At 43.0% G+C, this 245436-nt stretch overlaps 1 protein-coding gene across 6 annotated transcripts; it reads left to right on the top strand.

Moving 5' to 3' along the window:
* The first annotated feature begins 3988 nt into the window (after nucleotides 1-3988).
* On the top strand, nucleotides 3989-235068 carry LOC137382811 (citron Rho-interacting kinase-like). Of its 6 annotated transcripts, XM_068055259.1 has the most exons (50): nucleotides 3989-4591; nucleotides 5051-5160; nucleotides 7281-7382; nucleotides 9163-9313; nucleotides 11246-11421; nucleotides 13421-13522; nucleotides 30989-31131; nucleotides 39421-39514; nucleotides 45815-46018; nucleotides 49350-49503; nucleotides 65667-65847; nucleotides 77814-77919; nucleotides 94579-94722; nucleotides 100504-100623; nucleotides 119680-119850; nucleotides 120462-120515; nucleotides 121875-121928; nucleotides 123740-123880; nucleotides 128407-128532; nucleotides 130125-130220; nucleotides 131100-131216; nucleotides 134813-134922; nucleotides 141202-141376; nucleotides 144003-144200; nucleotides 144855-144908; nucleotides 147909-148106; nucleotides 148634-148827; nucleotides 150119-150254; nucleotides 158407-158511; nucleotides 159035-159175; nucleotides 159990-160097; nucleotides 161353-161515; nucleotides 173945-174109; nucleotides 174684-174821; nucleotides 179618-179798; nucleotides 184719-184810; nucleotides 187060-187161; nucleotides 196547-196716; nucleotides 196888-196932; nucleotides 199506-199586; nucleotides 204271-204406; nucleotides 204708-204847; nucleotides 206789-206881; nucleotides 207167-207275; nucleotides 208239-208367; nucleotides 208934-209014; nucleotides 211062-211140; nucleotides 222586-222762; nucleotides 233778-234066; nucleotides 234190-235068. In XM_068055259.1, exons 2-50 carry the CDS (start codon nucleotides 5065-5067, stop codon nucleotides 234211-234213), a joined length of 6345 nt encoding a protein of 2114 aa, XP_067911360.1. In that variant the 5' UTR covers nucleotides 3989-4591; nucleotides 5051-5064; the 3' UTR covers nucleotides 234214-235068. The 6 variants fall into 6 exon arrangements, with proteins under 6 accessions (XP_067911360.1, XP_067911361.1, XP_067911362.1 ...); XM_068055260.1 differs by lacking the exon at nucleotides 196888-196932 and having other exon boundaries at nucleotides 3990-4591; XM_068055261.1 differs by lacking the exon at nucleotides 7281-7382 and having other exon boundaries at nucleotides 3991-4591.
* Nucleotides 235069-245436: the final 10368 nt, after the last annotated feature.

Raw genomic sequence — 245436 nt, 5'->3', positions numbered from 1 at the left:
TACTCCTAAGGGTTCTGCCATTTACTGTATACTTCCCACCTGCATTAGACCTTCCAAAATGCATTACCTCACATTTGTCCGAATTAAACTCCATCTGCCATTTTTCCGTCCAAGTCTCCAACCGATCTATATCCTGCTGTATCCTCTGACAATCCTCATCGCTGTCCGCAACTCCACCAACCTTTGTGTCGTCCGCAAACTTACTAATCAGACCAGCTACATTTTCCTCCAAATCATTTATATATCCTACAAAGAGCAAAGGTCCCAGCACTGATCCCTGCAGAACACCACTAGTCACATCCCTCCATTCAGAAAAGCACCCTTCCACTGCTACCCTCTGTCTTCTATGACCAAGCCAGTTCTGTATCCATCTTGCCAGCTCCCCTCCCATGTGACTTCACCTTTTGTATCAGTCTGCCATGAGGGACCTTGTCAAAGGCTTTACTGAAGACCATATAGATAACATCCACTGCCCTTCCTTCATCAATCTCTTTGTCACTTCCTCAAAAAACTCAATCAAACTAGTGAGGCATGACCTCTCCCCTTCACAAAACCATGCTGCCTCTCGCTAATAAGTCCATTTGTTTCCAAATGGGAGTAAATCCCGGCCCGAAGAATCCTCTCTAATAATTTCCCTACCACTGATGTAAGGCTCACCGGCCTATAATTTCCTGGATTATCCTTGCTACCCTTCTTAAACAAAGGAACAACATTGGCTATTCTCCAGTCCTCTGGGACCTCACCTGTAGCCAATGAGGATGCAAAGATTTCTGTCAAGGCCCCAGCAATTTCTTCCCTTGCCTCCCTCAGTATTCTGGGGTAGATCCCATCAGGCCCTGGGGACTTATCTACCTTAATGCTTTGCAAGACACCCAACACCTCCTCCTTTTTGATAATGAGATGACTGAGACTACCTAGGCTCATCATCCACCAAGTCCTTCTCCTTGGTGAATACTGATGCAAAGTACTCATTTAGTACCTCACCCATTTCCTCTGGCTCCACACATAGATTCCCTTCTCTGTCCTTGAGTGGGCCAACCCTTTCCCTGGCTACCCTCCTGCTCTTTATATACGTATAAAAAGCCTTGGGATTTTCCTTAATCCTGTTTGCCAATGACTTCTCATAACCCCTTTTAGCCCTCCTGACTCCTTGCTTAAGTTCCTTCCTACTGTCTTTATATTCCTCAAGGGATTCGTCTGTTCCTAGCCTTCCAGCTCTTACGAATGCTTCCTTTTTCTTTTTGACTAGGCTCACAATATCCCGCGTTATCCAAGGTTCCCGAAACTTGCCAAACTTATCCTTCTTCCTCACAGGAACATGCTGGTCCTGGATTCTAATCAGTTGACGTTTGAAAGACTCCCACATGTCAGATGTTGATTTACCCTCAAACAGCCGTCCCCAATCTAAATTCTTCAGTTCCTGCCTAATATTGTGATAATTAGCCTTCCCCCAATTTAGCACCTTCGCCCGAGGACTACTCTTATCCTTATCCACAAGTACCTTAAAACCTATGGAATTATGGTCACTGTTCCCGAAATGCTCCCCTACTGAAACTTCGACCAACTGGCCGGGCTCATTCCCCAATACCAGGTCCAGTACGGCCCCATCCCTAGTTGGACTATCTACGTATTGTTTCAAGAAGCCCCCCTGGATGCTCCTTACAAATTTTGCCCCATCCAAGCACCTAGCACTAAGTGAGTCCCAGTCAATATAGGGGAAGTTAAAATCACCCACCACTACAACCCTGTTACCTTTGCATCTTTCCAAAATCTGTCCACATATCTGCTCCTCTAGCTCCCACTGGCTGTTGGGAGGCCTGTAGTAAACCCCCAACATCGTGACTGCACCCTTCCTATTCCTGAGCTCCACCCATATTGCCTCGCTGCATGACCCCTCTGAGGTGTCCTCCCGCAGTACAGCTGTGATATTCTCCTTAACCAGTAATGCAACTCCCCGACCCCTTTTACATCCCCCTCTATCCCGCCTGAAGCTTCTAAATCCTGGAACATTTAGCTGCCAATCCTGTCCTTCCTTCAACCAAGTCTCTGTAATAGCAACAACATCATAGTTCCAAGTACTAATCCAAGCTCTTAAGTTCATCTGCCTTACCTGTTATACTTATTGCTTTGAAACAAATGCACTTCAGACCACCAGTCCCGCTGTTCTCTGCAACATCTCCCTGCCTGCTCTTCCTCTTAGTCTTACTGGCCTTATTTACTAGTTCCCCTTCATTTATTTCACTTGTTGTCCTACTGCTCTGGTTCCCACCCCCCTGCCGCACTAGTTTAAACCCTCCCGAGTGACGCTAGCAAACCTCGCAGCCAGGATATTTGTGCCCCTCCAGTTTAGATGCAACCCATCCTTCTTGTACAGGTCCCATCTGCCCCTGAAGAGATCCCAATGGTCCAGATATCTGAAACCCTCCCTTCTATACCAGCTGTTCAGCCACGTGTTTAGCTGCACTATCTTCCTATTTCTAGCCTTACTGGCACGTGGCACAGGGAGTAATCCCGAGATTACAACCCTTGAGGTCCTGTTTTTTAACTTTCTGCCTAACTCCCTAAACTCCCCCTGCAGGACCTCATCACTCTTCCTGCCTATGTCATTGGTACCGATGTGTACCACAACCTCTGGCTGTTCACCCTACCCCTTCAGAATGCCCCCTGTCCGTTCAGAGACATCCTTGACCCTGGCACCAGGGAGGCAACATACCATCCTGGAGTCTCTTTCACGTCCACAGAAGCGCCTATCTGTGCCCCTGACTATAGAGTCCCCTATAACTATTGCTCTTCTGCGCTTTGTCCCTCCCTGCTAAACAACAGTGCCAGCCGTGGTGCCACTGCTCTGGCTGCTGCTGTTTTCCCCTGATAGGCCATCCCCCCCCAACAGTATCCAAAACGGTATACTTGTTTATAAGTAGCCAATAAGTCTGGACTGGCACCAGGACAGGACTGTGAAAGCTGCCTGATTGTTGTAAAAACCCAACAGGCTCTCTAATGTTCTTCAGTGTAGACAGCCTGCCACTACTACCCCTTGGTGTCAGCCTTGGCTCAGGGTTAGCAGTCTTGCATCTGAATCAGAAGGTTCAGATTCTGCTCCAGAGACTTGACCACATAATCCAGGTTGATGCTTCATTGCAGTACTGAGAGACTGCTGCACTGTCGGAGGTCCTGTCTGCCCTCTCCGGTGGGTGTAAAAGCTGCCATGACGCTGGTCAAAGTTTGTGAAAAATGCTGTATAATTGCAAATTCTTCCTCTTTTTACCCTTTCTGGCCTATGTCCAATGCTACTTAGTTGACCTAATGCTTTCAGGGCATCTAAGGATGGCCTTTCCAGTGTTCCCCACATCCCAAGAACAAATGTATAATAAAAAAAATTGGAAGATGAACTGAGTTAGTATACTGCTCTTTTGTCTTGTGAGCTTGGGTTTGAACCTAGAGCCACAGAGTTATACAGCACAGAAACAGGCCTTTTGGCCCATTATGTCTGTGCTGGCCATCAAGCACCCATCTATTCTAATTCCATTTCCCAGCACTTGGCCTGTAGCTTTATATGCTATGGCATTTCACGTGCTCATCTAAATATTTGTTAAATGATGAGGGTTCCTGCCTCTCTCCCCCCCCCCCCCCCCACCACTTTCAGGCAGTGTGTTCCACATTCCAACCACCCTCTGGGTGAAAATGTTTTTGCTCAAATCCCCTCTAAACCCCCTGCCCCTTACCTTAAATCTATGCCCCCGGTTATTGATCCCTCTGCTAAAGAAAGAAGTTTCTTCCTATTTACCCTATCTTTGCCTCTCATAATTTTGTATACCTCAATCAGGTCTCCCCTCAGCCTTCTCTGCTCCAAGGAAAACAACCCTAGCCTATCCAGTCTCTCTTCATAGCTGAAATGCTCCAGCCCAGGCAACATCCTGGTGAATCTCCTCTGCACGCTCTTCAGTGCAATCACATCCTTCACTGTACACAGTACTCCAGCTGTGGCCTAACTAGCGTTTTATACAGCTCCATCATAACCTCCCTGCTCTTATTAGCCTTGGCTAATAAAGGCAGTATCCCATACCCCTTCCTAACCACCTTATCTACCTGTGCTGCTGCTTTCAGTGATCTATGGACAAGTACACCAAGGTCCCTCTGTCCTTCTGTACTTCCTAGGGTCTTACCATCCATTGTATATTCCCTTGCCTTGTTAGTATTCCCAAAATGCATCACCTGACACTTCTCAGGATTAAATTCCATTTTCCGCTGCTCTACCCATCTTAGCAGCCCATCTATAGCGTCCTGTAATCTAAGGCTTTCCTCCTCACTATGACACCACCAATTTTCATGTCATCTGTGAACTTACTGATCATACCTCCTATATTCACGTCTAAATCATTAATGTACATTACAAACAGTCGTACACCACTGATCACAGGCTTCCAATCGCACAAACAACCCTTGACTTTCACCCTCTGCTTGCTGCCAGTAAGCCAATTTTGGATCCTATTTACTAAATTGCCTTGGACCCCATGGCCTCTTACCTTCATGACCAATCTCCTGATGGGATGAAAGACTTGCCTCTGTCAGTTGTATGGGTCCAGAGTTTGTGGTGAGTTCAGGAATTCACAGTTCTGGATCTGAATAGATTTATGTTCTCCAGCACAAGACTGCTCTTCAAAGAAAACAAAGAAAGACTTGCATTTATATAACGCTTTTCACAACTACCGATGTCTCAAAGTGCTTTACAGCCAATAAAGCACTTTTGAAGTGTAGTCACTTACCCTCACTCAGATGGCTGGTGTGGGAAGCCAAAGAGATGGGAGGCTTGTTTTTCTTAAGCTAATATGCCTGACCCAGGAGTTCTCAGAGTGGAGGAAATTTTACTTAGTCTTTAACCCATGGTACATATGACTTGGAAGTGCTTGATTTTTCACATTATCAAGTAGAGAAATGTTACATTTGTCAGTATTGCCACTTAGATAAGCACAGAAAAAGTAGGAGGGAAAGCAATATTTGTAACTGCCATTTTAGTTATTGAAAATAATCTTTTCCTTTCTCTTCTCTTTAGTGAAACTGAGAGCAATGTTGAAGTTTAAATATGGTGGCCGTGCCCTTCTGGATATTGGAGCAGGTGAACCGATCACCAATCGTTGTTCCAGACTGAACCTATTTTTCCAGGTTAGTGACTCAGTGTTTTGATGCTCAAGACATGGAGGCTGGCAAGATAGATTGAGGTGAGTAAATGCATTAGAACCAGATGTAAGAGACAGGAAGATTGTTGTCAAAGAATTAGCACTTGTGGGTAAGAGCACTGACGTGGTTGGATATTGTCTTGAGTCAGGTAACTCAGCTTCTGGTGGTCATGGTAACTATCCTCTCAGGCATAAGGGAGCATTTATTGAATCAGTACTAATAATCGATGCATCACTCTGAATTTATGGATGATCTGAAAGAATTTTTTTCACAAGTTGAGGCAGTTTTAAAAAAAAAAGTGAGAAAAGCAATATTTGTAAGTGCAATTTTAATTATTGAAAATAATCTTTGCTTTTCTCTTTGGTGAAATGAGTTCTAGAACCTAAGCCTTCACGACAAAAGACAAGTGAAGGTTGGGATGCTAGAATTTATAAAATTCCCTTCAATGTTAGACAGAACACTAGGATTTTAAAATGTACGTGAAAGTAACATGTCAGTGGTGCAAAAATGACTGGACAAATTGTGATTGTAATTTGAAGGTTGTCAGCTATTGAGTACTCGCTAAAGAATAAGTTCCCAGTGTTCCAGCACTGATACTGCTAGGTAACACATAAAAGATGCAGGCATTTTCTGTTCTAGCTGTATTAATAATCTGACCTGTAGGAGAGGGAGTCAGGTATCGGAGAGACCCTTTCTAATTTTTTCCCCACTCCTAACTTATTTGATGATACTCACCTACATTTGACAACTTTGTGGGAGGTAAATTGAGTTTTTTAATAAAATTTGGGATGCCTTCCATATTTTTACTGAAGACTATAATGTCTGTACGGATTCATGAAATACAATGACTTGAAAGTGTCCCTTAGCTTTGTGTGACACTTGCAGCTGTTGTTGATGATGGCCCTTTGTGCAGGGCACCTTCTCTGAACAGAATCACAGAACTGTTACAGTGCAGAAGGAGGACATTTGGCCCATGGTGTCTGCACTGGCTTTCCAAATGAGCGGTTCACCTCATGCCATTCCTCCACCTTCTCTGATGACTTATTGTGACTCAGTGCTACTGTTTACTCCTGCATGTATAAAATTTGGATTCCCCGTACAATGGATTATGCTGTTAATGTACTCTTGTATTTTTCCATATTTTATTTGAAGTTGAAATGTTTATGCTGGCAATCGAACCCTTTCCATGTTTGTTGCCTTGTGTCAATATTGAGCACCAATGTCCTGTATACAGGACATGCTGCCTCTATCCTGCCATGTTGATCATCCTAGGGGGTGGGGCGTACATGCCTTGTGGCTTTAGTGGAGGTTAAGCCTCTGTCGACACTGTCCAATGTATTAAACTTCAATGTCAAAAGAGTGCCTCTACAGTAGTGTGATTTCCTTTTTCCCAGCAGCAATGTATAATGTTTGTCTACTGTCACAGATGGAAATACCTAATTAATTTTATACAGTGTATAAAATGGGAATCACTTTGCCTGTGTACTGCTAGGGGGAGGTTACTTAATGGGAATTGTTTCCTTGGTTTGGCTTTAGCAGGATGTTATTTGGATGTGGTCAGCAATGTTGTCAGATATTTTGGGATTGCATAGTGCTGGAGAAGTTTTGGGGGGGACACCACAATTGCATCCAGGCTTCCTTAAAGATTACATTTTCTCAACTCTGAAGAGTTCAGTGACAGCCTGGTATATTTGACAGAACTAGGCCATGGATCCAGATTGGAGCTCTTGAGGCTCATGGCAGCTAGGGCACACTTGGTCTATATCTGGAATGATGGGGTTAATATTTGTTTGTGTTTATAGGTAAAATATTCATGGTAAATTATGAAATCATTTATCAATTGAGTCAGCTGAGCTTTCTTAAAGCAAAGTGCTTTTAATAAAATGTTGCAAGTCAATGGGAATATATTATTTCATTACAGCAACTTTTAGTTTCTGTGTCCCATGCAAACCATAGGTTGGCTTGGCTTTTTAATCTTTGCCATTGAAACAAAATTCTTAGCTGGTGACTACGTATAAGTGTTGGCATACCTAATAAATTAATCCTTTCTACTATAGGCCTTTGAACATGCTGTCTCCTTCCAAATGTGTGTTCCTCTTTCCCAGATCTCTGCATTTGAATCCATCCAATCAGGTTTCTCCACTGCCACAGTACTGAAATGGCCCTTATCGAAGTCACAAATTACATCCTGTGTGACTGTGACCATGGTAAACTAACCCTTCTTGTCTTTCCTCGTCATTCTATCCTCTAAACTTGAGGTCATCCAAACTCTGCAGCCCGTATCTTAACGAGTCCCGGTCACCTCTCCTCCTTGTGCTCGTTGACCTGCATTGGCTCCCAGTCAAGCAATGTCTTGATTTTAAAACTCTCATCCTTGTTTTCAAATCCCTCGTCCCTCCCTATCTGTGATCTCCTCCAGCCCCAGAATCGGCTGAGATATCTGCGCTGCTCTAATTCTGCCCTCTTTGAGCATCCCCCCATTGGTGGCCACGCCTTCAGTTACCTAGGCCCGAAGCTCTGGAATGCTCTCTTCACACCACTCTGCCTCTCTACCTTGCTTTCCTCCTTTAAGACACTTCTTAAAACCTATCTATTTGACCAAGCTTTTGGTCATCTGACCTAATCTCCCGATGTCGCTTGGTGTCATATTTTGTTTTGTAATGCTCCTGTGAAGTGCCTTGGGATGTTTATTATGTTAAAGGTGCTATATAAATATAAGTAGTTGTTGTTCTGACCAGAATTCCTCTTTTGATGCAGTTGACCACATCGTCCTTCTCCAGCGCCTTTCCTCTGTTATTTAGCTGCGGAGGACTGTATTCACTTGGTTCCATTCTTATCTATCCAGTTGGAGCTATAGAATTACCTGCAATGGCTTCTCCTCTGCTCCCACACCATTACCTTTGGTGTCTCCCAAGGACCAAGGATTCTTGGTCTCCTCCTAATTCTGATCTACATGTTGCCTCTTGACGACATCGTCCAAAAACATGTCAGGTTCCACGTGTACATTGATGAGACCCAGCTCCTTCTCTTGGCCCCTGCACTGCCTCTAATTTGTCAGACTGCTTGTCCGACATCCAGTGCTGGATGAACAGAAATTTCCTTCAACTAAATATTGGGAGGGCTGAAGCCATAATCTTCGGACCCTACCACAAACACCATTCCTGAGCCACTGATTCGATCCCTCTCCCTGGCAACTCTCTGAGGCTGAACGAGACTGTTTGCAACCTTGGATATTTGACCCCGAAATTAGATACCGACTATGTATCTGCGCCACCTCCGTAACATTGCCCAACTCCACTCTGCCTCAGCTCATCTACTGAAACCCTCATCCATGCCTTTGTTACCTCTAGACAACTGGTCCACTCCTGTCCTTGTTGGCTTCCCATCTTCCACCCTCCATTATCTTCAGTGTATCGAAAAATTTGCTGCCCTTATCCTAACTCACGGCAGGTCCCATTCACCCGTTTACTCTGGTGCTTGCTGACCTATATCGGCTCCTGGTCCGGGAATGGCTCAATTTAAAAATTCTCACCCTGTTTTCGTGTTCCTCCATGGCCTTGTCCCTCCCCATTTCTGTAACCTTCACCAGCCTTACAATCCTCCCAGATCTCTGCATTCCTTCAGTTTTGACCTCTTGAGTACCCCTGATTTTAAGTGCTTCATCAGTGGCGGTCATGTTTTCAGCTGCCTTGGCCGTATGCTCTGGAATTCCATCACGAAAAGTTTCCATCTCTATCTTTCTTCAGTTAAGACACTCCTTAAAGCCTACCTTTTTGACCAAGCTTTTGGTCATCTGTCCTCTAATATCTCCTTATGTGTATCAGTGTCACATATTGTTTGATAACGGTCCTGTGAAGCAGCTTGGTGCATTTTACTATGTTAAAGGTGCTAGATCACTGCTACTTATTGTGTTATAACCCATGTGCCTTTGATAAAGTGGGCAATCCATTGGGGTCTTACGTAATTTTCATTGCACTCTGTCAACAGGGAAAGACTCCATTTCTGGGTCGAACACAGCGACAGTCTTCCTGCCGATTGACCAGAGAGGGACTCATTGATGCAATTTTTGCCCTTTTTGATGAATGTAATAGCCCTGAGCTGATGAAGATTAAACATGTGGCTAATTTTGTGGAAAAACGTAAGTACTACACCATAAGGCTGTTATTGGTCTTTTTGTACAGTGGATCAGAGTTAAAGCTTGAACCTTTTGGTCAGCTATGTGGCCTGGGCCAATCTGCACCTTCTCCTTTGTTATCTCTTGCCCCACCCCCACCTCACTTGCTTATAATCTGTGACTTTTCTAATATTTGTCAGTTCCGAAGAAGGGTCACTGACCCGAAACGTTAACTCTGCTTCTCTTTCCACAGATGCTGCCAGACCTGCTGAGTGATTCCAGCATTTCTTGTTTTTGTTAAAGCTTGAACTATTGTATGTAGTTATTGGTACATTTAAATACTGCTGTCTCACAAACTGTTCCCTAGATTTTCTTATGTTGATGTCTGCTAATGTAAGATTAAGTTTGTTTTGTAGTGTTGCTTGGCTGAATACAATAAGCAGGGAGCTGAGTTGCAATGACTCTTAACATAGAGAGAAATCAGGCATTGTAGTGTTAAAGGAAACGTGTACTCTTAATTACCTAATAATCAATTGCTTTACAGGGAGAGATATCCACATTCTTGGATGACTTGCAGTTGCCACAGTTAGGGTGCATTCATATGTTAGGTTAATGCTGATCAGAGATAACTTGCTGCATGTACTGTCTTCTGACTTCTGATGTGAGAAACAGAGTACTGTACACCATCCCACTGTCTCAATACTGATGTCATCTGGGGGGGTGAGGATCTTTACAAAATATTTACTTTCGAGCTGCATATTTCCAGTTCAAAGGCACAAAAGGTGGTTGCAAAGGACAAGTTGGAGATGCCAGTTAAAGAAAAATTCAGTAGAATACACTTTCCAGAGCTGAAGTTAATGAATCCACACAGTGATTACTGAGAACTAATATTTTTCATCACCTGACTGCCCCACCCCATCAATTTTCTGGAACTCAGACTTTTGTCTGTTTATTGCATTGTGTTCTGCATAAAATTACATAGAGTAGATGGCACAGAAACAGACAAATTGGCCCATCTGGTCTAATTGGCTCCGCACAAACCTCCCCCCACCCGTCTTGATCTAACCCTGTCAGCATTTCCTCTGTTCCTTTATTCCTCACGTGCTTACTAGCTTCTTCTTAAATGCATCTATGCCTTTCTCCTCAACTACTACTTGTGATAGCCTGTTCCACATTCTTACCACTCTGAGTAAAGAAGTTTCTCCTGAATTCCCTATTGGATTTATTACTGACTATCTCATATTTATGACTTCTAGTTTTGGACCCTCTGTGTAGAAATATTTTCCCTATGTTTGTCCAATGAAGCCCTCGCATAATCTTAAAAGCTCTATCAAGTCAGTCTACTGTTTTCTGGTGAAAAGAGCCCCTGCCCCTTTAGGCTGTACTGATTGTATATCATCTCAGTTCTGTTATTCTGTTTCCATCCTTCTTGCATGAGGAGTCCTTTGGAATAAGTTGTGATGAACGGAAAGATATTAAGTGAGCACAAATTAACAATAAATGAAAAAAATTAAAGGTTACTTATGTTGGTCAGTTTGGGGGCACAAAGTCAGTGAATAGTCTGCTAATATGCAAGCAAGGGAAGAGGATGCAATGGAACCAATGAGAGATCAAATAGAATGTGCTGGAACCTAAGTGAGTGGGTGTTCTCTCTCTCACTCACCCACACAGGCAAGTGATCGAACAGCAAGAGGCTGTGCGTGTGTTCGAGAGAGAGAAAGAGAGATCTTCCTCTTGCACACCCCCTGTTTTTGAGCGGAACAATTCCAACCAGTACTAAAATCCTGGGTCTTCGTTTGCTCCACATGGAGTGCTGCAATTCAGTGAATCACGCAGACAGTATAATAACGACCAATTTAAAGATGTTTAGTCCAGGTAATGTTTTACATACCCGTGTTGTGTTAGATTAGATATGTTTTTTTTCCAGTGGATTCAAAGTGTCTTTTCTATCTGCAGACAAAGATACCCTGACTGAGATGCGGAATTTGCAACCCTGTGCTGATGATTTTGAAGTGAAAAGCGTGATTGGTCGCGGTGTTTTTGCGGAAGTGCAGGTTGTACGAGAGAAAGCGACCAATGACGTTTATGCAATGAAAGTGATGAATAAGCAAGCGCTGATTGGACAGGATAATGTAAGACTACATCTGTTACGTAGATTTGGGTGGGATCTTAGTATCGTTTTGTAAGACAGCTGCCGCTGCGGGACTTACAGGTTGCCCGAGCTGTTAGTTATTCAGTTGTAGCCATGCATGATTGATTATTGGAAAAGTCAACAAGTCTGTCCCTTATTTTAAAAAAAATAAATTTAATCCATTTTGAAGTTATTATAAGTTTTAATGTAATGATACTGTAGAGTTGGCTAGCTCATGTTCTGGGCCTATATATATGTACAGGTTGATTTTCAAAGTTCATTTTATTGCTGCCATTGCTTGGAAAATTCTGTTTTTTTTTGCTGAACTATGAGATTTGTTTGCTGAGGAATGGAATGTTTTCTACACCTACTGTCTCTGCCAGATGCACCACAAGTCAGGTGCAGGGTAGAGTACCCTTTACGCCTTAACCATAGTTTCCAAATTGCTCCTTTTTATTTTCCCCACCTTGTCCCAGCTGCTCCTATGTAATATTGCCATTGCCAGTGTCAATCTTAATTTATGTAGGGCCTGTGTCTGGGCTGCTTTAAGACTGTATTCTCAGGATTAAGTGGTTATGCACTCCAGTCTCCTGCTCTTGGCTCCCAGACACAAGGCTTTGAATATTTAGTTCTTTGCAGATATGTTGTCTGTTCTAATTACCAGTTTATATAATTGTGAAGGATTTTTTCTGAATTTAAATTGGAGCTGAGACACTCAATACTGTACCAGAGAGGCCTGAGGAGAGCTAGCATGAAAATACACTTTTGTATGTATTTCAAGTTGGGATTCTTGGGCTTGTCTTTCACAATGTAAACATGACTGTTGTAATTACTAAGAATATCTCTGACGACCCCCTCAATCCCATCCATCCCAATTCACCCAATACCCAAACCTCATTAACAACATTACTCCCAACTCCAAACCCCCCACAAACCCCATAATAACCAAAGCTCTTCTATGTACTTGTTCATTATTGCTCTGTTACTGAAACAGAATGCCACTGAATGAACTGGCTCATTGTCCACTTTTCAAGATTGTTCTTCCTGGTCGGCATTGGGTCTTGTCTGCCAATGCTTTTCAATGGTGTTATTTTTGGACAGTATGGAGTAGGAAAACGTTCTTCCCCTCCTGTTCTCCACTATAAAGGAAGGAGATAATTCATGTCTTTTGAACAGTTATAGTGAGGGGTGGTGGAATCATTGAAAGAGTAGAAATCTATAGATGATGGTGGCATTGACAAAATGCTAGGAAGACCTGATTGTTCATTGGCCAAGCAGACTGGGAAACATTGCCCAAGCTTCACAGGGTCTTGCTTAGACTACAATGTATCCTCTTGTGCCCGTGTTACTCTGACAGAATTGTTTATCCAATGAGCCCCTCACCCAGTATTAATATTAGTATGCTAGATCCAGTTCTTAATTAACTGGGATCAGTTTAAAATATATATATATATATTTAAAAAATATTAATTTTTAAAATGCCACAGCAAACTCTGGCGAGGATGTTTGCGTGGGGATGGGGGGTGGGTGTGGGGGTGAAGAAATGAGACTGACGTGAGGAATCTGGTCATTCAGAGAATTAAGGGGCAATTGCATATCTCTGAACAGAGAGAGGATTAGTTGTTACACTGCTCTTACTGGCTTCTTCACGTTTTGTTCAAAGAGCATTAGATCCTGAGATAAGATAGCTTCTCCTATCAGCCCCAAGAGGTTTGTAGCCTGAAGAGGCTAAAGGGAAGAAAATGGAGATGGGAAGAAATGGAGGTTAAAAAGGTATTTAAAGAGGGAACAAAATAAATTGTTGTGTTCTATGTGAACGTTACTTAGTGGATTATGTTTACCATATGTAAAGTACTGATTTTAGTGAGTGTGTGGTTTTAACGACCCATCAGTAAGTTTATGATATAGTGATTATGTGATTTAGAGTTGGCTTTTACAGCTTTATTGCTGTTTCCAAGCTTTACCCATCCCACTCTGAGATATTTTTTCTTGGTTGACAGGTGGTGTTTTTTGAGGAGGAATGCAGTATCCTGTCACACAGCACCAGCCCTTGGCTGCCACCAATACAGTATGTATTTCAGGACAAGACTTATATCTATCTGGTGAGTAGGTGGAGCAGCAACAAGCAAGGCAAACACTGGAAAAGGGCTGGTTACCTTGATTGTCAATATCTGTGTATGTATAGAAGGCTGCTGGTGTCCACTAAGTTGTCCTTAGCAAGATAGTCAGCAAAGTAAGAAGGGTAAACCACCAACAATATTGATTTATTTCCATTTCAGGTGTATTGTCTACCCACCCCACTTCTCATTCCTTACTGGCCATGTGCCGATGGGTGCTCTCTACTATTTTACCCAAATAGCCCTCCTTCATGATTGAATCTAGACTGTGAAGGTCTAGCTCGAGGGAGCATCATAGCCAAGCCTTACTTTCCCCTCATCTCATGTGCACACAATTGCACTTCCAGCAGGTACAATAGCTGATTTAAAAAAAAATTTCCTTGCATTGAGGATTGGTTAATCGACATAAAACAGAGCAGGAATAAAAGGGTCATTTTTGGCATAGTGTAACTTTTTTTTATTCATTCATGGGATGAGGGCATCGCTGGCTAGGGCAGCATTTATTGCCCATCCCTAATTGCCCTTGAGAAGGTGGTGGTGAGCTGCCTTCTTGAACCGCTGCAGTTCATGTGGGGTAGGTACACCCACAGTGCTGTTAGGAAGGGAGTGCCAGGAATTTGACCCAGCGGCACTGAATGAATGGCGATATAGTTCCAAGTCACGATGGTGTGTGACCTGGAGGGAAACTTGCAGGTGGTGGTGTTCCCATACATTTGCTGCCCTTGTCCTTCTAGTTGGTAGAGGTTGCGGGTTTGTAAGATGCTGTCTAAGGAGCTTTGGTGCTTTTATGCAGTGCATCTTGTACACACTGCTGCCACTGTATGTTGGTGGTGGAGGGAGTGAATGTTGGTGGATGGGGTGCCAATCGAGTGGGCTTCTTTGTCCTGGATGGTGTTGAGCTTCTTGAGCGTTGTTGGAGCTGCACCCATCCAGGCAAGTGGAGAGTATTCCATCATGCTCCTGATTTGTACCTTGTAGATGGTGGACAGGCTTTGGGGAGTCAGGAGGTGAGTTACTCGCTGCAGGATTCCTAGCCTCTGACCGGTTCTTGTTGCCACGGTATTTATATGGCTGCTCCAGTTAAGTTTCCGGCCAATGGTAACCCCTAGGATGTGAATACTGTGGGATTCAGCAATTGTAATGCCATTGAATGTCAAGGGGAGATGGTTAGATTCTTTCTTGTTGGAGATGGTCATTGCCCGGCACTTGTGTGGCGCGAATGTTACTTGCCACTTATCAGCCCAAGCCTGGATATTGCCCAGGTCTTGCTGCATATGGACATGGACTGCTTCAGTATCTGAGGAATCGCGAATGGTGCTGAACATTGTGCAATCATCAGCGAACATCCCCACTTCTGACTTTTTGATTGAAGGAAGGTCATTGATGAAGCAGCTGAAGATGGTTGGGCCAAGACACTACCCTGAGGAACTCCTGCAGTGATGTACTGGAGCTGAGATGATTGACCTCCAAAAACCACAACCATCTTTCTTTGCGCAAGGTATGACTTCAACCAGTGGAGTGTTTTCCCTCTGCTTCCCACTGACTTCAGTTTTGCTAGGGCTCCTTGATGCCATTCTCGGTCAAATGCTGCCTTGATGTCAAGGGCAGCCACTCTCACCTCACCTCTGGAGTTCAGCTCTTTTGTCCATGTTTGAACCAAGGCTGTAATGAGGTCAGGAGCTGAGTGGCTCTGGCAGAATCCAAACTGAGCGTCACTGAGCAGGTTATTGCGAAGCAAGTGCCGCTTGATAGCACTGTCGATGACACCTTCCATCACTTTACTGATGATTGAAAGTAGACTGATGGGGCGGTAATTGGCCGGATTGGACTTGTCTTGCTTTTTGTGTACAAGACATACTTGGGCAATTTTCCACATTGCCGGGTAGATGCCAGTGTTGTAACTGTACTGAAACAGCTTGGCTAGGGGCGCGGCAAGTTTTGGAGCACAGATCTTTAGTACTATTATCAGGGCCCATAGCCTTTGCAGTATCCAGTGCCTTCAGTCATTTCTTGATATCACGCGGATTGAATCGAATTGGCTGAAGTCTGGCATCTGTGATGCTGGGGACTTCAGGAGGAGGCGGAGATGGATCATCCGCTCGGCGTTTCTGGCTGACGATTGTTGCAAATGCTTCAGCCTTATCTTTCACACTGATGTGCTGGGCTCCCCCAGCATTGCGGATGGGGATATTTGTGGAGCCACCTCCTCCAGTTAGTTGTTTAATTGTCCATAACCATTCTCGGCTGGATGTTGCAGGACTGCAGAACTTGGGTCTGATCCGTTGGTTAAGGGATCGCTTAGCTCTATCTATCGCATGCTTCTTAAGCAGTTTGGCACGCAAGTACTCCTGTGTTGTCGCTTCACCAGGTTGACACCTCATTTTGAGGTATGCCTGGTGCTGCTCCTGGCATGCCTTCCTGCACTCTTCATTGAACCAGGGTTGGTCTCCTGGCTTGATAATAACGGTAGAGTGGGGAATATACCGGGCCATGAGGTTACAGGTTGTGGTTGAGTACAATTCTGCTGCTGCTGATGGCCCATGGTGCTTCATGGACGCCCAGTTTTGCATTGCTAGATCTGTTCGAAATCTATCCCATTTAGCACGGTGGTCGTGCCACACAACACGATGGTGGGTATCCTCAGTGTGAAGGTGGGACTTCGTTTCCATAAGGACTGTGCAGTGGTCACTCCTACCAGTACTGTCATGGACAGATGCATCTGCGGCAGGCAGATTGGTGAGGATGAGGTCAAGTATGTTTTTCCCTCTTGTTGGTTCCCTCACCATCTGCCGCATACCCAGTCGAACAGCTCTGTCCTTTAGGACTCGGCCAGTAGTGGTGCTACTGAGCCACTCTTGATGATGGACATTGAACATTGAAATCTCGCACCCAGAGTACATTCTGCGCCCTTGCCATCCTCAGTGCTCTTCCAAGCAGTGATCAACATGGAGGAGTACTGATACATCAGCTGGGGGTAGGGGGGTGCGGGTGGGCGGTTGGTGGTAATCAGCAGGAGGTTTCCTTACCCATGTTTGTCCTGATGCCATGAAACTTCATGGGGTTTGGAGTCAATGTTGAGGACTATCAGGGCAACTCCCTCCCGACTGAATACCACTGTGCCACCACCTCTGCTGGGTCTGTCGGTGGGTCAGGGCATACCCGGGGATGGTGATGGCAGTGTCTGGGATATTATCTGTGAAGTATGATTCCGTCAGTATGGTTATGTCAGGCTGTTGCTTGACTAGTCTGTGGGACAGCTCTCCCAACTTTGGCACAATCCCTCATATGTTAGGAAGGAGGACTTTGTAGGGTCGGCAGGGCTGGGTTTGCCGTTGTCGTTTCCAGTGCCCAGGTCGCTGCCGCGTGGTCCGTCCAGTTTCATTCTGTTTTATAGACTTCGTAGGGGTTAGATACAACTGAGTGATCTGCTAGGTCATTTCAGAGGGCATGCAAGAGCCAACCACATTGCTGTGGGTCTGGAGTCACATGTAGGCCAGATCAGGTAAGGACAGCAGATTTCCTTCCCTAAAGGACATTAGTGAACCAGATGGGTTTTTAACCATGGTTTCCTGGCCATCATTAGACTAACGTTTAATTCCAGATTTATTAATTGAATTCAAATTCCACCTTATGCTGTTGTGGGTTTTGAACCCATGTCCCCAGAGAAAAACCCTGGGTCTCTGGGTTACTCGTCCAGTGACAATACCACTATGCCACGCCTTTGCCAACTAGTGGGATGCTGCAAGCATCAGTGCTTGGGCCTCAGCTATTTCCAATTTGTATCGATGACTTGGGCAAGGGTACTGAGTGTAATATATCCAGGTTTGCTGATGATACTAAGCTAGGTGGGAAAGTAAGCAGTGAGGAGGGCACAAAGAAGCTGCAAAGGGATATATACTGATTTAAGTGAGTGAGCAAGAAGGTGGCAGATGGAGTATAATGTGGGGAGATGTGAAATTATTTGCTTTGGTAGGAAGAATAGGAAGGCAAAGTAGTTTTTTAAAAGGTGAAAGACTAGTAAAAGTTGGTGTGCAGGAGGATTTGGATGTCCTTGTATACTAAAAACAGAAAGTTAACATTCTGGTATAGCAAGCAATTAGGAAGGCTGGTATTAACCTTTATTGCAAGGGGATTGGAATACAAGAGAAAGGAAGTTAGGATGCAATTATATAGGGCTTTGGTAAGACCACATAAGAGTACTGTGCACAGTTTGGTCTCCTTTCCTAAGAAAGGATATACTTGCCTTCGAGGCAGTGCAGTGCAACAAGTGTTCAGCGGATTGATTCCTGGGCGAGAGGGTTGCCCTATGAGGAGAGATTGAATAGAATGGGCCAATTTTCTCTGCAGTTTAGAAGAATGAGAGGTTATTTCACTGAACTGTGTAAAATTCTTGGAGGGCTTAATAGGGTAGATGCTGAGAAGCTGTTTTCCTCGAAGAGTCCAGAACTGGGAGTTGTGGTCTCAGGATGAGGGGGTGGTGATTTAGGACTGAGATGAGACATTTTTTCACTCAGAGGGTTGTGAATCTTTAGAATTCTCTACCCCAGAGGGCTGTTGGTACTCAGTTGATGCGTGTATTCAAGGCTGATAGAGTTTTAGACACAAAGTGAATTCAGGGATGTGGGGATCAGACGAGAAAGTGGAGTTGAGGTAGAAGATCAGTGGAGCAGGCTGTAGGAGACATGAAGCCAGCCTACGTCTGCTTTTATTTATTATATTCTTACAAAATGTTCTTATAATCTAAGCATAAGGGACATAAATAGTTGGTAGTAATTTCATTCATCACTGGACAAGTAGTCGTGGATGTGCATGGAAAATCAAGTTTCTAAACCGCTCTGGACTGGCAGAAGTTACTGTTTAATTGCTGCTCATTTCAAATTGTGCCACGTGTAATCATAGAAACATAGAAAATAGGAGCAGGAGTAGGCCGTTTGGCCCTTCGGGACTGTTCCGCCATTCATTATGATCATGGCTGATCATCCAACTCAGTAACCTGTTCCCGCTTTCTCCCCATACCCTTTGATCCTGTTAGACCCAAGAGTTATATCTAACTCCTTCTTGAAAACATACAATGTTTTGGCCTCAACTGCTTTCTGTGGTAGCACAGCTCACCACTCTGTGGGTGAAGAAATTTCCCCTCATCTCAGTCCTGAAAGGTTTACCCCATATCCTTAGACTATGACCCCTGGTTCTGGACTCCCCCACCATCGGGAACATCCTTCCTACATCTACCCTGTCAAGTCCTGTTCGAATTTTATAGGTTTCTATGAGATCCCCCTCACTTTTCTGAACTCCAGCGAATATAATCCTAACCGACTCAATCTCTCCTCGTACGTCAGTCCCGCCATCCCAGGAATCAGTCTGGTAAACCTTTGCTGCACTCCCTCTATAGCAAGAACATCCTTCCTCAGATAAGGAGAGCAAAACTGCACACAATATTCCAGGTGTGGCCTCACCAAGGCTCTGTATAATTGCAGCAAGACATCCCTGCTTCTGTACTCGAATCCTCTCGCTATGAAGGCCAACATACCATTTGCCTTTTTTACTGCCTGTTGGACCTGCATGCTTACCTTCAGCAACTGTACGAGAACACCCAGGTCTCGCTGCATATTCCCCTCTCTCAGTTGATAGCCGTTCAGATAATAATCTGCCTTCCTGTTTTTGCTATCAAAGTGGATAACCTCACATTTATCCACACTATACTGCATCTGCCATGCATTAGCCCACTCACTCAACTTGTCCAAATCACCCTGAAGCCCCTCTGCATCCTCCTCACAACTCTCCCTCCCACCCAATTTTGTGTCATCTGCAAATTTGGAGATATTACTTTTAGTTCCCTCATCTAAATCATTAATATATATTGTGAATAGCTGGGGTCCTAGCACTGATCCCTGCGGTACCCCACTAGTCACTGCCTGCCATTCAGAAAAAGACCCATTTATCCCTACTCTTTGTTTCCTGTCTGCCAACCAATTTTCTATCCATCGCAATACACTACCCCCAATGCCATGCGCTTTAATTTTACACTCTAATCTCATTTGTGGGACTTTGTCGAAAGCATTCTGAAAGTCCAAATAAACCACATCCACTGGCTCCCCCTCATCAACTCTATTAGTTACATCCTCGAAGAATTCTAGTAGATTTGTCAAGCATGATTTCCCTTTCGTAAATCCATGCTGATTCTGCCCAATTCTACCACTGTTCTCTTTGTGCTCTGCTTTAAAATCTTTGATAATGGACTCTAGAATTTTCCCCATTACCGATGTCGGGCTGACTGGTCTATAATTCCCTGCTTTCTCTCTACCTCCCTTTTTAAATAGTGGGGTTACATTAGCTACCCTCCAATCTGTAGGAGCTGTTCCAGAGTCTATAGAATCATGGAAGATAACCACCAATGCATCCACTATTTCTAGGGCCACTTCCTTAAGTACTCTGGGATGCATACCATCAGGCCCTGGGGATTTATCAGCCTTCAATCCCATCAATTTCCCCAACCATTTCTCTACTAATACTGATTTCCTTCAGTTCCTCTCTCTCACTAAACCCTGTGTTCCCCAACATTCCTGGTATGATATTTGTGTCCTCCTTTGTGAAGACAGCACTAAAGTATGCATTTAGTTAGTCAGCTATTTCTTTATTCCCCAGAATAAATTCCCCTGTTTCTGACTGTGAGGGACCTATATTTGTCTTCATCAATCTTTTTCTCTTCACATACCTATAGAAACTTTTACAGTCAGTTTTTATGTTCCCCACAAGCCTGCTCTTGTACTGTATTTTCCCCTTCTTAATCAATCCCTTGGTCCTCATTTGCTGAATTCTAAACTGCTCCCAGGCCTCAGGTCTGTTGTTTTTTCTGGCAGATTTATATGCCTCTTCCTTGGATCTAATGCTATCTCTAATTTCCCTCGTAAGCCACTGTTTTGCACGAGACAGGAATAAACAATTGTTGCAGTTCATCCATGCGCTCTTTAAATGTTTGCCGTTGTCTTTCCACCGTCATCCCTTTAAGTAACGTTTCCCAATCCGTCATGGCCAACTCGCGCCTCATACCTTTGTAGTTTCCTTTACTAAGATTCAGGACCCCAGTCTCAGAATCAACTCTGTCACTCTCCATCTTGATGAAGAATTCTATCATGTTATGGTCACTCATCCCCAACAGGTCTCGCACCACTAGATTGTCAATTATTCCTCTCTACACAATACCCGGTCTATGATGGCCTGTTCTCTAGTTGGTTCCTCAACATATTGGTCCAGAAAACCATCCCGTATACACTCCAAGAATTGCTCCTCTACGGTATTGTGACTAACTTAATTTGCCCAATCTATATGCAGATGAAGGTCACCCATAATTACAGATGTTCCTTTATTGCATGCGTCTCTAATTTCCTGTTTTCTGCAATTCCCAACATCACCACTACAGTTTGGGGGTCTAGATTAGATTAGATTAGATTAGATTAGAGATACAGCACTGAAACAGGCCCTTCGGCCCACCGAGTCTGTGCCGACCATCAACCACCCATTTATACTTCTTTTGGGCCTCCTTATCTCGAGAGACAATGGATACGCGCCTGGAGGTGGTCAGTGGTTTGTGAAGCAGCGCTTATACTAATCCTACACTAATCCCATATTCCTACCAAACATCCCCATCTGTCCCTATATTTCCCTACCACCTACCTATACTAGTGACAATTTATAATGGCCAATTTACCTACCAACCTGCAAGTCTTTTGGCTTGTGGGAGGAAACCGGAGCACCCGGAGAAAACCCACGCAGACACAGGGAGAACTTGCAAACTCCACACAGGCAGTGCCCAGAATCGAACCCGGGTCCCTGGAGCTGTGAGGCTGCAGTGCTAACCACTGCGCCACTGTGCCGTCTATATACAACCCCCACTAATGTTTTTTGCCCCTTAGTGTTTCTCAGCTCTACCCATACAGATTCCATTTCGTCAGAGCTAATATCTTTCCTTCACTATTGCGTTAATTTCCTCTTTAACCAGCAATGCAACTCCACTGCCTTTTGCTTTTTAATCTAAACATAACATAAGAACATAAGAAATAGGAGCAGGAGTAGGCCATTCAGTCCTTCGAGCCTGCTCCGCCATTCAATGAGATCATGGCTTCAACACCATTTTCCGACACTACCTCCATTTAGTCTTGAACATACTCAAAGACTGAGCCACCACAGCCCTATGGGGAAGAGAATTCCAAAGATTCATCATTCTCTGAGTGAAGAAATTACTCCTCATCTCAGTCCTAAAGGGCCTGCCCCTTATTCTGAGACTGTGTCCCCTGGTTCTAGACTCCCCAATCAGGGGAAACATCCTTCCTGCATCTACCCTGTCGAGCCCTGTAAGAATTTTGTATGTTTCATTGAGATGTCTCTCATTCTTCTAAACTCCAGAGAATAGGGGCCCAGTTTATTTTATCTTTCCTGATGGGACAATCCCTCCGTCCCAGGAATTAGTTTGGTGCACTTTCGTTGCAATCCCTCTATGGCAAGTATATCTTTCCTTAGGTAAGGAGACCAAAACTGCACAAAGTACTCCAGATGCGGTCTTACCAAAGCTGTATATAATTGCAGTAAGACATCTTTACTCTAATACTCAAATACTCTTGTAATGAAGGCCAGCATACCATTTGCCGTCTTAATTACCTGCTGTACTTGCATGTTAGCTTTCAGTAACCCATGAACAAGGACACCCAACAGGGCAATAAAGGCATATTGAGTCTGTAAATCGGGGTGCTCAAATAATGTGACATATTTGTGTCAAAAAATCAATACAGATGAACACTATTGCTTTGCTATTAAGCTGCGAGTATTGTTTAAAAAGAAGTGTAGCATGTGTTTTCTACCAGGGGATGTCACTAGTGATCTTTGAATCAATGACTATGTATTTTTGTACAGCATTGTGGGAACTGTTTGATTTGCAAACAGATAGATATTTATATTTCTTTTGGTGAAGATAGTGAGAAAGAGGAGGAGTTCAGAGGAGTATAGTTCTTCAAATAGGTAGGATTTGCATACTGGTTAAGCAATGTACAGATTTCCTACTGGCTTAAAATTGTTTCCTGTCTGTATCCTGCCCATTGTCAAGGAGATGATGCTGAGTGTTGGCACATTGACAACACCTGGATAAAATAGTTATTCCAAAACTGACTTACACTCTAGGTAGCCAGGTGGTGAAGGATAGAACTAGATAGAACCATAGAAAAGTAATGGCACAGAAAGAGGCCATTCAGTCCATCGTGTCTGCGCCGTCTGAAAAAATTAGCCATCCATTCTAACCCCACCTTCCAGCACCTGGTCTGTAGCTTTGCAGGTTACAGGTATCTTTTAAATGAGTTGAGAGTTTTTGCCTCCACCACTGATCCAGGCAGCGAATTCCAGACTCACCACCCTTTGACTGAAAAAGTTTTTCCTCATGTCCCCTCGAATCCTGTACCAATCACCTTAAATCTGTGCCCCCTGGTAATTGACCTCTCCACTAGGGGAAACATGTCCTTCCTGTCTACTGTATCTAGGCCCCTCATAATTTTGTACACCTCAAATAAGTCAACCCTCAGCCTCCTCTGTTCTAAGGAAAACCACCCTAGCCAATCCAGTCTTTCCTCATAGCTGCAACTTTCAAGCCCTGGCAACATTCTTGTAAATCTCTGCACTCACACTCCTCTCTCTCTCTCTCTCTCTCTCTCTCTCTCTCTCTCTCTCTCTCTCTCTCTCTCTCTCTCTCTCGAGGGGGGGAGAGGGAGAGGAGGGAGGGAGGGGGGGGGAGATGGAGAGGAGGGAGGGGGAGATGGAGAGGGGGAGGGGGAGGGGGAGAGGGAGAGGGGGGGGGGGGGGAGAGGGAGATTATGTCCTTCCTGTAATGTGACCAGAACTGTATGCATTATTCCTTTTATACAGTTCCAGCATTACATCCCTGATTTTGTATTCTATACCTTGGCCAATGAAGGAAAGCATTCCATATGCCTTCTTCACCACTTTATCTACCTATCCTGCCACCTTCAGGGACCTGTGGACATGCAGTCCAAGGTCTCTCACTTCCTCTACCTCTCTCAATATCCTCCTGTTTATTGTGTATTCCCTTGCTTTGATTGCCCTCCCCAAAAGCATTACCTTACACTTCTCCAGACTGAATTCCATTTGCCACTTTACCGCCCACTCAACCAAACCATTGCTATCATTCTGGAGTCTACAGCTATCCTCTTCATTATCAACTACACGGCCAATTTTTGTGTAAACTGCAAATTTCCCAATCATGCCTCCCAGATTTCAAACCAAATCATTAATATATACCACAAACAGCAAGGGACCCAACACAGAGCCCTGTGGACCACCACTGGAAACTGCTTTCCATTCACAAAAACATCCGTCGACAATTATCCTTTGTTTCCCGTCACTGAGCCAATTTTGGATCCAACTTGCCACATATCCCTATATCCCATGGGCTTTTACTTTTCTGACCTAAAGATTAGATTTTGATTTACTTTTCTGACCTTGTCACGTGCCTTACTAAAATCCATGTAGACAACATTCACTGCACTACCCTCATCAATCCTCCTTGTTACTTCCTCAAAAAATTCAATCAAGTTAGTAAGACATGACCTTCCCTTAACAAATCTATGCTGACTATCCTTGATTAATCCGTGCCTTTCTAAATGGCATTTATCCTATCTCTCAGAATTGATTCTAATAATTTGCCCACCACCAAGGTCAGACTGACAGGCCTATGATTATTTGGCCTATCCCTTGCACCCTTTTTAAACAATGTTACAACATTCACAGACCTCCAGCCCTCTGGTACCTCGCCTGTATCTAGTGAGGGTTTGAAATTGATCCTCAGAGCATCTGTTATTTCCTCCCTCACTTGGTTTAACAGCCTGGGACGCAATCCATCCAGTCCTGGTGATTTATCCACTTTCAAGGATGTCAGACCCTCTCGTCCTTCCTCTCTCATAATATTTCACACTCCTCCTCTTTAACTCCAATGTCTGCATCATCCCTCTCCTTTCTGAAGACAGAGACAAAGTACTCATTAAGAACCCTGCCCGCATCTTTTACATCCTTGCATAAATTACCTTGCACATCTCTGATAGGCCCTACCCTTTCCTTCGTTATCCTCTTTGGGTTTTCCTTGATTTTACCTGCCAATATTTTTTCATGTCCTTTCTTTGCTTTCCTAATTTAATTTTTTACTTCACCCCTGCACTTTCTATACTCCTCTAGGCTTTCTAAAGAATGAACTTTTTTGTGACTGTCATAAGCTTTCTTTTTCTGCTCTACCTTGTCCTGTATACTTCTAGATAACCAGGGGGCTCTAGATTTGGCAGTACCACCCTTTTTCTTTGTGGCGAAATGTCTACACCGTGCCTGTAGAATCTCACTTTTGAATGCCTCCCAATGGTTTGCCACTGATTTTCCTTCAAGTAGCTGTACCCAGTCCACTTTCACCAGTTCACCTCTTCGCTTCGTAAAATTTGCCTTCCCCCAATTTCGAACTTTTACTCCTGTTCTATCTTTGTCCTTTTCCATAATAATACTAAATCTAACTGTATTATGGTCACTATCTCCAAAATGGTCACCCACTGCTACTTCATCCACTTGCCCGGCTTCATTTCCTGAGACTAAATCTAGAATTGTGCCCCCTCTCGTTGGGCTTGTTGCGTACTGACTAAAAGAGTTCTCTTGAATGAAGTTCAAGAATTTTGTGCCCTCCAAATTGTTTGTACCCCAGTTTATATTAAGGTAGTTGAAATCCCCAACTATTATTGCCCTATTGTTTTTGTACTCAGAAATTTGCCTACATATTTGTTCTTCTATCTCTCTCTGGCTATTTGGGGGTCTATAGTACACTCCTGGTAGTGTGGCTGTCCCTTTTTTATTTCTGAGCTCAACCCATATGGCCTCATTTGATGATTCATTTAGCATATCATCCCTACTCACAGCTGTTATTGATTCCTTAACCAATAATGCTACACCCCCTCCTTTTTAATCACTCTCTCTGAGTGAGTTAACTCATTGCCTGAGTTGTTAAGGGAGGGTCATGTCTTACTAACCTTATTGAATTTTTTGAGGAAGTAACAAGGAAGATTGATGAGGGTAGTGTAGTGGATGTGGTCTACATGGATTTTAGTAAGGCACGTGACAAGGTCAGAAAAGTAAAAGTCCGTGGGATATAGGGGTATGTGGTAAGTTGGATCCAAAATTGGCTCAGTAAAGGGAAACAAAGGGTAGTGGTCGACAGATGTTTTTGTGAATGGAAAACTGTTTCCCGTGGCGTTCCACAGGGATCAGGGTTGGGTCCCTTGCTGTTTGTGGTATATATTAATGATTTGGACTTAAATGTGCGAGGCACGTTTGGGAAGTTTGCAGATGTCACAAAAATTGGCCGTGTAGTTGATAGTGAAGAAGATAGCTGTAGACTCCAGAATGATAGCAATGGTTTGTTTGAGTGGGTGGAAAAGTGGCAAATGGAGTTCATTCTGGAGAAGTGTGAGGTAATGCTTTTGGGGAAGGCAAACAAAGCGAGGGAATACACAATAAACGGGAAGATATTGAGAGGCGTAGAAGAAGTGAAAGACCTTGAAGTGCATGTCCACAGGTCCCTGAAGGTGGCAGGACAGGTAGATAAAGTGAAGAAGCATATGGAATGCTTTCCTTTATTGGCTGAGGTATAGAATACAAAATCAGGGATGTAGTGCTGAAATTGTATAAAACGCGGCTTAGGCCACAGCTGGAGTATTGCTACAGTTCTGGTCACCACATTACAGGAAGGACATAATTGTTCTCGAGAGAGTACAGAGGACATTTACAAGAATGTTGCCAGGGCTTGAAAGTTGCAACTATGAGGAAAGATTGGATCAGCTAGGGTTGTTTTCCTTAGAACAGAGGAGGCTGTGGGGTGACTTAATTGAGGTGTACAAAATTATGAGGGGCCTAGATAGAGTAGACAGGAAGGACCTGGTTTCCCCTCGCAGAGAGGTGTGTTGCCAGGGGGCACAGATGTTAGGTGATTGGTAGAAGGATTCGAGGGGACATGAGGAAAAGCTCTTTCACCCAAAGGGCGGTGGGTGTCTGGAATTCACTGCCCGGATCAGTGGTGGAGGCAGAAACCCTCAACTCTTTTAAAAGGACATGCACCTGAAGTGCTGTAACCTGCAAGGCTACGGACCAGGTGCTAGAAGGTGGGATTAGATTGGGTGGCTAGTTTTTTGTGCAGACACAATGGGTTGAATGACCTCCTTCTGTGCTGTAACCTTTCTATGGTTCTATCATCTATGTTGGAGGGAGGGTCATTGATGAAGCTGCTGGAGATGGTTGGGCCTAGGACCTGAGGAGTGTTGTGCAGGAGAATGCTGGGAAAGTTGGAGTGTGTGGCTTGGCACCTGAATGTGTTATGCCACTCACGTTTCCTGCTCTCCTGAGATCCTTTAACCTATGAGTGCACTGTCTGCAGACTGGAGGGACCACACTTCTGCTGCTGACTTCCTTGGCCACTTCCATGCACACCTGCTGTGTTGGAGAGGGGAGAGGCTGGCCTCCTTCTCTCATCCCAGTGAAAGATCACTCACTTTAATCCTGCAGAGTTCACAGCAGGACCTCCAGGTAAGAGTGAGACTCCCTGGTAGTAGCCTTCCCAGGTCTCTTCTCCATTCCTGTGGTTGCTGCAGTGTCAAAAATATGTGCAGTTGAGCCTTTCTGACCCTTTAGTTAGAAATCAGCACAGTGGCGCAGTGGTTAGCACCGCAGCCTCACAGCTCCAGGGACCCGGGTTCGATTCTGGGTACTGCCTGTGCAGAGTTTGCAAGTTCTCCCTGTGACCGCGTGGGTTTTCGCTGGGTGCTCCGGTTTCCTCCCACCGCCAAAGACTTGCAGGTGATAGGTAAATTGGCCGTTGTAAATTGCCCCTAGTGTAGGTAGGTGGTAGGGAATATGGGATTACTGTAGGGTTAGTATAAATGGGTGGTTCTTGGTCGGCACAGACTCGGTGGGCCAAAGGGCCTGTTTCAGTGCTGTATCTCTAAATAAATAAATAAAAATAAAATAAATAAAATCCTTCCTTTGACAGATCCACCGCGTGATCCCGCTTGCCTTCTCTGATTGGTCGAGGAATCTGGAAGCGGGATGCTAATGTCGTGGCTCAGTTAAAGAGCGGCGGCAAAGCCTGCTGCAGCTGTTAGTGCCATTTCAGCAAGGACTAAGAGTTGAAAATTCCACCCAAAGCTACAGTTTGTCTGTGAAGAGCCTTGAATTCTTTGGACATGGCTATGTTGTCTAGTTATGAATGAAGCTGTAGCATAATTCATAAAGAAAGAAAATGTTTATTTGAATGTTAAAAATAGGTAGTGTTAAAATATTTTTAATCATTGCTGCCTTTTAGCAGATCATTTCAGACTTGCTTCCCATAGAAACCAGTCATTTCAGATTTGTCCCCTTTGCTGTGATAACTGAATGGGAGAGGGTGTATTGCCAAGAGGTTTTGTGGGCATCCCTGTGGAACAGTCTTTCCTTCCTTAGCTGGTGATCTGGCTTGGCGGGTGGGTAGGGGGATGTTACATTATCTCTTTCTAGATTAATACAAATGAAGCTGATGGGCAGGCATAGAGGTTGAACACAGTTTTAATGGAGACTTGTTGCTTCAGCTTGTGTGTGCTAACTGCATGAGAACTGAATCACATGATATTGCATCACTTCCTGTGAATGACATATATTAGCATGAACATATTTAAATTATTATATTTAACATACTAACAAATACATGATCACATCAGGGGAGGTGTGGTGTTCCCTGTGAAACTTTTCTGTTGATGGCAAAAAAAGGAACTCTGAAATAGTAAAGAATCATTGGGAGACTGAAAGGTTAAAAAAATGATTACTTGCTATAAGGCAGATCTATTTAAAAATACTCTATGTGCGTGTGTGACACAGCACTGTCCGCATACTTTGGGCTTCATCCAGAACTGTGTGCTCACTCCGATGATCACAGACATACCATTCACCTTGCCTTCACTCCAGCTCTAACGCTGCAGCTAACACAATTAGAAAGTGCACTTAGGTCTGATAGAAAGCGATAAGGGTGTATTGATCTTAAATAAATTGGGATACCTACTTATATAGATAATTGGATGCTGAACTGTGCTAAAATCTGGGTAAATTGCTAGTATAACTATTTGAAAACTGTTTTAAAGGTGGAACTGTGTTTTAGGTGTGACAAATTAATATTGAACCTTTAGTAATCTAAAACTGTAGTTGGAGGAATTCTTCCTTTTAGAGTGTACAAATTTTTTATTTGTTCATGGGATGTGGGTGTCGCTGGCTAGGCGAGCATTTGTTGCCCATCCCTAATTGCCCTTGAACTGAGTAGCATGCTAGGTCATTTCAGAGGGCAGTTAAGAGTCAACCACATTGCTGTGGGTCTGGAGTCACATGTAGGCCAGACCAGGTAAGGACGGTAGATTTCCTTCTCTAAAAGGCATTAGTGAACCAGAGGGTTTTTACAACAATTGAGAATGGTTTCATAGTCACCATTAGACTAGCGTTTTAATTCCAGATTTTATTAATTGAATTCAAATTTCACCATCTGCCATGGCGGGATTCAAATGCATGTCCCCAGAGCATTAGTCTATGCCTCTGGATTACTAGTCCAATGACATTACCACTATGCCACTGCCTCCCTCAAACTCTCCCTTACTACCTTGTACATTGGAGAATTGCTCAGCTGCTGTTTATAGGATCTTAAGTCTGCTCAAAAGGGATTGAAGATTCTGTTGATGGACAAATATTGTAATTCCTTTGAGAAGGTGTTTATTTCAATTTTCTCCGTGCATCTTTGAAGGTGCTGGCAGTCCTCTTGATCCTTCACCAGGTAGCTACGTTTGAGCCAAAACTGTAGAGCTGGACTCCGTGACTCTTTTCTTATTTGATGTCTATATATGTATACCTTTCTGGCAATGGTCTCTGGTGGGAGCCCTGCTTTTTCCCCCTTCCTGTTTAGAAGCAAGATATCGTGGAGTCATTTACGGTGCAGAAGGAGGCCATTTGGCCCATTGAGTCTATGTCAGCTCTGATGGAGCTAATCAGTCTGCCCCACTCCCCCGATCAATCCTTGTAGCCCTGCAAGTTTATTTCCTTCAAGTGGCCATCCAATTTCATTTTGAAGTCATTGTCTCTGCTTCCACTACTCTTGTGGGCAGTGAGTTCCAGGTCATTGTCACAGACTGCGCAAAAAACTTCTTCCTCATGGACCCCTGCATCTCTTGCCCAAAACCTTCAATCTGTGTCTCCTAGTCCTTGTACCATTAGTTAATGGGAACAGTTTTTCCATGTCTAACTTATCTAAGCCTGCCATAATCTTGTACACTTCTATTAAATCTCACCTCAATCTCCTTTGTTCTAAGGAGAACAAACCCTGCTTTTCCAACCTAACCTTGTAACTAAAATCCTCCATCCCGGGAACCATTTTGGTAAATCTCCTCTGCACCCTCTCAAGCACCTTTGCATCCTTCCTGAAGTATGGTGACCAGAATTGGATACAGTACTCCAGTTGAGGTCTAACCAGAGCTTTATAAAGGCTCAGCATAACTTCCCTGCTTTTGTACTCAATGCCTGTAGTTAAGAAACCCAAGATCCCATATACTTTACTAACCACTCTCTCAATATGTCCTGCCAACTTCAAAGATCGATGCACATGCACCCCCATGTCCCTCTGTTCCTGCACACTTTTTAGAACTGTGCCATTAAGTATATATTGCCTCTCCCTATTCCTTCTGCATCACCTCACACTTGTCAGTATTAAATTTCATCTGCCACCTGTTTGTCCATTCTGCTAGCCTATCTGTGTCCTGTTGCAGATGGTTCATATCATCCTCACTGTTTGCCACACCTCCAAGTTTGGTGTCATTAGCAAATCTTGAGATTCTACTCTATTCCAAGATCCAAGTCATTTATATATATATATATCAAAAACAGCAGTGGTCCCAGCACTGACCCTTGGGGAACACTACTGTCTACCATCCTCCAGTCTTAAAAAAATAACCGTTTACTATGGCTCGCTGTTTACTGTCCTTAAGCAAATTTTTTTTTTACCCAATTGGACACTGACTCTCCTATTCCATGAGCCTCAATTTTGTTAACCGGCCTTTTATGTGGTACCTTATCAACGCTTTCTTAAAATCCATACAAGCAACATCTACTGCATTCCCTTCATCAACCTTCTCTGTTACTTCATCAAAAAATTCAATTAGATTAGTCAAGCATGATCTGCCTTTTACAAATCCGTGCTGGCTATCGTTAATTAACTCGAACCTCTCCAACTGTCTGTTGATTTTTTTTTTTTTGCCCCGATTTATTGTATTGTAACACTCCAAAGTTACATGCTGCATACAACAGAATTGCATATGGAACTGTGTATTATGCTTATACACTAATATGGCTTTTGTTTGTCTCCAGGTAATGGAATACCAACCAGGGGGTGACCTGCTAGCACTCCTGAATCGTTTTGATGATCAGTTTGATGAGAATATGGCCCAGTTTTATTTGGCTGAGTTAGTTCTGGCCATTCATAGTGTTCACCAGATGGATTATGTTCATAGGTGAGCATCTGTGTGGGAACTGGAATTGTAGACCAGTAGGAAAAAAAATGATGCTAGTATGCGGGGAGACCACAGTAAAGGCCTGCTACCCAACCCGAACCCGATGGGACCCGACGACATGTGTCGGGTTCGGGTCAGGTCGGGTGGACTGGACACACACAGTAAGTGCTCTGCTGGTAAGTATTAAAATTAAAAAAACTTACCTGAGCTGGGAGTCCGGGGCGAAACTGAGTTGGCGCAGTGAGCGAGTGACGTCACTATGGCGTCATCACGCATGCGTTGCAGCTTCCTGCAGGTTTGGTGTCAGGAAGGTAAGTCAAGGGATGGTCGAGTCGGGGTCGAGCTCGGGGCAAAATCGGAGGGACTCGAGCCAAGTTGGGCTCGGGTCCGCTGTGGTTCGGTCGGGTTCGGGTTGGGTTCTTTTTGCAACCTGAGCAGGCCTTTAGACCACAGGTTGGTGGGTAATCTGGAGGTGAAATGGGTCAAACTGAATCACCCTTCACAGGGTGTTCCTTGCCTATGCAAGATGCAGAATACCACCTGAGAATAAAGTATCAGACTTTATTTATGTATTAAACCTATTAAACGGTATGAATAGTAATTAAACAAGCAAATAGAAGTACAATGTCACTTCTTGTTAAGAGTAGATTTTTTAGGCTTATCCACTCCTTGTAATAGATAGTAATTATTGCTTTGCACTCTGATCCTATAATTAGCTTTCATACGTGTTTTTTTTCTTTTCCTCACAAATACGTTAAGTTATCTGGCCAAATTAACTGTCTTTAATGATGATCAAATAAACTTGCTTTTTTTAAAAAAAAGCAAAACACACTGATTAAAGACCCGTGAAGCAGTTACCAAGACCTCATGAATCTAAGTAATTATTTGCTAATTTAGCCAAGAGATGCCAATCAAATAAATTTCAAAAAATTGCACAGGAGAGTTTATATTTGAATTGAATCGCTTGGTCTGTCTCATGGGTCTCTGCTTTTCAGACAAACTAATTGGTTATTTTACCCAAATGAGCTGGAATATTCCATTGTGAGTGAAGATGGATTTAACTACTTCTATACTGTGAGAGAATTAAATAAGTTAATACCATGTTAAATGTTGAGACAAAAGTGCTTCATTTTTTCCACGAGGCTTTACAATGACTAGTGAGGCAAGGTGACTAATAACATATCTTCACATTGCCAGTTCTACACTTTCAGTGTAATTGTAATTTTTAATATTTGGTACCTGCTCTGAATGTTAAATCCATTGTTTCTGTTGGGTGGGGTGGGAAAGATCTCCTTTGAAGACAACGGAAACAGGGGCAAGCTGGTGTAGATCCTTTCTGGGAGGTGGCAATGGTTTATGGTTCCTTTGAGGAAGCAACAAGGAAAAGTTGATAGTTAACAACTTTCTTTTATATAACGTCTTTAGTGTAGTAAAAACACCCCAAGACGTTTCAAAAGTGACAATGAACAGCAGCAGATGATATGGAGGAGTGAAGAGAGCTGTTCCACTACTGAATATAGATTTGATGTACTGCTTTCCATATTGCAATTTGTAACAAGGACAATATGTTATATTTCTGGGGTTTCCCTGTACCTTTTCTATTTGAGTTATTTTTGACTTTCCGTGTTGCAGACTGCTCTCATAGGTGAGTACTAACGCCCTATGTTATCTAGTTATTTGCTCTTAATAACTGGGAACCTTTTTCATTTCAGCCACTGTTTTATTCCACATTATCTCAGGATCCTATCTTGTTACTTTCTGTTAGAATGAGGAGCCAGTTAAACTAAAATATATTACTACTATTTGCTTGTGCAATTACTGTTTCATAAATTTGTTATCTGTTTTAATTTGCCTTTGTTGTTGGACTACGTACATTTTTTTAACATTGCAGTTTGTAGGTGCAAAATTTAGTCTCGTAGAGCTGATCACACATGTCTGCACTGAAATACTTATAGATCTCCTGTGGCATTGCTCCTGTTGAGTTGGAGTATGTACTCCAATACTTCTATCAGAACAGGGGCAATGAACCAAGTAATGTACAATGTATTGGTACAGCTGTTGTAACCTCAAGCATCCTTTTAATACGGCAAGGTCTAGTTTCTTTGCCTTCTTGAGGTCAATTAGAGGCTAATTGCTCTTGGATAGATCCTGAGATTAATTAAAGGTCAGAAGAAACTGAAATTTTCTTTCTCTTTTCTTATCTTTTAAAGTGAAAAAATTGCAATTGTGACACAGTGTGAGGAATGCATCTCAAAATAAATTATGTAACCCCACCTTCTTAGTTCCTACCACTCCTTGTCTCAGAGCTGTCCAATAGTTTATTGTCTGTTACTCAATACTCTCCTGCGAACTACTGAGACCCCACATAATTTCCTTCCCTTGCCTCCTTAATTGTTCCGCACCACCTTCTAGATTCTCGAAGTACAAATGACTCCTCTCAAATACTCCCACGCCCCGTACCCCCTCATTACTTCCATCCTCTTCCACCTTTCTTCAACTTCCTGTATTCAACCCAACTACTTGTGTCTTTTCCCAGTTACTCCCATTCCCCACTGGTGCCTTCTCCTGAGAAAACTGCTATTGTTGAATATCTGCCTCACTGTGACACTACGACTAGCTTTACTTTGCTTAAAGTGCTGTGCTTTTACTAAGATAAACAGCGCAAACTGCTTTGTAACCAGTTTCTGGGGGCATATCCTCAAATGTACCTGTAGTCCTCTGTCCAGTACTTCCAAGATCACCTTCCCTGTAGCCCTACACCTCTAGAACCTTCAAGCCCTACACCCACCACTAAACCGTTGTACCCTATTCCTGCTGTTCCCAAACAATATACTCCTTTTCTTCCCACCTGCTTCCTGTGCTTATTGCCTCTGCAAACCCCCTCCCAGCCCCACCGTTCCAATGACACATGCTTGCAGACCCTGTCCTCAACACTGCCAGATCCTCATTCTGATACAGCACTACTACACTCAAGGCCCCTACTTCCCTAATGCTATCAGATGCCAGCAACACTTTCCTTGTGCTAGATCCCACTACCAGTGCTCCCGGAACCCATAATGACTCTCCCAAACCATATGGCCATCTTTTGCCCCACACTCACTGGTGTGGCTACATGCAGTACAATCTGGAATACCTACTCTTAGTGCATAAATAAGGGATAAAATTAACTGCATAGCTAAATTACCATATAATAATTATAATCAAAGCCACTGATTTACAATTCCATGATAATGCTTTTTTTTAAGTCTTTCATGAGATGTTGGCATTGCTGGCAAGGCCAGCATTTGTTGCCTATCCCTAATTGCCCTTGACAACTGAGTGGCTTGCTAGGCCACTTCAGAGGGCAGTTAAGAGTCAATCACATTGCTGTGAGTCTGGAGTCACATGTCGGTCAGACCAGGTAAGGACAGCAGATTTCCTTCACTAAAGGACGTTAGTGAACGAGATGGGTTTTTACGACAATTGTTAGTTTCATGACTAACTTTTAATTGCATATCTTTATTAATTAATTGTGTTTAAATTGCCATGGTGGGATTTGAACCTGTGTCCCCAGGGCATTAGCCCGGGTCTCTGGATTACTAGTCCAGTGACATTACCACTACGTCACTATCTCCCCTGGACATAATCAAATTACTTTGAGGCTGAAAATACTGTTAAAAACCAAGATAATACTTTTGAATAATTGAAATTGTATTTTTATTAAAATTACCATAAATCAGTGTGCCAGTATAGTTAATACTGGGGTGTTCTGATCATTGGACTTTTTCTGTGTCCTCCTGCACCACCGAAGCAAAGCTAATTCAAATGAATAATATTGCGGAGGTGGGCTCTTTTAACAGGGATCCTGTGCTAACTACATTATGAACTCGCAATGCTGCTGGCTTACCAATGTGCTGTGCCTGGAGATAACCCAAGAGTCCAGTTTTGAGATGGTGTCAGTATTGTAGAATTAGTGATCCTGGTTAATGTGGATAAATTAGAGTAGAGCTCCCTCAACCTGTTGGAGAGTGAGACGCACTCAGGAGTCTCCTGCACTACCTACCTGTTTCTTCTTGACTGTCTGTTGGGCACCCATTCTATCTCTTCCTCCATTACGGGGAGATGGTGTGGGTGCCTGCCAGACTGTCCAGAAGAAACTGGCAGGTAGTGCAGGAGACCCATGAGTGTGTCTTATTCTCCAACGGGTATTCAGTACTGATTACTGAGGAAGGTGATGGCTCATCTGGAGAGTGCAACCAGAGCCAAGGCCATGGCACCATGGGTGGCTCAGGTGCACAGGGGAGCACAAGGAAGACTGGATGAGCAATAGTGCTAGGCGATTCAATAGTCAGGGGAACAGATAGGCGTTTCTGTGGCTGCAGATGTGAATCCAGGATGGTGTGTTGCCTCCCTGGTGCCAGGTTCAAGGACGTTACTGAGTGGCTGCAGAGCATCCTGATTGGGGAGGGTGAACAGCCAGCATTCGTAGTCCACATTGGTACCAATGACATAGGTAGGGATGTGATCCTGCAGAAAGAGTTTACTAAGCTAGGTAAGAAATTAACAAGCAGGACCTCAAAAGTGGTAATCTCCGGATTACTCCCAGTGCCATACACAAGTAAGTACAGGAATAGAAGGATAAGACAGATGAATGTGTGGTTGGAAATTTGGTACAGGAGAGAGGGCTTTAGATTCTGAGACATTGGGACCGGCTCTGGGGGAAATGGGACCTGTACAGGCCAGACGGGTTGCACCTGAACAGAGCTGGGACTGAGTTCCTTGCGGGAGGTTTTGCTAATGCTGTTGGGGAAGGTTTAAACTAGTTTGGTAGGGGGATGGGGACCTGAGGGCAGACTCAGTTGGGACAAAATTAGAAATGAAAATGGAAGGCAGTAAATTAGTGAATGAGCTTGGAAGGCAGAGGAAACAAATGTTAGAAAAAAAAAAAAGAGTTTGGTAGTACTTCAATGCAAGGAGTATAGCAAATAAAGCAGATGAGCTGAGGGCACAGATAGACATGTGGCAGTACAATATCATAGCTATTACAGAAACATGGTTTAAGGAAGGACAGGAATGGCAGCTCAACGTTCCTGGTTACAGGATTTTCAGACACGACAGAGAGGGGGATAAGAAAGGAGGGGGAGTGGAAATTTTTGTCAAAGTAACCATTAAAGCTGAGAGGAGGGATGATATGTTGGAAGGTTCATCAAATGAGGACATATGGATCGAGCTAAGGAACAAAAAAGGGGCAATCACACTGCTGGGAGTGTACTATAGATCCCCAAACAGTCAGAGGGAGATAGAAGAGCAGATATGTAGGCAAATCTTTCAGAAGTGCAAAAACAATAGGGCAGTAATAGTAGGGGATTTTAACCACCCCAATATTAACTGAGATAGTTTTATTGTGAAAGGAATTGAGGGAGCAGAATTCTTGAGGTGCATTCCGGACAACGTTTAAGGCCAGTATGTAGCAAGTCCAACAAGGGAGGGCGCAGTTTTAGACTTAGTTTTAGGAAATGAAGCTGGGCCGGTGGAAGGAGTGGCAGTGGGAGAGCATTTTGTTGGTAGTGGTCATAATTCAATCAGTTTTAATATAATTATGGAAAAGGACAGAGATAGAACAGGAATTAAAGTTCCAGTGAAAGTGGACTGGAACAGCTACTTGAAGGTAAATTAGTGTCAGTGAAGTGGAAGGCATTCAAAGGGGAAATTCAATGGGTTCAGAGTAAGCATGTTCCCATGAAGAAAAAGGATGGGATGGCCAAATCTAGAGCCCCGTGGATGTCAACGAGCTTACAGGGTAAGATAAGGCAGAAAAGGAATGCTTATGTTTGACCCAAGAACTCAATACTGCAGAAAGCCAAGAGGAGTGCAGAAAGTGGAGGGGTGTAATCAAAAAGGAAATTAGGAAAGCTAGAGAGTGCATGAAAGAATATTGGCAAGCAAAATCAAGGTGAGCCCAAAGATGTTTTATCAATACATTAAGAGTAAGAGGATAACTAAGGAGAGGGTAGGGCTCATCAAAGATCAAAAAGGTAACCTATGTGTTGGGGCGGAAGATGTTGGTATTGTTCTTAATGAATACTTTGCGTCTGTCTTCACAACAAAGAGGGACGATGCAGATATTGTAGTTAAGGAAGAGGGGGTGAAGTATTGGATGTGATAAACATAGGGAGAGAGGAAGTATTAATGGGATAAGCATCCTTGAAAGTTGATAAATCGCCACGGCTGGATGAAATGTACCCCAGACTGTTAAAAGAAGCCAGAGAGGAAATAGTGGAAGTTCTGTCCATCATTTTCAAGTCCTCACTGCATACAGATGTGGTGCCGGAGGATTGGAGGACTGCTAACCTTGTACCTCTGTTTAAAAATGGAACGAGGGATGGACTGAATAATTACAGGCCAGTCAATCTAACTTCAGTAGTGGGCAAATTATTGGAATCAATTCTGAGAGATAAGATAAACTGTCACTTAGGAGGGCACAGATTAATCAAGGATAGCATGGGTCTGTTAAGCGAAGATCTTGTCTGACTAACTTGATCAAATTTTTTGAAGAAGTAACAAGGAGGATTGCTGAGGGTAGTGCATTTGATGTGGTCGACATGGATTTTAGCAAGACTTTTGACAAGGTCCCACATGGCAGACTGGTTTAAAAAAAAAAAAGCCCATGTGATCTCGGGAAATATAGCAAGGTGGATACAAAATTGGCTCAGTGGCAGGAAACAAAAGGTAATTGTTGACGGGTGTTTTTGCGACTGGAGGGTTGTTTCCAGTGGCGTTCCACAAGGCTTAGTACTGGCTCTCCTGCTTTTTGTGGTATGCATTAACAATTTTGATGTAAATGTAGGGGGCATGATCAAGAAGTTTGCAGCCAGTACAAAGATTGGCCATGTGGTAGATAGCGAGGAGGATAGCTGTAGGCTGCAGCAAGATATTGATGGACTGGTCAGGTGGGCAGAAAAGTAGCAAATGGAATTCAACCCAGAGAAGTGTGAAATGATGCATTTCGGAAGGTCAAACAAGTCAAAGAATTACACGATTAATGGGAGAATAAGGAGAGGTGCAGAGGAAGTGAGGGACCTTGGAGTGAATGTTCACAGATCCCTGAAGGTAGCCGGACAGTTCGATAAGGTGGTTAAGAAGGTATATGGAATCTTTTCTTTTATTAGCCGAGTTATAGCATATAAGAGCAGGGAAGTTATGCTGGAACTGTATAAATCATTGATTAGGCCACAACTTGAGTACTGTGTGCTTTTACAGAAAGGATGTAATTGCACTAGAGATGGTACAGAGGAGATTTATGAGGATGTTGCCCGGACTGGAAAAATGCAGTTATGAGGAAAGATTTGATAGACTGGGGTTGTTCCCCTTGGAACAGAGAAGGGTAAGGGGTGATTTGATTGAAATGTCCAAAATTGTGATGGGCCTGGATAGAGTGGAGCTGAAGGGCCTATTTAATCTTAGCAGAGAGGTCAGTGACTAGGAGGCATAGATTTAAAGCCATTGGTAGAAAAATTAGAGGTGAGATGAGGAAAGATGTTTTCACCCAGAGGGTGGTGGGGGTCTGGAACTCACTGCCTGAAAGGGTGGTAGAGGCAGAAACCCTCAACTCATTTAAAAGGTGTCTGGATATGCATCTGAAGTGCCGTAACCTGCAGGGCTACGGACCAAATGCTGGAAGGTAAGATTAGAATGGGTGGCTCATTTTTTGGTCGGCGCAGACACAGTGGGCCAAGTGGCATAAACTTTCTATGATTCTATGATCCTATGAAGGGATTGTTTACAGCTGAGTATAATTGGGCACAATACCAAGTCAGTTGATACTGCTAGAAGGAAGGAGTGTTGTGCCACACTCAGACAGCAGGGTTGTGATCAAATTTCAGCTGAACTTGGCAATTAAAAATGGTTGCTGCCTCTATAGATCCCTGATAAAAGACCGCATGAGATTTCTACACATCAAAGTGATGGTATAGTAATCTCCTGATACGCTTCCCCTTCATTAACTGCTGAGTAGACCTATTTGCTCAGTACACTTACTGTTAAATATATGGAGATTATGTTTTAGAAGACCAACATCACTGACAATACAGCACTCCCTCAGTAACTGCCCTGGATGTTTGCTCAAGTGCCGACTGTGGCTTGAATCCATAACCTGCTGACTACGATGAGAATGCTATCAATCAACTAGGCTGATAGTTTTATGTGGAAGTCTAAAATTGTCCATTGATCACAATTATCCTTAAATTGCATAATGGTGTTTCTAGTATCGTCAATTGAAGGAATGATTGATTTGTTTATTTCTCCTCTCAGAGATATCAAACCTGAGAATATCCTTATTGATCGAACAGGACACATTAAATTGGCAGATTTTGGATCAGCAGCCAAACTGACGGCAAACAAAACGGTATGGTAAAGACCCAGAACGCTCAAATCAGTATGTATGTTGATACCGCAGCCTGTTGGGTCCAAGCATGAATACGGGAGTACAGTAATCTGGTTACAGGTGGATTAGTGTAGTGTGATGTACTAGATATTGAAATACTGTGGGGCTGGATGGGAGGGTGCTGTTGACTGCAGTGTACTTAAACAGTATTGAGGTTTTCCCACTGTCTGTTGCTCTTGGGTCCATTGTTGAGCAGGACGCTGATTTGCATGATCACCCGTTAGTGGCTTGCATAGAGTATAGGGACACAAAGCGACCTATCTCCTAGGGACAGGAAATTTACAGTACACTTTTTAAAAAGTTCTTAAAAGATGGGTATTTTTATAAACAGAGAACACAACTGATATGGCAACAGCATTCTTTAGTGAAAGTAGTCCAAAGATCAACATTACTATCTTTAAAATTCAGCTGTATCAGATGGTGTAATATGTTGCAGTTAACAGCCAAATATTGTGGCTATAAGATGGAGTAGAAAATAAGCAGAAACTTCAAATGTACAGGAATCATCAGCCTGAAGCATTATTATCTCTGCCCAAAGAGGGAGTTCAATACGTTTAAGGACAGAAGACAGGAAATTAGGGTAAATATTAGCTGTGGCTCAATTGATTGTCCTTTTGCCTCTGAGTCACCCAAGGTTGTAGGTTCAAGCCTCTCTCAAATTCTAGACTCTCACTTCAGTGCAGGACTGAGGGAATTCTGCATTGTCGGAGGTGCCATCTTTTAGATGAAATGTTAAATCAAGGCCCTGTCTGCTATCTAAGGTGGATGTAAAAGATCCCATGGCACTATTTTGAAGAAGAGCAGGGAAGTTCTCCCTGGTGTCCTGGCCAATATTTATCCTTCAATCAACATCACAAAAGCATAATATCTGGTCATTATCAAATTGCTCTCTGTAGGAGCTTGCTATCTGCAAATTGGCTACTGGGTTTCCAACATTACAACATTGACTACACTTCAAAAGTACTTAATTGACTGTAAAGCACGTCAAGACTTTGTGAGGTTATGAAAGGCACAATGTAAATACAAGTCTTTTTTTTAAAGAAATTGTAAATGTTGCTATTAATTATGTATATCAGTGGCACCTGTACAGTTTACTTACCCCAAAAAGCAATGGATGTAATCCCAGGTTACCAAAGGGGAGAATTGGAAGTCTCTTTTTAGAGGTTTACTACATTGTGGTATTATATCAACATGCAAATCCTGCTTCCTGCACAGTGTATATATTATACAAAATCTTTCTTGGGTACCTCGATGTTCAAATAATATATGTATGCTCCAAAGCAGTGTAAATTGGGAATGTGAACCTCCTTGATGATGATTCTGACGTAAAAATATAATTGGTACAGATTCATTTTGAGCAATCCAGTTACCTTTATATATGAATGAGGAGTCCAACTAATGCAAAAACTGCTATTCCCTGCTCCTGTAGGGAATCAGCATGTGGGAAGGGACTTCCAGGTGTCGATTTTTTTTTTGATTTAAGGTGAAATTTGGACATATTGCTGGACTTCCACCCATTGATTATAAATGTGAACCTATTTCTTCCCCTCCTCCCCAACACGGTCCTCTTTCACCATACTGTTATTCAAATGCCATGTTTCAGTGAATTCGTTTGAGGCCACAAAATCTGATGCAAATTGGCAAAGGGTCAATAAGATTAAAGAGGTAAATGCGTGGCTCAAAGATTGGTGTGGGAGAAATGGGTTCAAATTCGTGGGACATTGGCACCAGTACTGGGGAAGGAGGGAGCTGTTCCGATGGGACGGGCTCCATCTGAATCATGCTGGGACCAGAGTCCTGGCGAATCGTTTAACTAGGGCTGTAGACAGGGTTTTAAACTAAATAGTGGGGGGAAGGGTTCAGTTGCATGGAAAAACAGGAAGTTAGAGGAGAAGGTAGGAGTGCAGGTTAGTGGTGAGGCTGCTTGTTATCAAACTGCAAGAAGTATATTGGTTAAACCAGAAGAGAGAAATAATAAACAGGTGAATAAAGCATCGGTGCTGAGGGGCAGGTTAGGGGGTATAGCCCACATAAGACTTCTATATACAAATGCACGGAGTGTAAGGAATAAACTAGATGAACTGCAGGCACAAATTCAAATGGAAAATTATGATGTGGTGGCCATTGCGGAGACGTGGCTGCAGGATGGTCGGGACTGGGAACTAAATATACCTGGTTATAAAGTTTACAGGAGGGACAGGGAAAATGGCAGAGGGGGTGGAGTAGCCTTACTGATTAGAAATAATATCACCTCATTGGTGAGGGAGGATATAATGAGGGGAAAGCATCCAGTGGCGACCTTATGGGTGGAATTGAGGAACAGAAAAGGATTTAAAACTGTAATGGGTGTTGTGTATAGATCCCCTGGCAGCAGTTCTGAGGTGTTAGATTTATAAATGCACAAATTAGGCAAGTGTGTAACAAAGGCAGAGTAGTATTAATGGGGGATTTTAACTTACACATAGATTGGGAGAGGCAGACTAGCACCTGTCAGAAAGGTAGTGCATTTCTGGAATGTGTCCGGGATAGTTTCTTACAGCAATATGCCCTAGATGTAACAAGGGGACGGGCAATATTAGATTTAGTTATGAGTAATGAGCCAAATTTAATTAGTTGCCTAACTGTGCGTGAACATTTATCAAATAGTGATCACAACATGATCGAATTCAAGGTAGCGTTTGAAAGTGAAAAGCACGAATCAGCTACCAGAATTTTAGATTTGGGTAAGGCTGACTTTACCGGGATGAGACAGAGACTGTCCATGGTAAACTGGGAAGATCTGTTAATGGGTCAAACGACTGAAGAACAGTGGAGAATATTTAAAGAAACATTTAACGAAATACAGAGCGAGTATATATCCCTGAGAGGAAAAAGCTCCACTTCACAGAAAAAACAGCCATGGACAACTAAAGAGATTAGAGATAGCATAAAACAAAAAGAAATGGCTTGCAAAAATGCAAAACGCAGCACAGATCCGGCCGAATGGGATCGATACAAAGACCAGCAAAGGGTCACAAAGCAGCTTATAAGAGCTACTAAAAGAGATTATGAATGGAAACTTGCAAGGGACATCAAAATCAATAAGAAGAAATTTTATAGTTACATAAAGGGAAAACGGGTGGTCAAGAGCAATGTAGGCCCACTATAAGCTGAAACTAGAGATATTGTCATTGATAATGGGGAAATGGCAGACATGTTGAACAATTACTTTGCCTCAGTATTTACAGTTGAAAAGGAGGATAACTGGCCGGAAGTCCTGAAAAAATTAATAGCTGATAGGGGACAGGGACTTAGTATAATTAACGTAAGTAAATCATCAGTAACAAGGAAATTAATGGAACTAAAGAGTGAGAAATCTCCAGGACCTGACTGTTTCCATCTGAGGGTGTTAAAGGAAGTAGGGGAGCACATTGTAGATGCCCTAATTATAGTCTTTCAGAGTTCCCTAGATTCAGGAGTGGTCCCTCTGGATTGGAAAGTTGCACATGTCACTCCACTTTTTAAGAAGGGTGAAAGGGGGAACCAAGGAAATTACAGACCAGTTAGCCTGACATCTGTGGTGGGCAAGTTGCTGGAGTCTATAATCAAGGATAGGGTGACTAAACACCGAGAAAAAATTCAGTTAATCAGGGACAGCCAGCATGGATTCACGACGGGAAGGTCATGCCTAACAAATCTCATTGAATTTTTTGAAGAGGTGACTAAGGTAGTGGACAGGGGAATGTCTATGGATGTTATTTATATGGACTTCCAGAAGGCATTTGATAAAGTCCCACATGAGAGACTGTTAACTAAGGTAGAAGCCCATGGAGTTGAGGGCAAATTACTGATATGATTAGAAAGTTGGTTGAGTGGTAGGCGACAGAGAATGGGGTTAATGAATAAGTACTCCGATTGGCAGGATGTAACTGGTGGTGTCCCGCAGGGATCTGTGTTGGGGCCTCAATTATTCACATTATTCATTAACGACTTGGATGATGGCATAGTAAGTCATATATCCAAATTTGCTGATGATAGAAAGTTAGGCGGCATTGTAGATAGTCTAGATGATGGCATAAAATTGCAAAGAGATATTGACAGACTAGGTGAGTGAGCAAAACTGTGGCAGATGGATTTCACTGTGGGCAATGGACCAAAAAAGGATAGAGCAGGGTACTTTCTAAATGGGAAGAGGTTAAGTACAGTGGATGTCCAAAGAGGCTTGGGGGTTCAGGTGCATAGATCTGTAAAATGCCACGAGCAAGTGCAGAAAATAATCAAAAAGGCTAATGGAATGCTCGCCTTTATATCTAGAGGATTGGAGTATAAAGGCACAGAGGTTATGCTGCAGCTGTACAAAACCCTGGTTAGACTCCACTTGGAGTACTGTGGGCAGTTCTGGGCACCACACCTTAGGAAGGATATATTGGCCTTGGAGGGAGTGCAGCGTAGGTTTACAAGAATGATACCTGGACTACAGGGGTTAAGTTACGAGGAGAGATTACACAAATTAGGCCCGTTTTCGCTAGAATTTAGAAGGTTAAGGGGTGATCTGATTGAAGTCTTCAAGATAGTAACAGGAAGAGACAGGCTAGATAAAGATAAACTATTTCCACTGGTTGGAGATTCAAAAACTAGGGGACATAGTCTAAAAATTAGGAGCAGACCGTTCAGGAGAGATGTTAGGAAGCACTTCTTCACGCAAAGGGTGGTAGAGGTTTGGAACTCGCTCCCACAAACAGCAGTAGTTGAAGCTAGAACAGTTGTTAATTTTAAATCTGAGATAGATAGATTTTTGTTAAGCAAAGATATTAAGGGATATGGGCCAAAGGCAGGTATATGGAGTTAGGCCGCAGATCAGCCATGATCTCATTGAATGGCGGGACAGGCTCAAGGGGCTGAATGGCCTACTCTTCTTCCTATGTTCCTAATGTCTAAGAATGAATGAAGAGATACATTTTTGGGTCCATTGGAGTGTTGAGAGGAAGATCAATGTCAATTGTGATGACTTTGAGTGATTCTGCCAGCACTCCAATGTACTCTGAGGGAACTTTCTTCCGGTAAATCAAAATTGTAATATTATGAGAAGGTCTGAGGATTGTACTTTCAATATAAAGCTGTTCTCACCATCGAGTTAAGTCCTCACTCTTGGAGTGATCCTGATATTCTCGCAAATGAGAGGGGTAAGGATCTACAAAACATCATGCAGTTTCGGCATCAGTCTTCTCCCATGACAATGAAATGAAATCTTTGAAGTGTTGATTTTAATTGGATTCTCCAGAAACAGCATTTTTTGATACACTGGAACTCTGAAGATCCTTTTTCTGACAATATGTAGTTTGTTTTAGTTTTCCATATCTCTTGAGCCAAACTTGACTCTTTTTCCCTATAATTTCTTGTATTAACTGAAGAGAGAGCAACCTGAATTGCTACGTTGTACATCAGCAGTATCATTCACTATTGGAACAGTTCTGTTGGTTGCTGGAAAGAAATGTAACCTGCCAGATGATATTGAACTGGATTAAATCTATTGGTATCACCATTGACCTCCAAACAGCTACACTAGCTGATGCTGCTATTGGCCTCCAAGGACTGTCTGTTTCATTAGTCTTCACCTTCCAAATTATATGCATGTGGTACCGAGTGGTCATGGTGCAGGAAAGTGCAATATATTTCATAAGATTATTGTTAATCAATATCTTCAGTCCACATTTGAAACAATGGCTGATGTTATGTAGGTTATCCTTGGGTATGATTTTAAGTAACCATAAAAAGTCTAAAATAATCTTTTCAAAATGACTCTGCATTGGGCTATTTAAAATAACTGGACTCAACGCAGCTGTTCTACTGTCGCCATTTTAATCTTCTGGAGGTAGTGAAGTGTGTCTCTCGGGTGGATTGGTTTTCTATTCTCAAGGGGTATGGTTTCCAAAGTATGAAATAACTTGCATCTAGTGTTCGAGATACATTTCCTTTCACTACAGTACATTCAAGCCAATTATCAGTTGTCTGATTGCTTGCTCCAACTCTTGATCCAGATATTTTCAGTATGATTTAAAAAAAAGGCGATATTGTTCTGGTGCTTCTGATCACTGCTATTGTATGATGTAGGTTGAATATTTTACAGATATATTACATAATGCAAATTTACTACCTGCTGTATTAAACTATGTACATCTCAGAAGTTTATACAACACTGAAGAGTGAAAAGAACACAGCTATCCAATTATATGCTCCAGTTATGCATTTTAATATACATGTATTTCTTTGCCTCCCTAACAGGTTAGCTCAAAGCTACCAGTTGGTACACCAGATTTCATGGCTCCTGAAGTACTGACTGTGATGAATGGGAATGGGAGTTCTTCATATGGCGTGGAGTGTGACTGGTGGTCTCTCGGAGTGATTGCTTATGAAATGATTTACGGGAGGTCTCCATTTGTTGAGGGAACATCAGTCAAAACCATTAGCAATATCAGGAATTTCCAGGTTTGTACATCTATAGGGTCATTCAGCACTGTATTTAGTGTTTTGGGTATGATTTGCTTTCTGACAATTAAAACCAATTGGTTTAAAGGATTTGTATTTAACAGATTGCACTATTTTTGTGCTGCTAAAGTGTCTCTTCTGGAAGGCCTAATGACAGAATGTGGTGTTATTCCATGGAGTGAAGGAAAATGGACTCTTTCCTGTCCTTTGCAACCTGGTAAATCTCTGATGTTGCCCTTGGGCATGTGAGAGCTGCTGAATAGTTTTTCCCGTAGGAAAGGAGTTGAGAGTTATTGTGGGTGCCTCTTCGGCACATCCAAGGGTTTAGTTCCAAGAGTCGAGCCCTGAGAGTAGGTTCCTTGCCCACACATTACATAGGAATAATGCATTTTGTGGGGTGAGGGATAGGGAAGGAAACAATTTTAAAAAAAAACATTTGCTAATTCATCCCCGTAGCTTCCTTCATTTTGTGATGAGGGTGAGACTAATCTGTCATTGGGGAGAATTACAGGAAAAAGGCCTTGAATTCTCTGGGTCCTTTTGCCTTTCAGTTAGGCAGGGGACCAGTTTTGTTCCTCTGTAAGTGTAAAAGATTCTACTTCATCTTTGTGTTGATGATAATTTACATTTCTTAATGTTTCCATAAGCTGTAAACACGAGCCGCTTCTTTATCAATATTTCCAAATAAAATATTGCTTGAAATATCTTTGCATCAGATGGCCACTCTCCTCTTCATGTAGCATTTTGCAATGGAGCCTAATGTGGCAGGCTACTCCATTAGCCACCATTTCCCATTGAATGTGCATACAAAAGACCTTGTCAAGGTGAGGTGGTCTTCTAGAAAGGGATAGATGTTGGAGGTGAGTTCTGCTAGGCAGAGATAACTTGGACATTGATGTTAACTATACTAATTATGTGTTTAATTGTATTCAGGTGGCGGGCACTAACTGGGGATTCACCTGTGCTCATATACATAAAGGAGCAGGCTGAAACTGTGGGTTGTTAAGGAGGTGTACAATATGTAATGTGTGTCTTTATATATAAAAACCTGTAAGCGTATAAAGACTAAGTTCCAGTTCTATCCTTCACTGCCTGGCTATTAAGAATTGTAAAAATGTATCTAACTTTATCCCACAAGACCAACACCAGGGCAACTTGTTGTTTGCAGGTCCAGCTTGTCCAACAACCAGTATTGAATGAGCAGAGATTTCCTCCAATTCAATATTGGGAAAACTGCAGCCATTGTAGTCGCTGCCACAAACTCTGTTCCCTAGTTCCAACTCCAAGCCTCTCCCTGGCTGCTGTCTGAGGCTGAACCAGAGCGTTTGCTACCTCAGTGTCCTAATTGACCCTGAGCTGAGTTTCTGACCGTATATCCTCTCTTGTCACCAAGACCGCCTACTTCCACCTCCATAAGATTGTACTTCTCTGCCCCTGCCTTAGCATATCTGCTCAAACCCTCATCCACACCTTTGTTACTTCTAGACTCAACTATTCCAACACTTTCCTAGCTGGTCTTCCACCTACCACCTTCTGTAGATTTGAGCTCATCCAAAATTCTGCTGCTGGTATCTTAACTTGCACCAATTCCCATTACCCCTGTGCTTTCTGACCTACATGGGCTTGTGGTTTGACACCTCGATTTTAAAATTCTTATCTTTGTGTTCACTCCCTCCATGGCCTCACCCCTCCATATCTCTGAAGCCTCCTCTAGCCCTACAACCCTCAGATCTCAACGCTCCGACAGTTCTGCCTCCTGCATATCCCTGATTTCCTTCGTTCCACCATTGGCGGCCATGCCTTCACCAGTCCAGGCCCTGAGCTCTGGAATTCCACCCCCCCCCACCCCCTGCCAAACCCCTCTCCTCATTTAAGTTGCTTCTTAAAACGTACTTCAGTGACCAAGCTTTTGCTCATCTGTCCTAATATCTCTATGTAGCTTGGTGTCATATTTTGTCTGATGTCCATTTGAAGCACCTTGGGTGATTTTACTATGTGAAAGTTGCTGTATAAATGCAACTTGTTGCTTGTGTTGATCCAGGTGCAGAAAATCCATAATTGTACCTGTACCAGTTGCCAATTATGTACAGCAGTGATCGCAGGCAAGGATCCTCCAAATATTCACTGGGGAAGTCTTGACCAAAGTGCCCTCTCTAAACAGGGTTAACCAAGGCAAAATTAATGAATTTGATATAAAAAAATGGAAATCATAAACAGGCAAAAATGGCTCAAACCAAATAAATTCCCACAGACAGATGGAATTTATCTCGAACTCCCTAGCCTCCCTCAGTGCTCAATGACAAATTTTGAGGAAGTCATTAGACGTAAAAAGATACCATGTGATCAGAAACAAGCTAATGTGTCCATATTGCAAAAATTGATGATAAAACCGATATGGACAACAACGGACCCATTTTGTTCTCCTGCCCCCCAAACCCAACAAACAGGTATGGACGTGCTACCTTCCTGCCGTAAGAGGCTGTATAGCAGCTGAAAAATGGGCACTACCCAGTCTAATTTAACCCCCTTTAATCTTCCATTAATTCTGTGTAAAATATGGAATTGATTATCATGTATAATGTGAAAATTATCTGTACAGTAATAAATTAGCGAACACCAATCAACGTGGTTTCAGAAAGGAAAGCTCCTGCCTGACAAAGCATTTTGATAACCTAAGTGGATCGTAGGAGATCATACAATATGATTTCTCTCTACTTCCAAAAGCCATTTGGTAAAGTTCTATACAAAATGCTATTAGTTAAGCTCACCACTGTAGGGAATCAATGTAAATTTTGTGAATGGTTAAAAAAAAAAGACGAGCTGAAGTGTTGAAAGCTACAAATAATGGTGTTAGCAGGTACTTCAGGGTGTGTTGAAATTCTTATTGGGGTGCTCCATGGATCAGTGTTGGAGCCAATAGTGCCTCTGATTTACGTAAACCTCTTAGATTCAGAAATCCAATGAAAATTAGTCACATTTTCAGATGATACTAAATTATAGGCTGATTTAGAGGGTCTGCCCGCCATTCTCAGGAGGAAGTAAGGAGGACCACAGAGGGATAGGAAATGAAAAACTTTTTTTAAAAAAAGTGAGAAAGTTGGTGCAAATATTTTGAGTACCAAAACATTGGTTTCTATTGATCTGTGTGATCGTTTCCTCTGATCTGTATGGCGAAACAGAAGTGTAGTGGTTAGGTTTCCTGGGTAAGTAATTTTTCTTAATCGGGGTTGGGGGTAGGGGGGGTGATGGTTCATTCACTTACATTGGGATATTTTACTGCTAATAGACTTTAATTATATACTACTGTATCCATGCTGCTCTCTTATTGCAGAGAACTCTCAAATTTCCAGAGGAGCCTAAAATTAGTAAGGAGTTTCACGATCTGGTGCAAAGTCTGCTGTGTGGGGCAAAGGAGCGTTTGAACTATGAGGGACTCATCTGCCATCCATTTTTTACTAACATCAACTGGAATAATATCAGGCACAGTAAGTTATCCTCATTGACAAGAAGTTGTGACAATGAAGTTGTGTAGACTGACAAAATTCATTTTTATTCTGAAGCATTTATAAAGACTTAATATTAAGTGGGTGACATGCATAATGATTTTGATACTGTGCTGGCCAAGGAGCGACAGTAATGCACTTGCTATTCCTCAAACAAAATGTCATGAATATTTTAATTTCATTCTGAGGTGTGATTGATAATTTTGATAAAGTCTTTCTGTCACCCCCTAACCCTCCAAACTCTTAGTCACAAACTTATTTCTCCTAAACTTGTTGCTACTCTCTTGGTTCTCTTAAACAAATATACAGTCCTTCATAAACTTCATCCTCACTGTGTTTAAATTGGACTTGCACTTTTTGCAAGCGAATGAACCAACCCCCCCGATTAAGAAAAATTACTCACCCAGGAAACCTAACCATTATACTTCTCTTTAGCAAGGCCACATTTATTGTTCATCTTTAGTTGCCCTGAGAAGATGGTGGTGAACCTTTTCTTTAAATCAGTGCAGTCCTTGTTGTGATGGAATCGGTGGTGTTAGGCCATTTCCAGTTATTGATCCAGTGAAGTGAAGGACTGTTCAAGGCACGATGCTATGTACAGGAACCTCGGGGTTCGTTTCTGCCAAAATTGAGAGTTAAGGCAGAGGTAGATAGATTCTTGATAAGCAAGGGGATGGAAGGTTATCGGGGGTAGGTCGAAATGTGGAATAATCATTTCAGCCATGAACTTATTGAATGGCAGAGCAGGCACGAGTTGTCAAGTGGCTTACTCCTGCTCCTAATTCGTATGTTCGACCTGATGGCCTGCATCCAAGGGTTTCAAATGAAGTGGCTGCAGAGATAGTGGAGGCATTGTTCAAAATATTCCAGAACTCACTGGATTCCGGGAGGGTCCCAGTGGATTGGAAAACAGCTAATGTGACGACCCTGTTCAAGAAGGGAGGGAGACAAAAAGGCAGGAAACTATAGGCCAGTCAGCCTAACATCGGTAATTGGGAAAATGCGAGAGTCCATTATTTAGGAAGAAATAATAGGATATTTAGAAAAGCTTAACGCAATCATACAGAGTCAACATGGTTTTGTGAAAGGGAAATCATGTTTGGCAAATTTGCTAGAGTTCTTTGAGGATATAAAAGGGTATAAAGGGGAACTGGTAGATGTAGTGTTTTTGGATTTCCAGAAGGCATTTGATAAGGTGCCACTTAAAAGATTATTGCACAAGATAAGAGCTCACGTCACTGGGGGTAATGTATTAGCATAGATTGAGGATTGGTTAACTCACAAGACAGAGAGTCGGGATTAATGGGTCTTATTCAGGTTGGAAAGATGTAACTAGTGGAGTGCCACAAGGATCAGTCCGAGGACCTCAATTATTTACTATCTATATTAATGACTTGGAGGAGGGGGGCAGAGTGTAATATATGCAGATTTGCTGATGATACAAAAATAGTTGGGAGGGCATGTTGTGATGAGGACATGAGGAATCTGCAAGGGGATATGAATAGATTGAGTGAATGGGCAAAAACTTGGCAGATGGAGTTTAATGTAGGAATGTGTGAGGTCATGCACTTTGGTAGGAAGAATCAAAAGGCAGACTATTATTTAAATGGAGAGAGACTCAAAAAAAGTGCAGCACACAGGGATCTGGGTGTTCTTGTGCCTGAAACACAAAAAGTTAGTATGCAGGTGCAGCAAGTAATTAAGAAGGCAAATGGAATTTTGCTCTTTATTGCTAGGGGGTTGGAGTTTAAAAATAGGGAAGTCTTGTTACAACTGTACAGGGTGTTGGTGAGGCCACATCTGGAGTACTGTGTACAGTTTTGGTCCCTGTATTTAAGAAAGGATATACTGGCATTGGAGGCAGTTCAAAAGAGATTCACTAGACTGACTCCTGGGATGAAGGGGTTGACTTACCAAGAACTGCTAAACAGGTTTGGCCTTAATTCATTAGAGTTTAGAAGAATGAGGGGTGATCTTATTGAAACGTACAAGATTCTGAGGGGGCTTGACAGGGTAGATGTTGAGAAGATGTTTCCACTAGTGGGGGAATCTCAAACTAGGGGATGTAGTTCCAGAATAAGGGGACACTCGTTTAAAACTGAGATGCGAAGGAATTTCTTCTCTCAGAGGGTAGTGAATGTCTGGAATTCTCTACCCCAGAGTGTTGTGGAGGCTAGATCACTGAAAGTATTTAAATAGGAGGTAGATAGATTTTTGAAATATCAGGGAGTTGAGGGCGATGAGGAGCTGGCACGAAAGAGGAGTTGAGGTCTGGGGCAGATCAGCCATGATCTTATTGAATGGCGGGGCAGTCTTGAGGGGCCGAAAGGCCTACTCCTGCTCCTGTTTCTTATGTTCTTACGACTTATTTGTACTGCAGCTGTAGAGTAAATTAAACTTTAGTAACCTAGTCAAGTTTATAATTCACTAGAAATATTAACCTAACAATCCTTGGTGAGAGAGATCAGGCCAGGCTTACATTGCATTTTAATAAGTTATCTCAAGCTTAGCTGTGTAGTGAAATGGCATAGTAATTTCCCAAACACATTCCTTTTTGTCAGCTGGAAGCGGATCCAACTTCAGTACTGATTAGCATTGGTGCAAACGTGGCCCAGTTGGATTACTTTTGCAGCTTTATCAAATTACGCACAACTTTAATGGTTCCATCCTTTTAGGAGGTTGGTATCTCTGCTTTTGAAACAGAAACAGGTTAGTTCATGGCTGATATTTTAAGACTTCGAGGGTGAGAAACTGGACTCGGCACCTGTTTTTTGGGTGCTGTGAGTGCCCTTAGAATTCTAAAATGGCATCCATGGTGCATGCAAATTGTGGGGCAAATTGCATCAGGCAGCATATTGGTGAGACCATTAGTGTGCATGCAGTGACCTTCTGCAGGACATGTGCAGAGCAGGCAGATCATGGTGTTAAATCATCATGCAATGCTGATTTGATGCCAGTGGTGCCATTTTGGAGCTCAATTCTCTAGCTTATACCCTCTCTTAACCTTGTACGGCTGAACATGTGTTCAGCAACAAGAAGGAGCTATATAAAAGGATCATCAGCTACTTATAGGTTAGTTGCTGATTAATTTCCTCTGGGTGTTGATACAATTGGTACTTTCTATAGTAGTTCCAAGTTGCAAAAGTGTACAGGCAATGGTGTGGCAGGTGCTGGAGGAGTTTTTATTGACCACAAATCAGTTGCTCCCAGACGTGGGCGCACAAGTAGGCATTCCCCTTGGAATACAGCATGACTTGAAGAATGAACATAGACCATGCAGAGCAGGTCTATCAGCTTGAATAGGGTGGTGGGACAAAGGGCTTTCAACAGGAGGCCAACTACCCAAGGTGCAAACTGAGCAATTTTCCTACCTGAACCTCAGCAGGGAATCAAGTGTGAGACATCTGTGCGTCAGTAATGACGTCCTCACTGAGATCTGTCATCTGCTGCAGCCACAGCTGCAACCTTAGAGTAAAGTGGCTGTGAAGTTGGCTGCAGATGAACTTTTTTGCATCTGACTCCTTCCAGGCTGGAGCTGGAGTTATGTGCAACATCTTGCAGTTTGTCATCCACTGTTGCATACGGGAGATCATTGAGTTTCTTTATTCAGTGAGAGCTAACTATATTTCATTCTCTCTTACCGGAGAGAAGCGGGGCAGGGTGGGGTGGCAAGCTCACAGCTTCTCTTGGATTGCAGACTTCCCAATGCTGCAGGGTGCCATGGACTGCACGCACATTGCTTTGTGGGTGCCACATGTCAACTCTGCCCTATGCTGCAACAGAAAGAGATTCCACTCCCTCAATCTCCAGCTGGTGTGACTCTACGCAACAAATCATACAGGTCAGTGCCTTCATTTTGCAGCGGACCAGTTACATTTGAGCCACCATGGCAAATCAAAGGGTGGTTACTGGCTGACCAGGGCTATCCGCTGATAACATGACTAATAACTCAAATGCATAAACCACGCACACATGCACAGCATGCATACAATGAAGGCTATGCTGCCACATGAGATGTGATGAAGCAGACCGTTGGCACGCTGAAACAATGCTTCCACTGCCTGGACTGTTCTGAAGGAGCCCTGCAGAGCGTGTGTCTAGATTCGTGGTAGTCTGCTGCATGCTGTGCAACCTCGCCATCATGAGGGGATATCCCTTACTATGAGCTATATGGTAAGAAGCTGAGGAGCAGGAGCATCAGGTGGAGGAGGAGAAAGAGGAAGTGGGGAGGTCGGGGGGTGCGTGGGGTAGCATCCGAGACATGCCCTTCCTGCCTGGGCTGTCCATGAAAAGTTCATCCGAATGTAATGCCAGTAACCCTAGCTCCAATTCCCCATTCACCAACAGTCCCACACATTACCTTCCTTGTCACTGACCATTCCAGCACCTGCTTGGCCACAATGCAAAAATTAAAGCCACCACAAAGTAAACATTCCGAACTAAATTTAGTAATGAAATTGTGCCACATTGCTTACAAAAGTCGACGAATAATCCTTATGCACTCCTTTAGTTCTTGACTTTCATTTTTTTTTTTATAAAAGCAAAATACTGCCGATGCTGGAAACCTGAAATAAAAACAAGAAATGCTGGAAATACTCAGTAGGTCTGGCAGCATCTCTGTAGAGAGAAGCAGAGTTGGCGTTTCAGGTCAGTGACCTTTCATTTGTGGTATGTGAGTGTCGCTGTCAAGGACACCATTTATTGCTCATCCCTAAGTGCTCTTGGGAAGGTGGTGGTGAGCCACTGCCTTGAGCAGCTGCAGTCCATGTGGTGTAGATTCACACACAGGGCTGTTGGGGAGAGAGTTCCAGGATTTTAACCCAGTGACCGTGAAAGAGCAGCGATATAGGCCGGAATTTTAAGTAGTGCGGGAGACCCTGCCCACCGGCCAAAATATCGGGGGCGAGCCCACATCTGCTGGGCCGGTGAGCCATGCTATGATTTTATATGGCCCAGGCCCTTAATTGGCCTTGGGTGGGACTTCTGCCCCTCTGAGGCAGGAAATGCCGCCTATAAGAGCTGCCGGCCAATCAGCGGACTGGCAGCTCTCAGGCCCAGCAACATCACTAGGAACGGTGGCCACTGCTGGGACTGCACCCAGCCAGAAGAGCAAGAGGGATGCCGTCCCTGGAAAAAAGGGAAGTGTGTCGGGTCTCGCTGGGAACTATCAGCTGGGCCCTGGCGAGGCAAGGGGTGGGGGTCGGTTGTGGTTTGTGGGGGTGGTGGGGGGAATATAGTGCAGTGGGGGCAGTTGGGTCATGGGAAGGCCCTCCATGGGGCACAAAATGCCCTATCAGGAGGAGCCCCAGCCCGCAAGGAGGCCTTGAGAGGCTCCTGAGTGGATGCCCGCCGCTGGTAAGGTGGTGGGAGAAGGCCCTTAAGTGGCAGTTAATTGACTACTAAAGGGCCTTAATTGGCCAGGGATGGGCGGGCCGTTTCTCGCCGTCGCCACCCCTCATAAAATTGCAGCGGGGCAGGAAGGTAATTAGAACGGCATTTCCCTCCCCCCACCTCCCACTCAATTTTACGACTCCCCTGCCTCCAGCCTGCTCCTGTGGGGTGGGGGGAAAGGCGGGGGTCGGGCATAAAATTCCAGCCATAGTTCAAAGTCAGGATGGTGTGAAGCTTGGAGGAAAACTTGCAAATGGTGATGTTCCCATTGTCACGCCAATGTGCTTTGTTGAATGATAATTTTCTTTAATCTACTAACTGGAGATCTGAATTTATATATGTTTTGAAGAAATTTAAGAGGAACAGATTTTTTTTAAAAATGACTTTGCTAGCAGCTCAGATGGCCACCTAATTTGCAACACTGTATCCTAGATTGCAATGACTGTGAGGAGGGAGATGAAATGTCTGCTCATGCCCCAGCAAGAACCAAGACCCAGGAGGTTTAAGGGAACTGCCTGTTCTTTTTAGCAAGAGAGAAATACTGCTAACTGCTATGTTGGAATCACTGAGTTATAAGCCCCTCGCCATCTTTTTGCAGCAGAGAGAGGAGATGCTTCTGGTCTCTGACATGCAGACCCTAAGTTGGGGGGTTGGGGGGTGCCTTGCTCTCTCTCTCTCCATTTCAGCTTACAAACTTCAAACTCTGCTAGTTAACTGACCATCTTTGCATACTCTGACTACAATTAGAAACCCCGTTGGAAGAAATCATCTGCATTGCTGTCTACAAGGGACCTATCGAACCAATCATCTACCTCTTCAAATTAAAAGCCTCTGGACCACTGGATTCAGCTGGAAGCCAGCCGAATCACCAAACGTCACAGACTGTATACCCCTTTTTTCTATGGACCAATCTACCTTTCCCCACTCTGTAACCTATTTGTGTGTGTAAACCTCTAGTGTGTGTGAGTGAAAGTGGGCACATTGTTTATTATTTTCATTAGTTTGTTTTAGGTACAATGAAGTTAACCTCTTTCTTTGTTAACTTCAGAAAACCTGTCTGATTGATTCTTGCTATGATCATAGCAAGTAAGTAATTAAACACCACCTGAGTTGGCTAGTACATCCACTTTAAGGACGAATTAAACCTGTTGTGGTCAAACAAGAAGAGGGAAGCCATTCGACCCCTCCTCACTTGACCATAACACCATGCATCTCCTGCTCTTGCTCAACTAGGTGGTGCAGATCACAAATTTGGAAGGTGCTCTCGAATGAGTCTTGGCGAGTTGCTGTAGTTCATCTTGTAGATCAGGGGTGTCCAACCTTATCATGTGTGGGGGAACACATTACAATTTTTGTCCGACATCGGGGGGTCCAGTGAGAAAATTTCGGAAAGATAAAGGGATAAAAAATTTACCTTAATCGAAACAACAACAAATGTGCATTTTTGTGAAGAAGGTTTAAATGTGAAAACGACTTTATTGGCTTACTTTCTCATCACTATGTTGAACATAGACTTCATGACATACCTGACATTGGTTTTGCTTGCATGAGTACTCAGTCTCTGCCCGCACACTTGATGTAGCAACGCAGAGTATTCCAGATAAATGTCCATCTGTCAGGAGTGCTCTTGATCACTTTTTCTTCCCACTCTCTCCCTCCCCTCTCTGTGTCTATCTCTCTCCCCCTCTGTTTCTCTCTCTCCCTCTCTGTCCATCCTCTCCCTCTCTCTCTTACTTTCTCTCACCCCCTCTCTGTCTCCCCATGTGGTGTCTCTCTCTCCCCTCATGCGCTTTCTGCCTCTCTACCTTCCCATGCACTCTGTCTCTCTCTCCCTCCCCTTGTGTGCTCTCTCTCCTCCTCCTCGCGTGAGCTCTGCCTCTCTCTCTCTCTCTCCCCCTCCCCGCGTGAGCTCTGCCTCTCTCTCACTCTCCCTCCCCGCGTGCGCTGTCTCTCTCTGTCTCTCTCCCTCCCTGTGCGTGCTTTGTCTCTCTCTCGCGCTCTCTCTCTCCCTCCATGTGCGCACTCTGTCTGTCTCTCCCTCCCCGCGTGCACTCTGGCTCTCTCTCCTTTCCCCCGCGCTCTGGCTCCCTCTCTCTTCCTCCCTGCGCGCGCTCTGTCTCTCTCTCTCCCTCCCCGCGTGCGCTCTGTCTCTCTCCTCTCTCTCTCTCTCTCTCTGTCTCTTGCCCCGTATGCCCTCTGTCTCACTCTCTCCCTGCGCGCACTCTATCTCTCTCGCTCTCTCCCTCTCCCTCCCCATACGTGCTCTGTCTCCCTCTCCCTCCCCGCATGCGCTCTGTCTCTCATTATCTCCCCACGTGTGCTCTGTCTCTCTCCCCCTCCTTGTGCGTGTTCTGTCTCTTTCTCCCCAGCCCAGGTGCTCTGTATCTGTTTTCCCCCCGCATGCTCTCTCTCTCTCTCTCTCTCTCTAATCCCCCCTCCCCCACACATTCCCTGCCTCTCTTTCTCTCCCCACGTGCTCCCTGCCTCCCTCTCCCCTCTCTCTCTCTCTCTCTCTCTCTCTCTCTCTCTCTCTCTCTCTCTCTCTCTCTCTCTGCCTCTCTCTCTCTCTCTCTCTCTCTGCCTCTCTCTCTCTCTCTGCCTCTCTCTCTCTCTCTCTCTCTGCCTCTCTCTCTGCCTCTCTCTCTGCCTCTCTCTCTGCCTCTCTGCCTCTCTCTCTGCCTCTCTCTCTGCCTCTCTCTCTGCCTCTCTCTCTCTGCCTCTCTCTCTCTGCCTCTCTCTCTCTGCCTCTCTCTCTCTGCCTCTCTCTCTCTGCCTCTCTCTCTCTGCCTCTCTCTCTCTGCCTCTCTCTCTCTGCCTCTCTCTCTCTCTCTCTCTCTCTCTCTCCAAGCACTCTCTGCCTCTCTCTCTCTATTTTGCTGCGCCCTCTCTGCCTCTCAGTCTGTAACGAATGTTACTTGCCACAATCAGCCCAAGCCTGGATGTTGACTGCTTCATGTTTGAGGAGTTGTGAATGGTATTGAACATTGTGCACTCATCAGTGAACATCCCCACTTCTGACCTTATGATGGAGGGAAGGTCATTGATGAAGTAGCTGAAGATTGTTGGGCCCTGAGGAACTCCTGTAGCAACGTCCTCGGACTGAGATGTTTGGCCTCCCCAACCATCTTCCTTTCTGTGAGTTATGTGTCCAACCAGTAGAGATTCTCGTTGACTTCAATTTTGCGAGGTCATACTATATCAAATGCTGCCGTGATGTCAAGGCAATCATTCTCATCTGACCTCTAGAATTCAGCTCTTTCATTCATGTTTGGATTAAGGCTGTAATAAGGTCTGGAGCCAAGTGGCCCTGGCGGAACCCCAACCGCATTGGTGAGTGGGTTATTGCTGAGTAAGTGCCACTTGATGGCACCATCACTGACACCTTTCATCACTTTGCTGATGACTGAGTGTAGACTGATGGGCCGGTAATTGGCTGGATTTGATTTGTCCTGCTTTTTGTGGATAGGACATACCCAGGCAATTTTTCACATTGTCAGGTAGATGTCACTGTTGTAGCTGTACGAGAACAGCTTGGCTAAGGGCGCGGCTAGTTCTGGAGCACAAGACTTCAGTGCAACAGCCAGGATGTTGTCAGGGCCTGTAGCCTTTGCTCACTGTCGTAGCGAAGTGAAATGAATTGGCTGAAGTCGAGCGTCTTTGATTTTTTTTTTATTTAGAGATACAGTACTGAAACAGGCCCTTCGGCCCACCAAGTCTGTGCCGACCAACAACCACCCATTTATACTAACCCTACAGTAATCCCATATTCCCTACCACCTACCTACACTAGGGGCAGTTTACAACGGCCAATTTACCTATCACCTGCAAGTTTTTGGCTGTGGGAGGAAACCGGAGCACCCGACGAAAACCCACACGGTCACAGGGAGAATTTGCAAACTCCGCACAGGCAGTACCCAGAATCGAACCCGGGTCCCTGGAGCTGTGAGGCTGCGGTGCTAACCACTGCACCGCGGTGCTAACCACTGCGCCACTGTGCCGCTGGGAACTTCAAGAGGAGGCTGAGATGCATCATCTATTCGGCACATCTGGCTGAAGATTGTTGCAAATGCTTCAGCTTTGTCTTTTGCCCTGACGTGCTGGGCTCCGCTGTCATTGTGAATGCGATGCTTGTGGAGTCTCCTCTAGTTACTTAATTATCCACCATCATTCATGACTGGATGTGGCAGGACTGCAGAGCTTTGAGCTGATCTGTTGGTTGTGGGATCGATTAGCTTTGTCTATGCTGCTTCCACTGTTTAACATGCATGTAGTTCTGTGTTGTAGTTTCACTAGGTTGGCACCTCATTTTTATGGCATGCTCTTCGACATTCCTCATTGAGCCAAGGTTGGTCCCTGGCTTGATGGTAATGGTAGAGTGAGGGATATGCCAGGCCATGAGGTTACAGATTGTGGTTGAATACAATTCTGCAGCTGCTGATGGCCCACAGCGCCTCAGGGATGCGCAGTTTTGAGCTGCTAGATCTATTTTGAATCTATTCCATTTAGCACGGTGGTCGTGCCACGAAGCATGATGGGAGGGAGTCCTCAGTGTAAAAATTGGACTTTCATCTCCACAAGGACCGTGTGGTGGTCACTCCTATCAATGCTGTTATGGACAGATGCATCTACGACAGATAGTTTGGTTCGGACACGGTTAAGTAAGTTTTTCCCTCCTATTGGTTTCCTCACCACCTGCTACAGGCTCAGTCTGGCAGATATGTCTTTCAGAACTAAGCCAGCTTGGTCAATGGTGGGGCTACCAAGCCACTCTTGGTGATGGACATTGTAGTTTCCCCACCCAGAGTACATTCTGTGCTCTTGCCACCCTCAGTGCTTCTTCCAAGTGGTATTCAATATGGAGGAGTACTGATTTATTGGCTGAGGTAGGGCGGTAGGTGGTAATCAGTAGGAGGTTTCCTTGCCTAAGTTTGACTTGGTACCTTGAGACTTCATGGGTCCAGACTCAATGTTGAGGACCCCCAGGGCCACTCCCTCCCAACTGTAAACCACTGTGCTGCCATCTCTGGTGGGTCTTTCCTGCAGGTGCTGATGGAGGAGCCTTGAACATTAGCTGTAAGGCATGATTCTGTGGGTATGACTATGTCAAGCTATTGCTTGACAAGTCTGTGGGACAGCTCTCCCAATTTTGGCACGTCCCCAGATGTTGGTGAGGAGAGCTTTGCAACGTTGACTGGGCAAAGTGTGTCTTTGTCATATCCGGTGCCTAGGGTGGTCCATCCAATTTTATTAGTCTTTAACTTTTCTGTAGCGGTCTTGTACAACTGAGTGGCTGGCTCAGCCATTTCAGTGGGCAGTTAAGAGTCAACCACATTGCTTTGGGTTTGGAGTCGCATGTAGGCCAGACAGAGTAAGGACAGGACATTTCCTTCCCTGAAGAACATTAGTGAACCAAATGGGTTTTTTCCGACAATCTGGTAGTTTCATGGTCACTATTACCAGTACAAAGCAGCCCGCTTGATTGGCACCCCATCCACAAACATTCACTCCCTCCACCACCGATACACAGTGGCAGCAGTGTGTACCATCTACACGTTGCACGGCAGCAACACACCAAGGCTCCTTAGACAGCACCTTCCAAACCCACCTAGAAGGACAAGGGCAGCAGATGCGTGGGAACACCACCGCCTCCAAGTTCCCCTCCAAGGCACACACCATCCTAACTTGGAACTATAACGCTATTCCTTCACAGTCGCTGGGTCAAAATCCTGGAACTCCCAAGCAACACTGTGGGTGTACCTACCCCACATGGACTGCAGCGGTTTAAGAAGGCAGCTCACCACCACCTTCTCAAGGGCAATTAGGGATGGGCAATAAATGCTGGCCTGGCCAGCGACGCCCACATCCCAGGAATGAATAAAAAAAATTACTGAGACTAGCTTTTTAATTCCAGATTTATTAATTAATATAATTTAAATTCCTGCAGCTGCTGTGGGGCATTTGAACTTATGTCCCCAGAGCATAAGTTCAGGCTTCTGGATCACTCGTCCAGTAACATTACCGTATGCTACTGTCCCCTGCCATGTGCATATCCTAGTGCTATCCCAGTGGCTGCAGCCTGGCTGGCGGAAGGCTGCTGAATTTCAGTGGAGGAGATGGCAGATGGCCTTGGAGGATGACCTTGAGCAACTCTTGGCCTCGCAGACCCGAATGTGAACTGCACTATCTCAGCATGGATTGGCAGCAGCCTGAGCTAGCTGGTTGGCAGCAAGGGCACTGGTGGACCGGCAGGGGCGGGCGGACGAATGCTGCCTTCTTGAGAGAGGAAATCAATTCTGTGCCCAATGGAGCAATTGCTCTTCCCTTGGGGCGGTACCTTCAGCAATCTTGGTGAACTGTTGAAAGACAGATCTCTGGACTGCTGCAACACCTTGCAAGACCCTTTGCACACTTTAAACCACAGCCACAATGGCAGCACACTGACCTTGCATGAGTTTAGTCTGAACTTCCACTGCAACAGGTAGATGGACGCTGCTTGTGCTGAAATGTAAGCTGCGACATCAACCATCATCGTTGGGTCCAGAAGTGTGTGAATGAAGTTGGCCACCACTTCCACACTGGAAAGGGTGGGCTCCAAGCTCTTCACAAAGCCCTGTGCCAATTTCATGCTGGACTCCTTCCTGCTCCTTGACGGTGATTGCAGGCTTTCTGGTAGGCTGCCTAATGCACCAAGCATTTCATTTATCATACCCATCAGAGTTCTTCTGTAGCCTGCCCCATTGAAGAGCTCACCTAAGTCCTTTGCAGCGGAACCTGTGTGCGGCCGTGTCTTCCAGCGAGCGGGCACCTGTGCTATCCTTAACCCTTGCCTTGGCTTCAGGCCTGTTGTGCCTGGTATCTCGCCACATGCAGATTCCACCTGTAGTCTGTCATCTAAAATACTTGCACTGTGCAATTTTTGAGATGCTGGCATGAGGCTTGCAACAGTGTTAAATGTGTGAAGGTGAGGTAAAACATATAAATGTTAGATATACCGGAGTAGCTCATTGATCACTCATCAATGCATTAATTAGTTGTCGTGTGAATATTGATGAACTGTTTCATGTGCTGCTTTATTTGTTGCAAGAGCCTTGGATGAAGGTTGACCAATTTTACCTGTAGTATGATGAGCTTGATGTTAATCCTTGTGTGATTATCAGTAATGTGTGCACACATTTTGGGTTGGATGTTATTTGGCTTTTGCTGAGAGTTCTGTTTATAATGCTTTATATATCATTACAGTCACCTGTTCTGTGCACTTGTAACTGGGACATTACTATGAGTCATACATTGATGAATATACAATGAAGAAAATCTACACTGCATTGTAGAACCAGTGAGCTCCCTTCAGAAACGGGTATTGTGAACTGTGGCTGTAGTAATCTGGAAGTCTGTATCTAATGCTAGCAGTGCTGCTCAAATTGGGGAAATTGTGCTGATGTGTTATGGACTTGTAATGGCGGAAGGATGATTATTGGGCATCACTCAGGGTACAGTAATTTAGATTAATTTTATAACTGGATTGTGGATGCTAGTAGTCTCCTTTCCATAGTGGGCTGATTTATATCTGTTATTGATCTTCTTTATGAGGGATGCTATGACATTGCAGGAATGTGAGCATGTTTTGGTTTATTTCCTGAAACCATCTATGTACTATATAATGCTGCATTAATGTCTGAATGGAATAGGATGCCATGGAAACAAAATTGCCAATGTAAGCAGTGCTACAGTACATGAACAGTGTGTAGGTGTTCCATCCCTCTGAAGGATAGGCTCATATTGATCCACAGTATAATTATAGTCTCCAAGCTGCATGCTAACCCCTTCAATGCTGCAGAAGTGGAGCTGAGTACCGAACTGTATGTTAGCAGGCAATTTGTATTGTCACCTATTCTCCATCTTTCTTTCTAGTTTTAAGCATGTTGGAATAAATTATTGTATTTTTGCACTGATCAAATCATTTTTCTCACATTGTTCACCAGGCTGAAACAGTTTAATCCTGATTCCACTTTGTGAATCCTGCGTGAACAACTCTGCATTGAATGCTCTGTGTATAATCCACCTGCTTTACCCATTGTTGGGTTGTTTTTCTCCCTTTTTAATGTAACTACTATTCTGCCATTTGACAAGTGTTGACAGCCCTCTGGTACCTTATCCAGGAGACCATTTTCATCCAAACCCAAGCAGTAAGTGTTGGAAAGCTATTGAATTATTGCGGGGTTTCCAAGCTCAAACCTGACCATATTAGTGAATTTTACAGCCCTCATCATCGGATGGTTATCCAGGAAAAGAACCCTGGCTCTTTGTTGTTTCCTTCTTACTCCCTCTGACCAAAGGACTCTCAGATTAATTGTAATATCCCCTTTAGATAATATTTGCTTACAGTACCTGGAACCTTTCTGGTCTGACTGTCTCAGCATTGCATTTTGTGCATTTACCCAATAGGGGAGTGGGAGTAATCTTTTAATGGTATGGTACACCTCAACACTTTTACATTGGAGCAACTTGAATGGTTAATGAGGGAGCAAATCTCAGAACGGAACCCAAAATACCTTGTAAAATTGAAATTTGTATAAGCATGCAAAATGAAATGCATGTCAATGCAAAAATATTGTAGCCCAGGAATCAATTAAAATATATTGGTACTGACTGACTGACTGTTTATTCATGAACAGGAGAAGCCAGGTGGAAGTTTCCCTGCAACAAGCGATGCTAATACCTGTTATTCCCAAACCCGGTAGATTAAGATGACCAAAGGAAGGTTGCTACTTCACAGAGAGAAGAAAAATGGTTGGGTGAGCTGGGCTGTACTGCTCGTGCTTGCCATCTAGTGGTTGATTACAGTGCTACATCAACAGAAAGCTGAGTGTTGGTTGGCTTGTCTTCAGTTAGGGAATGGTGCATGGTGAGGAAGGGGAGAGAACCTCAAAGAAAAACACATTTCAAGGAAAAAAATAGAAACTGCGAATGTAACAGCAATTGGACAGTAAATTTGTCACAGCTCCCTCTGCTGATGCATTTGTCGGGCAGTTGTGTTTCCCATATGTAGTAACTTAAACTTATTTAGAGTGAGAATAGAATTGAGAACAATGATACCCATTCAGGGAAAGATGCATGAGTGTTTTGCCAGGAGCCTGAACTTGCTTTTGTCCATTATAGGAAGAAGTCTTTCTGAGGGCCAATCTGCTATTCAGTGACCATCTTCAATTCAACCTGTTCTATTATTCGATTTTTATTTCATGGAAACTAATCTCTGGAACAGGGGAAACAGCAGAAATTGTCTGGTTGACTGCAAAATCTATGTTTTGGTTTTGTGCTTCTACCCTTTTACCTGTATTACCCTTCTATAATCATGAAATGTAATCATAAACCTTTATGACTATCGTTTACAATTGATTCTCCATAATTTATGCAAGATTAGTGGCCCATGGTTTTTATCTGATCTAGAGACTTGCTGTGTTTTATATATACTTGAAAGATTATTTCAGGTCAGAACTGTAACATCCTGTGTATGTTGCATGAACTTATAATTTCTAATCTCCCTCATTAGGCTTTGAATCTTGGTCAGTAAAGTGTCACCTCTGCACAAACCTTGCCAGAGTCTTGGTAATGCAGGGAGACAGAATGCACATTGCTGATAGAATGGTCTGGTATCTATTTGGGAATCTTCAACGAGATCACAGGACTACTAAGATAGCTTGAAAGGTGACCTGTCCAGCCTTTTGCTATTAGTGCTACTTCCCTGCCAGATGGCACAGTCCAACCAAATAGTAAAGTAAAATCAGCTGTATTGAGTGGTTTAGATTGAGAATGTGCCTGACTGCAGTACTGCCTGCAGATGTTTATGTTCCCAAAAAAGGGTATTGTCTCTGCCTCTTTTGGAAGGTTCTGTTCAGCTAATCTCTGGTACCGTTCTTGGGAAGGTGTCAGCAATGTGATCCTACATGGAAGCTGTGCTGCAGGACTGACAAGCTCAGAACGTCCATGGTTAAACCTGCAGTTTCTTGGAAGAAGTAGATTGGCACAAGTACTGCGATGCTGACTGAGTTTAGCTACTGGCATATTCGTTATTGAAAAATTGTACTTGCAGTGCAGAAAGAAAGTTTCTGCAGGCGGCAGTCTGCCATTGTCAGTCGGCTCTGCAGTCGTTTTCAGGGAGGTTTCTTGATGAATTGAGGATTATTACACCATATATTGATGATTACAGTGTTCCAGAATGCTTTGTAAGTAACCTATCTCTTCATTATTGGTTAGCTGGATACTAGCTAGTGTGGAAGCATAGTAGATACATAACGTAACAATGTGGCTCTTAATTATTGCAAAAAGTAAGGATTTGATTCAGCATTGTATTTCTATTATGAACTTCTGTATTGTCGGAAATCTTTTGACATCAAATAAAGAATGATGTTGTCAGTGCAGGCTCCACCTATCCTTATGCTACAATCATTTATAATTTTCCTCTTATATATGGCAGTATCTTCAGATGAGTGCAGTGAATATATAACACAATGAAGCTTTTGGATGCATCTGCATAGCAGTATTAGAGATCAGCCTGAGCTTGTATGGCTGTCAGGTTATCTGTGAGTAAGATCCACTTTTACCTCAAACTGATGTAATGAACTGTGACAGCCTATTGAATACACAGCTTCAGTAGTGACTCACTCCTCGTTTTTATTGGTAAGATTGCATGCCGGCTGTTGCCTCTTCATTCTCTGTACTTTTGCTGAATTCCAGAATATCTTGTGTGTCCCTTGCAGTTCCACCCCCTTTTGTACCCACATTGGAAACTGACGATGATGTGTCTAATTTCGATGAGCCGGAGAAAATCTCGCGCCCGACGATCAAGGCACGGCAGCTGAACAAGTCTGGTTTTACAGGAGAGGACTTGCCATTCGTGGGATTGTCCTTTACCAAGACACTGACTGCACTCTCCTCAGAGTAAGTGCGATCACTCAATTAACCCTTTCATCCTCAGCATAATGCAATTAAATCTGGAAAGGAGCAATGTGTTGCAGTGTAACAGAAAGTCTGGCAATTGTGTTTTGAAATACCTGTGCAATATTTGCTTCAGTGCGGCTATCTGTTGACCTTTTAAATACTGAGTGATTTATAAAGACCTTTACATGGAAAGATGTTACTTCATTAAACTTCCAATGTGTCCAAGTGGAGGTTAACTTGTAGAGAATTCTTTCTTTTACAAGACCTGTTATCTAAGCTAGGATCAAAATTTGTAAGTACTATCATTGTTACCATTTGAGCAGAGGCTGATGCTGGAGCCTTGTGCCTAGTTTCCTGCCTTTGGGTCTGGCTGTTTGACTGTTTATAGATTGCTCCAGTCTATGGATCAACTGCTTTGCTACTGTAAATCTTCTCTTTTCGATTTGAACAAAGTGCTTCTTGAACACCATGAATTTGCATTTAATATGGATCAAAATGTTTCAATCAAAGACACTTTGAAACCATATTTGGCACATTCTCCTTATTAATGAACTGCTCTGAGGTGGACCAAAGCAGGCATAAACTGTATCCTGATTCCAATGAAGAACCTACGTAACTCGGTATGACTTGGCGAATTGCATCCAGTTCTAAGAATAGGACCTCAGGAATGGTAATTGTGGTGATCTGTCAATGGACTGGTCCCAGGCCTGGTCTGATGGCAGGATTGCACGTTTCAATTTGTTCAATTTAAAGATGTAGACATATTTGACATCAACCAAATTAATAGATTACATCAAAAAGTTCAGTAATGTAATAGCTGCATGCAAATTCTGGTTGGATCTATTGATGGAACATTGCATTCTACGAACGCAATGTTTTTAGTCCTGGCATGAGATTTGAAGTGGAATGTGTCATCTGCATGTGCAGCATAAGAAACAATGACCGGTATTTGTGCAGCACCTTATCTCAAGTCTCAAATATCCCAATGTATTTAACAAAGTAATACAGTTAATTACTTTTAAGTTCAGTGATTGTTATATAGGCAACTGTGGCAGCCATTTTGCCTAGTGCAAGATTCTACGGACAGCAATGAGATGAATGGCTGGCTGACTGGTAAATTTTTTTTGTATGAGGTTGACTGAGGGAAGAATGTTATCAAGGACACCAGAAAACTCCCTGTTCCTCTTTGAAATAGTACTTTGGGATCTTTAATGGCCAGTTGAATCAGTGGAGCAAGCAGAGATGGTCGTCTTCTAAATGCAAAAGCAAAATACCGCAGATGCTGGAGTCATAGAGTCATAGAAATCTGAAATTTAAAAAAATGCCGGAAATAGGATAGGCAGCAACTGTGGAGAGAGAAACAGTTAACATTTCAGGTTGGTGACCTTTCATCAGAACTGTAAAATGTTGGATGTAACCGTGTTTAAGCAACTAAAGAAGCAGGGAAAGTGTGGGAGGGGGAGGATAGAACAAAAGGGAATGTCTTTGATAGGGTGGAAGGAAGTGATTAAATGACCAAAGGGATGATGATGCAAAGAAAAAGGAGGAAGTAATGGAACAAGTAAAGGAACAAAAGATGGGTCTAGAAGTGGTCTAAATGGCAACAGCAAAATCATTACCAATGCATGCTGTCTGGGAAAACACGAGAAATGGTTATGAACTGAATTTGTTGAACTCTATGTTGAGTCTGTAATTTTTATAATTGAACGATGAGGTGCTCAAGCTTCCATTGGGCTTCATTGGAACTGTGTAGGAGGCCAAGGTTGGAGTGGGGCAGAGAATTAAAATCGTAGGCTACTAGAAACTCTTGAGTCACGTTTGTGGACTGAACGGCAGTGTTCAGCAAAGCGTCACCCAATTTGTGTTTGGTCTCCCCAGTGTAGAGGACACTGCATTGTGAGCAGTGAATACAACATACTAAATTGAAAGTAGTACGAGTAAATCGCTACTTCACCAGGAAGGAGTGTTTTGGGCCTTGGAGGGTGAGAAGGGAGGAGGTGGAAGGGCAGGTGTTACACCTGTGCTTGCATGGTAAGATGTCATGGGAAGGGTGGGGAGGTTGGTGTTAGGAATCACTGAAGAGTGGACCAGGGTGTCGCGGAGTGAATGGTCTCTTTGGAATGTTGAAGGGAGAGGGAAAGAAGTGCTTTGTCGTGACATCATGCTTTAGGTGGGGGCAATTGCGGCAAATGATCCGTTGAATGGGGGGGGGCTGGTGAGGTGGAAGGTGAAGACAAGGAGAACCCTATCATAGTTCTGAGTTGGAGGGGAGGGGTTAGGGCAGGTGTGGGGGAAATGGGACAGACACAGTCAAGGTCTCTGTCAACCGCGGTGGCGGGGGATCCTCGGTGGAGCAACAAAGGCATATTGAAAACACTGGTCTGAAACGTGGCATTGTCAGAACAGATGTGTTGGAGATAGAGAAACTGGGAAAATGAAATCGAGTTCTTACAGGAAGCAGGATGGGAAAAAGTGTAGTCGAAATAGCAGTGAGAATTAGTGGGTTTATAGTAGATATTTGTTGACACCATGTCCCCAGAAATGGAAATAGAGAAGTTGTGAAAGGGAAGAGTCAGAGATGGATCATGTGCAGACAAAGGCAGGTAGACTTTTGGAGAACAGTAGACAAAATTTTCCAGTTTTGGGTGAGCGAGAAAGCGACACTGATGTACCAGAAAAATAGGTGAGAGAGGGGACCTGAGTAGGACTCAAAGAAAGAACATTACACATATCCCACAAAAAGGCAGGCATTGATAGGACCCATAATGGCACCCTTTTATTTGGAGGAATAAAAAGTCAAAGGAGAAGTGTTCAACATAAGAGCAAGTTCAGCCAAGCAGAGGAGGGTGGTGGTGGATGGAGATTGGTTAGCCTCCATTCAAGGAAGAAGTTGGGTTCCTGCAGGATGCCCTGGTGGGGGATGGAGAGTAGAGGGATGGACATCCATGGTGAACAGGAAACATTTAGGGCCAGGAAGCTAGAAACTGTTAAAGTGGTTGAGGATGCCAGAAGTCACAGATAGAGGTGGGAAGAGACTGGATAAGGAGAGAAAAAACAGAGTCAAGATCAGAAGAAATAAGTTTTGTGGGCAGAAACAGGCTGAAATAATGGGTCTACCAGGGCAGCTCTGTTTGTGGATTGTGGGAAGACGGTGCAAGCGGGCTGCTGGTGTTGGGGACTATGAGGTCAGAGGCTGAGGGAGGGAATATCTCCAGAGGAAATGAGGCCAGTGATGGTCTAGGAATCAACGGTTCAGTGGTGGGGTTGTGGTCCAGTGGGAGTTTGAAGGAGCTGTCAGAGTTGGCATTCAGCCTTCCCAAGGTAGAGGTCTCTTTGCCAAACAACAACACTGCTGCCCTCGTCAGCAGATTTAATGACCATGTCAAGGCTGGACCTGAAAGAACAATGCTGCAAATTCAGAGGGAGATAGGTTAGAGTGAGTGAAGGGAATAGAGAAATTGAGATGGCTGATGCCATGTTGGCAGTTCCCAATGAAAAGGTCTAGAGAGAATAATGACTCACTTGAATGGTACTGCACATACTCAGTACTACACTGAAGTGGGACTTGAGCCTACAGCCATCTGACTCAGCGGTGAGAGTGCTACCAACTGAACCAAGATGGCAGGATCTGATGTATGAACATGGCAGTGTGCAATCTGATTATAGGTACATTGCAGAACCCTAACTGTTACATGCAATATGGTGACTGAACCTGTCGTGGGAATATGCTTGAACTATATGCATACATGAAGGGACCTGTTAATCAAACGCTGTGCAGGATTTCTCAGTTTGGGACGTAGTAATGTAAGCAACATGCAGAAATTAGACGTGGCATAAGAACATGATGACCTTTGGCAAATTGTGGTGTCAGGATATGGCAATGAGCATGATGACTTATGAGCTTTCATTAGTAACCTGGTATGTACATGCAGAGATGGAAACTGCTAAATGAAAGTAATAATGTTGAAATTACTATTTTATATAGTAGCATGTGAACATTTAACGTGTTTGCAATATTAGTGTAAAAGCATACTAGACAGAGGAATTTCATACAACATCGATGTAGGCATGGATCTGTAATGTAGCAACATGATGGGATCTGGTGTGAAAACATAATAATGCATGTAGCATTTCCTTAACTTTGGGGTATGAAAATAGGACCTAAAATAATTTTGATCTTGGATCCATGGTCTGCCTCCTATAGATATTGTCACAGCTCCTTGTGTCAAACTTTGTTTCGGTTGCAATCCTCTTTCTAAGCATTTGCATATTGCAACCCCTTTATTATTTGAAACCACAACAGATTCCAGGCTTAAGTTGAAATGAACATTTGTGGTGGGTGAGAATACCATTGAAGGTTCGTTGTGATAGTCTGTGAGTGATGGGTGCCTTTTCTCTAGATTGAGGTTGCCTTCAGGTTTTATAGTATTGTGATAATCAGGGTGATTTTTTTCCTTTTGGTTATGATTTGATTTTTGCAGGTAAAATCAGGAAAATCAGATGGATGCTGTAAAAGGTTTTAGGCTGTAAGCATCTATTATCTTTTTAAAAAATAACCTTGTTATATTAAGCACACCAGTGTGAAAGAGGCCATTAAATAATTATGCTTCACTCGTGTCAGCAGGGTTATTCCTTTTTCTGGTATTGTAGTTTGAAACATGACACTGTTGCTAATGTGGACATGCAGTAGTGTCTTGAGTTTGCAGTCATTGTGTGCAAGCTACATCTCCCAGCACATACATAAACACATTTGGATCTTGTTAACAGTGTGATATTGCCAGCCTGAATTGGATGGACTTGTGTTGGTAAGTAGATTTAGCAGCTGTGCAGTGAATGTTGTGATTGTATATTGTTTTACTGATGTCAGATTGTTTGAACCTATGGATTTGGTCAATCTGCACAAGCAGCGCTTCCAACATCTTCTTGGCTTTCCTGGTTTAGAGCGCTCTACCATTTCCTGCATTATGTTTTGGTACTCTCTCTCACAGGCTATTTGTGATACCACTTCTAGCCAAAGATGCGGTTCAGGATGAGAATTTGGATATAGTAGAGTCGGGGATAGCACTTATGCATGTAACTTATGGAATTATAGAATGGTACAGCACAGAAAGAGGCCATTTGGCTCATCATAGTTAAGCTATCAAATAATCCCATTTCCTTACTCTTTTCCTATAGCTCTGTAGATTTTTTCCCTTCCAAGTATTTATCCAATTCCCTTCTGACTGCTACTATTGAATCTGCTTCCGCCACCTTTTCAGGCAGTGCATTCCAGATTACTGTGTTTAAAAAATTAAATATTTTCTCAAGTTGCCTTTTGTTTTTTTTTGCCAATGACCTTAAATCTGTATCCTCTGGTTCTTGACCCGCCCCTGCCACGATAAGCTTTATTTACTCTGTCAAAACCATTCTCATTTTAACACCAATACAAATCTCATAACTTCTCTGCTCTAAGGCGAACAACCCAAACTCCTTCAGTCTCTCCACATAACTGAAATCCCACATCCCTGGTAACATTCTAGTAAGTTTCTGCTGCACTCTTTCCAAGGCCTTGAGATCCTAAAATATGGTGCCCAAAACTGAACACAATACTCCAGCTGGGGCCTTAACTAGTCTTAGAGTCGTACAGCATAGAAACAGGCCCTTCGGCCCACCGCATCCATGCCGACCATAATGCCCATCTATACTAATCCCACTGTCTGCATTAATTTAATATCCCTCTATGCCTTGATCATTCAAGTACCTGTCCAGATGCCTCTTAAATGTTGCTACTGTTCCTGCCTCCACCACCTCCTCAGGAAGCTCATTCCAGATACCCACTATTCTTTGTGTGAAAAATTTACCCCTTTGATCCCCTTTAAACCTCCTCCCTCTCACCTTAAATCTATGCCCTCTAGTTTTAGTCACCCCGACCATGGGAAACAGACTCTGGCTATCTACCCTATCTATGCCTCTCATAATTTTATATACTTCTATCATATCCCCTCTCAGCCTCCTTCGTTCCAGGGAAAACAGCACCAGCCTATCCAATCTCTCTTTATAACTCAAGCTCCAAACCAGTTTATAAAGGTTTTGCATAATTTCCTTGCCTTTATTCTCTATCCCTCTATTAATAAAGCCAAAGATTCCATATGCTGTTTTAATGGCCTTCTAAACTTGTCTTGCCACTTTCAAAGACTTGTGTACGTACACCTCCAGGTCTTTGTGTTCTTGCACTCCTTTTAAAATTGTTACCATTTAGTTCATGTTGCCTCTCCTCTTTTTTCCTCTTAAAATGTACAGTTAAATTTCATCTGCCATGTATCTGCCCATTTTACCAGTCAGTTTATGTCCTCCTGAAATCTGTTAGTATCTTCCTCATTGTTGACTACATTTCCGAGTTTCGTATCTCTGCAAATGTTGTTTGAGGTATTGACAATGAGTTTTTCCCCATCAGGTTAACAGCATTATTCCATTGGTATGTGGAGGTTTAACTTCTTTCAAAGAATGAGGCAGTCCAGTTCTAATATAGTTAATCTAACATTACTCCGATTCGAGCAATGTATTCATTGCCAATAGATCATCTTGGTGGCCATTGCACATATTTCACTTGTCTATCACAATGTGCACAAAGTACAATGCCAATTATTCTCTTTTACTTCAGAATTTTGGAAGGAGGCATGGCTGATGGAGGTGCAAGCTTCTGAGACCATATGGCCATGGTTATGATGGATATATTACTGTTGTGGTTATTGTACTAGACCAGGTATCCAGACAGAGAGTTAAAATTACAATTACAAATGGTGAAATGGGATTCAATAAACCAGGTAATTTGTGGACTAGAACTAGAAAAAAATGACCACAAAAGTTGCCAAATTGTCAACAAAAACCCAACTGGTTCATTAATCCTTGTCTGACCTATGTCATTCCAATGCTACAGTGCATGGTTGATTCTTTTTCTCTGAAGTGATCTAAGAGCTTGTAAAAACAGGCACTAAAGGGTTGCCAAAATCTTCTCATCATATATATCATGTCATGGAATCGTAGAAATTTACAGCATGGAAGGAGGCCATTTGGTCTATCATGTCTGTGCCAGCTGACCAAGAGCCATCCAGCCTATTTCCACTTTCTGGCTCTTGGTCCGTGGCCTTGTAAGTTACGGCATTTTAAGTGGATATCAAAATACTTTTCAAAAGTTGAGGGTTTCTGCCTGTACCACCCTTTCAGGCAGTGAGTTCCAGATCTCCACCACCCTCTGAGTGAAAACATTTCTCCTTGAATCCCTCCAAACCTTCTACCTCTTAACCCTAAATCCCCTGGTTCTGGGCCCCTCAAACAAGGGAAATAGGGCCTACATATCCACTCTCTCTAGACTACTCATAATTTTATACACTTCAGTTAGTACCCTCTAGTGCAGTCACACCTTTCCTATTGTGTGATGAACAGGACTGCATGCAGTACTCCAGCAGTGGCCTAATTAGTGCTTTATATAGTTCCAGCATAACCTCCCAGCTCTAATATTCTATGCCTTGGCTAATAAAAGCAAGTATCCTATATGCCTTCTGACCACCTTGCCTACCTGTCCAGCCACCTTAAAAGATCTGTGGATATGAACTCCAAAGTTTCTCTGTTGCTCTACACTTCTCTGTGTGATATCATTTATTGTGTATTCCCTTGCCTTGTTAGCCTTGCCCAAATGCATTCCCTCACATTTCTCTGGATTGAACTCTATTTGTCACTGTTCTGCTCACCTAACTGGTTCATTGATATCTTTCTGCAGTCTACAGCTTTCTTCTTCTTTCTGTTATGACCAGGTGAGGAAGGGGTCTAGGGCTCCCCTCTCAGCCTTTTCCTGGTTTTGCTGTAACAGGGTTTAACTTCTAAAACACAGTGCTTTTAGCTTCCTCTCAGCGAGTCCTTGCTCACTGCTCTCTTATTGTAATTGCAAAGAAATCAACCACTCAGGTTTTCTCAGATTTAAACAAGAAAGGTGTAAGTTTATTAACCTTAAAACTCTAATTCAGTTAAAACCACTAAAAAAATACACGACGCGACCATGCTAGCATGCATACGTGATAAACACACACGCAAATAGAGACAGAGGAGGAGAAAGAATTAAAGGAGAAAGGTTTGAAGTAATAGATGGAGTTTAGTTACTGGTTTTGGGTTGGATGTAAAGTCTTTGATTTGAAGTTAAGTCTTGCAGTTCTTGTTGGGTCCCAGTGCACACTTTCAAACTTGTTTTGCTGGTCTTCTGTCTTGAGGCTTAAGTTACTTCCATGGGTCCCGGGAACTTTACGTGAGAGAGAGGGAGTGCTCTGTTCTTGAAGTTCAATTGCAGTCTCTTCCAAAAACTATTCTGTGAGCACAATTCAATTAACTCCAGGTTGTCCAGCAGGTTGGTCATGTGACTAGCTCCCTGTTTAAAACAGCCTCTCTTGCAAGGTTTGTGGATTCCTTCAAGCTTACCAGACAGTCTCAGTAGGGGGGTGGAATGCTGGCTCTTACACAGTCCATGATTCTCAATGTCTTTTGATCATCACTATTGACAACACCCATCTGGCTAATTGAATCTGGGAGTACTCCCATTGTCTCTCCATGCAACTGTCTTTTAGAATGCAAATCTGTATCCATATTTTCAGCCACTGTTCTGTGGTCGTTTTAAAACCAGTTATGTTCAATGTCCAGTAAGCGTTCAAATAGAGTCATAGTTATAGAGTCATAGAGTTTTACAGCACAGAAACAGGCCCTTCAGCCCAATGCGCCTGCGGTGCCCATCAAGCACCCGTCCAATCTAATCCCATTTTCCCGCACTTGGCCCGTAGCCTTGTATGCTATGGCATTTCAAGTACTCCTCTAAATACTTCTTAAATGTTGTGAGAGTTCCTGCCTCTACCACCCCTTCAAACAGTGTGTTCCAGATTCCAACCACCCTCTGGGTGAAATAATCTTTCCTCAACTCCCCTCTAAACCTCCTGCCCCATACCATAAATCTATGTCCCCTGGTTATTGACCCTTCCGCTAAGGGAAAACGTTTCTTCCTATCTATCCGATCAATACCCCATATAATTTTGTATACCTCAATCAGGTCCCCCCTCAGCCTTCTCCGCTCCAAGGAAAACAACCCCAGCCTATCTAGTCTCTCTTCGTAGCTGAAATGCTCCGGCCCAGGCAACATCCTGGTGAATCTCCTGTGCACCCTCTCCAGTGCAATAACATCCTTCCTATAGTGTGGTGACCAGAACTTTACACAGTACTCCAGCTGTGGCCTAACCAGCATTTTATACAGCACTAACATAACCTCCCAGCTCTTGTCTTTATTAGCCGAGGCATAGAATATAAGTATCCTGTATGCCTTCCTAACCACCTTATCTACTGTGCTGCTGTCTTCAGTGATCTATGGACAAGCACCGCAAGGTCCCTCTGGTCCTCTGTACCTCCTAGTGTCCTACCATCCGCTGTTTATTCCCTTGCCTTGTTAGTCCTCCCAAAGTGCATCACCTCACAATCCTCAGGATTAAATTCCATCTGCCGCTGCTCCGCCCATCTTACCAGCCCAACTATATCATCCTGTAATCTAAGGCTTTCCTCCTCACTATGACACCACCAATTTTCGTGTCATCTGCGAACTTACTGATCATACCTCCTATATTCACGTCTAAATCATTAATGGACAAGACAAACAGTAAGGGTCTGAGCACTGATCCCTGCGGTACCTCACTGGTCACAGGCTTCCATTCGCAAAAACAACCCTCGACCATTACCCTCTGCCTCCTTCTACTAAGCCAATTTTGGATCCAATTTGTCAAATTACCCTGGATCCCATGGGTTCTTAACCTTCTTAACCAATCTCCCATGCGGGACCTTCTCAAAAGCCTTACTGATGTCCATGTAGACTACATCAACTGCTTTACCCTCATCAACACATCTAGTCACCTCCTCGAAAAATTCAATCAAATTTGTTAGACACGATCTCCCCCTGACAAAGCCATGCTGACTATCCTTGATTAATCCCTGCCTCTCCAAGTAGATATTCATCCTGTCCCTCTGAACTTTTCCAGTAGTTTCCCTACCACTGATAATGTTCCATATGACTAAATTAATATTTTTCCATCTGGTAGGTGTGGTTTCTGTCACAGTTATCAGCCACATGGCCAATTTTTGTATCATCTATAAACTTGTTAATCATACACCCTCTGCATTCTAGTCCAAATCATTGATATATACTGCAAAAGCATACTGAACCCTGCAGACCCCACTGGAAACAGCCTTCCAGTGTCAAAAACATCCAGCACCGTTACCCTTTGCTTCCTACCTCTGAGCCAACTTTGGATCCAACTTGCCATTTTGCCTTGGATCCCATGGGCTTTTCCTTTCATGATCAGTCTGCCATATAGGACCTTATCAAAAGCTGTGCGAAAATCCAAATAGACTATGTCAAATGCACTACCCTCATCGATCCTCCTTGTTATCTCCTCAAAAAATTCAATATTAGTCAGACACGATCTTCCCTTAACAAATCTGTGCCGATTGTCTTTGATTAATCCGTGTCTTCGTAAATGAAGATTTATCTTGTCCCTCAGAATTTTTTCCCATGACTTTCGCACCACCGAGATTAGGATAACTGGCCTGTAATTACTTGTTCTATCCCCTTCTCCCTTTTCAAACAATGGTACAACATTAACTATCCTCCAGTCCTCTGGCACCATACCTGTCGCCAGAGATGATAGGAAAATGATGGTCAGAGCCTCCGCTATTTCTTCTCTTATTTCCCTTAATAGCCTGGGATACATTTCATTCGGGTGTGAGGATTTATCCACTTTCAAAGATGTTAAACCCCTTAATACTTCCTCTCTCACTATGTTAACTTCATCTCATATTGCACACATACCCTCCCCGCCGATCGCAATGCCTGTATCATCCTTCTCTTTGGTGAAAACAGACGCAAAGTATTTATTAAGAACTATACCTACATCCTGTGCCTCAATACACAAGTTACCCTTAAGGTCCATAATAGGCTCTATTCTTTCTTTTAGTTATCCTATTTCTCTTTTAAGTATTTATAAAACATCTTTGGGTTTAATTGATTTTACTTGGCAATATTTTTTCATGCTCTCTCTTTGCTTTCTAATTTCCTTTTTAATTTCACCCCTATACTTTTTATACTCCTCTAGGTTTTCTGCAGCATTGAACCCTCGGTATCTGTCATAAATTCATACTATTCCACTGTCCCTTGGCCTTGTATCAAGATCTATTGAGTAGGTGTGGACATGACCATTGCCTGGCTGAGAACAAATTGTCAATTATTTGACAACTTCAGTATGATAAACTTTGAATATACAGAACTGTTGCTGGCCACTGAACTGGGTTCCATTCATGTGCTATTCAAAAACCTGACCCCAAGCTTTACAGGGTTTTATTTCCCAGATGTAATGTCGCTAACAATGCAGGGTTTATAGTAAGATAGAAACCAGATCTTTGCTTTGTCTCCCAAAGTTGATGTCAAGTACTTGATATTCTTCCCAATGCAGCTTCAGTATTTGTAGAGGTAGCAGAGTACAGTGTTGTTGTTAAAGCACATTGGGTCGTACAAAATACCAACTGTAGCATGTTGAGTCTGATGGGCTTAAATGATTCTAGTAGCAGCAATGTAAGTAAATTCTGGGTTCTGGTTGTGGATCAACCTTCTGTCATCTGGCTTGAGAACATGGTTGTGCTTGTGTTTTGGTCCAGATTTATTTTTTGCCAAATCATCTGAATTTCATATACTGCAGAAAATAATCAATGACCTGGTGTCCAGACTTTTTGGAAGATGAATACCTCTGTGTAAGTAAAGCTGCATTCTTGCTTCTCTCTCCAACTTCAGTCTTAAGTGAGCTACGCACCACAAAATTAACAAATTCTGGCCATGTTTGGTTCCCATTAGTGTGTTTAAAATCAATGATGTGCTGCAATTGAAACTCCCAAAATAATCCCATTCTTGTTTCCAGATCGGTAACTTCATTGATGGACTCGCCAGCCAAGACCAACTCGCTGGAAAAAAAGCTGCTGTTAAAGAACAAAGAACTACAGGAGACACAGGATACATGCCATAAGGTACACGTGGGACAAATTACACAGGGTTTTTCGTTATTTGACTTGTTTGTCAACATATGGCAGGGAAGGCTCCAGATTCTCCCTAACTGTTATCAATTTTTCAGATGAATGTCACTATTTTTACCTTCCTCCTTTGCAGCCCCAATTGTCATATTTTTTACTAGTGGACACCAAGTTTCCATTTGGATCTTTGAGTGTTATTTCACAGTTAGCTACCAGGATTTTGTAGCTGTTTGTATTGTTTTGTAAAAGCGGAGTGACCTATTAAATTATGCCCTGTGATTTCGTGGATTGCACTTGCACAGAAAATACACCAAGATTTATGTCCCTTTCTATGCTGATCTTGCCAATACTGTCCTATGCCCACCACCACCTTCTCAAGGGCAATTAGGGATGGGCAATAAATGCTGGCCTAGCCAGCGATGCCCACATCCCATAAACAAAGAGAAAAAAGAAGTTTCCCGAAGAGCTCATTTGACTATACCAGAATGTAAAAACCGGTGTAAAGAGGTGGTATTATCTTGCATTCTAATTTCTATATTTTAAATGGCTGGAGAGATACTTAAATTTATGCTTGTTTTAGTCATGTCCATTAAAATTGATTGTAATTAGAAGCAGTTCATATCTGCACGAAGCAAAACCTGGACAACATTCAGGCTTGGGCTGATAAGTGGCAAGTAACATTCGCGCCATGCAAGTGCCAGGCAATGACCATCCCCAACAAGAGAGAATCTAACCATCTCCTCATGACATTCAATGGCATTACTATCGCTGAATTCCCCACCATCAACAGCCGGTGAGGTGGGGGGGGTTACCATTGACCAGAAACTGAACTGGACCAGCCATATAAATACTGTGGCTAGAAGAGCAGTCAGAGGCTGAGAATTCTGTGGTGAGTAACTCATCTCCTGACTCCTCAAAGCCTGTCCACCAGCTACAAGGCACAAGTTAGGAGTGTGATGGAATACTCTCCACTTGCTTGGATGAGTGCAGCTTCAACAACACTCAACAAGCTTGACACCATCCAGGACAAAGCAGCCTGCTTGATCGGCACCCCATTCAGCGCCTTAAACATTCACTCCCTCCAGTGGCAGCAGTGTGTACCATCTACAAGATGCACTGCAGCAACTCACCAAACTTCGTTCGATAGCGCCTGCCAAACCCACAACCTCTACCACCTAGAAGGACAACGGCAGCAAATGCATGGGAACACCACAACCTACTAGATCCCCTCCAAGTCATACACCATCCTGACTTGGAACTATATTGCCATTCCTTCACTGTTGTTGGGTCAAAATCCTGGGGTTCCCTCCCTACAGCACTGTGGGTGTACCTACACCAGATGGACTGCAGCAGTTCAAGAAGGTGGATCATTACCACCTTCTCAAGGGTAATTAGGGATAGGCAATAAATGCTGGCCTTTGCAGCGATGTTCACATCCCATGAATGAATTTAAAAAACAACCTGTATGTTAACATTTTACTTTTTGTATATTTCTTTAAATAATCAAACTTGCTAATGAGTTAAACTTTGACCTTCACTATGTGACTTCTTGATAAGTTCAATAAATTGAGGAAGGTCAAATGTGAATTTTTAGGAAACTAACTTTGAATAGTAGCTACAATTGGATCACAATTGTTCCACTTTTCTAAAGGCATTGCTGAACTGGACCAGTTGTATTTATTTATTTTGATTGGTAATTGTAAAATCTCACCTCCCCCAATGTTTCAATCTCTATTTCAACAAATCACATAATAAGAAAAAAGTAAGTCTAAGAACTCCGCAATTGTCCTTTAGTTATTTATCGAGCATAAGTGGTAGAATTAAAATTAATGACCATAGTTCTTTAGGAATGATCTGTGCATTAATACGATTCTATGGGATCGTGCAAGTTGTGTATTCAGGTTGAATGTTCATTGTAATTTTGAAGGAGGAGGTAGTAGGAAAATTCAATAGGATAAAAATAGATAGAGTTGGTACTTACTCTCTCTCACACTGGTCTTTCCTCTGGTACGGCCTTCATCACTGCTCCCTTAAGTCCAACGGATGCAGACTTGAACGGATGAGGCGGACAACTGGTTTAGCCATTCGCTGCCAGATCTGGCTGGACCACATAAGACACTAATGGGTCCTGCTGTCATCTGCAAAAACTGCTCACTATTCCAGGATCAACCTAGAATGCAAAGATAACCCTCGGTTTCTTTTCGTTACTGCAAGCCGTCTTCTTAAACCCCTCTTCCCTGTCCGACAAGTGTGAGGAACTCGTGGATTTCTTTGTCACCAAGATTGAGGCTATCTGATCTACTGCCTCTTCCCACCCTACCCTAGCCCACTGGATCAAACATCCTCTCAGGCTCCTTCCTGCCCTCGCACTGAACTTGTTTCCACTAGTTTCTTTCCTATTTCTCCCTCATACTCCATTCTAGCTCATCTTATCCATGATATCCATCTTCTGCTCTCTTGACCCAATTCCCATTAAACTTCTGACCACCCAACTTCCTTTCCTGGCTGCCATGTTAGTATGTTAGTTAACATTGTCAGTGGTTCTATTCCTCAGGTTCTGTCCTCTCTTCTTCAAATCAACCGTCTTCACCCCTCACCTCAAAAAAAAAACCCTTGACTGCTCTGTCATTGCAAACTATCGCCCGATCTCCAACCTCTCTTTCCTCTCAAGTCCTTAAATATGTTATGCCTCCCAAATTTGTGCCCATCTTTCCCAGAACTTCATGTTTGAATCCCTCCAATCAGGTTTCCACCCCTGCCACAGTACTGAAACGGCTCTTATCAAAGCCACTAATGACATCCTATGTGACTGACGAAAGCAAACTATCCCATTTTGTCCTTTTCGACCAGTCTGCAGCTTTATCACATCTCCTCCAATGCCTCCCTACTGTTATAAAAGCAAAATACTGCGGATGCTGGAAATCTGAAACAAAAACAAGAAATGCTGGAATCACTCAGCAGGTCTGGCAGCATCTGTGGAAAGAGAAGCAGAGTTAACGTTTCGGGTCAGTGACCCTTCATTAACAGATGTTGGCAACATTCAGGTCAGGCAGCGGCAATGGAAACGATAAACAAGACACTTTTTCTACAAGCGCAAGTCCGATTTGTCTTGTATTAAACAGGTGCTGTCTGTTTCACATTTATAGCAACTGCTGTGTTTGGCTTTATTGATTAACAAAATGTCTTACTTTAGGACTTGGATTCTCCTAAAAGTAACAAGAGTAGAGGAAACCGCTGGACATTTTGGTAAGGGCGCCTCATCCGAAGTGACTTCTAACACGGCTGGTGGGTCTATTATTGTAATAGGCCAATTGCCCCTCCCTGGGAATGGTCACCACCCGGTGACTTGCTCCAAAGAAAAGTAAGGGACACTCGAATGGTAAAACAGTATGTGACTGCCAGCGAGAACAGAGGGCATTCAGCAGCAGCAGAAGACAGTGGGTGCTTATTTTCTTTCAAGCAAGCCAGTTTAATATGAGGCAAGCTGAACCCCACTAGAATATTTTTTTTATTGATTCCTGAGATGTGGGCGTCGCTGGCTAAGCCAGCATTTATTGTCCTTCTCTGATTGCTTTTGAGAGCTGGTCAGCTGCCTTCTTGAACCACTGCACTCCATGTGGGGTAGGGGCACCCACAGTGCTGTTAGGACAGGAGTCCCAGGATTTTGACGCAGGGACAGTGACGGAACAGCAATGTAGTTCAAGTCAGGATGGTGTGTGAGTTGGAGGGGAACTTGCAGGTGGTTGTGTTCCCATGTACTTGCTAGCCTTGTCTTTCTAGGTGGGACCAATGACATAGGCAGAAAGAGGGATGAGGTCCTGCAAAAAAAATTTAGGGAGCTAGGTAGCAGATTAAAAAGTAGGACCTCAAGGGTTTCTGGGTTTCTTCCGGTGCCACGGGCTAGTGAGTATATGAATAGGAGGTTAGAGCAGATGACTGCATTTCTGAGGAGATGGTGCAGGAAGGAGGGCTTTAGTTTCCTGGATTACTGGGCCTGTTTCTGGCGAAGTTGGGATCTGTATAAGATGGATGGATTGCACCTCAACTGGAACGGGACCAGCATCCTTGCTGGGAGGTTTGCTAGTGCTGTTGGGGGGGTTTAAACTAATTTGGCAGGGGAATGGGATACAGAGTGGAAGCACAGTAGGGGGTGATGTACAATCAAATATAAATGTGAAGCTAAGTCAGATTGAAGGACAGAATAAATGTAGACCTGTTAAGGCTCAAGCAAATAATGCAAGGCTGGATTGTATCTATTTTAATGCAAGGAGACTTACTAGTAAGGCAAAAATAAAAGCAAAATACTGCAGATGCTGGAAATCTGAAATAAAAACAAGAAATGCTGGAACCACTCAGCAGGTCTGCAGCATCTGTGGAAAGAGAAGCAGAGTTAACGTTTCGGGTCAGTTCCGAAGAAGGGTCACTGACCCGAAACGTTAACTCTGCTTCTCTTTCCACAGATGCTGCCAGACCTGCTGAGTGATTCCAGCATTTCTTGTTTTTGCCTCCCTACTGTTGTCCAGCTGGGTGTGATCGCACTCACCTGGTTCCATTCTTATCTATCTAATCATAGCCAGGGAATCACCATCAGTGGCTTCTTTTCCCATTCCCACACAGTTACCTCTGATCTCCCTCAAGGATCTATCGTTGGCCCACTCCTATTTCTCATCTGCATGCTGATGCTCGCCGACATCATCCAAAAACAAGTCAGTTTTCACATATGTGCTGACAACAGCTAGCTCTACCTCACCACCACCTCTCTCAACTCCTCCACTATCTTTAAGTTGTTAGATTGCTTATCCGACACCCAGTACTGGATGAGCAGAAGTTTCCTCCAACTAAATATTGGGAAGACTGAAGCCATTGTCTTCTGTCCCCATCACAAATTCCGCTCCTTCGCCCTCTCCCTGGCAACTGTCTGAGACCGAACCAGATTGTTCGCAATCTTGGTGTCATATTTGACACCGAGATCAGCTTTCAACCACATAACCACACTATCACTAAGACTGTCTGTTTCTGCCTCTGTAACATCACCCATCTGTGCCTCGCCTCAACTCATCTGCTGCTGAAACCCTGATCCATGCCTTTGTTACCTCTAGACTTGACTACTCTAATGCAATCCTGGCCGGCCTCCCACATTCTACTGTCTGTAAACTTGAGGTCATCTGAAATTCTGCCCATGTCCTAACTCAAACCAAATGCCTTTCACCCATCATCCCTGTGCTCGGTGACCTACGCTGGCTCCTCGTTAAACAATGCCTCAATTTTAAAATTCTCATCCTTGTTTTCAAATCGCTTCATGACCTCACCTCTTCTTCGTCTCTGTAATCTCTGTAAGCTACTAAGTATCATCACCTCATTCCATGACAATATGAAAGGCACAATTCAACATGGTGGCTCCTCATCAGAGCCCTTTCCTATCCTGAGTGGTGTGAAACAGGGCTGTGTTCTCGCACCCACACTTTTTGGGATTTTCTTCTCCCTGCTGCTTTCACATGCGTTCAAATCCTCTGAAGAAGGAATTTTCCTCCACACAAGATCAGGGGGCAGGTTGTTCAACCTTGCCCGTCTAAGAGCGAAGTCCAAAGTACGGAAAGTCCTCATCAGAGAACTCCTCTTTGCTGACGATGCTGCTTTAACATCTCACACTGAAGAATGCCTGCAGAGTCTCATCGACAGGTTTGCGTCTGCCTGCAATGAATTTGGCCTAACCATCAGCCTCAAGAAAACGAACATCATGGGGCGGATGTCAGAAATGCTCCATCCATCAATATTGGCGACCACGCTCTGGAAGTGGTTCAAGAGTTCACCTACCTAGGCTCAACTATCACCAGTAACCTGTCTCTAGATGCAGAAATCAACAAGCGCATGGGTAAGGCTTCCACTGCTATGTCCAGACTGGCCAAGAGAGTGTGGGAAAATGGCGCACTGACACGCAACACAAAAGTCCGAGTGTATCAGGCCTGTGTCCTCAGTACCTTGCTCTACGGCAGCGAGGCCTGGACAACGTATGCCAGCCAAGAGCGACGTCTCAATTCATTCCATCTTCGCTGCCTTCGGAGAATACTTGGCATCAGGTGGCAGGACTATATCTCCAACACAGAAGTCCTTGAAGCGGCCAACACCCCCAGCTTATACACACTACTGAGTCAGCGGCGCTTGAGATGGCTTGGCCATGTGAGCCGCATGGAAGATGGCAGGATCCCCAAAGACACATTGTACAGCGAGCTCGCCACTGGTATCAGACCCACCGGCCGTCCATGTCTCCGTTATAAAGACGTCTGCAAACGTGACATGAAATCGTGTGACATTGATCACAAGTCGTGGGAGTCAGTTGCCAGCATTCGCCAGAGCTGGCGGGCAACCATAAAGACAGGGCTAAATTGTGGTGAGTCGAAGAGACTTAGTAGTTGGCAGGAAAAAAGACAGAGGCGCAAGGGGAGAGCCAACTGTGCAACAGCCCCAACGAACAAATTTCTCTGCAGCACCTGTGGAAGAGCCTGTCACTCCAGAATTGGCCTTTATAGCCACTCCAGGCGCTGCTTCACAAACCACTGACCACCTCCAGGCGCGTATCCATTGTCTCTCGAGATAAGGAGGCCCAAAAGAAGAAATCTCCTCCAGCTCCACTACCCTCCAAGATAACTGTTTCTCTAATTCCTGCCCTTTGGGCATCCCCGATTTTAATCGCTGCACCATTAATGGCTGTGCCTTCAGCTACCTGGGCTCTTAAGATCAGGAATTCCCTCCCTAAACCTCTTTGCCTCACTACCTCGCCTTCCCCCTTTAAGAAACTCCTTAAAACCTACCTCTTTGATCCAGCTTTTGTTCATCTGCCCTAATATCCCTTTATGTGGCTTGGTGTCATATTTTGTTTTGTCATGCCCCTCTGAAGTGCCTTGGGACATTTTGCTATGTTAAAGGTGCTATATAAATACAGTTTGTTGTTGTACTTAAATGGTTGGCAACACTCAGTAGTAAAGCTACCTGGTCTAGTTGGAATGCATTCTGGTTTGCTGAGTGAAGTAAGGGTGGAAATTGTGGTGCCTCTGGCCACAATTTTCCTTAGATATGAGAGTGGTGCCAGAGGACTAGAGATTGCAAATGTTGAAAAAAGGGGCGAGGGATTAACCTCTGCTGAAAAATGGGGAGAGGGATTAACCTGGCAAGGACAGGCCAGTCAGCCTGACATCATTAGTGGGGAATCTTTGAGAAAAATCAGGTACAAAGTTACTTGGTGCTTGGAAAAATACAGGTTAGTAAATGAACGCTAGCATGGATTTCTTAAAGGAAAATCATGTTTGACTAAGTTAAGTCCTTTGATGAAGTAAAAGAGAAGACCGATAGGTGTAGTGCGATTGATGTGCATATTGACTTTCAAAATGGTACCATATAATTGACTTGTGAGCAAGATTGAAGCCATGGGATTAAAGAGGCAGTGGCTGCGTGGACACGAAATTGGCTAAGTGACAAAAGAGTGGTGGGTGAACAGTTGTTTTTTCAGATTGGAGGGAAGTGTGCAGTTTTGTTGTGTGATGTAAATAATTGGTTTCGGCAGGTGTATCACAAATGAACACAAGGAAATTTGTGCACAGCGATGTATTGTCATAAAATTAGCATGAATCAGTTACATGTGAATTTCCATAATGGGAAAAAAAGCTGCAATTCTGCTGTTATGTTTAGTTTAGTTTAGAGATATAGCACTGAAACAGGCCCTTCGGCCCACCGAGTCTGTGCCGACCATCAACCACCCATTTATACTAGTCCTACACTAATTCCATATTCCTACCACATCCCCAACTGTCCCTATATTTCCCTACCACCTACCTATACTAGGGGCAATTGCTAATGGCCAATTTACCTATCAACCTGCAAGTCTTTGGCATGTGGGAGGAAACCGGAGCACCCGGAGGAAACCCACGCAGACACGGAGAACTTGCAAACTCCACACAGGCAGTACCCAGAATTGAACCCAGGACGCTGGAGCTGTGAGGCTGCAGTGCTAACCACTGTGCCACTGTGCCGCCCTTATGTTATAGTTACACTGAAAAGTTCCTGGAAACTCCAGGCTATTGATGTTCTCTCTGTAACCTTTGCCTGGCCTGTGTAATGCTTCTGTACCACTTATCTCATTTTACTGGTTATTAAGAGTAGGATTGGTGAAGAGCCAGGTTTTAACCTCTGCTTCACTAATCAATTTTCTAACTTCATAATTTTCCTAATTTATAGTGTGCTCTGCTGTCTTGTTTGTAACTCTTTTTCTAACTGATATGCTACTAAACCTAATTATGTGGTTTTTTGAGGGGATCTTGTGAAAAGTTTTCTGGAAATATAAGGTTTCATTGAGTTGATGTGCCCTTTATTAAACAAAGATTCTCTGGTGCTTTCTTTAATCTATTCTGACTTGCTTATCATGTTCCTTTTTGACAGATGAAATCAGCATCTCAGTACTCTAGTGCCTTCCTGCCAACTAACATTAAGATAACTGATCCCAATGTCATGGTCCTGTTACTTAAATGGTGGTGTTATGGCTAATGTGAGGAGGGGGCCACAGTTGCCCCTCTTGCCCTTCCTGTTATTTGAAGACAACAGGGTTTATTCCTTTTAAACAGTGGTTGTGCTTACCACCTCAGTGAGTGGTTTACCTTTTTCCTTTAATGTGATCGTGAAAGAAAATCGGAAAGGTTTTCTTGAGTTTAAACAAGAAAGAGGTAAGTTTATTATACTCAACAAGCTAAACCCGATCAAAAATAATAAAAAATACACGACACATTCACACAAGAATCACGCACACAAATAGATTACAAAGTGGAAGGTAGGTTTCTCGATTGGATTCAAGTCTAGAATAAATAAGAGTTAAATACACAGTCTGAGGTTGGATGATTCGGTGGTCTTCTGGCTAGAGTTGTATTCTTGAAGTCTTTGGCTGGTCAAAGTGCGCTTTGTGGCTGGCCCACTTTGCTCAGAGTTTTTGTGGAGGCAGAATTGTAGATGGCTCTCTTCCCCTGGTCTCTGGCTGTAGTATTCTGTAGGCTTGGATGCTCCACAGTTGCAAAACAGTTTTCAAACTTGATGTTTTCTGGAGAGAGAGAAAGGGAGGCAGACTGCCTTCCCTGCTGCTGCATACTCAGTTACTGCTAGTCTCTTGTGTGTGTAAAAAAAAAAAACTCCCATTTTTTTCAGAGATGGACTGATGGTCACATGACTGCCTCAGGGCATTCTCTGGAACGTTCTAATGAGATACATGGTTCAGAATTGGCTCCACTGGCCCCATTATGCCTGTATTTACACTCGGAGGGGGTTTACTCTTTCAAAGTCAATATGTCAGGATTGACTTGACTGTCGTGCTAATGAAGCAATCCTAGCTAATTCAATTACTTAGAGCAAGCCATTGTTCTGGGTCTGGGGCTTCTCAGACTTCTGGCTCCGGTTGGGCCTTGGAATGTGCAAAGGTGCTTCAGATGCAAATTGCGGTGATCATCTTGGCTGGCAGTTCTTTTTAAAAGTTAACTGTAGGATTTTCTCCATTAAAAGTCTACTGTAAGTTTCCAACTGATGACTTAATATTTCTCATTTGGCATATAGTGTTTTCTTGACAGTGGGATCACATCAGCTGTGTTCAGTTCACTGCCATATGGTCTGTCTCTGAAATGCTACAAAAGATTTCTGTCAACAAGTCCCAGCAGCACAATATGGCTGTGTCCTGTGTTATGGTCAAGTGAGAAGGGATCGAAGGGCTTCCCTCTTTTCCCTCTCCTTGTTTGACCACAACAGGTTTAATTTTTTCTTAAAGTCTCTTGTGAGCCGTTCTTGGAACATGGAGATGTAGTCTAAGAGGAAAGATTTGTCCCTCGGTTCCAAAAACCTCTCCTTGATTAGTTTTAGAGGACCTCTCACCTTGTGTCCATAAACTAATCCAAAGGGACTAAAGCCAGTGGACTCATTGGGTGAGTCCCTGGTGGCAAACAGAAGAAATCCCAGCCCTTTGTCCCAGTCATGGGGGTATTCATAGCAGTATGTCCTGATCATTGTCTTTCGAGTCTGGTGGTACTGCTCCAAAGCCCCTTTTGACTGTGAGTTGTCGGCCTAGGACTTTAGCTGAGTTATGCTCAGATTACCCATGACATTTTGAAAAATACTGGACATAAAATTTGTGCCTTGATCCGACTAGATCTCAGCAGGCAACTCATATCGGGTGAAGAATTGGGATAGCCCCTCCACCACTACCTTGTCAGAGATAGTCCTTGGAGGTAATTCCTTTGGAAATCAGGTAGCCACATCCATAATGGTGAGAAGATACTGGTAGCCCCCTGTTTTCGGCAGGGGTCCCATACAATCTACCAGCACTCTGCTGAATGGTTCCCCAAAAGCCGGTATGGGTGCCGGTTTTATTGCAGGTTGAGGCTTCCCCACAACCTGGCACATGTGGCAAGTCTTACAGAATTCCACCACATACTTATGGAGTTGCGGCCAGTGAAAATGCTGTCTGATGCAGGCTTCTGTTTTTCTGATGCCGACATGTCCAGCCATTGGAATCTTGTGGGCTATTTGTAGGAACAAACGAGCAGGAGTAGGCCATTCAGTCCATCGAGCCTGCTCCGCCATTCAGTACGATCATGGCTGATCATCCACTTCAATGCCTTTTTCCCACACTATCCCCATATCCCTATTCTCAGTATTTCCCTACGGTACCTCGGCGGCACCACTATCTGGTGAGCCACTGTCTACTCTTCGTCTGCAGGTCTATGAGGAGGTCTCCACTTCCTCATCAGCACCTCATCCTTTAAATAGTAGCACTCTGGAATTCCCTCTATTTCAGCTTCAGTTTGGGCAGTCTGTGCTAACTATTTTAACCCTTGGTTGGCTTGCTGAGCTTCAACCAAGGAAGACCTGTTTAACCCATCTTCTCGGTCCTCTGACTTCCCAAAGAAGGGTTTAGATAACCAGACAGTAGGGTCATCTGTCTGCCGTGCCAGTTCAGCCTCCTCTAATGGAGCTTGTTTGGCCATGGACCAGGTCACCACACAGTCAGGAAAAATGCCAGGGACCTTTTCCTGTAACTGCTTTGTCTCCCTGATCTCTTTTAGTCTCTCTAAAACCACTGGGGAAGCTACCATCTTCACCCCGCCCCGATCATTATCCAGGAGCAGGTCGACCCCGTCCACAGGTAAACTAGGGACGATCCCCATGGTTACTGGTCCTGAAACAAGGTCGCGCTCCAGGTGCCCCCAGTATAAGGGTATGGGCATATGGTTTCCTCTGATACCGTTTACTAGCACTTTAGCATTCAGTGCACTCTCTGGGGGAACGGTCATGCTTTTTCCCAGCAGAACGGATTGGGTGGCCCCTGTATCCCTAAGTATGACTATGGGCTTACTCGCCTCACTTGAGGGATATGGGGTTACTTTTCCTCTGGTCACAAAATCCTGGTAACTCTGAGGGATTTTGTTAAGTTTTCCAGCACACCCTCAGAATCACAGAACAGTTTCAGCACAGAAGGAGGCCATTCGGCCTAATGTGTCTGCACAGGCTCTCCGAATGAGCAGTTCACCTCATGCTACTCCCCTTCCTTCTCTCCATAACCCTGCACATTCTTTCATTTCAGCGGTAGGTTTACTGGGTTTTACTGCTGCAGTTAAAGCCACAGCCTGGTCTGCTATGCTTTCCATCAGGGCCCCATTTCCTGTACGGGTCTGGTGTACCCTGAATAAACCTATGGGTTTCCCCATAACTTCCAGCAGTCAGCTCGAAGGCTGCATTGTTATAATGGAAACACACAGCCTTCTGGGTGTCACTCCTGTTCTCAGCTCCATCCTTTTTGGCCTGTGGAGGGCCCCCTGTGTTTCCAGCTCTCCCTTCTCGCTCATGGCTGTTCATCCTCCTATCACTCTCCCACCTTCTCACCTTTTTAGGTTTTTAAAGGTGACTAGGGATGCGTATCCCTTGGGAAAAGGGATTATAAATAAGTGTATAATCATCAGCCAGGATTGCTGCCTGCCTGGCTCTTGGAACCTTTTGTTCTTCTGCGTGGTTTCTTATAGAAAGGGGAAGCGAGTTTTTGAGCGCCTTGAGGAGGTTTTCATAGATGGGACTCTATTTTAAGTGCCCGTGTCCATCGTTTGAAAGCGAGTTGTTTAACCTTTCGAGCTCGACGTAAGTTTGTTCCTGCTGCTTTTGGAGAGTTCGGAATTTTTCGAGGTACGCTTCCAGTACTATTCGCATGCACTGAGTTTAGTATTTTTAGTCTTCTCACAATCTGATGAACTCTCACCAGACAACAGTGAATAAATCTCATGGGCTTTTTCTATTAGTTTGCTTTGCAATAATAGCATCCAGTTGTCTACTGGTCACTTCAACTGTTTTGCAAGCTTTTCAAAAGAGATGAAAAATGCTTCTACACCTCCCTTATTGAACTGGGACAACTTTAAGAGTTGAGCACCCAGTCCTGAGCTAGGGGTAACTCCTTCACTAGCAGTGCCTTCGCTGGTTGTATTGGGTCTTCCCCTAGTTAGTTCGAGCCGCCTTAACATCCTTTCCTCTTTCTCCTTTTGGAAAGCTCTTTCTTTTCCCTTTCCTCCATTTCTTTTCCCTTTCCTGGAATTCTCTTTCTTTCTCCCTTTCCTGAAATTCTAATTCTAATCTCCTCAGTTCCAGTTGTACCTTTGCTAATTTTACTTTGCCTGTTTCAGATTCTACTCCCGTCTCCAGTTCTTCAGTGTCAATTTTAAAATGTTTGGCCACAAGTTTTAGGATTTCAGGCTTCCTAGCTTTTGGACGGATAGTAATCTCTGACTGCCAGCTACATTCCTCAACTCTTCAACAGTTAAGACTTTTAACCTGGCCCAAGTTACTTCATTCTGGTCTTGAATGTGGACATTTTTGTACTCTAGCATTGAAAACCACAAGAAAACCTGTATTGAGGTTTTTAAGTTAATGATCAATTTGGTTTCCTGCTTTCAATTTCCCGTTTGTCCTTGGGTTTGATCATGGACGAGGCCCCAAATTCCTGTTATGGTCAAGTGAGGAGGGGTCAAGGGCTTCCCTCTTCTCCCTCTCCTTGTTTGACCACAAAAGGTTTAATTCTTTCTTAAAGTGGTCGTACTGAATTTGATTATTTCCTTGCTATGATCATAACAAGAACCAATTGGACAGGTTTTCTTGAGTTAACAAAGAGGTTCACTTTATTGCCTAAACCGATCTAATAAAAATAATACACAACGCGCCAACTTTCACTCTCACACGCACATACTGGGGGTTTGCACACACCCACAAATAGGTTACAGAATGGGGAAAGGTAGATTGGTTGAGTTAGAGTCCATAAAACAAAAGGTATACAGTCTGTGGCCTTTGGTGATTTGACTGGCTTCTAGCTCAGTGGTCCTGAGACTTTTAGTTTGAAGAGGTCGATGACTGGTTCACTGGGTCTCTTTGGAGACAGCGATGCAGATGATTTCCTCCAACTGGGTTTCTGATTGTAGCAGGAGTTTGCAAAGTTGGTCAGTCAACAAGCAGGGTTTGAAAGCTTTCAAACTGGAATGGAGAGAGGAGGGGAACCCCTTCGGGTCTGCTCATGTCAGAGACCAAAAGCTACTTCTCTGCTGCAGAGAAAACACCAGCTTAAAACCACAGAAGGGGTGGGGCTGAGAGAATGGGTAATTCCTGTAAACATCCTGGGTCTTGGTTATTGCTGAGGATTTAGCAGACATTTCATCTCTCTCTGCTCACAAGCATTGCAGTGTAGGATACAGTGTTGCAAATTAGGTGACCATCTTAAGCTGAAAGATGACTACTGGCAGCTTGTCTTTTAAAAATATCTTTTAAAAAATAATGCAAATTCAGATCTCCAGCCAATGGATTAAAGAAAATTATCATTCAACAAAACACATTGACTTAACACCTGTGTCTTTCTTTCTATATTTCTGCTAACTATTGGACTTGTCACGCTGAAACTGCACATTGCTTTGGTCATATCACACTTGGAGTACTGTGTTCCGTTTTGGTCAAGTAGAGACAAGGGAAATGTGTGAACCTGGGAGATAGTACAGAGAAAAGATCCAACGGGATGTTTCTTGCTCTCATAATGAGATGAGACAGGTAATATTGAGGCCTTTATGAGGCATCAATTGAAGGGAATTTTAATAGAAATATGTCTGGAACACTACTTCAAGTTAAACTATGCCATTAGAACAAGGGGGCACAGGTTCAAATTGGTAAAAGGCATATTTAAAAATGAAGCCAGGAATTTCTTCATACAACATGAGTAATAGGTTGGTCTTCCAAGTAGGGTCACAGTGCAAAGGCCTTGGAATCATGTAAGAGACAGTTTTGATAATGTAATGGAGGAAGGTCTGTAGGTTTTTAGTGATGGGTAAGCTAAGATGGCACTCTTGATTATTTCAGGGGTAATGCTGTCCTTCCCAGGGGCTTTTCCGCTGGCTAGGGAATCAATGGCATCACTGAGTTCCGATTTGGTTGGATGTATGTCCAGCTCATCCATGACTGGTAGAGGCTGGGCTGCATTGAGGGCAGTCTCAGTGACAGCATTCTCCCTGGAGTACAGTTCTAGGTAGTGCTCAACCCAGCGGTCCATCTGTTTGCGTTGGTCAGTGATTATGTCCCCCGATTTAGATTTGAGGGGGGTGATCTTCTTGATGGTTGGCCCAAGAGCTCTCTTCATGCCATCATACATTCTTCTGATGTTTCCGGTGTCTGAGGCCAGCTGAATATGACTGCATAGGTGTTGCCAGTAGTCGTTTGCGCAACGAACTGCTATGAACTGCTATATACATGAACTGCTATGCCTGTGCTGGGACGAGGGAGCAGTACCCCAGGACATGCGCGATGCCAACATCATCACCCTCTATAAAAACAAAGGTGACCGCGGTGACTGCAACAACTACCGTGGAATCTCCCTGCTCAGCATAGTGGGGAAAGTCTTTGCTCGAGTCGCTCTGAACAGGCTCCAGAAGCTGGCCGAGCGCGTCTACCCTGAGGCACAGTGTGGCTTTCGTGCAGAGAGATCGACTATTGACATGCTGTTCTCCCTTCGTCAGATACAGGAGAAATGCCGTGAACAACAGATGCCCCTCTACATTGCTTTCATTGATCTCACCAAAGCCTTTGACCTCGTCAGCAGACGTGGTCTCTTCAGACTACTAGAAAAGATCGGATGTCCACCAAAGCTACTAAGTATCATCACCTCATTCCATGACGATATGAAAGGCACAATTCAACATGGTGGCTCCTCATCAGAGCCCTTTCCTATCCTGAGTGGTGTGAAACAGGGCTGTGTTCTCGCACCCACACTTTTTGGGATTTTCTTCTCCCTGCTGCTTTCACATGCGTTCAAATCCTCTGAAGAAGGAATTTTCCTCCACACAAGATCAGGGGGCAGGTTGTTCAACCTTGCCCGTCTAAGAGCGAAGTCCAAAGTACGGAAAGTCCTCATCAGAGAACTCCTCTTTGCTGACGATGCTGCTTTAACATCTCACACTGAAGAATGCCTGCAGAGTCTCATCGACAGGTTTGCGTCTGCCTGCAATGAATTTGGCCTAACCATCAGCCTCAAGAAAACGAACATCATGGGGCAGGATGTCAGAAATGCTCCATCCATCAATATTGGCGACCACGCTCTGGAAGTGGTTCAAGAGTTCACCTACCTAGGCTCAACTATCACCAGTAACCTGTCTCTAGATGCAGAAATCAACAAGCGCATGGGTAAGGCTTCCACTGCTATGTCCAGACTGGCCAAGAGAGTGTGGGAAAATGGCGCACTGACACGGAACACAAAAGTCCGAGTGTATCAGGCCTGTGTCCTCAGTACCTTGCTCTACGGCAGCGAGGCCTGGACAACGTATGCCAGCCAAGAGCGACGACTCAATTCATTCCATCTTCGCTGCCTTCGGAGAATACTTGGCATCAGGTGGCAGGACTATATCTCCAACACAGAAGTCCTTGAAGCGGCCAACACCCCCAGCTTATACACACTACTGAGTCAGCGGCGCTTGAGATGGCTTGGCCATGTGAGCCGCATGGAAGATGGCAGGATCCCCAAAGACACATTGTACAGCGAGCTCGCCACTGGTATCAGACCCACCGGCCGTCCATGTCTCCGTTATAAAGACGTCTGCAAACGCGACATGAAATCGTGTGACATTGATCACAAGTCGTGGGAGTCAGTTGCCAGCATTCGCCAGAGCTGGCGGGCAGCCATAAAGACAGGGCTAAATTGTGGCGAGTCGAAGAGACTTAGTAGTTGGCAGGAAAAAAGACAGAGGCGCAAGGGGAGAGCCAACTGTGCAACAGCCCCAACAAACAAATTTCTCTGCAGCACCTGTGGAAGAGCCTGTCACTCCAGAATTGGCCTTTATAGCCACTCCAGGCGCTGCTTCACAAACCACTGACCACCTCCAGGCGCGTATCCATTGTCTCTCGAGATAAGGAGGCCCAAAAGAAAAGCTAAGATGGGCCAAATGGTCTCCTTTATCTGCACTTATCTTGTGACTTCTAGATAAAATAAGCAGTGTAGGAAGTAGAACTTGAAATGTTGTAATGCCAAGTAGCATCCAGCAGTTTGGTATACAATGGGCATCTTAAACTTATCCATGCTAGTTGTGTATTAAGTGATGGCTTTAATTGATAGTTTTTTTTCCCCAGATGGATCAAGAAGTCACCCATTTGCAACGTAGAGTTTCTGAGCTGGAAACAGCACTTGAACAAAAGGATGTGGAACTTCAAGCATCTGAAACCCAGAAATCAATCCTGGAGCAAGACTTGGCCACATATATTACAGAGTGTAGTGTAAGTAGAAGCTACTCTTTATTGGACTGTGGCTATGAATGATGTTCAGATTAATTCCAGCCAGCCAAGGAAGCTTCTAGATTTTGAACATCCCTGGTTTTACTTTGCCCCATGATTGACAACCTTGCCTTTAGCTCTTAAGGCCCTTAACTTTGGAATTCCCTCTCTATGTTTCTCTCCTCCTTTAGAATGCTCCTTAAAACGTATCTGTTTGACCAAGTTTTCAGTTACCTGTCCTAACATCTTGCTTGGTGTCAAATTTTGTCTGACAGTGCTCCCACAAAGTGCCTTGGGATGTTTTACTATGTTAAAGGTGCTATATAAATGTAAGTTGTTGTTTTAGTATTCCTTTTATTCATGATCTAAAAGGGAAAGTATGCATAATACTAATGTACATTTATAAATCTATTGAGGGAATATTGTGTGTTTGTGTAGGAACTGTACGTGTACCAGTGTTGGCTGGCTCAGTTTGTCTTGCCATAGACTGAATTTTTTTATTTTACCTTGTATATTCCTGTATGCTTAGTGTTGGTGCAATCACAGAAATCTGTCCGGGCATGATTATAATAATGCAACAGTGTCTTTCCAGTGAAATGTTGGCTTCGTTCTTTTCTCTCTTTTCTCCTGAATGCAGTGATTTTTCTGTTGGGTAAGATTTCATGGGCACCAGCAATGCTGTATTACCTCATCCCAATGATCCTTTCTCCTGCATGAACCAGGACAGTGATTAACAATAGTGGATTCAAATATGGAGAGTTACTGCAGCAGAGCTTAACCTTTGCCTTGTGTACAATTCTCCCAATGTCCAGATGTAGGCTTTTGCCTTTCTCTAACTTATAAATGTTGAGGTTAGATCAAGCTCCCCTTGGAATTACTGAACTCAGCACAGATTTAGGAGTTGAACCAGGGAACTTCTTGTCCGTACAGTTTATTTCCATACCATGCAGTAAATTTACCCAATGAAATTTAGACCCAAACAACTTCCTTCAATATTATCACCTGGTTTTAAGAACTGTTATCAATGATTCCCTTTGGTTGACACCAACAAACTTTATTGCAGTACCCACTGACTTAGCATTTCAGTTCTGAATGACTATTTCAAGCTCATGAGTGGTTGCTGCTGTTGGTGGATTTATTTTTCGGGCTTGATCTAAAGAGTTTCAATTTCTGAAAGAAACATACCGTCAGCTGTAGGTCAAAAAGAGAACTAAGCTCAGAAATGTTTCTGGAATGCATCTTAAGATTAACATCAGTTATTATACTCTGTGTGTAAATGTTGGAGTGCTCCAAGTATTGCATGCTCATACACTCCTAGTTCCAATCAGAGCCTACCCAGAACCAATATTGCATAATCCTTCTGGTGCAAATTTGACACAGGAATAAAGACCAATGTTACAAAATATTAAGCTTCAGATGTCCCCCAAGCCAATGTAATTTTCATCATTATGCACAACGGTAACCTTAAGTCAGCTCGACAGTACTTGGAACACTGACTGTGATTGAGATGGGATTAATGCAATCTGCTAAGGCATGGGATAGTGTGCTTTTATTGGCAGTAACATAACCCATTAATCACATGAAGCATTTGCTGGACCATTAAATTTTTACAATCAGCAAAAATTGATAACTTTAAAAACCTCTACAGAAAGAAACAGAGTTCTTGGAAGAGGAGAGTCCCTTGAGAGTGCAAATAGAACCTAACGTAATATGGACTGGATACTAGCTGGCTTTCGTTTAATGCCTTTGTAGGGTGGAATAAGCTTGTGTTTGAAAGAATCCAGCAAAGAGTACGGGTTTAGGAAAAAGACCTTAACTGTTGATACCTATCTTTTAGATCTGTTCTGGACTTTGGGTCAGTGAACAAGCTCCTGAGAAAATAGCTCAAATACTAACCCTAACTCTCATAATTCTGACCATGTATCCAGGAGCCTGGGTGCTCACATTAAGCTTCAGAATTACTTGTTTCATATAGCCTTCAGACCACAACAGAAGAATTGAATTTTGAGCTCAAATGAGGATAATTATAATTCCTACTGTCTCCCATTAAGGATTGGTTCAGTATTCTTGATGTGCAAGTTCCAAGGTTTTATGGAATAGTAATTTTAATTGGCATTTTCCCTTCCATGTCCAAGCAATTGGAATCAATTTCTGCCACCTCCTGTCACTGTAGTGAGCACTAAAAGCATCTTTCTTCAATTAAAGCAAAGTCCTGGTATGGGCTAAGTTTGCCTTACAAGACATGTATCCAAACAGTTCTGCTTATGACATATAGCAGAAGGACTTCCTTCAGCCCTTGACCTGGCTCCAGGACAAGGAGTGAAGTGGAACTGTTGCAGGAATTTGTAGCTCAGTAAAGTGGGCACTGTCCTTTGGTGCACATATCCCTTTGCCAAAGCCTTTGCATGAGGATCTGGAATAAGCAGTTAATAATGGATAAGCCTTGTATGCACCACTGGACTTGAACATCAAGAGCATGCAGCTGCTGGCGCATCAGTGTCCCATGTAGATTCTTCATGCTGAAGGCAGATGTCTGTCTAATAGCTACTGTGAAAATTTTAAGCTTTACGACTAGGCAGCTCTACCTGGAGGCTGGTTTATAAAGAGGGGCTCATGTATACAGGGTTTGGTGCCTCTCTTGGCTGATTGACAGTGAGATAAGCAGTTGTTGCTGAAGCTTTGCACCTCACATAAATGAAGCCACAATTTGATGGAGTTTGGTATGTGTCCGTGCTATTGTCGTGGATCACGGCTATGCCCTTTCACATTTTGTAGTGAGTTTTCCGTTCAAGCAACTTGGAATAAATTTCTGCCAGCACCTGTGTGCCTAACAAGGGCTAAAGGCTGTGCTCATCTGTTATCTAATGCATTGGGGGGCAGGAGAACAATGGAGGTAACTGGAGTCTGTTTAGAATAGAGTTAGTTCCAACATGGCATGGCATGCCTGGCAATGGGACATTGAGACCAAATCTATTGTGGCTGACTAGGTGTTCTACCTGAGCCAGAGTGGTCTTCATTATTGCAGTTGCTTTTGATTGACCAGCTGGGACCTGTTACTGGCGGGTGGGTATTCTCCACTTGGTTCTGAATAACTCTGAAAGCTAATGAGGAGGAGAAACTGCTTGAAACTTACCAGTACCTTCTGCTAGTAAGCTGTGTGACTTTGGCTTTTCAGCAGTTACCCTACATATTTGAGGGAAGTTGAGCCTTGTATCTAGCTTACCGAAATTTTCTGGGGTTGGGTAAGCAGGATATGTCCCATGTAGGGAGCATGCACGCCATATCAATCAGCATAAACTACTTAAGTGGTTTGCTTTGTTGTTTGGTTTGGTAACTTAAATAGTAGGAACCATTGCAGTGTCAGTCAGTTGACTGACTTCACCCTTTCTGTGCTCTAAATTAAGGTGTTAAAATTTGCATATTGACACAAGTTAAATTTTTTTGGTCTTACTGGGTTTTTTTAACTTTGTAAGCTCTAATTGCACCAGTAAACAAAATTTTAAGTTGTTTTTATTAATTATTTATGTTGTCGATTTCATTCTTGTCTGCCATAAGGCAAATGAGCTCTTGTGGTCTTATCACTGAACTTCACTATAAAGTAACAGAAGATGATGTTTAATGGGAGCATTTTTATAGAAGGCACTAATCATAGAATCATAGAATGGTTACAGCACAGAAGGAGGCCATTTAGCCCGTCATGTCCATGCTGGCACTCTGCAAGAGCATCTCACCTAGTTCCACTCCCCCCATGTTTTCCCTGTAGCCCTGCAAATTTTTTCTGTTCAGATAATTATCCAATTCTCATTTGAAGGCCTCGATGAATCTGCCTCCATCACACTCTCAGACAGTGCATTCCAGGTTCTAACAACTTGCTGCGTTTAAAAAAAAAAGTTTTCCCTCATTTTACCTGTTGCTTCTTTTGCCTTAAATCAGTTTCCTCTGGTTCTGGATCCTCTGCTAATGGGAACAGTTTTCCCCTATCCATTCTGTCCAGACCCCTCATGATTTTGAAAGTCTCTATCAAATCCACTCTCAACCGTCTCTTCTCCAAGGAGAACTGCCCCTGCTTCTCCAACCTATCCACGTAACTGAAGTTCCTCATCCCTGGAATCATTCTTGTGAATCTTTTCTTTACCCTCTCTGATGCCTTCACATCTTTCCAAAAGTGTAGTGTACAGAACTGGACAGAATACTCCAGTTGAGGTCAAACCAGTGTTTCATACAGATTTATCATAACTTCCTTATTTTTGTACTCTATTTATAAAGCCCAGGATCTCATATGCTTAATTAACTGCTTTCTCACCCTGCCTTGCCACCTTCAATGATTTGTGCACATATACCCTCAGGTCCCTCTGCACTTGCACCCCCTTTAGAATTGTACACTTTATATTGCCTTTCCTCATTCTTCCTGCCAAAATGAGTCACTTCACACTTCTCTGCAGTGTCTGCCCATTCCACCAGCCTGTCTCTGCCCTCTTGAAGTTTATCACTATCCTCCTCACAATATTTCCAAGTTTTGTGTCATCCGCAGTTTTTGAAATTGTACACCCAAAGTCTAGGTCATTAATATTTGTCAAGAAAAGCAGGGGTCCTAACGTAACCCTTGGGGAATCCCATTATATACCTTCCTTCAGTCTGTAAATCAATCATTCACCACTACTCTGTTTCCTGTCACTCAGCCAATTTTGTATCCATGCTGCTACTGTCCTTTTTATACCATGGGCTTCAACTTTGCTGACAATCCTGTTATGTGACACTTTATCAAATGCCTTTTGCAAGTCCATGTACACCACATCAACAGCATTACCCTCATTAGTCCTCTCTGTTACCTCATCAAAAACTCAAGTCAGTTAGTTAAACATGATTTGCCCTTAACAAATCCATTCTGACTTTCCCACTTAATCTATATTTGTCCAAGTGACTGTTAACTTTGTCCCGACTTATCATTTCTAAAATCTTTCCCACTACCGAGGTTAAACTGATTGGCCTGTAGTTGCTGGGTTTATTCTCACACCCTTTTGTGAACATGGGTGTAATATTTGCAATTTTCCAGTCCTCTGGCATTACCTCTGTATCTAAGGAGGACTGGAAGATTGTGGCCAGTGCCTCAGCAATTTCATCCCTTCCCTCACTATCCTTGGGTGCATCTTATCCGGTCCTGGTGACTTATCAACTTTAAGTACAGCCATCTTCTCTCTAAAAGGCTAACTTCTGGCTAACTAGATCTCCTTAAGGAGACTGGTAATCATCTGTTTTGTTTTTTGTCCCTGGCTATGTTGCTCGATTTTACTGCAGCATATAAAAATAAAACTTGCCCTGTGTAAAATTACTCAATTGTTAATAAAGTGTTGGCCTCCATCACGTAGAGTATTGATGCCAGTCAACTATAATGTGCAAACCAGAAGACAAAGATGCTAGATTGAGGTGATTCAGTATTGTATGGACAGGTGTCATGGATAGATATACTTGAGATTTTCTGTCTATAGATTACTGCTGATATTTTTTTTAATTCTTTCATGGGATATGGGCGTTGCTGGCAGGCCAGCATTTGTTGCTCATCCCTAATTGCCTTTGAAGTGAGCGGCTTGCTAGGCCATTTCAGAGGGCAGTTAAGAGTCTGAAGGAACATTACTCAATGTGGTTAAATTGTCCCAAAGTACTTTACTTTCACTGTAGCATATTGATAATGTGATCAAATACCATGTATCCATGCCTGACAAATTGTAGTAGTTTTCTTGGGTCTCCGGACTGTCTGCCTTATGTTGTGATTCTGACTCTTCGCAGAGCTTGAAGCGCAGTCTTGAGCAGGCACGTGTAGAAGTATCTCAGGAGGATGACAAAGCACTTCAGCTACTGCAGGACATTCAGGAACAGAGCCACAGACTGCAAGAGATCAAAGAACAGGTAACTGAATGAAGAGAAGATGGTCTGTGTTGCATCCTACAACTAGGTTTGGAGGAGTCTGTTTTAAAGCAGTTTGATTCAGTATGGTGTTCTCTAAGTTCTATTTATGCATGGCAGAAAATTTGAATCTTGACCAAGCTCAGGATTAATGAGTACATGTAACTCTGACTTCGGGCATATTCTATGATTAGTTTCCGTGATAGTGTCCAGTCTTACATTTTATCAGTTGAGCCCACTGCTGTCTTATTTCTAGTCTTGAATGAGGGTATCACCAAATAACTGTCTATCGCAATTCTAATGCTAAACTTATTTTTCTGAAATTGAAATGAGAGTTTGTCTAAATCCTTCTCCATTTCAGTAAAGGAGCGATGATCAGAAATATATTTTAAAAAGAAAAAGACCACCTAAATCACAAAATTGATTTTGCGAGCCAAACCTGTTGCTTCAGTAGGTGACCCTCTACATAGTTATTTGTTGAATTGTTGCTATCTGGTTTGTACTGTGGTGAGTAAATATGCTGTACTGGTTTTCTTCTGATGTAGCCATGCTATTTGAGAAGGATACAACAAGGTAACAGTATCCTTATAGAGATGCTGTTGACTCGAACATCCTCTGTAGAACAGGATTAAACTTGGCAAATTATGTGGGGAAACTTGAATGATTGCATGATGACCTTTTCTAATCCCTTTCAAAATGGTATCTTGGCCATATCCCTACATTGGTTTGACAATACCTTTCCCTGTCATTAAGTATGAGTTTTTTGTTAATAAAGTATTTTTGCTTCAATTTCATATTGCTATAGTAACCTATTCTCCCTGACAGTTATGTTGCCCTGTAGTACTATACTAAGTATTTGCTTAAAGGCCTTTGCTTTTGTAGATGAAAACTGAAGGTGCCCAGGTTGCTGATCCAATTAACCAAACTCTAAGCTCTGTTAGTTTTACATGAGATTCTTGCCAGGTGCTTTACATAGCACTGTTATCACATTTCTTATAAATGTCACCAAGCAGTGCCGATACAGTGGATTATTATGAAGTGCAATGACCATTATGAATGCAAATATTGTAGCTATTGTGTGCACAGCAGGATCCCATAGACGGTAATGAAGTAATTGACCAATTCATCCATTTTTAGTGGTATTAGTTGAAGGAAGATTGTTGGCTTGGGAACCGCGACAACTGCCAGCTCTTCAAATAACCCAAATGTCCACCTGAACCAGTGCAGCATCCAGACGGTATCATGATGTAACATCTCATCTTAAAAGAAAGTCTCATTTTCTGTCTAAACATAGACCTTAAAGTGAAGTCCACTTATTGTAAACTCAATCTAGCCTAACTCCCTGGATAAGATAGGACTGACTCCAAAACTATGCAGCTTTATAAAGTTCATCTGCTGTCTGAAACCAGTAGTAGACTGTCAGAAGAGGTTCCTGTCCATAAGCTCTCTGTCACAGAGGGCTGTCTATCATTGATCCTGCCCTCATCCCAAAATGTCTTAGCAACAGCTATAAAAGTCACTACCCCATATTAGAGCCTAATATTGATCTATGATGAAATAGCCTGCAAACATCCCCATAAAGCCAAAGGATGACTACATAAGCACCTCACATCAGCAGTCAGTCAAAGTTTATAAATAGCTTGGAATGTCTTGGTTGTGGTGAAGGAAACTTCTTGTAGCCTGACTGTGTACTATATTGTGTGAATTGAATAGCATGACTTCATAAGCAGCAAGGTGTCTTGGAAATACTTCTGAGGAATGATGTGGGCAATATTAGATAGGACTTTAGGGGGTAGAAATTCGGCTCGGGCGGTGGTGCGAAATGGGCGGTATTGGATTGGCTACCTGTTGTATGCAGTATCTGATATTCAGTTCCATAGGTTCAGGTGGTTTGATATCAGTGTGCAGGGAGAACCTGGGCTTGGCAGACTGTGGGTAGAATGTAGGGTTGGCTTTTTGTTAGATTTATGGAGCTGTAAGCAATGTGAGGGAAAAGGGCAGGGTTAGCATACGGAGAGTTAAGTCCTGGGTCTTGTTGGCGGCACTTGTTTGTAACCGATTGCTTGAAACATTGAATTAATTGTTTTGTGATTAACCAATGGATAAATATGTTTCTTCTTGAAATACTTCTGAGGAATGAGGACAATATTAGATATGACTTTCGGGTAGGCTTGAGGGGTTGAATGGCCTATTCCTGCTCCTATTTCTTATGTTAAGATAAACAAAGATCATAGCTGCATAAATAAAGTTACCGTTTCCATTGACATCTGCAAACATATCATCAGATTCCACATGTACACTGATGACACCCAGCTCTACTTCGCCAGTACTTCTCTCGACTCCTCCACTGTCTGATTTGTCACCCTGGTTGCTCAACGTCAGGTATTCGCCGAGCACATCTCAGACTGGCAGACAGCTAGCCATGGTGATAATCCTCAAGATAAATCTGTGGTATGCCAAGAATCCCGGTCAGGGCCAGAACTCTGTTTCTCTTTGTTCTGCTTTTCACCCACACCCCTGTCCTCCACACCCCCCCCCCCCAAAAAATCTCTTTATACAGGTGATTGGACTCTTGCAGGACACAATAGCAGTATTTATATACTTTATAATTGACTGTGATGTTAATAACAACTAGTTAGCACCATTTGCCTGACATAGGCAGCTGTACGTGATGAGCGTCGATGGTGTAAGCAGCAGAGACTATAGTACCTTTAATGTAGAAAATCTCTTAAGGCATTTCACAGAGGAATGAGGAAAAAGATATTAGCCAAAGATAAAGAAACTAGGAAGGGTGGCCAAAGGCTTGCTAAAAGAGCTAGGGTTTGTAGAAGCTCTTGGAGGAGAATGGGATTGAAGAGTTTAAGGAAGGAGTTCCAGAGAATGGGAACTAGGCAGCTTTAAAAAGGGTGCAGTATGGTTTTTAAAAAAAAATTCATTCATGGGATGTGGGCGTCGCTGGCCAGGCCAGCATTTATTGCCCATCCCTAATTGCCCTTGAGAAGGTGGTATTGAGCTGCCTTCTTGAACCGCAGTCCATGTGGGGTAGGTACACTCACAGTGCTTAGGAAGGGAATTCCAGGATTTTGACCCAGTGACAGTGAAGGAACGGCGATATAGTTCCAAGTCAGGATGGTGTGTGACTTGGAGGGGAACTTGCATGTGGTGGTGTTCCCATGCATTTGCTGCCCTTGTCCTTCTAGTTGGTAGAGGTCACGGGTTTGGAAGGTGCTGTCTAAGGAGCCTTGGTGCGTTGCTGCAGTGCATCTTGCAGATGGTACACTCAGCTGCCACTGTGCGTCGATGGTGGAGGGAGTGAATGTTTGTGGATGGGGTGCCAATCAAGCGCGCTGCTTTGTCCTGGATGGTGTCAAGCTTCTTGAGTGTTGTTGGAGCTGCACACATCCAGGCAAGTGGAGAGTATTCCATCACACTCCTGACTTGTGCCTTGTAGATGGTGGGCAGGTTTTGGGGAGTCAGGAGGTGAGTTACTCGCCACAGGATTCCTAGCCTCTGACCTGCTCTTGTAGCCACAGTATTTATATGGTTACTCCAGTTCAGTTTCTGGTCAATGGTAGCCCCAGGATGTTGATAGTGGGGGGATTCAGCGATGGTAATGCCATTGAATGTCAAGGGGAGATGGCTAGATTCTCTCTTGTTGAAGATGGTCATTGCCTGGCACTTGTGTGGCGCGAATGTTACTTGCCACTTATCAGCCCAAGCCTGTATACTGTCCAAGTCTTGCTGCATGTATACACGGACTGATTCAGTATCTGAGGAGTCACGAATTGTGCAATCATCCACGAACATCCCCATTTCTGACCTTTGATGAAGCAGCTGAAGATGGTTGAGCCTAGGACACTACCCTGAGGAACTCCTGCAGTGATGTCCTGGAGCTTAGATGATTGACCTCCAACAACCACAACCATCTTCCTTTGTGCTGGGTATGACTCAAGCCAGCGGAGGGTTTTCCCCCCCGATTCCCATTGACCTCAGTTTTGCTAGGGCTCCTTGATGCCGTACACGGTCAAATGCTGCCTTGATGTCAAGGGCAGTCACTCTCCCCTCACCTCTTGAGTTCAGCTCTTTTGTCCATGTTTGGACCAAGGCTGTAATGAGATCAGGAGCTGAGTGGCCCTGGCAGAATCCAAACTGAGCATCACTGAGCAGGTTATTGCTAAGCAAGTGCCCCTTGATAGCACTTTCGACGACACCTTCCATCACTTTACTGATGATTGAGAGTAGGCTGATGGGGCGGTAATTGGCCGGGTTGGACTTGTCCTGCTTTTTGTGGACAGGATATACCTGGGCAATTTTCCACATTGCAGGGTAGATGCCAGTGTTGTAGCTGTACTGAAACAGCTTGGCTAGGGTTGCGGCAAGTTCTGGAGCACAGGTCTTCAGTACTATTGCCGGAATATTGTCAGGACCCATAGACTTTGCAGTATCCAGTGTCTTCAGTCGTTTCTTGATATCAAGCGGAGTGAATCGAATTGGCTGAAGTCTGGCACCTGTGATGCTGGGGACTTCAGGAGGAGGCCGAGTTGGATCATCAACTCGGCACTTCCGGCTGAAGATTGTTGCAAATGCTTCAGCCTTATCTTTCGCACTGATGCGCTGGGCTCCCCCATCATTGAGGATGGGGATATTTGTGGAGCCACCTCCTCCAGTTAGTTGTTTAATTGTCCACCACCATTCATGGCTGGATGTGGCAGGACTGTAAAGCTTAGGTCTGATCCGTTGGTTATGGGATCACTTAGCTCAGTCTATCGCATGCTGCTTACGCAGTTTGGCATGCAGATAGTCCTGGGTAAAAGGTAGAAGGATGCACAAGAACCTTGAATCAAAGAAACAGAGTTTGATGGGAGATATTGTAGGACTGAAAGAGGTTACAAATATAGGGAGAGTGAGGCCATGGAGTGATTTGACCATAAAGACGAGAATTCAAAATTTAAGGATTTGGGGACTGAGTATCTGTATGATGTATGATGATCTTGATGTAGGCAGCAATTTTAGATAAGCTAAGGTTTAGAGGGTGAAAATTAGCAACAGATGGCTGAGGTAGGGGTGGAGGGTGGCGCTGTTACAGAGGTGGAATTGAGCAATCTTTGCAATACATGGGATTGAAAACTGAGCTTGGGGTCGAATAGGATGCCACGGTTATGAACAGTTTAATTCAGCATGAGACAGTGGAAATGGAAGAGAATGGGTTTCATACTTAGGGTTTGTCGTTCGTGATGGTGGTGGAGATAGGAAGGTGGGGGCAAAGACAATGACTTTGGTCTTTCCAATGTTTAACTGGGTGAAATTATGGCTCATGTAAGCTTTGACGTCAGCCATAGAGTCTGATGGCAGAAAGGCAGTGATTAAGAGAGTTGGTAGAGTAATAGAGCTGGGTGTCGTCAGCTTATATGTGGAAGGCGGACCTGTGGTTCTGCGTAATGTTGCCGAGATGAAGGGGATGAAGGTGCTGATGATGGATCCATGTGAGGGGGAGGGTTGGGCTCCTGAGGTGACAATTTGGGGGATAAAAAGAAGCCATTGCTAGATACGCTGTGGCGACAATCAGATAAACAAGAATGGAACCAAGCATGGACTGAGTTTTGGGGAGAATTAAGTGACTGCGCGGAATGCTGTAGAGAGGTCAAGGAGGAATAATTGTACCATGGCCCCAGTAATGCAGTACGGCTTTAATGTTTAGGGTTAGCGCCTTTTTTTGGTTGGAGCTATAGGAGGGGTGGTAACATGATTGGACAGATTCAAACAGGGAATTGTGGTTTATGTGGTTGTATGCCTGGGATTGATGTGTTCAAAGACCTTGGAATGGAAAAGGAATTGGAGATGGTACATTAATTAGCAAGAACAGAGGGGTCAAGGGTGAACTTTTTGAAGAGCGAAGTAATGGCAACTTTGAAAGCTAGTTAGATTGTGCCTTAGGAGCACTAAAATGGATGTCCGAAAGGGAATTTGGTTCACTAAAAGTTTAGTGGGATTGTGGTTAAGGGACCAGATTGAAGGTCTCTTGGATAAGATGAGCTTAGGGAAAGGGAGAAGAGAAACTACAGACGGACAAGTGTTTTGGCCTGGACTGGAGGAATGTTTGGCTTTGTGGGGAAGCAGCATGGGTAGCTAAATAGGTGGATTTTGTCTTGGAGACCAATAAATCCATAAGCTGCTCGCACTTGTTGGAGGTGAGGGTGGAGGCAATAAGCGAGAACAATTTAAGGAAATGGTTAGTAGCAGGGAAAACTAGGATTATCTTTGCCGTCCAGAATGATCCTGGAGTAGTAGGCAGTTTTGTTGGAATATATCAAGCCCCAGTACAGTTTTATGTCTGTCCAGATGCTGGTTTCCACAGATTATTTTTTTTTTCTCCTACACCCTTCTCTTGACTGATTTCTTGGTGGGATCTCGTTCCCAGGACACCAGTTTCCCTCTGATATTTTGCCCGAATAGTCAATAATTATGTGTAAACCCTGATGGTGACTTAAACTATTTGGCTGCAGGGTATCACAACCAAACCCAAGCTTGACAGAATGTATATGTGGATATAGTATTCATACTTTTAGTAGGGATTACTGGATAGCCATCAGTGAGTACCATGGTTGTGATTTTTTTTAAACCCTTTTTCTATCCATGGACCATAAGACCAATTCTATACTCCTCCTATAAATGTGGCTGACGAAGACCAAGGTCAAACCTGGAATGTTCTTGGTTTTTGTAGCTCAGTTGTTTACTGGATATTCTTGCTCCTTCATCAGGGGAGCTAAGTGAGACATTTTAAATAGAATTGTTCAACATCATATTAACCAGGCAGAATTCTTAAATCAGAAATTTCCCCAATGCTTAGAACCACCCAAACGGATATCTGAGAAGCTAAACTATCTGTGGACAGGAGACCTCTTCAAGTTGATTCATTTCATCAACAGCCTGCATTGTTGCCCTGTAGTTTGGAGGGAGGGGTGCTATCCAAGACATATATGCTTGACTTCAAATTTCCCAGTGAAATTGCAGACTGAAATAAACATGAGTCTGCCTTAGATATTCTCATGGGTTAGCTTCACTGATGTCTTCCATAAGTGGACTCCTGCCCAGGTTACATTAATTGGGCATTGAATGCTATTCCTAGGACTAATCTGATTATGAATGTCAAGACATTATTTGTGTATGCAAAGCCTGGATGAGATTCAGGTAATAATTCAGTAAAATGGTGCCATGTTTATTATATTCCATTGTGTCTTTGAAGCTTGTTTGATTGACAGCTCTGTGCACTGGGAAAACTCTTTAACCTGTGATAAATACAAGAAGCTGATGATCTCGTTCCACCCTAATTACAGATCATTACAGGGAGACAGGTCATTGCAGCAAGATAGAACTCAACAAGCATGAAGGCACATGATCTCTGGAAACAATTTACATTTACCAGTTAGAATTAAGGACTGTTATTTTGTTAATAATTATATATCAATAATTACTCAAATCTCATCCAGGCTTTCCACACTCAATTAATGGCTTGACATTGTAATTGGATTAGTTTTAGGAATAGCATTTAGTGCCCAATTGATTTGTAAATCAAAGCACCTGGGCTTGGTTCCACTTCCAGGAGGGTAGAGTGAAGCTAACTTAAGAAACTATCTGAGACTTCAAAATTTATTTCAGTCTGCAATTCCACTGAAAAAATTGAAGTCGAGCATATATAGAAGGCCACACTCCTTACTTCAGGGCAATGATGCAGCATGATGATAAAATTCATAATTTGCTTCCATGTATACTTTCTTGTAATAAATTATTTGTAGTTTAGCTTTAAATATATGTCCTGTTAGCATGCCATTAGAGAAATTGAGAGATGACTGGGCAATTTGTTCAATATCTGATGTAATCTATTGATAAATGGCTGGACTATTTTGCCTTTTTTTAAAAACTGGCTTAAGGTTTAGTATTAAAGGGCCAGAGGCTTGCTAGTTTTCTGTACAATCAAAAAGATTGTTTGGAGATGATGTGAATTCTAATAGTTATGTCCTTGAGTAGTGTCTCCCATTTCCTTGCTGTGCAGAAGTAGTCTCTCCAAAATCATTCTGCACTGTACTTTCAAAGGTGCGTTTAGAAAAATTGCATGGCAATGAGCCTGAGGATATTCCCTCTCAATTTCTAGTGATAGCTTCTGAGAAAGTTTACACTTCATGATACGTGTGAAATGGAAGAAATTGGAATCTGGTAGTCTGCAAAAAAAATAATTTGGAATCTTGAGAGATTGTTCATAATTTGAAAATACCTTCAGCATTCACCAACAGGATGCCAAGTTATATAACCTTCAATATTTCTTCACAGAAGGAATCTTCTGGCCAGCATCCTATTGTGTTCCATATCATCAAAAGGGAACATGGGTATCTCATCCTGGTTAGTTTATTACAGTTTTTCCTTTATCGGGAAATTTTGCCCTCCCTGAAGTTACATGCCATTCTTTTGAACCCATTTTGTGAAGGATTGTTTTCTGATTGGCTGGTTAATTGAGCTGATGAGCTCCCCGTACTTGTAATTCTGATTGCTATATATTTGATTTGATATGAAGTGAATTTGATTTGCTGCAGGCATTGCTATATATTTGATAGTTTTTTTTGGTCAGTATTAACTCACAGCAGTCAATTGTGGAAGAGAGGTAATCTAATTTTCAATATGACATGTGGCCTCTAAGCTTGGGTATTAGCATTCTGAATCTGTTCAACTCCTGTCAGCTGTTTGGCAGGAAAGGAATATCACGATCATTCTTTATGGGCTGCACTGTTGTCTCTAAGCAGAACTGGAAATAAAGGTGCTGCAGCTTCAGATTTGTGCAGTCCTGCAGTGCTTTACTTACATTTTCGAGTACCTGTTACTATAGTAACAAATTTGTGGACTAGTACCCATAGCAACATCAAAGTCGGTACTTGAACCTGCTAAATAAAATATTGTAAAATTGTGTTTTACAGTGATGCCTAAAAATATTCAGTACTTCATTGACGGTAACTATTTTTAATATCTGGATATTAGGCTGAGGGTCTGAGGGCTTTTCTTTGCAACTTAATCTGGGAAAAGTACTTAACATAATTTTTTATTCATTTACGAGATGTGGGTGTTGTTGGCATTTATTGCCCATCCCCAAATGCCTTGGAGAAGATGGTGGTGATCTGCCTTTTTGAACCACTGCAGTCCATGTGAAAGTACTTCCACAGTGTTTTTAGGTTGGGAGTTCCAGGATTTTGACTAAGCGATGAAGAAGGAACAGCAATATATTTCCAAATCAGGATGGTGTGTAGCTTGGAGGGAAACTTGGAAGTGGTGTTCCTATGCATATGCTGCCCTTTGTCCTTGCTGGTAGAGGTTATGGGTTGGGGAGATGTGTCGAAGGAGCCTTCTCAATTTGCTACAGTGCATCATGTAGGTGGTTCACAGTGTTGCCATGGTGTGCCGATGGTGCTGGGAGTGCATGTTTATGGTGGTGGATGGGGTGTCATGCAGGCTGCTTTGTCCTGGATGGTGTTGAGCTTCTTGAATGTTGTTGGAGCTGCACTCATCCTGGCAAGTATTCCATCACATTCCTAACTTGTGCATTGTAGATGGTGGAAAGTCTTTGGGGAATCCTGAGGTAAGTTGCTAGCTGCAGAACACCTAGCCTTTGACCTGTTCTTTGACCACAGTATTTAGGTTGTTGGTCCAGTTAAATTTCTGACCAATGGCAACCCCCAGGATGTTGATGGTGAGGAATTCGATGATGGTAATACCACTGAATATCAAGTGGAGGTGGTTAGACTCTTGTTGGATATGGTCAGTGGCAAGTAACATTCATGTCACACATCAGCCCAAGCCTGAATGCTGTCCAGATCATGCTGCATGCATGGACTGCTTCATTATCTGAGGAGTTGCCAATGGAACAGAACACTGCACAATCATCAGTAAACAGCTTCAACTCTGATCTTTATGATGGAGGGAAGTTCATTGATGAAGCAGCTGAAGATAGTTGGGACTAGGACTGCCCTGAGGAATTCCTGCAACGATGTCCTGGCACTGAGATGATTGGCCTCCAATAACCACAACCATCTTTCTTTGTGCTAGGTATGACTCCAACCAATGGAGAGTTTTCCACCTGCATTCCATCGACTTCAATTTTATTAAGGCCCCTTGATGCCACACTCAATCAAATACTGATGTCAAGGGCAGTCACTCTCATCTCACCTCTGGAATTCAGCTCTTGTGTCCATGGTTGAATGAAGGCTATAATGAGGTCTGGAGCTGAGTGGTCCTGGTGGAACTCAAACTGGGCATCAGTGAGCAGGTTATTGGTGAGTAAGTGCTACTTGATAGTACTGTTGACGACACCTTCCATCGCTTTGCTGATGATTGAGAGTAGACTGATGGGGCAGTATTTGGCCAGATTGAATTTGTCCTGCTTTTTGTGGACAGGACAAACCTGAACTATATTCCATATTGTCTGCTGGATGCTAATGTTGTAGCTGTACTAAAACAGCTTAGCTAGAGACCCAGCTAGTTCTGGTGCAGGTGGAAAATTCTCCACTGAGTCATACCTAGCACAAAAAAGATGGTTGTGGTTATTGGAGGCCAATCATCTCAGTGCCAGGACATCGTTGCAGGAATTCCTCAGGGCAGTCCTAGTCCCAATGTCTTCAGCATTACAGGCAGGATATTGTCACGGCCCATAGCCTTTGCTGTATCCAGTGCACGTAGCCATTTCGTTGTATGACTTGGAGTGAATTGAATTGGCTCAAGACTGGCTTCTGTTATGATGGGGACCCCAGGAGGAGGCCACGATGGATCATCCACTCAGCACCTGTGGATGAAGATAGTTGCAAATTCTTCACCTTGTCTTTTGCACTTGCGTGCTGGACTCTGCCATCATTAATTTTGGGGATATTCATGGAGCTTCCCGTTGGCTGTTTAATTGTCCACCACCGTTCATGACTGGATGTGGCAGGACTGCAGAGCTTTGATCTGATCTGTTGGTTATGGGATTGCTTCGCTTTATCGAGAGCGTGCTGTTTCCACTATTTAGCATTCATCTGGTCCCCTGTTGCCACCTCATTTTTATGTATCCCTGTTGCTGCTCCTGGCATGATCTCCACTCCTCATTGAATCACCCGCAGCTCCAGCTCAGTAATGTGAGTAGCCAGTAGCTGCAGCTGGATACACTTCCTGCACACATGGGCGTCAGGGACGCTGGAAGCGTCCCTGATTTCCCACATAGCCCAGGAGGAGCATATCACGGGTGCGAGCTCTCCTGCCATGACTGACCTTTAGATTACTTAGTTACTCCCTTTAATTAAAAAATACGAACTACGCTAGGAGCCTTGTTCTACTCCAATCACTACCCACTACAATCTAAAGTCCTTACCTTTACTTTTGAAGCTACTGATAAATCCTACTAAAAAATCGACACAGTTCACTACTAGTTAAAATAAACCTTACTCAAAAAAAGAAAGTTACTCACTTGTTCCTTATTATTAAGCTATTTACACACGCACCCTAACACTGGTGTACTAACTCAGCTATTTAGAGTTATTCCCTAACAGCAGTTACTCACCCACCAATCACCTTGCAGCTTTCCTGTGACGTCACTGCTCACTTTCTTTTCAAACTCCGGCGCGCCTGTGCTCCTCTCCGCTGCTCTCCCGGAAGGTAAGTGCTCTAGGCAGCAATCCTCGGGCTCGATTTATTTGCTCCTTGCTCCGTGTTCTTCCCGCAGGTCTGCTCCTTTCCTGGAAGGTAAACCAAAATGGATGCTAAGCCAAAGTAGGAGATGGTAGGAGGGTCAAATATGTGCATTTTAAGGATGGTCTTAAAGGAGAAGAGGGAGGTGGAGAGGCAGAGGTGTTTAGGAAGTGAATTCCGGAGCATTGGCAAAGGCATTGGATACAGTTATGGGATGAATGGAGGGTGTTGCACAAGAGACCAGAATCATGTAATGGAGAGATTGGGGGGTGGGGTATTGTAGAGCTAGAGGAGGTTGGAGATGGGGAGGGGCAAGTGCGTGAAGTGATTTTAAACGAGGATGAGAATTTGAAATTGAGCACGGTATGATGGTTGATTCGGAGTTGGCATAGGATAGGATACAGCAGAGTTTTAGATGAGCTGAAGTTGATGGATCCAGTGTAATCTTTCTGAAATTTAGAAACATAAATCTTGTTGTCTAGACTTGTGTTTCCTTCCAAAGCACATTACCCTTGTTCAAATTTGAACTGTGCTGCTGCAGTGTCTGTTAGATGGATACTTCTATGAGCTCTACAATTTTTGGTGGATAGATGGATGGGAAGAAGAAGAATAGTATAAGTTGAGGTATAATCATCTACTGAAGGTGGTATTCCACCATGAGATATTGTTTCCCATGTCTGGTGTGATGTACTGGGGACAGTCATAGAGTTATACAGCATAGAAACAGGCCCATCGTGTCCATGCTGGCCATCAAGCCTGTCTATTCTAATCCCATTTTCCAGCACTTGGCCCGTAGACTTGTATGCTATGGCATTTCAAGTGCTCATCTAAATACTTCTTAACTGTTGTGAGGGTTCCTGCCTCTACTACCTCTTCAGGCAGTGTGTTCTAGATTCCAACCATCCTCTGGGTGAAATTTTTTTTCCCTCAAATCCCCTCTAAACCTCCTGCCCCTTACCTTAAATCTATGCCCCCTGGTTATTGATCCCTCTGCTAAAGGAAAAAGTTTCTTCCTATCTACCTATCTATGCCCTTCATAATTTTGTATACCTCAATCAGGTCCTCCCTCAGCCTTCTCAGCTCTAAGAAAAACAACCCTAGCCTATCCAGTCTCTCTTCATAGCTGAAATGCTCCAGCCCAGGCAACATCCAGTTATAACATAGAATGATTGCAACACAGGAGGAGGCCATTTGGCCCATCAAGCCTGTGCTGGCTCTCTGCAATTAAAAATCAGCTAGTCCCACCCACCCACCTTTTCTGTGTAATCCTGCATTTTTTTAAATTTTTAGGTGTTTATTCAATTCCCAATTGAAAGCCACAATTGAATCTGCCTCCACCACACTCTCGGGCAGTGTATTCTAGATCCTAACCACTTGCAATGTAAAAAGAAAAATGTTTTCTCATGTCACCTTTTGGTTCTTTTGCCAGTCACCTTAAATTGGGTCCTCTGATTCTCAGTCCCTCAATCAAAGGGGGACAGTTATTCTCTACTCTGTCTCGACCCCACATGATTTTGAACACCTGTATCAAAACTCCTCTCAACCTTCTTACGCCCAATGTGCTTTGCTGAATGATGATTTTCTTTAGTCCGCTGACTGGAGATCTGAATTTATATATTGTTTAAAAAGACATTTTTAAAAGACCAGTGGAAAGGATGATTTTTATGGCAGCTTAAGATGATCTAGTTTGCTGCAGTGTACCCTACATTGTAAAGGACTATGAGAAGGAGACAAAATGTCTGTGCATTTCCCTGCAAGAACAAGACCCAGAACGTTTAAAGGAACTACCTGTTCTTTTCAGCAAGCAGAGAAATACAGCTAACTGCTATGTTTGAATGACTGAGAGACTGTCATGTGACAAGCCCCTCTCCATCTGTGGTTTTTAAGCTGGTGTTTTCTCTGCAGCAGAGGAGAAGCTTTTGGACTCTGACATGAGCAGACCCTAAGTGGGGGTCCCCCCCCTCCCCTCCTCCCCCCCCACCTTTCTCTCTCTCTCCCCATTCCAGTGTGAAAGCTTCCAAATCCTGCTTGTTGACTGACCACCTTTGTATACTCCAGCTACAATCAGAAATCCCGCTGGAGGAAATCATCTGCATCGCTATCTCCAAGAGACTCACCAAACCAGTCATCTACCTCTTCAAACTAAAAGCCCCAGGAACACTGAATTCAGCTAGTAGCCATCCGAATCACCAAACCCCACAGACTCTATACCTTTTGTTTTATGGCTTCTAACTCAACCAATCTACCTTTCCCCTCTCTAATCTATTTCAGTGTGTGTATAAAACTCTAGAGTGTGTGTGAGAGTGAAAGTTGGCACGTTGTTTATTATTTTATTAGTTCGGTTTAGGTACAATAAAATTAACCTCTTTCTTTGTTAACTCAAGAAAACCTGTCCAATTGGTTCTTGTTATGATCATTGCAAGTAAGTAATCAAACACCTACTGAATTGGCCAGTATATTCGCTTTAAGAAAGAATTAAACTTGTTGTAGTCAAACAATTGAGGGAAAAGGGAGAAGCCCTTCGACCCCTCCTCACTTGACTGTAACCGCCTTCTCTTTAAAGAGAACAATCCTAACTTCTTCAATCTAAACACTGTCCACACAACTGAAGTCCCTCATCCCTCAAACCATTCTTAAAATCTTTTCTGTATCCTCTGTAAACGCTTCACATCTTTCCTATAGTGCAGTGCCCAGAATTGGACACAATTCCCCAGTCCTCTACCATCATCCCACCGCCCCCCCACCCCCAACCTCCCCGTATCTGAGGAGGATTGAAGATGATGGCCAGTACCTTCACAATTTCTGCCGTTACTTCCCTCAGTATTCTTGGATGCATCCCATCTGGTCCTGGTGACTTATTAACTTAAGTACAGCCAGCTTTTCTAATACCACCTCCTTTATCAATTTTTATCCTATCCAGTATTTCAGCTACCTCCCCCTTCACTGACATTCTACTTCCTTGGTAAAGACAGATACAAAGTAGTCATTTAGTCCCTCAGCCATGCCCTCTGCCTGCATGTGTAAATCTCTTTTTTTTGGTCCCTAATTGGCCCCATTCCCTTCTCTTGCTACCCTGTTGCTATTTATATACCTGTAGAACACTTTTGGATTCCCTTTTATGTTAATTGCCAGTCTCTTTCTGTGCATCTTTTATTTCCTTTTACATTTCATTTCTGAATTTTCTATAGTCAGCCTGTTTCATTTGTATTATCAACCTGATATTTGTCATATGCTCCCTTTTTCTACTTCATCTTACTCTTGATCTCTTTCATCATCCAGGGAGCTCTGGCTTTGTTTGTCCTACCTTTCCCCCTCGTCAAAATGTACCTTTCCTATACCCGAACCATCTTCTCTTCAAAGGCAGCCCATTGTTCTGTCACAGTTTTGACTGTCAGTCTTTCATTCCAGTTTACCTGGGACAGGTCCATTCTCAATCCACTGAAATTGGTCCTCCTATTAAGTATCTTTACTCTAGATTGCTCCTTATCTTTTTCTATGGCGAATCTAAACCTTATGGTACTATAATCACTACTCCTGAAAACACTTCGGAAACTCTTCTCCCTTTCTTTGCTTTACACTATTGCAATCCCAGTTTATATTAGGATAATTAAAATCCCCCTTTATCACTATTCTCTAGTTTTTGCAGCTCTCTTTAATTTCCCTGCAGCTTTGCACCTCTATATCTTTCCTACTGGTTGGTGGCCGAAAGAACATACCCAGAAGTGTAATGAAACCTCTATTGTTTCTTAACTCTAACCAAATGGATTCTGTCCTTGACTGCTCCTGAACATCCTCCCCGCGCGCCCCCCCCCCCCCCTCCTCTCTCCAGCTTCAGAACATCCTCTCTCTCTCAAACTGTAATATTCTCCTTAATCAATAGTGCCCCCCTCCTCCTTTCTTTCCTTCCCTATCTTTCTCGAACCTTGTGTCCCAGGATATTTAGTACCCAGTTCTGCCGCTTTTTGAGCCAGGTCTCTGTATTCACCACAACATCATATTCCCATGTGATATTTGCGACTGCAGCTCACCAACCTTACTTATTACACACTCTGTGCATTTACATACATGCACTGTAAACTTACAAACATGTAAATATACAAATTAGGAGCAGGAGTAGGCCTCTCGGCCCCTTGAGTCTGCTCCGTCATTCAATAAGATCATGGCTGATTTGATTGTAAGCTTAACTCCACATTCCTCCCTACCCCTGATAACCTCTCACTCCCTTGCTTATTAAGAATCTACCAACCTCTCTCTTAAAAATATTTAAAGATTCTGCTTCCACTGCCTTTTGAGGAAGAGAGTTCCAAAGACTCATGACCCTCTGAGAGAAAAAGATTCTCCTCATCTTTGTCTTAAATAGGCGACCCTTTATTTTTAAATAGTGGCCCCTAGTTCTAGATTCTCCCACAAGGAGAAACATCTTTTCCACCTCCACCCTGTCAAGAACCCCTCAGGATCTTGTATGTTTCAATCAAGTTGTCTCTTACTCTTCTAAACTCCAGCCGATACAAGCCTAGCCTGTCCAACCTTTCCTCATAAGACAACCTGCCCATTCCAGGTATTAGTCTAGTAAGCCTTCTCTGAACTGCTTCCAACACATTTACATCCTGCCTTAAATGAGGAGACCAATACCGTACACAGTACTCCAGATGTGGTCTTTCCAATAACTGAAGCATAACCTCCCTACTTTTGTATTCAATTCCACTCACAATAAATGATAACATTCTATTAGCTTTCCTAATTACTTGCTGAACCTGCATACTAACCTTTCATGATTCATGCACTAGCATACCCCGATCCCTCTGCATCTCAGAGCTCTGCAATCTTTCACCATTTAGATAATCTGCTTCTTCTTTATTCTTCCTGCCAAAATGGACAATTTCACATTTTCCCACATTATACTCTATATTTGTCCTGGAGTTCCCACATGGAACAAGATGTGCACTCCATGGGACTGAGATGTCCTGCCATGCCTCTATTTGTTAACTAGCTGAACAGAAATATACTAAAGACTTATTAAAGACTTGAATATAAAATTATTTTATCTAGATTATTAATTTAATAAGTAATTGTAAGTTCAAATTCCTAGCTCTGTCTTGACACACCTCCCTAGCTTGAAGAACAAAAATAAAACTGCATTTCTCACCAGCCCATCACCTACCTGCTGTTTTGTGACATTGCTCCTTTATTATTTTTGTTGATTTTGAAGCTCAGTCTCTTGACTCACTTTTCCCTAGGTCCCCAGCCTGGCTTTCTCTCACTACTCCTCTCATTCTCTCACAGGTCAATTCCCAGATTTGGCTCTATTTCCTGCTGCTCCTCTTGCTGTCCTTCAAGTCTGTTCTTGGACCCTCCTTTATCTCCCGCTGCTCCTCTTGCTCTAATTGCTGTATTGTTTGCACACAACGTCCAATCATATTTCAAATGACTAAACGTCCCGACTCGATGCTGGCTGTCGTCTGGATGAAGACTCATCACAGAGCGATTAAAGTTAAACCTGGAACAACTTTGAACCAACTGTCTGAGAGGACTCAGTTGCAGCCTTCACCCCTCCCCATCAAACTCAGTGCTATCTGTGTCACAAGTAATGTAGAGTGTTCACGTGCAGGACGTCTGAACCCAGTTAGTACATAAATAAACATACTAGCACCATGAGCTATATGGCTAGGCCTGATTTCTTTCGAAATTTAGTAATGACCGTACTATGAAATTGAGAAAGTCGGGAGAAGAAGAAAGGCTATTTGTTACTTCTGCCACCAAATGCTTTAATGCCTAAGTGACTTCCTTAGCCCAGTAGAATAAATAAAAATGTTGGACTTAAAACAGAAAATGCTGGAAATACTCAGCAGGTCAGGCAGCATCTGTGGAGAGAAAAACACAGTTAACGTTTCGTGTCTGTGACCTTTCATCAGAAAGTTGCTGCCTGATCTTCTGAGTATTTCTAGTATTTTCTGTTTTTGTTTCAGATTTCCAGCATCAGCAGTATTTTGCTTTTGTAATAATGTTGGGCTTCTTGACTCGAGCATGATTCATCCATGAATGAGCTGTCCACTCTGACATTAAAAACTCTTGGCTTACAAGTAGTGCTCTTTTGGATTGAACTTGAGTTACATTCAACAGGGAGATACAAGAACTTGGGGCTACAAAACAGTCAATATAGATATCCTCTATGTGTACATATCTTTAAAAGGCAGGTTCCAAAGTGAAAACTGCACACCTTCATAAAATATTATTACCAGGAAGGTATGGTTACTCTTGCTGGTCTGCGAGGCATTTAGGGTGTAGATTCACATGAAGGTGTAAACCATAAACAAAAACAAGAAATGCTGGAATCACTCAGCAGGTCTGGCAGCATCTGTGGAAAGAGAAGCAGAGTTAACGTTTCGGGTCAGTGACCCTTCTTCGGAACTGACAAATATTAGAAAAGTCACAGATTATAAACAAGTGAGGCGGGGGTGGGGCAAGAGATAACAAAGGAGAAGGTGCAGATTGGACCAGGCCACATAGCTGACCAAAAGGTCACGGAGCAAAGGCAAACAATATGTTAATGGTGTGTTGAAAGACAAAGCATTAGTACAGATTAGGTGTGAATACACTGAATATTGAACAGCAGCAAGTGCAAACCTGAAGAAAAACAACCTGAAAAAAACAGTGGGTAAGCAAACTGAACAAACTAAGATGAAATGAAATAAATGCAAAAAAAGATTGTAAAAAATGTAACAAGGAATGTAAAAAAAGGAAGAAAAAATAACTAAAAATGAAAGTAAAATGGGGGGGCTGTCATGCTCTGAAATTATTGAACTCAATGTTCAGTCCGGCAGATATGTAAACCATATCTGGGCTTGTTGAACTGATCAAGTTCCTCTTGGGGTGCTTGGCTTGGGTTATTACCTAATCTTGTAACGAGTTAGTGTACAAATTTTACCAATTTAAAGTAATCAGTTTTAAACTTCTGATGAAACGTTAACTCTGTTTCTGTCTCGACAGTTGCTGCCAGACCTGAGTATTTCCAGCATTTTCTGTTTTTATTTAAGATCAGCAGTATTTTGCTTTTGTGTTGAGCTTTTGCTCTCCCCTTTTACAAAGGGTGAGGGTCGTTATTTATTTGCGAAATACTATGCTTTTTTAAATCTGGCTATTGAAGTTTCTATAAGTGGCAGTATAAAATGGGAAAGGGAAATCTCTCAAACAATAGACTCTTGCTCATAATAAATGGAATATGCATTAATCTGAGGGTTAAGGAAATCTATCTTTTTCTATCCCTTCCTACATGTTGTTAGAATGGTATGAGGGTGCCTTGCTCCTTCCTGCACCCCCATTAATAGTTGTCCATTGTGCTATTTTTCCCCCATTTTTAAACAGGAGTTTCATGCTCAAATGGAGGAGATGCAGGTGACTGTACGACAACTAGAGGAGGATCTTGCTGCTGCCCGCAGACGGGCTGATCTCTACGAGTCAGAACTAAGAGATACTCGAATTACAGCAGATGAATTTAGGCGTAAAGCAGCTGAATCACAGCAGAAACTACAGAAGGTTGGTCTGAGCATCTGCCCCAAGAGTGGGTGGGGAGGGAGATGTTTTGGAATAAGCACTGAGGTGATGAAATGGAATATTGCACACCGAGGAGCCCAGGATGTTCTGAGGTCATGGACTGATCATAAATGGAGGGATTGTCACAGTGACAGCATGTACCTTTGACGTACCATTTGATAGTAGTGCTTGAGTTGAGATTAACTCAGTTCCTACCTGAAATTAGTCACTATTTTGCCTGCTTCTCGTTCTGACTGGGAGTATCTTAGCCACACTCTAGTCACTGAAGCATTCACCAAGACAGGAGAAGATGAACTCCTGAGCTCTGTATGCAAAAAGTCTTTCCAACATTCTCCGATATGCACCCTTGAGGTTAGTGAAGGATGCTTGTCACATGTTTTTTGCTTCCAATTTTGGCTACTGGCTTTGTTTTGACTGTCCAGCAATGTATATTGCCTTTTGTGTAATGTTGCTATTACCGATCTTTCTGGAGCAGATTCTACTCTAGTATTAAGAATGGGTACAGCACAATGTGTTTGTGTTTGAGGGGGCACAAAGTCTATACTCTGTTTTGTTGCAAGTCGCTGACATCAAGACTGATCTTCCATTCACAGACCAGAGACCAGGGAAAAGCTGAAGTCGGAGAGGTGTACGCCAAACTGGAAAAGGTTTTTAACTTTTTATTAACCTTTCTTCACTAATTGAATTAATATTTATTTATTTAGAGATACAGCAGTAAAACAGGCCCTTCGGCCCACCGAGTCTGTGCCGACCATCAACCACCCATTTATACTAATCCTACATTAATCCCATTACCCTCTCACATCCCCACCTTCCCCCTACGACCTACCTACACTAGGGACAATTTACAATGGCCAATTAACCTATCAACCTGCAAGTCTTTGGCTGTGGGAGGAAACCCCAGCACCTGGCGAAAACCCCCGCGGTCACAGGGAGAACTTGCAAACTCCGCACAGGCAGTATCCAGAATCGAACCCGGGTCGCTAGAGCTGTGAGGCTGCGGTGCTAACCACTGCTTTTCCCCCAACTTGAATAAATGGCAGAGTTGTTTAAATAATTAATTTTACTCTTAAAAGACTTGTACTTATTTTGAAGAGATTTTTCTTTGCATTAGAGGCTGTCCTAAGGCAATTGCATCAACTGGTTAAATTTGGATCATATTTCAGGATGACCTCTAAATTAGATGGTTCTGGAATTGAGTTGATGCAGAGAGCGAGGCGGGAAAGAGAGAAAGATATACATATATATGTATGTAGGAGGTAGAGATGAATGGTATAGAACTGGGGATGGGGGCGAAGTACTATATTTGCTAAATGAAATCCAAAAATCAGAAACATTTTTGCCAGTACATTAGTATTATGAAAAGGAGTCTAATTGATCAGTATGATGCTCAGGTAACTGCAAACTATTTCAGTGTGATCAAAGGTCACTTGAAATGTATCTAATATTTAAACCTCGGGTGTGCTCTTTAGAGATGTTGTTAAAAGCTGCTTTGCTGCAAGCTGGATAAAGAGGAGTAACTATTATAAGGATCCAATGTTCTCTGAAGATGGATAGTGAGCAAATTCAAGCACATTCAATGCTTGGTGTGTAAAAAAAAAAAACATTTTTTGTTGAGTTCCTAAAACTGGCAAATGCTTTGAGAAAACTAAAGTCAAAATTAAATGTCCATAATCTGGAATTATACTGTAAAAGCATTGCCATTTCTAATGTGGATTGGATAAACTGCAAGGGAGCCCACTTCACTTGGTTTTGATTTAAGAATTTACCACACAACCCCTGCCCCTTCCCCGTGTTCCCCCACCCCCCGTAATTATTACTGATTTGTTCCACACTTCAGAAAGATAGTGGAACATACTTGTCTTTCATTGCTACTAATCTGAAAGAATACAGGTGGTAATGTGTAAAGTTAAGCTCTGAGATATTGAAAAAGAATAAAAACAAAAAATCTGTGTTTTCGATAAATATCTGCCCATAGTATTCATGGACTGTTGTATGTCTTTCAGATGAACACAGAACAGCAGAAGAAAATACAGGAACTGCAGGAAAAGCTTGCAAAGGTAATGCAGTTTAATGGCAATGATTCCCTGGGGAGGGGAGTACATTTGATTTAATGGTCATGATTTTCATTGGAGGGGTGAAAATAGTTCCATAAAATATGAACATTTCATTTTCATCAAGAGGATGAAAATTCTACAGATCCAACTCCTGGGACACTGGGTAGTGTTAATGGTGGGTTAATTATGTTGTTTGAGATTAACAGGTGAAGAGCATTGTTTAATTAAGGCCCCAGAGCAAATTTAAGGAGAGTCTGCTGGGGCAAGGGAGAACAGAAGGCAGAGATATGGAATGCTGCATTCTGAGAATAAGCCATCAAGAAAAGGAGCTGTCTAGTTTCATTCTTCACTGGCTTGGATCCATTTAACAGGTAAGGTAGACTTGCTAAAGGATAGTATGAAAAGGCCTGGGGTGTTAGTTGACTTGCCGCTCACTACATTGAAACAGCATTGGGTGACAATAACCAAATGGGACATGCTGAGAGTTGTGAAGGGCAAATTTAACAGATATCTAGAAGTATTTGTACAGAGGGTGATCAACAGCCAGAAGAGATGGTTGAAGTCAGGTCACTGAATTCATTAAGAAATGGCATATTGCTGTATTGGGAAGGTGATTAGGTTGGTGTTTAGGAAGGATGAGGTTAAATACGCTAAAGAGCCATCTTATTTCCTTGCATCTTAAGATGTAAAAGCGTGTAAACATCTTGTGATGGGATTTGCTGTGTTCTACAGTCTGAACCTGTTAGAAAAATTATTGCTATAATTTGGTGGTTCAATGAATTAAATACCATTACCAAACAACATGAAGATTGAAACAAAAACAAGAAATGCTGGAATCACTCAGCAGGTCTGGCAGCATCTGTGGAAAGAGAAGCAGAGTTAACGTTTCGGGTCAGTGACCCTTCTTCGGAACATGAAGATTGAGCAGTGCTTCATCCACGCAATTCTTATCTAATGTGTCTAACTCTGGAATCTGCCACCATTTTATCCTTTTGCAAGCTGTTTTTAATAGGAGTGCAGGATGGCTTTGTCAGTTTTTACATTTGATAACAAAGGATTATACCATTGCTTCCAATGCACATGCTTTACAAAAATGCGATCCAGGAATTTCCACAATGGGAATAAAAGATCCCATAGCTCTATTCAAAGAAGAGCAGGGAAGTTCTTCCAGTGTCCTGACCAACATTTATTCCTTAACGAACTTAACTAAAATAATTTAATTGCCCGTTTATCTCATTGTTTGCTTTTTCGTGGGACTCATGCGCATATTGGCTGCCGTGTTTCCTACATTACATCAGTGACTACACTTCAAAAGTACTTCTTTGGGATGACCGGAGGTTGTGAAAGTTTGCTGTATAAAATCAAGTTTATTCTTCCCTTTATGCAACTACTAGCTGACTTACTTTTTTTTTGTGCCTGATTGTAGTCTTCCCGACTTCCAGATTACTTTCCGATTAGTCCATCCTAACGACTGATAGAAATCACTCCATGGCATTGACGTCCTCCAATGAAGTGATTGGTGATCAGATCTGAGATTTTAATTCAATAATAAACATAGAAAGCAACCATTACACGTACACAACAAAAACAAAAATTAAATTAGTTAAGTTTAGCTAAGCTAGTTGAAGTTCCTGTCAAAGTTTATGTTCTGACAAGTCTGGGTTAGAACTCATGAGCAAACCCAGTCACAATGCTCCACTCAATTTTAAAAGCCTTTTTTTTCAGTAAACCGCAGGAGACTATCCAGTTTAAATATTAAAAATTAATTCTAAACTGACTTGTGCTTGAATTATTTTTTCCTCTGGCTATTTCAGGCAGTAAAAGCAAGCTCTGAAGCCACAGATCTCCTGCAGAATGTACGTCAGGCTAAAGAACGCGCAGAGAGAGACCTTGAGAAACTACAGGGCCGTGAGAACTCCAGTGAAAGTATCAGGAAGAAACTGGTGGAGTCCGAGGTACATTGGAGATTCAATTGCTGAACACTGTTAGTCAATATAATTTAGTCTAAATAGGCTTGCAGTAGTTCCCCTACAGGCAAAAACTCACTGGTGCAATGTAACTCCTTTGTGATTTTGTAGTTCGCTCAACTAATAGCAAGGAAGTGCTCACCCAAGAGCAAAATGCTGGCTATCCTAGAGCATTTTTTGCCTCTCCACTTCTTTCAGTTATTCCCTCTACAAATGGCTACAAATCACTTTACAAACCTAAACTGCACCAACCCCAAACCACTGCCCTTTGAACCACAATATTTTCAGATTTCTGACCATCCGTTCAGTTGCCTCTGCTGTTCCTCCAAGCTTCCCCATATCCACCAAGTCAGACCTGTTCCCCTGGCTTCACCTGCCCTACTCCTGAATCCACATCTTTCTCTAGTTTTTCTCTGATATCTCTTCATATCTATTCTAAGCTGATCATGTCCATGAAACCCATTTATCGTTCCCTCGATCCCATTCCATTCCATGCCGACTACCCAACATCCTTTCCTGGCTTCCATGCTAGCTGACAGTGTAATTGATTTTCTCATCTCAGAACAAAGAACAAAGAAAATTACAGCACAGGAACAGGCCCTTCGGCCCTCCAAGCCTGCGCTGATCCAGATCCTCTATCTAAACATGTCGCCTATTTTCCAAGGGTCTGTATCTCTTTTTGCTTCCTGCCCATTCATGTATCTGTCTCGATACATCTTAAAAGACGCTATCGTGCCCGCGTCTACCACCTCCGCTGGCAACGCGTTCCAAGCACCCACCACCCTCTGCGTAAAGAACTTTCCACGCATATCCCCCCTAAACTTCTCCCCTCTCACTTTGAACTCGTGACCCCTAGTAATTGAATCCCCCACTCTGGGGAAAAAGCTTCTTGCTATCTACCCTGTCTATACCTCTCATGATTTTGTACACCTCAATCAGGTCCCCCTTCAACCTCCGTCTTTCTAATGAAAATAATCCTAATCTCCTCAACCTCTCTTCATAGGTAGCGCCCTCCATACCAGGCAACATCCTGGTGAACCTCCTCTGCACCCTCTCCAAAGCATCTACATCCTTTTGGTAATGTGGCGACCAGAACTGCACGCAGTATTTCAAATGTGGCCAAACCAAAGTCTTATACAACTGTAACATGACCTGCCAACCCTTGTACTCAATATCCCGTCCGATGAAGGAAAGCATGCCGTATGCCTTCTTGACCACTCTATTGACCTGCGTTGCCACCTTCAGGGAACAATGGACCTGAACACCCAAATCTCTCTGTACATCAATTTTCCCCAGGACTTTTCCATTTACTGTATAGTTCACTCTTGAATTGGATCTTCCAAAATGCATCACCTCGCATTTGCCCTGATTGAACTCCATCTGCCATTTCTCTGCCCAACTCTCCAATCTATCTATATTCTTCTGTATTCTCTGACAGTCCCCTTCACTATCTGCTACTCCACCAATCTTAGTGTCGTCTGCAAACTTGCTAATCAGACCACCTATACTTTCCTCCAAATCATTTATGTATATCACAAACAACAGTGGTCCCAGCACGTCTCCATTTTGAGAAACTCCCTTCCACTGCTACTCTCTGTCTCCTGTTGCCCAGCCAGTTCTTTATCCATCTAGCTAATACACCCTGGATCCCATGCGACTTCACTTTCTCCATCAGCCTACCATGGGGAACCTTATCAAACGCCTTACTGAAGTCCATGTATATGACATCTACAGCCCTTCCCTCATCAACCAACTTTGTCACTCCCTCATAGAATTCTATTAAGTTGGTAAGACATGACCTTCCCTGCACAAAACCATGTTGCCTATCACTGATATGCCCATTTTCTTCCAAATGGGAATAGATCCTATCCCTCAGTATCTTCTCCAGCAGCTTCCCTACCACTGACGTCAGGCTCACCGGTCTATAATTACCTGGATTTTCCCTGCTACCCTTCTTAAACAAGGGGACAATATTAGCAATTCTCCAGTCCTCCGGGACCTCACCCGTGTTTAAGGATGCTGCAAAGATATCTGTTAAGGCCCCAGCTATTTCCTCTCTCGCTTCCCACAGTAACCTGGGATAGATCCCATCAGGACCTGGGGACTTGTCCACCTTAATGCCTTTTAGAATACCCAACACTTCCTCCCTCCTTATGCCGACTTGACCTAGAGTAATCAAACATCTGTCCCTCTCCTCGGTGAATGCCGATGCAAAGTACTCGTTTAGAATCTCACCCATTTTCTCTGACTCCATGCATAACTTTCCTCCTTTGTCCTTGAGTGGGCCAATCCTTTCTCTAGTTACCCTCTTGCTCCTTATATATGAATAAAAGGCTTTGGGATTTTCCTTAACCCTGTTTGCTAAAGATATTTCATGACCCCTTTTAGCCCTCTTAATTCCTCGTTTCAGATTGGTTCTACATTCCCGATATTCTTTCAAAGCTTCGTCTTTCTTCAGCCTCCTAGACCTTATGTACGCTTCCTTTTTCCTCTTAGCTAGTCTCACAATTTCACCTGTCATCCATGGTTCCCTAATCTTGCCATTTCTATCCCTCATTTTCACAGGAACATGTCTCTCCTGCACGCTAATCAACCTCTTTAAAAGCCTCCCACATATCACATGTGGATTTACCTTCAAACAGCTGCTCCCAATCTACATTCCCCAGCTCCTGCCGAATTTTGGTATAGTTGGCCTTCCCCCAATTTAGCACTCTTCCTTTAGGACCACTCTCGTCTTTGTCCATGAGTATTCTAAAACTTACAGAATTGTGATCACTATTCCCAAAGTAGTCCCCTACTGAAACTTCAAACACCTGGCCGGGCTCATTCCACAACACCAGATCTAGTATGGCCCCTTCCCGAGTTGGACTATTTACATACTGCTCTAGAAAACCCTCCTGGATGCTCCTTACAAATTCTGCTCCATCTAGACCTCTAACACTAAGTGAATCCCAGTCAATGTTGGGAAAATTAAAATCTCCTATCACCACCACCCTGTTGCTCCTACATCTTTCCATAATCTGTTTACATATTTGTACCTCTATCTCACGCTCGCTGTTTGGAGTCCTGTAGTACAGCCCCAACATTGTTACCGCACCCTTCCTATTTCTGAGCTCTGTCCATATTGCCTCACTGCTCGAGTCCTCCATAGTGCCCTCCTCAGGTATTGACCCCTTACATTTCAAAGTCTTTAAAAAAAAAAAAACTCACCCTAATATCTCTGTCTTTGTAAACTACTGTCCTATCTCCAAACTCTTTTTCCTCTCAAAAGACTTTGAATCTATTCTCGTGTCCCAAACCAGTTCATATTTCCTACAACTCTGTCTTTGTTTCTCCCCAACAGGTTTCTGCCACAATATTGAAATGGCTTTAAGCAAAGTTACAAATGATATCCTTTGTGACTTACCATAAACCTCCTTATCCTCCTTAACCACACTGCAGCCTTTGAGACATTGACCACATCATTCATTTTTTAACACCTTTCCTCTGTTCTCCAACTCCATGGGACTACCTTTGGTTCCACTCTTAGCTAACTGATCTCAGCCAGAGCATTTCCAGAAATGTTCACTTTTTCCTCAGGCACCCCGCCCAGCTCCTCAGCATCCACCCTCGATCTCCTCCTCCTCCTCACTTACTTGCTTTCCCTTGGAGACATGGGGTCAGCTTCCAAATGTACACTGATGACACCTGTTTCATTCTTTTTTCAAATCTCTTTATGAGCCGTCCCCTTCCTATCTCTGTAACTTTCCTCAGCATTATAACTACTACTGAGTTATCTCTGTCAGACTCTGGCGACTTGTGCATTCCCCTCACTCCTTCACCTCACCATTGGCAGAGGTCTAGGGCCTGTGCTGTCTGAATTCCACTCCTGCCCCCCCCCCCCGTCCCCCCTCCTAAATTCAATGCTGTTAAGCGTTGCATGTTGGACATTTCTGATGGAAAAGAAACACTTTCCTATATGACAACAGTGATTTCATTTCAAAAGTACTTCATTGGCTGTGAAGTGCTTTCCTGAGGTTGTGAAAGGCACCATATAAATACAAGTTTGTTTGTTTTTGTATTGAGCTGTTATGTTATGGGTGGGAAGTCATCTGATTTAAATGACTCTATGTGCTTTTAAAATGTACAAGATCCATTAACATTTTCCTGTAAGGTTTAATGCTCTTTGAAGACACAGACATGATATTTGTGCTTTAAGAGCAGCGTTGACTACAGCTTTGATAAGTGATTTATCTTTTTAGTTGTAGAAGTTTTGTTGACATTATCATCAAGCCACTTAACATACAGTGCGATATGTGGGCACTTCTTTAATAGGTTAGAGGTATTAATAACACTTAGAAATTGCTGTGTTATTTCTGTTACGTTTATATGCATTTAAGTCAGAGTTTAGTAGTGTGGGTGAAATGACTGGCAAATGGCCTATTATCACACTCTGTTGGGTAGTAGTGTGTTAACACCCTGTGTATACATTACTGCAGAACCAGTAGAAATTTCTGATGTGTTGATAATTGCAGGAGCGTCGCAAGTCTCTGGAGAACCAAGTGAAGCGGCTTGAGATGGTGGAGCGCAGAGAAAATAAGCTGAAGGAGGATTTGCAGACAAAATCTCAGCAGATCCAACAAATGGCTCAGAAAATCCTGGTACGTGTATGACGTTGACAGTGATGGAGAGACGTTCAGTGATAATTAGCGAGTCAAACTAGCAGTGCAAGGGGAAAGGTACCTGCTAGGAAGATAATGGGAAGAGAGTATGATGTAATGCTCCCCCGCCACCCCCTCCTCAGTAGCGTTGCTTTTACAGGGCCACGTTCCTCACCTGGCTGAGTGGACAGGTGACCCGTTGTAAGGCTTTGCTACACTGTTGTTCGTGCTGACCACTGGTAAGACGTGAGTGTGGTCTGGTAATGATTCATTCCCATTTTCGTTCCACCTGTAGCTTCCCACTGCAGACTTGGAGAGGGAAGAGCAAGAAAATTGAATTGATTTCCCTGCATTGATGATTCATGCTGTACCGGTGTGCTGAGACTGGTATGCTACTTAACACTGTAGTGGATGTGTGCCCGGATTAAAGTGTTGAATTAGTGGCAGTTTTTTGATTCTGCTGTCTGGTACCTTGATATGGTAAACAGTGTAGTGCACTGGATTGGGTGTCATCCTGATTGTCGTAAAGCCTTGTTCTGTATCATTGCTACACTCAAAATTCATTCTCATTGGAAAATTATTAAAAGAATGGAAAGGTGAACTTGGGAGGAGGAACAAGAGGCGTCTATGGTTATAAAGAAAATTATTAGTGTCCTAAGCGTGCTGTGCAACGTGGCTTCTAGAGTTAATTTTAGGGAAGAAGATCTGCTGTCCTTACCTGGTCTGGCCTACATAAGGCTCCAGACCCACAGCAATGTGGCTGACTCTTAACTGCCTGCTGAAATGGTAAACAAACCACTCAGTTGTTAAGGGCAATTCGGGATGGGCAAAAAATTCTGGCCTTGCCAGCAATGCCCACATTTCATGAAAGAATAAAACAATAGTCTGCCAAGCAGTGCAGTCATTTAGAATACTAATAAACGAATGGGGCAGGTTCCTGAATCAACAAACATTAAAGGGATTATAGGCTTTTGGGAAGAAAGCAAATGGATAAATGGTCACAGTGAGTCCTGAAAAAGACCTAGATTTTCTAAATGAACTTTGTCTACTCCAGTGTTCCTACTGATACTAAGTTTCTGAATCTGCCACCAACATCTTCAGTCACTCATGTCTGAGCTCTCTTGATTGCGAGGGTTGTGCTTCTCCATCCTCTTTCATTCATTCTAGGGATGCCTGTTGTGATTTAAGATCAAGATTTCAACCAGTCTTGCAGTGGTCTTTTGACTTGGTATGTTTCAGTGTCCAGCACACTGCCGTCCTATATACTGAGCAGATAAAGGTGGCTCATGCTGTGCTGGTGTGCTGCCTGAGGCAGTATGCTACTTAATGTTTTTGTGAATGAGTTGCCTGAGGAAATTTAAGTCTTCACTGAGTTGTTTATTGAGCTTTGGCAATATGTACGAAGTGCAAGACAATTATGTTCTGAAAAGAGTTGGTGTCTGATGCTTGTTTGCACAAAGATTGGATAATAGCTAAGTTTTAGTTCCATAAAGATTGTGATATGGGTACTTCTACCTATAGATGCCAGCATAAGAACAACAGAACTGTGTTTGTTATGTTGTTTACAATGATCCCACTCTATCCAAATATAGGAGTTGGAGGAGAGCTGGTGTGAGGCCCAGGCAACAGCACAACGCATGGAAACCAACCTTCGACAGAAAGAACAGCTCTATGAGGATAAAATGAAGGCAAGAGACAGAAAATGAATAATAGAGATTTGATTCTTTAGCAATAGCAGCAAATATCTTGTACTGTTCTCCAGGGGATTAGGTTGATATAGTTATCAGACCAGTTTGGAACAATGCCTTGTATGAGCAGCGATAGTTCTACAATTTCTGCTAGCCATCTTCAGCATTCTTCCTTTCATTCAATCTATTAAGTAGAATCGTAAAATGGTCACCTGCATAGAAGGAGGTTATTCGATCCATCGTGCCCATGCCGGCTCTCTGTAAGAGCAACTCTGCTAGTCCCACTCCCCCACCTTTTTCTCCATAGTCCTGCAAATTCTTTCTCGGCAGATAATTATCCAGTACCCTTTTGAAGGCTATGTAAAAACGATTTTCCTCATGTCGCCTCTGGTTCTTTTGCCAATCACCTTTTAATTGGTGTCCTCTGGTTCTTGACCCTTTGGCCATTTGGAACAGTTTCTCCCCATCTACTCTGTCCAGGCCAATCATGAGTTTGAACATCTCTATCAAATCTCCTGTCGATCTTCTCCAATTTGTTCTCATAACTGAAACCTCTCATCCCTGGAACCATTCTCGTAAATCTTTTCTGTACCGTCTCCAATGCCTTTACATTCTTCATAAAGTGCGGTGTCCAGAATTGGACATGATACTCCAGTTGAGGCCCCACTGGAGTTTATTAGTGTTTAATTAACTAATCTTAAATGTAGAGCAAGTATCCGAGCTGAAAACAGCAACTAATGGCTTTGTTTGTTCTTTTAGTTTGAATGAAGAAAATAATGGGTGCAACCAGGGGAGTTGAGGGAAGCAAGTTTCCTGAAGATGCAAAATGACTCGAAGGTATCCGTCTTCTGTTCTTATTTTTGTTGTACTCTCTCATAGGTTATGGAAGCTCAGGTGAAGATGGGCATTGCAAATAAGGAGTCCTTAGAAGATTCTCGCCTCAAGCATGAGGAGGACTTGCGTAAAAAGTGCAAATTGATAGACGATCAGAAAGCGGTATGTGAGAAATTAACATTAAAGCAAAGCTTAGAGTGACTGAAAATGTTTAGCTCTGACTGAAGAGAAACTGAAAAATCTAACCATGGGCTGAATTTGCTGCAAAAAAAAAAAATTGGCTTTTGTTATTGATTCTATATGGCTGATTCTCAAGATAGACTGCGATTCTCAGATTTTTAAAATTCATTTGTGGGATGTGGGCGTCGCTGGCTAGGCCAGCATTTATTGCCCATCCCTAATTGCCCTTGTGACGTTGGTGGTGAGCTGCCTTGAATCGCTGCAGTCCTTGAGGTGTAGGTACACCAACAGTGCTGTTAAGAAGGGAGTTTCAGGATTTTGACCCAGCAACAGTGAAGGAACGGAGATATAGGTCTAAGTCAGGGTGGTGTGTGACTTGGAGAGGAACTTGCAGGTGGTGGTGTTCCCATGCATCTGCTGCCCTTGTCCTTCTCGGTGGCAGAGGTCACGGGTTTGGAAGGTGCTGTCTAAGGAGCCTTGGTGAGTTGCTGCAGTGCAACTTGTAGATGGTACACACTGCTGCCACTGCATTGGTGGTGGAGAGAGTGAATGTTGAAGATGGTGGATGGAGTGCCATCAAGCAAACTGCTTTGTCCTGGATGGTCTTGAGCTTATTGAGTGTTGGAGCTGCACCCATCCAGGCAAGTGGAGAGTATTCCAACACATTCCTGACTTGTGCCTTGTAGATGTGGACAGGCTTTGGGGAGTCAGGAGGTGAGTTACTTGCCGCAGAATTCCGAGCCTCTGATCTGCTCTTGTAGCCACAGCCTTTATGTGGCTGGTCCAGTTCAGTTTCTAGTCAATGGTGACCCCCCAGGATGTTGATAGTGGGGGAATCAGCAATGGTAATGCCATTGAATGTGATGGGGAAATGGTTAGATTCCCTCTTGTTTGAGATGGTTATTGTCTGGCACCTGTGTGGTGCAAATGTTACTTGCCACTTAACAGCCCAAGCCTGCATGTTGTCCAGGTTTGCTGCATATGGACATGGGCTGCATCAGTATCTGAGGAGTCTTGAATGGTGCTGAACATTGTGCAATCATCAGCGGACATCCATACTTCTAACTTTGTGTTGGAGGGAAGGTCATTGATGAAGCAGCTGAAGATGGTTGGGCCTAGGACACTCCCCTGAGGAACTCCTGCAGTGATGTCCTGGGACTGAGATGATTGACCCCCAACAATCACAACCATCTTCCTTTGTGCTAGATATGACTCCAGCCAGCGGAGAGTTTCCCCCAATTTCCATTGACTCAGTTTTGCTAGGGCCCCTTGATGCCATACTTGGTCAAATGCTGCCTTGATGTCAAGGGCAGTCACTCTCACCTCACCTCTTGAGTTCAGCTCTTTTGTCCATGTTTGGACCAAGGCTGTAATGAGGTCAGGAGCTGAGTGGCCCTGGCAGAAACCAAACTGAACATCAGTGAGCAGGTTATTGCTAAGCAAGTGCCGCTTGATAGCACTGTCGACGACCCTTTCCATCACTTTGCTGATGATTGAGAGTAGACTGATGAGGTGGTAATTTGCCGCGTTGGACTTGACCTGCTTTTTTGTGCACAGGACATGCCTGGGCAATTTTCCATATTGCCGGGTAGATGCCAGTGTTTTAGCTGTACTAGTTCAGCTTGGCTAGGGGCGTGGCTAGTTCTGGAGCCCACGTCCTCAGTACTATTGCCATAATATTGTCAGGGCCCATAGTCTTTGCAGTATCCAGTGTCGTTTCTTGACATCACATGGAATGAATTGGATTGGCTGAAGACTGGCAGCTGTGATGCTGGGGACCTCAGGAGTGCTGAGTGGCCAAGATGGATCAGCCACTTGGCCCTTGCTAGAGTTTAGAAGAATGAGCGGGGATCTCATAGAAACCTACAAAATTCTAACAGGACTGGACAGACTAGATGCAGGAAGGATGGTCCCGATGGTGGGGGAGTCCAGGGCCAGGGGTCACAGTCTAAGAATAAGGGGTAAGCCATTTAAGACTGAGTTGAGGAGAGATTTCTTCACCCAGAGAGTGGTGAACCTGTGGAATTCTCTACCACAGAAAGCAGTTGAGGCCAAATCATTAAATACATTCAAGAAAAAGTTATAGTTCTTAGGGCTAAAGGGATCAAAGGATACGGGGAGAAAGCGGGAACAGGTTACTGAGTTTGGATGATCAGCCATGATCATATTGAATGGCGGAGCAGGCTCGAAGGGCCGAATGGTCTACTCCTGCTCCTATTTTTATTTGTTTCTATGTTTCTGGCTGAAGATGGATGCAAATGTTTTTGCCTTGTCTTTTGCATTGATGTGCTGGGCTCTCCCATCTTTGAGGATGGGGATGTTTGTGGAGCCTCCGCCTCCTGTTCGTTGTTTAATTGTTCACCACCATTCACGACTGGATGTTGCAGGATTGTAGAGCTTAGATCTGATCTGTTGGCTTTGGGATCGCTTAGCCCTGTCTATTGCATGCTGCTTCCATTGTTTGGCATGCGAGTAGTCCTGTGTTGTACCTTCACCAGGTTGACACCACATTTTTAGGCATGCCCTCCTACATTCTTCATTGAACCAGGGTTGGTACCCCGGCTTGATGGTAATGGTAGAATGAGGGATATGCTGGGTCAGGAGGTTACAGATTGTGGTTGAATACAATTCTGTTGCTGCTGATAGCCTGCAGCACCTCATGGATGCCCAGCTTTGAGTTGCTAGATCTGTTCGTAATCTATCCCCTTTAGCACGGTGGTAGTGCCACACAACACCATGGTGGGTACCTTCAATATGAAGATGGGATTTTGTCTCCACAAGGACTGTGTTTTGGTCACTCCTACCAATACTGATGCATCTGCGACAGGTAGGTTGTTGAGGACGAGGTCAAGTAGGATTTTCCCTCTTGTTGGTTCCCATACCATCTGCTGCAGACCCAGTCTAGCAGCTATATCCTTTAGCACTCAGCCAGCTTGGTCAGTAGTGGTGCTACCGAGCCACTCTTGGTGATGGATATTGAAGTGCCCCACCCAGAGTACATTTTGTGCTCTTGCTACCCTCAGTGTTTCTTTCAATTGGTGTTCAAAGTGGAGAAGCACTGATTCAGCAGCCGAAGTTGGGTGGGTGGGGGGCAGGGGTCGTTAGGTGGTAATCAGCAGGAGATTTCCTTGCCCATGTTTGACCTGATCTGATGCCATGAAACTTCATGGGGTCTGGAGTCAATGTTGAGGACTCCCAGGGCAACTCCCTCCAGATTGTACACCACAGTGTCACCACCTCTGGTGAGTTTGTCTTGCCGGTGAGACAGAGCATAACCAGGGATGGTGATCCTGGTGTCTGGGACATTGCTGGCAAGTTATGATTCGGTGAGTATGACTATGTCAGGTATTGCTTGACTAGACTGTGGGACAGCTCTCCCAACTTTGGCACAAGCCCCCAGATGTTAGTAAGGAAGACTTTGCAGGGTGGTCAGGGCTGGGTTTGCCATTATTGTTTCTGGTGACCAGGTCTCAGATAGAATGGTTTCTCTCATTTGGGCTTTTGTCCTGCTCGCTACTGCTTGGATTTTGTTGTCTGATCCTGGTCTTAAACTGACAGTAATGCATTTCATATTTCAGACTATAAATGCCATGGACTCCAAGATAAAGTCTCTGGAGCAGAGGGTGGCAGAGCTCTCCGAGGCAAACAAACTTGCAGCAAACAGTAGCATCTTCACTCAGAGAAGCATGTGAGTCTTGGACTCTGGTGTCATGTCTGTACAATAAATACATGGATATAGTGTTAATTATATTGACAGTATCCTATGGTTTAATTGTCAGACTCAGTTCCTTTATTTAACTTCCTCTCACTTTGTTCTTTAAAGTTGCTGTCTCATAAAACAGTAATTGTACAGAGGGCAACATCTAATCTTTGTGTGGTCAGACCTGGCAGGAAAGATGGGGAGTAAACATGCAACAAAATAAGGCAGATGTAAACAAAAGGGAAAAGAAAGATAAATCAAGAGAAGTATATTTGTTGGGTGAGCAGGACTGGTACATATTGACCTTCCACCACTTGGATTTAAAGCCAGTCTAAATTAAGGACGTGAGCATCTTCTCAGTAGGGTCTTGTATGGAATGAGTCGATCTCAACTCAGTTTTTAGTAGGCATAAACATGGCAGCTGATTTGTGTAACTAACTGAAAAATATAATTGCCAAAGAACCAGTAAAAGTCCCAGAAACTATTGTATTGATAAATTGATTAATTTAGTCACCACTTGCCATTGGACCTGGTTAAAAATGGACAAAGCACAGGATCCAGTTTCAAAAACAGATGAATCCCTGCAATAAGATCCAAATTTGTCATCCATTCACCACAAAGCAGTGGAGCTGATCACTGGCCCACAGCACTAGCCTTTAATTCAGCATTAAAATTGACATTCACTCCAAGATCACAATATGGTTGGCAATGGGATGAAAAAATGTCACACTGAATGTGCTTTTCTGAGGTTGTAGCTGAAGTAAAATGTTGGGTCAGATGCAGGAAGGTTTATTCTGCATGACCACGCTATTCCTAATATTACTTGATGCTGATACTAGATACTGAAAACAAAAGCAATACTCCAGCACCAGTACCACAGCAGCTTGCATTTGTATAAGACCTTTAACATGAAAAGTAAAAATCCCCAGATACTTCACAAATGGGTGTAATGAAACAGACATCAAACCAGAAAGAAAGAGGTTAGGATGGTTTGCAAGGAGGTTTTTAAGGTATAGAGAGTGGTGCAGCTGCAGAGGATTTTAGGGAAGCGGTTTCAAAGATTAGGACAGAGGTGGCTAAATGGTCAGATGACTAGAGCTAAAGGAGCAGAGCATTTGGCAGGAAGTATAGCTGGATGTGATTGTGGTAGTGTTACAAGAGTTTTTTATTGAAAGTTTAGAATTCTGTGTTTTTAAAAACTGAGGAAAAGGATTTTTCTCTGAACATTGAATGCTAAAACTTAGTGTTCGAACTAAGTGAAACACAGACTGCAAGGCACCTGTTTCCAAGCAACCTAGCAGGGGAATGACAGGTCACGACTTGATTCTTAGCGTTTCAGTTTCGCTTTTGAGTTGTGAAAGAGCAGTGAGCTGGACAGGCAGCAAGCAGCGAAATCTGGCTGGGACCTGCTTGCAGAGCAGAGAAAAAGACATCTCTCTGAAAAGGAAGACTTGCATCTCTTGGAAAGAAATCCTACATTTGAGGTGTGTCTGTGGTCTGCCTTGAGAGGAAAATACCCCTGGATAGAGAAAAGACCCAGGAAAAGAGGAGTTACTACCCTTTGTGGAGGAAGACTGCTTTGCAGAGAGGAAGCCCTGCATTTTAAAGGTAGCAGATAAATCCTTGCCTCAGGAGTGATTCCTGTTGCCTGTAGTATTTTGGGAGATCCTGAAAAATCAAGAAAGCTTCTATTGCTAGACTGCTACTTTAAAGCAAGTCGACCTGTTGATACACCCTTTGCTGAAAGACCTGTGTGATGCCTGCTGTAGACAAATTGCCTTGAAAGCCTACCCATCACAGACTGTTCATCAATGTTGCCTGGAGAGACTTCGAGTGGCATCCGACTATTCGACTCTGGGACACCTCACCTTACTGGAAACATCCTACCCGAAAGTGATGAACCTCAAATCATTTTATTTTTTCCTTTTTTATTCTTAAACAGCTGTAAACCAAAACATCCTTTTCCCCCGGTTAACCGTTTATTTTTGAATGTATGTGTGTCCTTGAGGGTTAGGAAGAATAAGAAGTTTTAAAAGACTCTTTTCACATATAGAGTTATTTCATTATTGTTTAAGATCTAGTTTATTAATTCATTTTGTTGTTGTTTAAAGAAACCTGGTTTGGTGTGCTTTTTTCTGGGGGACAAATTGTGTTTAATTTGGCTATTTTCTGGTAAGTGGGAAACTACTAATATGCAGTTACCTGTGGAGTAGCGGGTCTGAATTAACAGTGCATTACTCCTGCCTTGGTCATAGCAAGAGATAGAGCAAGGTAATTGGAAGGATTTATGGATGAGGATTTAGAGTTTGAATTGTTGAGGGTATAGGCAGCCGCTGTAGATATGTGAAACAAGGGTGATTGGTAAACTAGGTTTGTTCAGTACAAGAATTTTGGGCAAGTTGAAGTTTGCAGAAAGTGAAAGATAGGAAGCCAGCAAGAACAGTGTTATGAATGGTTGAGTCTGGAGTTAATGGTCTCTTTTGTCACTCACCTTGATGAACACAAAATTCACCAAAACAAATTTAACCAAATTTACCTATTTTTTACAAGGTGGGTTTAGTGTGAGCTGTGGCTCAGTTGGTTGTGGCTTCAAGTCCCATTTAAGACTTGAGCACAAAAATCAAAGCTGGCTCTCCAGTGTAGTACTGAGGTGTATATATTCGTGTGACTAGGGAAGCAGTTATAATTCGATGTCAAGGTTAACAATCCACTCAGCAGCTTCAGCTGATGCAGTGTGAATGGTTGTGATGCCACCAGGAATGGATCCCTCAGGGTAAGAGTTCAATATGTGGGCGATGGTCTGACTTGGATACCACAATCACAATCTGAACTAGTCCTCGTGTTCCACTTGTGGAGCAAGTGGCCACATCTTCCCTGGCCCATCCTCATGCAGTTGAGGGTTGTCCAAATTTTCTGTGGCAGGTTGAAATCTGGGACTTCACCACTCTGGTCAGTTACCAGGTTGCGGTTGGTGATGTTAGCAGTCTACCAGGAGGTGTGCCATTGAGAGGTAGGGCTGTCATCAGTTTGTAGGGTGTGGTATGTGTTCCAGTAGGGGCTACGAGATTTCAGGCGAGTGCATGGGATTTTGAGGTTGTGTATCAATGGGAGTGTTTCGTTAGCTTTCAGCCGGTGGTGTTCTTTGAGAAGAACGTTTTCCCTGCAGACATCAGGAGGTTCAATATATGCTAGAATAGGAAGCCACTTGAGCAATGTTGGTCTCAACCTTCCAGAAATAATCCTCATGATTTCCTGGAGGTGGATATCGACCAAGTTTGTGTGGTGGCTCCTGAACCAGGTTGAGCAGCAGTACTCTGCTGTTGGGTAGACCAGGGTGAGTGAAGCAGTGTGCGCTGTGCTGCCCCAGGTGTTACCCGCCAGTTTCCTACAGAGATTCACTCTTGTCTTGTGCTTGGCTCTAATGTTCTGGAGGTGTTACCGGTAGGTCCATGTACGGTCAAGAGTATTTTGGTGTTGAGTCGTGGTCAGCCGCAGAATTGGATGTGAAATTCTTCCCTGGCCTTCGAGTTGCTCAGGTGGAAGGCTGAAATGACCGTCTTGGCAGCATTTGGTCAGAATGTCTATTTTCTGAAGTAGGCTTCCAGAGAATATAGAACTTCAGTGGGTGTTTTCTCAGTGTCCTGAGTTCTTTAGCCTGGAAAGTCAGGGCCAAGTCGTCAGAATATATGAAGAGCCGTGACTTTGGGAGGGAGGTCACTGGTGTTTATATTGAAGAGGGCCGGTGCAAGAACTGATCCCTGTTGGAGTCCATTGTTGGTTATGCATGTGTGGCTGATTTGATCTCCAAGGTGCACACAGAACTATCTGTTGCTGACCATGGAGTTGACTAATTGTTGGGTTTTCAAACAGCAGATGATTTTGGAGTGTTTCAGCAGCATCCCTTCACACCACACTGTGTCATAGGCACAGGATAAGTTAACAAAGGCGGTTCCAGTCTTCAGGCCTATCTGAAAACTGGCCTCAGTGTCAGACCCTGCTCAGAGCAGTTGTGGCCTCTGCGAAAGCGTGCCTGTTGGGTCAGGCGGGGGAGGGGGCCATCGCTGCTTCCAGGATAGGACTCCGTCTTATATGTTGTTGAGAGCAGGGCGATGGGGCGGTAGCTGCATGGGTCATTGAGTGGTTTTCCTGTCTTGGCAATGGCCACTATCTTAAATTGGCACCAGATGTTTGGGATGATGCCTGTGCTATGGATGTTGGTAAGCAGCTTTGCTAGCCACTTCCTTCCCTGTGATCCAATGTTCTTCAGGAATTCTGGGTGAATCACTCACTCCTTGCTGCTTTGCCTGGCTTGGCAGCCGACAGGGCGCTGTCCACCTCCTCTCGTGTGTAAGGGCTTGAGAAGTCTGTCTGCCCTGGAACAGTCTTGAGAGACTATCAGGGCTGCTTTTACCATTTTATCTTTCCTGCTGACCGATATCTTTGAGTTTGTTAGGACTTATGAAGTGATGGCATCAGCGCTGACTCCGGGCCGCTGGTGTGGTTGATGCTCAGCTGACCCCAGGCAGCGCAGGAGTTTCCGCGCCTTTTGGCTTGAGTGTATGAAGTCAATGTTCTCCACTGTTTCCCACCGTCTTATGAGGTGTCCTTAATCAAAGGACTTGAGGAGTCCTGTTGCCACGTCAGGGTCCTCATTTTCCCTGTATTCTTTGAGGAGCCATTCACTTTCTGGGGTCCAACAAGGGCTAAAGGTTTTGCTGAAACCCTGGGAAATAAAGTTGGGGCTGCCAGTTTGAAAAGTCAAGTGATGCGATTGTGGTTTTCGGGGAGGGGTGGGATCCGGTTATGTAAATTTCTATGTATCTGCTGTAGGCATCCCAGTTGCCCTTCTGCAGTTTCCAGCACGACTTTGGCTTTGAATTTATGGATGGTAGTTTGAAGCCGATGTGGATGAGGCTTGAGCAATGTTAGGAGTGCGGGAGGCTGGGCAGCACTTGTCTGGAGTACATCGGCGGTTGGCTGTTGCTGTAATGGGTTGTGAAGCAAAGATCAGGTGAGTAGTCCTTCTTCCGCCTGGCGGAATGGAATGTGCCAGGTTGCTTTGCACTGCACACAAGTTTGAAGTCATGCATGGATGTCCAGTATGACAGTTCTGCAGTTTTGTTGTTGGGTTACGCCCACATGTGATGTTGGCTGTTGAAGTCACTAGTGTAGATGGGTGGGTGTGCTGCAGGCTGTATTACAATGTTTGGCCAACGATTATTTGGTGGCTTGTTGACACTTGTAATCAGCTTAGCTACTTTGATGGAGATGGAGTAGAGATCATCTGATTTTAGGTCTTCTGCATCTTTAGTGAGGCTTTCCTTGATATAGGTGGCTAGGCGTATGTCTTATTATCCCTGCTTGCAATGAGTTGGTACCCTGGAATGTGGGCTCGATGGTTGGAGTGGTCTGTGAGGTGGTTTTCTTGTATGGTGACTGTGTTCACATTCCTGTCAGAGAGGTCTTTTGCAAGTAGCTCACATTTTGCCCAGGATAGGCCTTCAACATTGAGCTGGTATATTCTTGTTGCTGGTCCTGTTTCTCAGCTTTGTTGTCCCCGAGAGAATCCATTTCCAGTGGGTTTTCACTGCTTGGACCGAGGTTCAGTTGCCGCCTTGACAGCATTAGTTCACAGGTTTTCAAATTGGAAAACTTACTGTAACAGGAGGACCAGTGAAAGTTGCTGTCTTCCACCACTCCCCCAGTACTAAGGTAATGCTGCATTGTTGGAGGTGCTGTCTTTTGGATGAGACGTTAAACCGACTCCCCATCTTCCTTCTCAAGGGGAGGTAAAAGATCCCCTCACACAATTTTAAAGAGCAGCAGAGTTATCCACGGTGTCCTGGCCAAAATGTATCCCTCAATCAACATCACAAAAACAGATTATCAGGTCATTATCAAATTGCTGTTTGTGGGATCTCGCTGTGCACAAATTGGCTACCACGTTTCCTACGTTACAGCAGTGACTACACTTCAAAAGTACTTAGCTTACTGTAAAGTGCTTTGAGATATCCTGTGGTCATGAAAGGTGCTAAATAAATGCAAGACTTTCTTTTTCTTTGAGCTGGATTGATAGTTTACAATCTGAGGAACAGTAAAATGAGGGGCAAATGGAAATATGTCAAATAAATAAACAAAATGAAGTGTTGCTTAACCATAAGCAAGCCTTCTGAAGGATGCTGTCTTGGTCAACCACTGTCCTTCTGCCTGGCTAGCTACTTTGTGCAGCCGTTGTTTATGATTGTAACTGTCGAAATTTCATGGCAGGAAGGCACAGGAAGAGATGATTGCAGAGCTCAGGCAGCAGAAGTTTTACTTGGAGACTCAGGCGGGGAAGCTGGATGCTCACAACCAGAAACTGGAGGAACAAATGGATAAAATCAACCAGGATGAACAAAGTAGCAAAAACAAACTGCTGGAGCTTGAGACCAAGCTCAGGGAGGTGAGAACACACAAATGTTGATAACCAAAAAATAAATGTAGCCTCTACATCCAAGTGAACAATCAGGGTCAATGGAGTGAAATGGTAACAGATGTCTGTTATTTGGTTAATAATGGCGACATGCTTTTGGAAACATATATATTTTTACTAGTGTAAACACATCAATTTTGATAAGTTTCCCATAGATAGCACTGGGATTCTGGTTTTGATGACTAATTTGCTTTAACCAATACATGATCCCTCTGAAAGATAGGGAAAACTGGAAGTTGACAACAACTACTTGTATGTATATCTGGTTTTTAACGTAATTAAAAAATGCTCAGGTTCTTCGTAGGGTCATAGTTATACAGCACAGAAACAGGCTCTTCGGCCCATCATGTCTGTGTCGATCATACAGCACCCAACTATTCTAATCCCATATTCCCGCACTTGGCCCATAGCCCTGTATGCTATGACGTTTCAAGTGGTCATCTAAATACTTCTTAAATGTTGTGAGGGTTCCTGCCTCCACCACCTCTTCAGGCAGCACGTTCCAGATTCCAACCGCCCTCTGGGTGAAAAAATGTTTCCTCAAATCTCCCCGAAACCTCCTGCCCCTTACCCTAAATCTATGCCCCCTGGTTCTTGACCCCTCCGCTAAGGGAAAACGTTTCCTCCTATCAATGCCCCTCATAATCTTGTACACCTCAATCAGGTCCCCCCTCAGCCTTCTCTGCTCCAAGTAAAATAACCCTAGCCTTTTCAGTCTCTTTTTTTCATAGCTGAAATGCTCCAGCCCAGGCAACATCCTGGTGGATCTCCTCTGCACGCTCTCCAGTGCAATCACATCCTTCCTGTAGTGTGGTGATCAGAACTGTACACAGTACTCCAGCTGTGGCCGAACTAACGTTTTATATAGCTCCATCATAACCTCCCTGCTGTTATATTCTATGCCTTAGCTAATAAAGGCAAGTATCCCATATGCCTTCCTAACCACCTTATCTACCTGTGCTGCTGCCTTCAGTGATCTATGGACAAGTACACCAAGGTCCCTCTGACTTTCTGTACTTCCTAGGGTCTTACCATCCATTGTATATTCCCTTGCCTTGTTAGTCCTCCCAAAATGCATTACCTCACACTTTTCAGGATTAAATTCCATTTGCCACTGCTCCGCCCATCTTTCCAGCCCATCTATATCTCCCTGTAACCGAAGGATTTCCTCCTCACTATTTACAACAACACCACCAATTTTCGTGTCATCTGCGAACTTACTGATCATACCTCCTATATTCATGTCTAAATCATTAATGTACACTACAAACAGCAAGGGTCCCAGCACCGATCCCTGTGGTACACCACTGGTCACAGGCTTCCAATCGCAAAAACAGTCCTCGACCATTACCCTCTGCCTCCTGGGATGTGATAAAGTAGAACTTGACACCAAGCCACATGAGATATGAGGGCAGATGACCAACGGCATTGTCAAAGGGATGAGTTTTAAGGAGCTTCTTAAAGGAGGAAAGAGAGGTAGAAAGGTGGAGAAGTTCAGGAAGGGAATTCGAGCTTTGGGCCTTGGCAGCTGAAGACATGGCCGCCAGTGGTGGAGCGATTAAAATTGGGGATGCTCAAGAGGCCAGAATTAGAGGAGCCCAGGGAAATGCCTGCTCGGGTATAAAATTGAAACCTGACCCAAGCCCGAGTCCTTCAATTTTTTTTCATGCCCGACCCAACCCAACACGAATATCATTCATCCATTCCGTCAGCAGACTATTCCTGCAGATGGAGTTGTGGGGAATAGAGCATGGCTACCAGGCCCGGACTGGGCCCGACGACATGTGTTGGGTTCGGGTCGGGTCGCACTTCTGGATCTGGCATTCAGGCTCGGGTCAGGTCGGGCTGTGTCGGACACGGTGTCAGCCAGGACGTCAAGGCGGGAAATGTGCATCCAGACTCTGCAGTAGTCTGCAGTGAGCGATTTCCATCCAAGGTAGGGCACAACCTCTTTAATATAATCAACTTCATTCCGGTGGTCGGGTCGTGTCGGGTGCGGGAAAAAAAATCAAAGGACTCGGTCGGGCTCGGGTCGAATGTGATTCTGTCGGGCTCGGGTCGGGTTTCAATTTCAGACCCGAGCAGGCCTTTCGTGGGGAATCATGGGTAAGCCTGATCCCATGACTTACTGGAAGTAGCGCTGTCTTGCCCGACCTGACCCGAGCCCGAATGCTGGACTCAGAATATAGACCTGACCCATCTAGTTTAGTTGTGGTCATGTAGCCAGGCTTTAAGCCCAGGTATTTCAGAGTTGTGGGGCTGGAGGAGATTACACAGATAGGGAGGGGTCAGGCCATGGAGGGATTTGAAAACAAGGATGAGAATTTTTAAATAAAAGCAAAATATTGCCAATGCTGGAAATCTGAAATAAAAACAGAAAGTGCTGGAAACACTCAGCAGGTCTGGCAGCATCTGTAAATTGTGGTGTTGCTTAAATGGAAGCCAAATTTAGGGTATAATATGCCATCTGGTAATGATATAAATACATTATTTCAGCTTGTTTGCCCTTGCAGTAAACCTGTTGTAAAATTAGTACAAATTGCAGCAAACATTGCTCTTTGCTTCATAAAAGTCCTATTTTTCTGCCATTCCACAGGTCAGCTTGGAACATGAGCAGCAGAAATTAGAACTGAAGAAACAGGGAAATGAATTGCAGTTGACTTTGCAGGAGAAGGAAGCTCAGATTAGGAGTCTGCAAAGTACAAAAACTGCCTTAGAGAACCAGTTGCAAACGGCTAAGGCGGAGCTGGAGGAGACCACTGCTGAGGCAGAGGAGGAGATCCAATCTCTGAGGGTCAGTACCACTAGCATGCCAGTTTAAGTGCAGGGTCAGTACCACCTGTTTATTTTTGGAAGACTTCCAGGACGATGCTGTTTGAGATTTTGGAAAGCCCGTAGTGGGAGGAAAAGTGTAATTTGCTGTCATTTGCTAAGTAACCAAGGAAACAATCAGAGCGGATTCTTTACAGAGTGCTGTGGGCACGACATGATCATGAAGTGCATTTTAACTAGAGATGCCTTTGGAAATGTGCAATATCTGAAATGATCTCTGACATTTGAGGGAGATTTTGAGTGAATTGCTGCTTTGCCCTAAGCATAAATTGAGATCCATGCACTGTCTTGTGTATCAGTCATCTTTTTGTTTCTGCTGTTTTATACTTTGTGTTAATGTGAATGCTGCCCACAGACCACTACCTTCCAATGATTTAGTCACTGGAGTGGAGCAGCTTGTTATCACGTCAGAGGAAATGCTACAAATAATATCTGCTTCCATCTGGAAAATGTAATGCATAAACATACACAATGACAGATGGCAAAGACAGACTTTTAATTGTATAAAGTCTCCCTTTAATATGTTTAATATTTGTGATAAATCATTAGAATATGTTGTTTATTATGCAGAAAAGCTACCCGGTTGAATCTTGATGTATTGTTCCTCTTCCCTCAGGCACACCGTGATGAAATTCACAACAAGTTTGAAACCCTTCGAGAGAGTTGCACAGTATGTACCGAACACTTGAACAGTTTACTCTGATTGCAAGTATGAATATTAAAAGCTTTTTAAATGTTTTTTGCTGAATCGTTAGATTGATCAAGGAATCTGACTGACTTAGAGAATGGAGTATATAATGAGTTGGTCCTCTATCTAACTCTGTGCTTTAATTGGAATTTAACCGTAGAGTGCCTTCTTCCATTGTGTGAACTTTTCCATTTCTCACAATAACCACCTCACCTTTACAGCTGCTCAGCTTGTTTCAAATAGGTGACTTTCTGCCAGCAAAGAGGAATTTTGGTCGTGGCTGGATTCAGATCTGGGTCCCAGAAAGCGTAGATATGATAATTCATCGCATGCAATAGTTACCAATGGTACATTTTGGATCTTTTCTCACTAGAGTCTTGACTATATATTTTAGCATACTCTCCCAGCTGAGACCCAACAGTCACTGACTTTGAGATTATCTTGACCAGCCTTGACATTGAGGTAAACTTCTGATATTGTGACTAGGATGACTAACTGGAATAAACCTTTGTTGATTATTTTTTATCTCCTGGAATCAACCAGTGCTTCTGCAGGATTCATCTCCTGGCTTCAATAAGCGTTAAGAAGATTGCAACACCAGACCTGCTTTTAGGTTTATACTTTCAAGCAAATATATTGAGCAAATGAGCAAGTGAATAAATAACAATAATGTAACATGCATTTTTACAAAAAGTCCACTAGATCCTCAAAAGGAAAATAATAAAAGGTTGCAATTCATATACTAAATTCCTGTTTTTTTAAAATTAACTTTTGGGTTACACAGTGATTTATTTTTCTCTCCACTGAGAAAACTGAATTCACTCTTGAAAGTTTTAAACAATTCTCTTAATTCATTTCCACTCATCCCAACTCGCCTAGGAATTGTATATATTTCCCCATCCGTTGTGGATTTGAGTAACAAAAATAATTGACTGTTGAGACGCATAACTGAACTAACCACACAAGTATGTGTTTTGAATTTGAAATTTGATTTGAAAATTTAGAAAAGGCATTTGTATCCATTTAGGTGGGAGACATGAATTTTATTTAGGGATTACTTTTAAACTCTGTGTACTGTGACTGACTGGATTTAAAGGGACAACTCACCAAGCTGAAACTACAAAAAATATTTTTTTCACATTGCATCCAAGTGTTTTGTGTGTTCTGTGCTGTAAATTGATCAGCATGAATTTAGTCTGGTTTTAACCACGAGTTGAAAATGTATAATGACTGGTCAGTGAGGTGGATACTCTTGGTACAGTGATGAACTTCATTAATTCTTGTATGGGGCTCTAAATGAGGGTATGGAATCTTTGTGGAGACAAGGTGATTTAGGAAGCTACAATATCCCTAGTGATAGTAGGCATTCGTCCGTCTCAGAAGACGGCGGACTGCCTAGGATGTATGTCACTTCGGATTTGAACATTCCCTTTTGTGGCTGTAGAGGCCGACTTGTGAGTAGCAATCCCTTCCACAGGTGGCACAGATGAACATTGTTGGCCTGAGGTCAACTATGTTTTTTCCTTCCGCTAGGCTCTCTTCTGCCAATTGGTCATTTCTTTTGTCCTCTGCTTTTTCCACGCCCTTCCTGACTGCTTGTCTCCAGGCATTCTGGTCAGCAGCAAGGACTTCCCATACATCGACACTGATCCCAGTCAACTTGATGTCTTGCTTGCAGACATCCTTATATCGCATATGTGGGCTACCTGTTGGTCTCGTGCCAATACCAAGCTCGCCGTAGAGCAAGTCTTTGAGGATGTGGCCGTCATCCATTCAGTGCACATGACCAAGCCAATGGAGTTGCTGCTGATCCAAAGACATGCTCGATGGCGAGCTTGTTATTGGTACAATATCCCTACTATTGTGATTACAGTGATGGTGTTTGATTGTTTTGACTGAAAATTGAAATAATGTTGGGAATGGGGGGACAGTATTGCAATTGGAGAAACCTGGATGAACGAGTTTAACACGAGGACCTAATATCCATTTTTGAAATCTGTTTCCCTGCCACAGTCAGCCAGATTGGAAAGACTGGGGGCAGGAGGAGAGAAGATCTTGGGAACCTGTGGAGGACATTGTGAGGTGGGGATGGGGGGGACTTGCAGTTTGCAGGAGGAGATCACGAGCTGTGGAGAACATCAGGAGGGTATTGCATCTTGCAGGGTGAGTGGGGAGGTGGGTGTCTGATTGTGGGGAGCTTAACAGGGTTGCTTGGGGGGCAGGGGAAAACACTCCTGGCCCACAAGCATTTAAAGCTGGAATAGAGAGAAAACTGAGGCAAGTAACTCATTAAAATGTTTAAATGGTTTCATGGGTGCCCCGTCCCACATCCAATAATATTGGAAGTGGGTGGGTTCAAAGCAGGTTTTATTTGGGTTTGAGATTTTTTATATTTTTATTTCCCACTCAACCCATTTTTTGGTGGTTAAAGTTCCCCCTAATGAGTCACTTGGGCTTGTGACTCCCTACAGCGATCAGGACAGATGTATATAGTTTTGGGGAGGAAGTTTCACGTAAGGGAACAGTCTGATTCATTTAAAGCCATTTTCAGGATTTTGATGTGTGTCATCTTTGAGTGCTAGGATTTGAGGCTGATCCTGTGGTATGTAAAGGAATCGCGTGCTCAGTGAAAGGGAATGGAGGGGAGGCAGGTCATAATTATTTACTTCATGACCGATGATTCTAAATTGTAACTTAGAATGAGATGAAAGGATCAAGCACTTTTGGTGAACTAAGTATTAGCATTAAGGATGCTTATTCAGTAAACTGATCTAGAACTCGGAGATTTTATTCAAATGCAGTTGAATACCTAAAGTGTACTGTGTGTTTGAATACAAGTCATGTCTGCATCAGTAAATACTGTTACTGCCATGTATTACTTGACAGTTTGTGTGTGTACAGCTGTCCTGGGAGCTTGTCTTTACTGCGTGGATACGGACAAAAGATTGGACTCTATATGTGATCCTGTTATCTCTGGGATAGGTTATCTCTGATCTGGAGGAACAGTTAAACCATCTGAGCCAGGAAAATGCAGAGCTGAACAGCCAGAACTACTTCCTGACCAAGCAGCTAGAAGAGTTGTCGTGCGTTGGAGATGAACGAGCCCAGCTTCGGCAGGAAATGGGGAGGATGCGCCAGGAGCTATCTGACCAAGAGCTTCAACTCAGTAATCAAAAACAGGTTATTGCACTCCTACTGTCAGTGATTAATTGACCTCAAAACACTCAACACTCCAAGAAGCCACACATCAAAACTTCTAGCGATTCATGCTGCCTATTGATAGATTTTTTTTTTTAATTCTGAAGATATATTGGAACTAATTAATACATCTGCTTTGAACCATCAGAGCCAGAGCTCTTCGGCCCTGGTGTTTAGGAGCCCGTGGCACTGATTGAAAGCAATTGGAGAAAGTTATGAGATTCACCAATTAATCATGCCCATGTCAATCAATCTAGTAGCGCGTAAGATGGATAGTCTGAACATCAACTAGCACTGAGAAATTGGATTTAGAAAAACAATATTGATTTTAGTAGATGATGCTGTAAACTTGCAGGTGAAAAAAATTTGATACACTAATAAGTGAAATTCAATATAGCATCTTGAATGCTGGTAGAAACCCTGGCATTTTCTGCTCCATTACATCCAATGTGTTCCCTTATTTGAGCAGACCTTTTAATCATGCCTGTTGTAATCCATTTCTCTTTCAGACAATAGAGACACTGAAGACGACCTGCTCAATGCTGGAGGAGCAGGTAATGGATCTGGAGACCCTGAATGATGAACTCCTTGAGAAAGAAAGGCATTGGGAATCCTGGAAAGTAGAGTTTGAAGAAGAAAAAACACAACTGGAGCGGCGCATCCAAGAAATGAAGAGGCTGCTGGATATAGAAAAGCAGAGCAGGTACTGTAGTGCCACAGGAAATGCTGAGTATTGGGTAATGCACAATACAGTGGGGTATCGTGTCAGTATGGGTACTGAAGTAGGTAGTGTTGTATGAATATGTGAACAGTGTACCAGGAGACCAGGACTATACTGATTAGACGCTGGGAAGGCCATCAGATACCAGAGCCATGTTAAATTGGAAAGCATTTACCTGCTCTATAAGTTATAGAGTATTTATGCAGGGAGTGATGAGTAGTGGAACAGATTTGGGAGTTGAAACTGATGTTGAAGGGGAGTGGGCAGTGGGACGGGAAGAAATCATGATTCCATGATATGGCATCACAATGACAATGTGAATTGACAAGGCAACTTTCTTCAACCCATAAACTGCAAAAGTAGTAATTTAAAATCATTATTTCCATCCAAATCCTGTTTGCAGTGTTATAAATAGAATGTGTCGTGGCCAGTCGTGATTCATGAATAAATCTCTGCTTGTGAGTTATCCAGTCCTCTATTGTGTAGAAATTTCATAAAAGTCACAGTTGTCATGACGGCCACTACTGATTACAGAAATACTCAAATGCAGCTTTTGGAGCTGAATGCTTATCCATTTATCCTCATGTCTCAAGTCTTATTTAAACAACTGAACTTAATTTCATTTTTAAAGAGTTACAAACATTTTTTTTAATAGCTGAGCTTTTCGCTTTTTAACTTTAATCTATACTCTCAATGGATGTACATGCATGATATATTTGTGCACTTGCTCAATCTGTTATGAAATTTGTTGTTGCCTCTTGTCTTACCTAGAAATGGACAAATTATATATTGTAACTGGTTTCCTGTAATTCCGAGCATTTCCTGCTGCTGTTTTTTGGGCTTGATGTCTTCTTGTGGTCTGCTACCATATTGTGGTGCAGCAATTAGATTTTACTAGGTGCCCAAGGAAGATAGTTTAGACAGTTAAGGATCAGCAGGCACATACACTGTTACAGACCTTACCGACTTAGAGATGGAGAATAAGCCATTACCAGGAAACATAAATCAACAAGCCTGAAGGGACTACATATAACACACTTTTGTGTTTCAATTGTTATTGCCACAGTAAGCATGTATCAGGTCAGCTGTGCTTGACCACTGCTTGCCTCTAGACCTTATGTTCCACGTCAAGATCATTCATTCATTCATTCATTCTTCCAGTTCATTGCGAGGGTGTGTTTGCTTTACCAGTACGTGGATAAAGATCTGACATGAATGTGTGAAAATGGCTGTTTTCTTTTGTTTTTTTGCTGGTTTATCTTTAATTTCACAGAATGCGTGCAGACCAGCGTGGCAATGAATCCCGTCAGGCTGTGGAACTGGCTGTGAAGGAGCACAAGGCTGAGATCCTAACCCTACAGCATTCATTGAAAGAACAGAAACTGAAAGCAGAAAGCCTTTCTGATACGGTTAGTATCTGCCTGAAAGTCACATCTCTGTTTACTTCAGAACTTTGACAGGGTCACTATCTGATTTAAAGGCAGTGTAACACGTTTGTTAAGGTCTAATTACAAGCTCAAAGTATATATCCCTGCTTAGATAAGCACTTAAGTTGAACTGGCAGATAATCTGGTGTTTATTAGATAGCATCAAAAATATAAAAAATAATCTCTTGTCAGCACTGATGCTAATTATCTGCATACTTTCTACTTTGTGGTATATTTATGGCAGCATTTCAGTAAGAGACTTTACACAAACTGTTGGCTTTTCAGATGACATGTTGATGATTGTGATTCATTCGATACTCTTGACATTCTATAGCAAAACCAAATCATGGATGAGTATATCAACCTTTCAGAGGATGAATTTTACAGGAGAAGAACATCTGTTTTTTTTTTAGAAAGATAAACCTGGGTGAAGGGTCAATGTCCAAAATACAGAATGAGAAGAGTAGGAGCGAAAAACTTAGATAATTCAAGAAGCCATGGTTAGGTGACAGCAAGCTTGTGCTGTTGAAAGTGTGTGGATGGAAGAAGGGAAGACTGAGGTAAGCAGCCCTACAGTTTGGAAGTCTTGTAAATGAAAGGTATATGATGAGCCTTGGTTTTAGTGTAGGGAAGAAAAGCAATGTGTGGGATGGTGTATTGACGGCTTAGAAGCAACAACAATACAAAGTTCACAAGAGTGCTATCTTTTTGGTAGGAGCAATTAAACTTAAAGATGGGAGTGAGAGGGTGGTCAGCTCTCAGACCAGAAGTTTTTCCTTCTATCCAGCCTAGAGGTGCTAGATAGCTTCCTCAGTTATGGGACCAGTATTCAAATGCTGGTGATCTTGTAGGCACTAGGAAAAGTTTGTCATGAAATTGCGAACAGGCTGTTGGAGACACCGTTAGCAATCGATGCGATGTAGTTTAATTTGTGGCAAGAAGAGTAAGGTAGGGTAAGGATGTCAGTAGGTGGACTAAGGGTAGACCCAGTAAAGATGAGAGGAGAGATGACTGCTGGTTCGACTTGCAAGAGAAAGAAACAAGATTTTCATTGCATTGCAAGAGGTCAGGACATTGAGCTTTGAGGGTGTGTTGTCTGATGGAAGTAAAGTGAAATCATCAGCAGAAAAATTGATAGGATTGGATGATGAGTGAAGGAAGTCATTGAACTGAAGCAGACGTTGTGTGGGAGAGAAGACTGAGCATTGGAAACTCTGATTTAATGGGAAAAGAGACACAGGTAGTGCTAAGACAAGAAGTTAAATAGCCACAAACATTGCTTTGGTAAAAGGATATAACCTTTTTTCTAAAAAAAAAACCAATGTGCATCTGAACAATTTTTTGGCTTTGGAAATGTCTAATGATTAACCAAAGTGAAACCAGAGTGTGGGTTTCATCACACCAGACTTTAAAAGAGCTTTCTAAATTGGAAATAGCAATCTATGGGTGATTGTAGGAGCAGCTTCTACTACAGTGTATATTTTGTATCTTTTATCCAAACAATAACTGGCTTGCTGGCTACTCAGGTGCCTCTGTCTTTGACGACACTAAGATTGGTGGAGTAGCAGATAGTGAAGGGGACTGTCAGAGAATACAGAAGAATATAGATAGATTGGTGAGTTGGGCAGAGAAATGGCAGATGGAGTTCAATCAGGGCAGATGCGAGGTGATGCATTTTGGAAGATCCAATTCAAGAGTGAACTATACAGTAAATGGAAAAGTCCTGGGGAAAATTGATGTACAGAGAGATTTGGGTGTTCAGGTCCATTGTTCCCTGAAGGTGGCAACGCAGGTCAATAGAGTGGTCAAGAAGGCATACGGCATGCTTTCCTTCATCGGACGGGGTATTGAGTACAAGAGTTGGCAGGTCATGTTACAGTTGTATAAGACTTTGGTTCGGCCACATTTGGAATACTGCGTGCAGTTCTGGTCGCCACATTACCAAAAGGATGTAGATGCTTTGGAGAGGGTGCAGAGGAGGTTCACCAGGATGTTGCCTGGTATGGAGGGCGCTAGCTATGAAGAGAGGTTGAGTAGATTAGGATTATTTTCATTAGAAAGACGGAGGTTGAGGGGGGACCTGATTGAGGTGTACAAAATCATGAGAGGTATAGACAGGGTGGATAGCAAGAAGCTTTTTCCCAGAGTGGGGGATTCAATTACTAGGGGTCATGAGTTCAAAGTGAGAGGGGAAACGTTTAGGGGGAATATGCGTGGAAAGTTCTTTACGCAAAGGTGGTGGGTGCCTGGAACGCGTTGCCAGCGGAGGTGGTAGACGCGGGCACGATAGCGTCTTTTAAGATGTATCGAGACAGATACATGAATGGGTAGGAAGGAAAGAGATACAGACCCTTAGAAAATAGGCGACATGTTTAGATAGAGGATCTGGATCGGCGCAGGCTTGGAGGGCCGAAGGGCCTGTTCCTGTGCTGTAATTTTCTTTGTTCTTGTTCTTTGATATCACTTGATAGGTCTAAGCACTGGGTAACATCAATGTGCATTCCACATGGGTTGTTGCATTACTTAAGCCAGTGTCAGGAATTTGGTGATTTAGGAGACCTGTAGAGTTGCAACTTAAAATAAACCAAGAATTGCAGTTTTCCTTCTTATCCCACCCCCCCCCTCCTCCATGGTTTCTTTCTTCACTAAGAATTGCCAATTATATGTAGACATTACTAATTGGAGAAAGGCTGATTCTTTCCTCTGTTATCGTTGAAAGAAACTATCCTTGCATATCCTCTGCAAAAAGGGCCTTTGTTTGAAATGTGTGTTAGCCCATTATTTCCAATTGGCAGATTTTAGTTACAAGGTTAGGTTGGAAAAGCTGGGTTTGTTCTTCTTTAGAACAAAGGAGATTGAGGGGAGATTTAATAGAAGTATACAAGATTATGACTAGCTTAACTAAGTTAGACAGGGAAAAATTGTTCCCATTAATAAATGGTACTGGGACTAAGGGACATAGATTGGATGTTTTGCACAAAAGATGCAGGGGGAATATGCGGAAGCCCTTTTTTTATGCCGCAGGTGATTAATGATTTGGAGCTTCTGCCCACAAGGGTGGTGGAAGTAGAAATGATCAATGACTTCAAGAGGAAGTTGGATGGCCACCTGAGAGAAATAGGCTTGCAAGGGATCAAGCTGGGACGTGAGACTGACAGCATTGCTCCGTGGAGTGCCAACATAGACTCGATGGGCCGAATAACCACCTTCTGTGCCGTAAATGACTCTGACTCTGCTGTAACTTGCATTATAAGCATAGCAATCTCATCTCACATTAGAGAATGGTGCCCTTTATAATGTCAGCGGTAAGGGCAGAAGTGTAGGATGTATGTGTGTTCATGTAAACGTGTTGGTCTGATGCAAAGGAAAAGATTCTGGAAGTACCAAACTAGTGCATATGTTATGCTTATTTTTTCCTCCTGCAGTGCAGAGGTGCTGTTCCATAGTAGGATGTAAGATGGCACTCTGCTAAGGAAAATAAGATTTCAAAGTTGAATGAATTAAAGTAATTTGTCAAGTCCCAAAATGGAAGTGTCAACCAGTTACTGACTCACTGCATTTGTGCGTTATATTACATATTTGTATGTGATTCTGTGAGAAATTCAAGCACTTAAGAATGGGAAAAATAGCCTGCACTATGTTTTCATTCAACTTCACACATTAAAATCTGTTCAGCTTCCTGAGAAGGCTTTGAGCTTTAAATTGTAGATTTTATTTTTAACACAACTTTTTAGATTGTTAACTGTTATCTCATAACCTCATGTTAAGTTCTATTTGGTTTAAGAGACTTCAGTGAATTTAGATTTTCATCCCTCTCCCCACCCCCAGTTGGATTTTTTACATATGATTTTAATGTAATTTTCTGATAAAAGTGCACATTGCACTTGTAGTAGTACTTGGTACAAATTATTTCAATTTCTCTGGCTTTAATGTATGGTACTTGGGACCACTGAAATAAGTTCTGCTTGTTGGGTGTTCTGCAATTGTTGCATCTAACATTGGGTACAAAATAACAATGGTAAAGTAATAAAATATAGAAATGTAATTGGTAAGGAAATTGAACATTACAGGAAAGTGTTCTTTGAAAGTCTTATGAAATATACCATTTGAATGGCATTATGTAAAGCCATTAAACAGGTTCTGCTGAAGTAACCATTCTATCTTCAGATGGCTGTTTTTGAGAATGAACAGCATAAATTCATTCTTGCTTCCTATTCTGGACATATGGATATAGCAGGAAGAGATGTCACATGTCATCATAAACACTTGCATAGAATGTACAGCACAGAAACAGGCCATTTGGTCTACAGGGTATGCTCCACTCCAACAGATAAATCTCACATCAAGTATAGTGAATAACCTATTTTGCTCAATTATTGAGTGAAGATTTAGAATTTAGCATTCTATTGTAATTTCCCATCTGTTGCCATTGGCTTGGTGATCACAGGATGTCATCCCATAAAATTGAATGATACTTTATATAAAAAGTTTCATAGCAACATCTTTTGCATAGTGAATTACTGTGAAAATCGTATGTAGGGGCGGCGCAGTGGTTAGCACCGCAGCCTCACAGCTCCAGGGACCCGGGTTCGATTCTGGGTACTGCCTGTGCAGAGTTTGCAAGTTCTCCCTGTGTCTGCGTGGGTTTTCTCCGGGTGCTCCGGTTTCCTCCCACATCCAAAGACTTGCAGGTGATAGGTAAATTGGCTGTTATAAATTGCCCCTAGTGTAGGTAGGGAATATGGGATTACTGTAGGGTTAGCATAAATGGGTGGTTGTTGGTCAGCACAGACTCGGTGGACCGAAGGGCCTGTTTCAGTGCTGTATCTCTAAATAAAAAAATTAAATAGAAGCAGGAGGTTGTGTGGTTTTGGTTAACTTAAGAGTTGGGCCCATTCAAGCATTGCGTTATAAGGCTTATATGTAATATATTTATTATGTACAAATACTGCTGCATAATTAATGGAAAGCCTAAAATGCCTTGTATCAGTAAAGCTGTTTCAGACCAAGTCTTCAACTTAAACAAGGGCAATTACAGAGGTATGAAGAAAGAGTTGTTGAAAGTCGGCTGGGAAGATATACTACAGGGGAAGTCAGTAGATGAGTAGTGGCAGACTTTTAAGCAGATATTTCATAACACTCAGCAAACATTTATTCCAGTCAGAAGGAAGGACTCGAAGAGAACGATGAACCATCCTTGGATAACAAAGGAAGTTAAGGAGAGTATCAAATCAAAAACAAAGGCGTACAATGCAGTGAAAATGAGTGGTAGGCCAAAGGATTGGGAATATTTTAGAAACCTGCAGCGGATGACTAAAAAACTAATAAAGAGGGAGAAAATTGATTGAGAGTAAATTGGCAATAAATATAAAAACAAACAGTAAGAGCTTCTATGGGTATATTAAAAGGAAGAGAGTAGCTAAAGTAAGTGTGGGACCCTTAGAGGATGAGACTGAGGAATTAATAACAGGGAACAGGGAAAATGCAGATAATTTAAACCAATATTTTGCATCGGTCTTCACGGTGGACGACACTATAAACATCTCAACAATAATAGATGAACAAGGTGTAAATGGGAGGGAGGAACTTGTAACTATCTCTCTCCTGAGGAAAAAGGTGCTGGACAAACTGATGGGACTAAAGGCAGTCAAATCGCCAGGACCTGATGGCCTGCATACAAGGGTTTTAAAAGAAGTGGCTGCAGAGATAGTGGAGGCATTGGTCATAATATACCAAAATTCACTGGATTCTGATAGGGTACCAGTGGATTGGAAAACTGCTAATGTGGCACCCCTGTTCAAGAAAGGAGGGAGGCAGAAAGCAGGAAACTACAGACCAGTTAGCTTAACATCAGTCATTGGGAAAATGCTAGAGTCCATTATTAATGAAGAAATAGCAGGACATTTAGAAAAATATAATGCAATCAAACAGAGTCAACATGGTTTTATGAAAGGGAAATCATGTTTGACAAATTTGTTACAGTTCTTTGAGGATATAACAAGCAGAGTGGATAAAGAGCAACCAGTAGATGTAGTGTATTTGGATTTTCAGAAGGCATTTGATAAGGTGCCACATAAAAGGTTATTGCACAAAATAAGAGCTCTGGGTATTGGGAGTAATGTGTTGGCAAGGATTGAGGACTGGCTAACACACAGAAGGCAGAGAGTCGGGATCAATGGGTCTTTTTCGGGTTGGAAAGCCGTAACTAGTGGGGTGCCACAAGGATTGTTCCTAGGGCCTCAACTATTTACTATCTATATTAATGACCTAGAGGAAGGGGCAGAGTGTAGTGTATCCAAATTTGCTGATGATACAAAAATAGGTGGGAAGGCATGTTGTGATGAGTACACAAAGAATCTGCAAAGAGATATAGATAGGTTAAGTGAGCAAAAACGTGGCAGATGGTGTTCAATGTGGGAAAGTGTGAGGTAATCCACTTTGGTAGGGAGAATAAAAAGGCATATTATTTAGAGTAAGACCACAAAATACTACAGTGCAGAGTGATCTGGGTGTTCTTGTGCATGAAACGCAGAAGGTTAGCATGCAGGTCGAGCAAGTAATTAGGAAGGCAAATGGAATTTTGGCCTTTATTGCTAGGGGTTTAGAGTTTAAAAATAGGAAAGTCTTGTTACAACTGTACAGGGTGTTGGTGAGGCCATACCTGGAGTACTGAGTACAGTTTAGGTCCCCGTATTTAAAGAAGGATATACTAGCATTGGAGGCAGTTCAGAAAAGGTTCACTAGGCTGATTCCTGGGATGAAGGGGTTGTCTTATCAAGAACTGTTAAACAAGTTAGGCCTTTATTCATTGGAGTTTAGAAGAATGAGAGGTGATCTTATACAAACATATAAGATTTTAAGGGGGCTTGACAGGGTAGATGTTGAGAAGATGTTTCCACTTGTGGGGGAATCTCAAAGTAGGGGACATAGTTAGAGAATAAGGGGGCACACATTTAAAACTGAGATGAGAAGGAATTTCTTCTCTCAGAAGGTGGTGAATCTCTGGAATTCTCTGCCTCAGAGAGTTGTGGAGGCTAGGTTACTAAATGTATTTAAGGAGGAGGTAGATAGATTTTTGAAATCTCGGGGAGTTGAGGGTTATGCAGAGCAGGCCCAAAAGAGGAGTTGAGGCCTGGGACAGATTAGCCATGATCTTATTGAATGGCGGGGCAGGCTTGAGGGGCTGAATGGCCTACTCCTGCTCCTATTTCTTATGTTCTACAGTGTAGCAAAAGTGGTGAGTGTACAAAGTGAGGGAAACAAAAAGATACTAATGTTTTCAAGAATTCAAATACATGAATAGTATTAGTTAATACACAAACAGTTGGTTATAAAATGTTATCTCAAAGGGGAACGAAAGTCTAGCAGGATCACAAAATAAAATCATAAATATAAACTGCCTCTCTTTATTAAAGAAACACTTCAAATTTGTTGCCTGCTATTTTGAGCTTCTCTCTGCCTCCTGAGTGCCTCTGGTGACTTTCCTAACTGGAGGAACTCTGTTACAATGGCTCGGAGCATTTTAATGACAGTTGCAGTTTTGGGCAGCATGGGAGCCAACCTGGAAATTATTTACCAAAGGAAAACAGCCAATGCACTGAGTACTTCTTACTTGTATGTGGAGGTCAAACTTCAACCAAAGCATGACATTACTGCAATAAGGAATCTCTCATTCTAAGGTTGAAGTGACAATGCTAGGTTGTTGCAGCCTTAATTTTGCAGAATTTCCTCATGACATGGAGCTATCTGTTCTGTTAAACTAACATATGATCAGTGAGTACTGCTGCCAAGCAGAGGTGCTAACATCATAGGTGTCCAAATTGACTGCTGCGGTTTTCTACATTACAGTACTGACTACACTTTAAAATACTTCATTGGCTGTGAAGTACTTCAGGATGTCCCAAGATTGTGAAAGGGGCTATATCAATGCAAGCTCTTTATTTATCACCTTGTAGTCAAAAAGAATGCCCAAGTGGCGAATAAATGCATAGTTCTTTATTTTTTAAAAGTTGTTTTGCTTGAATTACAAGATTATTCATGTTATTGGATGCACTGTAATACTAATACTATTCATCAGTATCTGAAAATCCAATATATTTATACCAGAATGGTTTTGATCCATTCTCATTCACAGCTGAGTGACCTGGAGAAGAAGCACACCATGCTGGAGATGAATGCACGTGGTCTTCAACAGAAACTGGAGACAGAACGAGAGCTAAAACACAGACTGATCGAGGAGGTAGGGCAAATATCAGAGATCGTTCCATGCAGCATAAAATGTTTTTCTTATGCAAAATTCTTGATTGATTATTTAGATGCTGGTTAACTGATTAAATGAAATATGATGGTATATGGTCCTGTTCAATGCTAAGTATGATAGTTCAATGGAAGTAGGTCTGACGGAGTTAGGAAGCTGAATAGGTTCCATGTTAAAGGAGAAGATTGTCTTTTAAAAGGTGGAGGAATGTATGTCCATGGCAGGGCACCAATTAAAAGTACAGGGTGAGCATTTTCATTTCTGCTAAGGAACATGGAAAAGCATGCCTGGGATTTGGCTTGCTGCATTCCTTTCCTGAGCAGAATTGAGCATCTTGATAGCTCTCCCAGTTGCAGGGCTCTGGTGTTATTAACATTGTGAATGAGATTTCATGGTTATTAACTGTGACCAAATTTTCCCTAGCTTAGTAAATGAGATTCTTTCTGTCCATCTCTGCACATTCATGCCATATGTTTTGAACCTTGTGCTTACTCACTTTATTTAGCAAACGAAACTGCAGCAGCAGCTAGACATGCACAAAACGCATATTTTCCGTCTGACTCAAGGACTGCAGGAAGCCCTGGATCAGGCTGACTTGTTAAAGACTGAGCAGAGTGATTTGGAGTACCAGATTGCAAACATGCAGGTGAGAGTTAAATGCAATAGAAAATCAGATCACTTTCTTACTATGTGGTGACTGAGATGGTACAGAAAAGCAATAACAAATTGAGGTACAACCTGTACAATCATTTCTTCCCAGAAACCAGTGGCATTGACCAATATAGTAGTGAAAGCACAGGAATGTGGTCTTTAGAGTATATTAGTATGTCAGGGAGGATTAAGACCTGAGGTAACTTTGAGTATACATATCTTGCATTTGCTATGGTGCATCAGCATCAGTTGGTATAGGGGGTAACTGAAAATGTTTGATGCCTTTAATGTGAAATTTCACATCTATCTCTGCTAATCTTAGCGAAAAAAATAAAATAAACCAACAACTGTATTTAATCATATTTTACTCACCTCTACGTTTTGCTGAAACCATGGGATTACAGGTTTCACAACGTTGGCTTGTGTCCTCCTGTCCTGCTTTCCTGTCTGATTTAGAGGTTATGTTCTTCACTGACAGAGTGAGGTTTGGGATGGGGGAAGGACCATACTAATCTGGTAATACTGAAGATTATTTCTGTATTGATTTCACAATTAAAAGATGTACAGTTTACCATTTCTGTATGAAGATATGTGTGTATGCATATGTGAAAGCAGTTATATCAATCTAACATTTTTGAGCCAAGACCTGAATTCAGTGGAAGGTTAATGGAATATCCTGGTTTCCAACATTTAAAAAAAAAAGCAGCAGAAATTAACTTTTCTCCAATTGGCCTATGATTGGTGTGTACATGTTGGAACAGTTGAAATAGAAGCCCATATTCAGTGTCCACTGTTCTCTGTTCTCTCAGATGGTGTTCTCCCATGATAGAGTGAAACTGGAAGGTACTATCACTCAACAGTCTAAACTGATCGATTTCCTACAATCAAAGATGGACCTGCCAATTAAAAAGAAGAAGGTAGTTAAATGTGAATACAAACTGAAGCTGATTGTAAGGATATTATGTGAATGGAATTACAATCATGCCTGTTTGAAATTTCTTGAGTAGACTATTGAACTTTGAAGCAGTATACCAAGGTTAGGACAACAATCATTTGAATGCTTACTGGGGGGAATGAAACTAAACATGGCCCAAATTTTGATTTATTGCAGAGACAAGTTAAAAGAATGGGCTGTTTTCAACATGGAAAATGAGTGCAAACTTGTTTTCTCATTGAACTTCCCTGTGATTGGGATGTGGGTACACAGCATTTTCTGAGAGACTGATATCTTTCTGACAGCTATCCTCAGAGTGGTGCATTCAATTGGGTAACTGATCCTGAAACATCAATGAATTGGTAGAGGATTAAAAATCCAGTTTCTTTAGTGGTGCCTCAGCTTGTAGTCTTTTGATAGCTCTGAACTGCAAGGGGTCTGTGGCATAACAAGTGGGCTCATAGCTTCATGTACCAAATTTAATCCTCTTTAAATATTGATGGTAGGAGCATGACTGTTGGTCAAGCAGTTGAGTGCTTGACTTCTGATTAGAAGGCCACATCCCAGACCTGTGTGCATGGCCTTATAAAGCAAATTGTGTGCATCCATACAATTGTATACTGCTGATATCGCACTTTGTTTCATAATTGTGCCCTTTTGCTTTGTCTATAAAATCTTCTGTTGCCATTCACATTAATCCCAACATGTATAGCTACTTTGGAGCTCTTTTTTCCTATCTCTATTATTCCCTATAATCCCCATTAAGCACATAATAACTTGATTAACCTTCTCCTCCCTGTGTGCCCCTTTCTATCTACATATGTAATTGTGGATTTCTGCCCTGAAAGAAAAAATAATTTGTTTTTCTTTTTCATCTTATGACGTGGTGTGAGGGAGCATTCACTCCACTAATAAAACCGATGACTAGAATGCAAAATAAATCAGTTATTGATGTGATTGAGACTTACCACTCCTATTGAAGGAAGGGCATTGCTCACATTCTGTATTCAAATTCTTCTAGCTCTACTTAACATTTACTTCTTCAAAATGCTTGTCCTTTTAAAATTAGTATGCATGCTGCCACTAATTTCAGTATTAGTAATTCAGCTGAGGATTACACCTTCGTTACAGATTTCTATGTTGTCAGCTTTGCATTGTTCCTCAGCCCTAGGCACGTTGACATGGTGGTTTCTTGCTGAGCGGGTGGTTCTGATTATGACACCATTCCTTGTATGCAGAGTTTGTTTGGGCGCCGGCGTGAGGACCCTTCTCTTCCTGTCCAGATACCCATGCAGTACAATGATCTGAAAGTAGCCTTGGATAAGGAGAGATGTCGAAACATGGAGCTAGAAGATGCACTGCAGAAAATCCGCGTAGAGTTGAAATGTGTGCGGGAGGAAGGTAAGAACATTTAAAGAGGCAAGGACTTATCTGTGTGTTTCAAATAATGGTTTAGTGATGTGCATTAACACAGTCAGATTTGGCTGCAGTAAGAGGCCCCTCAACAGACATTAGGGTTTAAGCAAAAGTGAGAAGCAGCTTAACATTCCTAAAGAGGGGAGAGTACCATTTGTTTGAGAGTGTTCTGTGTATTTCTGTTCATGGGACTGTCTGGGCACTTTTGGGAGCCAAATGCATCTATTGGTAACTTCAGTATTACAGAGTTGAATTGCAGATGTTCATTCTTTACCTGATACTTTTTACTGCTATTTGCTGCTCTGCATCTTGGTTCTATAATTGTGTAAAGAAAATGCAATCATTTCCTCTAGGCCGATTAGCATTAAAACCACATACAAAGCTGAGTTTGTATTTGTTTAACTTGGAATTCTCAAAGGCATGAAATCTTTAAATAGTCTCCAAATGTTATTAGTAGATTGTTTATCAAATCAGGTTGATTTATTTTTGAAGTGATGTAATGAGTGCCAAAAGCTAGAATTCATTTTTTATTAAGAAAAACTCCTTATTAATGGTATTATGGTCATGGATATTTCCAGATGTCTTCTTTTATAACTTAAATACTGCTGGAATTTGCATTTGTCAGGTTAAAAACCTCTATTCTGGAAGGCATCGTCAGCCAGTCTACTCTCGTTTATCAGGTTGTTTCTGATAAGGCTATAAAAATGCAAATGACACATTGGCGTTCATTCCAGAGGAACAGAATTGAAAAGCAAAAAAGTTGTTAAGCTTGTATAGGACCTTGATTAGACCACAGTACTGTGCACAGTTCTGGTCTCCATATTACAAAAAGGATATAGAGGCACTAGAGAAGATGCCACAAAGATTTACAAGTATGATTACAGAACTGTGAGGTTATAACGACCAGGAAAGACTGAACAGGCTGGAGCTCTTGTCTCTAGAATAGAGAAGGCTCAGGGGTGGCCTAATGGATGCCGTTAAAAATTAGGAAGGGCTTGATAAGGTGCGAATAGAGAAGATGTTTCTACTTGTGCAGAAGTCCAAAGCAAGGGGTCAAAAATATAAGATAGTTGCAAATAAAGTCAATAAAGAATTTCGAGAAAGTTCTTTCATGACACTGAGTAAGAACCTGAAAGTTGCTACCACATTGAGCAGTGGTGAATAGCATAGATGCATTTAAGGGGAAGCTTGATGAAGGAGAAAGGAATAGAAGGATATCTGATCGGATTAGATGGAGTAGCCTGGGAAGAGGCTCTTGTAGAATATAAACATCAGCATAAACAAATGGCCTGTTTCTGTGCTGGAAATTCTAGTAATAACACTAGTAAAATTTGTTGGCCATATTTTTGTAGAATCCTGACAGAATGTACTCATTACAAAGCAATTGGTTTTGCTTCAGGTCAGTGTCCTCGCAGGTTCCCCAGACGATGTACTCCATCAGCATAATAAATTGCTAACCTTGGGAAGCTGAATATGGCTTCTTTTGGGGCTGAAAGGGCTCCTGCAGACCTGAATTAAAGCATCATTGGATCAGGTACAGGAAAAGGCCTTTTTTATTGCCTTTATACCACAGCACCCTTGTATTGACATCAGACCACTGTATCCTTTAACTCCAATAATTAGTCTTACATCGAGGAGAAAACTATCATTTTCAAGATAAAAGTATGCTAGACTTGTAAACAAGAAGGATTATTTGTATTAAATGAGAGTTCTCACTCCATGTTTCTTAAAGCTTTTTTTTTTTGCATCAATGTGCGCTCATATTGAGGATACTTTGGCTTTTGTGACAGACCTTTTATTGCATTCCAAGACAAAGTTCCGCTTTATCTTTAAAGGATAAAGGTGCTCAAGAGTAAAACAATGGTAACGTTGGCAGTTTGCTGGTTGCCTTCCATAACTAGTGGGCACTGCATAAACTACATTGTTTGTGTTACACCTAAGCTTATTGTCATTTGGTATTTTAATAAGGCCAACCATCCTTCACAAAATATTTATGGTGTCCTAACTGCCCCCTTTTCCTCCCCCTCCTCTCCCCCTCCTCCATTTTCTCCCACCCACCCCTTTTCTCCTGTTCACGTGCTCAAAACCTATCCCCAATTAATACCTACTACCTGAATATAGTTAACACCACATATCTCTTCTTGCAGTTGTTTGGTATGTGCTGGACAACCTGAGCAGGGCACAAGGTATTCGCATGAAAGGTCTTTATTCCGCATGCCAGCACCTTCCTGGTGGATGCAAAGTTCTTCAAGATAGATAAAGGGATATCTATATAGCTCACTTTAAGTTCATCTGTCTAGAATAAAGATAAGCTTGTTACTCAAAATATATTTAATTACTGATGTGGCACAAAATTTGACCTTTTCTTTGTCATCTTAAACTCATCTCCAAAGCTGAATTGGAATTCCACTCTTTCAGGAAGTCAAACTGTTTGAATTTTTACCTGGTGTCTCAGTCCTCTGCGAAAGAATGCAGGGTTTACTAACTTTGATCTTACAAAGATAGGAAGGGTTTTACATGCAAGATTGTGGTTTTAGACAACTTTAAAAAAACAAAACTAAATAGTTTAACCTTCTAAACAAGTTTTTTTTGTGTTCTGGTAACTGGTAGTTGAAGTACACAGGGCAGGGCAGGTTCTTGTTTACCAGATCATAGGCATTTCTTGTGCTAATTTTTTTTTAAGAGGAATAGAATACTTGCATTTATACAGCACTGCAACAGCAACCAGCACCTTTAACGTAGAAGATGTTCGAAGGCAATTCACAGAGGTTATCATTTGAAATTTGACACTAACCCAGATGAAATATTAGGATAGGCTTGGTCAAAGCACAGTGGCGCAGTGGTTAGCACCGCAGCCTCACAGCTCCAGGGACCCAGGTTCGATTCCGGGTACTGCCTGTGTGGAGTTTGCAAGTTCTCCCTGTGTCTGCGTGGGTTTTCTCCGGGTGCTCCGGTTTCCTCCCACAAGCCAAAAGACTTGCAGGTTGATAGGTTAATTGGCCATGATAAATTGTCACTAGTATAGGTAGGTGGTAGGGAAATATAGGGACAGGTGGGGATGTTTGGTTGGAATATGGGATTAGTGTAGGATTAGTATGAATGGGTGGTTGATGTTCGGCACAGACTCGGTGGGCCGAAGGGCCTGTTTCAGTGCTGTATCTCTAATCTAATCTAAAAAAAAAGAGGCAAGTTTTAAGGAGTGTCTTAAAGGAGGAGAGAGGTGGAGGACTGTAGGGCTGGAGGAGGTTACAGATATAGGAAGGAATACTAAGACTATCCTGAAGAGCTCAGGAGGAGCTGAGTTACAGTGAAGCGAGCTAAAGGGCACAACAGCAGAGGGAGTTGAGCAAGAGCAGAGTGAGATAAAAGGTGCAATGGCAGAGGAGGGCTGAGAAAACGAAGAGCAGGAGCTGAGCGAAATAAAAAGGTGTGGTGGCAGAGCAGTGCCGAGACCAGAAGGAGCCCTGGCAGAAATTGAGTTATGTCAGCGTTGTTGCAGAGAGGAAGGAGCCACAGATCCCGAGGAAACTAAAATCAATACAGATGATAAGTATTGAGGTAAGGAGCGAAAATAATTAAATTGGATTTTAAAACTTAAGTTTGTTTTTCAAGTCTTAACTAAACTTATCAGAAATGAAACTTGGTAGTCCAATAAATAAAGGCATGGTAGGGCATCTCAGTCTCATCAGATGCACATCTTATTCCATGTGGGAACTCCAGGACACTTCTGATGCCCTGGACGGCCATAAGCGCAAGAAGTGTTACAGCTGGAGGAGCTCAAGCTCCAGGTTTCTGAGCTTGTGTGGCAGTTGGAGTTGCTGCAGTGCATCCACAAGGCTGAGGGTTTCATGGATAGCATGTTTCCAAATGTGATCACCCTGCAGCTTAAGGATGTGCAGGCAGAGAGGGAATAGATGACCATCAGACTGTCAAGTAGGAGCATGTAGGTTGTCTCCTGAGTGCGTCTCGCTCTCCAACCGATATTCAATTCTGAATACTGGTGAACGTGATGATTCCTCTGGGTAGTGCAGCCAGAGCCAAGTCCATAGCACCAGGGGTTGCTCAGCTGTTTAGGAAGGAAGGAGGAAGATTAGGAAACCAGCAGTGATAGGGGATTCTATTGTTAGGGGAGCAAACGGGAGATTCTGTGACCGCAGATGTGATTCCAGGTATGTTGCCAGGGTCAAGGATGTCACTGAGCAGTGTCAAGAAAACATACAATACCAAATAATAATTTTTAATTCATCAGTTGGAAACCTATATTAAACTTTTAAAAAGGAGCTGGGATCTCACAGTTAACTTTTAAAAAAAGCTGGCAGTTATTTAGCATTGAAATGCCTCACATTCCAGGACATCAAATCGGAGACGCATGCCTAACGAGGTTGCATCCAGGACAATGCCACATGAATTTGGAAACCGCTAACAGCTTTGCTTCTAATGGCAAAACATTCAAAGTCATCTTGGAACATTAACAGTGCAGTCATACCTCTCAAGGGTAAACATTGAAACAATGAGACTCTAGAGAGATTGAAAATATCTAGGCTCGAATCTAATTAATTTGCAAACAGGACTGGACAATCATGTAACTGTCTCCCCATCTGTGGAGAAACTAGCAGTCTTTTGCAAAAGGACAATCTCCTGAGACTTTGAAGCAGACAGGCTTTGAATGCTAACCAGATCAGACCCCAGTGGGGCTGTCTCTCTCTCTCTCCCTCAAAAACATCGCAAGTTTGAAATCTGTCTGTGACTGTGGAATCCCCAAGTCTACCATTGCTGTGTCTGCAAGAAAAACCTAAACCAGGTGGACCTGCCACAAAGTGCACTTCTACCAGCCAAAGACTTCAAGATCACAACTTCAGCTGGAAGACAAATGAATTACCCAAACCCACAGACTGTATATTTTTATTGTTCTGGACTCTAAACCAAACTATTTCTCATCACTCTGTACTCTGTTTGTTCGTGTGATTCTCGTTTGCATTTATGAGTGAAAATGTAGCATAGTTTTATAATTTTATTTAGATTGAGTTTAGTTTTTAAGTACAATAAACTCACCTCTTTCTTGTTTAAACTCAAGAAAACCTGTCCGATTGGTTCTTTTACGATCACAACAAAGGAAAAAGGTAAAACGCTCACTGAAGTGGTAAGCACATCCACTGTTTTAAAAGAAATAAACCCTGTTGTGGTCAAACAAGGAGAAGGACAATAGGGGAGCCTTGTGACCCCCTCCTCACCTGATCGTAACAGCGGCTTCAGAGCACTCTGAGGGGAGGGAGCGAACAGCCAGAGATCATGATCCATATCGGTACCAAGGGTGATCCTGAACTTCCAGTCACCTATCATTTTAATTCTGCACCTTGCTCACACTGTGAGCTTTCTGACTTTGGCCTGCTGCAGCATTCCAGTGAAGCTCAATGCAAGCTGAGGAACAGCACCTCATCTTTTGTCTGGACATTTTAAAGCCTTCTGGACTCCAAATTGATTTCAACAATTTTAGAATGCAACCTATGTCCCCATTCTGTTTGTTTTATCTCTCTTTTTTTTGTGCTTTCCTATGGCAGGCAGCAGCTATTCAGGATCCTGCCAATCACAAGTCCTCTAGATGCATCTTTTGTTTCTTTACTTGTCCCATTACCACTCTCTTTGGCCTTGCACCATGAAAACTTTTGGCATTTAATCTCTCCTGCCCTTCGCCCTCTCACCAATGATAGAGGTAGAAAGAGGGATGAGGTCCTGCAGGCAGAATTTAGAGAGCTAGTAAAGAGACTAGCAAACATGACCTCAAAGGTAGTAATCTCTGAATTACTCCCGGTGCCATGCGCTAGTGAATATAGAAATAGGAGGGTAGAATAGATGAATGTGTGGCTGGAGAGATGGTACAGGAAGGAAGGCTTTAGATTCCTGAGCCATTGGGACCAGTTTTGGGGGAGATGGGACTTGTACAAGCTGGATAGCTTTCACCTCAACAAAGCTGGGACTTGTCTTTAAGGGGCAGTTTGCTAGCACCATTGGGGAGGGTTTAAGCTAACTTGGCATGGAGATGAGAACCAGAATGTAGCATTATAAAGGACAATCAAGGTGCACAAAGAATTGGGAGAAACAGATAGCAATAGAGTAAGAAATAGTAAGATATTACTTGGGAGTCAGACTAAGAGGGAAGGCAGTATGGTCTAAATTAAGTTTAGTGCACATATTTAAACGCACAAAGCTTGGTAAGTAAGACTTGAGCTGCAGGTGCAAATACGCACATGGGAATATGATGTAGCGATAATTGAGACCTGGCTTAAAAAATGGCAGGACAGGGTAGTAAATATTCCTGTGTACAAGGTGTTCAGGAAAGATAAGCAAGGAAAGAAAGGAGTAGGGGTGCCAGTATTGATTTAAGCAGAATATTGAAGTGCTGGAGAGAGAGAATATCCTCGGCATGGACTAGATACATCAAGGGGCCTCCTTCTGTGCCGTAAATGACTATATGGTTCTTGAGGAGTCAAGGTTAGGATTAGAGTTAAACAATGGAGGTGCCATTACACTACTGGATATACTCTATAGGCCACAGGCCACCAACTAGTGGAGAAAGATAGAGGAGCAAATTTGCAGGGAAATTATAGAGGTGAAAAAATTATAAAATAGTGATAATGGGGACTTTATTTATCCTAATATAGACTGGGATAGTAATAGTTTAAAGGGTAGAGAGGGGTAGAGTTTCTAAAGAGTGTTCAGGAGAATTTCTTGATCAGTTTGTTTCTGGCCCAACGAGGAAGGAGGCATTACTTGATCTGGTTCTAGGGAATGAGATGGATCAAGTGTCATTAGGGCACATTTAGGGGACAGTGATCATAGTATCATAAGGTTTAGGTTGGCCATGGAAAAGGTCAACAAGAATCTCAAGTAAAAATACTTAATTGGAGGAAGGTCAACCTCAGTGGGGTGAGAACGGATCTGTCCCAGGCAAATTGAAATCTAAGATTGGCAGGCAAAACTGTTAATGGAACAATAGGCTGCCTTTAAAGAAGAGATCGGGCACAATCGAGGTACTTTCCCACGAGAGGGAAGGGGGAAGGGTAGGACAACCAAAGTCAGAGCTCCCTGGATGATGAAAGAGATAGAGCGCAAGATGAAGCAGAAGAAGGGTGCGTATGACAGATGTCAGGATGACAGTACAAGTGAGAATGAGGCTGTATATAGAAAGTTTAGAGACAAAGTGAAAAAGGAAATGAGAGTCAAAGAGACTGACAGCTAACAAAAAAGGAAATCCAAAAGTCTTCTGTAGGCATATAAATAGTAAAAGGGTAGTAAGAGGAGGGGTGGGCCACTTAGGGACCAAAAAGGGGATCTACGCATGGAGACAGGGCAAAGCTAAGGTACTAAATAAGTACTTTGCATCTGTGTTTATCAAGGAAGAAGATGCTGCCAAAGTTATAGTGAATAAGGGGGTGGCTGAGATAATGCATGGGCTAAAAATTGATAGAGGAGGTACTAGAAAGGCTGGCTGTGATTAACGTTGATAAGTCTGATAGGATTGGATGGGATGCATTCGAGGAGGCTGAGGGAAGTAAGGGTGGAAATTGCGGAGGCACTGGCCATAATCTTTCAATCCTCCTTCGATACGGGCTGGTGCTGAAGACTGGAGAATTGCAGATGTTACACTTTTGTTCAAAAAAAAAGGTGTAAGGATAAATCCAGCAACTGCAGGCCAGTCACTGTAACCTATGGTGGGCAAACTTTTAGAAACGATAATCCAGGACAAAATTAACAGTCAATTGGACAAGTGTTAATTAATGAAAACCAGTACAGATATGTTAAAGGCAAATCATGTTTAACTAATTTGATTGAGTTTTTTGATGAGATAACAGAGAGGGCCGAAGAAGATAATGCTCTTGATGTGGTGTGTATGGACTTCTAAAAGGTGTCTGATAAAGTGCCACATAGGAGACTTGCCAGCAGAGTTGATGCCCATGGAATAAAAAGGAAAGTGGCAGCATGGATATGAAATTGGCTGAGTGACAGAAAGCAGAGAGTAGTGGTGAAAGGTTATTTTCAGTCTGAAGGTAAGTAGAGAGTGGTGTTCCCTAGTTGTTGGTATTAGGGTCACTGCTTTTCTTGATCTATATTAATGACCTAGACTTGGGTGTACAGGGCACAATTTCAAAATCTACAGATGACACATAACTTGGAAGTATTGTGAACCGTGAGAAGGATAGTGATAGACTTCAAGAGGACTTAGCAGAATGGGTGGTTACATGGCAGATAAAATTTAATACAGAGAAATGTGAAGTGATACATTTTGGTCGGTAAAATGAGGAGAGGCAATATAAACTAAAGGATACAATTCTAAGGAGGTGTAGGAACAGAGAGACCATATGTGCACAAGTCATTGAAGGTTGCAGGGCGGGTTGAGAAAGTGGTTAAAAGGCAGTATGGAATTCTGGTCTTTTTAGAAGCATAGAGTAGAAAAGCAAGGAAGTTATGGTGAACCTTTATAAGACACTGGTTTGGCCTCAACTGAAGTATTGTCCAATTCTGGGCACTGTACCGTGGGAAGGACTTGAAGGCTTTAGAGAAGGTGCAGAAAAGATTTACAAGAATGGTTCCAGGGACAAAGGACTTTAGCTACAAGAATAAATTGGAGAAGCTGGGTTGTTCTCTTTAGAAAAGAGAAGGTTGGGAGGAGATTTGATAGAAGTATTTAAAATCATGAGGGGTCTGGACAGAGTAGATGGAGAGAAGCTGTTCTCATTGGCGGAAGGGTCGAAAACCAGACGACACTGATTTAAGGTGATTGACAAAAAAAAAACCAATGGCAACATGAGAGAAATTGTTTTTTTTAGGTAGCAAGTGATTAGGATCTGGAATACACTGCCCGAGAGTGTGATGAAGGCAGATTCAATCATGGCTTACAAATGGGAATTGGATAAGCACCTGGAGAGAAAAATTGCAGGGCCACAGGGGAAAGGTAGGGGAGTGCGACTAGCTGAGTTGTTGTTGCAATGGAAGAAATAGCAGGACATTTAGAAAAATATAATGCAATCAAACAGTCAACATGGTTTTATGAAAGGGAAATCATGTTTGACAGATTTGTTACAGTTCTTTGAGGATATAACAAGCAGAGTGGATAAAGGGGAACCAGTGGATGTAGTGTATTTGGATTTTCAGAAGGCGTTTGATAAGGTGCCACATAAAAGGTTATTGCACAAAATAAGAGCTCAGGGTATTGGGGGTAATGTGTTGGCATGGATCGAGGACTGGCTAACACACAGAAGGCAGAGAATCTGGATCAATGGGTCTTTTTCGGGTTGGAAAGCCGTAACTAGTGGGGTGCCACAAGGAACGTTCCTCAGGCTTCAACTATTTACTATCTATATTAATGGACTTAGAGGAAGGGACAGAGTGTAGCGTATCCAGATTTACTGATGATACAAAAATAGGTGGGAAGGCATGTTGTGATGAGGACACAAAGAATCTGCAAAGAGATATCGATAGGTTAAGTGAGTGGGCAAAAACTTGGCAGATGGTGTTCAATGTGGGAAAGTGTGGGGTAATCCACTTTGGTAGGAAGAATAAAAAGGCATATTATTATTTAGAGTAAGACTACAAAATACTGCAGTGCGGAGGAATCTGGGTGTTCTTGTGCATGAAACACAAAAGGTTCGCATGCAGGTGCAGCAAGTAATTAGGAAGGCGAATGGAATTTTGGCCTTTATTGCTAGGGGGTTAGTGTTTAGAAATAGGAAAGTCTGGTTACAACTGTACAGGGTGTTGGTGAGGCCACACCTGGAGTACTGAGTACAGTTTTGGTCCCCGTATTTAAAGAAGGATATACTAGCATTGGAGGCAGTTCAGAAAAGGTTCACTAGGCTGATTCCTGGGATGAAGGGGTTGTCTTATCAAGAACTGCTAAACAGGTTAGGCCTTTATTCATTGGAGTTTAGAAGAACGAGAGGTGATCTTATACAAACATATAAGATTTTAAGGGGGCTTGACAGGGTAGATGTTGAGAAGATGTTTCCACTAGTGGGGGAATCTCGAAGTAGGGGACATAGTTACAGAATAAGGGGGCACACATTTAAAACTGAGATGAGAAGGAATTTCTTCTCTCAGAGGGTGGTGAATCTCTGGAATTCTCTGCCTCAGAGTTCTGGAGGCTAGGTTACTAAATGTATTTAAGGAGGAGGTAGATAGATTTTTGAAATCCCGGGGAGTGGAGGGTTAGGCGGAGTAGGCCCGAAAGAGGGGTTGAGGCCTGGGACAGATCAGCCATGATCTTATTGAATGGCGGGGCAGGCTTGAGGGGCTGAATGGCCTACTCCTGCTCCTATTTCTTATGTTCTTGCAGAGATCCAGCACAGACACGACTGGCTGAATGTCCTCCTTTTGTGCTGTAACCATTCTATGATTCTATTCTATGGTAGGGTGAAGCCATGGAGGGATTTGGGAAAAGGAGAATTTTAAAATCAAGGCATTGCTGGACTGAGAGTCAATTTTGGTCAGCGAGCACAGGGGTGATGTATGAATGGGACTTGTTGTGAGTTAGAATATGAGCTGTAGATGATGGTGGAAAATGAAAGGCTGGCCAGCAGAGCACTGGAATAGTCAACTCTAGAGGTAGCAAAGGCATGAATGAGGCTTTCCGCAGGAAATGAGCTGAGGCAGGTACAGACACTGGTGATGTTACCAAGGTGGAAGTAGGCAGTTCTGGTGATGGACTGGTTATGGTTTAGGATGCCAAGATTGCAAATGGTCTGGTTCTGCCTCAAACAGTTGCCAGGGAGAGAGCTGGAGTTGGTGGCTAGGGAACAGAATTTGTGGTGGGAACCTTTTGTAGGCACTGTTGTTTTGTAGACAAACACAGTAGCCATTTTGCAAAAAGCAATATCCTGCAACTAGCAGTGAGATGAATGACTAGATAATCAGTTTTGGTGTGTAGGTTGAGGTATAATGTTGGCCAGGACACTAGGCAAATGCTCCTGTTCTTCAGTTAATGTCATAGAATCTATCAATGCTACCATTAGTGAGGCGGACACATAAAATTGTTTCTTTAATTTTTTGATGCACGTGGAAACCCATCAGTGTATTTAAGTCTCCAATTCAAACTATTGAGAAATCTAGATGTAGCATTTATGTTTCCCAAATATCAAGTGCATACAGTTCTTTCCTATATGGATATACTCCACCTGCCTCCAAAATATGACAACCCAAAGAAACACCTCAAGATCCCTGGATAATTTGGGGCTCACTGGGACTCTTTCTCTCCCACCCACCCCCACCCCCACCCCCACCCCCACCCAACCAACCAACCATGAATAGAAACCACAGCTGAGCTACAAAATGCACAAGGTATGAGTGCTTCAAGTACATCAAGGACAAATGGTGATTTCAGGCACTGAAGCATATGATCATTCCTATTCCTCCATCTTTCACCTGGAACAAAGTTTGAGAATCTAGCATGAATACAGAGGGCCATGAGGAACCTTTTTTTAATACACCAGGTTGTTGTGATCAGGAATGCACTGCTTGAAAAAGTGGTGGAAGCAGATTCAATGATAACTTTCAAAAGGGCATTGGTAAAAACCTGAAAAAGAAAATTTGCCGGGGAGTGGGACTACTTAGATAGCTCTTTCAAAAAGCCAGCACAGGCACAATGGACCAAATAGCCACCTTCTGTGATGTATCATTCTATGATTCTAATCTGAATAGGTTTTTCCATTGGCTAATGTTTATTGTTAATCGTGATCCAGAGGGCAATCCTTGGCTCATGCTAATGGCTGATTTTCTTTGCTCATCAAATCTGAGGGGGAAGTCTTCAGAGTTTGGAGAAAGCACAATGCTGGGCTCCCATCTGAAAACCAATAAAGCGGTCTGAACAAAGCATTAATGAACTGATGTAATGGGAGGAAGAGTCCACCTCCAAAAGAAAGCAGAGATCTCACTGCCAGAGTAACTTCTGACATCAGTGAACTTCTAATCGTACACAACAGCTAATGAACAGTCAGAGAACTGTCCTGTGTGGCCATCAGATACATACTTTGAGTTTTTGGTTTCCTCTGTCACTCATGGGACAATATTTTTAAAAATTACCTTTAACTCAATTTGCAAGATTCCTGGAGTAAATCCTCATACTTTTATTAAGCAATGTTGTTTAGGTCTTTCTGAAAATATGTATATGTTTTTGGCTTATTGGTTAATCTGAGTCTTAAGGTAGTCATGGTTACCAGCTTCATTTTGGACACAACAGTAGTAACAGTTGGTACATGGATGATAGTAGGAAAATCATCTACCTCCATAATGCTCTAACTATTTCGCTGCATTTGCAGTCATCCTGTTGTTAATGATCTAATATTGGTAATTATTGTTGTAAGTAATCACTATTACTGTCTGAAACTCTCATTATATTAACTCCTTCCTATGTACTTCTTGTAGCTGCTCATCTAAAAACAGTGGATTACCAGCCACAGTCTACACCAGCCGCAGCCAGACACCAGATCATAATGTCTGCTATTGTCCAGTCCCCAGAGCACCAACCAAATCCCAACACCCTGCTTGCTCCTCCCTCTAGCCACAGGAAGGAGTCTTCCACCCCTGAGGGTAAGGAAGTGTTGATCAAAACAATTACACAGTTATAATCCTAATTAAAAAGTAAGCTTAAGAAAAGCCTACAGGAATACCAGCAAATATTTGAAGCATGAGTTAAATACATATTCAGCTTATGATATCAGTAAGTGGGATGTGCGGTTCCTGGCTGCATGCTGAATTTTGCAGAATACTATCATTGTTAATTTTGTTATTCCAAATGTAACTGGAAGCAGTGTAAATTTCAGAGTTATTTTAAAGACCAGTGATTCTCAACCTCTAGAGACTTAATCCTGTGAAAACAGCATCATTTTAAGTTTTGAATATCTCATTGAGCCTACAATGATGCTACAACTAAAATTAGGAATGTTACTCAGAATTGGATTACACAGCATCAACATAAAGTGAGGAGTAATGCAAAGCAATGGCACAGAATGGCTGTGTATAGCTGAAAGGGTGGCCTATCATGAGGTGAGATTGTAGTGCATGGGGCAGTATGTCTGTGCGTCAAGTACAGGCAGGCACTCTAGAAATTAGCTGCCACCAAAATAACTATGGTCACATTTCTCCTTTCCATTTTCTCCCCCAGAGTTTGGTCGGCAGTTGAAGGAACGGATGCACCACAATATTCCTCATCGTTTCACAGTCGGCCTGAACATGAGGGCCACAAAGTGCGCTGTTTGCTTGGACACTGTACATTTTGGTCGTCAAGCAGCAAAATGTGCAGGTGAGGAGAGAAGACAGATAAGTTCTTAAATTGACAGATTAAATATCTTTGTTTTACATGAAACAATCCAAATTCTTTTTTCAAGAAAATTTCAAAGTTCAGATAAACTGTTGCTACGTACGGGAGCGCTCTGAATTAGAGCCATAAGTTTCAGTTTCAGAACTAACTGGGCAATATTGCAACCTAATCATAATTTTGCCTTCTGAGTGCAGGTCAAAGAATCAGCACTATGCTGTTGTAGACCTATATCCAGCAGTTGTTCTCTTCCAGTGCATTTCCCTATTGGCACCAGAGACTTGACTGTTCCAATGCTCTCCTGTCTGGCCTCCAATCTGCCACCCTCCACAAACTTGAGCTCCTCCAAGACTCGGCTGCCCTTATACATACACCAAATCCTGTATTTTTAATATATATATATATACTTATTCTTTCATGGGATATAGGCATCGCTGACTAGGCCAACATCTATTGCCCATCCCTAATTGCACTTGACAACGTGGTGGTGAGCTGTCTTCTTGAACTGCTGCAGTCCATGTGGTGTATATACACCCACAGTGCTTTTAGGGAGGGAGTTCCAGGATTTTGACCCAGTGACAGTAAAGGAATGGTGAGATAGTTCCAAGTCAGGATGGTATGTGGCTTGGAGAGGAACTTGCAGGTGGTGGTGTTCCCATGCATCTACTGCCCTTATCCTAGTTGGTACAGGTCGCGGGTGTGGAAGATGCTGTCGAAGGAGCCTTGGTGAGTTGCTGCAGTGCATCTTGTAAATGGTACACACTGCTGCCACTGTGTACCAATGGTGGAGGGGGTGAATGTTGAAGGTGGTGGATGGGGTGCCAATCAAGCAGGCTACTTTATTCTGGATGGTGTCGAGCTTATTGAGTGTTGTTGGAGCTGCACTCATCCAGGCAACTGGTGAGTATTCCATCATACTCCTGGCTTGTGTCTTGTAGGTGGTGGACAGGCTTTGGGGAGTCAGGTGGTGAGTTACTCGCCGCAGAATTCCCAGCCTTTGACCTGCTCTTGTAGCCACAGTACTTATATGGCTGGTCCAGTTCAAGTTCTGGTTAATGGCAAGCCCCAGGATGTTGTTAGTGGGGGATTTAGCGATGGTAATGCCACTGAATGTCAAGGGGAGGGTTGGATTCTCTCTTGTTGGAGGTGGTCATTGCCTGACACTTGTGTGGGCTGAATATTATTTGTTACTTATCAGCCCAAGCCTGAATGTTGTCCAAGTCTTGTTGCATATGGACACAGACATCTTCAGTATCTGAGGAGTTGCGAATGGTGCTGAACATTGTGCAGTCATCAACGAACATCCCCACTTCTGACCTTTATGATGGAGGGAAGGTCATTGATGAAGCAGCTGAAGATGGTTGGGCCCAGGACACTACCCCGAGGAACTCCTGCAGTGATGTCCTAAGACTGAGATGATTGACTTCCAACAACCATAACCATCTTCCTTTGTGCTAGGTATGACTCCAATCAGTGGAGACTTTTCCTCCTGATTCCCATTGACTCCAATTTTACTAGGGCTCCTTGATGTCACACTCAGACAAATGCTGCCTTATATCAAAGGCAGTCACTCTCATCTCTGGAGCTCAGCTCATTTGTCCATGTTTGGACCAAGGCTGTAATGAGGTCGGGAGCCGAGTGGCCCTGGCAGAACCCAAACTGAGCGTCAGTGAGCAGGTTCTTGCTGAGTAAGTGCCGCTTGATAGTGCTTTCGATGACACCTTCCATCACTTTACTGATGATTGAGAGTAGACTGATGGGGCGGTAATTGGCTGGATTGAATTTGTCCTGCTTTTTGTGTACAGGACATAACTGGGCAGTTTTGCACATTGTTGAGTAGTTGCTAGTGTTGTAGCTGTACTGGAACAGCTTGGCTAGGGGCGCGGGTAGTTCTGGAGAACAAGTCTTCAGTACTATTGCTGGAATGTTATCAGGGCCCATAGCCTTTGCAGTATCCAGTGCCTTCTGCTATTTCTTGATATCACGTGAAGTGAATCGAATTGGCTGAAGACTGGCATCTGTGATGCTGGGGACCGCAGGAGGAGGCCGAGATGGATCATCCCTCGGCACATCTGGCTGAAGATGGATGCAAATGCTTCTGCATGTCTTTTGCACTAATGTGCTGGACTCCCCCATCATTGAGGATGGAGATATTTGTAGAGCCTCCTCCTCCAGTTATTTGTTTAATTGTCCAACACCATTCATGACTGGATGTGGCAGGACTGCAGAGCTTGGATCTGACCCATTGGTTGTGGGATCACTTAGCTGTCTATCCCATGCTGCTTCCACTGTTTGACATGCACCTAGTCCTGTGTTGTAGCTTCACCAGGTTAACACCTCATTTTTTAGGCATGTCTGGTGCTGCTCCTGGCATGCCCTCCTGCTCTCTTTATTTGTACCGGGGTTGATCCACGCAGGTCCAACAGGCGGTAAAAAAGGCAAATGGTATGTTGGCCTTCATAGCGAGAGGATTCAAGTACAGGAGCAGGGATGTCTTGCTGCAATTGTACAGGGCCTTGGTTGATGTATCACTTGGAATATTGTGTGCAGTTTTGGTCTCCTTATCTGAGGAAGGATGTTCTTGCTATAGAGGGAGTGCAGCGAAGGTTTACCAGATTGATTCCTGGGATGGTGGGACTGACGTATGAGGAGAGATTGAGTCGATTAGGATTATGTTCGCTGGAGTTCAGAAAAGTGAGGGGGGATCTCATAGAAACCTATAAAATTCTAACAGGATTTGACAGGGTAGATGCAGGAAGGATGTTCCCAATGGTGGGGGAGTCCGGAACCAGAGGTCATAGTCTAAGGATACGGGGTAAACCTTTCAGGACTGAGATGAGAAATTTCTTCACCCAGAGAGTGGTGAGCCTGTGGAATTCGCTACCACAGAAAGCAGTTGAGGCCAAAACATTGTATGTTTTCAAGAAGGAGTTAGATATAGCTCTTGGGTCTAAAGGGATCAAAGGGTATGGGGCGAACGCGGGAACAGGTTACTGAGTTGGATGATCAGCCATGATCATAATGAATGGCGGAGCAGGCTCGATGGGCCGAATGCCCTACTCCTCCTATTTTCTATGTTTCTATGATCCCCCTGGCTTGATGGTAATGGTGGAATGGGGGATATGCCAGGCCATGAGGTTACAGATTGTGGTTGAATACAATTCTGCTGCTGCTGATGACCCACAGCACCTCATGGATTCCCAGTTTTGAGTTGCATCCTGTGCCTTCTGAATGATATTGGTCTCGGTCTGGCAACCTCTTGATTTTAAAATTCTCATTCTGGTTTTCAAATTCCTCCGTGGCCTTGCCTTTCCCTGTTTTGTAGCCTCCTCCAGCACGACAACTCATCAAGAACTCTGCGCTTCTCCTGCTCTGACCTCTTGTGCATCCTCAATTTTAATCACTCCACTATTAGTAACTGTCCCTTCAGCTATCTGGACCTAGGCTCTGGAATTCCCTCACTAAGCCTCCCTGCCTCTCGACCCCTCTCCCCTCCTTTACGATGCTGCTTGAAACCTACCCAGTTGACCAAGTCTTTGGTTACCTGTCCAGATATCTCCTTTGCCAGTTCTGATGAAAGGTCACAGACCTGAAACGTTAACTCTGCTTCTCTCCACAGATGCTGCCATACCTGCTGAGTATTTCCAGCACTTTGTTTTTATTTCAGGTATCTGCTAATGTGGCTCGGAGTCAAATTTTGTTTGATAATGCTTCTGTGAAGCACCTTGAGACGTCTTACTGTGTTGAAAGTGCTATATAAATGCAAGTTGTTGTTTTGTTGTTTCTTTGTCTCCTCAGCAATAAGTGATATCAATGAGCAAGGAGAAAAGTTCACTTTGAATTCTTGATTTTACTGGGCAGTAAACTTCTCATTGATGCATTGAGCTAGGTTCAGAATCTGGAGCTTTCCTGTAAATGTGTTCATTGGTGCCCTCTTGCACAATAAAATGCTGTATCATAGGATTAGTGTAGCCTAGATTTTCTAATCGGCGCATTGTTTTAACACCAGCTTTATTTACTTGGAAATGAATGGGCCAAGACCAGCCTAAAAATAATGCTGATGGGAGTTTGATCCATATAAGGTTCAAAAAATAGTTTGAATCCTTGCAGGCTAGGTGGAAACTTATGGTCACTTGCCTGTTCAGAAATTTACAGAACCAGAGAACAATCGTCAAACTCAGTCATGTGAATTCTATGGTGACATGCTAAAAGTACTTCTTGCTCAGTTTCTCTGGCAACAGGCTGAATCTGTAAATTCAGATGAACTCCTAAGTCAGTTCCCAAACCATATGTAATTTTGTTTTTCCAGTTTCCCTCCCCCCCCCCCCCCCCCCCCCCACCCTTTGGGTCCTCAGGACATTGCAATGCCCATGGAGTACAGGGACATGGACGTCATTCTTCATCAGCAAAACTCTGTTCAGCTAGCTAAGAGAAGTCAGGGGCCTCCCTGGAGTGGTGCAATTGCTTGAGAGTCTCTACCAGACTAATCTAGCATACCTTGTGGTGGTCAGCTAAGTGCAATGTTGTCTGTGGCCTGGTCATGATGATTTATGGGGTGGAAGGTTAAGAAGTTTAAGAAATTGGGAAGAGGGCCATTCATCAGCAAGGCTCACAGCTGTTCCAGTTTGGGAGAACTTGGAGAATTTTCAGGACTGAACCGAACTCAACTGTCCCACCAAGTATATTGCTAATATCCTTTTTGTGAATCTAACTGTGAGTAATGTTATGTTTGTAGTTAAACCTATTCATCTGGCATTAATAAATATATGCCTTTTACCTAGAATGCCAAGTGATGTGCCATCCTAAATGCTCCTCTTGCCTACCTGCAACATGTGGGCTCCCTGCAGAATACGCTACACACTTCACCAAAGCATTTTGCCGTGACAAAATGAACTCGCCTAGCTTGCAGCTAAAGGATCCAGCAGCAAATGTGCGACTGGAAGGCTGGATGAAGGTTCCCAGGTGAATATTCTTCAATGCGGCAATGTCCCTAACATGAACTGAACTAAAGTGGATTTTTACTAAGATAATCTGAATCTGTTTAATAAATTCCAGCTGAATGTAAGTTTTGGGAGTTTTTTTTCCTCTTGGAAAAGTTGAATAAACAAGTTGATCTCCTGTGACTTTGCTCACAGTCAGAAATAATAAAAGCATGTCTGCCTCTCTCTCTGTCTGCTTGTTTCAGATCAGTAATTCTTCTTCATCCTCTGTCTTTTTGTTTTCTCTGTGCTTTACCTCTTTCTTGCACTATGGTTCTCATACACTTATTCTTGTTTCCATATCCCTATTTTTGGTTCATTTTTTCTTTCTCTTTTTGTCTTTCTTTCTTGTCTGCCCCTTTCCTCCTTTTGTATGAACCCTGGGGACCCCACATCACACAAACAGAATGTACATGAAGTTTATTACTCAGCTGTAGTCCATGTGAATGAGGGCTCTGGTATCCACCCCTCTATTTTCAAAGATTCAGTTGGAATCTTGAGGCAGCAGCAGTGTTGCCTTTTAAGGGTGTTTAAAGATTGATGGCTGCAACATGAATATTGCATTCAGTGCTCTCCTTGAGGTTGATGGAAGAAGAATAAACAAAGAATACCGGGAAGATCTGATTATATCAGAGTTGGACTATTCATGTGTTATTACCCAAGCAACTTTTCTACAGCCCGAAGCACAATTACCTGGCAAGGTATTAACTGGCTCAAGTTTACCAGAAGTAGTTAGGAGCCATCTGCTGCAAACAGACCTGCAGACAACCTCCACCACCAGTTAACACCATCCTCAACTTTTTGCCACTGGCATCTTCCCAGTTCCCTCAGGAGCCATCTATAATATTAACTAATTTGCAGTGCACTCATGCATTTAACAGATAACTGGCATATTGTTCAACAGAGCCAGCAGTTTCATGATCAAAAAAAGCAACAACTTATTGCATTGCTACGTCCCCCAAAGTCCAGGGGGTCACTAATGACACTCATGTGGCCATCCACTAGGCGTAATCTCATGCCTTATATGAACCAAAAGGGCTGTAGGGACTGAATGGCCTATTCCTGTTTCTGGGTTCCACTCCATCAATGTTCAGCTGATCAGTAACACTAGATCATGTGGGCCAGTGTTTACTTTCCAAGCAGTGGTCACAATCCTTTCACTGTAAGGCAATCATCTGTGGTACCCTTATTTGAAAGCAAAGGCAGATTGTAACGGCAGGGCAGGGGGTGGAGGGGTGGGAGCAAAAACGAAGCTGTTAATCTAACCAAATTCTGTTGTTTCATGATACCAAGTAATGGACAAGTCATTTAACAGTTTATTTATGATGGGCACAATGAGACTTGTGATCTTGGTAAGCATCTCCCAAATTTCATAACTGTATTTTGTATCTACTATTCTGTACCTGACTGTTCAGCATTCTTTTTTTAAAAATTATGAAATTCAGCAATTTACAGACAACATTTAGCAACCATTTCCATTTTTATTTCTATTTACTAACATGTTTTAATGATCTGAAGAGGTAGTTGAGGTACCTGGATCTTTCAGCTGTGCCATAACTTTACTGAAATTCATTTGAGAACTAATTCAAGCTATAATGGTTTAAAAAAACTGTTTTCCATTTGCTTCAAACAATGAGATGGATAGGGAAGAGGATGTGCTTTAACGTGAGTGACAAGTCAATTGTTTATAACCAAATAATTTTTGTTGCAGTAGTTCAATTGTTTTTCTTCATTTGCCCTCCATTCCCCTACACTGCCTTGGCCAGAGACACCTCATCATGCCTACCTTCTACTGTAACACGAAGAGGATGGTAATAACTAGGTGTTTCAAAATTGATTTCCAGTGTTTGTGTTTTCTTCTATTAAGGAGACCTGTTAAATGCTGGGTTATTAGTACCAATTAGTACCTGTTAGTACACGTGTGTTTATAATGGCACTATGTGCTGACATATGCAGTGGTAGTCTGGATTTGAGGCAACTGAAGCTGGTGTTTGCATCCTATCCTATTGTGTTTCTTTTTCCAGCCAAATTTCTCTCTGCTGCCCCCATCCCCTTTCTTATCCTGAAGTTGTTGCTACATGCTGGATATGGTTCCACTGGCACTAGCAGCACACTGGCACCTTGCCCAAGTTGTAGTTCTTTCATTTGGGAGCTTAGACACTGTTGGAAGGCTGTTTAATTATTTGGGCTGCCAGCATGATCTGAGTTTATCCACTCCTGGTGTCTACATATGTGCGCCTTCCAGCAAGAGAGGGAGGCCACAGTGTTTTTTTTCTTTCCTTTCTAGGCTAGGGATACTGAGGCTAATTATACTGTTTTTCTCCCCTCCCTCTTTCCCACCAGCCCCTGGCTTAGATTGGCTACCTTAGTATAGATCAGGAATTTAATCTGATATCATCCTAGTCTGTATAGTTCAATATCTCACCACGTAGTACATTTACTAATGAGCTGTTCAGGACGTAGGGTACCATCCTCAGTCTTTTGTCTCAAAGGGATTGTTCATAAGCTCACGTGGAGAACTAGAATGACTGAGTGTTAGCACAAAAATTGCAAAACTAGTTCAACAAATGCTACTACCTTTTTTCCCTGCACTACAAACCATTTCATTGTTAAATTCTCCTCCTGCTAAAGGTTCCTAACAGCTCCTATTGGTTTCAACGAGAAAGAAAAATTCCAAGGGGAGGACCCACCATCCGTAATTAACTAAAAAAGTTAGAGATAGGATCAAACTTAAAGAAAAACATATAATTTCACAAAGATGGGTGGCAGATCAGAATATAAAAAACAGCTAAAAATTACTAAAAGATTGATGAGGGAAAAATTGGAGTACAAGAGAAAGCTAGCTAGAAATATAAAAACAGATAGTATGAGTTTCTATAGTTATGTAAAAAAGTGAGCGTTGGTCCTACAGAAAGTGAGTCTGGGGAATTAGTAAGGGAAAATAAGGAGATGGCAGATGAATTGAACAGGTATTTTGCATTGGTCTTCACTATAGAGGATATAAGTAACATCTCAGAAATAGTTGTAAATCAGGAAATGGGAGGGAGGGAAGAACTCAAGAAAATGACAATCATCAGGGAAGTGGGACTGAGCAAATTGTTGGAGTTGCAGGCTGACTTGTCCCTGGGTCCTGATGGACGTCATCCTAGGGTCTTAAAGGAAGTGGCTAGTGAGATAGTTGATGCGTTGGTTTTAATTTTCCAAAATTCCCTAGATTCAGAAGGTTCCATTAGATTGGAAAATCGCAAATGTAACTTCTTTATTCAAAAGGGAGACAGAAAGCAGGAAACTACAGGCCAGTTAGCTTAACATCTGTCTTAGGGAAAATGTTAGAAGCTATTATTAAAGACGTTATAGCAGGGCATTTAGAAAAATTCAAGGTAATCAGGCAGAGTCAACATGGTTTTGTGAAAGGGAAATTATGTTTAACCAATTTATTGGAGTTCTTTGAAAAAGTAACATCTGCTGTGTATAAAGGGAAACTGGTGGATGTACTGTACTTAGATTTCCAGAAGGCATTTGATAAAATACCACATCAAAAGTAATTGTGGAAAATAAAAGCTCATGGTGTGAGGGTAACATATTGGCATGGATAGAAGATTGGCTAGCTAACAGGAAACAGAGTAGGCATAAATGGATCATTTTTTGGTTGGCAAGATATAACGAGTGGTGTGCCACAAGGATCAGTGCCGGGGCCTCAACATTTTGCAGTTTATATAAATGACTTGGATGAAGGGACCGAAGGTATGGTTGCTAAATTTGCTGATGACACAAAGATAGGTGGGAAAGTAACTTGTGAAGAGGACATAAGGAGGCTGCAAAGTGATGATATAGACAGGTTAAGTGAGTGGGAAAAGATCTGGCAAATGCAGTATAATGTGGGAAAATGTGAAATTGTCCAATTTGGCAGGAAGAATAAAACAGAAACATATTATCTAATTGGTGAGAGATTACAGAGCTCTGAGATACAGAGGGGTTTGGGTGTCCTAGTGCATGAATCGCAAAAGGTTAGTATGCAGGTTCAGCAAATAATTAGGAAAGCTAATAGAATGTTATCATTTATTGCAAGGGGAATTGAATACAAAAGTAGGGAGATTATGCTTCAGTTATACAGGGCATTGGTGAGACCGCATCTGGAGTACTGCGTTCAGTATTGGTCTCCTTATTTATGGAAGGATGTAAAGGCGTTGGAGGCAGTTCAAAGAAAATTTACTAGACTAATACCTGGAATGGGCGGGTTGTCTTCTGAGGAAAGGTTGGACAGGCTAGGCTTGTATCCACTGGAGTTTAGGACAGTAAGAGGCGACTTGATTGAAACATAAGATCCTGAGGGGTCTTGACAGGGTGGATGTGGAAAGGATGTTTCTCCTTGTGGGAGAATCTAGAACTAGGGGTCACTTTAAAAATAAGGAGTCGCCCATTTAAGACAGAGATGAGGAGAATTTTTTTCTTTCGGGGTCGTGAGTCTTTGGAACTCTTCCTCAAAGGACAGTGGAAGCAGAGACTTTAAATATTTTTAAGGCAGAGGTAGATAAATTCTTGATAAGCAAGGGGGTGAAAGGTTATCGGGGGTAGGCAGGAATGTGGAGTCGAGGTTACAATCAGATCAGCCATGATCTTATTGAATGGCGAAGCAGGCTTGAGGGGATGAGTGACCTGCTCCTAGTTTGTATGTATGTTCGTATGCTCCTTAACACAATCATCTGATCCTGCATGTCTGTGGGAATGTGTTTGGGAGAGGTTCCTGAGGGCTGGATATTTACTTGAATATGGCTACTGGCTGAGCTTCAGTCAATGTCCTTGGCTTTAGTACCTTGAAATATTCATTGGTTCTAAACATTGCCCAAGTGTGTAGCTGTTTTGCAGTCTTCTGCCACCTCATTATAGTTTTTTATTTTGTCAGAAATGGGAAACGAGGGCAACAGGGTTGGGAGCGGAAGTACATTATCCTGGAAGAATCAAAAGTTTTCCTTTATGAAAATGATTCAATAGATGGTAAGTACTAAATGTTTTCAGCAATATTTCGGACGTGTTAATCTAATACACAACCTTGTGATCATCCACTGATTGCTGATGGGGCTTCTGTAGGGGGAACAATCTAGTGTAGACATTCACTAAACAGTGTCAGAAGTCATGCTTCTGCTGTAGTTGATGGATATAGAAAGAGTAAAGGATATGAAATTCTTGCCATATTGGGGCAGTGAGTAAAATGTGAACCCAGAGACTTCAGGAGAGTCCTGAACTTTGAGATTTGCTTTGTTCTTGATGTTAAATATGTTCTGTTTACTTTTTATGCTGTTGCTGTCTGTGATGCAGTGGAGATGAAGCACATGAATTCCTAAGTGTGGTATATTTTGGGAAATCTTTCATCAATTCGGGCTCCCAGTTATTCAAAGGCTTTGGCGATGTCTGAGGCACGACTAGATGTTCCAGGGCAAAGAGATGTATAACATATATTGGCAGTCATACTGTAAACGGTAGCTACCAATGATTGTGGATTCATCCAGAATGTTTAAGCTGAAGAGTAATTTTCAGAGTTAACACCTTCAATATGATATTGATTTAAAAGTAGTTTGAAGGAGAATAGGGAATCTCTATTGTGGTAAGGTGATACAGCAAACTTTCAAGGAGACTGAAAGCTGGATTAGGAATAAGATTGAAAAAAAATAGGACAAAAATTTTAAAATAGTGAAAGGGGTACCATAGAACTATAGAAAGTTTATGGCACAGAAAGAGGCCACTTAGCCCATCGTGTTTGCACCAGACAAAAAAAAAAGAGCCACCCAGCCTAATCCCACTTTTCAGCATTTGGTCTGTAGCCCTGCAGGTTACAGCACTTCAGGTGCACATCCAGGCACCTTTTAAATGAGATGAGGCTTTCTGCCTCTACCACCCTTTCAGGCAGTGAGTTCCAGACCCCCACCACCATCTGGGTGAAAACATTTTTCCTCATCTCCGCTCTAATCGTTTTACCAATCACTTTAAATCTATGCCACCTAATCACTGACCCCTCTGCTAAGGTAAATAGGCCCTTCCCAACCACTCTATCCAGGCCCCTCACAATTTTGTACATCTCAATCAAATCTCCCCTCAGCCTCCTCTGTTCCAAGGAGAACAACCCCAGCCTATGCAATCTTTCCTCAAAGCTGCATTTTTCCAGTCCCGGCAACATCCTCGTAAATCTCCTCTGTACCCTCTCCAGTGCAGCTACATCCTTTCTGTAATGAGGTGACCAGAACTGCACACAGTACTCAAGTTGTGACCTAACTATTGATTTATATAGTTCCAGCATAACCTCCCTACTTTTATATTCTATACCTTGGCTAATAGAAGAATGGATTCCATATGACTTCTTAACCACTTTATTGACATGTCCTGCTATCTTCAGGGTTCTGTAGACATACTCTGCAGGATTCCTCACTTCCTCTATACCTCTCAGTATCCTCCCATTTATTGTGTCTGGAGCAGAAGCCTTAATGGAGTTCAGAAGGCAGAGTTGATTGAGCAGAATGAATCCATTTCGGTAGGTTCTTTACTAAGATCATTTAAGGTTACATATAGAGAAAAATGAGGTAAATAATTCAGCTTTCTCTTTAGGAAGTCTGGCAATTGTGCATCGATGTTCATAGAACTTACAGGTTAGCTTTGGAAATTGGCCAGAAGACTTGGAGTGGCACAAAATCTATTGCTTATTTTTAATAATGTTGGGTTTAGGAGTTTACCCGTACAGAGGTTGCCTGAGATCACTGTTGAAGATGCCAAATATGACATTTCTGATCCACAGTGTTATTGAACCAAGATTTAGTACCAGATGTGATAGAGTGGAAGAGTTGGGTATGAATCATTTAATTCTAGCTCAAATAGCATTGACACATAAAGAAGGGTAAAAGTAGTAGTTGGTCTGGGGAGAGACAGCAAAGAATTAAAATTGTCCAAGCTGGTTGATTTTATACCACCAAACTAAATGGAACTGGCTTATAGAATTTGATTTGTTGTAACAGATATTGCAACTGTTAATGACTTGCAACTAAGTCGATCTAGTTGGGTTGTTAGCCAGTAGCAGCTATCTTCCCCGTGCACGAAATAACTGAGGGAGGTAAGCAGTTTCACATTTTTAAGGTTCTGAAAAGGAATGATTTACAGAAAGATTTTGTGCACACTGTAAAATGTTTTCCTCAGTAGGGCTGTGGTTAGTGATTGAGTTTAAATTAAGTAGCATAATGGTTCCTATTCCCTTTGAACAGGACAAAGACCAATTGATGAGTTTGAGCTATGCCTGCCTGATGGAGATGTGACAGTTCATGGAGCTGTTGGAGCCTCTGAACTTGTAAATACTGCAAAGACAGGTGAGACTGAGCTGTGGTATTAAGGGGAAAAACGCTCAGTATTGTATCAGCTACATAACTATAATGTTTTCTGATAAAATGTTCTATAAATACAGGGTCTGAGAGGAAGTTAAAAGCAGTTTATAGGCATGGCTGTACCCAAGACTGTCAAGCAGTAGTGTTTGTCTCTGCATTTTCTTCAAAACAGGTTCCTGATTCCAGTAAGAATGTTAAAGGTGACACTGATTAGAGGGAAGATGCTTGTATAAAAAGAACCAAGTGTAGAAGAATAGTTTTTTTCACTTATTTTACCAGAAAAGTCAAAGTATGATCCTTCTTCAGCAAGGATCTCTCGCCTTAAGTAGTGGAGATGTTAAATACATTGAGACCAGTTCAATTTGCTCAACAAGGTGAAAAGACTTTGTCCTTTAGTGTTAGAATTAAAGGGCCCGATTTTTACCTCTAAGTGAATTGGTTTGAGTGAGTTAAGATCTTGCCCTAATGAATTGAACCTTTTGGTTATCTGAGATGGAGGGAGGACTTTTAACACTGAGGAGTGCTTGGATTTTGGCTTGGGTGGGGAGGGGGTTAAAATCAGTGAAAATGTCAGTGCGTCTGGAAGTCGGCTCCAGCATGCTGACTTCCAAGTTTAACTTGGGCACTTTCGGCTGCTTGCGCTTAAACTCCACCAGAAGAGCGGGTTAGTGATTTGAATATGTAAATTATGGAACTGGAGCCATATTTCTACCAGTATTTAAATTTAACATCACATTTAACTCACCCGTGGCAATAGGCACCAATGTCGAAAGCAACAACCCAAAATGTCATCTGACAGCTTCACATGCGGCACTTATGACAGAACCTGCCTCTTAAGGATTGGCCTCCACAACCATCAGCAAAGGTGCACCATATGAAGACACCTCACCTAAATGTATTGTTTGATGTATGTCCGTCATCTCTCGTAGATGGAAGAATGCCAACAGAAACCAAGGCAAAAAGATAACATTAATTCAAGTGGCTCATAAGGTCAGGCAAATATAGCAGTAAATACTCAGTTCTCATAGTTTCTTGCCTACCACTGAGAAGGGGTTAGTTGAGAGTACTTGGGGTGAGAGACTAATTTCTGCATTTTGGATCTAATGGCACTCAATATCAGGCTGGGTGGCACCATGGCTGCCTTAGATTGGACCTCAGGCAAAGAGCAAAATGTCCATTAGCTGCAGCAGCTTGCTGTGGAGAGACATGCAGCCGTCAGCAGAGGGGTTGAGCTCACGAGGCATTACCTACATAGCAAGGTGTATGGGCATAGGTTTAGTTACCTTGACCTTTTGGATGAGCAGTGCTTCCAGAGGCTGAGGTGGTCACATCAAGTAGTCACAAGAACAAAAGAAATAGAAGCAGGAGTAGGCCATTCAAGTCTGCTCTGCCTCTCAATAAAATCATGGCTGATCTACCTCGTCTCCACCTTCCGACACTATCCCCATATCACATGATTCCTTTAGTATCCAAAAATCTGCAACCTCCCAGGAGACCTGCCCCCTGCTGGACCTGATGGCTATGCATTACTAGTGGCTGTGAAAGTGACCACCGCCCTCAACGTTTTTGCCTCCAGATTTTTCCATGGAACTGCCGGAGTCCAGTCTAGGAATTCCTAGTCGGCTACGCATAAATGCATAAGGCAGGTTAATGATGGGTTGTTTCCCTGGGCCAGCGCTTATGTTAACTTCACACATGATGACAATAGTCAGAATGAGTGGATGCTTGAGTTTGCATCTCTGTCTGGCTTCCCACAGGTGCAGGGCGCCTACACACACAAGGCAATCAGCACAGTTCCAGATCAACCAAGGCTACTTGTACCTCACAGGGGATTCCAGTCCATCAATGTTCAGCTGGTGTACAACCACAAGAAAAGGTTTATGTAGGTGTGTGCCAAATTCCCAGGGAGTTGCCATGATGCTTTCATCCCACAGTAGTTCAGGCTCTCTGACCTCTTTGGGCCTACAAACAGACTTGAAGGGTGGCTGCTAGGAGACAAAGTATATTCCCTTCAAATTTGGCTGATAACTCCTGTGAGAAACCCAAACAGTACCCTCATCCACTACTTAATTCACTACACCCTCGTACCTACCTACTAAAAATTTCCATCAATCAGTACTCAGCCATTCAGTTCATGCTTTACCTCAACCTCGCACTCTTAGTACTATTGCAGGCCTCTCACTCACAACTTGCAGCTCATGCACCCTGGCAGCTATTGAACCATGACAGCCACGATGCCCAAACATATTGCAGGACACTCACTGACACACTTCCCTCTTTCTTGCAGGACAAGAAAGAACTGAGGAAGGACAAGCATGTCTGCATGTTTTGACCCTCATGGAGGAGAAAGTGCTGTCCTAAACCTCCTCTCATCCTACAATCTCTTCTGACTCAAGCTGCAGATGGTGTACACGTGTACTTATTACTTTCTCCTATCCCCTCACCGCAACCCAACCTTTGGCACTTTTTTTTTCATTTCAGATACCCAAGGACTGGAACCTTCTCAATCAGAGGAAGAAAACGGTGAAGATGAACAGACACCGTTATTCAGTCTTACACTTACAGCCACCAGCTCAGCAACTAAGTATGTTAGAGGCTAGGATAGAGTAGAGAGCTGCAGGTGGTGAGACACTGGCAAAAATGTGCAAGAGCCAGGGTTGGGGGAAAGGAAAAGGGTGCCATCTTGTTGGAGGGTGAGATCACACACTAGTTCTGCTGCAGATGAGAACTTTGACTCAGGCTACAGAAGAAGGCTGATGGGTGTACATAACCAAAAGCTTGGTGCACTGGAAAACCTGCACATGATGTCAAGGAGCATGGAGATGTTCAGCACCAACTTGACTTTGTGCAGAACTTCGAGCACGCACTTTCCAGCATGAAGTGGTGGTCATCTCCATGACTGGATCTCGCCATGATGCAACGTCTGATGGCCGATGTAGTGCTTCTGTCAAAGATCTGAGTGCTGTAGTTGAATCTCTGAAAGCTGCCTTGCAAACTCAGACTGCCCCTTTCTGTGCTGTAAATGACTCTATGACTCATGTATTTATTTATTTAGAGATACAGCACTGAAACAGGCCCTTCGGCCCACCGAGTCTGTGCCGACTAACAACCACCCATTTATACTAATCCTATATTAATCCCATATTCCCTACGACATCCCCACCATTCTCCTACCACCTACCTACACTAGGGGCAATTTACAATGGCCAGTTTACCTATCAACCTGCAAGTCTTTGGCTGTGGGAAGAAACCAGAGCACCGGCGGAAACCCACGCGGTCACAGGGAGAACTTTCAAACTCCACACAGGCAGTACCCAGAACTGAACCGGGTTGCTGGAGCTGTAAGGCTGCGGTGCTAACCACTGCACCGCCCTATGGCTCTGGATACTTCCGTTCAAAGGGTCTTCCAGGGCATCGCAACAATCCATCAATCTGTTTGCTAGCAAAGTAGTCAGATTGCTGTGGCACCATCCAAGGAGAATGGCAGTGACTCCATGACTCTTTCAGAATCGTGATATTCATGCTCATACCCCTGCTACTCTCTGTGTCCTTGCTGTTGCTTGTCAGCCACCCAGGCCAAGATGGTGCAGTTTGAGGCCATGCCTTTTTTTAGACCCAGAGCTGTTCACGGTTGCCATCCAAGGCCATCTACAGTCATCTCAATTGTAGGTCATTAGCCTTCCACCAGCCATGCTGCAGCCATTGGGGAAGCACCTTATAGAAACACTATGATAGGCAAAGGCACACAGGAGACAGGCACTAAGGGAATGCCTGTTCCTAAGCATGATTAGTTTATATTTTTATGCATTAATTAAAGATTGAATTTATAAATGTGTATTTTCTGGTGGTCTTTATTTTTGAGTTGTTGGAAAGAGGACAATGAGATGGTTAATGATAGATGAACGTGGGATTCTGGGTAAATGCTGAGGTTACTGGTATTGCTCATGAATTATTTGATCTCTGTTGTAGCCTCCCTTCATTTTCCTGTTCTTTCACTTGCTGTTTCACTTGCTCTTCTTTCCTTGTCCTGCTGCTCCTCAGCTTCTTGCTGATAGATTGTGCCAAGGGCTGTTCCCTTGATGGTGAGATTGTGCAGCATACTAATACACATCTTGAAACTCGCTCAGCCGAGTACTGCAGGGCTCTTCCAGAGCAGTCCAACGGAAGTATTGCTTGATGTGCTCTGTAATGTTCTTTGTGGCAGCAACACTGTCATTGTAGACCTTCTGTGTCTGTGTGTGCGTGGGTTCCAGAACAGAGTCAAGAACCATGTCATGAGTTGATAACCCTTCACCCAATGGCCAATCTTCAAATTGCCATGCTGGGTCAAATACAGGTGGCACAGAGGACTGCTGCAGAATGAAGGAATAAGGACTGATGCTGGAATAATGGACATTCATCTGTGTGATTTGCTGCCTTGTGGTCACACACCAGCTGCACATTGAGGGAGTGGAATCTCTTTCTGTTCATCAAAATGGTGGAGTTTAGATGTGGCCCACCCAAGACCATAGTCAATGGCACCCTGCACCATGAGGAAGCCTACAATCCATGCACACCTTGTGCTTGCTCTACCTGCTTGTCTCTGGCAAAAGTGAATGGAACTATACAGTTTCTCTACACAAAAGAGAGCCTCAGTGACTTCCATACAGCAGTGCACTGCACACAGCAAGATGTTGCTTATACCCTTAGCAGCAGCCTGTAAGAGGCCAGACTGATAAATGTTAAGAACCAAGGTCATCTTAACAGCCACAGGCAGTGCTGCCTTTGCTCTGCTTTGAGATCACAGTTGTGGCTACAGCAGTTAATGGATTTCAGTCACACCCTGTTTTGTGAAGTGAAGCCATCTCATGCATTGGTACTCGCTGAAGCTGAGGGAAGAGAATTGCTCTTTGAATACCCTTGGTACATATGGCCCCCTACTGAGAGTCCTTCTGTAGCAGCTTTTCCTGTTCTCCATGGCCTCTCTCCCCCCAGTCATGCTAAATTTCCAGAGGAAGCCCTACCAGGGCAACCATATCTGGAAGCAAGTTGTTTCAGCACAAGCTTTTACATTAACAGAAAGGTACTTCAGCACCAGCCAGAACACTCCCTGTAGACTATTCAAACTTCAGCCAAGTATAGGAAAGCTCCAAAAGTATATTTATTTATTTTTTTATTTGATCATGGGATGTGGGCATCACTGGCTATGCCAGCATTTATTGCCCAGTCCTAATTGCCCTTGAGAAGGTGGTGGTGAGCTGCCTTCTTGAACTGCTGCAGTCCATGTGGGGTAGGTACACCAACCGTGTTGTTAGGAAGGGAGTTACAGGATTTTGACCCAGGACAGTGAAGGAACGGCGACATAGTTCCAAGTCAGGATGGAGAGTGGCTTGGAGGGGAACTTGCAGGTGGTGGTGTTCCCATGCATCTGCTGCTCGTGTCCTAGATGGTAGAGGTCACGGGTTTGGAAGGTGCTGTCTAAGGAGCCTTGATGCATTGCTGCAGTGCATCTTGTAAATGGTACACACTGCTGCCACTGTGCATCGGTGGTGGAGGGAGTGAATGTTTGCAGATGGAGTACCAATCAAGCGGGCTGCTTTTACCTGGATGGTGTCGAGCTTCTTGAGTGTTGGAGATGCACCCATCCGGGCAAGTGAAGAGTATTCCATCGCACTCCTGATTTGTGCCTTGTAGATGGTGGATAGGCTTTGGGGAGTCAGGAGGTGAGTTACTTGCCGCAGGATTCCTAGTCTCTGACCGGCTCTTGTAGCCATGGTAATTATATGGCTACTCCAATTCAGTTTCTGGTCAATGGTAACCCCCAGGATGTTGACATTGGGGGATTCAGTGATCGGATTGCCATTGAATGTCAAGGGGAGATGGTTAGATTCTCTCTTGTTGGAGATGGTCATTGCCTGGCACTTGTGTGGTGCAAATGTTACTTGCCACTTATCAGCCCAAGCCTGGATATTGTCCAGGTCTTGCTGCATTTCTACACGGACTTCTTCAGTATCTGAGGAGTCTTGAATGGTGCTGAACATTGTGCAATCATCAGCGAACATCCCCATTGCTGACCTTATGATTGAAGGAAGGTCATTGATGAAGCAGCTGAAGATGGCTGGGCCTATGACACTACCTTGAGGAACTCCTGCAGTGATGGTTGACCTCCAACAACCACAACCATCTTCCTTTGTGCTAGGTATGATTCTAACCAGTGAAGAGTTTCCCCCCTGATTTCTGTTGACTCCAGTTTTGCTATACAATTCCACCGACAGCCAGTAGAAATAATTCAAAAACTAACCTATCAGTCATTCATGATCCCTTTAAATAGCACTGGGGGGCGGGGGGGCGGTGGTTCTTCATTTAACATTGTGTTCAGCTGTGGAAGGTTAAGAGAGGACATTGGTTGGAAAATTGCATGTGCTGGCATCAAAACAGTGTTGCTCACTGATTTGCGTCATGATCTGCCTGTTGTCAGCGGTCATTCAGTGCACACATGCAAACACCTTTACCAAGATAGTGTCCAATGCACTTCCAGTGTACTTGCGCATCTTGGACCTCATTTCTGAGCATTAGGTAGCTGCATTCTGCCTAAAAACGGTAAACAGCCCAATTTAGCCTCCCAGAGAATCATACAGCACTGAAGCCTATTGCGTCTGTAAGCTATGAAGAAGGAAGTAGATGTAGGTTTCACTGTGTGGTACTAATCAAGGTTTTCATACTGGCAAAATTAAGTTGGTTGCTAAAATAAAAAACAATGATTTGTGTCCAATGGAATATGCAAGCTGATGCTCTAATTTCTAAATGGAGTTGTCAAAGGTATTAGAAAGTATCCTGTACCATTACCATCTAATGGGAAGAAAACCGTCCAGAAAGGTTACAATTTGTTTGTTTGAACAACAGGCATGTCTTTGGGGGCCCCTCAAAAAGTTAATTTGTTGAACATCAGTAACGCCGCTACTTGGAACAATCCTTTTACAGTTACTAAATATTATTTGAATTGATGGTTTTTTTTGTTCTAGAGGATTTTGTATACTTGTTTTAATATAGGTCATACTAAACTTCAGAGATCCAACCTCCTCTGAATTGGATCATAGGAAATGCTAATGACAAAGCATGTATGTCAGCTGTGGTTAGTTGGTAGCACTCTCATCTCTGAGTCAGAAGTTGTGAGTTCAAGTTCCAATCCAAGACTTGAGCACAAAAATCAAGGCTGACAATCCAGTGCAGTCAGCCCCCTCAGGTGGACTGAAAAGATACCATGGCACCATTTTGAAGAAGAGCGGGGGAGTTATCCCTGGTGTCCTGGCCAATATTTGTCCCTCAATCAGCATCACAAAAACAGATTATCCAGTCATTATCACATTGCAGTTTGTGGGAACTTGCTGTGCGCAAATGGGCTGCCGCATTTTCTACAACAGTGACTACACTTCAAAAGTACTTCATTGGCTGCAAAGTGCTTTGGGATGTCCTGTAGTCATGAAAGGCGCTATATAAATGCAAGTCTTTCTTTCTTTAGTTACTTGTCTTGGAAAGACACCTTTGGTCTTGAAATAGAAGCACCGTCCATATGATCCACACACTCAGCTGTCACAGAATCATTACCGCGCAGAAGGAGGCTATTCGGCCCATCGTGTCCGCACCAGCTCTCTGAAAGAGCAACTCCCCCAGTTCCATTCCCCTGCCTTCTCCCCATAACCCTGCACATTCTTATTTTTCATATAACTGTCTAATTCCCTTTTGAATGCTTCAATTGAACCTGCCTCCACCACGTTCTGAGGCAGTGCATTCCAGACCTTAAACACTCGCTGCGTGAAAAAGTTTTTCCTCATGTCACTTTTACTTCTCTTATCAAACACTTTTAAATCTGTGCCCTCTCGTTCTCGATCCTTTCACAAGTGGGAACGGTTTCTCTCTATCTCCTCTGTCCAGACCCCTCATGATTTTGAATATCTCTATCAAATCACCTCTCAGTCTTCTCCTCTAGGAGAACAGTCCTAACCTCTCCAAACTATCATCATAACTGAAATTCCTCATCCCTGGAAGCATTCTCGTGAATCTTTTCTGTACTCTCTCCAATGCCCTCATGTCTTTCAAATGCGGCGCCCAAAATTGGACGCAATACTCCAGCTGAGGCCGAACTAGTATCTTATACAAGTTCAACGTAACTTCTTTGCACTTGTACTCTATGCCCCTATTAATAAAGCCCAGGATTCTGTATGCTTTGTTAACCTCTCTCTCAACCTGTCCTGCCACCTTCAATGATTTATGCACATATACACTGAGGTTCCTCTGCCCCTGCACCCCCTTTAGAATTGTACCCTTCATTCTATATTGTCTCTCCATGTTCTTTCTACCAAAATGAATCACTTCACATTTCTCTGCATTGAACTTCATGTGCCACCCGTCTGCCCATTCCACCAACCTGTCTATGTCCTTTTGAAGTTCTACGCTATCCTCCTTATAGTTCACAATGCTCCCAAGTTTCGTATCATCTGCAAACTTTGAAATTGTGCCCTGTACATCAATATATATCAGGAAAAGCAAGGGTCCCAACACTGATCCCTGGGGAACTCCACTACAAACCTTCCTCCAGCCCAAAAAGCATCCATTAACCACTACTCTTTGTTTCCTGTCACTCAGCCAATTTCGTATCCATGTTGCTACCATCCCTTTTATTCCATGAGCTACATGTTTGCTCACAAGTCTTTTGTGTGACACTGTATCAAATGCCTTTTGAAAGTCCATGTACACCACATCAACAGCATTGCCCTCATCAACCCTCTCTGTTACCTCCTCAAAAAACTCCAGCAAGTTAGTTAAACATGATTTTCCCTTAAGAAATCCATGCCAGCTTTCCTTAATTAACTTGCGTTTATCCATGTGATTTGATTTTATCCCCATTCTTCCTTTTCAAAAATCATTTATATATTATCCAGTTGCCAGTATTCGTCAAAGATATTACAGGTTGGATCTTTTCTTGTAACTTAACTGATGACCAAGTGAGAAAAGAATAAACTTCTGTGCAATGCCATGATGTAATATCAAAAATATCTTGAAAGGGTATCAGCCTTGCAATGCTTCCGAGTGGTGAACTGTGCTTGCTCTGTGTGATATGTGGAGGATATTTCCACTTGAAAGTTGAAGATGACTCTACAAGGTAGGGAATGTAACTCATCCACCTCCTTGGGTGAATGGCCTATAGGGAGCAGCCCAAATTTGATGCAATATATATGATGGTAAGTCACATAAATGTCTTAAAGTGACAGTGTTCCCATGATTTTTCCCTGTAATGGTGTTTGTATTCTAAAGTATGAGGCAATAACTTTTTGATATTGCTGTATTCTGCAGTTTTTTCTTTCTCATGTTCAGCTTTTTCCTCTCTCTGTAGATGTGCCTTATATACTGAAGTTGGAGTCTCAGCCACACACGACCTGCTGGCCTGGTCAGACACTCTACATGCTTGCTTCGAGCTTCCCAGAAAAACAGCGTTGGGTCAATGTGTTGGAGTCTGTTGTGGCCTGTGGACGAAGGTCATGTGAAAAAGCAGAGACAGCTGCTGTAAGTATTCAGTAGATAGATGCAGTGTCGGTTCACGTTTCATTCATTATGTGTTGGCTTTTTTACAATTACTATGATCCAGTGATTTGACTTGTTTGCTATTGGTAGTTCATGTACCTAACTAAGCATGTGCTGTAACTCTGGAATGACCCCTGTATTACTATATAACAGGCTGAAGTGGCCCAGCGAGAAGATGATCTTGCCCAGTTGGTGAAGGTACAATGTTTGCACATTTGATCGTGAGCATGTTGCACAGTTCTGACTTTTATCTTTTTGAGGCTTATCGACCAAGCCAGCATTCACTGTGGCAAAGCCTAAAACCTAACCTTCCTTGCTTTGCAGGCTTTTCTGAAATGCATTTCTTGAAGCTGGCTCTCTTGTTTAACAATAATTATTGTAGCTTTCAAGGAAATGTCCAGTCTCTGTACCCAAACTAAATCAAGAGAATGAAGTATGCACCTCCGTGAGACTCTTCAGGTCATACTCAGCTTTCCAGGAAACATAACAGTGTATTCAACTAACTATCACACATAGCTACCTCCTAGGGTTCTTCTAAAGTAAGGAAGCCATCAAAATGGTCTTTCTATTTCTTACTTTCTGTGAGTCATGCTTTAGAGAAGGTGATGCAGCAGGAGAAATCATTCAGTTTTGCTTACATGAGGTTTTTGTATTTATAAAAGCAAAATACTGCGGATGCTGGAAATCTGAATTAAAAACAAGAAATGCTGGAACCACTCAGCAGGTCTGGCAGCATCTGTGGAAAGAGAAGCAGAGTTAACGTTTCGGGTCAGTGACCCTTCTTTGGAACAAGCAAATATTAGAAATGTCAAAGGTTATAAGCAAGTGAGCCGGGGGTGGGGCAAGAGATAACAAAGGAGAAGGTGTAGATTGGACAAGGCCACATAGCTGACCAAGAGGTCATGGAACAAAGGCAAACAATATGTTAATGGTGTGTTGAAAGACAAAGCATTAGTACAGATAGGGTGTTAACGAACTGAAGATTGAGCAGCAGCAAGTACAAACATGAAAAAAAACAGTGGGTAAGCAAACTGAATAAACTACAATGAAATGAAATAAACAAAAGAAAAAAAATTGTAAAAAATGTAAAAAAAAAAATAACTAAAAATAAAAGTAAAATGGGGGGCCCGTCATGCTCTGAAATTATTGAACTCAATGTTCAGTCCGGCAGGCTGTAGTGTGCCTAATCGGAAAATGAGATGCTGTTCCTCAAGCTTGCATTGATGTTCACTGGAACACTGCAGCAAGCCCAGGACAGAGATGTGAGCATGAGAGCAGGGGGCAGTGTTGAAATGGCAAGCAACCGGAAGCTCAGGGTCCTGCTTGCGGACTGAGCGGAGGTGTTCTGCAAAGCGGTCATCCAGTCTGCGTTTGGTCTCCCCAATGTAGAGGAGACCACATTGTGAGCAGCGAATACAGTATACTACATTGAAAGAAGTGCGTAAATCGCTGCTTCACCTGAAAGGAGTGTTTGGGGCCTGGGATAGTGAGGAGAGAGGAGGTAAATGGGCAGGTATTACACCTCCTGCGATTGCAGGGGAAGGTGCCGTGGGACGGGGAAGAGGTGGTGGGGGTAATGGAGGAGTGGACCAGGGTGTCGCGGAGGGAACGATCCCTCCGAGAATTTCAGAGCATTAACATATTGTTTGCCTTTGATCATTGACCTCTTGGTCAGCTATGTGGCCTTGTCCAATCTACACCTTCTCCTTTGTTATCTCTTGCCCCACCCCCGGCTCACTTGCTTATCATCTTTGACATTTCTAATATTTGCTAGTTCCGAAGAAGGATCACTGACCCGAAACATTAACTCTGCTTCTCTTTCCACAGATGCTGCCAGACCTGCTGAGTGGTTCCAGCATTTCTTGTTTTTGTATTTATATTTGTTTAAGGGATATTTACATAGGCCACATCCAGAGAAGTAGTAGTAAAGCAGCAAAGCATGGAAGTCATCAAAAAGCATAAGGTTATCCAGCCAGAACCAAAAGGAAACATGGCAAAGGATGGGAAATGTCTCCTCTCTGCTGGTGGAGGGTGCAACACAGACCCATGCTACAGTTCATCCTTCTATTTTATAGTGACCTCAATATTCAGTTCCTTATCTGCCCACAAAGAGGATGATGTTTTAAGTTATCAGCATACAAGCACTAATTGCCACATTGAATCACTTAATACTTTACAGGCAAAAATAAGCTGGCATGCTTTAGACTGGAACTATGTTTTTTTTTTAAGTACTTCAGTATTAACAGTTGAAACCCTGTAGAATCATGGAATCTTACAGCATAGATAGAGATCATTTGGCCCATCGCACCTGTGACAGCTCTTTGAAAGAGCTTCAGAGTTTTTAATGTGGTGCTTTCACATTTGTAGTGATGCTTGATTCTGAAGGCGTTGCTAACCATTGCTTGATGCGATTTAACTGTAAAATAACCTCCATCCTCTAGATTCTCTTTATTTGTTGGTCAGCGCATTTCCTTGTATCTGAGCTGTCTTGGTGTCTAAGTGCTAGAGTGACTGATCTAAGAAGAAGAAAATCCAAACCTAAAATTATGAGTTGAGTTTGCAGGTTTGTTTGGAGTGTGTGTGTTTGTTTAAAAATGGTCTGTGGCTCTGTCTCCTATATTCTTTGTTCTCCTTCCCCTCCCTCTCTCATTGTCATAGAGTATCTTCTACACAAGTATTTTCCCCAATGAAATGTACAAATTCCGTAGATGTGGGGACACTAGTGTGTGTTTGTACATCCACACTGTAATGTGACTGTTTAATTCCTGCAGAAGTTACTGGGAAACTCATTGCTGAAACTGGAGGGAGATGACCGTTTGGATATAAACTGCACTCTGCCGCTCACTGAGCAGGTATGTTGGGAGGTAGAGTAAATGGATTCTTCCTGTGGCTACTGCTTGGTGCACTCACTACATGTGGAAATACAGGCTATTTCATCTTCTATTCTATTCAGAAGATGAAATTAAACTGAAGCCTGAGATGTCCCTCCTGCACAAAAAGCTGATGTTATAAATACTTTAGGAAGATTTTATTTTGGGAAGAGATAGGGAGAAAAGTAGGCTTGGCACTAGATTTTAAAGGCAATGTAGGGGAAGGATGCAACAAGACAGCAATTGCCATAATACACCATTATTCATGGTTCTCGCTTCTCTGGTACTGTTTCCTCTCTCCTTCAAATCTGTCGTCATCAAAACTCTCCTCAAAAAATCAGCCCTCGACCTCTTTTTGTCCTTGCAAACTATTGCCTTATCTCCAACCTTCCTTTCCTCTCCAAAGTCCTTGAACGTGGAGTTATCTCCCAAATCTATGTTCATCTTTCTCAGAGCTTAATGTTTGAATCCCTCCAATCAGCTTTCCACCCCTGCCGTAGTACTGAATTGGATGCATTGGTGATCATCTTCCAAAATTCTATAGATTCTGGAGCAGTTCCTGAAGATTGGACGATAGCAAATATAACCCCACTATTTAAGAAAGGAGGGAGAGAGAAAACCAGGAACTACAGACCTGTTAGCCTGACATCAGTAGTAGGGAAAATGCTAGAATCTATTATAAAGGATGTGATAACTAGACACTGAGAAAATAGTGGTAGGATCGGGTAGAGTCTACATGGATTTATGAAAGGGAAATCATGTTTGTCAAACCTGTTGTAGTTTTTTTGAGGATGTAACTAGCAGAATAGAAAAAGGGGGAACCAGTAGATGTGTATTTGGATTTTCAGAAGGCTTTCAATAAGGTCCCACACAAGAGATTATTAAGCAAAATTAGAGCACATGGGTTTGGGGGTAATATACTGGCATGGATTAAGAATTGGTTGACAGACAGAAAACGGAGAGTAGGAATAAATGGGTCATTCTCAGGTTGGCAGGCTGTGAATAGTGGGGTACTGCAAGGATCAGTGCTTGGGCCCCAGCTAATCACAATCTATATCAATGATTTGGATGTGGGGACCAAATAGAGTCAAAGAGAGATACCATACCGAAACAGGCCCTTCGGCCCACCAAGTGCATGCCAACCATCAACCACCCATTTATACTAATCCTATATTAATCCCATTTTTGCCTCTCACATCCCTGCCTTCCCTCAATTCTCCTACCACCTACCTACACTAGGGGCAATTTTATTTTATTTTTTACAATGGCCAATTTACCTATCAACCTGCAAGTCTTTGGCATGTGGGAGGAAACCAGAGCACCAAGAGGAAACTCACGCGGTCACAGGGAGAACTTGCAAACTCTGCACAGACAGTACCCAGAACCGAACCCGGGTCGCTGGAGTTGTGAGGCTGCGGTGCTAGCCACTGTGCCACTGTGCCGCCCTAAATGTAATATTTCCAAGTTTGCTGATGCTGCAAATCTAGGTGGGAATGTGAGTTGTGAGGAGGATGCAGGGGATTTAGACAGGCTAAGTAAGTGGGCAAGAACATGTCAGATGGAATATAATGTGGAAAAATGTGGAGTTATGTGAATTTATCCACTTTGGTAGGAAAAACAGAAATGCAGAGTATTTCTTAAATGGTGAGAGGTTGGAAAGTGTTGATGTCCAAAGGGACCTGGGTGTCTTTGTTCATAAGTCACTGAAAGCCAACATGCAGGTGCAGCAAGCAATTAGAAAGGCAAATGGTATGTTACCCTTTTATTGCAATTGGTTAGAACCTTAGTGAGCCAACACCTGGAGTATTGTGTACAGTTTTTCCCTTCTTACCTAAGGAAGGATATACTTGCCATAGAGAGAGTTTTATTTATTCTTTCGTAGGATGTGGGTGTCACGTGCAAGGCCAGCATTTGTTGTCCATGCCTAATTGCCCTTGACAACTGAGTAGTTTGCTAAGCCATTTCAGAGGGCAGTTAAGAGTCACCACTGCTGTGGGTCTGGAGTCACATGTAGGCCAGACCAGGTAAAGACAGCAGATTTCCTGCCCTAAAGGACATTAGTGAACTAGATGGGTTTTTACAACAATCGATTATAGTTTCATGGCACCATTACTGAGTCTAGCTTTCAATTCCAGATTTTTAATTATTAAATTTAAATTCTACCAGCTTCCACAGTGGGATTTGAACCTGTGTCCCCAGGGCATTAGCCTGGGCCTCTGCATAACTAGTCCAGTGACATTACCACTACGCCACCGTCTCCCCTGAACCAAGTTTCACCAGACTAATTCCTGGGATGGCGGGATTGTCCTATGAGGAGAGATGAGTAACTGGGCCTATATTCTCTAGTGTTTAGAAGATTGAGAGGTAATCTCATTGAAGCATACATAATACTTAAAAGGATAGACAGGGTAGATGCAGGAAGGATGTTTCCCCTGGCTGGGGGACGTCTAGAACCAGGGGATACAGTCTCAGAATAAGAGGTAGGCCATTTAGGACCGAGATAAGGAGGAATTTCTTCACTCAGAGGGTGGTGAATCTTTGGAAATCTCTACCCCAGAGGGCTGTGGAGGCTCAGTCATTCATTCTGTTCAAAACAGAGATTAATAGGTTTCTAGACATTAAAGATATCAAGGGATATGGGGATAGTGCGGGAAAATGACATGAAGGTAGCAGATCAGCCATGATCTGGCTGAATGGCGGAGCAGGCTCAAGGGGCCGAATGGCCTACTGCTGCTCCTATTCCCTATGTTCCTATGAAATGGCTCTGCACGAAGTCAAAAATGACATCCTATGCAACTATGACGAGGGTAAACTACCTCTCCTCATCCTTTTCGATCTGCCTGCAGCTTTAGACACAGTTGACCACAGAATTCTGCTCCAACGTCCAGCAGGATGGGACTGCTCTTACCTGGTTCCGTTCTTATCTATCCAGTTGCAACCAGAGAATTGGCTGCATTTGCTTCTTTTCCTGCTCCCCACATTTACCTCTGGTGTGCACCAAGGATCTATCCTTGGTCCCCTCCTGTTTCGCATCTACATGCTGCTCTTCAGTGACATCATATGAAAACAAAGCGTCAGTTTCCACATGCTGACTATAACCAGCTTTACCTCACCTGCCTCTCTCTTGGCCTCTCCACTGTCTCAGGTATCAGACTGCTTGTTTGACATCCAGCACTAGATGAGCAGAAATTTCCCCCAACTAAATGTTGAGAAGACAGAAGCCATTGTCTTCATTCCCCGTCACAGGCGCTGTTCCCTGGGGACTGTCTGAGGCGGAACTTGACTGTTCACAACTTCAATGTTATATTTGACCCCAAGATGAGCTTCCTACCCCATATCCACCAAGACTGCCTATTTCCACCTATAACATCACCCGACTTCTCCCTTGCCTCAACTAACTTGCTGCTGATGCCCTCATCAATGCCTTTGTTAGCTCTACACTTGACTATTTCAACACATGTCTGCTGGCCTCCCTAATTCTACCCTCTGGAAACTTGAGGTCATTCAAAACTCTGCTGCCCATGTTCTAACTGACACCATGTCTTGTTTACCCCCTCTCCCCTGTGCTTGCTGACCTATACTGGCTCCAGGTTAAGCAACGCCTTGGTTTTAAAATTCTCATCCTTGTTTTCAAATCCCTCCTTTGCCTCACCCCTCCATATCTCTGTAATCTCCTCCACCCTTACAGCACACCCCCCAACCCTACCCTTGAGTTCTCTGCAATCCATGCCAGCTGTCGCTCAGTTGGTAGTACTCTGTACTCTGAGTCAGAAGGTTGTGTGTTCAAATCCCACTCCTAAACTTGAGCATGAAAATCAAGGCTGACACTCCAGTGCAATACTGAGGTAGTGCTGCAATGTTGGAGGTGCCATTTTTTGGATGAGACATTGAACTGAGGCCCCGACTGCCCTCTCAGGTGGACATAGAAGATCCCATGGCATTATTTCTAAGAAGAGCAGGGGCGTTATCCCCAGTGTCCTGACCAATATTTATCCCTCAATCAGCATCACAAAAACAGATTATCTGGTCATTATCACATTGCTGTTTATGGGAGCTTGCCATATGTAAAGCAGCTGCCACGTTTCCTACATCACAACAGTGACTACACTTCAGAAAAAGTACCTCATTGACTGTAAAACATTTTGGGATGATCTGTGTTCATGAAAGGTGCTATATAAATGCAAGCCTTTCTCTTCTCTACCAATTCTGGCCTTTTGAATGTTCCTGATTTTGGTCGCTGCACCAGTGCAAGTCGTGCCTTCAGTTGCCAAGGCCCTAAGCTCTGGAATTCACTCCCTAAATCTCTCCACCTTTCTACCTCTCTCTTCTCTTTTAAGATGCTCCTTAAAACTTGCCTCTTTGATCAAATTTTTGCTCACTGGTCGAATATCTCCTTAAATGGCTCGGTGTCAAATTTTGTTTGATCATGCTTGTAAAGCACTTTAGGGTATTTTATGTTAAATGTGGTATATAAATACAAGTTGTTGTTGTATATTTGTAGGTTGTGACTATAAGCATAGATGATGGGGTGGAAGAAAACAGACTAGTTTGTAGTATGTTCTTATCAAGTGTATAATTATAATTAGCTTTTAATTACAGTAAGTTATTGGGGAATATATTTACAATATCCTTATATCTGAGAGGAGATGGTTTTGTGTATCTACAGATTGTGCTGGTTGGGACAGAGGAAGGTCTATATGCATTAAATGTTGTGAAGAACTCCCTGGTGCATATTCCTGGTATGGGCTCAGTATTCCAGATTCACATCTTAAAGGAGCTTGATCGACTCATCATGATTGCAGGTTATTATAGACTTGTTTCAATTTGTTCTTAAAGGAGCTTGATCGACTCGTCATGATTGCAGGTTATTATAGACTTGTTTCAATATGTTAGCCAGGAATAACTTCAGAAGCCTGCTATTATGCCAAATGACTGAAGCCACTCATACTGAATAAGTTTTGTTTTTTAGATGATTTTAATTCCATTGGAATAGAGATTTGTATATACAGAATTGAATTTATAAAGTCTATAATTATGCATTTCAAAATACTTTATATTCAACAAAGTTGTTCTGATGGCTTATTTCATTCCCCTGTTTGACAGGAGAAGAGCGAACCCTCTGTCTGGTGGACATTAAGAAGGTGAAACAGTCATTAGCTCAATCCCATCTGCCAGCCCAGCCGGAGCTTGTACCTACAGTCTTTGACAGCTTGAAAGGATGCCACCTGTTTGCAGCAGGGAAAGTAAGCACCATGCAGCCCTTAATCAGTATTATTTCTTGTGTGTAAAATATCTGGTTTAAACTTGAGCTAGAGTTCTAGAGTTTTCCATAAGATTCTATAATCCCATTCAGTGTTTCCAGTCATCTTAATTTAAGAGTCAACACATGGATGAGCGTAAGATTTAACTGACTGCCAAAATCAGGATGTGGACCTCAGCTGTTTTCTGTAATGACAATAGGGCATTTACCTGAACATGTAAAATGGCTGTATTTAATGTTCACTGTGGGAAGGGATGTTGGTTTTTGGGAATGGAATTGTTTCAACCTTCGTTAGAATCTTGGGTATAGCATAGACAGGTGCAAAGGAACCTCCTTGTACAATGTCTCAGTAACATGGCTTAGCTCAAATTTCACAAGCACAACCTACAATGCCAATGCCAATTTCCCATGCTTCTTGCACCTATGAATCCTGTGACATCTCCCAGACTGAATTGCCTTGATTTTAGATCCTAACGCCATGTGAAGAGAGGGGGTTTAAAAAAATTAAACTGGGAGCTCAGTCCTAACCTTCTGCGTATGTGGCTGTTTCCGTTTTTACAGCAGTGGGTAGTGTGGCAAGACATATCATTAACATATTTAAACTAGGTCTCAGTGCAGTTGGGAGTCTGCTTTAAATTTAACAGTTGCAATGTGGTTTTCCCAGGGAAGCAAAAGGGAGGCAGGAGCTACCAGCTCAAGAAAATAAGTACCTTTTACAGAGCTGCTTGTGAGCCAAGAGTAGCAGGAATGTTTCTCTCAGCACCTCAAAGAAGCCTTCAGCTAGCCCTCTGCCAATCACAGGAACATTCTCACCCTTGCCGCAATTGGCGACCTCTCCCCACCAAGCCCCGATCTCTTGGCCTGTCCCTCCCCGTTCACCAGGAACCGTCCCCAGGAATCCCTGGCTATGGCCTGCCACTGATTGTCCTGCTCAGCAGGGGGCTGGCCTCCCACTTTGGCTGGGAGATGGAGGGAAAAAGATTATAATGAGGTCTTGCCATTAAATTTGGCAGGATCACGGGATTCCCAGCCTTGCCAGTTTCTCTTGCACTCCCCCACACCTTCCTCGCCTCCCCATAAATATCTGGCCCAATGTGTGCCAAATCACAGGCAATTTTATATTATAGGAATTGGGTCGAGACTATCACAGCCTCATTTTACAAAGGACTTTTATTGGAAAGAAAAGGGGGACAGGATACTGGAATTTTATTAGACTGTACTAAATTTGAACCCATATCCCAGAGCTGAGCTGACAATGTACCACGAGACTCCTTTAGTACCTGTTACTCCCGGTAATGGCAGAATACCCTGGTTGGTGATTAAAATATGAACTGAAACTATTAAAGCAAAAAAAAAATTCAAACGCTGCCCTAGTTGCCTTTACTTGATTTAACTATGGACGTGCTCTGCTCAGGTTGCACCTTGATTGGAGGAAAGACTAAATTTTGGGGGGGAAAATTGTTTGAGCACCTTCAATTTGCCTTAAGATTGCTCCTTTGGGAAACTGACCTTCATCTGACCTGCAGTCAGATTTCCATAAATGAGATGTTACCACTCCAGTTAAACATTGGAGTTAGTCCTGACCCCCCTTTCTGAAATTGAGGCATTGTTTTTCAGTGTATTTATTTAGTTGTTCAAGCTTGCTTTTATCTTTCTAAAGAGTTATACTTATGAACATCCCATGCATTTCTGGTTTGGATCCCTCAAATCAGGTTTCAGGTTTTGATCTCTCCAATCAAGTTTCTGTCCCTGCCATAGTACCCAAATGGCTCTTAGCAAAGTCACAAATTACATCCTATTGACTGTGACAAGGGTGCAGCTGGGGCTTAGAGGTATATTTTTGAAACTGTAAGTCACTTTTCTTCAGCTTAACAAGTGCCACTACTATGTTATCTTGATACAGCACAAATTGTGTGTTTTGCAGATTGAGGCTGGACCATGTATCTGTGCAGCTATGCCGAACAAAGTGTGCATCCTGCGCTATAATGACGGACTTGACAACTTTGCCATCCGCAAAGTGAGTGTGTTCATGCAATGCATAACAAGACCTGTTAAAGCTCAGAATAAAACTAATTATTCCACTGACTGCATGCATCTGCTGCATTCTATGCTTTGGTATTCTCCCACATGCCAACTGTTATCAGCCTGTCATGCATTCTTAGAGTATCAGAATTGACCCATGTACCACACCTTTGATACCTGGTAAATTTGATAAATGCGAAAAATGCTTTTTTTTTTGGCTTTTGTAATCCGTCGCAATGAACCGAATCACCAAGTATCATTTCTCTTTTATTCTCTACAGGAGATTGAAACATCTGAGCCATGCAGCTGTATCCAGTTCACTGGATACAGCATCATCATTGGAACCAACAGGTTCTATGAGATAGAAATGAAGCACTACACGCTGGAGGGTAAGTGCAGCATCTGAACAACTGGAGCATTGAATACTGCAAGGTAGTTTTGCCTGCACCTCACCATACAGTATCTAATTTGGGTGTGCTTGATATTGACAATGAATACTGTATGGTGAAGTATTCTTTTTCAACTATTATTGATCTCCTTCCCTTTGAACATAAATTATTGAGGAAAAATGTTATCTAAACCTTCCATTTTTCTGCCTTCTCTGCTGCAGCTATTGGCTGTTTCTAGGGTACAGCACTTGAGCACCAACAACCCTCCAATAACTCACTCAAGTGGCTGTTTGTCATGTGTGATCTTAGGCAGTGACTACTGGCAGACTGTTTAGTATTATGGAGCATTATAGTCAAAGCTGACATTATCCACATTTCCAGCAGAATCAAAGGATTGCAATCAATAGGAATCCTAACTAACTTTCTTCCCCTCCCTTTCCTAGCCTGGGAATACTGAGGCCAATTGCACAGTTCCCACAGTTGAAATCAGGAAACTAAAACGGGCAGGAACCATCGTCGTCAATATAATTCAATACCACATCATCCATCATATTTCTCCACTGAGCTATCTGCAGAGCCCTGAAATCTAAGATGTTATTAAAAAGTAGCTTTTATTATTCTAATAAATCCAGATTTGTTGCATGCTTGAAAATTAGGAATATTGCAGGGCATAGGGAGTGAGCAGAGTGGGATTAGACTAGGTGGTGAAAAACGACAGCTTGATAACCTGCTTGTGTCTGTACTGTATCATTCTAAATGTTCAAATATTTAAAATTAAAAAAAACTCCCTTGCAAAGTTGGACAGCATTTAAGGGTATACTGGGGAATGTTTAATCACAGTAAGCAGCCAGATGCTCTGCCTTGACTCCATGGATAAATTTCTGTTTGCTAAAGAACCTAGTCTTTATTATCCTGATGATCCTGATCATTGAGCACGCTCTCTCTCTCTCTCTTTCTCTACAGAATTTCTGGATAAGAATGACATGACACTGGCCTCTGCTATTTTTGCTGCTTCGTCCTACAGTTTCCCAATTGCCATTGCTCAGGTGAATACCAGTGGGCAAAAGGAGGAGTTTCTGCTCTGTTTCCATGGTACGTAATGAGCCCCTATAATTTGGGCTTTGTCTATTTGTAATGATACCTACCTTCAACAGTTTATAGCCTAGAAAAGGGCTTCAGCCTGGTACATATTGATTTATCTGCAACTGATATCCCTTTTATGAACAGACTTTCTCATCCCAGCTAGATTCCAAACACATAGGTGAGAGAAAAATTCTAGAGAAAAGCTGAAACAAAACCATGGGTATAGATCATTGGAAAGTAAACATGACTTTTGTACAATGGTAGCTTTCTGCATCAGATCTACACTTTAAATATCAACACAGTTTCTGTGGTCTCTTTTATGCTGAGTTTTAATACTAATGCAACCTTCCAAGATGTCAATCTACAGAGAATTGCATCTCCCAAGTGATTTGCATTAGTTACCAGTATAGATGGATATTAATGTGGCTTTATGTCTGAGCTCCTCGAACTGTACTCTGATGTTCAGTGTGAGTTTCTTGTAGAATGTACTCTGCCACCAGCCTTTAATGGGATTATTGGACAATTTCACCTCTTATGACCTGTTATTTTATTCAATCCCCTCAAACCCACAATAGAATTTGGAGTCATTGTTGATTCATACGGAAGGCGTAGTCGTACTGATGATCTGAAGTGGAGACGTTTGCCCTTGGCATTTGGTAAGTGTGTGTTCATGGAGCTTCTAAGAGCAAAGTACTGGAAACTGGTATAGTTAAGGGTTAGGATGACATAAATGGTTGGGACTTTGAAATTTGCACATGGCACCAAATTGAGGGACATAGTTAATAGTAAGGAAGATGGCAAAATTCCAGAAGGTATTCATAAACTTTCAGAATGGGCATGTAATTAGCTAATAAATTTCAATATAGATAAACATGAGGATATTGAAAGTCTAAATGGGGTAGAAGAGCAATGGGATCTAGGGATACAGATGCACAAATCACTAAAAGTAGTGACACAGGTTAATATGGCCATTAAAATAAATCAAACCAAGCACTGAGGTTCATTTCTCAAATATAGTATTGAAAAGCGGAGAAGTATGTTAAACTTGTATTGAACCTTGTTTAGACCACACTTGGTGTACTGTGCACAGTTCTGTATATAGAAGCAGTGGAGAAAGTGCATAAAAGATTTACAGGTATGATACCAGAGCTGCAAGGTTATAACAATTAGGAAAGGCTTAACAGGGTGCGATTCTTTTCTCTACAAAAGAGCAGATTAAGAGGTGACCAGATAGCAGTCCTTAAAATTATGAAAGGGTTTGATAGGGTAGATGTAGAGAAGATATTTCCACTTCTGGGGGAGACCAAAACTAGGGGTCATAAATAAGATAGTCATGAATAAATCCATTGGGAAATCAGGAGAAACCTCTTTACTACTAGAGTAGTAAGAATGTGGAACTCACTATCGTAAGGAATAGTTGATAGGTACATCTAAGATAAGCACAAGAAGTACATGCTGATAGAGTTAGATGAAGAAAATAGGAGAAGGCTCATGTAGAGCATAAACGCTTGCATAAACCAGTTGTGTTGAATGACCTGTTTCTGTATTGTATACTATATGGCCCTGATAATTGCACAGAGGGAGCAGGATCTTGTGTCAGTGGCCAGGAACAGAGTTCCTATCAAAATTAATGGCAGGAGCTCAGCAGAATTTTTTTTACTTGTTTCCCTCCTGCAGTGCAGCTGGATTAAAAGGCTGGCTGGTTCCTGGGTAACGCCTGCAATTCAAGGCAGCAGCTGGGAGCAGTCCTCAGCAAGAAAAAAGTTCCAGTGGGAAAGTCATCTTGGAATCCAGCAGCATGGAGGGAGATCGGGAGTTGTGGGAGAGAAATTTTTTGCCGGGGTGAAGGAGAGAAATCTTAGCAGGTTTGTTTGAGGGGCCAGGCAGGAGCATTCCTGCTCCTCTTGGCCCACAAGTTGTGCTGAAAAAGCACTTACCTGCTGGATCTGGCAGCTCCCACCTCCCTTTAACTAACTGCCTAGTTTCCAGAGCCTCGGGAAACCTGGCCAACAGCCATTAAATTTAAATAGTTTCCAAAATCTGAGGACTCTTCTTTGGCCTCCTTATCTCGAGAGACAATGGGTAAGCGCCTGGAGGTGGTCAGTGGTGTGTGGAGCAGCACCTGGAGTGGCTATAAAGGCCTCATTAACATATTAAAATCAATAACCCACTTCTTCAGAGCGATCACCCAGCTAACCCCAAACCTGTTGCAATTAAACCAGAAGTAGGCATGTTGTGGCTGGTTAGGATAACCCCTCTCAGCATGTCTTGGGATGGATAAAAATTTACCCCCTATGCAACTGTATGACTTTATAAACTTGAGTTTTTTTTAATTCTTTCATGGATGGGAGTGTCGCTAATAAGGGCAGCATTTGTTACCCATCCCTAATTACCCTTGAGAAGGTGGGATTTTGTTATGCAACTATTAGTTTTACCAGGCTTAGTAGAAATTGTAAATACTAATATACTGAGCCCACAATTCATTATTCTATAAGCATACAAGACAGTTGGCTGTAAACTTGTATGTAACTTGGTAGTTAGAGCAGAAATTCATCACATGATATCGTTATCCAAGATTTCATACAGCAACACGTTGGAAGTGATTTCTATACAGTCTCATCATTATACGGCCAGTCTTCTACAGGTGAACCAACTGAACAATTCAACTTGTAATCCCTTGTACTCTGTTTGTAACCATTTCAGCTTATAGAGAACCTTATCTATTTGTAACTCATTTCAACTCCGTGGAGGTTATTGAGATTCAGGGTCGCCATACAGTCAGGTAAGTCCTGGATCGAATTGTTTGCAATCATTGCGTGAGAAACCTATTTAAAATAAAGAATTTGAATCAGCTCACAATACTCAACTTAATTGTTAGCATATATATCATCAGGCTGAAGAGCCTGGTCGTATGTTATTTGACCTGTTTATTAAACATAGAGACTGTGCCTTTGCTAAATATTTCTATACTCATGAACTCTGACCTTGGTTTAAGGCACCCCAACTAACTCGCTCTCCTCTGATCCTTTTACTATATCTGTGAGAAGTATCACCATCATCGGTAGGAATCTAATTCTCCCAGACAGGATCTTAGATTTTCATGCATTAAGTGCATGCCCCAGGTATGGTAATTCGGTGGGCCAGTTACCAAGATTTACAGCACAGTGCTACAACGGTTTCCTTTGGCCTGTGTTTGAGAGGCTTGTGCAAGAGCGGCACCTTTTGGTTTATGTTAGCTTACAAAACGCTGTTTTTTTAGTGTGTGTTGATGTAGTCTGCTGCAGGGGCTGACCAGCAACACAAAAGCACCTGCTTCCCTTGAATATCAAGGAACCACTCTTGGATGGTGAGCTACCCTAAGTATCTTTTGCACCAATGAAAAATAGGGTATTCATTTCCACAACTCAAAATTTTCTCTTTTCTCCTGTCCTGTTTTCTATCACACCCCAAAATAACAGTAATGATGCAAATAAAGCCGTTAAAGAGTGACAAATTCCCAGGACGAGGTGGTTCCATCCCAGAGTTTTAAAGGAAGTAGGTGAGAACATTGCAGATGACCCAACCGTAATCTTCCTAAGTTCTCTCGATTCGGGAACCATTCCTTCAGAGTGGAAAATTGCAAGTCACTCCGCTATTCAAGCAAGTTGAGAGGGAAAAATCAGGGAATTATAGACCAGTTAATCTAACATCTGTTGTTGGGAAATTGCTAGAGTTTATAATTAAAGATGGGGTGACTGAACATCTTGAAAATTTTCAACTGATCAGAGTCAACATGATTTTACAAAAGAGTTTGTTAAGGATGCAACTAGTAAGGTAGATAAAGGGGAGTGAGTAGTATACTTGGATTTCCGAAAGGCATTCGATAAGGTGCAACACAAAAAGTTAATATGCAGAATAAGGGCTTATGAAGTTAGGGGTAATATATTAGCATTGATGGAGGATTGATTAACAGACAGGAAGCAGACAGTAGGGATAAACGGGGCATTTTCAAGTTAGCAGGCTGTAACTAGTGGAGTGCAGCACGGATCACTGCTGGGGCATCAGTTATTTACTGTCTATATTAATGACTTAGACGAAGAAACTATCCAAGTTTGCTGACAATGCAAAGCTAGGTGGAAATTTGAGCTGTGAGGAGGACAAGGGCTGGATTTTCCTGCAGGCTGTGGGACCCCAGCATCGGGACCATGTGGGGGTCCTGAGCCTGCACTTGTCAGCAGCAAGACTGGCTCAGCGATTCTCAAGGAGGCGGCCTCCTAATTGGCCGCCTCCAAGCTTGCCTTGCAATTAAGGACGGCGGGTGGCCTCCCGATGCTGCAGACCCAATCAGAAGGCTGGCAACTCTGGAGCCTCGGCAGCCCCACCAGGAGAGGTAGGCACGCTGAGGCAGGTCGGGGACCATGAGGGCATCCTAACATGGAGGTGCCCTCTGAAGAATTGAACATACAACAAAATAAACTGTTGCCACAGCTGCCAGGCCAAGATTGCAGAGGGGAAATCCCTCCACAGGATGGCCTGCAACTGCAGCTGTGAGACTCACAGCCCAGTGGATCCATGCTGGGTTGTTTTGCAGGTTCCGCCTCTAGCCCCCAACCTGGCCTGCTGCCAGCCTTCCAGCTGCAGACAATTGGCTACTGTTACTGACATGCAGTTAACTATCAACCCCTCCCACCCCCATCCAAGAAGCCGCCTCCCTGAAAATAGGCCAGATTTGGGAACATGGTGTCATACCAGCATGCCGGCTAGTAGTGAAAAATTGCTGTCATACCCACCTCCAAACTGGCCTCTGTGGCAAAATCCAGCCCCAAGAGGCTGCAAAGAGACAAAGACAAGTTAAGTGAGTGGGCAACAAGGTGGCAGATGGAGTACAATGTTGGGAAGTGTGAGGTTATACATTTTGGTAGCAAAAATAGAAAAACTGAATATTTTTTAAAAAGTGTGAAACTTCTAAATGTTGATGTTCAGAGGGATTTGGTTGTACTCCTATAAAGAACACAGAAATGTTAGCACTTAAGTAGAGCAAGCCGTTAGGAAGGCAAATGGCATGTGGGCCTTTATTGCAAGGGAACTGGATTACAAGAATAAGGAAGTCTTGCTACAGTTGTAAAAGGGCTTTGGTGAGACCACAACTGGAGTACTGTGCACAGTTTTGGTCTCCATATCTAAGGAAGGATATACTTGCATTGGAGTTGGTACAGCAAAGGTTGTCCTATGATGAGAGGCTGAGTAAATTGGGCCTATGCTCTCTAGAGTTTAGAAGAATGAGAGGTGATCTCATTGAAACATACAAAACTCTGAAGGGGCTTGAGAGAGTAGACTTTGAGAGGTTGTTTCCGCTGGCTGGTGAAATCTAAAACGGGGGTTACAGTCTCAGGATAAGGGATCGATCATTTAAGAATGGGATGAGGAGAAATTTCTTTGCTCAAAGGGTTGTGAATCTTTGGAATTCTCTACCCCAGAGGGTAGAGGATGTTCTATTGTTGAGTATATTTAAGGGTGAGATAGATTTTTGGTCTCTTAGGGAATCAAGGGATATGGGGAACTGGCAGGAAAGTGGAATTGAGGCAGAAGATCAGCTGTGATCATATTGAATGGTGGAGCAGGCACAAGGAGCCATATGGCCTATTCCTGCTCTTAATTCTTATGTTCTTATGTTTCTGCTCTTAATATCTGTTTTGTCACCCTTTGCTGTTCTTTGTATATTTCAGATTTGCCAGGATCTGTGCTATTTTCTGCATTTTTGTGTACTTTCTCTTTTAGTTTTATGCTATCTTTTACTTCTTTACTTGTCCATGGCTGTCTTTTTTGGAAGTAGAGCTCTTGCCCCTTATGGGTATAAATTGATCCTGTATCACAAATTCTTTTTTGAACATCTCCCACTGATCCTTTGTTTTACCCATTACCAGATTTGCCGTTTACTGTCGACAGTCTCTGCCTCATCCCATTGCAGTCAGCCTTATCTAAATCTAGAATCATAATAGCTGTTTTTGTGCTTCTCCTTTTTTAAACACTACGTTGGACTCAATCATATTTTGATCACTATTCAATAAATGTTCACACCCTGTTAGACTGTTGACTAAATCTGGCTCATTACTCATTGCTAACTCTCATATGGCATGCCCCCTTGTTGGCTGTAGGACATATTGCTGCAGAAAACTATCCCAGAAACACACTCAAGAAATTAACTACCTTTCTGACATGGGCTAATCTTCTTATCCCAATTTTTACATGTTAAAATACCCCATAAATCCACACTGCCTTTGCCAAATGCTTGTCTAATCTCTACATTTATATAATCTATCATCTTACAGCTGCTACCAGGATGCCTATACACACCTCCTACTACAGTCTTAAATCTTTTTTATTTCTTAATTCTACCCATAAAGTCTCCACTCCCTGCTTACCCCTCATAATAGAGATCTCTCTTATCATTGAAGTGATTTAATCCTTAATCAGCAAGGCCACTCCTCCCCCTGTACATTTCCTTATCATTCCTGTAAACCTTATAACCTGGTATATTTAGTTCCCAGTCCTGACTCTTGCAGCCATGTCTCAGGAATGGCTACCATGTCATGCCCTCAAACTTGTGCTTGCAATTCATTTCAGATTGTTCCTTATACTTCATGAGGTGGTATTAAGAGGGCTATTTGGGCCACACATCCTAATGCAAGATTGTCCAATCTTTTTGCTTGGAGGGCCACATTATAATTTTTATTTTACATAGGGGGCCAGTGAGACAATTTCAGAAAGATAAAGGCATTAAAAATTTATCTTACTATTAATCAAAACAACGACAAATGTACATTTTTGTGAAGAAGCTTTAAATGAGAAGATTAATTTATTGACTTACTTTCTCATCATTATGTTGGACAATGATTTAGTGAGATACCTGGCATTTTTTTGCTTACACAAGTAGTCAATGTCTGCCTGCACACTTCTTGTAGCGATGTGGAGTATTCCAGATAGATGTCTATCTGTCAGGAGTGAAATTGATCACTCCCTCTCCCCCTCTCTCTCTGACACTCTCTCTCCCCAGTGTTCACCCCCTTTCTGTGTGCTCGCCCCCCCATGTCGTCCTCGTCTCAGTCTCGCCCCATTTCTCTCTCTGTCCCTCCCCACACACTCGCACCCCCTCTTTCTCTGCCCACCCTTTCTCTCTCTCTGCCCACACCCTCTCTCTCTCTCTCTCTCTCTCTCTCTCTCTCTGCCCCCCCTCTCTCTCTCTCTCTCTCTCTGCCCCCCTCTCTCTCTCTCTCTCTGCCCCCTCTCTCTCTCTCTCTCTCTCTCTGCCCCTTCTCTCTCTCTCTCTGCCCCTTCTCTCTCTCTCTCTCTCTCTCTCTCTGACCCCCTTTCCCTCTCTCTGCCCCCCCCTCTCTCTCTCTGCCCCCCCTCTCTCTCTCTGCCCCCCCTCTCTCTCTCTGCCCCCCCTCTCTCTCTCTGCCCCCCCCCTCTCTCTCTCTGCCCCTCTCTCTCTCTCTCTGCCCCCCCTCTCTCTCTCTCTGCCCCCCCTCTCTCTCTCTCTGCCCCCCCTCTCTCTCTCTCTGCCCCCTCTCTCTCTCTCTCTCTGCACCCTCTCTCTCTCTCTCTCTCTCTCTGCCCCCTCTCTCTCTGCCCCCTCTCTCTCTCTTTCTCTCTGCCCCCTCTCTCTCTCTCTCTCTGCCCCCTCTCTCTCTCTCTCTCTCTGCCCCCCCTCTCTCTCTCTCTCTCTCTCTCTGTCCCCTCTCTCTCTCTCTCTCTCTCTCTCTGCCCCCTCTCTCTCTCTCTCTCTCTCTCTGCCCCCTCTCTCTCTCTCTCTCTGCCCCCTCTCTCTCTCTCTCTCTCTCTCTCTCTCTCTCTCTCTCTCTCTCTCTGCCCCCTCCCTTTCTCTCTGCCCCCTCTCTCTCTCTCTGCCCCCCTCTCGCTGCCCTCACATTCTCTCTCTGTCGCTCCTTCTGTCTCTCTCTCTGTCGCTCCTTCTGTCTCTCTCTCTGTCACCCATCTCTCTCTCTCTCTCTCTCTGTCACCCATCTCTCTGACCCCTCCTCTTTCTATCCCTCCCTCTCTCGATCCCCCTTCGCTCTGTCCCCACCCCCCCCTCTCTCTCTCTCTCTCTCTCTCTCTCTCTCTCTCTCTGTCCCCCTTTTTCTCTCTCTCTCTCTTTCCCCCCCCTTTCTCTCTCTCTTTCCCCCCCATCTCTCTCTCTCCACCTCTCTCTCTCTGACAGTGCAGCGAGCGGGAGCGCTCAGCACAGCAGCTTGTGGTTGGTCAGATTTTTTTTAAATCACGCTGAGTTTCACAGCTGACAGGTGCTGATATTGCGAACAGCGGCTTTCCATCTTCAGACAGACTCGGGGTTTTCTGGCAGCCTTTTAAAATAAAGTCAGTAGACCCCAAATCTGTCTAAAGTTGGGAAATCACTGTTACCGCTCTCATGCAGCAGCTGTCAGCTGTGAAACTGACATTTGCAATTTTCTTTTTAAAAGCCAATTTGGAAGAAGACGACGATGGGAAATTTCTCATCTCTGAAGTACAGCCCGCGGGCCGGATGGAAACCTTTAGCAGGCCGGATACTGGCCCACAGGCCGTATGTTGGACAACCCTGCCCTAACATGTGCTACTATTCTAATGTTTTACTCTCACTTCTTATTTCTGTCTCCCGGTTTAACTACTTTATATCTTTTTAACTTTCCATTTATCTGTAATGCCTAAAGCACAATTTCTGACTGTTACTCTGCTGTCTTCCCTTTCATTTGTTTTTGAACTAGTATTTATACTACCTTTTCCGCCTGAGCCCCATCTCAACACCCTTACTAGTTTAATGTCCTTGCGCCCTATATATCCTTTCCACCTGGACCCTAGCCCCAGCCTGGTTCAGGTAGGGGCCGTCCTAATGGTATAGTTCCTTCCTGTCCGAGTACTGGTACCAGTGACCCATAAAATGAGACCCCTGTTTCCCATACCACTCCTTCAGTCATGTGTCCACCTCTCTAATCTGCTCATCCCTGTCAATTTGCACATGCCTCGGGTAATTGTCCAGAGATTATAAGTGTTTAGATAGTGTTTTTTAATTTAGCTCCTGGTTCCTGTACTCTCCAAACAGGACCTCTTGACTACTCTTCCCTATATTGTTGGTCCCAACATGGATCATAATGACTGGGTCCTCCCTCTTCAATATCCTTTCAAGCCTGTTCGAGATCTCCCTCACCCTGACATCAGATAGCGGACATACCCCATCACAGACACGAAGGGCCTGTTTCTGTGCTGTATAATTCTATGACTCTATGACCCATGTGGTACTCTCCACCCAGTTTACCAAGTATGCTATCTGTCAACCTAATTATTAAATCCCCTACAACTACCACATTTCGATCCTCCTCTTGGTCCAAGGTGCCATGGTCTCTATTTTGGCTGTCCCTTCAACAACCTTTATCCTTATAGGTAGCAAATACATTGTACCCCTTGGATAATATCAGTTTCTGCTGTTCCTCATTCTCTAGATCACTTGAGTTCCCTTTGCTCTGCACATTGATGGTCAGATCAACCCCATGCTGAAGCTGCACCTCTGTATGAGGTGTGATTGAAGTTGACAGCAAACTGCCCAGGTACTCCTCCCCTTCCTTGTGTGTCTCCAACTCACAATGCAGCTCAGTGACTGAGCCGGAGACATCTATTGTAGATGTGTTCGCTCAGGATGGTCTCGCTGTGCACAAACTCCCACATACTGCAGTCCAGACATACAACCTCCTCTGCCATATTTTTTTGTTTATATTATATACACTTCTTTTGTTTTTCTATACTCTAACTTGCACTAAGTTCTAAACACCAGACAAACATTTTAAATACTAATTGCCTCAAGCTAATACAAGTATTGGAGGTAAAAAAGCAACACCTCCTTCCCCCTCTGAATCCCCACTCTCACCAAATTCCTAACTTCCGCACTTTGCTGCACTATTTTCATGACCACTCTGCAATAGCAGATATTAATTACCTTTTTACACCTTTTTTGAGCCAAACCCAAGTAACAAATGCTGACTCAGATTTCTGGCACATAGTAATTAGCACCTATTCAGGTAATCACTTGCAGCTGATTGACAGATAAATCCCAATGACAGGCAGTTTCTGTTAACTAGGTATTACTTGCTGTTACGACGAGGGGAGAGGGGTCTAGGGGTTCCCTCTCAGCCTTTGCCTGGTTTAACCACTACAGGGTTTAATTTTTCTTAAAACACCAGGTTCCCTCTGAGTGAATCCTTGTTTACCGCTTTCCAATTGTAAGGTAAACAAATCAGTTCAGACAGGTTTTCTTACATTTAACCAAGAAGGGTGGAAATTTATGAATCTTAAACTCTAATCCGATTAACGACTACGAATATGCGACGTGACCACACTAGCATGCATAGGCGACAAACTGTTACGACCAACCGCTCCAGTCAAAGCCCCAATCAAAATATACGATTCGGATTGTGGTGGGACAAACGCACTGTTAATTCAATCCCATCTCTCCACAGATTGCCTTTTATATCATTTTAAACTTTCCAAATTAAAGAAAGACCCAACCAAATTGTACCATTTATTAACCCCCTAATGAGGCTAACCTAACCAGGTGTATTTAAATCAACAAATTAACTGTTTAATTCGAAAAACTAAATTCTAAAACACTATTAAGATATAAACAACATTTAAAATAGAAAAAAGAGTCCTTGCAAATTTACGCTCCTGCCGGAAGTGAAAAAAGTCCAAGATTGCTTGAGGTCCTCACAGCCGTCCGATGAGAAAAAAAGGTTCTTCAACAGTAGAATAGTCTGTAGTCTAATTCCAGCAGTAAGTGATGTTTTCCTTCTCCAACGATGAATTTCCACAATTAACGACTTGCAAACAATTTTTAACTGAATTACTTTGGCTTTAGAATTTTTGAGGGATAAAAGATTGTCACAGTCTGACTTCCCTTCCTTCAGTTTAAATTATCAGAGAGCTCTGTTTTGGCTTGACTTTTGAAAGAAATTTGAAAGATAATAAATAAACAGACTAAATTCTCTTCCTTCAGTTTAAATGGGTAAGAGCTCTTCTTTCAGGTGCTAACACCAGCTGTCTGTATGTGTCCTCTGTTAGAACAGTCTGTTTGCACTATTAGCCAGTTCAAAATTGAATTGTAACAAATGTATCACTCGATGCTCAGTCCCAGTGCCTGTATCCAAGGCAACGAGAATGCACCTTTTCGGTAACTCCTGAGGCCTGCTTGTTCTTAAAGCAGTGCTGATCTTTTGCTGTCTTAAAGACACACCACATATTCCCCCCCACCCCAAAAAAAAAACTACAGGATCATAACAAATCACACACGCAGATAGAGACAGAAAAAGTAGAAAGAATAAAGGGGAAAAGTTTGTGGCAATAGATGGGTTTCTATTTATTGTCTTTTGAGTTCAATGTGGAGTTTTTGGTTGCCGGTAGGTCTTGCTGTTCGTTGGGGCCCAGTTCATGCTTCAACTTGTTTCGATGTCGGTGCCTTTTCTGTCTTGAGGTTGACATGTCTTCCGTGGGTCTGGTAGCTTGGCAGAAGGCGAGAGAGACACAGCCAGGAGAGAGAGGCTTGCTTGTTCCAGCTTCAGTTGCAAAACTGCCTTCTGAATTCTTTTCTGTGTGGCACAATTCAAAAAAACCCAGGTTGCCCAGCGGGTTAGTCATGTGACGAGCTCCTTATTTGGAACAGTCTCTCCTGCAAGGTTTGTGGATTGTATTACCTTAGCAGTCCCTGAAATGCACTTCCTTACACCTTCAAAGTCTGGTGATCAATATCCATTTGGATTAATTGGAGCAGGGAACAGTCCTTTGTCTCCACAGGCAGTGTCTCTTAGTATGCAAATGTCCTTCCAGCCCAGTGTCTGGTGATCTTCAAACAAATAATTTCTTCACTCCAGCAACAGTTTAAAATCAATGTTCGTATGACAGAACTAATATGCCTCATTCTTGATAGGTGGGTGTCTGCATGACACTTGCCTTTCAAATTCAAGACTGCTGCTTGATTTATTTGCATAAAATAGTCATTAGGGACTTAGTAGCAAAAGAAGCAGATGTTGTGTGGTGGAGTGAGGCAGCACATATTTGAGTGCAGTCAGGCCATTTTGTTCATGTCTTCAATGTGCTATTTGACTTTGAGTTGTGATTCCAACTCCATATCTTGTCCATCACAAAAGCCATCTACTTCCACCTCTGTAATATCGCCTATCATTGCCCTTTCCTCAGTCTGTCTACTGCTGAAACCCTCATCTATGCTTTTGTTAGCTCCAGCCTCAACAATTCCAATCCTCTCCTAGCTGGCCTCCCATCTTCAATCTTCCATAAATTTGAGCTCATCCAAAACTGCTGCCCACATCCTAACTCACACCAAGTCCCATTCACTCATCACCTATGTGCTCGCTAACATATATTGGGTTCCGGTCTGGCAAAACTGAACATTTCAGTTTTAAAATTTTCATGCCAGTGTTCAAACCTCTCCATGGCCTCAGCCCGCCCTATCTCCGTAACCATCTCCAACTATGCAACCCTCTGAAAAGTATGTATTCCTGATGTGTATCCCCTGCTTCCTTGTTTCCACCATTGGAGGCTGTGCCTTCAGCTGTCTAGGCCCTAAGCTCTGGAATTCCCTCCCTAAATCTCTTTGCTTCTCCATCTCTTTCTCTTTTAAGTACTTCCATAAAACCTACCTCTTTGACTAAGCTTTAGTCATCTGTCCTAACGTTATCTCCTCCTTAAGCTTGGTACCAGACTTTATCTGATTAGGCTCCTGTGCAACATCTTGGCAAGTTTGACTACATTAATGATGCCAAAGAAATGCAAGTTGTTGTAGCTGTTAAAGGTCTGTGTAAAATGAGTTTGGGGCAGTTTCTTGCCAGTGTGGGAATTCCCAGCACGAAATAATGATTGATAATATTGCGGAGGTGGAAGTAGATGTTTTTTTGTGATGGAAAGGATATAGAGTTGGAATCTCAACTCATCATCAAATAGGACATCGAGGCATTGAACACAAATTACAGTTTGGCATTAATTGTCACAAAATCTTTAGTGGTATACTAGAAGGTAACACTTGAGTTTGAATAAATGAAAGCTTGCTATGAGTGATGTACTTGGTGAGAAGGGGAATCAGTCTTTTTGCTATCTCATTGTTTGAGTGAACAGGAGAACTCTGAACCATCCTGGAACTCAAGATTTTGAAATGGTTGCCATCATGCTGAATTTACGCCTTAAAGATTATCTAGCTGTTAATTCCTTTTGAAGTTCCCTTGCTAAGATGTAGTTGTTGGAGTAACACAGGAAATTTATACAGCTGCAGGTGCTAGTGAAATTTGGTTACAACTGTGCTCCAAAGCTGCCTGAGTTACAGGTCCAAATCTCTGCCCCAAGGAATTGCATGCTTCTTCATATTTTGTCGACCTGTTTAGTGGGTCATACACCAGGGAGAGAATCCAGGAAGCAGTTTTTCAGACATTGCAGATGTTTATCTGGATGGGGGTGTTCACAGACTTGGAGAAGATCCAATTACAGTCTTCCCAGAAAAAAATCACTCCTAATTTAGTTTTAAGATGAATCATATGGATTGGGTGACACTTTCACTTTGAATTCTTAAGCCGATTAAAATTTGAACATAGGTTACCAAATTAATACAAATCTACAATTGGGTCTCACCGCCAACTTGCTCTACTAAAATCGACTCAACAATTCATATTTACTACTGGTAGAACTAAAACCCTAAGTAATGCAGAACCAAATATATTTGTCATGATTTCAAATCTTGCCTTGGCAAGTTGTGAAATTGAAATTGTGGGGTAGCCCTGGAAAAATAACCATGAAAACAGCAGAGTGATGTAAAAACTTAACTGGTTTGCTTATGACCTTGAGGGGAGGGAACTGGCTACCTCTGCTTGACTTTGCTTACATATAACTCCCGCTGCAGAGTATATGGTTGGTTCTTGGTGTCTTCTGAATGGACTATTAAACTACTTAGTTGTAAAAACAATTGCTAGGGCAGTGCCAAGGTGACCCGTGTCCTGTTGAACGACATAATGAGAAGTAATGGGAATTGGGTGAGAGAAGGTTATTGTACCTGACTGCTGTGCTGAGCCTTATGTAGCCAGGGTAGTTATTTACTGCGATTGCAGGCTGGTCTCGTGGCAGGATCTCCAATTATTTAATAGCATAATTGCAAGAGAGCAACCAAATCTTACAAGTTAACAACACGTTCATTTTGTTTTTGTAGTGTTCCGAGTCGTGCTCACTTGGACATCCCGAATCCCAGATATCTCGGCCCTGCAATTTCACCTGGAGCCATTTACATGGCCTCGTCCTATCAGAATAAACAGAGAATCATCTGCTGTAAAGGAAACTTGGTGAAGGAAGCGAACAGCGATCAGCAGGGTGCAATCACCAGCCGCAGGTAGATAAGATATTACATGCAATCTTTGCTCAAAATCCAAGCTGTTACGACCAGGTGAGGAAGGGGTCTCTGGCTCCCCTTTCGCCCCTTCTCTGGTTTGACCACAACAGGATTTATCTTTTTTACACCGTGATTTACCTTACCACCTGAGTGAGCACTTAATCCTGTTCCTCTAATATAATTGCAAATGAACCAATCAGACAGGTTTTCTTGAGTTTAAACAAGAAAGATGTAAGTTTATTAACCTTATCACTAAACCGGTTAAACTTGCTAAAATACACTATGCATCCATGTCCCACATTCACAGAAGAGCCACACACGTACACACATATACAAGTAGATTACAGAGGGAAAAACAGAGTTGGGAGGTTAGACTAGAGTCTGTAATAAATAGAATTCAAATACTGAATCATAGTCCCAGAGTTCTTAGTTGAAATTGTAGTCCTGAAGTGCTCGCTGGGCCACGTGCACAGTTCGGGCTTGCTTCTCAGGTTCCGGAAGGCAGAAGAGAGGCTTTATCCTTGTACCCTAGTTGGTGGCTGTGCTGGGCTGCAGGTTTGAGGCTTAATAGTTGCAGCCAAGGCTTCTCTGGGCCTTTTCTGGAGAGAGGAGAGAGATTGCAGCTCCCTTGGTGACTTACATTTACAGCCTGCCTTCTGAGTCACAATTCACAATCTATGAGTTGCACATGACATGACCACCTCTTTGGGGTTTTAATGCAGTTCGTCTGGAATTTCCTCTGAAATTCAAGGTTCTCCCCCTCAGGCTGGCCAGACATGGTGGGGGGGGGGTGGAGTTGGTGGGTGGTGGAGTTGGCTCTTTCAAAGTCAATGGGCGTCGATGGTTTTTGACGACCACATATTGACAAGGCTGTCTCAGATAATTGAATCAGAGAGCACCCCATTATTTTCGCTAGACTGGGTCAATCATGCCTGTCTCCTTTGGTTTTTTTCACATGCAAATGTTTGTGGCCATCTTGAATGCTAGCTGTTCTGTTTTAAAAGTTAGTTGTAACAATTTCCAGCAAAAGTCTCAGGCAAAGTTCCACACGAGGGACTTAATGTTTTACATTTGGCATGTGGGGTTTTCATCACATAGCTTATACTGAAACTCTGAGAAACTTGAGTGTTCTTAATTTAAAATGGCTGCTCTCCAGTAATATTTTTGGTTTACATGACTACCTTGCCTTGTATCTTTGATTCATTGTTGCTTTCTTCCCACCAATCACATTCATATTATGCAAATCCTATGACGCTGTAGGAAAAACACAAAAAATTTAAATTAATTTTTTTTTTTAACCAATAAAATGCTGGAAGTACAATTTTATCCATATCTGCAAAGGGAAAAGAACATAGAAATGGACATTTGGCCATCAAACTTGATCCTCTAGTATTTCAGCTGACTCTGTCCAGCATCCAACCCCATCTTGAACTTCCCCCAACGTCTCTGAATCAAATTCCTTCCCTGGTAAGGTTATTCCAAATGTTTGATCACTCCTTGAGTAAAGAAATTTTTACTAAGACCTTTTTTAAAAAAAAACTTCTCAAATCTTTCCTCATAGCTTATCCCGAAAACATTTGGGACCAATCTTATTCTTCCCTGAAGCCTCCCCAAAGCACATATGGCCCTTTTGCTATGTAGTGACAAAGCCCGATCTCCAACCTCCATTCTCTCTCCAAAGTCCTTGAATGTGTTGTTGCCTCCCAAATCCATGCCCATCTTTGCTGGAACTCCTTGTTTGAACCTCTCCAATCAGGTTTCCGCCCCTGCCACACTACCAAAATGGCTCTTTATCAAAGTCACAAATGACATCTTATGTGACTGTCAAGGGCAATCATTCTCACCTCACCTCTGAATTCAGCTCTTTTACCATTGTTTGGACTAAGGCTGTAATGAAGTCTGGAGCTAAGTGGTTCTGGCAGAACCCAAACTGAGCATCAGTGAGCATGTTATTGGTAAGTGCCACTTGATAGTACTATCTATGGCACCTTCCATTACTTTGCTGATGATCGAGAGTAAACTGATGGGGTGGCAATTGGCCAGATTGAATCTGTCCTGCTTTTTATGGACAGGATATACCTGGGCAATTTTCCACATGGTCGGGTAGATGCCAGTGTTGTAGCTATACTGGAACAGCTTGGCTAGGGGCGCGGCTAGTTCTGGAGCACAAGTCTTCAGTACTACAGCCAGGATGTTGTCAGGGCTCATAGCCTTTGCAGTATCCAGTGCGTTCAGCTGTTTCTTGATATCAATTGTAATGGCTGACGTCCTGCTTCTGTAGTGACGAGGACCTCGGGAGGAGGCCAAGATGTATCATCCACCCAGCACTTCTGGCCGAAGATGGTTGCGAACACTTCGTCGACCAGCCTCCTGTGACTCCCAACATTACTTCCATTCATCCTAATTCTCTTCCTGGCATTGTATACCAATATTTCACAGTATTTCTTCCAATGTCCGAATATCTTATACCTCATATTTTAAATTAAATTTCCTATTCATCTGCCTAATTGTATAACAAAGCTAAATCATGCAACTCAACTTTAGCTTCATTCTCTGTCCCTATTCCAAATTGTAATGCAAATTTAACTAGATTACAGTTGGTTTCTTCCTCTAGCTCAATTATGTAAATAAGAAATAGCAAGTGTCCAGGCATGTGCACTACTCACTGAGCATCTCCCAGTCTGACACTGACACCTGCAATACCCCACACGGCACACCCCTCTTCTGGACCAGTCTGATACTGATCCCACATTGCTCCACTCAGTACGTCCTCTCCACAGTTTGACATTAACCCTCGTATTAGTCCACTCAGCATCTCCCCAGTCTGACACTGAACTCCGTATTACAACACATAGCACCTCCCCCATTCATAGAACCAGAAAATGATACAGCATAGAAGGAGGCCATTTGGCTCATCGTGTCTATTCCAATCTGACACTAAAATACTCCTTGTTTCCTATTCTTGGTTCTTTTTTTATCTAATCCTACATTGCACACAAATTCTATGGAATTTAATTTTATTGGTACTCTTTCAAGTGGGAATGTATCAAAGGCTTTCTAAGTATCCAAATAAACTACATTGCAGGAACTTTCACTGCTTATTTTAGTTGTAATTTCAAATGTCATAACCTACCTGTCACTCAAACCACACACTTATTCCTCCACAGCATTGCCTGCGTTTACCCTTACCTTGCCCCCCATCTTCAATTCAAATATTTAATACTTTTGTTATTTCAAGACTCTATTTCTCCAATGTCCCACTGACTCCAACTTATTTGAAACTCCGTTGCTAGTTCATGACCCTGTCCTCACCGACCTTCACTGGTTCTGTATTTCCCAATGCACTGAATTCAAAGTGCTTGTCCCGATTTACAATCCTTCCTTGACCTTTTCCCATCCTCTCTCTGAAACATTCTAAATTCTATGCCCCAGCCCTATAGTCCTCTGACTCAATTCCTGTATGTCACCTCTTCTAATTCGTCTTGTCCCAGTTGGTCCATTCTCTTAGATAAGAGAATTAACATACAACAGTGACAGACCAGAAAAGACCTACTCGCCCATCCAGCCTGTCCCACACAACTGCAATGCCTTTTGTGTTACAATCTATACCCTCCCAGCCCACCTGAAAGCCATGTGATTGTTTAGGAAAGACAAACAGATTAAAAACCCAGGCAAATTTGGGAAAATAATCTGGAAAATCAAGACTATACCAGGAGAGCGTTCTGACCCCGATTAATACCATACAGTGCCTACCATGTGTACAAGGTGATGTCCACCCCTCCAGTCAGAAACATGGCCAGCTCTCGCTTGAAGGAATTCGGCGAATCAGTGTTCACCACAAGAGGTGGCAGCGTATTGAACAGATCCACTATTCTGCAGGGAAAAAGAACACCTTCTGACCTCTAACCTAGTTCACGCCTTACATAACTTGAGATTGTGACCCTCGCTCCTCCCTAAACTAACAAACAAAATTTATTCCCTTCATCACCTTAAAAACCTTGATCAAATTTCCCCCAAATCTACATTTTTCTCGTGTTTGTACTGAGTACTGGAGAGGTTCTGCAGAACTGCAACGGTGCCCTACAAATTTTCTCCCCAGCCCTCAGCACCCTCAAATATATTCCTTCTGGCACAGGGATTTGTTAGTCTTCCCTCCGTTTAACATGCCTCCTCCTGATTAATTAAAAAGCAATTCCATGATAGCGTTCCATAATATTTTTAGACAGCCAACTGGTACCTCCCGGACAAATACTTTAGAAAATAACCATTAGTTAATTAAGCTGTTTTCCCAGCTCTTCAATAATTTACCCCTTTAAAGATTTAACTTCTTTCAAACATTCTAAAAGGCAGGTTAATGTGTTCTCATGAAAGCTTTAGAATATTAACCTGGCTTTAATCTTTCAGAGGCGAACATACCTGTGTGTTTCCAGCATTGTTCTGTTTTATATTGTTTGAATAGTGAAGATGCTTGGTATATCTGTCCCATAGGGGCTGCTCTGGTGGAACAATATCTGACCCCAGCACATCTCACCAGGAATTTGCTGGCCTAATATTACCGCAGTCTGTGCAAGACTGGCACTGAACAATTTAATCCAGGTCAACTCAGCACGTTGCCTACCCAGCCAGAGCAGGAGAGTGCCACATGTTGCCCGAAGCTCTGTGTTCTGATCAGTTTTACCAACTCTATGGAGAAAAAGAACATCTGTACTAAGGTTAATGAGAAGTTGAGTAGAGTAACACCTCCTCACTCCTTTGGGAGTTTGACCTAGTCTGGGCACAAGCGCCACTCAGTGGCAAGCACCAGGTACTACAGCAATGTAACAAAACATAACAGCCTCGTTCCAAAAATCCAAGAAAAAATAACTTGAAAAGTAAGAAAGAAAAATAACTGTGAGTGAAAGAAATTAGAAAGTTTAAAAAATTAAAATCTCAAATCGTTGCTGCTTTTCTTTTGACTTCCTGTCTGGTAGCTCTAATGTTGTGTAATCTGTGATGTAACAAAATAGTAATTAATATTTCAACCTTTTACTTACATCTTTAACCCTTTGAGGGTTATATAGATATGACACTAAAATATAAAAGGATAAGGATTTCTTCAACAACAATCAATATTTATATGTGCCTTTAATATCATAAAATGTCCCAAGGAGCTTCACAGGAATTTTATAAAGTAAAATTTGACACTGAGCCACATAAGGGCAGATGATCAAAAGTAAAAGCAAAATACTGCAGGTGCTGGAAATCTGAAACAAAAACAAGAAATGCTGGAAATACTCAGCAGGTCTGGTAGCATCTGTGGAGAGAGAAGCAGAGTCAGTTCTGAAGAAGGGTCACTGACCTGAAACATTGACTTTGCTTCTCTCTCCACAGATGCTGCCAGACCTGCTGAGTATTTCCAGCATTTCTTGTTTTTGTTTCAGATGACCAAAAGGTTGGTTAAAGATGTAGGTTTTAAGGAGCGTCTTAAAGGAAGGAAGAGAGGTAGAGAGCCAGAGAAGCTTAAAGAGGGAATTCTAGAGTTTAGGGCCGAGGCAGTTGAAGGCACAGCCACCAATTGTGGAACAATTAAAATTGGGGATGTTCAAGAGGCCAGAATTAGAGGAGTGCAGATACCTCTAGAGGTTGTGGGGCTGGAGGTGATTACAGAGATGGAGAGGGGCAAGGCCATGGAGGGATTTGAAAACAAGGATGAGAATTTTAAAATCGAGGTGTTGCTTAACTGGGAGCCAGTGTAAGACAGCGAGCACAGGAGTGATAGGTGAAAGAGACTTTGTGCGTGTAAGGACATGGGCAGCAGGGTTTTGGATAACCTCAAATTTATAGAGGGTAGAATGTGAGAAGCCAGTCAGCCAGAAGTGCATTAGAATAGTCAAGTCTAGAGGTATACGGTCCATTGGTATAAGGCAGTGCACATTTTGCTAGTTGTACAGAAATATATCTAGCATTAGAGATTTACATTCCCAACCAGTGTGACCGAGTTCAGATCTTGGTTTTGGCTGGCAACTGAACTTGCATGCTATCTTAACCTATTCAAAAAGGAGGTGGAACAGGGAGACCCACCAAATGTGTTCTTGTTAGATAATCTATGGCTGGTTTTCCAGCAGCGGTTGACCAGTCTGCAGCCCAGAATATTCCAGCAATTTGATTTAGAACCTCTGCGGTAAATGAAAGAAAAAGATGCGTACTTTGAAAACAGAAAATGTGCTGCTGACCTCAAAGGGTTAATGCCGCCTGATTTTTGGTTCACTTCCTGGGATTATTTCCTTGTATATGTACCCATTCTTCCCCAGGCTGCATAATCAGTTCCTGGGTCAAAGTTCATTTCAACAGGGTCAACCAATTACTATAAAACTGTACACAGCATGTTCTCCACCTCTAATGATCTCAGCAGTATCTAAGGTATGTGTAGTACATATTCTCTTTTTTTAGGTCTCCTTCCCACAACATGGATCCTGTTCCACCAACAGCAAACCTAACGTGAGTGAGCAGACACTAACTGCTTGTTTGTGTCAAAACGTGCACCTGTCATACGTATGCCTTGGATTGTCCTGCACTGTATGATCATCTCGTGCACATCAGTGTTGATTCTCCTGTCTTTGGGAGTATTTGTAGCATTCAATGTTTGCTCCATAATGCTTCAGTTAGTTTATTTGACTACAGAACAGTAGGAAGCTTCTTGTGCTCATTGGAGACCATAAGGCCTGCATTTGAATTACAAGGCGGGATATTCTGTCCATCATCTGAGTCTGGGCTTGAGCATGATCTAGGGTGACATTCCAGTGCACCACTGAGGAGTGCTACATTGGCAGAGGTGCTCTCTTTCAGATGCGATGTTTAAACTGAAGCCTTGTCTGTTCAGATGGATGTCAAAGTTCCTATTTCAAGAAGAACAGGAAGTTCTCATAGTGGCCTGATCAACATTCATTCCTCAACCAACAGCACTAAAACATACTAACTTTTATCTCATTTGCTGTTTATGGGACCTTGCTGTGGGCAAACTGGCTGTATCGCTTGTCTACAAAATGGAGACTGTGCTTTGTAGCAATTAATTGGCTGTGAAGTGCTTTAAGATGACCTGAGGATGTGAAAGACACTGTATAAATTTCTTTTTTTAATAAAATATTCACTTGATCTCCTCAGCAATAAAGTAAACATCAGAACACAGGTCCTGGGGATGGAGAGAGACAAAGACTGTGCAAGAGACTTTTTTTTTATTGTTGTTTTGTATCTTCACATTATTCTCCAAAAAGAATGTAAAGTAGTGGAAGAACTCGCAGGCTGTTTAACAGTCTGATAAGCCACCACATGAATGCAGCTAACATTGCTCACACAACATGAATGTTCCATCTTTATACCAGCTGTTAGGGTGGTTAGGCTGCGGAAGTGTTTTATGGTTTCCTACAACCCATATGATGAGGGCAGAGGACCCCCACACCCACTCCCACCAGATGTAAGTGCAGAATTCAGAGCCAAGGTTCCTGTCTCCATTTGCCGGGATTACCTGGAACAGGATTTAACCCTTGCACCTATGACTATGAGGCTGAAATGCTGCCAGTAAACCAAAGCTTGCTCCTTTTTTAATGTTAAAAATTGTTATTCCTACAACAACTAATGCTAGATTTATGTTTGTGTAAAGTCTTCCCTATTTTATGAATAAAATGTAGATATATCGCCATTTTCCAAAACATATTAGCTAGTTGTTCATCTTACTGCTGCTTGTAAGGCCTTGGTAAATGCAAATTGGCTGCTGCATTTGCCTATAAAACAATTGTGGCCAAACTCCAAAAGTAATCCTATGGTTGTAAAGTGCTTTGAAGTATCCTGAAAATATAATAAAGTGCTAAATAAGTGCAAATTAATTTAAGTTAACATTCCACTCCAGTTAGCCTCTTCCCCACCCCTGCCCTGTTTTGGACTTGAGAAAAGGAGCTTCATTTAAAGAAGAAGGAAGACGCCACCAAAAAGTGAGCAATTCAATATTTATTGGAATAGCAACTTTTACCTTTCAAATAATGGTCACCTTGCTTCCTTCTATTCCCAGGATCTTTTGGCTAAACAAATAGCCTGACTCCAAAAAAGCAGTACTAAACAAATTTGAGATGGGACTGCATACTCCTCGGATGAGAAGCATTGTGTCTACCTGTCAGGAACGAAATTAAAATGAAGCCTAAACATAAAATAATACAGCACATAAGGAGGCCATTTGGCCCATAGTGCCTCTACTGTTTCTTTGGTAAATTATTCCCACAGCCCTGCTCTTTTCCCCATTTTTTTCCCTCAAATACTCATCCAATTCTCTTTTGAATGTTCGTGTTGAATATGCTTTCACCATCCTTTCAGGCAGTGCGTTCCAGGTAGAACAACTTGTGCAAAAAAAAAAGTCTCATGTTGCTTCTGGTTCTTTTCCTAATCCCCTTAAATTTGTGTCCTTTGGTTACTGACCCTGCTGCTACTGGAAACAGTTTCTCCCTATTTACTCTTCTCAAAACCATTCATGGTTCTTAGCACCCCTACCAAATCCTCTCATAAACTTCTGTGCTCTATGGAGAACAACCCCAGATTCTCCAGTTTCTCCAAATAACTGAAGTCCCTTATCCCTGATACCATTCTAGTAAATCTCTTCTGCACCCGCTCCAAGTTATTGACATCCTTCATAAATTTTGTCCAGAATTGAACACAATACTCCAACTGAGACTTCATCAGTGTTATAAAGCTTTAGCATAACTTCCTTGCTTTTGTACTCTGTTCCTCTATTAATAAAGCCAAGGATTTCATATATATTTTTAACAGTCTTTTCAACTTATCCTGCTACCTTAAAAGATTTGTGTACATAAAATCCCAGATGTCTCTATTCCTGCACCCTCTTTAAAATTTTACCATTTAGTTCATATTGCCTGACCTCATTCTTCATACCAAGATGTATCACTTCACACTTCTCTGCATTGAAGTTCATTGGCATGTGTCCATCCACTTGACCAGTCTCTGTTCTCCTGAAGTCTGTTATTATCCTCAATGTTTACTACATTTGAGTTTCATATCATCTGCAAACTTTGAAATTATGTCTTGTATATTAAAAAACTGGACATGGCTAGGCATCAAAAAGAGCAGTGGTTGTAATACTGACCGCTGGTGAACAATCCTGTATACCTTCATCCAGTCTGACAAACAACCATTCACCACTACTCCCTTAGCTAATTTTGTATCCACGGTGTCGCTGTCCCCTTAATCCCTTGAACTTTAATTTTCCTAACAAGTTTATTGTGTGGTACTTTGTCAAAAGCCTTTTGAAAGTCCATATACACAACATCAACCACACTACCCTATCAATCCTCTCCGTTACTTAATTGAAGAACTCGATCAAGTTAATCCAACACAATTTGCCTTTAATAAATCTGTACTGACTTTCATATATTAGCCCATACTTTTCCAAATGACAATTTTGTCCTGGACTGTTTTTTCAAAGGGCTGAATTTTCTCATTTGGGTTGTGAGCCTGATGTTGGACTGATTTCTGGATTGTGAACCCGGATGTGTACATGGTACATTGGACGCAATCTTCCTAGAGGAGGCCAATTAAGAAGCTGCCTCAGGGGACACTGTCTAATTAAGGATGGCGGGAGGCTAGAGGCCGCTGGAAGGCCAATCAGAGCGCCTAAAGTGAAGGGCGGTTGGCAGACCCACAGTGAATGCTGTGTGCTGCTGAGGTGAATGGAGAAGGAGAGGGTGACATAAGATGGAGGTGTCAGACTGCTGATGGGAATGGCACCCAATTCCTTATGCTCAACATTATCTGGTGGATCTGTCTGCAGGTGACAAACAAGCGATTGTAAGCATTTGCCTGTGGATGTCCTGAAAATTGTCAATTGTGTCCTTTAAAGTGACCACAACATATGAATCTCATGTCGCTCTGATCTCCTGCTCTGCTCCAGCCTCCTGTGAGTAGACGACATGGCAGGAGTCCTGTGCACCACCAGCCTTCTAAACATATCCGCTATATACCTTCATAATAACCTTAATTGGCTTCCCATCGCTGACAGACGGCTTTCCGTCCATGTGTGCATCCAGACCCTAGGAAAGGTGAGAGGAGGTGGGAATATGTCTGGGTACCTGTCCACTGGCACTTTTTCAAATTTTCTCTGCCCCCCTCCCCCCCAACTGATCCCACCTGCAATGGCCTACAAATATTTCCCCCAAAGTTTCCCCACCACTGACATTAGGCCGACTGGCCCATAGTTGCTGGATTTATCTCTTTTTTAAAAATACGGGTGTAACATTTGCAATCTTCCAGTCCTCTGATTCCAAAGGAGGCTTGGGAGATTGTGAGCCAAAACTTCTTAATTTCCACCCTTATTTCCCTCAACTTAGCACACATCCCATCCAGACTGGGTAACTTTTCTACTTTGCCAACCTTTTAAATACCTCCTCCTTATTTTTATCCTGTTAACATTACTAGTGCCTCCTCCTTTGCTGCTACTTTGGCAGCATGCTCTTCTCTAGTGAAGACAGATGCAAAGTACTTATTTTATACTTCTGCCATGCCTCTAACTCCACAAGAAGATCTCCTTTTGGTCCCTAATTGGCCCCAACCTTCCTTTGACTATCTTTTTAATATTTGCGTGTTTATAAAAGACTGACATATATGCAAACATTAATATCTCACTGATTTATATCAATTTTATACATGTATTCTCTTACTACACTTTTTCTTCCTATCGACCAAAACTCCAGAAAGTTGTGATGCTGTCACCAGGGCTGATCATTCAGTACAAAACAACTTGCTTGGAGAGTAATGATAACTTCTGCCTAGAGCAGCCACTCCTTTTTCCATCCAGTTATCTTATTTTTTATGCATGAATTGCGGTAGTTTACTTGGGAGGCTTAATCAGATTTTTTTTCCATCACTAATCATTGAATTAGTCTGTAAACCCTTCTGTAAATGTCTTGGCTTTCATGTTGTTGAAACTTGGAATTTTAAATTCCTGACCAGAATTCTTTTTCCTTCTGTTTGACCATTAGCAGTCCCAACAAGCGGGGCCTACCCTCCTACAATGAGCACATGTCAAAGAAGTTGGCACCTTGCCCAAGAGAAAATTCACCTCAGGATTTGAACAGGTCTGTCAGGTACAGAGAAGGGAGACAGGAGTCAAGAAGGGACAAATCACCACGGAGGGGCTTGGAGAGGGAGAAATCTCCAGGCAGACCTTTGGACCCAAGCAGGGAGAGGTCACCAGGAAGGATGTTGGATGAAAACAGAGGGGGAGGCATACGTTTACCTCCAGGATCCACAAGGACCCCAGTTACCAAGGTATCTTCCACATAATTAGTTGTAATTTAGAATTAAGTACTTAAGTGCACTCATTAAGCCCTGTTCACTGTTACTTGTCTAAATAGTGAATGGTATTAACACTAATCTGTTCATGTTGACCAGACCTGGGACCAGTCTGCTGTGTGAGTCCAGTGCCATCTTACAGACGAAGAGGCATGCACTGAGCATGTGCATTCCATTCTTTCACCAGGTGGGAGAACGGCTTTCAGACTAAGGAGATCCACGGACAAAGTAAAACTGTACGCACATTTGTTTGCTTTAGTCACTAAGGGAAATGGAGGGGGGTGGGCGGGCAGGGGCAATGTAACTTCTAATCTGTCAGCTGCTCGCAAGCTAATCTAAGACTGGCGAACGGAAATGTGGGTGATAACTTGTTTTTCTGTGGAAAACGATTCATTTATTTGTAGGGAAAGGATATGCAATATTAAATGTACAAAACAGGAGAGAATTCCCTCCATCTTGTGACATTAGTCATCTTGACAGCAGAGCCTTTAATCCTTTCCAGTGAAGGTTTGGCTGTACTTTCTGATTGTAGATGGAGGATCGGGATACAAGTTTGACCCAGTGATGGTGATTGGTTACATAACTGTACACAGTTCATTACTTGAATTTTATACATTGGTCATGAAGGGAATATGAACGTGGAACTGCAGCAGGACTGAATATATATTTTGTAATAATCTATAGCTTTTTGCTATTTAATCTTTTTTCTCCGCTGTCCTGCACTGCTGCTTTGTCCTGGATGTACAGACATTCATTCAAATACAATTTACTGCAGATTTTTGTACTATGTTTCACTGACTTGTATTGAAAATTTCCCAGTTCTAAAGTGTGTTCCTAATTTTGTGATATTATTGTCTTTTTCTCTTTGTACCCTGTCACTTGTGAATATGCAGTGCGTGAGAACAAGATTTTTTGAGTCGCGTTTCTGGTGACTCATTTTCCATAAAAGTGCTTAATTAAATTCAATACTAATTTGCATATCTTTACATAGTAAGTGTCTGTTTTTACTTTATTTTCAAAGCAAAAGGGCATCTGGCATAAGTGAGCTAATTCTGTTGCTGTTCATAATGAGTGAAGCGCTAATCAGAAATTGCCTCACATTACAACAAAAAGTACTTTTTCTTTCCGTTGCTTAGACTGCAGATCACAGGTAATTGATATAACCAGAAAATCCTGGATTCCAGATCCACTCAAACTAGAATCAGGTAAAAGTACCTCCCTAATCATGAGCCCTTCAGCAAAACACTCACCAGGAAAGAATGAAATGTTGACCACAGTCCATCAGCATATCCCTCAGCCTGCAAATTTATATCATGGAAAAAAGCTTTAAAAATCAGGGTACTTCAGTATTCCCATTTCACAAATTCCAAATGCAAAAAGCCCCCCAGGGTGCTATATAAAAAGTTCAGAGCTGGCCCGCAATAATTTTAAATGGCATTTAAAACAAAGGTTGAATCAAAGCATATGAGGAACGTATTCAAAAATTGACCTGAGTCCAATATAAAGAGGATTCTTTGCACTGAAATGGTGTTATTTTCAAGGACTTTCTGGTCAGGAATGCACAAGAATTATTTTTCCCCCACACTTCTCAATCAGAAGGGTTAATGCCTTATCAAGTTTTGATGGTATATAATACTGGTTTCTACCTTAGCACACAATAAAGTGTTGATTGCTTTCACTTTGGGAACAGTAACATAGTGGTAATGTTACTGGACTCGTAACCCAGATGCCCGGACTATTGCGCCAGAGATGTAAGGTCATATCCCACCATGGCAGCTGGGAGAATTTAAATTCAATTGATTAATGAATCTGGAATACATAGTTTGTATTAGTAATGATCATGAAACTACGCTAAAACCCATCTGGTTCACTAATGTCCTTCAGGGAGGGAAATCTGCTGCCCTTATCCTGTCTGGTCTGTATGTGACTCCAGACCTATGGCAAAGTAGTTGACTATTAACGGCCCTCAAATGGCCTAGCAAGCCACTGAGTTGTATCAAACCACTATAGAAAAGTTGAATATGAATAAAACTGGACAGACAGATCACCTGGCATTGACCTAGACACTGGAAACGACAGGTTCTGACTTTAAACAAGCCAGCCGGAAAACCCCAAGTCTGCTGGGAAACGGCTGTTCCCGATGTCAGCGGCTGACAGCTGTGAAACTGACAGCGTGATGTTTTTAAAAGAACTGACTTTTAAAAGAACTTTCAAAGAGCATTCCACTCTGCAACTGTGAGAGAGGGGGAGAGACAGGGGACAGAGTGAGAGAGAGAGAGAAAGGGGTAGATGGGGAAGAGACAGAGAGCAGGGAACACTGGAGACACAGGGTTAGAGAGAAAGGGGAGGAGAGGGAGACAGAGAGAGAGAGGGGAGAGAAAGAGAGACAGAGGGGGGAGAGAGTCAAAGAGTAATTTATTTATGGCATAGAAAGGGGCTATTCTGTCCATCAAGCCCAGGCTGGCTCTCCACAAAGCTATGCAGTTAGTTCCAAATCCCTGGCTCAAACCCGACAGCCCTGTAAGTATATTTCTCTCAGGTGGCCATCCAACTTCCTCTTGAAGTCTTAGATCGTCTCCACTTCCACCACCCTTGTGGGCAGCGAGTTCCAGTTCATTACCACCCACTGCCTAAAAAAGTTCTTCCTCATATTCCCCCTGCATCTTTTGCACAAAACTTTCAATGTGTCCCCTAGTCCTAGAGGGGAGGGGTGAGGGAAGGGAGAATGACACACACACACACACACACACACACACACACACACACACACACACACACACACACACACACACACACACACACACCCACCGCGGGGAGAAGGGGAAGAGAGATCAAGGTCTCTCCTGAAAGGTGGACACCTATCCAGAACACACTGCATCGATACATCAAGTGTGTGGGCAGAGATTGACTACTTATTAAAGCAAAAACAATGCCAGGTGTGTTACTAAATCAGTTTTCAATATAGTGATATGGAAGTAAGTCAATAAATTAGTCTTCTCATTTAAAGCTTCTTCACAAAAATACATATTTGTTGTTTTTATTTGTAAAATAAATTTTTAATGTCTTTATCTTTTGAAATTTGCTCACCAGCCCCCCAGGCTGAGCAACAATTGCAATGCAGCCCTCTGCCCAAAAAAGGTTGGGCAACCTTGTTATAGCCAAAGACCCAGACTCCTCCATCACCATCCCTGGGTATGTCATAGTCATAGAGATACAGCATTGAAACAGGCCCTTTGGCCCACTGAGTCTGCGCCGACCAACAAACACCCATTTATACTAATCCTACATTAATCCCATATTCCCTACCACGTCCCCACCATTCTCCTACCACCTACCTACACTAGCGGTAATTTACAATGGCCAATTTACCTGCAAGTCTTTGACTGTGGGAGGAAACCAGTGCACCCGGTGGAAACCCACACAGTCAAAGGGAGAACTTGCAAACTCCACACAGGCGGAACCCAGAATCAAACCTGGGTCGCTGGAGCTGTGAGGCTGCAGTGCTAACCATTGTGCCACCCTGTCCTGTCCTACCAGCAAGACTGACCCACCAAAAGTTGCTGCCCAGTGGTATACATTCGGGAGTGACTGGATCTGGGAGTCCTCAACATTGACTCTGGACCCCACGAAGTCTCATGGCACCAGGTCAAACATGGACAAGGAAACCTCCTGCTAATTACCACTGACTGTCTTCTCTCAGCTGATGAATCACTGCTCCTCCATGTTGAACATTTGAAAGAAGCACTGGGAGGAGTGTACTCTGAATATACTCTGGAATGAGCTTGACGAGTCCTAAAGAACATATCTGCCAGACTAGGTATGCGGCAGGTAGTGAAAGAACCAACAAGAGGGAAAAACCTACTTGACCTCATCCTCACCAATCTACCTGTCGCAGATGCATCTGTCCATATAGGCAGTATTGGTAGGAGTAACCACCGCACAGTCCTTTTGTAGACAAGGTCCCGTTTTCACACTGAGGATAGTCTCCATCATGTTATGTGGCATAACCACTGTGCTATATGGGATAGATTCAGAACAAATCTAGCAGCTCAAAACGGGGTTATCAGCAGCTGCAGAATCGTATTCATCCACAATCTGTAACTTCGTGACCTGGCGGATCTCTCATTCTACTATTACCATCCAGCCAGGGGACCAACCCTGGTTCAACAGGAAAGTAAAAGAGCATGCCAGCATCAGGCTTACCTAGAAATGAGATGCAATCCTTGTGAAGCAACAACATAGGACTACATGCATGCTAGACAGTAGAAGCAGCAATGCTATAGACAGAGCTAAGCAGTCCCACAACCAATGGATTGGATCAAAGCTCTGCCATATCCAGTTGTGAGTGGTGGTGGACAATTAACTAACCGGAGGAGGAGGCTCCACAAACATCGCAGTCCTCAATGACGACAGAGCCCAGCACGTCAGTGCAAAAGACAAGGCTGAAGCATTTGCAGCCACCTTCAGCCAGAAGTGCAGTGTGGATGATCCATTTCAGCCTCCTCCTGAGGTTCCCAGCATCACAAATGCCAGTCTTCAGGAGTTCCTCGGAGCAGTGTCCTGGGCCCAACCATCTTTAGCTGCTTCATCAATGACCTCCCCTCCAATCTAGGATCAGAAGTGGAGATGTTCGCTGATGATTGCACAGGGTTCAGTACCATTTGCAACTCCTCAAATACTGAAGCAGTCCACACCTGCATGTAGTAAGACCTGGACAAGATTCAGGCTTGGGCTGGCAAGTAACATGCCACACAAGTGCCAGGCAATGATCATCTCCAACAAGAGAGAATCTAACCATCTCCCCTTGACATTCAATGGTATTACTATCACTGAATTTCCAACGATCAACATCCTGGGGGTTACCATTGACCAGAAACTTAACTGGACTGGCCATATAATTACTGTGGCTACAAGAGCAGCTCAGAGGCTGGGAATTATGTGGCGAGTAACTCACCTCCTGATTTCAAAAGCCTGTCCACCATCTACAAGGCACAAGTCAGGAATGTGATGGAATACTCTCCACTTGCCTCGATGAGTGCAGCTCCAAAAACACTCGAGAAGCTTGACACTATCCAGGACAAAGCAGTCCACTTGATTAGCTCTCCATTTACCACCTTAAACATTCACTCCTTCTACCACTGGTACACAGTGGCAGCAGTGTGTACCATATTCAAGATGCACTGCAGCAACTCGCCAAGCCTCCTTTGACAGCACCTTCTAAATCCTTGACTTCCAGCACCTTGAAGTACAAAAAGGTAGCAGACACATGGGAACATCACCATCTACAAGTTCTCCTCCAAGTCATATTCCATCCTGACTTGGAACTATATCACCGTTCCTTCACTGTTGCTTGGTCAATATCCAGGAACTCTCTGCCTAACAGCACTGTGAGTGTACCTAAGGTTCAAGAAGGTGGCCCACCAACACCTTCTCAAGGGCAATTAGGGATGGGCAATAAATGCTGGCATTGCCAGCGATGCTCACATCCCATGAATGATTTTTTTAAAGTGGCAAAATGCATTAAGCAAATTCCAGAATTTATCCACAACTTATGCAACTCCAACAAAACAAATAGTCTTAAAACCAACATATGAAAGAAGAATAGTTATAGTACTACTATTGGGATCAGCCTCAATGTACCAAATTACCTTTTTTGACCTTGACTTTATGGTTAGGAGACAGCACATCCAAAGGAATTTTCAGGAGAGATTGGAGACATTTAGGAATTCAGGAATCCTGCTCAGAAGTTGGGGCAGCTGGACAGGGCTGAATTTGATCCTGCAAAATTTTCACAATTGAGAGATACACTTTCAAACTGCCTGTATTGGTTGCTAGATTGTAATGTGGAATTTCTGTCCCCTTCCTCCATGCAGACACTAGTTGTAGTTATTGTTTCACTTATCCCTGACAAGGTGAGCATATAGCCCCAACCAAGATATGCATAGACACATGATGCAGCCTATATCTTCACAGAGTTTACCAGGACTCTGACATTGGGATCAGTATCGCACATTGTCTGGCCCTACAGGTGCTGTTTGGGACCAAAATGCGTGTGTGGCACATGCACACACTATTGAGAAGAGTTGCACTGGACACCATATTAATGACGGCGTTAGCACATATGCAGTGAATAGACAGCAGAAGTATGCAGAACAGTCAATCAGCTTGCAACACTGATTAGATTCCAGTGGTGCCATTTTGGAGCACATACTCCAGCTAACGTCCTGTCTTATCTTTGCATAATTGAACACATGTTCAGTAGCAGGAAAGACTTACCTCACCAGGGCTTACCTCACCCTCCCCCACCACCCCCCCCCCTCCACCAACCAGCATTATTTAAAGGGATCATTAACTGCCCACAGTTTAGTTGCTAGTTAATTTCTTCTGACTGTTGCTTCAATTGCACAAGTGTTTGATATTTTGTATGTTTGTTTAATGTTGCCAAACTACAGGAAGTGGTGTGGCAGATGCTGAAGGACTTTTTGGTGACTTCAAGGCTTCCACACAAACCAGTTACTCCCAGACACGAATGCACGAGTAGCCATTCCACTTGCAATACAGCATGAATTGGAGAATGGACAGACGGCATGCAGAGCAGGACAAGCTGCTGAAAGAGGGAGGAGCAGGGTGAGGGGGGGGAAAGTGCTCTCAATAGGAAGCCATATCCACTCAGGGTATTCAGAGGGCAGTTCTACCTGAAACTCATCAGGGAACAATGGCCGGAATTTTACGCCGCCCCAGCGGGTCGGATGGTGGCGTGGGTGCGGCGTAAAATTGAGTGGCAGGCACCAGGAGGCCTACCCGCCCCGCTTCCACCTCCGGACAAGTTTACGGTGGGGGGTGGGAAACGGCCTGCCCGCCCGAGGCCAATCAAGTGCCCTCGCCCGCCTCCATGGGTATTTTACCCATGGCAAGCTGGTGTGCTGGGAACGTGAAAGGCCGCCCAGCGATAGCTGCCAGTTTTTCTGTGCCCCCGGGGTGGGGGGGGGTGGGGTGGCATGGCAGTCGGGTACAGGGTGCCCGATTGAGGGCCACCCCCGCCTCCCAACCCACCCCTGGGACTCAAGACACCCCCTCCCCCCAGACGACTATTCCAGGCTCACCAGGGAAGGACCGATCCCCCTGATGAGGCATGCCCCTACTTACCTTCCCTCCTCGATCCATGGAGTCGGCTGGACTGCAGTCCCAGCAGTGGCTACCACTCCCAGTGACGCTGCTGGGACTAAGAGCTGCCAGCCCGCTGATTGTCCGGCAGCTCACTGAGGTGGGACCTCCTCCCTCAAGTGGGTGGAAGTCCCGCCTTGGGACAATTAAAGCCTGGGGATCCGTAAAATACGGGACAGATCCCCGGGCTAGGCGGATGCGGGTTCACCACCGACTTTCATGTCGGTGTCCGGCTCCCGTCCATCCACCGTAAAATTCCGGCCTATGTGTGCAATATCTACACTTCAGCAAGGACATCATCATTGAAATCTGCCACCTGTTGTAGCTACAACTGCAACCTCAAAGCAAGGCAAGGAACATGTTGCCAGTGGCTAGGAAGGTGACTATGGAGTTGGGAGAGTGGAGCAGCCCTGAGAATTTAAACAGAAGTGCAGCACAGCAGCAACAGACAGAGATAAATGGGATGGGAGAAGAAATTCACAAAGTGACGTCACAGAACAAAAAGGATTGGCAGGGTAAGTTGACAGGTAAAAATTTAAGTTAGTCTATCTATAACTAGATTAAGTAATTAGTTTAAAAACTAAAAAAAAGCTGAATTGATTAAACACATGAACTTTAATAAATTAATTAAATAAAACAAGGTTAGATAGGAATGGCAGTGCAAGTGGTGTGCTGCAACTGCAGCATGTGGGAGTTTGTGGAGAACATCGCGATCCCAGACACTGCATCTGGAAGAACTTCAGCTGAGAGTTGTTAAGCTGGAGTCTGAAGTGCAGACATTGCGGGGCATCAGGGAGGGGAGAGTTACCTGGACGCTTAGATCCAGGAAGCATTCAGACCCTTTAGGTTAGGTAGTGGTACAGGTCTGGTTAGTGGTCAGGGACAGGAGGATGTGACTATAAGTCAGGCAGGTAAGAGGGCCCCAAGTGCAGGGCTAGAAGAGCCTCAGCCTTTGCCCTTATTCAATAAGTACGGGGGAAATGTCTGCAGCATCAATAAGCAAACTGTTCAAGGTACTATGGTATAGGATGCCATTCAAGTGGGGAAATTGAAATGACTATGGTAGTGATAGGGGACAGTATAGTCGAGGGGATAGACACTGTTCTCTGCAACTGTAATTAGGAGTCCTGAAGATTGTGTTGCCTGCCAGGGTTAAGGACATCTTTTGTGGCTTGAGAAGAAGTTAGAGTAGGAGGGGAAAGGATCCAGTTGCCGTGGCCGACATAGGAACCAACGACATAACTAGAACTAGAAGTGAGGTTCGGCTGGGTGAGCTTGAGGATCTAGGGTAATTAAAACACAGAACCTCACAGGTAATGATCTCTGGACTGTTACTTGGGCCATGTGCAAATTAGCATTAGGGCAAAAAGATTAGAAGATTAAATGTGCGGCTGAGAGAGTGGTGTGGGAAGCAGAGGTTTTGATTCATGGGGATTGGCAGCAGTATTGGGAAACGAGGGAGTTGTTCTATTGGGATGGGCTCCACTTAAATCGGGCTCGAATCAGTGTCACAGCAAATCGAATAAGTCGGGCAGTAGTAAAAGCTTTTAACTAATGAAGGAGGGAGTGGGAGGATTCAGGAAAGGGTAAATTCAAAAGCAAAAGAAAAATGTTGAGGCTGTGAGCAGAGTAGATATTTGGATACAAATGAGCAGAGTGTCAGGAAGAGACAGTGCTTAACAAAGGTAATGGGGCATTAATGACTAGGGTGACATCAAGAAAAAATTGAAACAAATTAAAGTCAAAGGCATCATATTTTAATGTGTGAAGTATTTGCAACAAAATTGATAAATTACTAGCAAAGGTAGAAATTAAAGGGTTTGATCCTATTCCCTTAAGGGGCACGATGGGCCGAAGGGCCTGTTTCTGTGCTGTATAACTCTATGAATAATAACCCCACGGGAAAAGTGGTCCAACTGTGGCTAATAAGGGAAGTTAAGGACAGTATTAGATTAAAGGAAAAGGCTTATAATGTTGCCAAAAAGAGTAGTAAGCCTGAGGATTGGGAGGATTTTAAAATTCAGCAAAGAATGACCAAGAAATTGATAAAGGAAGAGAAAATAGAATATGATAGTAAACTAGAGATATAGATACAGATTGTAAGAAGCTTCTAATGGCATGTAAAAAGGAAGAGATTACCAAAAGTAAACGTGGATTCCTTAGAAGTAGAGACAGGAGAATTTAGTATAGGGAATAAGGAAATAGCACAGACATTAAACAATACTTTCTGTCTGTCTTCACGGTAGAAGAGACAGAAAGCATCCGGAAGGAGTAGGGAAAGAAGGGTCTAGTGCAGGGGTCTGCAACCTGTGGCTCTTTAACATCTTATTTGCGGCTCCCAACCTTTTCCAGTTGGATCACATTAACATGAAAAACAGCTGAAAAAAAGTTAAGAAATGTAAGCGTCGTGTTTTTAAAAAGGGGCTAAAAAGCTAATTATAATGCTACACTTTACTGTTTCAGATGATTATTTTAACGAAAAACATCGTTCTCTAAATAAACCTGTTCAAATGGTATAACTACACCAAGGTTATAGATAATGCCTTTGGTTTAAGGAACAGGTTTTATGGTTGTGATCATTATTGTTTCTAATATGGCTGAGATTATAAATTATTCTCAATGTGTTATTAGAAGCTTTTTTTAATCAAGAAAATCTAAAGTCGAAAAAATTGTCTTAATTCTATGCATCTTAAGTTAAAATTTGTTTTAAAGATGACTTTACTGAGAAAATTATAGTTAAAAACAGTCAAAAAAGTGTTAATTCAGAGTTAGGTCTATTTTAATTTCTTTTTATTCTATTGATGCATAATTTCAACACGTGTATTTGGTTTAGAAATGCTGAATTTTCATCTTGCAGCTCCCAATAATTTTTATTTGAAGCAATTTAAAAAAAAAAAATCTCGTCAGGTAAACAAAGGTTGCAGACCACTGATCCAGTGCAAATCAGGAACTTATGGATATTATTATTATTAAAGACATAGTTGTCATGCGTGGAAGGAGTCGTGATGAAATATACAGTGTAATAGAAGAATTATGAATTAAAAAGTCAACTGTTAAACAAAACCACAAGAACATGGACAATTGTACCACAGTCAAAATGGAGTAGCAGTCACGCGACCCCTCCTGTACTGGAAATCAACAAACTCGTCTGCAAAGATGGAACTTGTTAACCTCGTCTGAAATAGCTCTGGGGAGAACCCCTTTGAAATTGCAAGGAGCACTAATGCATATTGTTACAGCCAGGTGGTGAAGGGGTTTCAGGCTCTCCCTTTCGCTCCTTCTCTGGTTTGACCGCAACAGTGTTTATCCTTTTTACACATTGATTGAACTTACCACCTCAGTGAGCACTTGCTACTGTTCCTCTAATATAATTGCCAAAGAACCAACCAATCAGACAGGTTTTCTTGAGTTTAAACAAGAAAAATATAAGTTTATTATTCTTAACACTCTAAACCGGTGTTACAACCAGGTGAGAAAGGGGTCTCGGGTTCCCTCTCAGCCTTCACCTGGTCTTACCGTAACAGGTTTCCAGTACATTGATGACTGTATCGGTGCCGTTTCCTGCTCCTGCCCAGAACTAGAAAACTTTATCAGCTTTTCTTCTAATTTCCACCCTTCTTTCACCTTTACATGGTCCATCTCCAACACTTCCCTTCCCTTCCTCGACTTCTCTGTCTCCATCTCTGGGGATAGGCTGTCTACTAATATCCATTATAGGCCCACTGTCTCCCACAGCTACCTCAACTACACATCTTCACATCCTGCCTCCTGTAAGGACTCCATTCCATTCTCCCAGTTTCTCCGTCTCCAACACATCTGCTCTGATGATTCAGCCTTCCATGACAGCGCTTCTGACATGTCTTCCTTCTTCCTCATCTGAGGATTTCCCCTCCCACTCAGGTTGACAGGGCCCTCAACTGTGTCCTGCCCATTTCCCACACCTCTACGCTCACCCCTTCTCCTCCCTTCCAGAACTGTGACAGGGTTCCCCTTGTCCTCACTTTCCACCCCACCAACCTCCACATCCAAAGGATCATCCTCCGCCATTTCCGCCACATCCAGTGTAATGCCACTACCAAATGCATTTTCCCCTCCCTTCCCCTGTCAGCATTCTGAAGGGATCGTTCCCTCCGCGACACCCTGGTCCGCTCCTCCATTATCCCACCACCTCGTCTCCTTCTC

Source organism: Heterodontus francisci, chromosome 23 (assembly GCF_036365525.1).
Source record: "Heterodontus francisci isolate sHetFra1 chromosome 23, sHetFra1.hap1, whole genome shotgun sequence".
NCBI classification, from domain to species: Eukaryota; Metazoa; Chordata; class Chondrichthyes; order Heterodontiformes; family Heterodontidae; genus Heterodontus; species Heterodontus francisci.
Note: the sequence above shows the minus strand (reverse complement) of the source record. Positions and strands in the feature narration are given on the sequence as shown.

Coding starts and splice junctions, on each gene's coding strand:
- LOC137382811 (XM_068055259.1), top strand. CDS start 5,065: ATGTTGAAGTTTAAATATGGTGGCCGTGCCCTTCTGGATATTGGAGCA. Junction 123,881..128,406: donor AGAAACTGGTGGAGTCCGAG/GTACATTGGAGA, acceptor TGATAATTGCAG/GAGCGTCGCAAGTCTCTGGA. Junction 208,368..208,933: donor GTTTCTGCTCTGTTTCCATG/GTACGTAATGAG, acceptor AACCCACAATAG/AATTTGGAGTCATTGTTGAT.